The sequence below is a fragment of the Ambystoma mexicanum genome, chromosome 6q, assembly GCF_040938575.1.
Source record: "Ambystoma mexicanum isolate Mex_15411 chromosome 6q, UKY_AmexF1_1, whole genome shotgun sequence".
In the NCBI taxonomy this organism is placed as follows: domain Eukaryota; kingdom Metazoa; phylum Chordata; class Amphibia; order Caudata; family Ambystomatidae; genus Ambystoma; species Ambystoma mexicanum.
Genome location: NC_090937.1, coordinates 1,642,830,939 through 1,643,119,296, shown reverse-complemented (window position 1 = coordinate 1,643,119,296; position 288,358 = coordinate 1,642,830,939). Strand labels below are relative to the sequence as shown.

Below are 288,358 nucleotides of genomic sequence, written 5' to 3'. Positions count from 1 at the left end.
AGTAGGCAGCCCACGTAGGTCTGGTGGATTGGGCCTTTGAGATTTTTCTGGACAAGTAAGGTGGGGCAGTGTTTGAGAGACATTTGTGTGTCAGACACAGTGTTTTGAACAGGACCTTCTTGGACAGGGAGCCAGTGGATATTTCGTCTAGCTGTAGAAATGTGGTCATTTTTTACGGGTGTTTAGCGCAGCTCTTACAGCGTTATTCTGGAAGACCTGCAATTTTTTTATATTGCATGAGTTGGAGCCTGTAAAGAGTGCGTTGCAGTAGTCAATCCTGGATAATATAAGGGCTCTGGCAAGAATGGTGCAGCTATCAGCGGTCAGGAAGGGCCTGCAGGCATTGATCAGTTTCGCGATATATGCTACTGCCGAAGCAATGGTGTTTACCTGACTATTTAGTGATAATGTAGAGTCTAGGTACACTCCCAAAATTTTAACCTCTTTAGCGACGGTGATTATGTTCATGTTGATAATAAAGAATGTGTAGGAGTCATTGAGTTTTTTAAGACGAGATTGTGTGCCAATAAGGAGTAGTTCAGTTTTCTCATTGTTTAGGAAAAGTCTGTGCTGTGCCATCCGAGCCTGAATGGTTTGGTATATTTCGCTTAGTGTATTGAAGTCAGTGCGTTAGTTGCCGGAGATAGGTAGGAGGATTTGAGTGTCATCTGCATAGTTACTGTAGGTGACACCCAGGTCGTCTAGGAGGTCAAAAAGGGGTTTAGTAAAGATATTGTATAATATCGAAGAGACACATGAGCCTTGTTAGGCAGAATTATATGCAGTACCCTTTGGGAACACCACACACAATTAGGAATACAAGTGACAGTACAAATTCACCTTTGGTACAAGCATGTACTACACAATAAAGTGGTAGCGATGGCTGAGCAGTCAGACTTATCTCAAGAGCAAGTGAGCAATATCAATAGTTACACAAAGGACAGCAATTACTATGATTCAAACAAACACTGACGCAAGGTTTCTGAGTAAAAGAATATACATTTATTTACACATCAGTTGTAAAACATTTCACTAAAGTAAAGCAGTTGAAAAATCATACTCTTAATACACTGCACCACCCCCAATAGATTCTGGACAGGTTAGGCTCAAAATGAAGTGTGAGCAAAATGGCACTCCAGCAATTTAAAAAGGAGAGAAAGGCAAAGTTAGACAAGAATTGGGCAGCACCAACAAGTAAGTAAGCAGGGCAATCTAGAAAAAGGAGCTACAGTGAGGAAATCAAATTAAAGGGGCCTGGCCCAAAGTCAATGGACCAAAGTCTTTGTTCAAGATCACACAGTTCAGGGTAGTTCATGGTTAAATCTTTGCCAAGAGTTCAGGACGAAGTTAGTCAGCAGAAAATTTAGCTTAAAGAATGGAGAAGGACAAGCCCTCGGATTGGCGAAAGGTTTTGCACACCTTCACTGCGGCTGCACGAAACGAACAACCGAATTTGAACAGTACCTTAAATGGAGAAGAAGGCTGTAGCTGAGGCGGACGTTCCTGGCAGGTCCTGCAGGCTCATGGTTCCTGAAGTGACTGTCGGACTGACACGCAGTAGGAAGACTGAAGGGTCCTGCACTGCCAAGGGAAGAAACCAGCAGCAGAGCAAAGCAACGAATAAAAGGTGCGTTCCTTAAAACGCAAGCAGGGTCCGTTCCTCCTGGCTATCAGGTTCACTGTAGCTCTGTACAGCAAATTCGACCAGCTGAAGGGGAGAAGATTCCTTGCAGATCTTCCCTGTCATTGGAATATGAAGATTCGGACCTGCAGGAGGGCTTCAACGGGAGATTCAGTCGTGGTAGGGGTCCCCTTCTGTCAGCTGTCTTCTGTCTTCTGTCAGCTCTATCTATGTTTCTCTCGTTCCAGTGGCGACTCTGCCTTTCTAGCCCCAGAGACCTGCTTTTTATGCAGTTTTCCTCCATTCACACAGCCTGGTTGTCAATCACACAGCAGGGTGGCTGTCCCACCGGTACAGTCACCACAGACAATCAGATCCGAGTGCGACATGGGTCTCCAGGGAGACCCTGTGCAGGGAGTCCTAAACCCCTCCCTCACATCCTGTCCCCCCCAGACATACAGGTGCCTAAGGAGGGCTTCTGTGCAGAAGCCCGCAAAAGGACAGCGAACAAAGGAACCAAACCTGGTTTCGCGCGAGAGTAAAACACAAGAATGACTTTTACAAAAAGAAATGCCAAATGAACCCAGCCGGAACCGTATAAAATGTATATGTCTAACAGGTTTAAGTTCGAGGCTACCAAGATAGCCTAAAACAATACCAAGGCTATTTAAGATAACCGCGGTAGAAAAAATAGTGTAGTTATGTACATTACAAAGATCTTAGTATTTTTTACAAGTTCACATTGAATGGCATGCTCATTAAGTAATTACTTAAATTTAGGGATTCACATTTTTCAGCAATTTCCTTTAGTTTTTGAATGTTTGCAAAACCTTTTGCTGTTTTTTTATGCAACTTCATTCCACTGAATTGCTGAATTATTGAGCTTTCTTGCATTCCTTGTTCTGTTTGCAGTGCATTAATGAATTGCCATAGAGTGGGCTTTGAGTGGCTCATCTCTACTTTCAATCCATTATGCCATCATTCCCACTTGTTGTTTGTCTTTGGTGAGCATGTTAATAGTGCGTTGTAACAATTCCATAGTTCAATTTTAATTTTTGGAACCTTACGACCGAAACGTGTTTGCTGTCCAACCAATGTTTCTTCATAATAGTTCAGAAAATTGCCCATTTCGTTTTCGTTTTGGTGATTGTAACTACTCTTTACAATTGCTATGTATGCTTTAACCACATGTTCCCTAGCAATAAATGCTAGTGAGCACAGATGTCGCATTTGATCCTGGAATTCACTGTCTATGCTACACATCCTTTGCAAACCGTCTTTTTGTATGTTACGCCACAATGCTTGAGACTAATGTTAATGTTAAAGGACATTTGTACCGTCCACTATCACCACCGGAATGGTCCCCTGGTGCTCTGGTGGCTCTGAAAGAGGGGGAAAAAGGAGGGTGAGTTAGTGGTAGGAAGCTGGAAAATTTCAAAGGAGCAGTAATGTGCTGTTGGCGGCCTCAGCCCAGTGGGTCCGTTGGCTGGGCCTGGGGTGTTTGCGACAGGTAGTCGTTGTCTACTGTTGTGTGAGTCTATGTGTGTTTTATGTTTTGTTGTTGCAATTTAGTGAAGTTTGTGCGTTTTGTTGTGCTGTAGGTCTGTGGTTGTGTTTGGTTTGGAGTTTGAGAGGTGTATTCAGAGGGGGAAATTGTTAGTGGATTGGTTAGTTGGCATTTCTGTCTCGAAGTGAGGTGCTGGGTTTGCGTAATCTTCCAGATGCGGTGTGGAGCATTTCTGCACCTCTGTCCTGATCTGGGCTTGTCCGGTACACAATCCCTTTCATCTCTGGCCTCAAAATTCCATCTACTTCCTTCATAACCTTACCTGCCTTCCTTTTCCACTCATACAGCCAGTGTACCTGCTAATGTCCACAACTCAGTTCGAGTCTGGTGATTGCTAACATTTAGATAACTCTTTAACAGTGTGGTACCTGGTAGCAATTATGGGGCAAGTGAGGATGTTTGCTGGGATTGGCGGGGGTTGTTGATTCTGTCTTAATGGGTATCACTTGTTTTCTATTTGACTTGGCATTACCTGTCTAGTTGTGGTGGGAGTTTCTTAGTCGGTTCTGGGTGTTGTCAGTATCCTCCTAAGTTTATTCATCCTTTTTCCTTTCTGTTGTTTCGGCTTTCACTTTGAGTCTGTGGTGTTGAAGAGCCAGGTTTTTAATAATTTCCTGAATTTTAGGTGATCATTGGTGTTTCTTATTTCTTTTGGGATGCTGTTCCAGGTTTTTGCAGTTAAGTGGTAGAAGGAGGTGCCTTCAAGTTTTTTCTTAAGGTAAGGTTTTTGTTCCAGGCGGATTTCGTTGCTTGACCTGAGGAGTCTCGTTGACGTGTAGATTGTTATTTTCTTTTGTAGGAATTCTGCTCCTTGTCCACTGATTGCCCTGTGCGTTATGCACATTGTTTTGAAGGTGATGAAGGTGAATGAAAATAGCATCCTTGTATTTCATATGTCGGGAACACATGTTGTCTTGCCTTTATTGCAGCCTGTTCAAAGTCCATGCTACATGTTTTTGCTGTATTGCTTGTATCGGCATGCCTTCTTTTAATTTCGTGAATATTTCCCGATAGGTTTTTTCATTTTTTTCACTCATTAATATGTATGCTATTGGGAAGAATTCAGAATCGACCTCACCATGTACACTGTGCCATTGTTTGAAAGGTTTTGGGAAACACTTGCATGTCCCATCCAACATCTAGTTTTTACTTAATCCCAGTCTTGACATATTTTGCTTTGTTGTATAAATTATATATATATCGGTTTTCTTCACTTTCATTTTCAAAAAAGCTTTCTCCCTGTTATGTTATCTTCAGACTCTCTGGTATGTTAATTTCTCCCAACTTTTTGGGTATTTTAGATACCCTGTCACTCGCGAAACATTTAGACAATAACAAACAACATTGTCACGCACATCAGCAACTGAAATAGCACACAGGAGTAGTCAAAGCAATAGCCTACTGCCATTAACTTAAGTGACCAATCCACAGTAGCAGGTCCCAAGCATGCAAGGCAAACCGCCTCCACACTATTTTCTAGACTAAAAGGGCGAACCCGCGTTGCCTTGGAAAAGGTGGAAGAAACGCTTTGAACATTATGTCCTAGCTGCTCATGGTCTAAATTTTGCTAATGAAAGGAAAAAGTGTCTACTTATACATTGCTTAGGAAACTATGGGCAAGAGCAATTTGAGAATCTTCCATCCCTGTCAGAGGAAGGATCAACGGGACTCACAGAATATGAAAAGTGTGTTAAAATGTTAGATCTACATTATGAGAAATCTGTAAGCATTGTTCTTCAGAGATATCATTTTGGTAAACGAAAACAAGAACCCGGAGAAACAGTAGAACAATGTATCACTGCCTTGCGAGGTTTAGCATCCACATGTGAATTTGGGAACAATTTGGATGAACAATTACGAGATCAATTTACGCTTCAATGCTGTGACAGCAAAGTAAGTGAAGCATTATGTTACGCTCACCTGGTCTCCACGGGGACGCCACCCAGCACTGGTTGGATGATTTGCACTCTCGAACCCTCTCCCGGTCCCTTGGTAAGGCCTCTGGTTAAAGATGTATCTTAATATTGTAGAAGGTGGGTTCTCCGTCCTGCTCCTCGTGGCAGGGGCGCGTAGATGTGGTGGGCGAGCAGCGACCAAGTTACTTCACTGGTGCAAGCCCCCCCCTGTGGGAATCCAGGCCTGCAGCGACTCCACAGATTTGCTGCTTTCCAGTCTTTATATGCAGTTCTTATGTTCCTCTTAGTTCGAATAATAATGTCTTGCTTCTTTCCTTTTAGGTATGGAAAGGTATTTTGGTGTTGTCATGCAGTTTGAAGATGAGCATGGACCGGTAGGCGAAAGCGCGGTGTGCGCTATGCTGTCTGGTGAGTAATGCGTGTTGCTTGGCGCTGTTTCACCTTTTATATTGCTAACCTGCGTCTTTTCTCTCCTTGTAGGTTGCGATGTTCCTCGCCGAGCACTGTAATGTTCCAGCAATGATACTGACCCGGAGATGACTACCCAGGTAAGAATTGTGTGGCTTTCTTCATTCGGAAGGAAACTTGAGTAAACGCTTACTAATGCTGTCTTTCTTTCTCCTCTTTCCAGGTTATGGTATTCCAGGATGCATGCAGTGCCGGATGATGGAGTTCGTACCTTTAGGTGAGTGGAACTGAAGTTGGCGATGGATTGAAGACAGGATACTGTTCCAGGTAAGGCTTGTAGTGATCTTTCTCTCTCTGCAGGTCCTTGGTTTCAGGTAAACTGGCATCAAAGAACTGGACATGGTGAGCGTTACGCTGCCCACAGCAGAATAACGCAAATCATGTTCTGCTGTTTGGGTGTGGTTTAAATAGTCTCAGGTAAAGTAGTCCAGATAAAATAGTCCCAGGCCTGCCACACCCAAAGTAGTCCAGGTAAAGTAGTCCCAGGCCTGCCACACCCAAAAGACTAGACCACAAAGCTCAGTTCCTTGTAACTGAGCTATATGTTTGCCTCCATGTTGGCTGAACCCCCACAAGTTAAATAGTCCCAAGTAAATAGTCCCATTCTAATGTTGGTCTTCATGATGGTTATGAGCCAGGACTGACTCCAAGAGATTCTTTGATGAGGTTTTAAGGCCTTTGACCTGGCCCTAACTGGAAGGCTGACTTGCCAGTGAGGGCCAGGGGCAAGGGTCATGACACATTATGGTCCAAAGGTAATCCATCCTTAGAAGAGGTGATTAGAGTTGCAAAAGAGGTAGAGCATACATCCAAATGTGTGAGAGAACTTGAAAGAAGAATGGAAACTGACAATAAAAAACAAGAGATGTCTCAGTTACCGGAAGTTTTATTGGTTCAAGATAAGAGCACAGCCAGAAGAAAACAATTTGGAAAAAGGAATCCAGTGTATATAAAGAAAAATGTAACAAAATTAAAGGAAAGAAAGGAGAATCAAGACAGGAGAAGATGTTATTGATGTGATAGCATACATTATTTAGCAAGTAGTGAAGACTGTCCAACAATTAAAGAAGTGTGTAAGAGATGTAACAGGAAGGGAGATCTTACAAATTGCTGCAGGATGAAACTTGAGAACATAGAATGTATTGATGAACTATGTGAGGGAATGGAAGGGTGTACCTTTTCAATAGAAGACTCTGGCATCAACGCAATTGAGGATGATGCGGATCTGGAAAAACCAATGGCGACAATAGAAATGGGTGGCACGGATTTAAGTATGGTGACTGACTCTGGTGCAAAATATACTTTAATGCCACAGGTTGTTTTTGAGGAAAGTTTCAAAGCCAATACCACATGGAAGGAAGTGGATGGCAAGCCTGTTGCATATGGCGCCAGACATATTGACCTGAAGGATGGTTCTGGTCCATCCTGGATTTTTTTTTTTTTAAAACAACTTTTTATTAAGGTCTCAGCAGTTACAGTGGCACTCAATCAATACATCACATGGTCTTACATGCAACAATGTCTTCACCAAAAGTTCAATAATTTACAGTCTACATAGCTGTTTCGTTATCCGAGGGCAGGTCCCATAGATACGTCCTGAAGGGGCTCCAGATGTCCTTTGGTCGGCTCATGCTCGGTTGGGTTAGCACATATTGTTCCTCGCATTCATTTGTATAGGTTAATTTGTGTAAAAAGGTATTCATGGTAGGGGAGTTCGGGCTTTTCCATGATCGCAGTATACATTTTTTGGCGATAGCACATGACACATTAAACAGCCTTCTGATTTTTTTGGGGCATTTCCCAATATCCCTAAACAAGTATTTTTGGGGGGACAAATACGGGGGGATTCGTGTAAATTCTGTCAGCGTTTCTGCAACCCTCTCCCAGAATCGAGCCACAGCCGGGCACACCCAGTGCATATGATAGGATCCCGCTTGCGGGGACTTACATTTGGGGCAGTCACATGTATCACCTGGCGTAAATTTAGCAATTCTGGCCGGGGTATAGTGCAGTCTGTTAAGGATTTTAAACTATATTTGGCGCAATCCCGCATTGAGGGACACCCTTCTTGTAAGCATACAGTACCTTACCCACTTCTCCTCAGGAATTAGCATTTTCATATCAGCTTTCCACTTCTCTTTCACTCGGTTGGTCGTAGGAGTGTGGGTCGGTATCGTCGTAAACAACTTGGAGATTCCCAGCCCCCCTTGTGTTGTAACCAGTTGTGTGCACGGGTGGGAGGGGGGTTCATCAGGGAAGGATAGCCAGTGTGCTTGAAATGCGGAACTCATCCGATAGTACTGTAATGTTCGGAGGGAGCCTCTTCCCACACCCCTCAAGAATACTGCAAGGGTCACGAACTTCCCGTCTATGTACATATCTCCCACCTTCATCTCTTTATCGGGGTCCCAGGCTTCCTGGATGCTGATGTCGAATGTGGGGGGAATATTTGGGTATTTCCATAACGGGGCCTCGGGGTTATAGGGGATCTCAATGTCCAGTTTCTTGTAGATGGCCCCCCAGGCTCTCACTTTGCAGCTAACAGGGTCAAATTCACATGAGTCCTTGTGTCTTGTATCAAAGATAACCGATCTAACGTCTGTGGGTGTAGTAGTGTACTCTTCTATCCACGTGTGGGGTGAATTGTCCGCCTTGTCATACCAATGTTTTGCGAACCGCGCCTGTGCTGCCATGTAATAGAGCTCTGAATCTGGTGCTGCTATTCCCCCTTTTTCACATGGTTCTATCATCTTTTCCCACCCAATCCTAGCCACCTTCCCGTTCCAAAGGAATGACACTGCCATAGATCGAAGTTTAGAGAAAAATTCCTGACCCGGCCATATAGGTATGTTTACAAATAGGTATAGCAATTTTGGGAGTACAATCATTTTAAGAATGGCAATTCTACCGTGTAGTGAAATTGGGAGGTGTCTCCAGGTCTGTAATTTTGTATGGAGTGTTTGTAGTGCCTGGTCATGGTTGTCAGCATACAGGGTCTGTCTATTACTTGAAACCAGGACTCCCAGATATCTGATGTGTCGCTCCTACCACTTAAGGCCGCACATCCGAGCCGGGCGGTTTGTGGATGGGGTGAGCGGGAACATTTCTGATTTAGCATTGTTCACCGTGTACCCAGAGTACTCAGCGAATTCGTTGATGTCTGCCATAATAGGAACAATGTTTTTGTCTGTTTCGCGGACGTACAGCAAGGTATCGTCCGCGTATAGGGATATTATTTGAGTGGCACCTTTCAGTGGTACACCCTTGTTAATATGTCTCAGACGAACCGCAGCCGCCATGGGCTCTATTGTCAAAGCAAATAGGATAGGGGAGAAGGGGCACCCCTGTCTGGTGCCACGTCCCAGCTCAAACAGCTCGGATATAGTTCTATTCGTGCACACCCTTGCACCCAGGGCTGTGTACAGCAGCCTGATGTACTTGATATAGTTGGGGCCCACCCCAAACGCCTCCAGCACCAAAAAGAGGTACTCCCAGGAGACCGAGTCAAATGCCTTCTCGGCGTCAAGGGACACTGCGACTGCTTGCTTGCTCGGGTTGATTTGTGACATTATGCCGAATAGCCTACGCAAATTTAGGGCAGTGGACCTATGGGGAATAAACCCACTTTGATCTGCATGAACCAGCGTAGGTGTTATGGGTAACTTGCGATTCGCCAGAACCTTCGCAAAAATGTTGGCGTCTACGTTTATCAGGGACAGGGGTGTATAGGATGACATGTCTTGTGGTGGGTGTCTGGGTTTGGCCAACACTGTAATGATGGCCTCACGCATTGTCGGGTGTTGGGAGAATTCTCTGTTTAGGCTGAATTTCCTAATCTAGTGAGTCCCCCAGCAGCTTTGCTGGATTTTTGGGGTTTATTTTTTTCTCCTGCCAAGAGTGAGACTCTTTTACCCTCACTCTTGGACATGATTTGAATGCGTTTCTTTGAATCTAGAAGTGTTTAATGGGCTATGGGGTCTTTTACTCCATAGGGCTTCATGTGTTTTTGTGATGTGTGTTACACAGCACCCTCAGTGCAGTGACACAGGGGTGTCATAGTGACCCCCCAGTATAGACTCCATACCCTGTGACTGACTACTGTCTCCCAGGGCATGTAAAGTCACCATTGACTTTACTAGTCTCAAATTCTGAACAGAACCAGTACAAACCATCATATTGTGGACGTACTGGCTGGGGCAATTCAATTGCCCCAGGGTCTGTTAGTCGAGGGGGCACGTCTCCGTCCCCCCTGATCGAGTTTTGGCTGGTGGCAGTGGATACTACTTTTTATAATCAACCGCAAATATTTTCCTATGGGATTTCCCATTGTTTTAGGCTACTATCTTTATTTCATTATTTACGGTAGCCTCGAACATACCGCCGGTTTATTTATTTATTATTAATTCTCCGGTTGGTATTTTTTGCCAAAACTTGATTCTAAAATGGTGTTTGTGTTCTCTTCTGTGACTCCAACCCAAGTCGAGCCCTTTGTTCCACTTTTTGGCGGGGTTCTCCACAGAAGCCCTCCAAAGTGGTGCCACTCTGTCTGGGGTACTTAGGAGGGGTGAAGGGGAATTGAGGCACCCTGGACTGAGTTGCCTAGGCAACTCAAGTCGCACTCCATCCTGATTGGCCCAAGTGGTGAGCCGGCCGGCTCACCACTCAGCATGTTTGAGTGACAGCTAGGCTGAGTGAATGGGGGTTTTCTGCATAAAAGCAGGGCTTTGGGGACTGGAACTTCATAAGTCACCACAGGACCTAAGAATCCGATGAGGGAGAAGCTGAGCCGACCTGCCACGACACCACCACCGGTGGAGCCCTGCTGGACCGTCTCACCACTTTTCCCAACGACAGAGGAGATCTCCCGCCGGAGAGTCTTCTTCCTTTGACTGATGGGGATAACCAGTTTCACCATCTTTTCACCTTCCCGACGTACCTCATGGCCGCCTTGCCTGTGCCAAGCACCCCGGCAACTGGGATACCACGTTTTACCATGACCGCGAATAAAGGTACCACCTTTAACCGGAAAACTCCGCGGCTGGTTTCTGCCCTGGTAGTGCAACAACCTTCATCTTTCCTCCACCTCGAGATATTCTCTTCCCCTGGACGATTCTGATTCTAGGTGCTGCCCCTTTGCATTTCAGTTAATGTACTATTTGAATTCTAGGTGCTGCCCCACTGCATTTTAGTTAATGTACTATTCTGATTCTAGGTGCCACCCCATTGCATTTAGTTAATGTACTATTCTGATTCTAGGTGCTGCCCCACTGCATTTCAGTTAATGTACTATTCTGATTCTAGGTGCTGCCCCACTGCATTTCAGTTAATGTACTATTCTGATTCTAGGTGCTGCCCCACTGCATTTCAGTTAATGTACTATTCGGATTCTAGGTGCTGCCCCATTGCATTTCAGTTAATGTACTATTCTGATTCTAGGTGCTGCCCCATTGCATGTTAGCTAATGCACTATTCTGAATTTAGGTGCCGCCCCACTGCATTTCAGTTAAGTACTATTCTGATTCTAGGCGCTTCCCCATTTTAGTCAATGTCAGGAATTGTCACATCTAAGTGCCCTCTGATGTAAGCATTTTAGTCAATGTTAGGAATTGTCACATCTAGGTGCCCCTGATGTATGCCAACTAGCCACCGATTATCTTAGTCTGGCCTGCTCCCCACCAGCGCCACTAGAATCTACCACTATCTACAGACCATGATCTTCTGGCTCGCCCTAATCATGTTCCCATTCTGCTTAATACAGGACGACGTACCCTGTAGCAACAATAGCTACATAGCCCACCAGGACGGCCTGGCTAAACTAGGGTGCCCCAGACACCACCCCATCCCATGCCCCACCCCGTTCCTACCCTCCGCATCCCCCTTCTCCTCCACTAACCACCCTCTCACCTCCACCTCCATTGCCATCCATGGCCTACCTACCAACAGCCACCCCAGTTCCATTGCGAAGTCTAACCAAATTAAACTGACCACCAAACCTCCCACCCGCTCTAAGCCGCCCGGCCTAACCACCCCATCCCTTACTCCCAACCTCACAGCCCGCAATGACAGATTAGGCTCCAGGCTCCCCACCACAATTTCTAGACCCAGCTCCAAACCTTACACCAAAACTAATACAAAGCACGTTGCCCCGAACAATCCCACACCTCCCCCACTAAAAGGCGCCCTACTCAACGTCAGATCCTTGGCTGCCCACCCCACAGAAATTGCAGACATTATCCTTACCAACGACCTTGACTTTCTAGCCCTAACGGAAACCTGGCTTCGTGAGGCATCCGGACCCCATTTATCGCTAGCCATCCCAGACAAATACTCTATCCTCAGAGCGGACAGACCAAACGCCAGAGGTGGAGGCGTAGCGATCATTTCGAAATCCACCCTAGGCCTTAGACCAACCGACACAGTCGCACTCACATCCTGTGAGTTACTCACAGCCAAACTACAAACATCCCCCACAACCACAATCACCATCCACCTCATATATAGACCCCCCCGGCCCCCTGGGACCTTTGAAGAAGATATCACATACCTCATCACTGAATATTCCAAACCATCAGCACAAATCATGATCCTCGGAGACTTCAATCTCGGCTACCAAGACCCAAACGATGCACATGCTGCATCACTAGCCAATGTCCTAACCGATCATGGTCTTACTCAACTCGTTGTACTCCCTACCCACCAAAAAGGCAGAACCCTTGATTGGGTAGCAACACACAATTGCAATACAACTTGCAAAGACCCCCAACCTCTGGCATGGACCGATCACCACATGATCCCTCTTGAGGTCAACACCAATCAGGCACTGCCCAATAAGCACCCCATGGCACCAGCATGCCCCACCAGGAATAAACGCAACATTACTGCTGAAGCCCTACTACCACTGGTCTTACCTACCCTCAATGCTCTCCCAGCCAACGCTGACCTAAACCTGCTGATTGACACCTTCAATAATTCCATGGCTAGAGCAATGGACACCGTTGCCCCTTTAAAAATACGAAAATACGCAAAGTTAAACCCAAAGCTCATCGGAACTCGTGGTACACCCCTGAGCTCAAAATACTCAGGAAAGAGAAAGCTAAGGCTCATCACACCTGGAAGACTAACCCCACCGCGGAAAACAAATCCAACCTCACTAACTTATCCTCACTTTACAAAAGCGAGATAATCCAGACCAAAAAAGATGCTTACAACACCAGGATCACTCAGGCAGGGTCATCACTAAAGAACTATTTAAAATTCTGAAGGAACTAGAAAACCCTATTTCACCTCCAGAAACCTGCCTGAAAGACAAATCCTGGTGCACCAACATCCAGAACGCCCTCAACAATAAAATTTTAGGACTCCAAACTAAAATTGAAGACAAACGGCAACAACTCTTCAACAATAAGGTCACCAACCTTAGCCTACCCACACCTAACAACACTAGCGCAGGCTTCTGGTTCAAAAAAGTCACCATCCCGGAGGTTGAAAAAAATCATCACCTCCTTGAAACCCTCTAACTGTAAAGGAGACAGCTGCCCGGCACAGATCATAAAAGACGCAGCCAGAGAGCTCTCCCCCTTCATTACCAAACTCATCAACCTATCCTTCACCAATAACTCTATCCCCAGCAACTTAAAACAATCATGGGTTCTCCCTCTCCTGAAAAAACAATCCCTCGACCCGGCCACACCCACAAACTACAGGCCCATCACCACAGTCCCCTTCCTACTGAAAATCCTGGACAGAGTTGCCTACATCCAAATTCAGGAATACCTGGAATCCAACCAACTGCTAGGAATACGTCAATCTGGCTTCAGACCTCAACACGGAACTGAAACCGCCCTTGTTGATCTCAAAAGTCAGATTGATGAAATTAAAGACAAAGGCAATGCCGCAATCCTACTCCTACTAGACCTCTCAGTGGCCTTTGACCTGGTCAGCCACGAAGTCCTCTGTAATCACCTTGCCACCGCAGCCCACTTCTCCTCCCCTGTCATCACATGGATACAATCCTTCCTGGCTAACAGAACCATGCAAGTCTTTTCCACTATAGCTGCAGCAGACCCCATCCCCATCACATGCGGGGTCCCACAAGGATCCTGTGTATCCCCCACTTTGTACAACATATTTACAAAGCCTCTATTTGACCAACTGGACCGTCTGGGTGTCACCTACACAAACTACGCAGATGACACCCAGATACTCCTCACCATCTCTGGTATTTACCAAGAAGACACCGCCCGGATCAACAAAATATTCTCCATCATTCAGGCATGGATGGCCTCCCATGGCCTCTGCCTGAATGATGAAAAGACAGAGCTCCTAATCGTCGGCTCCCCCAACACTCTAACTAAACTCGACCCTAGCTACAACAACATCACCATCGATGGCCATGCCATCCCCATAGCCAAAAGTATAAAAACCCTTGGTTTCTATCTAGATGCCAACACCAACCTTAGCAAACACACCAATATGACCGCCTCAGCCGCTGCCTATACCGGCAAGCTCATTAGGGCCAGCAGACCTTTCCTATCACCCAACAGCTGCCTCACCCTTGCCAGGGCCCTAATACAATCCAAACTCGATTACTGTAACAGCCTGTACCTTGGTGCTAATCAATCCGTACTCAACAAGCTGCAGGTAATACAAAACAACGCCTTACGCGCAGCCCTCAACATTCCCAGACAAGAGCATATCTCCGCTACTAGGAAAGCCTGCAAATGGCTATCCATACGTCAAAAAATTGATCTAAAAACCATCTGCCTCACGTACAAATCCATCAATCACCTAGCACCACCATATCTAGCTAATAAATTCACCCTGAAACCTGCTACCAGATCCACCAGATCCTCCAACACTCTTTGTTTATCAGTGCCCAGGTTCCACCTAAAAAGAGCTGGAGGGATAAGCTTCACGGTGCTTGCCCCCCAACTCTGGAACTCCCTACCGCTCAACATCAAAACTGTCGAATCCTTCCAGATCTTTAGGAAGCAGGTCATCGGCTGGCTCCTAAACAAAGAATAACACCATTAACACCAGACCCGTGCGGTAACTGGCTTAGTCACTGTATTTATATTGAAACTGTATATTGTACGTACTGCATTTGCTCTTGTTTACTGATCACTGTATATATATGTATATATTATAAACTTGTACGAAGTATGCAACACTAAGATACTTCTTAATGCTGTAACCAAATTCTTAAGCGCCCTTCTACCTCTGGGTTTGGAGCGCCATACAAATAAAATAAACAAACAAACAAACAAACAAACAAACCACTTGTGCTGCACATGAGCTGCATTTTGCGCTTTTCTCACTTCTTCCTCCCACAGCCGGTTTCACGCACCCAGCACATGACTGGAATGTCCGTGCAATTTGTCTTCAAGCCACAAGCTCCGCACAGCAAGCCGACACGAACTTTCATTTTCAAAAGAGGCACTTTTTGTCATCAGATTCAGCATCTTGTAGCCTGTTGGCAGGCTGCAGATCAATGTCCCATTTAAAAGCATTTTTCTTCCTCATGACTTTGTAGTTTGGCTTCACAATCAAACTCCAATGCAGTGTGTGATCTTTCAAAAGAACCCTCAACCCACTGAATCTTTGCATTGTCTTATCATGCACAGAGTTTCCAATCTGTGGTACCATTGCCAGAATATAACCAATTATTTTAATATAACCAATTATTTTCTTTACAGCGCCAAACCATATTGCACTTAACAATGTCACTTTTAGTGCAGCTCCCTGCACGTTTTCCGCATGACTTATCCACACTCTGTTCTGCTTGTGGGCTGTTAATTTGTCAACAGCATTTGCACTGTGTATCACAGTCAACATTTCACTATAATGTGTAAAACATACATCACTTAATAGCAACATTTCTTTGTCTAATAGCAACATTTCTTTGTCTGTAGCAACAAATCCATGTCTTAGAGTGGGAACATTCAAATACTCGTGGGGTAATTTAGAAACTTTAAATTGTTTTTCCCCCCAAACCATTACAAACTGATTCTGCAATTCCAAGTCAATGCACAAATCAAAATTCATATGCCATTCGCTCACTTTTTTAGTGAGTATCACACCCATTGTAAGCATGGCTGGCACAGCTAAATGAATGAAGCCAATTTAGTGTGTCCCATTAAAACAAAAGGCACCACCAGCACATGGATTTTTTTTTTCACAGTTGCCAAAAACAAAGCCTTTCAGTCTCTCGACACAGATGTTACTCTGTCTACTAAACTCGACCATTCCTACGATGTATTCAGGAATGTCAACACTTAAAAACATCAGTTTTCAAAAGGCGAATCTTTGCCAGTTTACATTTCAGCCCCCCACACACTAGTTCACTGGGGCTAAATAATGCGTTTGAGTCACCATTCACAATTTTCAGGCCAAACATTTCTACAACTTTTTCTGCCCTCAATGCCAAAATAGAGCGAGAACTTTGTTTCACTTTGCAATCCAAATTACAACCGTTTAAAGGGTAAACCGCATGAAAAATTCTTTCCTAACCAAAAAGTTAATGCTTCTTCACCATTTCGTGGAGCGCATCGAACAGAGCCATTTCCCAACTCTGCTCCCTGCTTTCAGCTCCCTGGCTTCATTCCCAAACAGTAAGTCAGCCACGACTGATTTACTGAAGGGGAAAATCTTAACTACACAACCTATCGGTCGTGGCAGGCCGACACACACATGCTGTCATTTTGTTGACTCAGAGCTGCAGTGAGACGACAATGGAAATGTGACAGCCTGCCCCTCAATCTGCACTGTGTTCTCTCACACAACTGTCATTTCCCCAGCATGGCATGACTCTGCACGATCCCACCGCTGCCACCAAATGTCTTCAAAAGGGGTATTTCTCCCCAAGGACCTGCCCTTACCAGCATAAATAACCCAATTTCACCCACCTACAGGTCCGCTCGTGCTGAGCAATAAACTCATGCGTAAGAAATGACACCTTCAGTATAAATTTAGCATTTATTAGACATATAGCATAATATAACATAACAGTAAATATAGCAGCAATTTAGCAATAATGGACATGTCAGTTAGAGAAGTCACAAAACTTACAGAAACACAGTCTTACGCCCCTTGAGATGGTATCATTAATCAGCGCTAAGAGATCCTGGTCATCGTAAGCTAACTGCTGCCAGTCCTGCTCCTTCAGATAACAGCGCTGCAAGGTGCTGCATGAGGCATCAGGTTCCGGGCACACTCGGTCCGCAGATGAGTCTCTCCCCCGTTCTGGCTGCGTGCACCTTTTGTGCTCTCGTGCTGTCAATCAGCATGACGCACAGTTCCAGAACCTTCCTTGTGCCAAATATGTTTGCCAATGGAAAAACCCAACTCTCTCTGAGATGCTCCGTGCTCTTACTCCTCCTGTGGAGCCCTGTCCGCGAAAGCACTGGAATGTCTTATCAGCGTGGGGAAGTATGTTTACAAAGCCTGGCAGAGCCACGATTGCAAAGACAGAATTTTCTAGGAGAAGCTGAAATCCATTAATCCCTAGTGAGCAAGCATTATCAGGCCTGCACTATGCTAGCTAGTGTCTATAATGCTTCAAAGATTGGCTATCTAAGCGCTATATAGGTGCTATAATGCACCAAATACTCAAATACATGTCTCTATTTGCTACTAAACTGGGCCCTCTCTATGCACAATGCCTAATGTAACCTTCCACCCCTCCTAGGCCTGCATAGTCCTTGTAGCTCACTACTGCGTAATGTAGGCGCTACCAACACATTACTTTCAGCATTTAGCAGATACTTTGAATAAGCTATTTTAATGCAGCCATCTAAGGCCCTTATATGCAAATATGGCCCTTTGTATTACACGACAGTGGGGAATCTGTCAAGTGTGTTAGATGTAATCCTTTGAGGAATTGCAGGATTAGAGGTGCGAGGCACCTAAGGACTTTTAGCTATTAGTCATTTATTCAAATTGAGGCAGTGACGTACCAAATGGTATTTGAATGATTTGCCTGAAGTGGAGATATAATAGTGCAGAATGCCTGATGTGAAGGAATGTAGAGAATGGGTAGAGAGTGGGAGTATATTGTTCCACATGAATGGAGAGTAGCGCCTTCTGTTTGAGTATGAAGTGATGGTATGGTGCATCACAGTGTGGAGGTAGTCTCTCCTGGTTTTGTGTGTGAATGAGGCTATGAATGCTCGGTCGCGTCTTTCATGTATATGTGAAGTTGAAGTTTAAGGGAAGATAAAGCGCTTCTGAGCTTAAGTTGCAGTTGGAGTGGGTATATGTGTATGTGGGTAGGTGTCCCATATAATTTATTAGAGGGTTGCGCTCTCTGATTATGCAAGTGTCGCTATGTATAACAGGGTCTGGATAGTCGCGCCTCCAGTTGGAGAAGTGTTATTGTTGAATTGGCATTGTGCTGGTTTAAGTGCCAAGCATGGTTAGGGTACTAGTTGGTAAAGCCGTGACAATCATGGTTTTGGTATTTAGGTGTGAGGATGATGACTTTGTTTAACGACCACCAGTAGTTGATCCAATTCAGATGGGGTGGATCATGAAAGGTGTTTCATGAGTTGATAAATTCGGGATTTTTTTAATCAACTGTACTACTTACTATTTGGGTTTGTATGACTCCATTCAATCTGCCATTTGTGTGTGTAGCTTGGAAATCATTTTTTGATGTGTTGATGGTTTCAATGGTTCCTGGCCAGCATCATTGATGTTCTGTGTGGGTGGAACGTGCACATTGTTAGTCGCGTGTGCGCCCTTGTGGCGGAGTCGATGTGTGTATGTATGTGAGTGCATATGTGAGTGAATAAGGGTGGTTGGTATGTATTCCCTTTTGTGTCAGTACTCCCTGTTTACCAGAGTTGACGTTGCTTTCAGTAGTTAGTACAGTTTTCTTGGTGATACAGATGTGGCAGCATACTGGCCTATTTAGAGGTGTGGCAGTCTGGTGGTCCGTCGGTGGCAGGGACCGATGGAAAGTGTCACATTTTTACTTACTAGTGGCAGAGGAATGTAGTTTGGTAGCCCATTAAGGGGCAGGTTTGTATTCTAGTGTGGAAGGCTAGATGTCCATTTTTGGCAGTGTACTGGGGAGACCCCTAGCTGGCCCATAGAGTCGGGGTTTGCTCCGAAGTACTTTAAGACGAGATAGCTGCCCCTTGAGATGGTTGGGGGTGAAGGTTTTCTTACTCCAACACCAATCAATAAGGACAACTCAATGGTTTGGCAAGGTCCGTTTAATGACAAGCACAAAAACAGGGAGTCATGGCAATCAGCAGTGATGCGATAGTCCGTCTCACTTTATCTCCCCCGAACTTCATAAAAAACATATCTTTTATACTCAAAATGCGTCATAATCTGACATGTAACACTCAAAAGTTAACATGCAATTCTATTGGTTAGGAAAAGGTAACTTTAATATAGGTGCTATATCTGTATATGGTAACAGAGTGAGGGGATTGGGTAAACACTATCAGGTGGGTGTCTAAGCACTTCCTGCAAAATGACTACTGTAGACATCACTAAAAGTACAATGTCCTATTGGTTCCATTAACTATAGGACCCTAGATTATTTGGTCCATTGTGATTGGGTTGGCATCAACCCCATGCATACATTTCCACTTTGCTTAACAGCACGCAGAACGGTCAGCCAGGTTCAGGGTGTCCCCCAATTCACCCTGCCATTCTTCAATCAATCATCACTTTATGGGCTATGTGTCAATTAGTTCACTGGGATTGGCTTCAAAACTGCATCTTCTTGTCTCCAAAAGTTGTTTCTCTCAATTTGTGTATTTGATTTTCGTTTCACCCACCACCTGCCTTCGCCTTCTTATCTCGATCCTTCAGAGGCAGGATATTTTGTTCTTAGCTTCAATTAAAAGTAGCTACTTTCCATAGCTTCTATTGATATGACCTTGGCTTCCCTGGCATGAGCTGCCTCTGCCGAGTTTTGATTCAGCCTTCTTTCCTTGTGTTTCTAGAATATGAAACTTCTTGCGTTTGGCCTACAATAGCCTGGGTTGGTTCTGCTTTTCATGCAAAGTGGACTAGCACTTATACAATGTGCTTTGTTTTGAGGTAGATTGTGTACAATGGCGCTTGCCGCTCTATTCTTCTAATTAGCATAGCAAGACGCACTGTTTTCTTTTCTTTCTTGCGGTTACAAGCATATGTACAGGCGTTAGCTGGTTGAGTCTCTTCATCCTACTCACAGCTTAGGCTTCTTTGTATTTTAACATTGCTTCTAGGTTCATGATATCCTTATTCATGGCGTTTTGTCTTTTCACGTCATCCTTCGGTCGTCATTTCTTCTATGGGTGTGTTAGTCTAGGCCCTCGTGACGTCACCATTCATCTTCCATTAAGGACTTTTTGGGTTCTTCCTGGACAGTATTTAATCAATCTTCCTTTCGTTTCATTTGCTGGTAGGGTTTTCTCAATGGGAGCCTTACTGTCCATGGTTGTCTGGTTATTGGTACTTCAATAGGTATTGTTCTTCTGATAGGTACTGGGCAGAGCCCTACTGCGGCTCTCTGCTGGTTTATTTGCTCATCGTACCTCAAATATTTCGGTTTGAATGTTCCTGGTACTTCAAAATGGGTGTCTGGAGTGCAGGCTTTATTTGGGACCTCCTCTACACCCCCCCCCCCTCTGGGCAATTCATTGACCACTTTCACTTCCTCCTTTGGATTCATTTCACTTGGTTCTTCTGTATTCATCTTCACTTCATCGGCTGGGTTCATCCCTTCTTCATCTTCTGGGTCTGTACATGATGGTTTGAAGAAGTATCTCTTTGGAGTCCATATTTTTATTATTCCTCTCAGGCTTCCTGCTGTCCTTGCATGTTTGTCTTTGTTCCATGTCATCAGCTGACATTGTCCATTTGAGCTGCAGTACATCCATCTTCCCACATCATTGCTGCATTTCCTGGGATAGAGAAACGTTGTACCTTCTGGTGTGTGCTTGCTAGCCTTCACAAAGTCTTTTATTTCTTCATCAGTCTGATCTCTGGGCTTCCATCATGGTTTGACATCAATCATGATCTTCATCCCTATGGCTTTCTTCGCAGTGTTCTGGCATTGCGAGTTACAAGCATATGTACAGGCGTTAGCTGGTTGAGTATCTTCATCCTACTCACAGCTTAAGCAAAACGCTGATAACGCAAAATCCTAGTAATATCATCACTAGCACGGCTCCCAAGAATTTGAATGCATCTGCCATCCATTGTGGAACCCATGAAAACAGTGATCCAAACCAGCTGTCATCATCAACTTCGTCGGTTTCATTGATCATCTGGTTCTGCAGGTTTGTCAGCATACTTATAACTTCTGTTAAAGTTCAATTTTCCTCGTCGTGAGAAGGTATAAACGTGCAACATGATTATCCTATTTTTGCACCAACTCCTCCATCCGTAGCTGTGATCATGCCAAGTACATATCTGTTCTGGAGAGTCATCAGTCGGATTGCTCTTAACTCTTCCTTGATTGCATTGAATCATTTTATTGTTGTGTTGATGGTTTGCAGTAACTCATATCTGGTTACCTGCAACCATTTAGTATTTACTCCAACTTGGATTTGTGGCATAAAAATCATTGTGAACACTGATGAGGTGAGGCTGAACAGCCTGTGTTCATATGGGATTGCATGAAATGCTTCTTCTGATTTAGCAGAGAAGTCATTCTCTCTCTTCATTTGGTTTATTAGTTCCACAGATCTCTTCCTCCTCAAGTGAGCATCTGCTTTCGGAAAACTGTCAATATTTAGGTCACTTTTCGGGATCACTAATGCTGGAACGTGGACGTTCACTATTGTGCAAATACCTCCCCAGTTTTTCGGCAGTCTGATATATGCTTTGGATCTGCATGCCCAATAATGATCCATGATCAGTGCAGTCCCATGAGTCATTCCTGGAGCCTAAAAAATGTGTCTGCAGTTTTGATTCTGCAAGGGTCCTCCTCTGTCTTCGACCCATGTTAGTAGTTTTGTAAGTTTAGGCCATAGTGGTTTGCACAGTCTTTGCAAGTTCTCAATTGCTTCCTTGCAGGCTCTGAGGACCATCACTACTCCTTTCTCCCGTCCGTCTGGTGAAATCACTGTACCCCAAATCTGCATTTGTCCTCTGTCTTTCCAAATTTGAGCCTCTGCTGGAGTTTTCCCTTGGACATTTAGTCTTGGGTTCACTTCCCATCTTATTCCTGCTCCTTTAACTCCAGGTTTCTCGTATCTGATCACATGATTCCTAGTATGAGCTCTGTTTCTTGTTTTAATATCTTGGACATAATCATCTTCATCGGGGTGAGCTGGTTCAGTTGCCCATATCAACGAGGCATCACTTCCCATGAACTGGCCTCTGGTATTGCGCATTGCTATGTGTGAGAGACAGTGCGCTGTTGGGACATACATTTCTACAGCCACGAAGATCTTGGACTTCCCCATGCTGTACGGTTGGAGTGTGCCAATAAAGCATTCCCCATCGGTTTTTCATCTTCTTACTTCCTTCATGTGCTGGTACCAAATGTTGTTACCTAGGTGTGCTATCTAGGTAATCGTTCAGTTCATTGTCGTCTTCATGCATGCTTCTCTTGATTCTTAAGGTTTTCATGTAGTTTGCTCTCACTACATCTCTGAATGCATCTATATGGCTTTTTCTTGCTGGAGGTTTCTCAGGCATCCTGGTCCATGGTGCAGGCCTCCTAATCTGCGCCATTTGAGTGGACAAGAGTCTGGCAGCTCTTTCCTTTTCATCATACATTTTTCCATGTTGGATGCAAATGCCCATACCCACCAGCCTGGCACTGGTCTGGTATATGGCTGCACTGTGGACCTGGTACTTGTCCCTTGTGTTGAAACATATATGCTGGGTAATGAAGTCTCTGCGGTTTTGTGTTTCAGTTCCTCATGCAGTTTCCTTGCTCTGGCTATGTGCAGGAGTAGTAAGTCTATTAACATTTGCATCCTTCCGGAGAGTTTTTCTGAGTTGGCCCTTGATTTCTCAAGAGTTTCTGATATGACTGCTTCTGTTTGCTTTACTCTTAACTCTTCTTGTTTTCTCATGACAGTTTCTGTGAAGTTTCTTATGGCAGGCAGTCTCTTCCTTTCTGCTGCTTTGGTTTGTGGTCTGCAGTCATTGATGCTAGGCCTGTTTCGCGTACATTAAGTGTTTGCATGTGTGTAGTTGTCAGTGATGTTACTTCATTCATCTGTTGCAGACCCTGTCTCCGGCTTTTCTTTTCATTCGTTATCACAAGTGTGTGTGTATTGTTGCTAATTACATCCATTTCAAGTTCATTCACTTCACCATCAGATCTTCTAGGGACTGGAATAACTATATAAGGTCTGGGTGCTCTTGTGGGTTTCATGCGTTCATCACAAAAATTGGAATGCTTTGTGCACCAATTTAGAATGCAGTTCTGATTGTTAATGACAGTAAGATAATGATGAATATGATACATAGGTACATGATAGTTTTGTATGTTAGGCGGCAGCATTTTCTTCCAGAGAAGCAGGGATGCCTCTCTTCTTGTGGGAGGACCAGGTTGCTGCTCTGGACCCCCATCTCGATCATTTGCCAAATGTCAATGTTATTATTCGCTTTACCAATATCGTCTTTCGAGTTCTGTGTTTAACAGTGTCTGGTGCTCCAAAAGTGTCCCCCCTCTTGCGAGTGACAATTGTCTCTTATTTCAGGGTACAGTTCTTTTGCTAGACTATGGAAAAATCAAATTAAGTAATACTTCAGTGAGTCCCTTTACTGTGCATGCTCAAAGGTAGGTACGCTCCCAGGCCACCCCTCAAATCTGCTTCAGTCCTGAGGACATGTTGGACACTGATCAGTATGAGAAGAATAGGAAGGAAAAAAATAACAGGAACAACAAGTGAAGTTCTCAACTCTGCTTCCTCGATCTGTCCCTCGGCAGAAAGTTTCAGTGTCTCCTCAGGAGACTTCAATGGAGATTGGAAAGTTTAATCTGTGCTACAATACCATGTAGGAGCATGCTTAACTGGGCATACTTTACTGAATCTGCGAGAAATGCGAGTACGGTCAACATGGATTGGTCTTCCCACTAGCTCTGGAAAGTCAGTTACTAGGCGAAAAAGAACATTATGTGCCAACCTGCTGTCCTCTGGTGATGGGGACATCTGTCCGGTCTTAGCTGAGGTTCAGGATCATATGTTTTTTACTTGATGTAAACAATGTCTGCACTGTCTGTTTGCGTGGTGTGCGACTAAAATTATGGTCTTATCTAAAAGATGGCTTAAATGTTCAGTGTTTGCTGGGTCTCGGAGAAATGTACGTGTGTCTGTTGTTTTTCCGACAATGGTCGGACAGTCTTCAATTATGCGAAGGAACAGTGTGATAAGCTCATTTGTTTTTGCCTGTGTCGGGAACATTTGATTGTTTCTCACTGTACTCAGGGAGTATAATAAATTGTTCAGCAATTACAGTAAGCATTTGTCTTATTATTTTTTCGTTTTCAGGATCTTGTAGAAAGTCTGTGACACTAGTGAGTCTTCCTACCAATGACGGGTATGATCTTAGCACTAGGTTGAAATAGGTGACCACGTCATTTGTGATATCTCTACTGTGGGATACCATAAGTGATTCCAAATAGGGTCTCTGTGTGGAAGAAATCTGGGTACTGTATTTTCTTCCAATTTATGTGTCCTCGATCATAATTTGGTATATCCTTTCTAATCAAGGTTTCAGCATGCCTCAGTCCAACAGACTATGTTGTGGCTTACACATGCAATTTTTTTCTTCACCCTGTAACTAGGATGCACAGAGCGTCCGTTTTATGTAAATCCAAGCTCTTCTGTCCTGTAGTTTCACAGCGGATGGAGTGCAGTCCTCTACGATAAAAGGACTGTTGAATCTTGGCTCATCCCACCTTTTCCTTGTATGGTTTCTCACAAGGACGGCATCTCCAGGTAAGACGAGTGGAACACGTAGACCTTAAACTGAGTCTGATGCAATGTCTCCTTCTGTGTTCTGTGCTGCGCTGCACCCTTTTCGTCGTCGCTGCAGCTGGTCTGAAATTACAGTAAGGCAAGATGTCATACAGGTCAGATAGTTTTGCATTTCAGACCCTAAAAACTCTCCTATTGACTGGGCAACACATCTAGCTCTATCTCGGAGTGTTAGGGGAGTTCTCATTCTTCTTGTGGCTATCCCGTGTGGCGTAAGATGATGGTCAGAGCCGGGTTGGTTCCAAAGTACATACAGTGCCAGTGGAAGGCAGTGCAGCCATCCCTTCTTTAGAGTAAGCTTCAACTTGGCTATACTTTCCTTTAACAAGCCATTGAGCTTCTCACAGATCCCATTACCTTGCGGATTATACGCCAACGAGAACTTGTGCTTTGTACCAAGCAGCAAGCTAATCTGTTCAACTATTGAATTAACAAAGTGAGGGCCATTATCTGACTTCATGACTTCGCATACCCCCCACCTTGGGAACACTTCCCTCACGAAAAATGTAGCTGCACAGATAGAGTCTGGGTGTGTACATGGACCTGCCTCTATCCATCTAGAGAATGGACACACCACAACAATTAAAGTATCTATACCCATTGCATACTTGAATCATGTCGATGTAATCGAGTGCAAGTGCTGAAAAGGCCCATTTGACCTGGGGATGACTCCTCTCATTACTTTTATTGTGTGCCCAGCAGTGAATTGCTGGCAGATCATGCTGTTTACCATAGAAAATGCAATGTAGCGTTGCTGCTAGATTCTCTTTTGTCATATGGGCTGGGTAATGTAGTTGCTCCAGTGCTATTTCTAATAGGGCTACAGGCATTACTGGTTTACCAGTGCTGTCTTGTCACCACAGGCTGTCAGAGGGGTTTAAAGAACATCCTCGATCTTTCCATAGGTTCTTCTCTTCCTGTGGTGCCTCCCCTTGGAGTTCCATTAACTGTGTTTGCCCCAAATTGCTGTATCCCTCAGGTGCGGTTCATGTAAACATCATTAGTCCATTAGAATGGATAGCTTCCACTGCCATAACCATCTCACTTTTGGATGCCATACGCTTGGATTCAGTGTCTGCTGCGTGATTTCCGCGTGAAATAAAAATCTGTCCCACTGGGAGCTGTAGTGCCTTAATCAGCCTGTCCAATAAGGCTGCGTGCTGCACTGGCGTGCTGTCTGCTTGGAGGTAGCCCCTCCGTTTCCAGCGCGCTAAGCCTGCATGCACTGCTGACGTCACATAGGCAGAGACACTGTACACTGTTACTTCCTGGTCTGCGTGATTCTCAATCATGAGTATCAACGCCAATAATTCTGCAGCCTGTGCTGAATAATGAGATGGTATTCAAGCACTAAGAAGCACTTGAAACTCTCCATTCGCTGTGTGCTTTATCACAGCAACACCTGTGTATCTTTGCCCGTCCCCTTGCTCGATCCTTGACGACCCGTCAATAAAGACCATCTCTCCTCCTGCCAAGGCATTTTCTTTTACCGTGGGAATTTCATCGTAGAATTCTTCATAATTTGCGCAGTCATATATCGGCTCTCCCTCAGTGACTAGATCTGCGATGAACATAGCTGGGTTTACTATCTTACATCAGACTATTTTAATCGATGGGTTTGATATGATCACTTCATAAGCAGAATCTCTCTGAGATGTCAATATGCCCTTTGGTTTCTCTAGAATGGCAAATAATGCGTGCTCAACATACAACGTCATGGAGCATCCCATCACAATGGTTGTAGCCTTTTCTATGGCGAACGCTGCGGCAGCTAAACTTTGTTCACAGGGAAAATTACCTCTCATTACTGGGTCCGAATTCCCACTGTAATATGCCCGGGGTTTGAACCCCAATGTGGTTCTCTGTGCGAGGACTGCTGTCATAACGCTGCCACCTGTGTGCGAAAACAGGTAAATTTCCTCTGCATAATTGGGAATTCCGAGAACTGGAGCTGTACAAATAGCTCTTTTGAGTTCAGCAAACCCTATCTGAATCCACCCACCCTTAGACCGCCATTGAATACAATGCGGTCAATGGCTGCCGCGCCAGCAACATTCGAATAGCTCCGTGCCTGCAGGGCCCAGCCTCCTGAATCACAGCCTCTGATTGGCTGTAGAGCAGCCTATCAGCATCCAGCTTCAACCGACAGGCGGAAGCCGTGGGCAGGAAGTCCACAACCGAAGGGCCAACAAAAGGGCCTGTCTGCGCCTGTCTAATGCCGTACAGGCCGTCGGCCAGGAACCCTGCACGACTTACTCCCTGATCCCAGCCCATAAGTACGCCTGCCCCATGGATCTATAATGAACTATCACGGCCTAACCTACACGCCATACCACTTCAGGCCATCCCCATAGCCTATGCATATATCAGTGACTGTAAAAATAATGACTGCCTGCCACCCTGAATGTGTTAGCACTGCCTGCCACCCTGATTGTGTCAGCACTGCCTGCCCTAGCGACACCCTTATTGTGTTAACATTGCCTGCCACCCTGATTGTGTTAGCATTGCCTGCCACCCTGATTGTGTTAGCATTGACTGCCCTAGTGGCACCCTGATTGTGTTAGCGTTGCCTGCCACCCTGATTGTGTTAGCATTGCCTGCCACCCTGATTGTGTTAGCATTGACTGCCCTAGCGGCACCCTGATTGTGTTAGCATTGCCTGCCACCCTGATTGTGTTAGGATTGCCTGCCCTAACGGCACCCTGATTGTGTTAGCATTGCCTGCCACCCTGATTGTGTTAGCATTGCCTACCCTAGCGGCACCCTGATTGTGTTAGCATTGCCTGCCCATGCAACACCCTGATTGTGTTAGCACTGCCTGCCACCCTGATTGTGTTAGCACTGCCTGCCATCCTGATTGTGTGAGCATTGCCTGCCCTAGCAGACCTGCCCAATGAATCACACACAAGCACCAAACAGCATTTGTCCTCAAATGCATTCCCCAGTCACCCACCTTACAGCACCTCCACCTTTCCTCCTCCCTTTCTACCTGTTCCTCTTTTCTCTCTCTCTGCGCCACCCTCAGTTTGCTCCCTATTCACCCAGACCCCACACCAGAACCACTCATTATGCATTCCACCTCATCCACAACACTACACCACACCACACCACCACACTACACACTTCTCCACAGCGCACCTTACCCGCCTGGACTCCTCCTTAGGAGGTACAGACTAAGAAGCCGCACCAAGCCATTCCTTTCACTCCGCAACTCTCCACCATCCATTCACGGTAGGAACTTGAAGCTTAGCTATCGCACCCATACCACTTCCTCACTCACACACCCACCTGTCCACGCACGGACCACCCCCCCATCTCCCCCCACCCAAACTCACACCACAACCACCCTCACTAACTCGTGCCACCACCACCTTGCCCTTCATGAACACCAGCAATCATGATTCTCCACCAGCTAATCTTACCCTAAAATGCGCACTCATTAATGCACGCTCCATTCATGCCCATGCTATTGAGATCAATGACCTCATCACCAGCCACAAACTAGACATATTAGCCATATCTGAAACATGGCTCCATGAGGCCTCCAACCCATCCATACATCTCGCCCTCCCCCAGGACTACACCATCCTCAGACAGGACCGCAAAACCTCCATAGGTGAGGGAATTGCCCTCATCTACAAAAACTCACTCTCCATTAGGTTGTGTGACCAACAATGGGACAGCAACGCCGACCTTCTTTATGCCAAACTAGCTCTCTCCCCTAACTGCACCATTAACCTCTTAGTCACATATAGACCACCAGGCTCCTCCCCCCAGACTACCGAAAGCAAATCCTCCAAATCATAGGCAACAATTTGAAACACTCCACCAAAACCATTTTACTTGGTGACCTTAACCTTGGCCTAGATGATCCTAAGGATAAGACTGCCGCACACTAAGCCAAGGATCTCTCCCACATGGGGTTCAAACAAAAAATCACCAGCCCGACTCACTGCAAAGGACGGTCCATCGACTGGATAGCAGATCACAACTGCTCATCGACCATCACTTCTATTTCAGCCCTTACTTGGACGGACCACTACCTCATCCAATTCACCATCCCTACCACACCCACTTGTAAAACCATCACTCATGCCCCCCCGCTAAAGTCAGAAGCTCCAAAAAACTCACTGCCACCAACCTCGCCCCGCTTCTGGATATCCCCGAACTCAAGCACCCGTTTAATCAAGATCCTACCTCTCTCGCCAACATCTACAACAATGCCCTCGCCCAAGCCATTGATTCTATTGCACCACTGGAAGACAAAAAAGACAAAAAATCTATCCATTCAAACTCCTGGTTCTCAGAAGAACTATCTGCCCTGCGAATCAAAAAATGAAAAGCCCTATCCAACTGGCAATCAACACCCAATCAATCCTCCCTCAACGAGTTGAAACAAATAGCGCAGATCTACAAAAATGCCATATTCAAAGCCAAATCTGAATCATATAATCAGAGAATTACCAAAGCCAGCTCCAAATCTAGAGAAATATTCTCTATATTCAACCCCGAGTCCAGCCCTGACGAAATCATTAAGGATGAAGCATGGTGCACAGGCATCCAAACAGCCCTCCTTAACAAAGTCAAAATGCTCCAAGACAAAATTGCATCCCAACGTAAAGCACTCAACACCATCCCCTGTTACTCACCGGCCACGAGTGGTTCGGGCAAGCGACCAGGAAGGCGTACTGGATGTTGCATGAAGAGCTCGAGATGGAGCCTCCACCTGATCCTCCTCTCTGTTGAGGGAATAAGCTCTTTTTGATGATATGACTCTCAGCTGCACTAAATTACAGACTGAGAGACCGATCACCCAAAAGAGCGGGGAGAACACACCGCCACGGACCCAGCTAAAAGAAAAAGACAATTGGTAAATATTTGGGAAGAACAAAGATCACCACCAGAAAAAAGCCTCTCAAAAGCAGAAAGTAGATTAACTTCTATTTTGAGGATTCAGATAGGAATTAATAAAGAAAGTTAAGGAAGTCTTACCAGAACAGGAATTGAATTGCCCTAAACAATCCAGGTTAAAACAACGGAAGTACAAAACAATAAACAGGAAGGTTAGTAGGGATGCTATACCCAGGTGACACGAGGGGCGCACTAGATACGGGTAGGTGCACAGTTCTCAGCAAGGCGTCCTGCGTGCACTTTCAGAAATGAGTCTTTGTGTATAATCAGCAAAGCATCCTTGCGTACACTTGAGGGAGCAAATCCAAAACAACGGGATGGAATCGGAATCCACAAAAGAACACAGGAATTGAATAAGGAATACAGTACCGAGTACTAGGAGTCAGCTGGGAAGGTGAGGAAAACCAGTTGAAGGCAGTGGTAGGTAATCAGGACAGAAGGAAGGCAATCCAGTAAACAGGCAGCGAGATCTGATACACAGACGGGCTAAGGGCGGTTCAGAATCAGGAAATAAGCAATCCGTAGGACAGGCAAAAGTCTGGTACACAGGTAGGCAGAAGACAGTACAGAATCAGGAAGCAAGCAAACCGTAGAGCAGGCAAAGGTCCGGTACACAGGTAGGCAGAAGACTTGAGAAGTCTCAAGGTAGTCCGTAATTGGAAAAACGGGAATTGGTACACGGGAAGGCAATTATTGGAAAGGCACAGAAGACAAAACTTCGGATGCCGGTTGGAACTTTAATCAGAAGCAGCGTCCTTCCCGCTGCAGTGCCTAATATACCCAGGAGGCGGAGCACTGTAAGCCCGTCAGAGCTCACGTTTCGGATAGTCGGAACTACACACAAAAAGTAGGTTTCCTGGGAGTTGTAGGCAAAGGCTGGGTTGTCGATACCTTTGATGTTGTTGAGCCCAATCTCCAGAGTAACCGCCACCGAGAGAAATAAGGGGCTGAGAAACGTCGGATACTGTGGTGAAGCATCACGACTTTGGTAGGTACTTTGAAAGTGGTCTGTTTCACCTGGCGTGATAAGGAGGTGCGCGGTTTCACCTGGCGTGATGAGGAGGCACGCGGGTCTTTCAGACCCCGAAGTGTGACATCCCCACGCCCCTCTCTCTACCCCCCCTTAACCCTCACCCGGAAATACCCCTCTTTGCCTTTAGAGAAGTCACAGAGTTAGAAGTCTCCACCCCACTCAAAAACATCAAACCTTCAACCTGCAAAGGAGACATCTGCCCGCCCACCATCATTAAAGAGTGTTCAAAAGCCCTCACCCCTATCATCATAGCATTCATCAATGTCTCCTTCTCATCTGGAACCATATTCCAATGCCTAAAAGAAGCCTGGGTCCGCCCGCTCTTAAAAAAAACCTCCTTAGACCCAACATCCCCTAACAACTATCGTCCCATCACCACCGTCCCCTTCCTCCACAAAATCCTAGATAAAGCCGCCCATAACCAGATCCAGCAGTACCTTGAAACCAATGCTATCCTAGGCAGAAGACAATCGGGATTCCGCAAAGGGCATGGGACTGAAACTGCCCTCCTAGATTTGAAGAATCAAATAACCAAAATATTGGACACAGGCAAACCTGCTCTCCTCCTTCTACTCGATCTATCCGCAGCATTTGTCCTAGTTGACCATGACATCCTCACATCTCACCTCTCCAATGCAGCCCACTTCTCTCACAAAGCAACCACATGGATCACGTCTTTTCTAGAAGGCAGAGCCATTATAGTCTACTCTGACCATGCCAACGCTCCCCCTACCACCATCAACTGTGGAGTCCCACACGGTTCTTGCACTGCTCCGACCCTCTACAATCTCTTCACTAAACCCCTCTTTGACTTACTGGACGCTCTCAGCATAGCCTACACCAACTATGCCGATGACACACAAGTCCTCCTCCAACTCACTGGAGACCACGCCAAAGACACAGCTCTCCTCAACATCTACTCCACAATCTAAACCTGGACTCATCTTTGCAATAAAACCCTACCTCACCACGCCCAACTGCCTCTCCATCGCTAGAGCCACCATAGGAGCCAGACTACACTATTGCAACACCCTCTTAGCCGGCACATCTTCTAAAAATCTAAAAAAGCTCCAAATAGTGGAAAACAATGCACTCTGCGCTGCTGTGCACATCCCCAAATCTGACCACGTATCACAGGCCCGAAGAAATGCTCACTGGCTCCCAGTCAAGGAAAGAATCAACTTCAAAATACTCACCCTCACACACAAATGTATCAATCACACCGCTCCGTCATACTTATCGGAAACCATAAACATGAAATCCTCGCTCCGTCCGATAAGAAGCCAATATGACCACCAACTCCAAGTTCCCACCGTAAGAAGAGCTAAAGCGGGAGGCATAGGCTTCCCACACATAGCTCCCAAGCTCTGGAATGACCTCCCCAACTCTCTCAGAGTGGAACCATCCTTGCTCTCCTTTCATAAATCCCTCAAAACAACGCTTTTTACCTAACTTGCGCTCTTCCCCCCCCACCAGTTCTGTACCTCAAACACTCTGATGTCTGTAATGTAACAAAAGAACGCCACTGTAAAACATAATGCCTTGCAAAAACATGATACCTTGTATACTTAGACTGTAAATCAAAATGCCTTTATTCTGTTTAACCTTCCTTTCTGTAACCAGCCATATGTTTCTTTGTAACAGCGCCACCATGCCCCCGGGCTGATTGCGCGCTCTAAAAATTTGAATAAATAAATAAATAAATATCTCCATTGTTTCAGACCATTCGATCTTTTCTTTCGTCACTTGGGCCTTCTTTAGGGCTTGAAGTAAAGGCTTAGTATAAGAGCTGTAGTCGAAGACCCATGCCCTAACATAGTTGCATAGGCCTACAAAGCTCTGCATCTGCTTTGTCGTGTGTGGCTTAGCCACGTTTAATATGGCTACAGCACTTTCTGGGGTCACTTTCTTTCCTTCATGTGTGCTCAGCTGGCCTATGTACAGCACTTCTTGTTGATAGTATTGTAACTTTTCTTTGTCAACTTTATATCCTTTCTCAGCCAGTATAGTCAGTAGCTGAACAGAATCGTGCCTGCATTGCTCTTCTGTGGTGCTGCAAATTAAGATCTCATCCACGTATTGTAAGACAACACTTTCTAGTGCAATATTGCTCAAATCCCTCTGCAAGACTCTGTTGAAAATAGACGGAGACTCACAGTACCCCTATGGCAGCCTTGTGCTTTTCAGACGCATTTGTCTGAATGTGAATGGTGTCAAATCTTGTGAGTCACGGTGCAACGGGATTGACAAAAATGCATTTTTCAAGTCAATCACCGTGAAATATTTTGCCTCAACAGGTATATTGCATAATATTGTAGACGGTTTAGGTACTAGAGGGAACTCGTCCTCAACAATATTGTTTATTGGTCTAAGGTCTTGCACTAGTCTCCAAGACCCCCCTTTACATTTTTTCACAGGATACACTGATGTATTACATGTTGACTCTGACGTCACTAAGATGCCCTGTTGTGCCTTGGGTAGGATTACTCCTGGTTTTAGTTTAATTTTCACTTCTCCCATCCCCTTCAAGAGGCCTACGTCATAGGTTCCTGTAGTCCATACTGGGACAGGCGCCTGGGCCATGTCGTCATCAAAATATTCAGGATGGTTTAATGCCAGCAGCATTCTCTGAGGTACCTCTCTCTTGATCATTTTTACCAAAAAGGTGAGAATCACTTCTACCATTTTCTCTCCTATATCTGTTTGTTCTTCAAATAGATCATCATTGGTGACATCAGTCACTCAATATCCTTCTTCGATGGCGATTGTCATGCACCATTGTCTGCCCTCGTCATCGTAACTGTCAACCACTTTCCCTCGCACTGCGGCTGTGTGTATCATCAAGGGAAATACTTGTCCCTCGTCCTCATGCATCGGTATTCTTGGTCTAAATAGGAACTCATCAGGGACTCTCAGGGTTTTGTCTGCATGGACTGGCAATCCCGCCATAAGCACACGCATGCCATATGCGAAGATTTCTGGCTCTAATGGTCTGGCCCTCATGGCAAGGTGTCCTAGTATGCTCTAATCATTTCACATACATTTGAGTGTGCATTCCTGGAGTGGAACATACTATGCCCTCCTCCGTGAATGAGATTGTCATGTTTAACTTCGTCATTAAGTCTCGACCCAAAATGTTTACTGGGCTCTGACGTGAATATAATAAAGGTACATTCATTTTGCACTCTCCTATGGAGACTGGGAGTGCTTTTGTAAAGGGGACTCGACTGTGAGCTCCTGTAAAACTCTGAGTATCTATGGCCTCGCCGGACAAGGAAAACTTGCCTTCACGTATGCACGAGCGTGTTGCACCTGTGTCCACTAGGAAGGAATATTCTTTACCCCCTATATCAACATCCACCCTAGGTTCCCTGTGAGGGTCTGGTGTCACTGATAGGATAGAGCAGATCAGGGTTCCCAGTAAGCTGTCCTAGTTCATATACAAGTTTGGCCCACTGTGCACTTGTGGATTTCCCCCATTCCCATTGTTACTTCCCCTTCCAGGGTTTGGAGTCTGCCCTGTGCTCATTGCCTGTGACAGTTGCAACGGTGCCTGTTGGGTCTGTTCATGCTCTGAGGTTGCACTCATTGTGCTCCTTGCGCTTGTTGCACCGTGTGATTCTGTGCAACGCCCTGTTGTAAAACTGCAGGTGGATTCGCCATGCCTGCTCCCATTCCTTGGCCGTTACGTATCATGCCTTGATTTCTGCATGTGCGCGCCAAGTGCCCTGTCATTCCACACAGCCAACATACTGGCGATGGTCGAATTATTTGCCCATTTGACAAATCCGGACTTCCATTTTGCATGTCTTGGAAGCCTCCTTGATTATTTTGAAAACCTCCCTGATTACTCTGCCACCCTCTTCCCCGTGGATACAACCCTACATCACCCTGATTATTTTGTTGTGGACTAGCCATCTGCTGCATGCTTGATTCAGCTGCGCTAGTTATCATGGCTCTTTCAAGGGCATACTTTGATCATTTCTTCTGCACCAATTTCGCTTCCTCACCCTTTCGAGTTGCTTCCTTTTTGTGATTCTTTTCCTGCAGCAGTCTGCAATAATGTGCAATAGTTAACTGTATTTCAGCCCAAGGTTTAGCCTCAACTCCTACCAATTTCTTGAGTTATTTCTGCACCGGTTCTGGCAACCCTTGGCACAATATATGGTAAAACACAGGTATTGATTTCGTCCACGATTCATGAGTCTCGAGTACCCATGCGTCTTGGAAATTCTGTATATAAATTAACGGATCCTCAGAATCCTTCATTTTTTGAGTCATTATAGCTCCCATATTGGAAGTATCTGGATACAGCACTCATAGCGCGTTCCATACTGCAGCTCTACAGTTGTTAAATGGAGCTCCGTCATGCGAGGTATTAATTGTGGTTACACCAGCATAGCCTGCGCGTGCCCTTAATGTCCCCTATAGCTAACATGTTTCCTCCTGTCATTTTTCTAACTCATGTATCCCCTCTCCGGCTCCCGATTTCAGCATTGGAGGCTTGTTTTTCAAGATTCCTCGATCAATTTGTGGCCATGGAATATATTGTGGTCTTACTCCCCCCTTCTCTGGTAGCAGAAATTGGAATGTGTAGCCCTCTTTCTCTTCTCTCATTGTTCATCTGTCTATTGCAGAGGTAATATTCCTGCATCGCCGTCTACCTGGCAATGTCCTTAGTCTGTCTACATAGGGCGGTGAAGGCACCCCCTCTGACCATGAGATACTCCTTCATGTCAGTCAGACTGTGTGGATGACTCTGATGCTCTCGGTGCAGACTCGCTAGCGCCTGACCATCGTATCCCTTTTTGCCTTGGGAGTCGTCTTTCGCTCCGCCTCCCTTCTTCATTTTCATTGGGCTCCTCCCTTTCGGAGTCGGACATTGTTTGTCACCAATTCACGCAACTTCTCGTATCCTCTTTATTCCTACTTATTTCTAGCCTATTCAGGGATAGGTCTCTATTTCTACCTTTAACCCACTCGGTACTATATTTCTTTAGCTTGGGTGCGTGTTTTGGCAACTGTTTGCATAAGTGTGCTAATGGAGTCATGTCCTCCATGCTTAAATCTGTTCCCTTTCCTCTTATACAACACTTGTCAATGCTTGTGTGTGTTTTAAACAACTTCTGACAATATGAGCAAGCACCAAACACTGCAAGCTCCAATCCAAATTTTCACAACATTTTATATATTCTAATATACTCAAAAACCATCAATTCGTGGGCGATTCTATCTCAGCTATTAAATCGCACACATTTTAAATCAGTTCTCTTTTAAAACATTATTTTACATATGACGTCACAACAAAACATGAAAGACAGATGCTTGACAGACTAGACGAACACCAGATGGATACAAATATCTCTGCTTCTAATCATTACCCCTTCATGGAGTGTAAACGTACCCCTTTCATGACGTCTTTAAACGTTGTGGTAGCCTATTCATTCACCATTATGTGAGACTTTGGGTACACGTTTCTTCTAGCTGCTATATTAAGCGTAGGAATAAGGTGAATCCTCTCACTTCTCCGGCGTCTCCCCCGGTAACCTCTCCCTTCTCGGGTGTCCTCCCCGGTAACCTTTATTTATTTAATTATTCTCGAGTCATCATCCCCATATATATAATGAATATATATATATTACATGGCCACGGCAGTGGCCATGTAGTTATGGTTAAGTTGCTGTTTCCATAGGTAGAGCACTTTTTGGGTGGCTTATAACTTCGCTCTCCCTTGACGGATCCTCACCAAACTTTGCAAAAAAAGCATTTGGGTCACTCTGAATTTTTTTGCAAAGTTTGGTGAGGATTCGTCCAGGGGGGGTAAAGTTATAGGGGGGTCCAAAACTTTTTTTTTCCCATAGACTGAATGGGAAAAAATGTTTGCTCGCGCCTACAGCCCAAACCGCTGGACGGATTTGGTGAAAATCCGTCCAGTAGTTTTTTTTTAAAATGACCAAAAAGTAGGTAAAAAAAAATTAGTGATATCTGTGTTCGGTTCGCGGACACACTTCCCTGTTCGCTCCGCGGACAGTGTCCTGATTGGCCGATCGTCTTGCGTGATGTTTGCAGACATGCAACGTGTTCGCTGATTGGACGGCGTGGAGCGTGAAGCGCGTCAGATTTTTCGGTAGCGCCTGCCATCTTGGATTTGCTGACGTCCGCGGACAGCGCGGTGAAACTTTGTTCAAAATGTGTATTTTGTAGAGTGTGTTGGTGTGTAGGAGTGTTTGGGGAGGGTGGGAGTGTATGAGATAGGATAAAAGTTTTTTTTTTTATGTGTTAGACGTTCTTTTTGTGTTCGATTTGTTTGCGGACATCACGGGTGTTCTGAAATGTTCTAAATAAACTGACTAGGGGGTGTTCTAAGGACTCAATATGTGTCCGTTTTGTTCGCAAGCAAAGTGAAACTCTTTTAAGAACACTCGCGGTGTCCGGGGAGTGTTCGTAGGGGTTGTCCTGAGGACGCTGTCCGTATTGTTCTCTGTCAAGTTGAATGTGTTCTAAGAACACCCGCGGTGTCCTGAAATGTTCGCAAATAAACAAAATGGGGGTGTTCTGAAGACGCTTCTAAGAACACTCGCGGTGTCTGGGGAGTGTTCGTAGGGGGTGTCCTGAGGACGCTGTCCGTATTGTTCTCTGTCAAGTTGAATGTGTCCGAAGAACACTCGCGGTGTCCTGAAATGTTCGCAAATAAACAAGATGGTGGTGTTCTGAAGACGCTTCTAAGAACACTCGCGGTGTCCGGGGATGTTCGTAGGGGGTGTCGTGAGGACGCTGTCCGTATTGTTCTCTGTCAAGTTGAATGTGTCCTAAGAACACTCGCAGTGTCCTGAAATGTTTGCAAATAAACAAAATGGGGGTGTTCTGAAGACGCTTCTAAGAACACTCGCGGTGTCCGGGGAGTTTTCGTAGGGGGTGTCCTGAGGACGCTGTCCGTATTGTTCTCTGTCAAGTTGAATGTGTCCTAAGAACACTCGCTGTGTCCTGAAATGTTCGCAAATAAACAAGATGGTGGTGTTCTGAAGACGCTTCTAAGAACACTCCCGGTGTCCTGGAATGTTCGTAGGGGGTGTCCTGAGGACGCTGTCCGTATTGTTCTCTGTCAAGTTGAATGTGTCCTAAGAACACTCGCGGCGTCCTGAAATGTTCGCAAATAAACAAGATGGTGGTGTTCTGAAGAAGCTTCTAAGAACACTCCCGGCGTCCTGGAATGTTCGTAGGGGGTGTCCTGAGGACGCTGTCCGTATTGTTCTCTGTCAAGTTGAATGTGTCCTAAGAACACTCGCGGTGTCCTGAAATGTTCGCAAATAAACAAGATGGTGGTGTTCTGAAGACGCTTCTAAGAACACTTGCGGTGTCCGAGGAGTGTTCGTAGGGGGTGTCCTGAGGACGCTGTCCGTATTGTTCTCTGTCAAGTTGAATGTATTCTAAGAACACCCACGGTGTCCTGAAATGTTTGCAAATAAACAAAATCGGGGTGTTCTGAAGACGTTTTTGAGAACACTCCCGTTGTCCTGGAATGTTCGTAGGGGGTGTCCTTAGGACGCTGTCCGTATTGTTCGTTGTTAAGTTGAAAGTGTTCTAAGAACTATCGCGTTGTTCTGAAATGTTCGTAGGAGGTGTCCTGAAAACGGTGTCCGTATTGTTCGCTGGCAAGTTCAAAGTGTTCTAAGAACACTCACATTGTTCGCGGACATTTAAAGTTTCCCATAGATCATAGTTGAAATGTTTGACTCTATGGATGTGATATGCTGCGGTGGTTGTTGCCAGGGCATAGAGTCTTGGGTGCAAGGCCATTTGGCCATGCACCCCAAGACTCTATGCCCTGGCAACAACCACCACAGCATATCACATTCATATTTGCTTATAACTTTGGGTGAAAAACAAATGTATAAGGAACAAAGGTATTAGATACTATGGATGTGATATGCTGCTATGGTTGTCCTTATTATTGTATACTTACTGTTTGGTCTTGTAATGGGAGTCCATGTTTTTCTTCTTCATTTCTGTGATAAAAGAAAATAGCATGTTAGTATTAGTATTTTGTAATGACTTATTACATTGTATAAGCAATATACTTTTATTTTTTTTCAACCCTCATATTTAGTAGAGTACAAATCAGAGTACTGTGCAATTTGCTCAGATTCTGTATTTGTTGCTAAAATCATTGGGTCTGTGGGAGAAAAAAAAATCCATGTTGGATTAAAAAAAAAAACCTTTTTCTGTTATGCTACAGTTAATTTGTTTGTTTGTTTTCAGTGTTCACTTGTTGTTTCTGGCTAATGCTTTATACTTTGCTTTGTTGTATTTTTTTTGGAGCAGTAGCAGATTCTTCATTTGTTTTGATATTATAAAATTTTGGAGCATTTAGATACCAATTGGCGTATTCTAACTGTCTATTTTTTTAATATATTTTAGTGGTTTTGATTTATCTATTTGGATATTGTTAAATTTTGGTATAGTTAGATATCAATTGGCGTATTCTAACTGTGTATTTTTCGGCCTAATTTAGTGGTATTCATTTATCTGATTAGTTGTTGTAGAATCTTTGAGCTGTTAGATAGCTTTTGGAGTATTCTAACAGTTTATATTATTTTAAAACAAATTTATAATTTTGGGACAGTTAGATACCAATTGGCGTATTCTAACTGTGTATTTTTGGTCTAATTTAGTGGTATTCATTTATCTGATTAGTTGTTGTAGAATCTTTGAGCAGTTAGATAGCTTTTGGAGTATTCTAACAGTTTATATTTTTTTAACACAAATTTACTTAAAGGTTTAAATACAGTTTATTTATCAAATTTTGGTTTTAAGAACATCAAATAAGCGTTTGTAAGATTTGCTGGTAATCTCTGCTTTAGAGTAATGGTACTATCATTACATTCAAACCATCCACATTTCTTTTTTATATATGCAGTGTAGTGCCCTGAATTGGTTGTGGCTCCTGCGTGGTAGATTATACCTATTGTTGTGATGGTTTTCTTACCAAGTGATATTTGACCATGTGTGAATCCAGTCAGCTTGCAGCTGTTTTTGGTACCATCTGCATTGTAACGTAGAAGCATTAGTATTACGTATTTACTACGTGTTTGTATTACTAACGTGGAGCGATTATCTGAATTGCAGGTAGAGCATAATCTACCATGGTTTGCATTTTGTACATGTTGCTGAAATGGAATGGATTCACAATTTGGTATTGATATATATATGAAGCGTTCATTGGGGATTTCTTCTTGTGTCACATTGTTGCAGAGAGTGCATGTATGTTTCCACATGTATGAAATCTGAAAGATTTCATTTATAGGTATGTTTTTGTTTTCCAATACTTAAGTACATTAGAAATTCTTGTGGATCTTCCTGTGAGTTTATAGTGAATTTCACCATTCCAGCACAGTAGTCCAATTGTTGTCTTATTCCATGTGTTGTCAGGATTGTTTGCTGCATTTCTGTGAAGTACTAACATTTGCAAACACAATGGGTCTGTACTGTGTAAGTAAATGTTGTCAACAATTGGTGGTAATTGAAATAGAATATTCATTGCTACATTTGCATAGCAACTTACACCAACTATATTTGAGAATTTAAATGGTCCAGGTAGTTCTGTATCTAACTGCTTTTTTTGGAGTTTGTCTTCCTTCTTTAAAGAAGTACCTGGTTTACTTTCTCTAATTGATTATTTTTTGTTTGTGGTACTTGATGAAGTATTAGTTTCTTTTACTCTCTTTGGAGGATTTGCAGTGACGTCCTGTTGCATTTCTGTTTGATTTAGTTTTCTTTTACAACATTTTAGTTTTTGTGGAACAGAATATGTGTTTAGATGGGGAGTGTATAGTGAGCGAAGTCTATTATATTCTAAAATGCAAGGAATATCAGCGTTTACTTTACTTGCATCAAAGTTGATTAGAAATAGACCGTCAGTTTACTCTTGATAGCAAATAATACATGAATTCAGTTTCACAGTAAATATTCAATTCATGGTGGATAGAACTGTAATTCAGGTTTAAAGATTCTTTTAAAGTTTGGCTCATCTGTTTAAGGTGATGCCAAAAACATGTAATGCACAAGACGAGCTGCATTAAACTTGTGCCTGTTGAACAAGTTAATTTCCAGGCCTATTATTGGAGCTAGATCTTAATTGGGAGTAAGCCACCCACATGCCACTTCTTAGTCACAAGCCATACTGCTAGCCTTAACTTCCACAACAGGATTTATTCCGTGGCATGAGGCTTGGAGAGGCTTCCATTGTGCGAGTAGGTGCAGGGGGTTGAGTAACCTGTTCTGTCTGGGTGGTAAGGATGAGGATGAGGATGTATGGTTTCTGGCTAGGTTGGCTCTATGCTCACCATGTGAGGTGTAAGAAGGGTCAGAGTAGGTCTATGTTTCTTGGGTGAGGAGTGATGAGGGTTAGGTGACTGTTCCCAGCGTTGGCCTGGGCTACCTGTGTGAGGGGCAAGGCTGGTCAGGTGCTTGGAGGCCAGGTTGGGTCTGCGCTACCGGTGTAATGAGTGAGATGGGCAGGTGCATGTGCCCAGGGATGGGTCATTGACTGCTCTGTGAGGAAGGTGAGATGCATGTGACATTGGTAGGTCTATGACTCACGTGCGTGAAGTGAGGAGGGTCAGGTGCTTTTGGCCAGGGTGACTGACTCCTGTGTGTAGTGTGAGGAGTGTCAGGTGCATGCGGCCAGGATGGGTCTGTGATTCCTGTGTGTGAGGAGTGAGGAGGGTCAGGCTTGTGCAGCAGGATAGATTTGTGACTCAGGTGCGTGTGGCCTGGTTGGATTCAGTGCCTCCTGTGTGGGAAGGGATAGGTGCTTGTGCCAAGGTTGGTTTCAGTGCCTCCTGTGTGAGGAGGGCCTGGTGCTTGTGGCCAGATTGGTTTCAATGCCTCCTGTGTGAGGAGGGTTAGGTGCTTGTGCCAAGGTTTGTTTCAGTGCCTCCTGTGTGAGGAAGGCCTGGTGCTTGTGGCCAGGTTGGTTTCAGTGCCTCCTGTGTGAGAAAGGTTAGGTGCTTGTGGCCAGGTTGTTTTCAGTGCTTTCTTTGTGATTAGGGCCAGGAGCTTGTGGCTAGGTTGGTTTCAGTGCTTCCTGTGTGATTAGGGCCAGGAGCTTGTGGCCAGGTTGGTTTCAGTGCCTCCTCTGTGAGGAGGGACAGGTGCTTGTGGGCCGGTTGGTTTCAGTGCCTCCTGTGTGAGGAGGGCCTGGTGCTTGTGGTCAGGTTGGTTTCAGTGCCTCCTGTGTGAGAAAGGGTAGGTGCTTGTGGCCAGGTTGGTTTCAGTGCTTCCTGTGTGGAGAGGGACAGGTACGTGTGGCCAGGTAGGTTTCAGTGCCTCCTGTGTGAGGAGGGACAGGTGCTTGTGCCAAGGTTGGTTTCAGTGCCTCCTGTGTGAGGAGGGTTAGGTGCTTGTGCCAAGGTTGGTTTCAGTGCCTCCTGTGTGAGGAGGGTCAGGTGCTTGTGGCTGCAGTGGGTCCATGACTCATGTGTGAGAGGCCAAATCCTAGGACAAGGTTTACCAACTCTGTAATGCAAGGCATTCCTTTTGGGATAACAACAAATCAGTTTGCTTGCAGTAAGTCCATGATACTTAGAAAACATGAAATGTGATAGGCCAGTTCTGTTAAATTATGACTCTGCTTATGAATTAAGAAATAGATATTCCATTTAGGTGAAAACATAGTCACAAGATCCATCTTTTTGTACATATGTTGCCAAATGGGATGGTCGTGGCCCCAACAAACACTCTGGCTTTTTATAACACATTTGAAATGAGAAGTCAGCCACTCCGCACTATACCATGGGGCCTGTTGGATGTCCAGGGCAGGCCTCCAACCCCCACAGGCACTGGGCCTGTAGAGTGCCAGCGATCATAGCACTCAGGGGGGCCTGCTGAATGTCCATGGCAGGCCCTCCATAACATTGGCGATGAGGACGGAACCCTGAGGTGCTCCCTATCCCCGTTTCTTTGTGTGTTTTTCCTTCCTTTGTGTGGTCCTCCCTCGTCCCTTTGTTTGAAGGAAGAGGGGGAGGAGCAATCAGCTCAGAGAGGCATGCGGCATCCATCGCCGTGTATGAGGGAGGAGGAGCGGCAACAAAAACCAAAACAAATGCGGGGTGCCTTGCCAGCAAGGTTTACCCTGGCCGTGGCCCTCTGTGGAGGGTGCAAGTGCCGTCGGGGTGCGAGTTTCGCCTGCAGGCTCCCTGCATGCTGATTATCAAGTGCTCCGGTGGAATCGGAGGAGTGAACACCCGCCCCTCCAGGGGCTGTAGTGGGGGCGCGGGAGTCCGCCAGAGAAGAAAGTCCAGCGATCCTATGGAGGGGTGCCCGGCCCAGCGGGGAAGTGACCTCCGCTCCTATTTTCGGAGCTTGTGTTAGGCTGAGTAGTGTGGGCTCCCCTTTGCTCTTGTTTCTGATACCCTAATACTTGGGATGAAGAAATAACAGTACAGACAGAATTTTGGTTCGTGGAAAAATTATGGCCGTAGGCTTGTTTATTTTCTACAGAAAATAACACCACACAATAATCATAACGACCAACAATAAAAATCGCTTTTGGGCACCTACTGTCCAGGGGATGTGAATGCCCCGCCTTCTCCTTGGCTATTTTTCGTTACCCAGGGGCATCCGTTCCTGGACACGTGCCGCTGCTGTGCCTACGACTTTTCTTCTACCGTGTACCGGAGAAAAGTACTCAGCGTTCCTGTTCCATGTTCTTTGTCTTCTTATTGCTGGGCGGGTTGGGTGGCAAAACGTTTCCTTATCCCCCTTTTCCAGGCCCTGGGAGCTTACCCGAATGAGGTGAGCTCCTACCTGGATGTGCCTTCCCTGCATTACGTCGGGGTACTTATACCCCCTTTGCCCTTTGTTGTACCCCTGGGGGGGGCTGGACTTCCTCCGGCCCCCCAGTGTCTTTCCTCGCTCCTTTCCCCATCTGTTGCTTTATCCCCCTGGCAACGCAGAGGGTGGGGGCGCCGCTTTGTCTGCCCCTCCCTCTTTGTTTCGCGCTGTTTGTTCCCCCACCCTGCGCCTAACCCCCCAGGCCCTCCATCGTGTCGTACTTTGTATGACACGGGGGCCTGGGGCATAGGCTGAGTAGTGTGGGCTCCCCTTTGCTCTTGTTTCTGATACCCTAATACCTGGGATGAATAAATAACAGTACAGACAGAATTTTGGTTTGTGGAAAAATTATGGCCGTAGGCTTGTTTATTTTCTACAGAAAATAACACCACACAATAATCATAACGACCAACAATGTGAATGCCCCGCCTTCTCCTTGGCTATTTTTCATTACCCAGGGGCATCCGTTCCTGGACACGTGCCGCCACACCTGAGTGGATGTTGCCTAGGCCACTCAGGTCCCCCCAAAAAGCATCCCTAACTGCATCCCTGTGCTGCTAATGCTCTAAAAATGTTATCTGAAAATACTCCCATCCCTTTGTTGGATAGGTCTACGCCATCCTGATGGAACAAGTCCGGGTCATTCTGTGACAAGCCATGTTTTATGAATTGTAGCCCCGTGCTCCTGCAGTACCTTTCTACCGTCTTGTTTAGCTTTTTTCTAGCAGTTTCAATGGCATGCCTCCTGTGTGCCCCGTACCAGACTCTGCGGGTGATGATCTCGGACATAAAAATTTTGGTTTTCCACCAGCAGTGTGCTATCGCCCTTAGTGACTCACACATGTTGCGCATTAGCTCGGCCCGGTTTGTTTTGACCAGATCATTACCCCCAAGGTGTATGACCAGGTACTCGGGAGGGTCCCTGAACCCGATCAAATCAGAAAGCCGATCGTGGATGTCCTCCCAAAGCATTCCTGGGAGGCCCCACCAGGAATTTATCGTCTTTTTAAAATGCAGGCCCTCTTTGAAGTCTTCTATCCACCTGCCTGCCCGGGTCACGAAAGAATGGCCGACTGTCCATGCCGATCTGTATGGGCCTGTACCTGCATGGGTGGATGGGAAAGGCATCATATCAAATTTTCTCGTACATATTTTTTGAAGCATTGCGACCTCCACCCCCCAATTTTATTTACGCCATTTGCTCCCAGGCCCCCTGCCCATGCGGAGGTGGCTGCCCCTATTCTGAAAGAGTGGGTCCCAAACTCAGCTGCATCCCACCCTGCTCTTGCTATGGTTTTCTTTAGTACTGCTTGGAACTGGTATCTGCTGAGGGCTCTGCCATCCCTGTGCATCAATAACTGTCCCCCGACTTCAGGTCGTACCTCGAGAAATTGTTTGGTAATGCACCTGGGACAATGCTCCCTTTCCTTAATGCAGTTTAGCTCTATTGCTCTTCCCTTCCCCATTTGGTCTGTCTTTGATTTCCTTAGTATTATCGACATGCCTTTGGACCCTATGCTGACGTCGCTTTTTGCTAGCCCGTCTCCTGCGACTGTATTGCGCGCTACCCGTTCCCCGATCCTGAATGCCCCATAATACGCAGGCACGAAAGCCATTCTGAATAGCATAGTCTCATATCTGTTGCTACATGTGTTATGCAATAATTGTAACAGCTTCACCACTTTCCTAAAATTCAAAGGTCTCCTGTTGTCTGGTTTCCTTCCTTCCAACTTTGCCCAACCCTTCATTGCATATTTTATCCGTGGGCTAACTGTTGGGTCTGTCACCCCAGCCACTTTTGCCGTATTTGCGACCGCGGCCAAATGCGCTGCTGCCCAGCTTTTCCTTTTTCCTTGCGCAAATGCTTTCCCCAAAAAAATCGCACATTTTGGAAAATTTAATTTCCCCCACTTCTTGTAAACCTGTTCCTTTCAACACATCATTCACATGTTTTTCATACTGCTTACCAGTCTTGTATGTTATAGCACTCCTTGCCAATCTTTCTATCACTTGACCTTGCTCCTGTGGTTCTTCCTCCTCTTCTGAGTCAACCTTGTAGTTAACCGATCTTTTTCCAGCACTTTTAGTGGGACCCATGCCTTTTTTGGCATGGGCGTTTTCATCCATTTTGCATCCGGCCGTAGCTCTCTGAACTTGTCCCACTGGAAACGAGACAACGCGTCAGCAACCATATTTTCTTCTCCAGCGATATGCCTCGCCCTTATGTTAACATTATTCTTTAGACAACCCAACGTTATTGCCCTCATTAATTCCAAGACCAACGGGCATGATGCGCTTCTGTTATTTATTACGTGCACTACTGCCATGTTGTCTGACCAAACATTTAGCTCTTTGTTGTTTAGCTCTGCTTCCCATGCGCACAGAGCTACCCAAATCGGAAACAGCTCTGGCCACCCTTCTGCGCACCATTCTGTACCCAATATTGCTCCAAAACCAAAACCCCCGGCTGCATCAGTGAACAACACCCTTTTTTTTCTTCATTTATGGGTGTTTGCCATATCACTGAACCGTTAAATGATTTAAGGAATTCGCCCCATACCTCTAAGTCTTTCTTGATTCCACCACCAATTCTGACTCTGTGGTGTCCCTCCTTGGCCCCTCTTGTTCTCTGTTCGACCCTCCTCTGGAATATCTTGCCTTGCGGTATGACTCTGCCAGCAAAGTTTCGTGTCCTTGCTAGCGATTGCAATTCCTTTACTGCGGCCTTGTTTCTCCCTTTCAGGTCCTTGATTGTGCCTAGTAGATCTGCCACCTTCTCTTCCGGGATCCTGCACACTCCTATTCGCAAGTCAATTTCTATCCCTAAAAATTGGATTATCTGTGTTGGGCCCATTGTTTTTTCTTCCGCCAGTGGGAAGCCCCACTCTCTCGTTACTGCCATGAATTTCTTTAATGTATCCTTACACAGCTTGGAACCCTGTGGTCCCACAAACAAGAAATCGTCCAGATAGTGAACTACTTGCGCCTCCGGCATCTCTTTTGTGAGTGCCCATTGTAAGAACGAGCTCACTTTCTCGAAATATGTGCAGGATATGGCGCAACCCATTGGGAGGCATTTATCAACAAAATATTCGCCCTCCCAATACATGCATAACCACTTCTGTGACTCCCTATTTACTGGTAGTAGGCGAAATGCTGACTTTATGTCGGCCTTTGCCATCCATGCCCCTTGACCTGATTTCCTGACCACTTGTACCGCTTCCTGAAAATCTGAGTAATTCACAGAGGCTGCCTCTTGCTCTATGCTGTCGTTCACTGATGCCCCTGGTGGGTATGATAGGTGGTGAATCAGCCTAAATTCGCCTGCCTCCTTCTTAGGGACCAAGCCTAGTGGTGAGCATATGTACTCACAAAATGGTGTAGACCTGTACGGGCCCCCCATCCTCCCCAGTTCAACCTCCTTCCTGATTTTCTTGCCCACTAACTCTCTGTTCTCTAATGCGGATTTTAGGTTTCTAGGGGTATTCTGGGACCCGCGCCCCTTGAAAGGGATATTGAAACCCTCTTGAAATCCTTGCCTGATTGCCTCAGCTACCTCCTGGTCTGGAAAGACCTGTAGCCACTTCTCCATGTTCTCGATCTTGACTGGTGTGGCCCCTTTCTCTACTTCGCCCTCAGTTGCGTTTTTCCAGCACCCTGTGCGTGCTGAATGTTGCTCGGGTGCATTTGGCGGTACTATGTTCCCCCTTACAATTCTCGCATCTGTGACTGAATTTGCATTTCTTACCCCAGCTACATGGTATCCCATTCTCGAAATTTCGGCATTGAGCTGTCCCTGACCTATCTGGCCCATTGCTCCCCCTACCGCCCCCTTGGGCTGTCGGTAATATGCTGTTCTGCCAACTTCTCTGAGTGTTGTACTGCCTGCTCCGAAAACTCTGATCCCTCGTTCTGTCATAATAGTTATCGTATCTCCTATTGTTATATCTGTAATCACTTCTGTAGTCGTTCTGCCAATATTGCTTCCTATGATAGCTTCCTGCACTACTCTGTACCTTGGTGTCCCATTTCTCTTTTAGCACGTTAAATATATACAGGTTGTAATTTTCCTCATCCCAACCTATGTCTGGAAAGCAGTCCATTTCCTTCCTAAATTCGTGGTCATATTCTTTCCATGCCTCCCCCCCAAATGCCTTGTACACCTTGAAAACTTGCTGCTGGTATGTCACTAGTGATGCCCCGTCTTCTGGATATTTTTGCAGAATAATGGTGGACATTATCTGAAAAGCCGCCGTCCTATTATCAAAATTCCTTGCTACTGGTGCCCTTTTTAATAAGCTCTTCTCATCCTCCTTTATGTCCTCTAGTGATACATTCTGACCTCTTCGTTGTACATCTAGTAATGAAAAGATGTGTATGAGCTCTTTTCTCCATATCTTTTCTTTCACCTTCTCACTAATGTACCATGCCTGTGCCTTCAAAGAACGACCTTGGGCATCTTTTCCGACCATAGGCCTGCCATATTTTGTCATAACTGTGACTGGTTCTAGCGTTGTTACCATGGTCGGCCCCATTGGAGGCACCGGTGGGCTGGTGGGCGTCCCCTGGGGAGTGGACCCTGGCGGGACCCCTTGTGCCACTGCTTGTGGTATGGGGACCCTGTTGTCTGCTGGCCCTGGCCCTCCTGCTCCCTGACCGTCACCTGCCCCCTCCTCTGTTGCCTTTTTTTTAAAATCTTTGCACATTACCCCCTTCCATTTCACCCATGCCGGCAAATGGTCCCTCTCCTCATCTTCGCTACTTTCAGTTTCAGACATTACCGTTTTTTGCTTCCTCTCTCTCCCTCCACGAGCTCTGGGCGACTTACCCTGAGCCGTGATGCATGTTTTTAACATTTTCACAATTTTGTCCCCAATATTATTATCAAATTTTTCAGTACCTTTTTTGTTTCCTTTCTTCTGTTTTTTTTTCGGCACCTCTGTCTGCTCCTGCGGGTCCCTTGTCACCTCTCTCGACCTTTTCTGGCCTTGTGGCAGCGCAGCCTCCTCTTCGCTGCCGCTGGAATCCTCTAGTAGCAAAGGCGACATAGCCCTAGCCCTTTCCTCTTTTTGCATCACCTCCAGCACCCATTGTGCTCCATACTCTTTCTCTGCTTTCTTGGCCCATGCACTGAATTCCTGCGCTCTCCTTGCCCTTTCTTCTGCCATCTCTCCACACTTGCCTCCTTTTCCTTGCCTCTTGTGTGTGCAGCCGACTGGATACTCTTATTTGTACAGAATAGTTCTTCTGATGTTTCTTTGCCTCTCTTTTGCAGGTTAAATGTGCACTGTCTCGTAAGTGTTAAATGTGCACTGTCTCTTTAATTTCTCTTGTGGCCTCCTGCATTTGTGGCACCCGAAGCGTTAAATTTGCTATGGGCCGTCTGGAGCCACGTCCCCTTGTTTCAGCGCTCCGTCTTCCGGTTCTCTTGCGGCCTCCTGCACTTGTGGCACCCGAATCATTAAATTTGCTATGGGCCGTCCGGAGCCACGCCCCCTTGTTTCAGCAGTGCGTCTTCCTGTTTGCCGCGGCGGGCTGGACTCCCCCCGCCCACGTTGTGACTCATTCGGATGCGAGCTTCACATGCGGCTGCCGCCCTCCTCGCGTCCTCTTACGGCTGGCTGCTACCTCCGGATGGCTGCTCCTCTGTCTCCTTACACGGCCGCCGCTTCCCGCATTCTTCGAGTGGTCGGAGACTTCACACGGCCCTGTCGCTTGCCGCTCTTCGGTTGCCACCGCTGGATTCTCCTCTCATTCGGCTCCGACACGTCCTCTTCGGCTCCAGGTATGTTCCCACCGCGGTTTGCTTGTCTGCTCCCGGCCCAAAGACGGCCGGCTTGTTGTCCTGCTTCCTGCTTCTTCCCCTGCAGTGGAAGAGATAAAGGATACGAGAAGCCCACAGAGGCAAAACGTTTCCTTATCCCCCTTTTCCAGGCCCTGGGAGCTTACCCGAATGAGGTGAGCTCCTACCTGAATGTGCCTTCCCTGCATTACATCGGGGTACTTATACCCCCTTTGCCCTTTGTTGTACCCCTGGGGGGGCTGGACTTCCTCCTGCCCCCCATTGTCTTTCCTCGCACCTTTCCCCATCTGTTGCTGTATCCCCCTGGCAACGCAGAGGGTGGGGGCGCCGCTTTGTCTGCCCCTCCCTCTTTGTTTCGTGCCGTTTGTTCCCCCACCCTGCGCCTAACCCCCCAGGCCCTCCATCGTGTCGTACTTTGTATGACACGGGGCCTGGGGCAGAGGCGCAGCTGTCAGCCAGCCCACCAGCGTTCCAAGGCCGCCTGGCAGTGCCAGTCGGGAGGGATCCACGTCAGAGCGGCAGGGGGAAAAGGAGGAAGGAGGACAGTGAGTGCCTGGCCCAGCCCCCGTCACGCAAGAAGTGGCCTCTCGCCTAGGTCCGCTGCACAAAGCACACTGTGGGAACCCGGCAGGCGCAGGTGGTGAAAGTGGAAGTATGAGAGGCTGCCTGCCGAGTGAAGATTCCGGGGGCCAATGGCCGATGAAAATGGAGGCGCTCCATGTCGCAGGTCAAAGCACCCCAGAGGTTTAGATACCATCCCCGAGAAAGCCCAGCATCCCTGATTTGTTTTATTTCTCAGTCTGAGTTCCAGCGCAATGAAGATAATTTAAACGCCGGACAGATAACGGATTGTGTATGAGAAGAGAGGATGCCTTAAGGGGGGGGCGAAGAAACATGTGGGATAAGGTACTTGCAGAAAAGATAGCTATTCGGTTACCAAACGCGGCTTCTTTTCAGTCATAGAAGATTGTTCCTGGCTGCGGTTGTGCAGGGAAGAATAAAGAGCTCTGAGTGGGAAGGTGGAAGCTCAACAACGCAGCGACACATGGTTTCAGTCTCGCCCTGCCTGCAGCCGCATAGTTAACCCGAACAACGCCCGCGGTGGCCATTAATGTGCTGTGTGTCAAAAAAAGAAGAAAAAAAAGTGTAACTGAAATGCGCCATTCCAGCTCTCTCTTCATGTCCCCGGCAATGGTGGCAATCATGCAGAGCGCTCTGTGTCGGTAGTGTGCTATCAGACCAAGCTACCTGTGGGGCCAGAGATAAGGAGGCGCCATATCCGGGTGAAAGGACGATGAAAGGGTGAAAGGACGATGAAAGGCCCCGTTGTCGCAGCTAACACAGGAGAGGCCACCAGCCCCACCAGCGTTCCCATGGGCCTCCAGGGGTGCTGCGTGGGTGTTCCTGGCATCAGAGCAAGGAAACAATGTAGCATACACAGTCATTTACAGGCAAAAAGTAAGTAAATAAAGAAACAATATAGGCACCTTCTCAAGGTGCAATAAAGAAACAGCTGATTGTTGAGGCACTGAAAAGCGTACACCTACGTGCTTGTTACGCTCACCTGGTAACCACAGGGACACCACCCAGCCGGGTTACTCGCTGGTATGCTTCTCAGTTTTGCCCAGATGTGGTCTGCGGGGAAGGTTCTGCCTGAAAATACAGGAGGACTGTGTTCAAGACTGGCCGACCGGGGTAAGTATCCTCCCTCCACCCCCATAGGATTTCAGCCCCTCTGGGGCCCTCTCCTCACCTTGTGCTAGAGTTAGGTGTGCTCTCCGTCCTGCCTTCTTTGCAGGGGCGCGTTGTCTTTCGTGGGCGTGTGCGGTCCGAGGAACCAAGCTATGTGGATGCCTCTATGTTGGCTGACAACACAATAAAGTAGTTCCCAAGCACATTGTTTTTCATGGTGTATGAGCCTGGCACCATAGGCGCCAGGACTTGCCCCAAGAGGGTTTTGGAAGAGGATGCCAGGCTCTAGAGGCCCGAGTCCTGACTCCACCTGGCCAATGGGTTTGCCAGAGGGGGTTTTGGGCGAGGGTCGTGATATGCTGCTCGTACACAGTTTGGATAAGGTCGGGCGTGCCTCTTTTGACTTCTGCGTCTGGATAGGAGGAGTGCAGCCTAGACCTCGGTGCATACGTGTAGTTGTACATATTACAGCATCACTGACAGGGGCTGCACAGTGATTGAGTAGTCGAGAAAACAAGTCCTCCGTGAATATATTACAAAACAGGTGCCTAATTGAGGATAGGTCAGGCATACACCTTAACCTGCGAGCGTCATACCATCATGTGATGGGAGACTATGCCATGATTGGATAGTCATGAGACAGGCCCTCTGTAATGTTTCATCAAGCGAATATCAGATTTAGAATAAAATATATTTGCTGAATTAACAGCGGTAAGGCTGGTTGAAGCACTTGCAAGAGAAGGTTTGTTTAAAAGGATTCACGTTTGTAACCAAGCACGATGGGCCAGTAGTGCACATTTGAAGAAGAAAATTATATGTAAGGTACAAATCGATATGCACACAAATTAATTTATTGAGTGGGAATGACCTTGGTCTCAGAGGAGTCCAAAGTTGTTGAAGGGGAACAGTGAGAGTCTGGAGGGGCTTGAATGCAATGCATTGTGCAGTCCTGTGGTGAAAGTGGGGAAAGTCGATCAATCCCTTAATGATTCTTCCTCCATGAGGAAAAACGAAAACATTTAAAAATTATTAAGGAATTATTGAAAACGAACCTACTCGTATGCACAGAGGGCTAGGCTGCACTCCTCCTATCCAGACGCAGACGTCAAAAGAGGCACGCCAACCTTATCAAAACTGTGTACCGGCAGCAAATCGGTGTGCGCTTTACAGTCCTTGGGTTTACCCTGGTCACTATTGGCAACTCTTGGAGTGCGATTTAGAAGCCGGAGCTAGACGTTCTGCCCTGTAAATCTGGGGAAGCATTACATTTGGGTGCTCTAATCAAGCAACAGTCTAAACAATTGGCAATTGCAAATATGGCTTAGCATGCTCTGAAAGCAATCTTGAAATAATTAACTAAAGGAAAACCATCTTTTCTCTTCTTAAATTAAATTTCACTTTTCATGTCTGCTTCCACACAGGGTCCAGTTGTTTTTTTGCCTTGAGGAAGGCAATTTTTCGATTTTACTGCCCAGCAGGTGGCTCTATTGCCGAAACGTGTCTGAGATGTCCTTTTAAACTATTATCTTTTGAAAACAATCTTGCAACTGACACTCACACGTAAGCAGCCCTGTTTAAAACCAATCGGCCATTTTAGAAATTAGAACAGGACTGCGAGACTTGTCCTTGGCCTCAAGCCCCAGGACCGCATCTCTCCAGGACTGAAATCGCTACACTGACTCCCTGTGGCTGCGAGGATTAAGTTCAAAACCCTCTGCATTGTCCACAAGGCCTTCTGGGGCCTGGGGCCAAAATACCTTCACCTCTCCCTTCCTAAATATCTTCCTTCTCGTGCACTTCGCTCATCCGCCTCCAACTCCCTCAGGGTCAGCCGCTTCTCTAAGCAACGAGTAGGTGGGAGATCGCTCTCTGCTGCAGAGGCCTCCCTCTGGAACAGCCTTCCTGCCTCCCTAAAACTTGAGTGCCTCAAAACCCTCCTCTTTGCTTCTGCTTTCTCTCTCTCTCTCCTGCTAAATCACTGAAATTGTACTAAATCAGCAACTGGGCCACTCACCAATCTCGGTCCTTGGCCCAGCCACTCTGCCCTGTACTGCCTTCCCGGCAACCCCTGCACCGGGACTGTCTCTGGATCGCTACAGCCCCTCCGCCCAGCACTTGTCTGCACTTATCTTGCACTTGCCACCAGCTGGCCCTTATTATTTATCTTGTTTGTTACTAACCGTGTATTGCACTTTCCCCCCTCCCTTTCCCTCTTGCACTTTTCCCGTCCCCTTAACCTTGCACTTGCGCGATCTGAATGACACCTGGCCTAGTAGGATCGTTGTCTGTCTCCCTTTGTCCCCCCCTCCCTGCCTCGTCGCGCCTTGAAACACTTGTGTATAGGCGCGTTACAAATGCCATATCATATCATATCAGAGTATTGGCTGACTACAAGATAGCACCTTGAGTAGGTGCCTCAACAATCTGTTGTTTCTTTATTGCACCTTGAGAAGGTGCCTATATTGTTTATTTATTTACTTACTTTTTGCCTGTAAATGACTGTGTATGATCTATTGTCATATTGTTCAATTTTAAATTTGGTTAACAATTGCAAGTTTGCTTGAACATTAAGTTTGAATGAACAGTGTGATTTGTGTTCACTGTACTCCCCTCTATTCATTTATTTATTATTTTTTCTGTCAGAAATTGTGCTTTGAATTACAACATTTAAGAAAATATATTTTGACTTCATATTATAAGACTATCTTGATTGTTTTGGGAACATGATACAGCCAAAATCGCTTTTTAAGTGATATCGGTAAGTATACACTCAATGTATAAATCAGTTTCTTAAAATAATTTCCAACTAAAACTATAGCAGCTTGGATCCTTTTGTTAGTTTGCAGCCCAATTAAGAAACTGTAAAACAGGGATCCAGAGAAGCTAGGTCTCAGTAGCGAAGGTGCCTCTTGACTGAAACTCTGCACATATAGAGGGGCGATCATAATAAACGAATGAACAGAACATGGTCAGGAAAGACTCTAGTCACATGAGCATGCACAAGAAAGACAGAAATCACAGGGGTATAAAATACTACTTACTGTACCATGCTCAGAAAAGACACCTGACTAGAGCAGCTCAGGAAAGACACTCATACCAGGCGCATGCACATGAAAGTCACAAATCACAGAAGCATGTACAGGAAATACACTAATCACAGGAGCATGCACAGGAAATACACTAATCACAGGAGCATGCACAGGAAATACACTAATCACAGGAGCATGCACAGGGAATACACTAATCACAGGAGCATGCACAGGAAATACACTAATCACAGGAGCATGCACAGGGAATACACTAATCAGAGCAGCATTCACAGGAAAGACACTAATCACAGGAGCACACACAGGAAATTCTCTAATCACAGGCGCATGCACAGGAAAGTCACAAATCACAGGAGCATGCACAGGAAAGTCACAAATCACAGGAGCATGCACAGGAAATACACTAATCAGAGCAGCATGCACAGGAAAGACACTAATCACAGGAGCATGCACAGGAAAGTCATAAATCACAGGAGCATGCACAGGAAATACACTAATCAGAGCAGCATTCACAGGAAAGACACTAATCACAGGAGCACACACAGGAAATTCTCTAATCACAGGCACATGCACAGGAAAGTCACAAATCACAGGAGCATGCACAGGAAAGTCACAAATCACAGGAGCATGCACAGGAAATACACTAATCAGAGCAGCATGCACAGGAAAGACACTAATCACAGGAGCATGCACAGGAAAGTCACAAATCACAGGAGCATGCACAGGGAATACACTAATTACAGAAGGATGCACAGGAAAGATACTAGTTACTGGAACATGCTCAGAAAAGACACATCACTACAGTATGTTCAGGAAAGTCACAAATCACAGGAGCATGCACAGGAAAGACACTTACCACAGGACCATGCACAAGAAAGGCGAACAGCCTTGTACCCTATTTGACGTCCTTCTATCAGCAAAATCAATATGGCAAATGTTTTCTAGCTTAGCGGACGAGGGTATCGGCGAACCGGTAGAGTATAGACCAAATTCAGATGTGGATTGCTGGCCTTGAATGCTTTAAATCTAGCGATTGCTCATTCAAAAGGTTATACCGGGATGTTATGCTACTGCTATATGTAAAGTGGCTGCTTATATCACTGACAACAGGAAACCCCAGGTCTGATTTAATTCATGGGAGGAATCCTAAGCATATTTATGAACAGAAAATAAGAGAGATGCAAGAATGTTGAGAAGTGATCTATGTGTTTTGCATCAAGATGCATTCAATGGTCCAGAGTTAAGTATTGCTCTCAAGAATATGAAGTCCTTTTATTACAAATGGCTTTGGAAATATCGCAAGTAGCTAACCCTGGAACAGTGCCAGACCTCGATATCCAGGAAAAATTACACAAAAGCCTTCTGGAATCTTATTAAACCACTCAGACTATTTTAGGAGGTGCCTCTCAGGGAGAGTGGGAAAGACATTAGGACAACTATTGGTGTTAAACTCTCTATCATGACCAGCGATCTTGACATCAAGGAGAGGCGGGCGTACAAGGAGCATCATCAAGTCGTTAAAACCTGACAGAGTTTGCAATGATTTCATTAAGATGAACTCTTCATGGTGGGCACATGTTTTGCACGTCGTCCTCCTCGAAATACGTTTGAGTGGCACACTCCCCCCCTCCATCTTGGAGGGAAAGTATAATCATTCCCATATATACAATGAAGCTATGGTGTAACCAGCAACATTTTTGCATTTTGGTCATGTTAGATATCCTGTCTAAAATATTTGCACCAATTTGATTGAAAGAACTGAATACGCGGATAACCACAAATAACCTAATTACATTTAATCAGAAAGGGGTTCTAGAAAGGCATGGGTATCAACTTTAACCTTCTGACAATTATTTCTATTGTCGAATTTGCTTGGTCCAAATTAAAGCAGATGGTCCATGTGGCCTTCATTGACTTCAGCTCTGTTTTCGACACCGTGCAGAGGGAACTCCTTTAGTCGAAGATGATAAAAAGGGGAATTCCTTTAGGACTTTTAATGATCATCTCTCTTCACAGTAACTAGTGTAAGGGTTAGATTGATATAATTATGGCATTTATAACGCGCCTATATACAAGTGTTTCAAGACGCGATGAGACAATTGAGGGGGAACAGAGGGAAGACAGAGACACCGATCTTACTAGGCCAGGTGACACTGAGATCGTGCAAGTGCAGGGCCGGGGGCAATGGGAGAAATTTCTCTATAAGGGGAAGCTACTAGCACCATGCCAACCTTTGTGGGTGTCAAGCAAAGATGTATTCTGGCTCCCATTTTATGTAATTTATATCTGGCAGTTCTAACCCAAGAATTGGTATCAGATAAAGCTTTTTCCCCCAACTCGTATCCAGTGGCTGGGATACACCATCAACTTGGTCTTGCTAGACTATACAGTCAAGGGCTAGTAAGGCCAATTGAATCATTTGAATCACCATGCGATTAATGTCCTCACCATAAATGCTAGTAAATGTAAAATAACGGTTTTAACCCTGCGGGAACTAAGAATACACCTATTTTGTCTTGGAAACTGGGTCGTCGTGATTTGGAGACTGTCTCATGTTAGGACTATTGGGAATAACCATTGATAAAAAACTAAGTTGGCGTCCACAAATAGAGATGAATATCCATCAGCAGATTGGTGATTCCGGAGCTTTGCCACAACTCATTGTGGCTACTCTATCGATTTGCTTATGAAAGTCTATACGGCAAACATTCCACCTATCATGCTGTACAGAGCCGATGTCTGGGGCCGGAAACAAGTAGCAAACATTAGGAGACTGGATGGATGGCGCCTAAAAATTCATACCAAATGTCAGTCAGCTGCCTTTGGAATATTTATACATCGATCTTGACCTAACATCATTACTAGCCAGCTCAGGGAGAGACAGCTGAACCTGTACTGGACATTAGCAACCAGCCCTGAGTACGCTTTCCTGTAATATTTTATTTATTGGACATGTGAATGGGGCCTATGCAGCCGAAAGTGTTTCCAGGCGCCACAAGACAAAAAGAGGAGGGAGAACATGGGAGGATAAACAACAGGAAACAGTCCTAATAGGCCTTGTTACATTCGGATTGTGCAGGTGCAGTAAAATAGTGTGAGGGGGAAGGGAGGCTGCAGGGCTGAGGCAGGGTAAGTGCCTTCTGGAAAAGCTGTGCACACGTATGATAATTATGAATTATACTGGGATTGTTTTTATGGAGAATATGTAGGAGATGAGATGTGTAGCGAGAGATAGTGGAGATGTAGTGACTATGAAAGGCAGTAATTATGACATGGCAGTAAACTGAATGCGAACTACAGACATTAAATGGAAATGCACAGTAAGCACGTTTAAAATGATCAATTTTATGGTTTAAAATGATCCATCTGTTCAGTTTGCACTGCATGCATATACTAACCTGACTAACACTTTCCCATCAAATAGCACTTCTCAATAATTAATCATTTATGGAAGTTTAAACTTGCAGGCAGAGTGCATTGGCTGTGCTTTCATTCAGAAGGCTATTGTACGCTCCCGGAAGCAATTGATACAAACACTTGGGAGGTGGTGTTCGGATAGAACAAATGACATGCTTCTAGAAAAATCAGCTGGGGTGTCATGAAACGTCAGGAGAGAGAGGGCAGGACGTAGTTTGATTCAACATAAAGGCAATGTAAAGGAGGGGAATCAGAGGGGTCAGGCTGAAGGAAGAGGAACACCAGCCATCTTTCTGTTAAAAGCATCTGGACCTTTGGTTTGTTATGCTGGACAGACAAATAAAAAGAATTGTAAAGAAAGATTACAGCATCAAGCAGGCATCATTGCAAAAATAGACCCATCAGACAAGAACAAAAGACCCATCAGATAGTTTAATAGTTAACAATAGGCTCATCAGGCATGCAGTATAATCAATAATGGTCTGATAAAGCAGGCAGTAATACACCATTTAAAAGACCGTTATGTGCCCATTGCCTTAAAGATATTAATGTCTATTCAAAGATGAAATCAGAATGGGAGATCCACACTTTTGAGATTCGGGATAATTTTAGTTTAATCTCTGAATTTGGTGATGATACATATAATATATCAATAATAACAGACAGACGGACAGTGGTACATTTGATATGTAGGCGTACCACTAGGTACCGCCCTCAAGAGTGTGGAGGGTGCAAGCCTTCTGATGGTGCAAAATCTCTTGGATACACAGTTAACAAGGGTTTACAACACAAGAGTGAATGCAGCCCAGGACCTCAGTTGGTCCATGGGTATTGTCATAGGGAACAAAACACAACAATAGGTGTGTACAAGTATGCAAGGGGTGGAGTTGTGTCATAGATCTACACTGTAGTGTTTCGGCCATAGGGTACGAAGACTGGACGTAGGTGACTGGGATGGCCTTCTTCAGGATGGAGGTGAAGGGATGAAACACTGTCTGTGGGGTATCTGTAGGATTCAATGACAGATAGTTTAGGAGGAGTGGGGTCTCCAGAGTTAATTGGTGATTTGCGCAACTTATTAGTGACCAATTAGTGTCAGGACAGGTGCAAAGAGTAAGCACCAGAGAACAGAAGCTTACCGTGAACCGACACGCGGTGCGGCGGTAAGGGCTTCTGAGAGTCTTCGACCAGGCGGGAAGTCAGGTGAAGGCGGTGGCCCAGTGGCCACTGTTGCTGATGCAATTAGTCCAAAGAACCGTATCTGTAACCAGGGTCTACAGATGGCGGTAGCGTCAATCAATGGCGCCAGCAACTGGAAGGAAAAGGCAAGAGCTACTAGTGGTATTGGTCTTGTAACAGAAAAGGTGAACCGGTCAAGGGTGGTACATACCTAATCAGGGGTGAAGGAGCCAGGAGGCCGATTCAACAGAACCAGAACGTGTGTGATGTCCGGTTCGAGTGGAGGCTAAAATAGCCTATATGCGCCCAAGTTGACTACAAGGCAGGAGCCTCCGTGAGGTGCAATGCGTAGGAGGGGCATGGAAGGAGGCATACATCGTGGTTTATGGTGCCCGTGTTGTTGAGCTGTGTGCTCAAAGTGATCCAGTAAAAATGACTAACTGAGAGAGTGCCAGTTGAAGGTGCCTGTAGGTCCCAGCAATTGTCATGGACACTGTGCAGCAGAAATGAGAGAGCAGTGAAATGCCATAAAGTAACAGGCATGAGGTTGAAGGCTGAGTGAAATAGTGTGAGGGACGTGGAGTGTCCCGGAATAGATTATGGGCCAGCGAGTAGTTGAGAAACAATTCGCAATTCTTACAAAACTTACTTGGTTACCGGAGCAGAAGCGTCTAGCTGTTGCGTCGAGGTGTGTGCAAATGAAAGTGAACCTAAAACACTGCAAGTCACAGGCAGTACCCGCCCCCAGATCGGGCGGTCCAATCCGCTGTCACCACGTGGGCCAATGGGAGTGCCGTGTGTTGGAGAGGGACAATCCCTGCCAATCAAAGTAGGCTTCGGGCAGAGGATGCTGGGAAATGTAGTCCAGGGGGTGTAGTCGAACTGGATGGTCATGGTGTAAATGCTCCAGAATGCATGGTGTACTGCGCAATGTAATGACAGTTCATAGCAAGTCCAATAGTGGCGTGACTGACTATGTTGATGCCGCGAGTGGCGGCTGTGCAGAGGTGTGTGCAGCGATTCAATGTTGAACACGAGCAAGGTTATGAAAATACAGTACAGGTGCAAGTCCATAGTGACTGACTTGGGTGGTGGCTGGATTGACAAATACAAGCACATAAATGTGGATGAGCGTGGCATACGTTTTAAAAGCCAATCGATGTTCAAAAACCAGCATGTGCATATTCAGGGTGACAGTTTGCAATTCAATGTTCAAAAACAGCATGTGCATATTCCTGGTTACTAATTAAAGAACTAAAGAATCACTCAGGGTTGAAAGAAGACAGTGGTGCCAGTTACGTCCAGAAATGTTTCCATTCAACGGTAATATTGAGACCGTTTTTTACTGTATTCAGTCTATGGACCCACTTTTGTTCAAGTCGGGTGAGGGCCAAATTGATGTCACCCCCTCGTTTCTGTGGGTTAAGTTGTTGAAGGACCATCCACGTGAATTGTTTGTTGCTGTGTCCTTTTTTGTGAAAATGGTCGACTAGAGGTTTGTCTGCCACACAATTTTTGATGCAAGACCTGTGTTCGCTGATGCGTTGTTTAATTGGCCTGATAGTTTTGCCAATGTATAGTAAATTGCACGGGCATTTGATGACATAGATCACATGTTTACTTTCACAATTTGTGTGGTTCTGTAGGGTCCAATGGAAGTCATTGTGGTCAAAGGTTTCACTGGTTTTGGTGAATTTACAGGCCACACAATGTCCGCAGCTGAAATGGCCGACCACGGGTGGTAGATTCCATAGTAGGGATGTAACGGTATTACGGTATACCGTTAAAGATACCGTGAACCACTTAATTGAACAATAATAACCGTCACATTGTTTATACCGGTATACCGTTCATACCGTTAAGTGTGCTTTTCAATCTGATTTGGAAAGGCTGCAGTAAGCAAGTTCTGCGCAGTGTTGGTCTTGCACTGTTGGATGTGCCGTCTGCCAAGTAGTTTCAGTTTGAGCAGTTTTTAATGCCATTCCATAAACCACACGTGCCTGACACAAAATCAACATGTTAGCAATAGGAAGAATAAATACAGTGCCAAGAAGGAAAGGGGTTTACTTTTTTTTATTTACATTTTTTTTTTTTTAAAGCACTCACACAGCCACAGGGCATCGAGGCGCTGTTAAAGAAATTGGTTTTGTTTATTTTGTTGCGTAATTGTTTTTGTCTTAGTTGCGTATTTATAACGTGCTTAAACACCCAGAGGTTTCTAAGCGCGGACCCAGGGATCGAACCTGTGTTGCTTCTTGTCGTCTTGCTTCTAGGGCACGCACGTTGCCGCTGAGCTATCCTCCCGGGACTTTGGGTTGGCGGCTTTGGGGTTTATATATTTATAATGGATAATGTTTTCTAAACATATGACAATGGCGATTTCCATGGTTCTATCATTGAATTTACATATAATAAGTCTCACTGCGAAATTTAATCATCTCTGTGGGTATTCCCTGCTGCCATACCAAAGGGTAACATGTCCGTGATTACTGAACACCTTTTGGCCCAGAAGTAAACTAAAGGCTGTAACGTAAAGAGAGAGTGCGTGTGTGTGTGTATGCGCACAAGCGTATACTACCATCAGACTCCATTGATCTGTGCCATGCAGATTATCAATATGGCAACATGTTCATCTTCACCAGTAGCCAGTGGGGGAGCTAAAAGCCTAAATGACCACTTAAGAAAAGCTATTCAGTTTGCTTTGCCAGTCGCAGCAGGGCCCCACCTCCCCCTCCTCTCCACACGTGTGTTTGTGTTTGGGGGAAGCAAGGGGTGGCATTTCAGTGGAAAGTATATTGATAAGCCCAATTCTGGCCCTGGGTGCCTGGTTTTGTTTGTGATGATAAATCTGACAATTTATGACCTTTTAGAAAATATTTGTTAAGATTAGTTAACTCCACCTGCTATACCGCGATAACCATGATATACCGTCATTTGGCAAGAAGGTTATTGTACCGTCATAAAACTAATACCGTGACACCCCTATTCCATAGGGTGGCAGTCCCCTTTTCAGGCTCGAGAAATGTATGGACCAAGGTGTCTCAGAGGTTTCTGTTTTTCTTAACGGTAAAAAGCGGTTTCTTGGCTAATGTCCCGTCATTTTTAAGAAGGTGCCAATGTTTGTTGATCGCACATTTGGTTAGGTTGCTAATAGGACTTAATGTAGTAACACAGACAGTTCTTTCCATGGGTTTCTCCTCTTTTGTGGTGAGGCAGATGGTACGATCTGTGTTAGCTGCTCTCTTTTTGGCCATTTTTACGGCTTTTTTTGGCTATCCCCTGTCGGTGAGACGTTGTTGGAGTTGATGTGCATGGATCTCAAAATTCTCTCCCTTGGTGCAATTTCTTCTGACCCGGAGAAAGTGGCCATACGGTAAGTTGTATTTGAGGCCGACTAGGTGGTAGCTGGAGAAGTGTAAAAGGGTGTTCCTGTCTGTTGGTTTTCTGAACAGCTCAGTCTTGAGAATGTTGCCAGTGTGATAAATGTGTAAGTCCAGGAAGTTGATGGTCTGGTGGTCCCATTCTTCAGTGAATCTGAGTGGGGGGTTCCTTTGATTGAGCCAGTGATGGAAAGAAATTATTTCGGTCTGACTTCCTTGCCCAGATGAGCAGGACATCATCTATGTATTTGCGCCAAATTAAGATGTTGTGGAGATGAGGATTGTTGCTGTTGTGTGTTCCCTAATGATACAAGTGGTTATCACTAGTGGTGTTCCCCTGAAATCCTTTTCAGTCACTTCATTTATATGGGTTATCACTGGTGTGATGCCTCTGATGTTGCACAAGGGCTTGCTTCCTAATGAATGCCTTGTGACAATCTTAACATTTATATGGTTTCTCGCCGGTGTGACTTCTCAGATGTATTGATAGTACTCCCATTGTAATTAAAGATTTGTCATATTAAGAACATTTATATGGTTCCCCCACCAGTGTGATTTCTCTGATGTTGTACGAGGGCACTCTTCCTAGTGAATGCCTTGTCACATTCTGAACATTTATATGGTTTCTCACCAGCATGTGTTGCATTGTGATATAGGAGACTTGTTTTAAACTTGAAAGCCTTGTCACATTCAGAACATTTATATGGTTTCTCACCAGTGTGATTTCTCTGATGTACTGACAGATGACACTTTTTAATAAACGCTTTGTCACATTCAGAACATTTAAATGGTTTCCCCCCAGTGTGAATTGTCTGATGTACCAATAGAAAATACTTTGTAACGAAAGCCATGTCACATTCAGAACACTTATACGGTGTCTCTCCAGAGTGAGCTCTTTGATGCTTTGAGAGATCACTCTTTTGCATGAAAGCCTTGTCGCATTCAGTGCATTTATATGGTTTCTCACCAGTGTGCACTCTCAGATGTATTGATAGTACACCCATTGTAATGAAAGACTTGTCACATTCAGAACATGTGTATGGTTTCTCGCCAGTGTGAAATCTCTGATGTTGTACAAGTGTTTGCTTCCTAATAAATGCCTTGTCACATTCAGAACATGTATATGGTTTCACCCCAGTGTGATTTCTCTCATGCACCGATAGATCACGCAGTTGAATGAAAGACTTATCACATTCAGAGCATTTAAATGGTTTCTCTCCAGTGTGAATTCTCTGATGTAACAATAGATGATACTTTGTAATGAAAGCCTTGTCACATTCTGAACACTTATATGGTGTCTCTCCAGAGTGAACTCTTTGATGCTTTGATAGATTACTCCCGTGCTTGAAAGCCTTGTCGCATTCAGAGCATTTATGTGGTTTCTCATCAGTGTGATTTCTTTGATGTAGCAATAGAGCACCCTTTCTAGTGAAGGCCTTGTCACATTCTGAACATTTATATGGTTTCTCACCAGTGTGATTTCTTTGATGTAGCAATAGAGCACCCTTTCTAATGAAGGCCTTGTCACATTCTGAACACGTATGTGGTTTCTCATCAGTGTGACTTCGCTCGTGGTGCAACAGATTAACTTTTTGTGTGAATTCCTTGTGACATTCTGAGCATTTATATGGTTTCACCCCAGTGTGAGTTCTCTCATGTACCATAAGATTAGCCTTCATAATGAAAGCCTTGTCACATTCAGAGCAGGCATATGGTTTTACCCCAATGTGAATTCTCTGGTGTATTAAGAGTGTACCTTTTGTAATGAAAGCCTTGTCACATTCTGAACACCTATGTGGTTTCTCATTGGTGTGAATTCTCTCATGTTGTGACAGTTGCCATTTTTTCTTGAAAGTCTTGCAACATTCTGAGCATTTATATGGTTTCTTTCCAATGCGATTTTCCAGATGTACCAATAGAGGAACAGTTTGCTTGAAAGCCTTGTTATGTTCAGACAATGCACCCTCGCCCTCCATCGTGTGGATGGTTTGTTTAAATAGTTTCTCTTTGGATGAAGATCCTTGCCACATTCTGTGCATTTATACAATTCAATCCACACCGTATTTCCCTGGGTAAGTGTCACCAGGCGAGGCACAGCTTTGCAAATATTCAATGAACTTCAATCATAGGGCAGGCTTATGTGCATAATAAACAGAGACTTCTTTTCTTAAGATGTTTCTCTCTGGCTGCTGCTGTTGAATCAACATTTACAAAACACTAACAGTAGTCCATGAATAGCATGGATTCAGAAGGATTAGCATTGTTGAGAAACGTTCACACGATGTGCCGATCCATGATCTGCACATGGATGACATGTGGCAAGACTTCCTACAGTGGCGCACTAAATGATGAAGGTACTACTGTGGAACCTCAAAGTGGCAGTCCAAGTCCTCTCTCCATTCCCACCAGCATGGATTCATTGGTGTTTCCTTAAATGGCACTTTCGAATGAAAGGTTTGTCAGTGCTGGTACAATTGTCTCTAAGATCTGAATCTGCATAGAAGACCATCCACAGCTATCATGGGAAGCGTGTTCTCGGACCAACATTTTCAAACATTAGATAACTCTTTTCCATTCTTGCTCCATTTTTCCCTGTTGGACTGATAAAGGGAGTCTGGTATTAGTTCTCAATTAACTAGAAGGACACAAAACATATTCTGAATCCAGTATACTTGACACATTGACATGAGCTAGGATTAACACTGACACCAAAACACAGGTTACCAATTGACCATGAACACATCACAAATTGACACGGATGTTAAAATATTGGAGAGCCATTGACCATCAGAATGAATAATCAGACACCAATAGAAATGGGACCCATTGATGCAGATCATGGATTGGCAGAGACTGTCTGTGGCTGCTCTTATCTGGGTGCTTTGTTGGGATTTAAATTGGTGTTAGAGTCTACGGTTTCCTTCAAGGATAGACTCCTATTATATAACAAAAACAGATTCTGGGATTCTGTGGCCAGGAAAGAGATCAACAAGTGAAGACCACTGGCACCTATAATAAAGCCAGGCTCAGGGATTCTGTGGCAGTGAACGAGATCACACAGTGAAGACCATAGGCAACTATAATGAACGAGGCTCATGGATTCTGTGGCAGGGAAAGAGATCAACCAGTGGAGACAATAGGCTCCTATAATAAAGACAGTCTCAGGGATTCTGTGGCAGGGAATGAGATCAACCAGTGTAGACCACTGGCACCTATAATAAAGCTAGGCTCAGGGATTCTGTGGCAGGGAAAGAGATCAACCTGTGAAGACCATGGGCTCCTATAATAAAGCCAGGTTCATGGATTCAGTGGCAGGGAAAGAGATCAACCAGTGAAGACCAGTCTGGTTGCAAATTTGTGAAAAGAACTATGGCACATGGTGGCCCAGGGAAATATGTGTAAGTTCTTGATAATGATACATTCAGGCCCTTCATAAGTAGAATATCGCTGGAGAACGGGCAACCTGGAGCTTACAAAGCTATATGGTATACACAAGAGCACATTAGCATGGTTTAGAAACACTTCCAGTTTCTGACAACCTTGTATATACTATCAGTGACCCTGCAGAACAAGACCATCCTGACGGCGAGTGGCTAGATTTCGTGGCTCTGATGCGGTAGGCTTGTCAGTGTCCCAAATCGTGCCACCTGCTTTTGCATGTGAATAACGATATGTGGTGGATCCAGAGCGTGCCACGTTGGCAGGGGCAAGAACACGCCGGGAATATGCCTGCCAAAGGTGGTAGTCCATGCCAGCATAAAATCCACTTGCAACACCAGAACAGGGGCCAGGCCACCCCATGCAACCGCACCAGGATGGGTCTCAGATACCCTGGTCACCTGGTGCTTCTTATACCTGGGAGCACCCCCAAATCACGTAGACAGCTCACCTGGCCCATACTGCATGATACCTGTGATATTCAACGTGGATTAACACAGAAACTAATATATTCATGACCTATTCCACTACAGCAGAGGTGTGCAGCCTTTGGCAACACACAAAAAATGAAAGTGTTGGGGAAGGAGACAGCCCACCTGATGGTGACCAGACCTGTGGGTCCATCTGTCTTTGTCAACAATGTGGTGAGTCACGGAAACAATGTGTGTATCTGATGGCAGGAGGGTGTTTGTTTTGCCAAATCATTCTAAATCTCTATAACTTTCATATTCCTTTTCTGATGCTGTAGCCTCCATGATTTACCAAAAAGGTCTGCTTTTAAATGCGCCCTATTAGGACAATCTGAGCATTCCTAAGGAATAGGAGCAGGGGTAGATACAAGTGTAGGAGAATATGCTGGCAGCGAAGCGAGAGGAGGTACCTGCAGGGAAGAAGCTGCTGTTTATGGTGAACAGGAGCAGAGAAATGCAGTCACGGGAGCAAGAGGAAGTGCAAAGTAGAGACCATCACACTCTATACTTTCAGTGCATGGGGATACAGTAGATCTATACATATTTAGGCTCCATGAACCTCATTGCCAGCCAGTGCCCTAGTGTCTGGGCCTAACTGACCTGTGTGAGTGTGTAACTGTCTTTCATAGTGGCAATCTACGACAGCTGAGGAGGTTCCATTATGCTAAAGAAATGGAGGCACTCTGCATTAATGGAACTTTGTTCAGCGTTAGAGATGGGGATCCAGTGCAGACAGGAGCCAGATGCCTGGCTTTGTCTCCACTCAAGGGCCTTCAGGAAAGGCGAGCCCAAGCCGAGCCAAGCTTCACCTTCCTTCCTAAGTGTGTAAATGAAAGCCACAGTGACACTTAAGAGAACTGCATCCACTCACCCCCGATTATCCTTTCTCCAAGCATTCGACAAGCAGTTGAAATGATGCACATACCCATTTACAGCAGTAAGGGTGCTTCTTAATGGTTATATGTCATGTCCCTGTGTACAAAGAATTCGAAATTACGCAGAGACTGGAGGGGCAGAAGGTCAGCTATGTGTCTTTTTCCAGCTTGGCACATGTCTGGTTCTTAGAGAAAAGCAAGCCTTCCAGGCTCTGCCTCTCCTATGGACTTTCTGGCTACTCCACCTGTATTCAGCATATGGGTGGAAGAGCACTGTCTCAATATTTGCTTCTTGTGCAGGATCCGGAAAAGAGAGGCAGGGGGCCACTTTGCACACTGTTGAGCATTACTTTGTGCTCATGCAGCCTTTGGCATACAGAGGGTACACCCTCATCACGCAGCAAAGTATTGTCCACCATGGGGAGGAACCCACTGGGCGCCCGGTGAAGCAATGTTCACTGTTCCTGTTGTCTATGGCATCGGGGCACGCGCATGAAGAGCCAGCCAAGCCTAGCCTGGAGCTACAGGGCCCCCCCACCCCCCCCCCGGAGCAGCACTCTCATTGAACAACCTTATGGCGATTCATACCTACAATGCCTTCATGACAGACGGGCATTACTTATAACGCCTCCCTAATACCTTCAATATTAACTATACTCCCTCCCTAATGACCTCTTTTGCCTGAATAAAGGGGCCACTATTAGGTATTTTAGCTCCCTAATTGGGCTATTTTTAGGCATACATCTTCCTCAATGGGGAATTATTACCTATGCTGCCCTCTTATTTGGGCCATTATTACCTATTCTTCTTCTTCCGAAAGTTGGCCATTACTGCTCAAACGGCCTCCCTAACATGGAGTCTATTGCCTTTAATGTCAGCATCAAGTGGCCAATATCAGTTATACTGGCTCTGTAATGACTCATCTTTAATCAGACTACCTACCTCCCGGGACAATATTAATTGTATTCCTCGTTATTGGCCCATTATCATCTATACTACCTAGACATGCTACCGTCTAACAGGGGTAACATTTCTGTACTTACCTCTTGGAATATTTCAGAAATGAAAAGAAATGATTGGACATAGACTTTAAAGCTGATTGGTTTTTAATTGATGTGTAATGGATGCTTACAGTGACCAAGGATAACTGTGTGGTTTTGCCTTAGGTGTGAGATGGATTCTAGATAATGTCATTGTTATCGGTTTCTTTTTTTAAACATCTTTTTATTGGTTAAATACCATAACATAGGCGATACAAAATCACAATAAGCATCTTATCGCTCCCCACACTCCCCAGACTCCCAGATCACGTGTCTCAACCTTCCCTCCCCCGAGTTCAAGTATCTCCCGCCCCCCCCCCCCGCCCCAGCAGTGTGTGTGCTCCTGTGTATTCCAGTCTCTGAGGCCTTATGCATGGGGAGGTCCGTGGTTCTCCTGTTGATCCTTGCGCGACTCCAAGGTTACTGTAAGGACCTTCCCAGCGTAATGCTACATCGCCTCCCCCCTCTCCTGTCCTCTATATATATATATGGGTCCATTATTTCATGAAATCTGGACGCTCTTTCAATATTTTATTTTTCAGTTGTACATTTTCTGTGTATAAAAGGGCAGCCATCAAAGACCTGTGCATGATGAACTCTCTTGTATTTGTAATAACAATAAGGCAATTATCAAATCAAGATCTTTCAACTGTGTATTTCAACATGCCTGCTCTGGCTGCAATTGCCTATGATGTCTGCCTGATGGACCTATGTTTAGCTATGCAGCATGCCCGACTGCTCCATTCTTAGCAACAGTGCCTGTTCAATGGCTCCAATGTTACCAATCCTAGCTCCATGTTTTAGGCATTTCTAATTACCCAGAGTCTACACTCCTGGTGCACCATTCAATCGCTGAGGTCCACTGTTGTTGCCCTGCTGTGCTGCCTTGCACTTGAGTAGAGAACAGTATCATGACTGCTGCAGGACGTGGTAATCTGAGGTCTAAAGTCCAAGATGGAGGCTCGGGGAGGTTTGTGGTAAGCTCCATTCCAGCAGTGCTTGAACATCACCTCCTTGCCCCATCTAGTATCAGACTAGACCTTTGAGGCCCTCATGACAGGATGAGGGCTGCCCACATAAGAAAGCGTTTTTCCCTGTGCATCATGATTGTGGCTACCATGGCCTCTTTCCCAGATTCTGCACTCCTAGTGCACCAATTGAGCCCCGCTTCTCCCTTTTACCCCTACTCTGCTGCCTTACAATTTGTCAGAGAGCTGTAACATCGCTGCAGCAAGCACAGACTATAAATTCAGGATGCCAACTAGGAGAGGGTCAAGGTAAACTTAAATCAAGATGTGCTCGAACCCGGCCTCCTGGCCTTCACTGGTGCAGCACTCAATCCTAATTACCAAACTATCTTAGGATCTGGATACAAAATACTGGATACTTGATTAGTAGTCTTAACCATCTTAGCAATCTATTAAATTTTTTCTTCAATAAACAATAGGAGCTTTTTATTATTGTATTAGTTGTGGACTATTAAATTAGGGAGTTATGGTCCCAGCTCGTCACCCCTAGACATACACGGAGTACTGCGGAGTACTGCGACAGCACTGGCTATATGTCCCAAACTGGGAGAAAGTTTCACTCGCGTTCCGCCACTGATTGGACCTGCTGTGAGCCTTGTCATCTGCCTGGAGGCTCATTATTTGACTAGGCATGGGGAGACTCACCCAAGTGGCTCTGCGAAGAGAGGGAGTATGAGTCTAGCTGCGGTTTATGAGTCCGTGGATAGGAGTTTCTCATGGGATAGATCATGCAACATGGATATGCCACAGGACCGTTTAAATAATATTTAAATTACCCCACATGGGAACAGCACTGCTGTCGGAGGATACTGCACTGAAGGCCTAATTGCTAAACCTTTCCTGACTACACAAGAGTTTGTCAAGGTTGTGTTTTGTGTCCTATGCTTTTTAACTTATTTACACATTCTCTTTACAAAGTACTTTGTGATACAAAGTTGGATTGTCCCGATGTGACAGGGAGGCTATTCCTACTATTGCCTTATGCATGCAGACTGTGTGTTTCTAGCCAGAACCCAAACTCCTTACAGAAGTAAGTAAAACAAGGGGGTTCTGGAAGTCCCGCTCCCGGCACAAACCAGGTCCATTGACCTGGTCTTGGGTGGATGGCCCCCGGGAGAGACACAACCAAGTCACTGTCCCTTTCACAGAGGAGAAATAGCCCTGCATATCAATCTTTGCCCTGCCCAAGGGCAGTCCAGCACGGGAATGCTAGGCAATTCTCAGTTGAACAAGAGTACAGCAACAGAAGTAGCTTAATTTATACACTGAATATATGCCTGAGTAAGGTTTAAAAATACATGGCAATATGCTATTCTCTTCTAAGCTGTGAAAATGCAGTACTGCAGGTAAATGGGCAAGGAGCAGATCATACAGGTAAGGCGTGGATCACAGGTAAATGGATAAGGTGTGGATCACAGGTAAATGGATAAGGCGTGGATCACAGGTAAATGGATAAGGAGTGGATCATACAGGAAAATGGATAAGGAGTGGATCACAGGCAAATGGATAAGGCGTGGATCACAGGTAAATGGATAAGGAGTGGATCATACAGGCAAATGGATAAGGCGTGGATCACAGGTAAATGGATAAGGCGTGGATCACAGGTAAATGGATAAGGCGTGGATCACAGGTAAATGGATAAGGAGTGGATCATACAGGAAAATGGATAAGGAGTGGATCACAGGCAAATGGATAAGGCGTGGATCACAGGTAAATGGATAAGGAGTGGATCATACAGGCAAATGGATAAGGCGTGGATCACAGGTAAATGGATAAGGCGTGGATCAAAGGTAAATGGATAAGGCGTGGATCACAGGTAAATGGATAAGGAGTGGATCATACAGGAAAATGGATAAGGAGTGGATCACAGGCAAATGGATAAGGCGTGGATCACAGGTAAATGGATAAGGAGTGGATCATACAGGCAAATGGATAAGGCGTGGATCACAGGTAAATGGATAAGGAGTGGATCATACAGGAAAATGGATAAGGAGTGGATCATACAGGTACATGGGTAAGGAGCCGATCATAGAGGCAAATGCGAAATGGAGCCGATCATAGAGGCAAATGGATAAAGAGCAGATCATACAGGTAAATGGATAAGGAGTGGATCATACAGGTAAATGGGTAAGGAGTGGATAATACAGGAAAATGGATAAGGAGTGGATCATACAGGTAAATGGGTAAGGAGTGGATAATACAGGAAAATGGATAAGGAGTGGATCATACAGGTAAATGGGTAAGGAGCAGATCATACAGGCAAATGGGTAAGGAGCAGATCATACAGGTAAATGGATAAGGAGCAGATCATACAGGTAAATGGATAAGGAGTGGATCATACAGGAAAATGGATAAGGAGTGGATAATACAGGAAAATGGGTAAGGAGTGGATCATACAGGTAAATGGGTAAGGAGCAGATCATACAGGCAAATGGGTAAGGAGCAGATCATACAGGTAAATGGATAAGGAGCAGATCATACAGGTAAATGGATAAGGAGTGGATAATACAGGAAAATGGATAAGGAGTGGATAATACAGGAAAATGGGTAAGGAGTGGATCATACGGGCAAATGGGTAAGGAGTGAATCACACAGGCAAATGGGCAAGGAGCAGATCATACAGGCAAATGGGCAAGGAGCAGATCATACAGGCAAATGGGTAAGGAGTGGATCACACAGACAAATGGATAAGGAGTGGATAATACAGACAAAAGGATAAGGAGTGGATAATACAGGCAAATGGGTATGGAGTGGATCACACAAGTAAATGTGTAATGAGTAGATCATACAGGTAAATGAGTAAGGATTGGATCATAGAGGTAAATGAGTAAGGATTGGATCATACATGAAAATGGGTAAAGAGTGAATCGCACAGGCAAATGGGTAAGGACCAGATAGAACAGGTGAATAGATAAGGAGCAGATGTTATGTTATTGTGTTTTTTTTTTAAAGCGCAAACATTCACCCTGAGGCATCATGGCACTATAGAACATGACAACAAAGGTGAAACACCAAAGTTAAGAGTGGTAACATAGCATTAGATCTATATTATGTATCAGGAACGGCTGAATACGAATTGGTTCAGCTTCTTTATGAATGATAGGTGATTAATATCTTTCCAAAGAGCTAAAGGCAGCATGCTTTAGAGTTTTCCAGCCTGTATCGAGAAACCTCAACCTCCATGACTTACTTATTTATAGTAAGGGATGTGCTCTAGTCTTTTATTTGCTGATCTTAATGTACGTCTCGGTGTGTACCATTTGGACCTAGATGATAATGGTGATTCACAGGCAGGGTTTCAACTTTTAAAAACAGGATACAGGTTCCTTAATTTGACTCTTTATAATCAGGAGCCAATGTAGCAATTCCAAAGCAGGGGTAACATGGTCTGATCATTTAAACCTCATCAAAATTCGAGTAACTATGTTTTGAATTCCCTGCCATCTATTCATAATCTGGTGAGAGAAGGTGAGGAGGGCAACAGGTGTTTAATCTTCCAAAAAGTTACAGACAAAATGTTTATTATCAATAAATATGCCTAAATTCTTGACCTCTTGTTTTGGTTCCAGACATTGGGCCTCATTACAGGTTTGCCGGTCTGGTAACTACGGTACCGGTAAGCTTGCCGGTACCGTAGTTACCGGACCGGCAAACTACAAGTTCTACTCGCGGGTGCCTTTTCACCCACCAGGTCAGACCTAGCGAGCCGAGCATGTCGGATGCACCGGAATCATTCTGAATGGTGCCGGTGCATCCGGCCTCCCCAATCCCATTGAGCCCTAAGGTGCTCAATGGGAATGGGGAGTAAAATTTTCCGGCCCCTGGCAATGGGGAAATACAGGGTCCAACAGGGTTGTAATGGCCCTGTATTTCCCCATTGCCAGGGGCCGGAAAAGTTTTTTGCATTTTTTACCGGCAAGGCTACTGCCAAACTTGTAATGCGGCCCATTGTCTGATGTTCTCAGACCAAAGGTAAGGATGCCAGGCCGATGTACCGGAGTTGACGACCAAAATGTCCATTTTGTCAGGGCCGATGTTTTAGTAAGTTAGCATCAGCCCAGTCGTTAATGGCTGCAAGGCAATTTCTGATGGCTCAAAGTCTAAAATTATCTGAGTGACGTCAGCATAGTTGCAAAATGATATTCCAAAGCTGGCTATGATCCATCAAGGGGCGTAGATAAAGGTTGAATAATAGAGGGGACAGGGCAGAACCTTACCGATCTCCACAATCCACAGCATATTGCTGGGATGTAAAGGTATCTAGGTGTACTTGATGAGATCTATTACTTAAGAATGAGTTTATCTACGCTGCAGCTATACCATGTAATCCATTATCTGTCAGCCGTGTTGCCAGAATTTGATGGTCTACAGTATCAAAGGATACAACTGTAATGGCCTTTTTCTGGTTCAGTTTTAGATTAAGCAGCAGATAACACAAGTAAATGGGCAAGGAGCAGAGCACACAAGTAAATGGGTAAGGAGCAGATCACACATGTAGATGGATAAAGAGCAGTGTTGGGGGAGAGGTGGCCATTTTCACCCCCCTCACCATTCCTACAGTAGAGACACCACATGTGAGCAAAAGGGAGAAACGCCACAACCCCCATGACGACCATCCACACCTACTAATATAAGGAAACAAACACATAACCAAGTCTTTGTCTTGGCCTGGCAACTCTATTTTGTGCTACACCAGGTGCAATCTTTTACTAGGCCCGAGAATGATCTCTCAGTAATCACGACTCTCCCTGCCCCAGCACCTTGCACAGAGAGGCCAAGCCACCTCCGCCTACTGCCAGCTCCACACGAGCCTTGTTCTTGAACTCATGTGTCCAACACAAGCCCTTTAAGACGAGGTAACAATACTTTGAGATAGATGGATGGGGATGCAAAATATCCTCAAACATCAATAAGAACAACTGACTCCGGAAGTTGGCAAAGTACGTCTGTTTTAATATCAATTATCTAAAACAGGGAGTTACAACAAACATCAATGAACTTCCGCGATCTTCTAGCTCAACGCATTTCATTAACAATGTAGCCTATATACTAAACACTTGTCAACATTGACGTCAATCTACGTGGCAAACTACAAAAACCTACTCTACTTGAGAAAGTGATTGGCTTACAGGGAACATCTAGGTATATGTTCCATACTTGTCAGACAAGGTGATTTTGTCTCTACTGGCAGGTGGGAAAGTAAGCCCTCCTCTGGTGCAGATTTCTATGAACATCATCAAATACACGACATCCCATTGGCTATACAAACTATAGGGCTCTTCTACTACATGGCCCTCTATAATTGATTGGTACCCTCGTACCCCTCTGTAATATTCCACACATGCAAGCAGCACGCAGGCTGGCATCCACATGCTCGTGGACTGGTCAGAACCATAGCTTCCCACCATTTAGCCTGTCATCTATCATCACTCTTGCCTTCTGCCAGTCCATTAAGGCTCTGAACTTGGCCTTGGAAATGTTATCTGCTCTGGAGAATAAGAGGGAGCATAGGCATACTCTTGTCTCTTGTTTTCGATACAGCTCGTCCCTGTATCTATTTTCATCCATCCACGTGACTTCAGACCATGTTTTAGAGTCTTTCTGTATTTAAAATACTATTAAATGTTAAACCTCTGACGTCTTCAATGTTCTCACTCCTCACCTAAAACAGGAGTTTTTTTCTTTTCACACGTTATGTAACCACTTCACGAACATTCAGGCTCACAGTGGCCTTGACGTCCTGGTGCTGGGCCAGGCAAGCCTTTCTTCAATCCACCTTTGTAATTCTATTGCTTTCCAACTGCGACACACTGAAAAGCCTCTCTGCTCACGGGGTCCAGCTCTGCTAAAGTGCATTGTGGAATTATTGTAGGACCATCCACAATTAAATATTGTTTCTCCATGTCTGAAAGTACCCCTTTCATGTACCACTTCTGAATCAATGTGTTAACCGAAGATTTTATCTGGGTGAGGGAGTTGGTTGGTAGAATTTGATAGCATCCCACTGTGTTCAACAAGATCCCTGAAGGTAGACCTATTGTAAGTCTGTTACCTGTTGTTTTAACAACACCGACATATATCAGGGATACGATGCATATTTAGCAAATTCGCGAGAATGTACATTACAAAGAAAACGTGATTCTGGTAACGCTTGATGTAAAGTCACTCTATACGTCAATAGATCATTCTAAAGCCATTGAGAGTGTTGACTATATATTTTGCCAATCATCAGCCTTATTATGAACACAGAGATGTTGAAGGATTTATTGACATTCACTTTACAAAACATTGTGTTTTTGTTCAACACCAATTATTACAAACAACTAATTGGTATAGTAATGGGTGCTAGATTTGCACCGGCCCTTGCTTATATATTTATGCACCATTTCGAACAGGAATTTGTTTTTACCAATAATCAGTACAAACCGTTCATTTTATTATGGAAAAGATTCATAGACAATGTCATCTTAATATGGTCAGGTGATGAATTGGACTTAATTCAATTTGCAAACTATTTGAACTCCAACAAGCGGGGCATTCAATTCATTTATACTCGCAGCAACAGCAGTATTAATTTAATTTTCTTGACCTTACGATATCTATAACAGATCATGGCTTTGTGTCATGGCCCCAGAACACAAAATCCACACCATCTAGTGATGAGGGCAATGGGTCACTTATGTACTTTGGGACTCATAAACACACAGGCCCTGGCTGGACTCAGTCCCGGTGCCTTTGGAGCCAGGCTCATATAGAGATGTGAGCAGGAACACTTTATTTCAGTGCAGGAGTGCTTTTATTTTACAAGAACTTTCCAGGAGCTGAAATCATTTATTCCAGAGAATATCCTCATGTGCTGACTCATCGAGTGTTGCTCCATAGGCCTGGTCTTCATGTGCTGACTCATCGGGTGTGGCAGGCAGGCTGAACCTAGTAGGCGTGGATTCAGAAGCTCAGCTATATAAGCTGCTCCATCCTTAAGGCCAGTGCTTCGCGTTACTGGGCACTCGCGTGCAACGTGATGCTCACCACCACTTGGACCAGTTTACTTACCTTTGAAACCAGGCGTTCTCCTGCATACTCACCTCCAGGAAATCGATGCTCATTGCTTCATCTGCAGACTCATCTCCTGACATCCAGTGATCTTGATCCCGATTCTGAAGCACTGCACTCCGCATCCACGAAATCGGACCCTGTGAAGAAGAAAGACGAGGTTAGAACATCCGTCATAGGGCCGCGTCGCATTTCAACCCTGCGCGCCCCCTAGTTAACAACTTACCAGCTAGTGTACCGCTTCAGCTTCGTTCCTCATTCCCTCTGGCTGCCGCCTCGAGCTCCGCAGCTTCTGCCGGGCCGGCAACATCACTTGCAAGGGAAGAAAGCAAAAGAGCAAACATCAAAAGTGGAACGGACAGCAATACAAGACAAGGAACTTTACAATACAACAACAGATGAGGAAAGACAAAGGCAAACAGGAACACTTACCTGAAGTATAGTGGCTTAGTCGCAGCAGGACTGGACCACAACATGCAAGGGACCAGTGAAGGAACTCGGTCCAGAACATACAAGCGCCCCTGCCAGAAGCAGCAGGGCGGAGTGCTCGCCAAAACGAATCAAAAGGTGAGCTTTCCAGGGACAGCGCATCCCACGGATACCACGGTTTGGGAGAAGGGATCTGGAAGGGGATCAGGCGCACAAGCTGGCATACTCACGCCCCCTATTCTCCATGCAGGAGCAGACCCGAGCAGCATCACCTAATTACCACCAGTCACCACATAAGCTCAGAGGGTGATGTCAGAGCCGAGCGACCTCACCCCCAGGAGGGCTTCAACCGTGCCCCAATGCCTCCGCAGAGACCAGGTCAGCATAACAGAATGCAAAGTCTCTTCGAATCTCTGCCTGGGTGTTATGGAAACTTTTGAAATGGACCAGTTGGCCCGATTACTGGGAGAGTTACGGGCTGAAGTTCATGCCTCAAGACAGGAAACCAATGCCCTAAGGAGGGATATAATTGTGAACCGGGAGCGGACAGATGAACTAGCAAGGCAAATGCTCCAGGCACAGGCAGGCCAGGTCCCATTGCCTGTGAATGCCCCTCCTACTGCGCCACCTCAGCCCACGCCATTACAGGTGGTTCTTCCAGGGGGGGTTCCCTTGTCCCAACCAGAACGCTTCATAGGTGATCCGAATAAGTACGCCATCTTTATGAATCAATGTCGCCTACATTTCTTGTGCAGATCTGGGGCATTCCCCAACGATCAAGCGAGAGAGGCATTTGTACTCTCATATTTGGGAGGTAGTGCAGCGGATTGGTCAATACCCTTGGTAAACCTGGATGATCCTTTGCTTCGAGACTTCGGAGGTTTCCAGCGTGAAATGGAGAAACTATTTGCACAGCATACTGAAGGGCGGGCTCTGAACAATTAACTGTTATCACTACGGCAGGGTAATCAAGACTTACTAACATATCACTTCCTTCAATCGTCTGATAGCACAAACTAACTGGCCAGAGGAGAGAAGAACTACACTCTTTTACCGACGCTTGCGAGGGGAACTTAAGGACGTATTAGCCCAAGTAGTAAATCCCCCGGAAAGATGTGCAGAATACATCGACCTGACAGAGCAGCTCGATCACAGATTGCAGGATCGGAAGATGGATCGGGCCAAGGCTGAGGGGCAGTCGGTCTATGTACGACCCCGTGAGAATCAAACCAAATCACACGGTCAGTCCGAGCCAATGCAAAACGGACGCTTGCGGAGCCCACTCACCAAGGCAGAAAGGGAGAAAAGGAGACAGCAGCAGCTTTGTTTGTACTGTGGTAAGGCAGGTCACTATCTCCGAGAATGCCTGGTGAAACGACCCAGGAAAGCAGTTGGAGCAACTGACAAGGGTGAGGAAGAACAGGACTTGGGAAACTCCAACACCCAGCAAGCGTAGGGGTCCACTTGTCGAGGGGTGAAAAGGAACCTATACAGACCTCACATCTAGTCATCCCTGTGCTCCTGGTAAACTACAAACAGTCGAAAATACATGCCTTGGAGGCATACATTGACAGTAGGGCTGTGCGAAATTACATGGACCAAGATCTGGTTGATGGATCTCAGCTATCATCCGGCCCAGTGATGCATTACACTGGGAAGGTCACACTTCTGTGTCAGGACGGTCACCAAGAGGACATCACCTTCGATTTCATCGGAGCTCCTCAGTTCCAGATGATATTGGGAATGCCCTGGCTGGAGACCCACAATCCCAGGATTGACTGGCGTCAACGAGTTCTGACCTTTCCAAGACTGTGCCGATTTGGCATATAGCCGGTGTTGACCTTTCCAAGACTGTGCCGACACCTGTTATAGCAAGGGATTCTCATTAAAAGGTCTTACCAACCCAGGTTCGTCAAAGTAAGAACCCATACTGGGCCTCACCAGTTCACTACCACCTGAATATCTGGATTACCAAGATGTCTTTCAAAAAGAGCAAGCAAACACCCTACCTCTGCACAGACCGTATGACTGCCAAATTGATCTGGTACCTGGAGCTCAAGTTCCCTGCAGCCGGATCATTCGTCCGTCCAAGTCCCCTGCATCCTCGCCCCTCTTTTCTGTGCCTAAGACCTGAGAATTTGCATTGACTACAGAGCACTTAACCAGATCACGGTAAAAAAACGGTACCCGTTACCGCTTATCCGATAGCTCTTGGATCAAGTCAAAAATGCTCAGATAAATACAAAACTAGACATATGAGGGGCCTACCATCTAGTAAGAGTAAAAAAAGGAGACGAGTGGAAGACGGCCTTTTGCACGAAATATGGCCTTTATGAATATCAGGTTATGCCCTTTGGACTATGTAATGCCCCGGCGGCGTTCAAATTTTTCATGAATGACGTGCTCCGCAAACCGTTGGACGTCTGCGCTCTTGTCTATATTGATGACATTCTTATCTGTTCGACCACCAAGGAGGACCACGTCAACCATGTCCGGGCAGTTTTGGAGAAACTGCGTCAACACCGGCTATATGCCAAATTGGAGAAATGCTTCTTTCATGTGACAGAGGTAGAATTTATCGGCTTTATATTCACACCACGGGGCGTACGCATGGGCACACGCAAGGTAGATGCTATCCTTAACTGGCCCTCACCGACATCCATAAAGGGAGTGCAGAGTGTACTCACGTTCTCCAACTTTTATCGCAGGTTAATTCCCATATTCTCCCAGATCGTCCACCCAATCACCTCTTTACTACGGAAAAATAAACAATTTAATTGGTCCACAGAGGCAGAGAAAGCCTTCCAGGAGCTAAAACAAGCATTTACCACAGCACCAATTGCTTTCAACATAGCAATGGGAGCAGTCCTGTCACAACGAGACCCCGAAACAGCTCCGTTGCATCCCGTGGCATTCTCTCGCAAGTATTCAGCCCCTGAATTGAATTATGCAATCACTGATAAAGAACTGCTAGCAATTAAGGCAGCGCCCAAAGCCTGGAGACGTTATCTTCTTGGAGCTAGACATACAGTCACCGTTGTTACGGATCATCGCAATCTATAATATGTGAAGACCGCTAAAGCACAATCATCACGCCAACTCCGCTGGGCTCTCTTCTTTGTGGAATATGACTGTCATCACCTATAGACCCAGAGTACGCAATGGAAAAGCAGACGCCCTGTTTCGCATGAGTGAGGGAGAAGAGGCATTCACTACACCAGACCCCGTGGCCATCATCCCTGAAGGACGAATCCAAGGCATGATTGCCGCAACCACCACTCTAAAAAACATAAAATCTGAGTTGCAACACTTGATGAGTCCACCAGCGCAACAGGAATGGCTAGGGAAGCGAGATCGGTATACGATCGTGAACAACCTACCATACTACCAAGGACGATTGTACATCTCGGATAAGAAATTACAGAATAAAATAATCGCAAACTATCACGATTCATTAGTAGAAGGGCATTCGGGAATAGCCAAAACCCAAGCTAAAATAAAGAAAAATTACTGGTGGCCAACTTGGCGAAAGGACATTGTCCAGTTCATCGCAACCTGTGGCACCTGTGCACAACACAAGTCCCAAAAACAAAGTTTTGCAGGTCTGTTGCGTCCTTTAGAAGTACCCCCAGCACCTTGGCCTACGCTATCAATGGATTTTATTACAGACCTTCCCTCCTGTAACGGATACAACACCATCTTAGTCGTCGCAGATCTGTTTTCCAAAATGGCCCACTTTATTCTGCTGAAAGGTCTCCCAACTGCTTCTACCCTGGCTACTGTGTTTTTGGAACAGATCGTCCGGCTACACGGGTTCCTTTCAATATTGATATCAGACCGAGGAACTCAGTTTGTCTCTGCATTCTGGAAAAGGTGTTGTAAAATTGCCAAAAACGACCTCCGGTTATCTACAAGCCATCACCCCCAAACTGACGGCCAGACCAAACGGACTAACCAGAAACTTGAGCAATACATAAGGTGTATGCTGCAACAAACCGAGGATACCTGGAAGGACATACTTTGGTTAGCAGAATACGCATATAACAACTCTATTCACACCAGTACGGGACAAAGGCCATTCTACATAGTGTACGGTCGACATCCACGGACATCAGTTTTCGACCCACTCTAATCATTAGAAATGCCCGCTGTAACGAGCTTACACAAAACCATCACCGAGGTTTTTAAGGAAGCAGCAGACCATCTTTCCAGAGCCAAAGAGAAACAGAAGCAGTTTGCGGATCGACACTGAAGGGAAGCCACCAACTACCAAGTCGGAGACAAGGGCGTTCATTACCAGTTTGGAGGTAGCCATGGCCCTATTAGTGCCATAGCTTCCTCCAAACCCGGGTCCCGTCTCACTGAATGGGGACTTACCAGGTCATTCCGACCTTGGTGGACCCGGTAAGTCCCCATTCAGTAAACCATTCCCCATTCCCATTTGTGCCCCCATAGCGCTCAATGGGAATGCGCTAATAACGGGCCCGCAAATTGCAGGCCCGTTATTAGCTCCAAGGTCCCTTAACGGTCCTGCTAAGAACAGCTGGTCAGACCAGCCGTTCCTGCTGGGACCTGCTAAGGGAACACGGAATAGGGCGGTAGGGGCTTAACGACACCGCCATCCTTAACGGTGCCGTTAAGCCCATACCGCCCAACTCGGAATGACCCCCATTTTGGTTAGCATCCAAAAACATTTGCCGGCTAGGACCTCGGGCGTTCCATCCCAGATATCTGGGACCCTACACTATGAAGGCTGTGATGAAACCTGCAGCAATTAAATTAGAATTACCGGCCCACATGCCGATCCACCCGGTGTTTCATGTCTCCCTCCTAAATCCATTGAGACCAGGTACGCGGATCGATACTCCACCGGATCCCGAAATAGTTGAAGGAGAACCAGAATACGAAGTTAAAAGGATTCTCGACTCTAAGATGATCCGGTCCAAGTTATACTACCTTATAGACTGGAAAGGTTATGGACCCTAAGATCGTACCTGGGAACCCATTGAGCATGTCCACACTCCACGATTAATCAGGCAGTTCCACTGCAATAACCCCACTAAACCAGGGCCAGGGGGGAAACCACCCATGAGAGGGGCCTTGAGGGGGAGTGCTGTCATGGCCACAGGCCCCAGAACGCAAAAACCACACCCATTTAGTGATCGGGGCAATGGGTCACTTGACTCACTTATGGTCGTTTGGGACGCATAAACACAGGTGTCCTGGCTGGACTCAGTCCTGGCGCCTTTGGCGGCAGGGTCATATAGAGATGTGAGGAGGAACACTTTATTTCAGTGCCCGGGTGCTTTTACTTTATTTCAGTGCAGGAGTGCTTTTCTTTTACAAGAACTTTCCAGGAGCTGAAAGCCTTTATTCCAGAGAACATCCTCATGTGCTGACTCATCGAGTTTGGCTCCCTAGGCCTGGTCTTCATGTGCTGACTCATCGGGTGTGGCAGGCAGGCTGATATTGGTGGGCGTGGTTTCAGAAGCTCAGCTATATAACCTGCTCCATCCTTAAGGCCGGTGCATTGCACTTGCGTTCAACGTAACGCTCACCGTCGCTTGAACCAGGCGTTCTCCTGCATACTCACCTCCAGGAAACCGGTGCTTCATCACTTCATCTGCAGACTCATCTCCTGACATCCAGTGATCTTGATCCCGACGCCGCAGCACCGTACTCCACATCCACAAACTCGGACCTTGTGAAGAAGAAAGACAAGGTTAGAACATCTGTCCTACGGCTGTGCTGCATTTGAACCCTGCGCGTCCCCTAGTTAACAATTTACCAGCTACTGTACCACTGCAGCTTCGTTCCGCATTCCCTCCGGCTGCCGCCTCGAGCTCCGCAGCTTCTGCCGGGCTGGCAACATCACCTGCAAGGGAAGAAAGCAAAAGAGCAAACATCAAAGTGGAACGGACAGCAATACAAGACAACGAACTTTACAATACAACAAAAAGAGACGAGAAAAGACATAGGCAAACAGGAACAATTACCTGAAGTATAGTGGCTTAGTCGCAGCAGGACTGGACTACCACATGCAAGGGACCAGTGAAGGAACTCGGTCCAGATCATACAAGCGGCCCTGCCAGAAGCAGCAGCACAGAGTGCTCGCCAAGACTAATCATCAGGTGAGCTTTCCAGGGACAGCGCATCCCATGGGTACCACGGTTTGGGAGAAGGGGTCTGGAAGGGGTCTGGAAGGGGTCTGGAAGGGGATCAGGCGCACAAGTTGGCATACTCACGCCCCCTATTCTCCACACAGGAGCAGTCCCGAGCAGCATCACCTATTACCACCAGTCACCACATAAGCGCAGAGGGCGAATACGGACCCGAGCAACCTCACCCCCGGGAGGGCTGCAACCGTGCCCCAACACCTCCGCAGAGACCAAGTGAGCGTAACACTTTGTTACTAAAACTTTTTGCAAAAATACTTCTCTGAATGCTGTATTACATGCTGCTAGCTGCCATAAGAAACAGGTGATTGTCAATATCCCTAAGGGCGAATTTGTTAGGGCGAGGCGCAACTGTTCTAGCAATGTTGATTTCAAATGTGAAAGTACACGAATCATTAACACATTTCTAGCAAGAGGCTATGATGGCAATAATCTCCATAATAAACAACATGAAGGTAGTGAAATCAAGAGAGTTGAATTGCTGAAAACCAAAATCAGGCTGGCGGAGTAATGCAGGTAGAAAAATAAGATTGATTACACAGTAGAATGCGGATAGCCACAAGTTACATTAAATTGTCAAAAAGCATTGGCACTTACTGCATTTAGACCAGGATTCATGAATTGGATAGATCCATATCCAAACTTCACCTTCAGCAAAGGGACCACCCTCAAAAATATGCTGTGTCCATCATTTATGCAAAACACTCAACAAAAGAAGACATGGTTAGACATGGCTCGGAATAAGGGTTTCCACAAATGTGGAAACTGCTCCATGTGTATGCATGCTTTCGAAACGTCATCTGTGGTGTTTGATAAATTGGGAGAACACCGCATTGAGTCATTCATAAATTGTAATTCAAGATATGTGATATTCTGTATCATTTGTGTTTGTGGTTTAAAATATATTGGCAGCACCATAAAACCATTGACAATACGCATCAGAGAACACCTTTCCACGATAGCTAGCCAAGAAGCTAAATATCCTCTGGCTAGCCATTGGCAAAAATGCCATCAAATGGATAACAAATCTGATATCAGGTTTGCTGGTTTGGTGAAGGTAATGTCACCATGAGGTGGTATTTTAATCATGAAATTACGGAGATTGGAAGCCATACTTATTTGTAAATATCGAACTGTGCATTTTGGTCCTAATTCAGACCATGAGTTTGCTGTTTTTTTATGAATATGTGTTCATGGCATTATAACAATATGTTATCACAGTATTATTGAATGCGCAACGAGGCTGTAGAGGAGGTCCCAAATAAAGCCTGCACTTCAGTCTCCCATTTTGAAGTACCAGGAACATTCACACCGAGATATGTGACATGTGATGAGCAAATAAACCAGCAGAGAGCCACAGTAGAGCTCTGCCCAGTGCCTATCAGGAGAACAACACTTGTTGAAGTACCGATACCTAGAAAAACATGAACAGTAAGGTATCCATTGAGAAAACCCTGCCAGCAAGTAAGACGAAATGAAGATAGCCTAAACACTGTCCCGGAAGAAACTCAAAAGGCCTTAATGGAAGACGAATGGTGATGTCACGAATGCCCGGACTAACATGCAGAACCAAAAAGTGACACACAGAGATGAAATACCATGAATAAGGATATCGTGAACCTAGACGGAGAGACGATGTTGAAATATAAAGAAACTTAAGCTGTAAAGCAGGATGAAGTCATTCAACCAGCTAACGCCTGTACATATGCTTCAAACCGCAAGAAAGCTGAGAAAACAGTGCAGCTTGGTATGCTTAATAGAAGATAGACCGCAGCAAGCGCCACCTATACATATCTACCTCAACGAAGCACACTATACAAGTGTGAGCCCACTTTACACAAAAGCAGAATTAACTCAGGTTACTAGAGGTCAAACAGGACAGGATTCGTATTCCAGCGAAAACGAGAAGAGATGGCTGATTTGAAACTCAGCAGAGGCAACGTGAGTCAGGAAGAGCCAAGGTCAGACCAATGGAAGGAGCGAACAGTAGCTTCGCAGAATCGAAACGAACTAACAGAAGAGCCTATCTCAGGAAGGCCGAGATAAGGAGGCATAGGCAGGTGGCAAGCCGAATAAGAATTAAATGCACACATTGAAGGAAACTAGGCCGATTCATGGTGTGAGCAGCACGTGACCATACGAGCAAGAAGAAGCACAGGTTCACACCTACGCATGGCTGTCGCCCAGACAGAGATATCATAACTTTTTCGGACAAGAAGATACAGTTTCGAGGCCGACCACAGCCAACTAATTGACACATAGCCACTAAAGTAATGATGGATTGAAGGCAGGCCGGGTGAATCATGGGACACCCTGCACCTGGCTGACCATTCTGCGTGCTGCTAAGTAAAGTGGAGATTTATGTATGGGGTTGAAGCCAACCCAATCACAATGGACTAAATAATCTAGGGTCCTATAGATATGATATGATAGGTTATTCATAACGCGCTTAATACCCAGAGGTTTATAAGCGCAGATCCGGGGATCAAACCCATGTTGTTCCGTGTCGTCTTGCTTCCAAGGCTAGCATGTTGCCCCTGAGCTATCCTCCCGAACCAATGGTACGTCATACTTTTAGTGATGTCTACAAGAGTAATGTTAGAAGGAAGGGCTTAGGCACCCACCTGATAGTGTTCATCCAATCCCCTCACTCCGTTACCATATACAGATATAGTACCTATAGTAAAGTTACCTTTTCCTGACCAATAGAATTGCATGTTAACTTTTGAGCGTTACACGTCAATGATGATAAGTTTTGGGTATAAAAGTTACTTTTTGTATGAAGTTCGTGGCAGTTGAAGCAAGTTAGACTATCGCATCACTGTTGATTTCCATATGTCCCCTTTTTGTACTTGTAATTAAACAGACTCCCCTTTGCCAATCCATTGCGTTGTCCTTATTGATTGGTGTTGGAGTAATATACCTGCACCCCCATCCATCTCAAAGGTGCAGCTATCTCGTCTTAAAGTACTGCAGAGCAATCCCTGACTCTATGGGCCAGTACACTTGGTAGTAGAGATTTGATGGTTATCGACTATCGATTATTTGGCTAAAGTAAAACACCTATTGACCACCGACATAAAGTAACTCTAAGTCTTCTGCAATATCGCAAGTCCTTTGCCATTCGGCTGAATAGACCGCAAAGCTCCCCGTAGACAATGGTAGCGTAAGCAAGAGTCTGCAGAAAGGGCCTGAAAGGACCCGTTTTCCCACACTTCCCTTCCCATTCCTACGGGCAGCTGAGCGAGCGAAAAACCGAAGGAGGCGGTAACAAAGGCGGTGATCCTGAGGGTGCAGAGAGGAACCATGCGAGCGGTGAGTGAAACAAAAAATTGAATGCTTTGGAAAATAGTACATGCCTTAGAACAAGTTAAGGGAAAAGATAACGGAGTAAGGAGGAAAAACAAAATATAGTTAGAAGTAGAGAAGACGGTATATATATAAGGGATAATGACTCGAGAGTAATAAAAAGTAAATGAAATGTTACCGGGGTAGACAACCGAGAAGAGAGAGGATTCGCCTTATTCCCGCGCTTTAATATAGCGGAAAGAAGAAACGTGTACCCAGAGTCCCACATAATGGGGAATACCTAGGCTACCACAACGATTAAAGACGTTGTGAAAGGGGTACGTTTACACTCCATGAAGGGGTAATGATTATAGGCAGAGATATTTGTGTCCAGCTGGTGTCCGTCTAGTCTGTTAAGTGTCTGTCTTACATGTTTCTCTGTTGTGACATCACACATATGTATTGAACATTTTTTGAGAAAACTGATTTACATTTTTTTGCGATATAATAGCTGAAACAGAATAGCACATGAATTGATGTTTTTTGAACAAATCGGTAGTATAACATTTTTTGTGGAAAGTTTGGGTTGGAGCTTGCAATATTTGGTGCTTGCTCATATCGTTAGAAGCTGTTTAAACCACACAAAAACATTGACAACTGTTATATAAGAGGAAAGGGAACAGATTTAAGCATGGAAGACATAACTCCATTGGCACAATTATGCAAGCAAATTCCAAAACACGCACTCAAGCTAAAGAAATATAGTACCGACGTTGGGTTAAGGGACCGCCCACAAGATGTTTATGCCGTGGCCACAAAATGGGTCTTTATCCAAAGCCGTCTTACAGCATATGATGACATATTTGCATGCCACATATACAGGAAAGAAGTTAGAAAAACGCAGTGCTGTACTCGAGTTATGGAAAATGTACGAACAGGTAAAGGAGGAAGAGCCACCAACAGATTGGATACTTAATGTGTGCACAGAGGGGGGTGAAACGCCTACTGCCCCACCCAAAACGAAAATCAAAGAAAGTAAGGACGAGGGATTATACCCTGTTAGGGAGAATTCTCTGTTTAGGCTGAATTTCCTAACCTAGTGAGTCCCCCAGCAGCTTTGCTGGATTTTTGGGGTTTATTTTTTTCTCCTGCCAAGAGTGAGACTCTTTTACCCTCACTCTTGGGCATGATTTGAGTGTGTTTCTTTGAATCTAGATGTGTTTAATGGGCTATGGGGTCTTTTACCCCATAGGGCTTCATGTGTTTTTGTGATGTGTGATACACAGAACCCTCTGTGCAGTAACACAGGGGTGTCATAGTGACCCCCCCAGTATAGACTCCATACCCTGGGACTGACTGCTGTCTCCCAGGGTATGTAAAGTCACTATTGACTTTACTAGTCTTAAATTCTGAACAGAACCAGTACAAACCATCATATTGTGGACGTACTGGCTGGCGCAATTCAATTGCCCCAGAATCTGTTAGTCGAGGGGGCACGTCTCCGTCCCCCCTGATCGAGTTTTGGCTGGTGGCAGTGGATACTACTTTTTATATTCAACTGCAAATATTTTCCTATGGGATTTCCCATTGTTTTAGGCTACTATCTTTATTTAATTATTTACGGTAGCCTCGAACATACCGCCGGTTTATTTAATTAATATTAATTCTCCGGTTGGTATTTTTTGCCAAAACTTGATTCTAAAATGGCGTTTGTGTTCTCTTCTGTGACTCCAACCCAAGTCGAGCCCTTTGTTCCACTTTTTTGGCGGGCTTCTCCACAGAAGCCCTCCAAAGTGGTGCCACTCTGTCTGGGGTATTTAGGAGGGGTGGAGGGGGATTTAGGCACCCTGGACTGAGTTACCTAGGCAACTCAAGTCACACTCCGTCCTGATTGGCCCAAGTGGTGAGCCGGCCGGCTCACCACTTAGAATGTTTGAGTGACAGCTAGGCTGAGTGAATGGGGGTTTTCTGCATAAAAGCAGGGCTTTGGGGACTGGAACTTCAGAAGTCGCCACAGGACCTAAGAATCCGACGAGGGAGAAGCTGAGCCAACCTGCCACGACACCACCACCGGTGGAGCCCTGCTGGACTGTCTCACCACTTTTCCCAACGACAGAGGAGATCTCCCGCCGGAGAGTCTTCTTCCTTTGACTGGTGGGGATAACCAGTTTCACCGTCTTTTCGCCTTCCCGATGTACCTCGTGGCCGCCTTGCCTGTGCCAAGCACCCCGGCAACCGGGATACCACGTTTTACCACAACCGCGAAACAAAGGTACCACCTTTAACCGGAAAACTCTGCGGCTGGTTTCTTCCCTGGCAGTGCAACGACCTTCATCTTTCCTCCAAGTCGAGATCTTCTCTTCCCCTGGACGACGACGCGGCTTGCACCCACTGCCAGGAACAACTGCCACCGCTGGAGGATCCTTCCCACTTAAGGTACTGTGTCCCGCCTGGCTTCCCTTGCCACCGACTGTACGGGGTAGATTTAGCCCCTGGCTTTCGAACCTGGGTTGGCCTGGGACACCCTTGCTAAACTTTCCTGAGCCTCTCTAAACTCTTTTTGAACTCTCTGCAAGACTTTCTGAGCCTAGTGTAACTGTGTGATCTTGGGCGCATTTGTGCTCTGCTCTCTCTAAGAGTGGGCCCAGCCTTTGGACTTTGGCTCACCAGTGACTTTTGCTCTTCTGCCTTGCTAACAGTGTTCCTGAATCTTAGAGTGGTGTACCTTTCCATATTCTGTTTTTTTCCCTCCCTTTCTCACAAACTTATTGGAGTGCCATCTAGTTAAGTGCTCACCTCTGTATGAAAATAAGTGGTGTTTTACTGAGACTTATCTGATAAGAAAAAAGGGGTGTATATATTACAATAGTAACTGTGTTTAGAATATTTGTACAACAAGAGTGCTGGAGTGTTTCAAACAGTGTGTTTTTAAATAAATAATTATATACTTTGATACCAAAGCTCTGGTCAGTGTTTGCTTGTATTGGTGTGTCTGAGTGCCGATTGTGTATACTCTGCATACTGCCTAACTCTTCTTGAGAGAAGTCTGACTGCTCAGCCACAGCTACCAGGTAAATCTGGGTGGTACAGACTGCTACCAAGTGGGTTTACTGCCAACACCTGTAGTCTTAAATCTTTTGTAGTGTTCCCTAAGGGAACTGCACAGGTTTCTGCCTAACACTGGTGTACAGCGGTGGGATTTGTATTGAGTATACATTTTAGAGTGCTTTAGGATACCCTAGTACAACTAACCACAAAGCTTAGCACTGAAAAAGTAATCTTTCTAACATGTCAACTATGGAAAATTATAGTCAAGAGTCCCTTGCTACAAAAACTGCTGATTGTTTAAGAGTTCTCTGTAAGCATAAGAATCTCCTGACTAAAGGCTAGAAAATGGAATTGATAGAAAGGTTGTTAGCTAACCAAAGTCTGGATGATGGTTCAGAGGAACCTACCATGCCATAAAATGTAGATAACAGTATAGAGATTGATGTTGATCAAAATGTTGATAATCTTGAGGAAGAGTCAGAAGAGGAGGGTGAGGCTGCTGTGACTGTCCCCCCTAGGCCTCTGTCTGCTCTACCTGCTGTACCTACTGGGCCTTTGCCAGGTCCCACACTTAGTCCTCAATATCTTGAATTAGAGAAAATGAAACTTGAACTAGAGTTCAAGAGACTGAATACTCAGGCTGAACAGAGACACCAGGAACTGAATCAAGAACTAAGGCTAAGGGAAATGGAGCTCAAGCATGAGCTAGAAATGAAGAAATTATCTGTTGTAAATGCTTCTCTCTCTGGCTCCTCGAGAAGTTCCAGTCCTAAAAGACCCCGAATGCCTAAAGAATTGGTTGGTATGTATGAGCCTAAGTTGGATGTGTTGGATTGGTTGTCTCTGTTTGAATATAATCATGGGCTCCAGAACATCACAGGAAATGACTTACTCACCTGGTTGTTCTCTAGGCTTCCCCCTGTTGCAACTGATGTGGTAATGGAGTTGGGGGAGGAGGATAGGAAAGAGTATGAATGTGTGAAACTAGCTTTGATAGCTAGATTTGGGAAGACCCCTTCCCAGTATCTTAAGAGGTTTAGAACCCTCAAAAAGAATGATGGTACCCCTTGGGCTACCTGGGTGAGTGAATGTTTGAAAAACTTAGAGGGATGGATTAAGGGTTACAAGGTGAACACTTATGAAGGTATGAAAAATCTTTTTATGTTGGAGACAATTTATGATGCCTGCTCTCCTGAGCTCAGACAGCACTTGGCTGATTCAAAGGAATTAGATTCCAGAAAACTAGCTAAGGCTGCTGACTTGTGGGTTGCCAACAGGGCCACTCACAAGGATTCTGGGGTAACCCAGAAAAAGGATGAGGGAAAGCAGCCACCCAAAGTGAATCCAGAGAATGCTAATACCTCCCATACCAAAGAGGGCCACAAACAACAAAATTACCAGGGTAAGCCCCAGGGTAAACCACAACAGGCTAGTGTACCTTCTGGTCAACAACCAGAAGGAGGTCAGACCAAGCCACCCTTTCAGAGAACATTTGGACAATGCTATATATGTAAGGCTACAGACCATATCAAAGGAGATCCCAAGTGCAAGGCAAACCTGCAGGGATCCGCACAGTCTCCTTAGCCTTCACTCCTGAGGATGAAGTACAGATGGCTAGTGCCCACTTTGAACTCTTTGCTGAAGAACCCTTGGGTCTTCAAGCAACTGTAAGCTTAGAGCCTATGGGTCAGGTTAGTCCCCAGAATAGGGTTGTGTATAACTTCCTACCTGTTAACTCTAAGGTGTATTATGTGGACAGTGTTCTTGTCAATGGCCAGGATACTCCTGCCAGGAGAGACACTGAGGCCAGCAGAACAGTAGTGGATGAAAGCGTCTTTCAACCTGAGGATGTGGCAAGAGCACCCAAAGGTCCCACTAAGATGTCTGGAGGCCCTGTCCAGATGGTTCCTATTCTACCAGCCCTCATTCAGTGTAACAACATGACAGTGAGGATCCCTGTCAGTGTGCAGACTGAGGTGCCTGGGAAAGTCCTGTTGGGGAATGTCCTGAGAACTCTAGGAGTAGTGTCACATACCCCCAGGCCTCCCAGTATGGAGAACCAGAACCTAACCAAATTGGCTAGAGAGGCCACCTTAAGGGACCACTCTAAGCCTGTGGTAACTTCTACTGAGACCCCCACTACAAGCCCTGGTGTTAGTAAGTTGACCTCTAACCCAGGCACATTGCAGGCTAGTACATTAGGGAAATGGGAGCCCCAACCAAGCTCCATCATTGTTCCCCAGTCACAGAGTCTGTGACCCCCCTGCTTCTGAGGAAGAGGAGGATAGACCTACTGGACCCTTACCTAGGCCTGAGAGAACTGTTAATTCTCCATGCTGGTGGAAAACCAGGAAAGAAAAGTCTAAGGCCAAAAACCTTCAGACTGTTGGACCTTCTACTGAAGACCCCAACCCAAATCCTAGTATTAGGGGGAAACTCCTAAAGTAGGTAAGGTTAGATCTAAGAGGAAGGGGAAGCAGGTACATTGCCTAACCCCAACCCCTCCAACCAAGAGGCCTAAAACCCAACCTGCTTCCACAAGAGAGGTGGTGAGGAACCTTGGAGGCCCCTCTAGATCTAAGGGAATCCTTTATAAGGACCCCTTGAAAAAGCCTAACATAGGTTCAGAAGTTGTAAGCACTTCTGAGGGACTGGTCAACCAGGTCCCCTATAACTTTAAAAAGGCTGATGTTCCTCAAAGGGTTTGTAGGTCATATAGCTTACAAAGGAAAACCTTTGATTGGGCCATTGAACATAGGTCAAGGTGTCACCATCAAAATGCTGATGGACTCTCTAGGATGTATGTCATCGATTAGAGGTATGAGGTTCATCCAGGAGTGGATTAAATCCTCCTGTCCCTTAGTCTGGGGGGCGGGGGTGGGCGAGTGATAGGGAGAATTCTTTGTTTAGGCTGAATTTCCTAACCTAGTGAGTGCCCCAGCAGCTTTGCTGGATTTTCGGGGTTTATTTTTTTCTCCTGCCAAGAGTGAGACTCTTTTACCCTCACTCTTGGGCATGATTTGAGTGTGTTTCTTTGAATCTAGATGTGTTTAATGGGCTATGGGGTCTTTTACCCCATAGGGCTTCATGTGTTTTTGTGATGTGTGTTATACAGCACCCTCAGTGCAGTAACACAGGGGTGTCATAGTGACCCCCCAGTATAGACTCCATACCCTGGGACTGACTACTGTCTCCCAGGGCATGTAAAGTCACCATTGACTTTACTAGTCTTAAATTCTGAACAGAACCAGTACAAACCATCATATTGTGGACGTACTGGCTGGGGCAATTCAATTGCCCCAGGGTCTGTTAGTCGAGGGGGCACGTCTCCGTCCCCCCTGATTGAGTTTTGGCTGGTGGCAGTGGATACTAATTTTTATATTCAACCGCAAATATTTTCCTATGGGATTTCCCATTGTTTTAGGCTACTATCTTTATTTAATTATTTATGGTAGCCTCGAACATACCGCCGGTTCATTTAATTAATATTAATTCTCCGGTTGGTATTTTTTGCCAAAACTTGATTCTAAAATGGCGTTTGTGTTCTCTTCTGTGACTCCAACCCAAGTCGAGCCCTTCTCCACAGAAGCCCTCCAAAGTGGTGCCACTCTGTCTGGGGTACTTAGGAGGGGTGGAGGGGGATTTAGGCACCCTGGACTGAGTTGCCTAGGCAACTCAAGTCACACTCCGTCCTGATTGGCCCAAGTGGTGAGCCGGCCGGCTCACCACTTAGCATGTTTGAGTGACAGCTAGGCTGAGTGAATGGGGGTTTTCTGCATAAAAGCAAGGCTTTGGGGACTGGAACTTCAGAAGTCGCCACAGGACCTAAGAATCCGACGAGGGAGAAGCTGAGCCGACCTGCCACGACGCCACCACCGGTGGAGCCCTGCTGGACCGTCTCACCACTTTTCCCAACAACAGAGGAGATCTCCCGCCGGAGAGTCTTCTTCCTTTGACTGGTGGGTATAACCAGTTTCACCGTCTTTGCGCCTTCCCGGCGTACCTCGTGGCCGCCTTGCCTGTGCCAAGCACCCCGGCAACCGGGATACCACGTTTTACCACGACCGCGAAACAAAGGTATCACCTTTAACCGGAAAACTCTGCGGCTGGTTTCTTCCCTGGCAGTGCAACGACCTTCATCTTTCCTCCAAGTCGAGATCTTTTCTTCCCCTGGACGACGACGCAACTTGCACCCACTGCCAGGAACAACTGCCACCGCTGGAGGATCCTTCCCACGTAAGGTACCATGTCCCGCCTGGCTTCCCTTGCCACCGACTGTACGGGGTAGATTTAGCCCCCGGCTTTTGAACCTGGGTTGGCCTGGCACACCCTGGCTAAACTTTCCTGAGCCTCTCTAAACTCTTTTTGAACTCTCTGCAAGACTTTCTAAGCCTAGTGTAACTGTGTGATCTTGGCCGCATTTGTGCTCTGCTCTCTCTAAGAGTGGGCCCAGTCTTTGGACTTTGGCTCACCTGTGACTTTTGCTCTTCTGCCATGCTAACAGTGTTCCTGAATCTTAGAGTGGTGTACCTTTCCATATTCTGTTTTTTTCCCTCCCTTTCTCACAAACCTATTGGAGTGCCATCTAGTTAAGCGCTCACCTCTGTATGAAAATAAGTGGTGTTTTACTGAGACTTATCTGATAAGGAAAAAGGGGTGTATATATTACAATAGTAACTGTGTTTAGAATATTTTACAACAAGAGTGCTGGAGTGTTTCAAACAGTGTGTTTTTAAATAAATAATTATATACTTTGATACCAAAGCTCTGGTCAGTGCTTGCTTGTATTGGTGTGTCTGAGTGCCTATTGTGTATACTTTGCATACTGCCTAACTCTTCTTGAGAGAAGTCTGACTGCTCAGCCACAGCTACCAGGTAAATCTGGGTGGTACAGACTGCTACCAAGTGGGTTTACTGCCAACACCTGTAGTCTTAAATCTTTTGCAGTGTTCCCTAAGGGAACTGCACAGGTTTCTGCCTAACATACCCGTTAAGGGAACTCCAAGCAGCCACGGGGTACAGCAACCCCACATGTGAGTCACCTACACATAGTAGTGACGAGAATCAAGGGAGAGAGAAGGACAAGAATATTACCTCCGCAATCCCAAGGGACAAAGGGAGACGCGATGATGAAAGGAAAGATCAGGCACAAGTGCATCTCTCGACAAGGAGTGAGAAGGGAAGCGATGGAAAGGGAACGAAGACAGAACTGATGAGATAGCATTTGCAAAAGACGAATGGATGGGAGGACACATTTTATTGAAACTCAATGGGAAAGGCATTGATGACGCAAGACAAAAGCAGAGGTTAGATGAAACACAGAGAAAGGGGAGAAGAAGGAGTTAAGAGATGAAAGGATAAGAAAGAAAGACAGACAAAGCTGAGAACAGCTATATCGCGAAGAGCAAGAAAAACAGCTTGATCGCAATTCAAGAGCGGCCTATGATCAAGACAGACAGAATCAGCAAAGGTTAGAAGAAGAGCAAAGGATACATGAGAAAAGAATAAGGAGACGAAGAGATGAGGAAATTCGAAAGGCAGATGAACGTTGAAATGAAAAGAGAAAGGAAGAAGATAGGGTCAGAGAAGAGGCAAGGAAGCGCAAAGAATTTGAGGACGACGTAGAACGTAAGCGAAGACAGAGAGCATGCTATCTTGAATATCTGGGGAGAGAGGTTAAAAAACCCGCTCCAGTAGTAGATTGGGAAGACATTGAAGAATTCTTTCCTGTGTACGATTCAGTACCAGGCACGTCTAGGGCAAACATTGATGATGACTTCGACACCAGAAGCATTAGAGAAACGATCGATAGAATATATGATGAAATGGGGCTAGAACAAATACCCCAAGGGGAGGAGAAAGCTGAGCACCTGGAAAGCACTCAGCTGTATGACACTGAGAAGCTCACTCGAAGTAGTGGGAATAGAGAGCTATCCCTGGATAGATTAGAAATAAGCAGGAACAAGAAGGATACGAGAAGTTGCGTGAATTGGGGAGAGACAATGTCCGACTCCAAAAGGGAAGAGCTCGAAGAAAACAAAGAAGGGAGGCGAAGTGAAAGGCGACTCCCAAGGGAAAAGGAAATGAGATGATCAGACACTAGTGAGTCTCCAAGAGTGCTAGAGTCTGCCACGCAGCCTGACCGATATGAAGAAGTATCTCACGGTCAGAGGGGTGTGTCCTCGCCACCTTATGTAGATAGACTAAGGAAATTGCCAGGTAGACGGCGATGTGGGAATATTACCCCTGCAATAGACAGAACAATGAGAGAACAGAAAGGGGCTACGCATTCCAATTTCCGCTACTAGAGAAGGGTGTAGACCACAATATATTTCATGGCCACACATGGATCGAGAAAATTTGAAAAACAAGATTCCAATGCCGACATCGGGAGCCGGAAAATGGATACATGAGTTAGAAAAAATGACAGGAGGCAACACGCTAGCTATAGGGGACATCAAAGGCCTCCTGATCGCCATACTTGGTGAGAGACCAGACGATGTGTGGGCACGAGCAGGCTACCATGGTGTAACCACAATTAATACCTTGCATGACGGAGCTCCATTTAACAATTGTAGAGCCGCAGTATGGAAAGCACTACGAGTACTTTAACCTGATACTTCTGATATGGGGGCTATAATTACTCAAAAAATGAAGGATTCTGAGGATCTGTTAATTTATATACAGAATTTCCAAGACGCATGGGTGCTCGAAACGCATTAATCTTGGACGAAATCAATACCTGTGTTTTACCATATATTGTGCCAAGGGTTGCCTGAACCGGTGCAGAAACAACTCAAGAAATTGGTAGGAGTTGAGGCTAAACCTTGGGCTGAAATACAGTTGACTATTGCACATTATTGTAGACTATTGCAGGAAAAGAACCGCAAATAGGAAGCGACTCGTAAGGGTGAAGAAGCGAAGTTGGTGCAAAAGAAATTGTCAAAGTATGCTCTTGAGGGAGCCATGATAACTAGCACAGCTGAATCAGGCAAGCAGCAGGTGGCTAATCCACAGCAAAATAATCCTGGCAATACGAGATTCTATCCCAGGGGGAGAGGATTTAGGGTAAGAGGATGGCAGAGCAATCAGGGAGGTTTCCAAAATAATCAAGGAGGCTTCCAAAACATGCAAAATGGTAACCAAGATATGTCAAATGGGCAAATGGTCCGCCCACCGCCAGTTTGCTGTCTGTGTGGAATGACAGGGCATTTGGCGGGCACATGCAGAAGTCAAGGCATGATGCAGAACGGCCAAGGAACAGGAGCAGGCATGACAAATCCACCTGCAGGTTTGCAGCAGGGTGGTGCACAGAATCACATGGTGCAACAAGCACAAGGAGCGCAGCAAGGGGTGCAACCACAAAGCATGGGAAATTTTCCACAAGGACACTCCCAACAGGCACCGCTGCAACTATTACAGACTATAAAACCCTGGAATGGGAGGTAACAATGGGAATGGGGGAAATCCACCGTCACACGATGGGCCAAATTTATATATAAGTTAGGACAGCTCAATGGGAACCCTGATGTGCTCTATCCTATCAGTGACACCAGACCCTCATAGGGAACCTAGGGTGGATGTTGTTAGAGGGGGTAAAGAACATTCCTTCCTAGTTGACACCGGTGCGACACGCTTGTGCATACATGAAGGCACATTTTTCCTTGTCCGGTGAAGCCATAGATACTCGGGGTTTTACAGGAGCTCACAGTCGAGTTCCCTTTACAAACGCACTCCCACTCTCCATAGGAGAGTGCAAAATGAATGTACCTTTATTATATTCACGTCAGACCCCAGTAAACATTTGGGTCGAGACTTAATGACAAAGTTGAACATGACAATTTCGTTCACAGAGGAGGGCATAGTATGCTCCACTCCAGGAATGCACTATTCAAATGTATGAGATATGATTAGAGCATACTCAGGACACATAGCCATGAGGGCCATACCATTAGAGCCAGAAATCTTCGCATATGGCATGTGTGTACTTCTGGCGGGATTGCCAGGCCTTGCAGGCAGGATCATGAGAACCCCTGATGAGTTTTTATTCAGACCAAGAATACCTATGCATGAGGAGGGACAAGTATTTCCCTTGATGATACACACATTTGTAGTGAGAGGGAAAGTGGTCTTGGTTGACCGTTACAATGATGAAGGCAGACAATGGTGCGCGATAATTGCCATTGAAGATGGATATTGAGTGACTGACGTCACCGATGACTATCTGTTTGAAGAACAAGCAGAAATGGGAGATACAATGGTGGGAGTAAGTCTCACCTTTTGGGTAAAGATGATTAAAAGAGAAGTACCCCAGAGAATGATGTTGGCACTAAACCGTCCTGAATATTTTGATGACGATATAGCTAAAGTGCCTGTCTCAGTGTGAACTACCGGACCCTATGATCTGGGTCTCCTGAAGGGGGTTGGAGAAGTAAGGATTAAACTGAAACCAGGAGCAATTTTACCAACAGCCCAACAATATCCCATGTCCAGAGAGGCAGATGAGGGGATTTTCAAGACAATTTCCGTCATGATGGACCAGGGCATCTTAGTGACATCAGAGTCACCATGTAGTACGTCAATGTATCCTGTCAAAAAATCAAAGGGAGGGTCTTGGCGTTTAATTCAGGATTTACGCCTAATAAATGATATTGTTGAGGCCGAGTTCCCTTTAGTCCTTAACCAGGCTACAATTCTATGTAATATACTTGTTGAGGCAAAATATTTCACAGTGATTGACTTGAAAAATGCATTTTTCTCAATGCAGTTGCAATGTGACTCACAAGATCTGACATCATTCACGTTCAGACAAATGCGTCTGAAAAGCACAAGGCTGCCACAGGGGTACTGTGAGTCCCCTTCTATTTTCAACAGAGTCCTGCAGATGGACTTAAGCAATATTGCAGTAAAAAGTGTCGTCCTGCAGTATGTGGATGACATCCTAATCGGCAGCACAACAGAAGAGCAATGCAGGCACGATTCTATTCAACTATTGACTATACTGGCTGAGAAAGGATATAAGGTTGACAAGGAAAAGTTACAATATTGTCAACAGGAAGTGCTGTACATAGGCCAGCTGATTTCACATGAAAGAAAGATAGTGACCCCAGAAAGGGCTGAAGTCGCACACGATAAAGCAGATGCAGAGCTTTTTAGGCCTATGCAACTATGTCAGGGCATGGGTCTTTGACTACAGCTCTTACACTAAGCCTTTACTCCAGACCCTACAGAAGACCCAAGTGACGAAAGAAAAGATCGAATGGTCCGAGACCACGGAGAAAGGATTTGCTGAACTCAAAAGAACTATTTGCACAACACCAGTTCTAGGGATCCCCAATTATGCAGAGGAATTCTACCTGTTTTCACACACAAATAGCAGCATCATGACGGCAGTCCTCACCCAAAGAACCTCGTTGGGGTACAAGCCCCTGGCTTATTACAGTGGGAATCTGGACCCAGTAATGAGAGGCCACTTCCCATGTGAACAAAGTTTAGCTACCAAAGCGTTTGCCATAGAGAAGGCACAAACATTGTAATGGGATGCTCAATGACATTGTACGTCAAGCACTTGCTATTTGCTATTCTAGAGAAACCAAAAGGCACATTGACATCTCAGAGAGCTTCAGTTTACGAAGTGATCATATCAAACCCATCGATTAAAACAGTCCGATGTAAGATAGTAAACCCAGCTATGTTCATCGCAGAGCCAGTCACTGAGGGCGAGCCGATACATGTCTGTGCAATTTATGAAGAATTCTACGATGAAATCTCGAGGTTGAAAGAAAATGCCTTGGCAGGAGGAGAGATCATCTTTATTGACAGGTCTTCTAGAATCGATCAAAGTGATGGGCAAAGATACACAGGCATCGCTGTGGTGAAACATATAGCAAATGGAGAATGTTGAGTGCTTCTTAGTGCACAAATACCATCGCAGTACTCAGCACAGGTAGCAGAATTATTGGCGTTGATACTCGCCATTGAGAATCACGCAGAACAGGAAGTAACGGTGTACAGTGACTCCACCTATGTGAGGTCAACAGTGCACGCAGGACTAGCGTGCTGGAAAAGGAGGGGATCCTCCGAGCAGACGGCATACCAGGACAGGCTGATTAAGGCAGTACAGCTCCCAGTGGGCATAGCGGTTGTGAAATGCGCCGCCCACACCAAGGGGACAGATTTTGTCTCACGCGGAAACCAAGCAGCAGACACGGAAGCCAAGCGTATGGCATCCAAAAGTGAGACGATTATGGAAGTGGAAGTTGCCTGTATCAATGAAAGAATGTTGGTTGCACGAACAACACTTGAAGCCTATAACAATCTTGGGCAAACGCAGCTAATGGAACTCCAAGGGGAGGCACCACAGGAAGAGAAAAACCTGTGGAAACGTCGAGGGTGTTCTTTAAACCCTTCTGACAGCTTGTGGCGACAAGACAGCACTAGTAAACCAGTAATGCCTGTAGCTCTACTAAAAATAGCGCTGGAGCAGTTACATTACCCGGCGCATATGACAAAGGAGAATCTAGCAGCAACGCTTGCGGAAGACTGGTTCATACTGAATTTAGCTGAACATATTGCATTCTGTTAGGCAGAATCCTGTGCAGTTCCCTTAGGGAGCCCTACAGAATATTAAGACTACAGGTATGAGCAATAAATACCCTTTGGTATCAGTCTTTACCACAAAGATTTAGTTGGTAGCTTTGTTTAAGCAGTCCGACTTATCTCACAAGGGAGATGAGCAGTATTCAGGGTTTACACAATAGGACTACAGTACTATGGAACAAGGAAACACTGACCAAAGCTTTGTATCAAAAAGAATATATATATTTATTTTACACACTCTTAAATCAGCACACAAGTCACTAGTACTAAAGCAAGTTAAAACAGTCAACAAACGCATCTACAACTCCCTAATTTAATTGTAGACAAGTTTGAGCAGGAGTGAAAACTGAGCAAAACGGCACAGTGTAAACCATGCAGAAATGGCACTCTAACAATTTCTTCAGAGGAAGGGAAAGCATAAGTTATACAGAGGTAATCTCTAGAACATACCAGCAACACTTCCCAAATGGATTGCGAACAAGTTAAGCAAGGCAGTACTTTGGTATTAGCAATACTTCGGTGAAAACCGAGCAAAATGGCACTTCAACAATATTAAAGAGGGAAGGAAGGGTGGTTATAAGAGTTTAGGTGCATCAACACATTTCTTAGTGAGAAGCAATCTAGAGAAGGCAGTTGTAACAGATTTAGCCAATGTATATAGGCCTGTGCCAGAGTAAGTGGTACAAGGCAGAAGGTGCCTAGGATCAAACTGTTCTAGTAGCTGCAGTCAAGTCTTTATTTAACGTTGAAAAAGGAGGGTGCAGAAGGTAAAAGGTAATGTTAGACGATAGGGGCGGCAAACCCAAGAGGTAAGTAAAGGATTTAAAAAACCTTTAGCAGTACACCGAAACGGGAGGCCTGGCGGAACAATGTACCTTGAAAAGAAGAAGAAGAGGCTCCTGCGGTGGCGGTAGTTCCTAGCAGTTCCTGCAGTTCGGGATACCCAGCAGAGGAAGAGAAGCTCTCGTCGTGGAGGAAGGTTCGAGTTACTGCACTGCCCAGGGATGAAACCAGCCACGGTGCTGCCAAAATGAATAAAAGGTACACTCCTTTAAATCGCGGTCGTGGTGGACGGGTGCCTGGCTATCCGGTCTCCGAGTGCAGGGCACTGGCGATTCGACTAAGGCAGGTCCTGGAAGGTGATTGGCAAACTGGTTGGTCCCACCAGCTCAAGGGAAGAAGGCTCTTGCAGGTGAAGATCTTCTCTCGTTGTGTGGAGAAAAGTGGTGAGACACAGCAGCAGGGCTTCACCGGTGGTTCAGTCATTGCAGATGTCTTTGGCTTCTCTCCTCTTCGGCTTCTTAGTTCCAGTGGCGACGTCTTGCTCTTCCAGTCCTCAGGATCCTGCTTTTATAAAGGTAGGCTTTGATACGCAGTTTGTTTTTTCACAGATTACCTCTGTGCGGTCACACACCCCTGACACATACCCTATCATCTTGTCTCACGCTCCTGTAGGCGGGCACACAGTCTGGTCAACAACTGACCATGTCCTGATGACAGTTCGGACCCTTCCCTGAATCTGCAAATTGCCAGTTCACACTGAAGGCTTCTAATACCCTGAACTAGAAACACCAACCTGTTTGTGTCGACAACAATTGCACACTACTACTTGCAAGTAATGTATGAATCTGCACAAATATTTGCTACTAACCCTCACTCAAATGTGAAGTGTAAATACTTGAATTTTCTCTGTCGTCCCCCTGGGCATATTTGTACCTTTTAAGGTCCAACCTTGTGTATTTGGACCCACAAATTTTAAACATTTGTCTAAAGTTCTGATTAAATTGACTTGTTTTTCCAAAATAATCTCTCCAGCCTTTATGTGACCACCACGAGCTAGTATGTATTAAACTAGCCTACTGCTTATCATCCCTACCGCCAAATGCGTAGCTGAATTGGGGTAGCTGTTGACTCTGCTCGTCTCATTATAGTCTATGTTTGGGGGTCACTATGACACCCCTGTGTCACTGTACTGAGGGTGCTGTGTAACACACATGTCAAAAAGATGATACCTATGAGGGTGAGAAAAACCCCATAGACCATAAGCACAAAAATAGCCTAAAACACACATGCAATAAGCCTTAGAGTGGGAAAAAGAGTCTCACTCTTAGCAGGAGTAAAAAAATAAACCCCTCAAATCCAGCAAAGCTGCTGGGGGACTTTATAGGTAAGGGAAATTAGCTATAGAAAATAATTCTCCCTAACACATTCTTTATGGTGAACTGCATAATCTGCCAGCAATTCACCGCTGGGCACACATTAAAAGTTATGAGGAGTCATCCCTAGGCCAAATGGGCCTTTTCAGCACTTGCACGTCGATTACATCGACATGATTCAAGTATGCAAGGAGTACAGATACTTAATTGTTGTGGTGTATCCATTCTCTAGATGGATAGAGGCAGGTCCATGTTCACACCCAAACGCTACCTGTGCGGCAACATTTATAGTGAGGGGGTGTTCCCAAGGTGGGGGGTATGCGAAGTCATGAGATCAGATAATAGCCCTCATTTTGTTAATTCAATATTTGAGAAGATCAGCTTGCTGCTGGGTATAAAGCACAAGTTCTCGTAGGCTTATCATCCACAAGGTAATGGATTCTGTGAGAAGCTCAACGGCTTGTTGAAGGAGAGAATAGACAAGTTGAAGCTTACTCTAAAGAGGGGATGGTTGCACTGTCTTCCACTGGCACTGTATGCACTTCGGAACCAACCAGGCTCCGACCATCATTTTACGCCACACGAGAGAGCCACAGGAAGAAAGAGAACTCCCCTAACACCCAGAGATAGAGCTAGATGTGATGCCCACTCAACAGTAGAGATTTTAGGGTCTGAAATGCAAAACTATCTTAACTGCATGACATTTTGCCTTACTGTCATTTCAGACCAGCTGCAGCGACGACGAAAAGGATGCAGCGCAGTACAAACCACAGAAGTAGACACTGCATCAGACTCCGTTCAAGGTCTACGTGTTCCACTCGTCTTCCTTGGAGACGCCGTCTTCGTGAAAAACCATACAAGGAAACGGTGGGTTGAGCCGAGATTCAACGGTCATTTATCGTAGAGGACTGCACTCTGTCCGCTGTGAAGCTACAAGGCAGGAGAGCATGGATTTTTCTCGGTGATATCAAACCCTACATCGGAGAAGGCCCCCTGCCTGCACCCCAACGAGAGGAAGCGACGGGGAAGAACCACAGCACATGCAGACGAGATCCATGACGAGGAAGAAGGACGCATGACCAGCAAAGTATAGATAAAAAAGAACTTTTTGCAAAGTTGTGGCTTAACTTGGACACTCCCTCTAAGCAAAAAAAGGAGATGAGGACATAAAAAGGGACACTCTGTGCATCCTAGTTGCAGGGTGAAGAGGAAAACTGCACGTATAAGCCACAACATATTGTGTTGATTTGAACCTTGAACTGAGGCACACTTAAGCCTTGATGAGAAAAAGACTTTGCCAATTTTTGACCGAGGATATTTACATTGGAAGCAAATACAGTATCTCGATTCATTCAGTACCGAGACCTTATTCCGAATCACTTATGGTGTCCCACAGTAGAGACATCACAAAGGACCTAGTCACTTATTTCGACTTACTACGGAGGTCATACCCGTCACTGGTAGGGAGGCTCACCAGTGTCACAGACTTTTTACAAGATCCTGAGAACGAAAAGACAATAAGACAACTCCTCACTGTCATTGCTGAACAACTCATCCTACTCCCTGAGTACAGTGAGAAAGAATCAAATGTTCCCAATGCAGGCGGAAATAAATGAGCTTGTCAACACACTGTTCTTTCGCATAATCGAAGATTGTCCAACTCTTATTGGAAGGACAACAGACACACACATGTTTCTTCGAGACCCAGCAAACACTGAACATTTAAGCCATCTTTTAAATAAGATTGTCATTTTAGTCGCACTCCAAGCGACCGGACAGTGCAGACGTTGCTTACATCAAGGAAATTACATATAATTCTGAACCCAGCAAGACAGGACAGATGTCCCTGTCACCAGAAGACAGCAGATTGGCACACAATGTCCTTTTTCGCCTAGTCACTGACTTTCCAGAGCTGGTGGGGAGACCTATCGAGGTTGACGTCCTCACCTTCATCAGAGATCCAGCTAATGTCGCACAGATGGGAATGCTCCTGCATGGAATCATACTCCAAGTGGAACTCTCCAACCATCAGAGAGATTATCTGCGGAGATTTTTAAAAAAGCCTTCCTCCGAGAGACAGATCGAAGGAGCAGATTCAAGAATGTCACTTGTTATACTTGTTGTTATTTTTTCCCTATTTCTTCATACTGATCAGTGTCCAATATGTTCTGAGGACTGAAGCAGATTCGAAGGATGGACTGGGAGCTTACCTACTTTGAACATGCACAGTAAAGGGACTTACTGAAGTATTATTTTATTTGATTTATTCCCCATAGTCTAGCAAAGGAACTGTATCCTGAAATAAGAGACAATTCGTCATTCACAAGAAGGGGGACACTTGTGAAGCACCTGACATTCATAACGATAAAATCTGAAAGACGATATTGGTTAAGGGAATATAAAAAATTTGACATTTTGGCAAAGGATCGAGATGGGGGTCCAGAGCAGCAACCTGGTCCTCCCACAAGCAGAGAGGCACCCTTGCTTCTCTGGAAGGAAATGCTGTCGCTTAACACATAGAACCATAATGTACTTATGCATCATATTTGTCATTATTTTTCTGTCATTAATGATCACAACTGCATTCTTTATTGGTGCACGGAGCGTTCCAATTGCAGTGCACCCACCTGATGATACATGCATGAAACCCACAAAAGCACCATGACCTTATATAGTCATTCCAGTCCCTAGAAAATCTGATGGTAGAGTAAATGAACTTGAAATGAACGTGATTAATAGTGCTAAACACACACTTATGGTGACGAATGAGCAGGAAAGCCGGAGACATGGTCGGCATGAAATGAATGAAGAAAAAACACTGACAACTACACGTACACACACACTGAATGCACACGAAACAGGTCTAGTGTCAATGACCGCAGAACCACAAACAAATGCAGCAGAGAAGATGAGACTGCCTGCCATAAAAACCGTCACAGAAGATAGTGTGAGAAAACAAGAAGAACTAAGAGAAAGACCAACAGAAACAGTCATATCAGAAACTATTGAGAAAAAAAAAGCCAACTCGGAGAAACTCTCTGCACAGAAACAAATGATAGTAGACTTATTATTCCCGCACATAGCCAGATTGAGGAAACTACAAGAGGAAATGAAGAACAAAACAGCAGAGACTGTATTGACATGCGCACATGTTCTAACACAAGGGACAAGTACCAGGTCTACAATACAGCCATATACCGGACCAGTGTCAGGCTGGTTGGCATGAGCATTTGCACGCAGCAGAGAAAAGATGCATGAGGAACAGGAAAGAGCTGTCAGACTGTTGCCCACTCAAATGGCGCAGATGAGGAGACCTGCACCATGGACCGGGATACCTGAAGATCCTCCAGCAAGAAAAAGCCATACAAAGGCATTCAGAGATGTAGTTATAGCGAACTACAGGAAAACCTTAAGAAACAAGAGAAGCATGCATGAAGATGACAATGAACTAAACGACTACCTGGACAGCACAGCACATCTGGGAAACAACATTTGGTACCAGCACATGAAAGAAGTTGGAGGACGAAATTCAGAAGGAGAATGCTTTGTTTCTGCACTTCTACCGTACAGCATGGGGAAGTCCAAGATCTTCGTAGATGTAGAAATTGATATCCCGACAGCACTCTGTCTCTCACACGCAGCAATGTGTAAGACCAGAGGCCTGTTCATGGGAAGTGACGCCTCATTGATATGGGCAATTGAAACAGTTTATCCTGATGAAGATGTTATGTCCAGGACATTAAAACAAGAAACAGATCTCACACTAGGAATCATGTGATTAGATATGAGAAACCTGAGGTTAAAGGAGCAGGAATAAGATGGGAAGTAAACCCGAGACTGAATGTCCAAGGGAAAACTCCAGAAGAGGCTCAAATTTGGAAAAACAGAGGCCAAATTCAGATTTGGGGAAAAGTACTTTCACCAAATGGATGGGAACAAGGAGTAGTGATCTGCCGAGCATGGATGGTCCTCGGAGCCTGCAAGGAAGCCATCGAAAACTCACAAAGACTGTGCACGCCAGTATGGCCAAAACCTGCAAAACTACTGACATGGGTCGAAGGCAGAGGAGGACCCTTGAAGATAGTGCCACTAGAAAGTCCGAAATTTTGCTTCAGAAACAATGACACAAGAAAGATGGGAGAGAATCAGAACTGTGGACGAATTTTTGATGTTCTAGGAATGGATCACGGGATTGCAGTGATCATGGATCATTATTGGGCATGCGGGCCCAAAGCATATATCAGACTGCCAAAAAACTGGGGAGGCATATGCACAATAGTGAATGTCCATGTTCCATCATTAGTAATCCCGAAAAGCAACCTGAACATTGACAGTTTCCCGAAAGCAGATGCTCACCTGAGGAAGAGGAGATCTGTGGAACTGATAAATCGAATGAAGAGAGAGAATTACTTCTCTGCCAAATCAGAAGAAGCATTTCATGCAATCCCATTTAAACACATTCAACATCACCTCATCAGTGTTCACACCAATTTTCATGCCACGAATCCAAGTTGGAGTAAACACTAAATGGTTGCAGATAACCAGATGGGAATTGCTACAGACAATCAACACGACAATAAAAGGATTCAATGCAATCAAGGAAGAGTTAAGAGCCATCCGACTGATGACTCTCCAGAACAGATATGTACTCGATATGATCACAGCTATGGATGGAGGAGTTTGTGCAAAAATTGGACATGTATACCTTCTCACGATTAAGAAAATGGAACTTTATCAGAGGCCATATGAATGCTGACGAAGCTACAGAATCAGATGATCGACGAAACAGACGAAGTTTTTGTTAATGACAGCTGGTTTGGATCACTGTTTTCATGGGTTCCGCAATGGATGGCAGACATATTCAAGTTTCTGGGAGCCCTGCTATTGATGATATTACTAGGATTTTGTGTCATCAAGATAATAATCTTGGAATGCTAGAAAACTGTGAAGAAAGCCATAGGGATGAAAATCATGATTGATGCCAAGCCAGGATGGAGGCCTAGAGATCTAACTGATGATGAAATTAGGGACTTTGTGAAGGCTAGTGAGCATGCACCAGAAGGTACAAAGTTTCTTTATCACAGGAAACACAGAAATTATGAAGGGAAATGGATTTACTGCAGCCCAAATGGACAATGCCAATTAATGACATGCAATAAAGACGAACATGTAAAAACGGCAGGAAGCTTGAGAGGAGTGACAAAAATATGGACTCCAAAGAGACACTTCTTCAAACCATCATGTACAAACCCAGAAGATGAAGAAGGAATGAACCCAGAAGATGAAGCGAAGATGAATACAGAAGAACCAAGTAAGATAAATCCAAGAGAGGAAGCGGAAGTGGTCGATGAATTAACCAGAGAGGGAAGTGTAGAGGAGGTCCCAAATAAAGTCTGCACTCCAGTCGCCCATTTGAAGTACCAGGAACGTTCACACCGAGATATGTGATGTATGATAAGCAAATAAACCAGCAGAGAGCCACAGTAGGGCTCTGCCCAGTGCCTATCAGGAGAACAACACCTGTTGAAGTACCGATACATAAAAAACCATGGACAGTAAGGTATTCATTGAGAAAACCCTACCAGCAAGTAAGACGAAATGAAGATAGCCTAAACACTGTCTGTCCCGGAAGAAACTCAATTGTGCATGGATAGCAGCATCCTCATTCAAGATGGCGGCTCTTAGTTGACGCATCACGAACACTTGCACTGCAGGCTAGTGCAGCAACTCTTTAAAGCTTCTCTGGTAACCACAGGGCATCTAGCATCCTAACTCAGTCTTGCTACACGCTTGATCAAGGTAAGACTGTTGGTTTATAGCCCCTTAATATTCCGTGATACCGCGGCCCTATTATCCAATCAGCTTCTTTACTGCTGCACGCATAGGTTTTTATCCAGTCAAGGAGACGCTCATAGTTTGCATTTTCTCTTTCTTTTCTCTTGTCCTTACGTGGAAACGCAACATGTAATTGATTGACTACACAACAATACTTTGCCCTATGGATCAATTGGGATGGGCTGAATGATTTTTCATTACAGTATAGTAATTTCCGCAACTGCAAGGAATTAGAGGTATGTCCTCACTTTATGTCTAATTAATGCAATCAATGGATGTAAATACACATTCTTTCGACAACTTGTACACTTAAGTGACACATGCTCTTTGTTTCCTGTACTTCAATTTAGTTATTCGCAGACCATACAGGGTACCAGCTGGTAGCTCAGTCAGACTGGCTCAATTCTTTTGGCACATTCTCAAAATAACTTTAAGGTACAACTTTACAACCAGTTTTTTGTGCTTGTGCGCGCGATCGCTCTGTTGTGCATTATAATGGGAGCGCACTTAAATTGGAGACGTTACTAATGATTCATTTCTGTTTCTTTCTCTCTTACCCCTCCCCTTATCTCTCTCTGCTATGTTATGTTTATATATTCAAAAATAAATATTTTTGATTGTGGTGAAATTATCCTTGAACTATCAATGATATACAATGCCAATATCTTGTCATATGTTGTGTTCCAAGCTTTGCACGCCGTGCTGGGCGTCTGGATGTATCAATGTGTGTTAATCAATCATGAATTTTTTATGTTATATTATGTTGTAATCAGCCTCTGAGGAAGAGCAATTGTGTGCTCGAAACACGTGAAAGGCTGGACATATTGGACCTTGATGAATAAATTCACAATATTGGAAGTTCACTCTAAATCTCATTGCCTTTGGCGCTGTGAGACTGATTGTGTTATCTTAGCAATTTACCTCTGTGGAGTACTCATGCTAAGTACCCAATCTTCATCAGTCACTGTACTCATGCTAAGTACCCAATCTTCATCAGTCACCTGCAGCCTCAGTATTCCTTTGCAGTGTTAACCGGCAAGTGCAGTGGACTCTTAGTGACTTCTGCCAAAATAATTAATTTACAGCCTTTAAGAATACTTTGTCTACTTGCGTTACTGCATCTGTACAATTGTAAAATGACTTAATATCTTCATTATTTCTGTAGCATCAGCATCGTCATCTTGACTCCCTGCACACTTTGCACAGAGAGGCACAGCTTCACCTCACTGATGAGGCCCAACAAGGATGAAACAAGTGTATGGGGTTGCTGTTGGTACTCTTGTTCAGAGAGGAATTGCCATAGCATTTCGTTGCTGGACTGCCCATGTGGGCGGGACAAAGACTGATATGCAAATGGTTATTTCCCATCTGTGAAAGGTACAGTGAGCAAAAAGCGTGTGCTGAAAACTCTCATCCCAGAACAGGTTATCATGCCATTTTCTTTCTGGAGAGGAGCGCCTGCTACCTTTTTCTGAAATATTTGCATGAATGAAAATCATTATGAATGCCAGTATATCTGCCAGTGGTTTTTTAAAGTACTCCCACTCATACAATGACTTTTATGTTTGCCATTTATCTTATGCAATCAGTTCCTGTTATTTAGCTTAGATAGAAAGCATCGTAGCGCCTCTTTGCCCTGACCTTCACCGCAGCGATGAGCCCAGCTGACCACGTGCACTGTGACTAATGGAGAGACAGCAAGCAATGGAACCAAGACATCCCATATGGAGCTCAGATATATGAACCTAGCCAATTTACTTTTTTAGTTTGTTACCTATAAGTGATGTCACTCCTGACGCTTGGTGCCTTTATAATGTGCTGCCCGTGTATCTGTTGGCAGATCGCTCTCGGGCAGCAGAGTTCTTTGTTTTCAATTTATCTTATATACATTTGTTTTACTTGCAATTAATCTCCTGGTCGCATTACCTTGCGGAGTGTGTCCATTATTTGGTCTTGGATATTACGTGCTTTTTGGGTGTGTGCCTTCATTTGGTGACCCCTCTTGCATGATATTCCTTGAGACCCGCGTACTTGCAGCGAGATCCAGGGCTTTCCCTGGAAGGGCCGCTCCCACCTACGGCTGACCAGTCCCCAAACAAAACATGTATGCAGAAGAGAAGGGTTTTGTGAGTTCCAGCTTTGCGAATACCCCGATGCTCGCCTGAGCCGGGAGCGGTCATGAGGGAAGGGCCCAGGCGTTGTGGGTAGAACGCGAACCGATGATCTTGGTAGAACACGGGCATGGGAGTATTAATTGCAAGGGAAAACACATGAGGGAAAGTGGGAAGATTCTTTTTTTGGAGCGCAATCAGTGAGGGGAACAGGCATGATATAGATATGAATGAGTAGGATGAGTGTGTGAAAATAAGCGCTTTCATTTTTATGGCCATTGTTTTTTATATAAGGAAGGACAAGTTGAAAAATAGAGGAGAAACAGGAACCTAGCTCTGAAAGGGGGTAGAAGGCGGCGCCGCAGTGCACTGTCCCGACCAGTGTAGATATAAGTGTAAAAAAGATAAAAGTAGGAGCCTCATATAATTAGTGAGCTTGGAAACAAGTAGTGGTCATTATTTTAGTTTATTGCCTTAGCTTATTATTTTTGGGTTTTTATTTGTGGAGGCAGGCCTAGTGTGGGCAGAGATGATGCGAGTGTGAGTGACTGAGGAAGGGGTGATGCTCTAAAAAGGGGCCGGGGTTCGGGGTATAACAGAGGATATTAAGATTTATGTTTCTTGTTCTGTGTTGCTGGCCTATTCATTGCTTTGTCTTGGTGAAATGTTTAATGGTTTATGTTTCATGTGTCTGTTCTGAAAACGTACAAGTAATGTTTTGAAGTGAAAAACACTAGGGTGTTGTCGTCTGTAACCAGAGATTAAGATCTGAAAGGTTGACAGAGGGAAAAGGAGTAGAAGAAGAGCCCATTTTGGAAACGTGGGGATTGCTACCCGACTATTACATATTTGTAAGCATCTACCCTTGTACAATGACAGAATAAAAAGGTACCATGGTCAGTGGGTAGCAGGAACGAAGGGGGGGGGGGGTCACCCCATGCCTGGCCAGAAGAAAGGTCTTTTGATAAAACAATATTAGACCATGTAGAAATACAAGGGAAAACAGCTCCAGAACAGACGAGAGGTGATAGATTTGTGGAGAATGTTCGAAGAGACACCCATTATGCATAACAGGGGAAAGGAAAGGGGGTGTGATCACAGAAGCACAGGAAGGTGAGGAGAAAGTAGAAAAAGGAAACAAAGAACCTAAGAAAATATACCCATTGCTCACGAGACACAAAGAGGGATACTCAGACCCGGCCTATGTGCCAAGGGGGAAGGACGCAAATAACGTAGCATGGCATAGCACTCCCACCTCCTTATGTACCTCCAATAATTGCACCAGCCCCCCTGGGACCATCCACTTGAGATTTACAAGTAGCATTAAGGTCAACTAAAACAGAATTAGCGCGATTAAGAGCAATATGCAAAACAACTCAACCCTCCGCGGGAGTGCCCCCACCACCACCTTTAAAATGTTCCTCTCTCCTACCAGAAGATGAATGGAAATTGGGGGACTTTCTCTTTAGAGTAGATAGTGTTCCCATACGAGCCGTGCAAGTGGAAAGAGAGGGGGAGATAGAAAGTGTAGGAAATGATACAGTGGCTTCAGTGAGGGATGAAGAATATTGGAGCGACTTTGAAGAATCTGATGAGGGGGCTGTGGGGGAATACAGCAAGTGCAATGGACCTAGCCACGGGTGATAGAGGAAGAAGAGGGATGGGAACATAGGCTTCAGAACAAAATGGAGAGAATAGCATTAGCAAAAAAGAAGGGAACTAAGGTAACTTGTGGAAAGGTAAGATCAAAATTACAAATGCCCCTTACCCACAAGGGAGCAGGGCGGCCCCACTACGTGCCCTGGGCACTGATGGATAAAAACAACCTCCTTAAATCCCTCCCCCCGCTCCCGGGGGCGTAGGGAAATGTATCTAAGCATTTGAAAAGAATACTGCAGGGGTGCCTCTGGCCAAAAGCCTTCTCGTATCAGCAGTGGCAGACCAAGCAGACTCGTGTGGGTGAAAGCAGGGTTCCCAGGTGTTACCACGGGAAATGATACACATCATTTAATAATGTACGCGCACAGGTCCGGGATGCCCTGCGGAGAACCTTCCAGATACCCTCGATTTACACTCTATAATGCAATGCACAATGGGGGATGAGGAAGATGCTGAGCAGTTCATGTTTCGGGTGCAGGAGAAGTGGCGCGCGGAGACGGGCATGGAATTGCACCAATCCACTTCCCTATTTCACTTTATCATTAAAAGACGCCTCCTGAAGCAGGTACAAAAGGTTCTTGATAAAATAACTGGGATAGAGGCCAAAGGTTGGGCAGAAATTCAGAGCATTACAGTACACCATTGCAGGAGGATCAAAGAAAGAGAAAAAGAAACAACTCAGAGGAGATTAGCAGAAGAAGCAAAACTGGTACAGAGTAAGTTAGTGAAGGTCGCAGCAGTAACCACAATGCCACCCTCAGAGCAACAGGGGAAGAACGGGGAGTATCCATAGCCACACAAGCTAGGATGGCTGCAGCATCGACAGACAACGAGCAAGAGCAGTTGGGAGGAGATCAACAATACATTGGACCCCATTAGCAAGGTACACCCACGAGAGGCAGAGGTGGGTACCAGGGAGAAAGGGGAGGAGGATATGGAGGGCAAGGGCCAAGGGGGTGGGGGAGCCAAGGGCAGTGCTGGTCATGCGGGAGGTGGGGACACTTTTCGCGAGAGTGCCGCAGTATACAGGGAGGAAACTGCCAGTACCAACCGCCACTCTATAATCAGTCCCAGTGTGGGCCCTATGGCCTTCCCCAGGGAAATTCCGTACAAGACGAACAACAAGACAGTAGACCAATACCAGGTTACAATACCCTCTGAATCCCCCGCGTAGCATGCAGTCGGGCCAGACTCGCCAAAATCAAATGACACATACGCACGCCAACCCATTTTTCACTACTGCTAATGGTGCGCCAGCTCCTTATCAGGGCACATGTGTGCTGAGTGAAAATATTTTTTCCTTTGCCCCGGAACAGACACCCACCCAGACTAGGACAGCACTTGCTAGTCCAGTCCTATCAACTACCTTGCGCTCAGACAAGGAACCACTGGTGGGGGCAGAGATAGGGAACAAGCAGTTCATCTTTATGGTGGACTCTGGGGCGGAAAAATCATGTCTATGTGAAGGTGATTTTCCGTTATCTGGCAAAAATCTCAAGACCCAAGAATTCTCTGAGGATGTGGTCACGGTTCCTTACACAGAAGATTTGGATGTTAGGATAGGGGAAAACAATTCGAGCACCCCTACTTTACCATGAAGATTCCCCTCTAAAACTTACAGGGATGGGACTTACTTAGCAAGCTAAACATGACCATAGCGTTCACAGACAGGGGAATAGTTTGCTCCACCCCAAGAATGTGCCCACTCCGAGTGAAGCTGCCAATACAAGCTATAACAAATGAAACAACTGTGCGAGGGGTGCCAACAAATGCAGACATGTTTATTTATGGGATACAAGTGTTAGCGAGAGCAGTGCCAGAGCTAACAAGAAAAGAATGGAGAGTACCCTCTGATTTGGTTTTCCGCCCAGTAGCCACCACAGAGATAGTGCATGGATGCACATGGGTGTGAGTGGCGAACTGTGTTGTGTATTGACCCAAACATACCATTGCAAGAATTGACAGACAAGGGTTTGTTCACTGACAACAACACTAACGGGGAGATCATATTGGAGATCTGCATGCCTTGTGATATAATGGTTCAAAAAAGGTGAGTGACGAACCCCGTGTGGCCATTGTCAGTGCACCACCATCTTTCTGTGATGTGGACTTACAACAAGTACCGCCATATTTGTGGACAACGAACCTCCATGATGTGGGATTATTGAGAGAAGTGACCCCAGTAAAAATAAAAGTCAAACCAGGTGCTGTCTTTCCTAGGGTGAGACAGTATCCCTTGTCTAGGGAGGCAGAGGAATGAATAAAAGAAACTATACATGCACTACTGCAACAGGGCATCATTGATCCCTCCAATTCCCTATGCAATACCACTGTGTACCGTATCAAGAAAGTGACAGGGGGGTCATGGCGTATGATCCAGGACCTCCGCCCCCTCAATGATATTGTCCAAAAGGAGTTTCCCCTCGTCCTACACTTGGCATCCATTTTGTGCAGCATCCCAAAACAGGCCACGCACTTCACAGTGGTGGACCTAAAAAATGCCTTTTTCTCAGTGCCCCTCGACCCAGAATCACAATATATCACAGCCTTCACACTAGGGGGAGGAGGTATGAACACCGACGATTGCCCCAAGGTTACCGCGAGAGCCCACACATTTTTAACAGAATATTGCATGAAGACCTTGGCAATATTGATGTCCAAAGCACCATCATTCAGTATGTTGATGACCTCCTGGTATGTAGTGAAGGAGAAGAAACATGCCAGAGAGACTCTGTTGCCCTGCTCAAATTGCTGGCCCAGAAAGGGTACAACGTAGACAAAAACAAATTACAGTACTGTCTGACTGAAGTCCTGTTCTTGGGCCAACAGATTTCTAAAGATGGCAAAAGAATAATACCTGACAGAGCGGCAACAGTGCATGCCTCATCCAGACCCCATACTGTTAAGGACATGCAAAAGTTTCTCAGCATCTGCAATTACTGCTGGTCATGGTTATTAGACTATGCCGCCTACACACGACCCCTATTGCAAGGGCTAAAGAAAGCGATGAAAGACAAGACACCTATCACATGGACAGAAGAAATGCACACTGGCTTCACAACACTCAAAGGACTAATAAGTGCAGCCCCAGTTTTAGTTACACCTGAATATGAGCAGGAATTGTTCCTGTTCTCACATTCAAATGGAACATGGATGACAACAGTGTTGACACAGAAACATCATTGGGTCACAAGCCACTGGCTTATTACAGTGGCACACTTGATTCAGTAATACAGGGACACTTTTCTTGCGAACAGGCCCTTGTAACAGCCGCCTTTGCAATAGGAAAGAGCTCAATGATTGTGATGGGTTGCTCTGTCACATTGTTCGTTGAACACTCCCTGTTTGCCATACTTGAACGGTCCAAGTCCACACTCACCATACAAAGAGCATCAGCATATGCAGTAATTATCTCAAGGCCAAATGTTCACGTAATACGATGCAAAACAGTGAACCCTGCAACGTTCCTCATGGAACCATGCACGGAAAAAAGATATGAAAGATGATGACTCTGCCACTTATGAGGGAGAAGGGGACTACCAACCCAAAGCTAATGAAAATGCACTGGAAGAGGGGAGATGGTTCAGCATCCATCTGCCCAGAAACTGTCAAGAAACATGTTAGGGCAGCAGTAGGCTGAAAGAGGGGAGGGTGAGTATGAAATATTGGTACAAAACATTTACCAATGCATTATTCTGCCCAGCCAGCAGAATTAGTAGCACTCATTGAGGGGCTACGTGCAGCAAAGGGGTGACATTTTCTACATTAATTACACTCTCATTTTCATTATTTACAACTATCCCAGGCTGTGGGGTTACTTTTGTGGGGTTCTTGTGCAGGGTAGTGAGGTTTGGAAATGCTCAGTTGTCCCATATTAGTTTCCCCCTTCTCATATTAGTTTTCCCCCTTCCCATATTAGTTTTCCCTCGTGCCCCCCTCCTTTTATATGTGCGCCCCAAATAAAAGATGCACCCCAATATATTCCCATTCCCAACATTATTACAGAAAAAATGATGGCTATAAACTGTAAACCATATTTATTACTACGCCCTAGTGGCACTTCTTTCATTCCTACTGCTATCTATCTCATTTCTTACAGTTGCAAGTGGCGTTTACACCACCATTGTAGCACTTACAGAGAGGTATATAACGGGATGGGGTCAATAAAGTCTGAATAAATAGATATTTTTACAGCAAGAGTGGGGTTCCCATCCTGCTTAGCTTCAGAGCGAGGAAAGGGCCAGCCCCCTTGAGTCATGTTGCCTAATAAATGTGCCCACCTTACAAGACCACTCAGAACAGCATGGCCTGAGGGGGCTGGATCCTTCCTTGCTTTGAAACTAAGCAGGGTCGGTCCTGGTTACTACATTTGTGGGAGACATTCCATGGTCCTGAATGCCGTGTCTTTTCTTAGTTTTAAATATCTCATAACTAACAGCATCTGCATTAATATTTTTTAAACTGTGCCACTGTAAATCCTTGAAAGTTTTGCACTCAGGCCATTTTTGACTTTTGCAGAATTGCAGTCTAGTATTTGAAGTCACCTAGTCAAGATGTGGGGAATAATGCCACAATTGTAAACTATTTGCCTAACATAGTTCTATAATGATGTACATATATGAGTGACACCATGGTATGTGTAATTTTCAAGTTGCTACGATGTGGCAAGAGAGTTAGCAATCCTGAACACTGGTGCAGCTGTTTTCCCCTAATTGTGGCTGCTTTTCAGAGCACAAGTAAAGGGCACATGTGGGTGGACAGCGTAACTTTATTTCAGAGTGCGGATGCAACCCCTTGTTTTTTTGTTAGGTTGGCAAGCTTGCTCGAGTATTTGGCTACCATGTGATCCACTCCTTACCCATTTAACTGTGGAAACTGCTCTTTACCCATTTACTTTTGTGATGAGGTCCTTACCTATTTACTTGTGGAAACTGCTTTTTACCCATTTACTTGTCTGATCTGCTCCTTACCCATTTACTTGTGCGATCTGCTGAAGGCACACAGCCAAAAAAGCACTTAATATCCAATACCAAATAATGGACACACCCCACAACGGAATGAGACCAGGAGATGAACTGAAAGAAAAACACATTTATATAAGATACATTGCAAGCAAAGAACAGATACACAGGCAGCACAGTAAAAAGGCACCAAGCATCAGGAGTGACATCATATATAGGTAGCAAACTAAAAAAGAGGATTGGCTAGGTACATATACTAATACCAGCTCCAAAAGGGATGCCTGGGTTCCATCGGTTGCTGTCTCTTCCTCAGTCACAGTGCACGTGGTCAGCTGGGTTTATGCTGCGGTAAAGGACAGGGCTGAGAGGCGCTAACATGTGATCCATCTAATCTAAACAGGAACTGATTGCATAAGACAAATGGCAAACATAAAAGTAATTGCATGAGTGGGGGTACTTTCAGAAATCACTGGCAGATATACTGGCATTCCAACCACTGCACTCAGGGGTTCATAAAACCCCATACCCTAGACCCAGGTGTCTTCCCCCACAGGTTTTGTTCTACCTGATGCCTCATGATACAGATGGACATGTGTTCGTTTTGCGGAGGATATTTTGGTGCATAGGATTAAGGCTATGGTGGGTGTCCTGGAATGGACACTGCAACGGGACAGATGTGTATCTATATCAAAGAGTAGAGGGGTAAGGGACCGGTGGACCATGGCCTGACGGGGTAGGGGTTGAGAGAGCATGGGCAAGTTAGTGGAGATGGATGGGCACATGAGCTGTGGCCTGCTCTGGTCTCACAAGGGGCAATTTGCTCATCTGAAACAAAGCGATAATAAACCTTGCAAGAATGAATGGCTGGACATCCGTGAGAACAAGGCTTGTGTGGAGCTGGCAGGAGGCGGAGGTGGCTTGGGCTGTCTGTGCGAGGCGCTGGGGAAGGGAGAGCCGTGATTACTGAGAGATCATTCTCGGGCCTAGTAAAAGATGGCATCTGGTGTAGCACAAAAAGGAGTTTCTAGCCCATGACAAAGACTTGGTTGTGATTGTTTCCTAATATTAGTAGATGTGATGGTTGTCATGAGGGTGGGGGCGTTTCTACCTTTTTCTCACACATGTTCTCTTCACTGTAGGAATGGTGAGGGGGGTGCGCAAATGGCCACCTCTCACCCAACATGCCCCCCTTTTTTTTACTCCTAAAGTAATAAATTCCCTCCCTCATTACGTCTGCATTCTTCAGCCCTCCTTACTGCTTCGTCCCAGGCGGGGGTACTTTTATGGGCATCCATGCTCTACAAACGCTCCTCAAACTTGCCACATGATGTGCATATTCCTCAGGAGTGCATGTCATGTAAATACATCCCCCATCCAGGTCATCCCACACTTCTTTATCATTTTTGAGAACTTGGGGTTGTTTAACGGTTGTGTGATAAAAGTTGTCTACCTCGTCTACTATGTGCTATATTGCCACCATGTGGTTTGTGGGCTCCTTGTGTTCTCCTGTTTGTACTTGGGCTTCCCTAGTATCACGAGGCACCCTATTATTACTATTTTTATTACCAATAGTCACCATCATCATCGCACTAGGAATCACTTTTGCACAACAGCAAACCACTAACTGGCACACACAGAAGATCATCAGGGTGAAAATTATGATGGGGGGGGGAAGAATCAGCATTTTCATTACAGTTCCAAGCCATGTAGGTACCCAGTCGAACGTCATGCTGAACCAGTCATTTGGTTGCTCCCTCCTTTCTCATTCTCACTCCGAGTTCATGCACTGCTGCTATTACATGTGATAGTGTCCCATTGTCTGCATCTAAAGAAGGTATAAATGTGCAAAATGGACTCCCGATTTTTGGGCAAACACTGGCCACCGTAGCTGTGAGGAGGTCGAGCACGTAGCGGTTTTGCATCGTCAATAATTGCAGGGCTCGGAGTTCCATCTTGATGATGTTGAACCCCCTCCACAGTGTTGTTGGCTATTTGGATCAGCTCCCAGTGGGCAATTTGGTGCCACTTGCCGTTTGCTTGTGCTTGGATGCTGGAGTTCAGTGATGCAAAAAATGTCTCTGCTGAGTTGAAAAGCTTGTATTCGTCAGGGATCTGTGCCGGGAGGCCGGAAGAGTCTTTAGGGAGGTAGTTGGATGCTCTCTTTTTGTGAGACACTTGATCCTGTAGTTTATCTTCTGATAGTATTTCGAATATGAGGGGTGGTTTATTCATCGATAGAATTGCCAGCTGCTCTGTGTTTGGCACCATTCCCCCCCTTTACATGTTCTTCCAGTATCTCCAGCAGTAACCAGCAGTGCAGAGTGCAGCGTTGCCAGAGCACAGTAGCCCCTCCATAATGACAAGTGACAAGTGGTGCAAGTATGCCTGTTTGCCACACACCCAGTAGTGGTCCATTAAGGCAGCAGTTCCTTTTCACAGATCAGGGATGACGAGGGTCCTGTTGCCAAGTGTGTTTGAACCCATTGGTACTTTTCCTTCCCTATGAAAGCACAGTTTGTATATTTCTTCATGTTGGATCTTGATTGGTTTTTCGAAGGCCGTGACCCACGTCAGCTTTGTGATGTGCTGAGCCGCTATATATATATATATATATATATATATATATATATATATATATATATATATATATATATATATATATGTATATTCAGTGAAAAAACTTTGTTAAAGGGACGTTATGGTTAAGTTGCGCTACTAAAAACCTATGAAATTCAGTGAAAAAAAAAGTTGTTAAATGGACGTTATGGTTTTAAGTAAAACCGAAAAACCCTGGAAATTCGTCACTTATGGTAAACTAAGCAACCATAACTCGTGCCACCTATGGACCCTCGTCACATTCGCAAACGTGTCCGCAATGTCATCATGTGACCGCACTCACACTAAGCATGGGACCCCCGGACACCAAAAAAGTGCTTTTCTAAGCAATCTAATGTATTTTCCTGTGAAACCTCACCCTTGCCCATATCCCAGACCATGTCCCTAGCTATCTGCATACTTTATGGAACTTTTTGATCCCTTTTTGGTGTTCGAAGTGGTCCGCGAAGCACGCACCTTGTTTGCACAAGAAGTCTCTGTCCTGGAACTCCAAAAACAGTATGAGAAGCAGCTCTGGGGTGTGGCCTTTTATAGGGGTGCTGACCCCTATAAAAGGCCACACCCCAGAGCTGCTTCTCATTCTGTTTTTTGAGTTCCAGGACAGACACTGCCAAATTTGATATTCTGCAAATTGCTGCCTTTGCTCTGCCTCCTGACACCATTAAAGATGCCAATCATGGCTGCTGCAGCTCCTGCTGGTGCTACTTCTGCCTCAGCACCACCCACCCCAACCTCTCCACCACCACCACCTCCCCAAGGGCCTGGAGAGGGAAACAGGCATGAGGATGCAGAAGAGGATGAAGAGAATGACGAGGATGAGGTAGTGGAAGCCCAAACTACTAGCTGTCACCGTGAATCTTGGGTGTGGAGGTTGTTTGCCACTCTTGATGGAGTACCGAAAGCTTGTGCAAACAAGGTACGCTGCACACCGTGCCAGTTGGTGCTCAGTCATAGCAAACCAGGTTTGTACAGCTATGGTACTAACTCAATGAAGCGACACCTAAAGTCGTTCCACTGTGCGGCTATTCGTAAGGTTGTACCCTGCGATAAACATCGTAGGTTGAGTTCCTCTTCAGCATCCTCCGTTTCTGCTCCTGCCACCACAAGAGGCACTCCTGTGGGGCAGCGCATCCTTCCAGCTGCCTTGCAAGCCATACGTGATGCTGTAGATGCTTACCTTTTGAGGGTCACAGTATTGTGTATGTACTGCGACGCAGTACTCTGCAGGGGGGAGACCCTTGGAAGTGCTTTGAAGGCTACGGTCTGGGAGCATGAGAAGGACTGCCACCTACCTGATTAAGGCCCACCCCCTACATCTTCCTCTCTCCACCTGCTTTTCTTATCCCCGTGGTTGGTGCTCCTTCCGTACCCTCCCTTCCCTTCCTTTCCTTATGTTTCATGTCTGAAAAACCAAAAAAAAAGGCTCTTTTCAGAGCTGCCTTTCACAGGTCAAAAATAGAAGTGCCAATGAAATGCTGCAGGGCCCTGTGCATTTTCGGAAGTCCGAGACAGTCTGTGGACATTTAAAACTTTTCGGGTGCTGCGCTATCAAAACCATTGCACTCTTTTCCGGGAGGAAGTGGTGGCTCTGAAAAGAGCCTTTTTGTGGTGTTTGTTTGTGTTTCAAAAACTTCAAATGGTCAACACCTACTGGGAAAAGGATTACTTTAATTCCAAAAAGGGTCACAATGCATTTTGTATATTCCGCAGGAAAATCTGATTGACAGCATAAGTAAGATGTACTCCATCTCGGCGAAAAATGTGTGTACTACGAAAAATAATATTTTCATTGTGAAAAGAGGACATGCCAACATCTCTCAAAAAGGCACAAGCAGCCTTGTTGACATTGCGCCTCGCTTTCTCGATTTGTGGACCAAATGAAGAAGAACACAGTCACATTTGTCTCTGCGCAATACGAGAAAAAAATACTTGGGAGTTTGGAAACATGTCCACGACTTTCCCAAGTCCTTCTTTCATTGCAAATTGCAAAGAGATTCCAGAGACAAACTGTTCCCTCCACAATGAATAATAATGTATGGCTGACGCTGTCACCAAAGTAGCACAAAGTACCAAATCCAGCCTCTTCATTCCGCGCACTCCATGCCAGTGCACTTCCACATGAGGGAATCCAAGATGTACAGCCACTCCACAGCGATCTGCATGCACCTCCAACCAATTTATCCATGAGTCTCTCAAAATCCAGACAATCTGCCTTCTGAATGACACAGCTATAGCTATCTGCTCTCCTTTCAGGAAAAAGATTTTCTGACAAAGTCTCTCCTTACACATCACACCCAGTAAACCTTATTGACCAATCCCTTGCCCTGCTAGGTCTCATTTGCATGACTCTCAGCCTCAAAATCCCTGTATGAAATACGCGCTGTCCACGGATAAATTGTAAAATCTGAGCGTGGGGAATGAAAATGTAAACAGTGTGCCCCACTTCCCAGCTGAGGTTGGCTCTGAAAAGAGCCTTTATTTTTTTGTTAAAGATGCTTCAGAAACACCTTTTTTTAATACTTTTTTCTTTTCTTTTCTTATTTTCCACCAAATATCTTCACATTAGCTTCTCCAAAGCAATCCTTATATTCCAAAACAGCATTGCATTTCCCATGAAAGATAAAAACATGCCATCGCCTTTAAAAGTAAACAACATTACCAGATTCATTATTGTCATTATTGCAAAAGAACATCCCAGCTCTAATCATAAAAGACACCAAGCCTTGGTTAACTAAACACCATTTTTCTGAGGACAAGAAATAACTATTGTCACATACTGCCCTAGGTAACAAAGCAGAAAAAATAACCTTGGCATTTGGAAGGACTTTCATGACTGCCTGAACCAAGTTTTGCAGATCTTGCAACAAAGTAGGGGCACTGACATAGCTGAAATGCACAGCACCACAGTGCAGGGCTACTACATCTTGACTACTGAACCTAGCCATATCTTGACAAACTTCCTGTAAATTAAAACCAGGCACAGTGCACCACACCACCTCCACTCCTGCTATATCAAAATTGTTAGCCAAATTCCTAGATTTAGCATACTTCCCTGACTTTCTCCACCTCTGCCATCTTCACTACACACATCATCTCTCAATACAAAGCAGAACCTCAACACCGGATTTGCTAATCCCCAAAATACACTCCCATTTCATGCTCAGAAGACCCGGATGGAGAACGCCCTGTCCGCGAACAGCCGCGGTACCCACGAAGCGCGTAACATTGGGGCAGCCCTTCTTCCTTCTCCACTTCACTCACTGCACCATTCCCACATTGGATACTGTTAAACAGTCACACAACCATCCACCAATCACATCCAGGAACTCTACATCTAACTCCATCATCACAGTTCAGCGCTTTAGATGTACTGTTGATCACTCCGAGTACAATGCTGCTGTGATTGCAATGCACCTACAGCAACAACTACTATCCACAATTTCTGCTTGCAGATTCCTGCACATCCACATGCATTAACACAGTTTTGAAGGTCCCATAAGATGCACACAGGGCCTACAGAGGTGTGGAGCGGCAGGGAGTTTGGCAGCAGATCCAATTGTCCTCCCACTGCCTCCCACACATTTCTAACAATAGTGTAGAGTGTTATAAGGTGAGATGCAGCCAGGACAAGTGCATGCATCTTTATTCGTGCACACAGATAGGCAATATCATTGGAAAGGCTCCCAGCTGAAACAACACCACTGCCTCTACAACTGTTCTGCCAATCTAGACAGCTCTCCCATTCCAGCTGGTTCCCCATTCCAATCTAGAATTTACAACAGCATTCAACTATACACAGGTGCAGTGTTGTCTATCACATCATGTACAACTATGTACAAACAGTGTAGTAAACCAACACATATAACATCTCCCCCCTTCCCTTCAGTCTGCAATGCAAGCACCAGACCCTTCATTGCAACCCTTATATTATTTCAGACTCTCCCATCTCCAAGCATCACAGGATCGCCCGGTAGTTTGCTAATGTCCCGTTGGCACTTTTCCAGGTTTTCTTATTTGAACCTTCTCCCCTAAAACTATCCTATAGTGTTACAAGCTGCTGAGCCCATCACATCTTTCTGCTTTACTTCCCACACCTTCACAAATACATACATTGCATACTTTTCACCACAGTTCCTGCCATTTACCCTGTATAAATAGCAGGAAAAGCATACAGTTATTTCTCCTATCTCTAACATTAAATAACACTGACTTAAAAAGCCAGGTGTGCTCTGTGTGCCTACTATTGTAATAATTTCTAAGACAAGTTCAACAGAAACATTCTAAGTAAAATATACAGAATGCACATAGACAAAGAAAACTGCATCTACATGCTATGCTCAGTTATCAGAAAGCACTACTACTGCAAAAACAAACAAATACATGTCTACATTAACAACAGTGCTATTAACACACATATTTACTAACTTCTTTCTTTCACAATTGTAATGAAGACCACTCTCCTGAAAAGCAGCAGCGTCTGAAGTACGAACCAGAACTCAGAAGAAACCTACTCTTTGCATCCAAAAAAGTAAGTGCAATACTGCCATAATGTTCTAACGGTTAGTTAAACATTGTACAATTCTAGTATTGTAGAACAAACAATTGTATTAACCCTGTAGCATTAGATTCAGCATTGCTGATTGCCCCTCAGCAGGTGCACACTTTGTATTGTCATCTGAACACCAGTATTGTAAAACACAAATATGGGAATAGCCTTCCCAACCTGAAGTAACAGCCCATTGCACAATCACACACCTCTACATACATAACAAAACAAAGGGGTTCTGGGAGTCTCTCTACCAGAACGAAAAGAGCCCATTGACCTGTTCTTGGGTGGATGTGTCATGCCTGCGCCACGGGCGCATACATTGGCGATCAATATGGACAAATTGTTCTTCATTTATCTACAGAAAACTCCTGGATCAACCGCTATTCACTATTTGGACTTTATTTCCCACTTGCAAGACTTTGGTGCTTTTTTTATTTTTCCCAGAAAACTACAATTACCATTATGCACTTGGCTATAACCATCCATTCCTGGCTATTCCTATTTTTCTTCATCAGAACTACAATCCCCAGAAGCCCTAGGGATTTGCTCTGCTTCCACCAGCTCAGGAACAGAGAGGGAGGTGGCCGATTGTCTGCAGGTGTGCTGAGCCAGGTGCAACCAATTAGCCTGCTTCTGTGCTGGGCTGGGCAGTATAAAGGCGGCTGCCTGCGAGAGCTCAGGCTCTTGCATTGAGAGCCCTTCCGGCACCTTTTTGCTTTGAGCTACAAACTTTGTATGCTGTTTCCTGATTTCACCTGCTCTTTGTTCCAGTGCCCTGGTGGGCTCCTGCCTTGCAGTCTGCTACACCCTGCTGCCTACAGCCTTAGCCTTTTGGGCTCCCTGCCTCAGCCCTGCTCCTCTGGGCGTCCTTCCTGCAGTCTGCTACACCCTGCTGCCTACAGCCTTAGCCTTTTGGGCTCCCTTCCTCAGCCCTGGTCTTCCAGGCTCCTGCCTTGCAGCTGATCACACTCTGCTGCCTTCCAGCCTCTGCCCTTGCCCTGCCGGGCTCTCCACATTGCAGCCAATCACGCTCTGCTGCCTTGCCCTGCCGGGCTCTCCACATTGCAGCCGATCACGCTCTGCTGCCTTCCAGCCTCCGCCCTTGCCCTGCCGGGCTCTCTACATTGCAGCTGATCACGTTCTGCTGCTTTCCAGCCTCAGCCCTTGTCCTCTGGGCTCCCTGCTCTGCAGCCTGCCTCACTCCGGCTGCCTACAGCCCTTGTCCTCTGGGCTCCCTGCTCTGCAGCCTGCCTCACTCCGGCTGCCTACAGCCCTTGTCCTCTGGGCTCCCTACTCTGCAGCCTGCCTCACTCCGGCTGCCTACAGCCCTTGTCCTCTGGGCTTCCTACTTTGCAGCTTATCACGCTCCGCTGCCTACTACCTACCTTTTTCCGCTGGGTTCTCGGCCTAGTAGCCCTCTACAGTCCTCTGCAACCTTCTACGGTCAGCGGCCCTGCCCCTCAGGGTTCACTCCTTGCTGCCCGGCCCTTCTGGGTTCCTTGCCGTGCATCTTGCTTTACTCTGCTGCCCTAAGCCCTTTCCCTCTGGGCTCTCTACCTTACAGCCCTGCTCCTGTGGGCTTGCTCATTGCTTTCCTGCTCCTTTGAGCTCTCAACCTTGTTCCTTACTGTCCTCTGCTATCCAATCCTGTTACACGACTTTCCCTTCATTTCCTTCTGCTAGTTTGCTACCAACCTCCTTTTCCTGGATTTGTCTGTAAGTATCTTCTCTTGTACTGTTTGTAGACCCTTTTGTACAGAGCTTGTCTGTTGGTTCCCATCAGTCAACCTCTGCCCCTTCCCTTGTCTCGTTTCTACATTACAGACACCCATAGCTGCTGTTCCAAGCCATGAGCAAACAGCGTGGGCCTCTGTTATAGCAAACTGTGCAGAAGGCTAGAGTATTTCCTAAGGTCCGTGGAATACTCTTTTCCTATATCTGCATACACCCCAAGAGGGAATTCATTCTGTACCTTTTTCATTGCTACTCTTGCCTACTCTTCGTTCTCTTTCCTTTCTGCTGTGTGTGTACTTATCTGTCCACCTTATTTTGGCACAACCACCCAAGCCCTTTCTGTGCCACTCTTAATAGAGTGCCATCCTTGACAGGATGGCCCCTGGGAGAGTCTCAACCAAGTCTTTAGCTCACTGTCCCTTTCACGGAGAGGAAATATCCCTGCATATCAGTCTTTGTCCTGCACAGGGGCAGTCCAGCACCGAAATGCTAGTCAATTCTCCTCTGACCAAGAGTACCAACAGCAAACCCATACACGTGTTTCTGCCTTGTTGGACATCATCAGTGAGGTGGAGCTGTGCCTCTCTGAGAACAGTGAGCAAGGGGTCCACGTCTGGATTCCCCTGGTAATTTAGGGCAGACTCATGTGGGCAGGACAAAGACTGATATGCAATGGATATTTCCCATCTGTGAAAGGTACAGTGAGCTAAAGTGTGGCTGCAGACTCTAGAGTGGGTACCTTCTCAAATAACAGGCAATTTTTGCCTTGTTCGTTCTCATAGAGGAGCGCCCATGTTTTTTTTGAAGGGCCTTAGGTCTAGTCACCCTAAGTTTCCAAGGTTCATCCAGACATGGACCCCTTGCTCACTGTGTTCAGAGAGGCACAGCTCCACCTCACTGATGATGCCCAACAAGGCTGAAACACATGTATGGGGTTGCTGTTGGTACTCTTGTTCAGAAGGGAATTGCCATAGCATTTCAGTGCTGGACTGCCCATGTGGCCGGGACAACGACTGATATGCAAATGGATACTTCCCATCTGTGAAACTGTGAAAGGTACAGTGAGCAAATGTGTGGCTGCAGACTCTAGAGTGGGTACCTCCCAAAGAACAGGCCATTTTTGCCTTGTTCGTTCTGATAGAGGAGCACCCATGACTCATTTTTGACCTTGAACATCTCTATTACCTCTGTGGACTTCGACAACCAAAGTAATTCAAATAAGCACTGAAGACTGCTCTATGTTGCTCTGTGAACGTCTAGTAGTGGGTGGGTTGGGCACAGATGTGCAGTGGTATGGGCAATGGGCTGGACTAGCAGCAAGGCTGTTTGACATGTCATTCAACTAATTGAGCCCTTTGTCTGTGTCCTCCCACAGATCCTTAGCGCGCCTGTAGCACGCCCCTTAAACGCCCAGCATTCTCTATCTCTACCTGGGTTCACGCGCATGGCGCACGGGCAAGAAGTGTGTGTGGAAGTGCAGCTGGCTGTTGGGCTGTTAGGGTGGGAGGGTGCGAGTGTGGACGCTGAAGCTCAGGGCTATCTCCGTGCCTTGAAACAGTTGTATTCGCACAACTTTGCATAAGTGGTTTTGTAAGAAAAAAGAAAAAACAATTACAATAATGGCGAGCGGAAATCGGAGCAAAGGATTTATTGATTCTTCTCTGACTGGCACAATCAATGTGGATGCACTAATCTGTTCAGGTAAGAGCACATATCCACCTATGAATGATTCAGAACCCCCGCATTGTAATAAAGTTGGTGAGTGAACGGGAGGTAATCTGGGGATTAACTCATATGGAATAGACGCTGTGCCTTTGATTGAAATTGATGGGAGGGGAGGAAAGTGTGTGATGTATTGACTAAAGCCATGGTGCACGACTCTGCACACGGCTCTCACTCGGGGGGCGATGACATTGAATTATGTCATGAGATTACCAAATTTGATCATATTGAGGGTACTGTTTACAATGACATCAACCACATGCACCTACACGACTCAGGTATGCTAAATTTAACTCAAGGCACTAATGGGTCGATTAACGACACATCCAAAGTCGGGCCAGAAATGATGGCTGAACTGGATTAGCGTGTCAGACTATCTATAGGCATGCTGACACTGGTTGTCCCTCGCTCCCTCGTCCTGGATGAGTTGCCTCTTGCTAGGCCTATGACTGCTTAATGGGGAATTACCAATGATCAACTGTTTCCTGCCTTAGGGATGTCCTCTGTAAATATCACCAAAGAATGCCACCAGACAAAGGGGGAGGAGAACTCAACCAAATCTATAATATAACTATTAGTAATGATATCTGCATGCACAGAGTTCATATGAATGCAAATGCATCTTCTCCCTCCTCACCTGAAGCACCTCAAACATTTCCAGTAATCATTTGCATACTTGATTTACTGGTTAAAGGACACGATTATACTCCTCATGAGATAAAGGTGATTCAATCTTCAATGGCTGATATTTTAGCAACTACAAACAAATTAGAAGGCTTTATCCATGCAAGGGAGACTTGCCCAGCCAAAGCAGATAGTCACCTTAGTGAATGTATTAATAATCTTACAGGCCCCCTACCCAAACAGATAATAACTACTGCCGATAATAGTACCCAATGCTTTGGGGTAATGGACATGGGTATGGGTGAATTGGTTGCAGAGATCAGTGCAATGAAGCTTGTGCTGGAAGAGGTGAGGCAACAGGTCTTGTCTATAACCAATACACACTAACTCATACTTAATGACAGTGTGTCTTTAGATAGCCCGTCTGCACTAATAAAAATTATCGAACAAATGGATGAGGAAGATTCTAAAATAATTACCCCTGAAACAAGTGTAAATTGTTATCACGACGCATGAAGAAATTACAGTTGCGCACAGTTAAAAGAGCAAATAGGAAACAAAACACAGTTAATGAGTTTGTGAGCAACAAAATTACCTCAACTAGCGATGAGTTAGAGGAGGCAGTTAGTACTTAAAAAATTCCACCTTGCGACAAGCCCAGAGCAGTAAAAATACTAAACCTACTAATAACAATGAAGACGGCTTAATTGAAGTCGAACAATTAGGTGAGGAAAGTCAAGCTCTGTTGCGACCTAAACCTATTGAGTCAGCACATTGTGAAGTGGTTTTAGTGGATAGTATCAAGAATGAATCTAAAAAGAAAGGGAAATCTGATAAAAAAGCAAATAAAATTAACCACTCTGGTATGCTGACTGAAATAGAGAAGAAACTGACAAAAATCAGTAATTGTTTTTGTCTGGAGGAAAGGAAAATCACATCCAAGGATACTTGCATATGTCCAGTAGGGGTGCCTCCTGAGAGCATTCTGACCAATAATAAATGCGAACAGGGAGGAACATGAGCAATAAAGAACAATCGCTATTCATATGCTAAAGCATGCTCTGGTGATGAAATGGATACAACTGGGGTGGCATCACATAATATGAAGGATTTCATTATAGTATCAGGCTCGGCCAAAATGTGTGCTCTCCCTTCTAAGAGGACCGCAGTACAGTCCATACAGAAGTGCAGCTCGGGGATGGGTACTACAGTGCCCTTAACTGCACTGCCTAACGTCTCCTGTCCAAAGACTATGGGAGATTCTTCGATCTTACCTATTGGTGGGAAGTGTACCACCGTGACAAACCAATTGTACCATAGCATCTGTATTCAAGCTCCGATGGATAATCCTTTTAATTTACCCATTGGTGGAAAGTGCACCAACTTGATGAATCACGTATGCCATAGCAACTCTACCCAAGCCACAGCGGAAATTCATGAAAATCGACCACTATTGAGTATAGACAATACCGACATTAAGATGCAATTAAGCCTGGTGGAATCGTTGAAAAAAGCATTGACTTCAGGAGAAAATAAGGCAATGCCTCTAGAGGATAGGCAATCAGGATCTCATGCAGTAACAACGCAACCTGTAAATAACATGGATGATAGGGAACAATCTAGGAAATCTGTGGAATTATGTGAGGAACACAATATAATTGGTTTAAAAAGTAATGCAGGAAATTTCTGTTGGAACTTATGGCACATATTCCTCTGTTAAGGATGTTTACGACCGAGGACTTTTTTGACATCCCCCTAGATAGGGATAATAATTATAGAATGATACGTAATGTTTCCTCAGTGAGTGTGTTAAAATTCATCTGATCTTTTAGGCCTGAATTGTTTGAGCTGGGGTTGCACACATTCAATGAAAAAGCACCAGCACATGAATGTTTACAGTTTCACCTACCGTGCAAAAGGGAAGAAGTAAAGTCCACCAGTCAAAGGATGAGAAATTATGTGTTTCACAACTGCTTTCAATGGCAGCTAATAAAAAGGAGCTTGTCTGGGTTGAACCCATGTTGAAAACTATTTTCAATAACCAATCAAACAATGACGACAATTAGCAGAAAGTAAACCATGAGTTGGCAATTTTTTCCTGGAACTCATGAGGATTCCGTAAACTCTCTGACTGGTTGGCTTCGCTTCTTCCTGCACAGATCCCTAATATCATTTCTATGCAGGAAACTATGCAAACTGATGAATTGGTGATATATGGTTATTGTACTTATTGTGCATATGCAACTAGGGAAAAAGAGGGCAGGCCAGTTGGAGGCCTCGCGATTGCTATACACAACACACTCAATTGCGAATCGAAGTTACTTTATAAATCTGATTTTGTTATTGCTGTTGAGGCTACATTTGGGGGCCGATTCATGGAACAAACGTGCGCAATCTTGGCGCAAGCATGCGCAAGCATGCGCAAGCGGAAAAAAACATTCATGCGATTCATGGAAGTCCCTGCGCGTGTTCACCGCGGGATGTGCGCCAAACCCGTGCATGGCGCACAAGTCACTGCAACATCGCGAAAGGCGTGCGCGACGCGCACAGTGAAAGCGCACAACCTCAGCGCACACACCAGAAAGTGGGCAGGACATGGGGCGTAACGCGCGGAATGGGGAACAACACGCGAAAATAAGGGCGTAACTGGGGATGTACTGCAGGGAAGCAGACGGAACGCCCACACGCACTTGAACCACACGTATTCATGGAATCGAATAGGGCAAAGCCACGCACAGCCAAAGACACGCACAAGCTGAAACACGTCCGCCACACGAAGGCAGGCGGTAGAGTCCCAGCGCATCAAAAAAGTGGCGCGCGGGAAGTTAAATACGCGATTGAGCGGGGTACGTGTAAATCGGGGGTGCGCGTGAAGTTACACACGCGATTGAGCGGGGTACGTGTATTTCGGGGGTGCGCAGGAAGTTACACACGCGATTGAGCGGGGTACGTGTATTTCGGGGGTGCGCGGGAAGTCAAATACGCGATTGAGCGGGGTACGTGTATTTCGGGGGTGCACGGGAAGTTACACATGCGATTGAGCGGGGTACGTGTATTTCGGGGGTGCGCGGGAAGTTACACACGCGATTGAGCGGGGTACGTGTATTTCGGGGGTGCGCGGGAAGTCAAATACGCGATTGAGCGGGGTACGTGTATTTCGGGGGTGCGCGGGAAGTTACACACGCGATTGAGCGGGGTACGTGTATTTCAGGGGTGCGCGGGAAGTTACACACGCGATTGAGCGGGGTACGTGTATTTCGGGGGTGCGCGGGAAGTTACACACGCGATATTATCAGGGTATGTGTATTACAGGGGTGCGCGGGGAGCAGCACACGTGAATTGCACGTGTGGGTCCTCCCAGGTGTACCCTCTACACCCTCCACGGCCCCTGCAGGTGGCTCACACCACAGGGGCCTACCCAGCACATGCCCTGCAGGCACCCCATCCACCATGGCCATGCCCACCAGCCAACCCACATATCAACTAGCACTACTGCCCACCAACGCATGTCCCCCTGCACCCCCAGCCACCAGGGGCAGCCTCCACCAGGCCCCCACCCATGTCTCCCACCACCCCCACCCCCCCAGTCACCAGGGGCAGCCTCCACAAGGCCCCCACCCATGTCTCCCACCACCCCCACCCCCCCAGTCACCAGTGGCAGCCTCCACCAGGCCCCCACCCATGTCTCCCAGCACCCCCACCCCCCAGCACTGTGGGGCACCTGCCAGCAGGCCCCCACCCATGTCCAACTCATGTTCCCCACCACCCCCACCCCTCAGCAGTGCAGGGGCACCCACCACCAGGCCCCCACCCATGTCTCCCACCACCCCCACCCCCCAGCAGTGCAGGGGCACCCACCACCAGGCCCCCACCCATGTCACCCACCACCCCCAGCACTGTGGGGCACCTGCCAGCAGGCCCCCACCCATGTCCAACTCATGTTCCCCACCACCCCCACCCCCCAGCACTGTGGGGCACCTGCCAGCAGGCCCCCACCCATGTCCAACTCATGTTCCCCACCACCCCCACCCCCCAGCCACCAGGGGCAGCCTCCACCAGGCCCCCACCCATGTCTCCCACCACCCCCACCCCCCAGCACTGTGGGGCACCTGCCAGCAGGCCCCCACCCATGTCCAACTCATGTCTCCCACCACCCCCACCCCCCAGCCACCAGGGGCAGCCTCCACCAGGCCCCCACCCATGTCTCCCACCACCCCCACCCCCCAGCACTGTGGGGCACCTGCCAGCAGGCCCCCACCCATGTCCAACTCATGTCTCCCACCACCCCCACCCCCCAGCCACCAGGGGCAGCCTCCACCAGGCCCCCACCCATGTCTCCTACCACCCCCACCCCCCAGCACTCTGGGGCACCTGCCAGCAGGCCCCCACCCATGCCCAACTCATGTCTCCCACCACCCCCACCCCCCAGCCACCAGGGGCAGCCTCCACCAGGCCCCCACCCATGTCTCCCACCACCCCCACCCCCCCAGTCACCAGGGGCAGCCTCCACCAGGCCCCCACCCATGTCTCCCACCGCCCCCACCCCCCCAGTCACCAGGGGCAGCCTCCACCAGGCCCCCACCCATGTCTCCCACCACCCCCACCCCCCAGCAGTGCAGGGGCACCCACCACCAGGCCCCCACCCATGTCTCCCACCACCCCCACCCCCCAGCCACCAGGGGCAGCCTCCACCAGGCCCCCACCCATGTCTCCTACCACCCCCACCCCCCCAGTCACCAGGGGCAGCCTCCACCAGGGCCCCACCCATGTCTCCCACCACCCCCACCCCCCAGCACTGTGGGGCACCTGCCAGCAGGCCCCCACCCATGTCCAACTCATGTGTCCCACCACCCCCACCCCCCAGCCACCAGGGGCAGCCTCCACCAGGCCCCCACCCATGTCTCCCACCACCCCCACCCCCCCAGTCACCAGGGGCAGCCTCCACCAGGCCCCCACCCATGTCTCCCACCACCCCCACCCCCCAGCACTGTGGGGCACCTGCCAGCAGGCCCCCACCCATGTCCAACTCATGTTCCCCACCACCCCCACCCCCCAGCCACCAGGGGCAGCCTCCACCAGGCCCCCACCCATGTCTCCCACCACCCCCACCCCCCCAGTCACCAGGGGCAGCATCCACCAGGCCCCCACCCATGTCTCCCACCACCCCCACCCCCCCAGTCACCAGGGGCAGCCTCCACCAGGCCCCCACCCATGTCTCCCACCACCCCATCCCCCAGCAGTGCAGGGGCACCCACCACCAGGCCCCCACCCATGTCTCCCACCACCCCCACCCCCCAGCCACCAGGGGCAGCCTCCACCAGACCCCCACCCATGTCTCCCACCACCCCCACCCCCCCAGTCACCAGGGGCAGCCTCCACCAGGCCCCCACCCATGTCTCCCACCACCCCCACCCCCCAGCACTGTGGGGCACCTGCCAGCAGGCCCCCACCCATGTCCAACTCATGTCTCCCACCACCCCAACCCCCCAGCCACCAGGGGCAGCCTCCACCAGGCCCCCACCCATGTCTCCCACCACCCCCACCCCCCAGCCACCAGGGGCAGCCTCCACCAGACCCCCACCCATGTCTCCCACCACCCCCACCCCCCCAGTCACCAGGGGCAGCCTCCACCAGGCCCCCACCCATGTCTCCCACCACCCCCACCCCCCAGCACTGTGGGGCACCTGCCAGCAGGCCCCCACCCATGTCCAACTCATGTTCCCCACCCAACATGTCATCACAATCTAGATCCCTGGTCCCTATGGTCAGCCTCCAAATGCAAAACACCCACCCGAGTATTGCATCCACCCACTCATAATTTGCAATTACTTCACAGAACACCAATTGCAAGTTCCGAAACAAAAACATGTCCCTCACATACACCCAATGGGTGTCAGTGAATCTCAAAACACATAGCATGAAATGCATGAAAATAATGAGATACCACACATTGAAGTTCACCTAAAAAATAATGTATTAAAGGAAACATAAATAGAATCAAAAATGAAGAAACAGAAATGTGAATGTAAAAAAACTAAAAGAAGCATGTCCGTTCAAAAAAAAGAAAAATCAAAAATTAAAATCCAAAGTAATGTCGTCCAAAGTCAATGTCCACAAAACAAAATCCAATGGGAAATAAAAAAGAAAGCCATTGCTCCATGGTCAAAAAGTGAAAACAAAATACAATCCAACTGTGAACTATGTACAATGCAAGAAGCCAGGGTCCATTATCCCAACAAAATAAAGGAAACCTATCTAACTACACTAACTAATAAAAAAAACTATATACAAAAATGTGGCCAATGTCCGAAAGGTCCAAATGAAATAAAAACAAAAATGAAACCTAACACTACCTACATAACTATGTACAAGGGCAGTGGGCTAGTTTCACGGCTCACTTGTGGATGTCCCGGCCCAAGGCATCATCGAACTCCTCCTCAATGTCCCGGAGGCGGTCCTCCTCCATGGCCCCGAGGGTCCGCAGGGCCGTCGACGTGTCCACCTCCAAACCCCTGCGGATTGCCTCGAGGCACTCGGCCCGCCTCAGGGCCCTCCGCATGGAGTTCTCCGCCCTGACCATTGTGAGCCATGCCTCTTCCGCCCGCTGCCGCTCCGCATCTATGGCGTGGCCCAACCGCTGCCACACGGAAGACACTCTCTGTCCTGGGTCCTCCTGCCCTCCGGCCGATGCCTGCCCCTCCGATGTTGAAGGCCCCGAGCCTTCATGGCTCCCACCATGGTGCTGCTGCTGCTGTGCCTCTGCCCCTGCACTGCCTCCTGCTGCCTGCACATCCTCCGCCGGCTGGGGTGCAGTTGTTGACGTGGCCACCCCTGCTGGACGTCCGACTGTGGCAGGGATGCATCCTCCACCAGCCTGGCCGCACCGTCAGAGGCAGCTCCACAGGGCACCCAGGTGACTGATGGGTGGGAAGATGGCACAGAGGACTACTGGCGCGTAGGGGGTCCAGCTGAGGAGGGGGTCGTACCAAGCCCCATCAGATGGAGGAATCCGGCCTGGGTGACCCGTCCCAGCAGGCTGACGTGGTCAACGAGCCATTCGAGATGACGTGCAGTCTCTTCATGAAAAGATTGCAGGTCACCTCGCATGGCCCGTTGACGCAACGCCACACCAGCCAGGACAGGCTCAACCCGGGCCTGGATAGCCACGTCCGCAGGCAGAGGAAGGCCAGTTGACGTCAGCTCATCCCCTGCCTGAAAACCGGTCTGGACGTCGGCATCCCTGCTGGTGCAAGATGATGCAGGGACAGGATCAGGGACAGGATTGCACACAGGCACCTCCGCGGCGGCCTGTGCTGCCTCCTGTCCCTGGTCCTGCACTGCACCACTAGCACCAGTGGGATCCCCACCTCCAGACCCCGTCTCTGGTGCTTGCACGGCCTCCTCCTCCACCAAACCCCCCACCAACCTGGATGACTCTGTGCCATCTTCCCCTGTTGGGCCCTGTGGGGTCCCAGCTGCCCCTTCTGCTGCCGAGGAGTCCAACTCCAACCTCTGCCTTTTGGACCTCCCCCCGGCAGCTGCGGGCTGGGACGCGGCACCGGACTCCTCATTCCCCGACGAGAGCACAACATGGGAGGGGAGCCGGGCCTTGCGTCTCCGGCTGGCGGTGGGATCCCCGCCGCTGTGCTCCACAGCACCTTCTCCGCCCTCTTCATCAGTTGATGCTGCAGACAGGGAGAAACAAAACACACGCATCAGGGCACTGTACAATGGACACATACACACATGACAGTTGTACATGAGTGGCATTGGCAAACCTCAGACATGTCATCACAATCGCCAACACACATGTCATTACAACTCGCACACACGAGCCATACCACAGCCATATCGCAACTGCCACCACCATCCATACACATACAACAGCATGAGCAGCCAAAGGTGAGCCAGACATCACATGCAATACAGGAAGTGCACCACACATGTACACACACCACCACACTTGCATGCATGTGTACACCTCTGCCAAGTGTCGCAGTGTTCAGACGGGCATCCATGTCACATCTGCCCATCAGGCTTCCACATACCGCTGTCACATGCATCCATGTTGCATCACTGTTGCACCCTTGTCAAATACACACACATGCACATGTACACAGCGCTGACACATGCAGCCGAAAACAACATACATGCGTGACATCACGGACATGTCTACTCACATACACATTCATACAAACTTGTGTGCCCACACAACTGCATTTGGCATGCAAGCGCACACACACAGGCACCATCCATGTCTCATACATTACAGCCTTCGCATGTGTCAGCCCCACGGCCCTGTACACCTCCACCCATACTCGACCCCATACAAACAGATGTGCAACCTGCACACTACTGAACAATCACCACACGCACTGCTCACAATCAGGATGCATGTACACTCACCGCTCGACTCCAGACGGGTCTGCTTCTCAAGGACCTGGACGTGGAGCACTGGGGATATGCGTTCCAGGACCCTCATCTGTTCTTCCGACAAGTGGCCCCGGCGCCCCTTGGCATCCGCTGCCTTCAAGAGGCGCCGGGCCTTGTTCAGGGTCCTGGACCTGAAGTCCTCCCAGCGCTTCTTGACATGTTGTAAGTCGCGGACTGCCACCCCCTCCGCGTTGATGGCAGTCACGATGTCAGTCCAGATCCAAGTCCGTCCTTCCTTGTCGGCACGGGAACTTCCGAAGAGGGCATCATACTGCCCCAGGACTTGCTCCACCAGGACACCAACTTCGGTGGCACTGAAGCTGGTGCCCCTCTGCCTCTCTGGCCGGGGGTTGTCAGTGGTCACAGATGGAGTTTGCCCCGACATGACAACCCCAGAGGCAGGAGTGGGTGGGCAACTGGGTCCTGGGGCTGGGCTGTGGAGCGATGGAATCCCAGTCGGGAGTCTTCGGTTCCAGCAGGGGTGGTCACACCAACAGCACCCCTGGCTGATGTGCAGGCAGCAAATGGCAGGGCACGTGGGCAGCAGGCAGTCAGGCAGCAGCAGATGGCAGGTGGGAGCATGCTCGGGGCTCTGGGGGGCAGTAGTTCGGCCTTCTGGGCAGGAGCGTGGTCTTCCGTGTGCTTACGCGTGGCCAGCTTGATACGGAGTGATTTGGCACGTGAAAATTCTGCACGTCAGCGTGTAATTCGAGGAAAGGCCCTTAGCGCGTAAGCGCGTCTGCACGCATATGCGATTTCATTGGACCAAAGGCCCTCAGCGCGTGAGCGCGTCTGTGACGTGACGTGTGAGGGTGTATCCCTCATTGCACGTGATGACAGAACACACGTGGATTTCAACCAATCGCGTGTGAAAGTTCACCGCACCCCGGAACACACGTACCCAGGCTAATCGCGTGTGGAACTACCCGCGCACCCCGAAACACACGTACCCAGGCCAATCGCATGTGGAACTACCCGCGCACCCCGAAACACACGTACCCAGGCCAATCGCGTGTACGCTCGCTCCCCTCCGATCACACGCGATGACACCCGAATACGGGAAACCCGCGCACCGCAAAAGACGTGCACAGGCGTCAACGAGTCCGCCCACACGGAGGCGTCCCGCGCACAGCATAAAAGTGCGCGCATACAACAAACGCGTATATACAGCGACGATGAATGCCCCATTTGTTGCTGCACTGATCGTGGGACACCGCAGGAGGAGGAGAATAGCCAGGGCACGCATTTTTGCACCACGGACAAGCCTTTTTGGGATGCCTGACGACCAGGTCTACGGCAGGTATAGGTTTCCACCCCATATCATCCTAGACCTGGTCAGGGAGTGGGAAGATGACCTCACATCCCCCACCCTTTGCTCCCAAGCATTGAGCCCCTTGGAGAAGCTGCTCAATGTCCTGCATTTTTTGGCCACTGGGTCGTTTCAGCGGACCACTGCCATAGTGGGGGGGTTCTCACAGGCCACGCAGTCACGCTGCCTACACCAGGTACTGGCAATCATGACAGCGCGCCCCTCAGTCCGCAGGCACATATACATGCCCAGAACACCCGCAGAAAGGCAGGCCATTGTCCTGGATTTTTTCAGGGTGGCACACTTCCCCAAAGTGCTCGGTGCCATAGATTGCACCCATGTGGCCCTACGTCCACCTAGGGCCATTGAGCACATCTACCGAAACCGCAAGCACTGGCATTCCATCAATGTACAGGTGGTATGCGATGCAAAGGGAATCATCAACTCTGTCTATGCAAACTACCCTGGCTCCACCCATGACAGTTTCATATACCGAATGTCCGCCCTGAGCCGGGCCCTAGAAGCTGGGCAGCATGGCGACACATGGCTCCTAAGTCAGTACAAATGCCCTTGCACAAGTCACACACAGACAAATATCCCAACCCTAATAATCTCAACTATTATCACCTCCCCAGGGGACAGTGCCTACCCTCTGAGCAACCACATGATGACGCCAATCCGGAACCCCACCACACCACCCCAGGTAAGATACAACGCCGCCCATATTGCAACCAGGGGCATAGTGGAGCGCACATTCGGAGTGCTCAAGTCACGTTTCCGCTCCCTTGACCACTCTGGTGGGCAACTACTCTATGCACCACCAGTAGTGTGCAGGATCATTGTGGCAGCATGTGTCCTGCACAATGTTGCAACACGGCACGGCATCCCGGTGGACATGGTGGTGCCCCCACATCCCCAACCCCAGGCACAGGCGCTGCCCATGGGAGGGGACAGGGCACGTGGCGAGGAAGCCCGGACCCAGCTTGTGGCCACATTTTCCACCTAAACTCCCACCCCTGCGGAGTGCACACAGGCCTGGCACATACCAGGTGACAATCGATGATGACAAAGAGACAGTCAACTGTCACAACCCTACCACCCTGAGATAGTTGCCATGGAAGTGCCACATCGTCTGCATCCCTAGCTACTTAAACACAAGCTATCCTGTGCAACCAAAATGCACACATATGACATGTGACATGACATGGGCCATACACAAGTATTCCAAGGCGCAATGAGGCAGGGGGGGGACAAGGGAACACAGAGAACGGTACTACTAGGCCAGGTGTCATTGAGATTGTGCAAGTGCAGGGGTAGGGGGAAGGGAAAAGTGCAAGGGGAAGGGTGGGGGGGAGTCCAGTACAGGGGAAGTAGGCCAAAAAAATAATACATAGGTCGCCTGGTGGCAACTGCAAAGGTAAGTGCAGACAAGTGCTGGGAAGGGAGGGCTGTAGGGATAGAGAGACAGTACTGCAGTGCAGGGGTTGCCAGGGTGGCAGTGCAAGTGGAGAGTGGCTGGGCCAGGGACCGAGGTTGGTGAGAGTGTCCCAGTTGCAGCTCCTGTGCAGTTCCAGTGAAGAATTCTGCAAGGGAGAGGCAGAGAGGAAGCAGAAGCAAAGAGGAAGGTCTTGAGGTGCTTCCAGAACTGGAGATGGTTCCCTCAAGTTCAAGTCAGGCAGGAAGTCTGTTCCAGGGGGAGGGCCCTGCTGCGGAGAGAAACCTACCCCCAGCTAGTTGCTCTGAGAAGCGGATGACCTGGACATGCAAGGTGTGCATCACACACACCTGCAAAACAGGCCATGGCCATCACTGTCATGTCAGTCAAACCCTCCCAAACATCAACATGACATGGCAAGCAATACCCATACACCGACGCAGTAACGATAAGGTACACATTGCCATGTCCTAAATGTACAGTGGCATCGGACAATGATGCCTGACCCGGAATCAGATGAAATGACAGACCAACAAAATGTCCCACCCAAAATAAGTCGTTTCCAAATGCATTACAACAGTCGTAGACGTAACATCACAATGAATGCCTGTCTACATGCACATTATGCATTGCAAAATCAACACTGCAGCTCATGTGTGCAGTGTCCTACTCCTGAATCACACTGCTCAGTGCACAGCACAGTGAACAGCCATTGTGTGTGATGCACACCCTGAGCATCACATCTAAGTGACAGACCACATCAAACATCAAATTAGGCATGTACTGGAACCATAATCGGTCACAGAACATGTGCTGCCGGGACACAGTGGGCACCAGAAGGCAAACAGTGTACACGTGGATATGCAAGGGTGGGAGTACATGGAGTGCATCCGAGTGCAAGTGTGTGGTTCTGCAAGGACATGCACTCCACATATGCATGTGCACTCAAGTGACCATCAGTGTTCCCTACACATCACATGTGAACATCCACCATGTGTACACCCCAGCATGTCAAACCACAACTATCCCCTCGCACCTGAAAGGAAAACACAACACATGAACAGGCATTGATCAGCAGAACACAACATGTACATAGGATAACAACATTACAATGTCAGAGTTCCCATCACACTGCAGGGCAACGCAACTATCAACAACAACCCCCCCTCCCTCACAAATGACCATGACCCACTGAACAACTGCACCTTGGTCATGGAGCCTCCAACCCTCATTTCCACCTGGCCACAGGATCACCTTTACCCTTCGTGTCCATCTCCCACCTTGTGTGTAAAAAGATGCCTGAACCCTCAGAATCCACACTCATTTCCAAATTCACAAAATCCAAGGCATGAAAACGAACCCGAACACCCTCCAGTAGATGACTTGACGTAGCAGTACCTCACAAACGCCAAGTACTACCACAATGATGCAACAACCAAGGTAGCACAGCAAAACAATGTCACGACAGGATGTGAGACATGTGTGGTACATGACATAGGATGATGCACCATGAATGGATGTGTACTGTCACAGGTCCCCTGTACAGGCGCGGGAGTGTCATGAAACAACCACCCACACCATGTCCCGGGTGCCTGCAAGGTCAAACTCACACAGGCCCCTGAGATCCTGGTGGGGAATGAGGTTCAGGGATATGCAGTCGGGACAGGTGTAGACACACTGGATGACTGGAATGAGTGGCAGGTGAGGGGAGGAGGAATGACACATGAAACTAGGGAATGCACGAAAATGTACAACCTGCATGAACACATACACAATCCAAACAAACTTAGACATCATTGTCATGGCCTTCTGTAGTCCAGGCTCAGGAGTGGTACGAACCAACCACCCCCTCTAGGGTTTTGGCGCCTGCATGTTCGGGGCTTACACAGGCATCCGCAACCCCAGTGGGGAAAGAGGGTCAGGGAATGTTGCTTGGATAGGCACGGGAAGCAGGAACACCGGGTAGAGGGTACAGGTTTCAAAATTGCATAGGATCACGGGTGATTAGGGAAAAAAAACATACCAAATAGAACCACACATACATCCATGCATCAGTACACTCCCCAGCAAGCCTATGCAGAGCAGTTCGTAAGAAAAACAACAAGACACTTAGCTCTGGTTTTGAGTGCTGGCCTCCTGCCTGCGCACTCTCAGGTCTGGTTACAGGAGCAATGCAATGCTGCAAAGAGAGACACAGTCAACAACCTGTATGTGCCAATTACACGAAAACACAACACAAAACATGCCCCATAGCAACAAACTACTCTACAAACAAACAATCTGTGCTCGATGCTTCGTACCCATATATAACATCACCCCTGTGACGGGTCATACACAGTCAATGCAGTAAGTCAGCCGCTGGTGGGTGCGTGGCAAATGGAACACCAATGTGTCACAATTCACACAACATGCAATGTTCCCTGGGTAAGCAGACAGACCCATATAGCAAGCCATGACTACAGAGCAAGTTGCGTACCACCATGACCGAAACAAAGTTGGCAGTGCATTTATCATGAAGTACGTGGAATAGACATGCACTGCACCCGAGTATGTCCCTTGCTGTATGTCCCTGTGAGCTGCCCCTTTCCATGTCTCGGAAGGCTACATGGTTGATACAAGTGCCTCAATGAACCTTGGTGTACCGCAGGGTATGTGCCACTGCCCCTGCATGTGTCCCAGACAACCCTACTATCAACAGCCATCAGTCCACAAACACATCTGAGCTGCATTGTGTGCTTCAACACCAATATTCGTCTAAGCTCACCCTCAGTGCTGTGACTAAACCTGCATGTGCAACTCGCCTGGTGCAGGCTTTGCTGTGTCGTGGCCCCCCTGTGATGCTCACCTTGCCTGGAGTTCCTTGGAAAATGTCAGCAGTTCTAGGATGTGGGTCTGCAATCACTGTGCCTCTGCTTGTGCACACATGTGCATGTGGGCACCAACAAACGGGTCAGGAATTCCGTCGTCCAATGGGCCATGTCTGCTGGCAAAGGTGCTCTGGTGCCTCATCCCCCTGCAGAAAGGGCATGAAACACATGATTAATGCTTCAAAGTGATCTGTGTGTGTCTCATCAGGCATCTCATTACTTGACCATGTCAGAGAGTCACATCACAAATCACACCATCAGTCCGTCTTTCACCTCCAAAGTGTGGAACACTATCTACAGCATGAATTGCAACAAGCACGTGTACAGGAAAGATATGAAACATAATACACAATGCATAGCAATCAATGTCCACATTAATCATGACACACCCCATCTAGCAAAAGCTGAACAGTGGACAATGCCACCTAAATCATCCCCACTAGGGGTGTCAACACAAGTCACAAAGCACCAGACATGCCACAGATATGACAGTCCAAAGCCCTTGTGTAAAATTCTGTAACACCGAACCATCCTTGCGAGCCCATGGATAAGGGAGGCAGGAGTGGCATATGTGAGTCAAGGAACCCAAGCAGCAAACACATACACAAGACAACCATGAAGGGCCCAGCTGGAACAGACAGTGGATGCCTTCAAAAACCACAAGGCACCGCACTGTCACATGAAAGCACAATAGACTACAAATTTTAAACTAACTCAACTATTAACTAATTACACTAACTATGGAAAACCTACATTACCTATTTAAACTAACTATCAAACAGAAACTTAACTAACTAAACTAAAAGAAAAATCAAAAATGGCCACATATGACCCGGGGGGGAGGGGAGGCACCCTGGAGGGGGGAGGTACAGGGTGCTGCTCAACATCCACATGCGATGATGCTGAGCCAAAAAAAAATACCTCCATGGGCTCAACGCCTGCACAGCACGACCTATGTGGGAGATAGATGGTCGTCCGAGTAGCCTGGCCACGCCTAGCCGCAGCTTGCCCCTTGCAAGTCTGCCGGACAGGTAAGCCTGGTTCTGTGTGGCGATGTTACATAGGTCTGCATGCAGAACCTCACGTGATACACGTGCTTCCTCTTGAAAGGCTTCTTCCTCGACGTGCAGGAGGTTGTGGCTGTGTGTGGGGTCCCAGCCTGTGCTGCAGGTGCAACCTTCCTCCTCTTGGACTGTGGCGCAGACCCTGGCTGGCTAATGCCGCCCTGACCAGTATGGCCAGTGGGTTTGGTGGATTGAGCCGAGGGAGTGGCAGGTGGAGGGATGACCAAAGGCCTGACTTGTGTCAGTGGCAGCAGGGTGCCCACTAATGGACCCTGCGCAGCAACATCAGCTGTGGCAGGGTCATTGACCGCAACGGTCCTGGTTGGCAGACTCACAACCGGGGTGCTGTTGGGTGCATCTGCCCCTGCACTTGCCAACACCCGGCTGTTCGGGGCAGCAGATGACATGACTGCCCCAGGGACACGTGTCTTGGTCTGAGCAGCCCGGCGTGCCCCTATGGTTTCCCCCCTGGCCAGTTGGAGATCTACCAAGGGCTCTTCAAGTGCCAACGCAGCCTGCGCTGGCAGACCCTGAGCCTGGGTGGCGGTGTCCACAGCTGCACCTGCAGCTACCACTACCCTTGGGCCCGTTGCAGTCGATGGAACGGACTGCCGGGTCATACGGGTGCCAGTGCCAGATGCAGGAGCTGCATCCCCCGGAACCACAGGGGGTGGTGGCATGGCTGCACCGACACATGGCACAACATTGTGCTCAAGTGGCGCACCCCTGCCTCTTCCCCCTCTGTGTCTGCCATGGACACCCTGGAGTCCCCCTACTCCCTGGTCACCACGTCCACGTCCCCGACCACGCCCGCCACGAGGAGTACGCCCAGCTGAGGCGCCCCTCACCTTTGGTGTCCTCCCAACCATGGCACAGATGTAATAGTGCTGGCACAGATGGAGTGGTGCCAATGGGAGGTGTACAGCACAATTGACCTGGGCAATTGGGGTGAAGAGGGTGGGAAGCAAGATGTTAACAGCCCCCCTGCACCTGCAAGGCTGTATGTGACCCCGGTGATATGGTGACGGGTCACGCAACGCTCAGGCACCCCAAAACTGCAGTAAAACCGTGCACGCAACCCTGCAGCCTACGTGCGTGGATTAAACCTCCTGCAGTACGCGGTGGCACCCAGTAACACGAATAACGCGTACGCGTGGGACACGCAGGCTACGATGACATCGAAAATGGGTGCGATACACAGGGGCACCCGCAGTGGGAAAAGGAGCGTTTGCGACTCACCGTCTGACTAGCGCGATGCAGAAAAACACGCGTAGCCAATACCCCCGCCAAAAGAAGAGATACGTCCTTCAGAGCTGTGAAGTTGTGATGGCGCGCGAAACAACAGGAAGCAGCAACACACGTCGGTCTCCACGAAAGGCACGTACAGCGAACTGCTGGGCCCGCTCACCTTTAACCCGTGCTGAGGGAAACGCACGTGCGCGTCACGTCACATGCGGACGTGCACTTTTTCACGCGCTCTTACGCATGGGCCCTTTCCTCGTATTACACGCGGACGTGCAGTTTTTCACGCGCTCTTACGCATGGGCCCTTTCCTCGTATTACACGCGGACGTGCATTTTTTCACGTGCGCTGTAATGCCCATGCACGTCTGTACGCGTCACTGCGCTTGAGGGGCCTTCTGTCCAATGAAAATGCGTATGCGTGCAGATGCGCTTACGCGCTAAGGGCCTTTCCTCGAATTACACGCTGATGTGCAGATTTTTCACGTGCCAAATCACTCCGTATCAAGCTGGCCACGCGTAAGCACACGGAAGACCACGCTCCTGCCCAGAAGGCCGAATTACTGCCCCCCAGAGCCCCGAGCATGCTCCCACCTGCCATCTGCTGCTGCCTGACTGCCTGCTGCCCACGTGCCCTGCCATTTGCTGCCTGCACTTCAGCCAGGGGTGCTGTTGGTGTGACCACCCCTGCTGGAACCAAAGACTCCCGACTGGGATTCCATCGCTCCACAGCCCAGCCCCAGGACCCAGTTGCCCACCCACTCCTGCCTCTGCGGTTGTCATGTCGGGGCAAACACCATCTGTGACCACTGACAACCCCCGGCCAGAGAGGCAGAGGGGCACCAGCTTCAGTGCCATCGAAGTTGGTGTCCTGGTGGAGCAAGTCCTGGGGCAGTATGATGCCCTCTTCGGAAGTTCCCGCGCCGACAAGGAAGGACGGACTCGGATCTGGACTGACATTGTGACTGCCATCAACGCGGAGGGGGTGGCAGTCCGCGACTTACAACATGTCAGGAAGCGCTGGGAGGACTTCAGGTCCAGGACCCTGAACAAGGCCCGGCGCCTCTTGAAGGCAGCGGATGCCAAGGGGCGCCGGGGCCACTTGTCGGAAGAACAGATGAGGGTCCTGGAACGCATATCCCCAGCGCTCCACGTCCAGGTCCTGGAGAAGCAGACCCGTCTGGAGTCGAGCGGTGAGTGTACATGCATCCTGATTGTGAGCAGTGCGCGTGGTGATTGTTCAGTAGTGTGCAGGTTGCACATCTGTTTGTATGGGGTCGAGTATGGGTGGGGGTGTACAGGGCCGTGGGTCTGACACATGCGAGGGCTGTAATGTGTGAGACATGGATGGTGCTTGTGTGTGTGGGCTTGCATGCCAAATGCAGTTGTGTGGGCACACATGTTTGTATGAATGTGTATGTGAGTAGACATGTCCGTGATGTCACGCATGTATGTTGTTTCTGGCTGCATGTATCAGCGCTGTGTACATGTGCATGTGTGTGTATTTGACAAGGGTGCAACAGTGATGCAACATGGATGCATGTGACAGCGGTATGTGGAAGCCTGATGGGCAGATGTGACATGGATGCCCGTTTGAACAATGCGACACTTGGCAGAGGTGTACACATGCATGCAAGTGTGGTGGTGTGTGTACATGTGTGGTGCACTTCCTGTGTTGCATGTGATGTCTGGCTCATCTTTGGCTGCTCATGCTGTTGTATGTGTATGGATGGTGGTGGCAGTTGCGATATGGCTGTGGTATGGCTCGTGTGTGCGAGTTGTAATGACATGTGTGTTGGGGATTGTGATGACATGTCTGAGGTTTGGCAATGCCACTCATGTACAACTGTCATGTGTGTATGTGTCCATTGTACAGTGCCCTGATGCGTGTGTTTTGTTTCTCCCTGTCTGCAGCGTCAACTGATGAAGAGGGCGGAGAAGGTGCTGTGGAGCACAGCGGCGGGGATCCCACCGCCAGCCGGAGACGCAAGGCCCGGCTCCCCTCCCATGTTGTCATCTCGTCGGGGAGTGAGGAGTCCGGTGCCGCGTCCCAGGCCGCAGCTGCCGGGGGGAGGTCCAAGAGGCGGAGGTTGGAGTTGGACTCCTCGGCAGCAGAAGGGGCAGCTGGGACCCCACAGGGCCCAAAAGGGGAAGATGGCACGGAGTCATCCAGGTTGGTGGGGGGTTTGGTGGAGGAGGAGGCCGTGCAAGCACCAGAGACGGGGTCTGGGGGTGGGGATCCCACTGGTACTAGTGGTGCAGTGCAGGACCAGGGACAGGAGGCAGCACAGGCCGCTGCGGATGCCTACGTCCAGACCGGTTTTCAGGCAGGGGATGAGCTGACGTCAACTGGCCTTCCTCTGCCTGCGGACGTGGCTATCCAGGTCCGGGTTGAGCCTGTCCTGGCTGGTGTGGCGTTGCGTCAATGGGCCATGCGAGGTGACCTGCAGTCTTTTCATGAAGAGACTGCACGTCATCTCGAATGGCTTGTTGACCACGTCAGCCTGCTTGGTACGACCCCCTCCTCAGCTGGACACCCTACGCGCCAGTCGTCCTCTGTGCCATCTTCCCACCCATCAGTCACCTGGGTGCCCTGTGGAGCTGCCTCTGACGGTGCGGCCAGGCTGGTGGAGGAGGCATCCCTGCCACAGTCGGGAGTCGGACGTCCAGCAGGGGTGGCCACATCTACAACTGCACCCCAGCCGGCGGAGGATGTGCAGGCAGCAGGAGGCAGTGCAGGGGCAGAGACACAGCAGCAGCAGCAACGTGGTGGGAGCCATGAAGGCTCGGGGCCTTCAACATCGGAGGGGCAGGCATCGGCCGGAGGGCAGGAGGACCCAGGACAGAGAGTGTCTTCCGTGTGGCAGCAACGGGCGGAAGAGGCACGGCTCACAATGGTCAGGGCGGAGAACTCCATGCGGAGGGCCCTGAGGCGGGCCGAGTGCCTCGAGGCAATCCGCAGGGGTTTGGAGGTGGACACGTCGACGGCCCTGCGGACCCTCGGGGCCATGGAGGAGGACCGCCTCCGGGACATTGAGGAGGAGTTCGATGATGCCCTGGCCCGGGACATCCACAAGTGAGCCGTGTAACTAGCCCGCTGCCCTTGTACATAGTTATGTAGGTAGTGTTAGGTTTCATTTTTGTTTTTATTTCATTTGGACCTTTCGGAAATTGGCCACATTTTTGTATATAGTTTTTTTCATTAGTTAGTGTAGTTAGATAGGTTTCCTTTATTTTGTTGGGATAATGGACCCTGGCTTGTTGACCATGGAGCAATGGCTTTCTTCTTTTTTTTCCCATTGGATTTTGTTTTGTGGACATTGACATTGGACAACATTACTTTGGATTTTAATTTTTGGTTTTGCTTTTTTGAACGGACATGCTTATTTTCATTTTTGTACATTCACATTTCTGTTTCTTCATTTTTGATTCAATTTATGTTTCCTTTAATACATTTTTTATGGTGAACTTCAATGTGTGGCATCTAATTGGTTTCATGCATTTCATGATATGTGTTTTGAGATTCACTGACACCCATTGGGTGTATGTGAGGGAAATGTGTTTGTTTCGGAACTTGCAATTGGTGTTCTGTGGTGTAATTGCATATTATGAGTGGGTGGATGCAATACTAGGGTGGGTGTTTTGCATTTGGAGGCTGACCATAGGGACCAGGGATCTAGATTGTGATGACATGTTGGCTGGGGAACATGAGTTGGACATGGGTGGGGGCCTGCTGGCAGGTGCCCCACAGTGCTGGGGGGTAGGGGTGGTGGGAGACATGGGTGGGGGCCTGGTGGAGGCTGCCCCTGGTGACTGGGGGGGTGGGGGTGGTGGGAGACATGGGTGGGGGCCTGGTGGAGGCTGCCCCTGCACTGCTGGGGGGTGGGGGTGGTGGGAGACATGAGTTGGACATGGGTGGGGGCCTGCTGGCAGGTGCCCCACAGTGCTGGGGGGTGGGGGTGGTGGGAGACATGAGTTGGACATGGGTGGGGGCCTGCTGGCAGGTGCCCCACAGTGCTGGGGGGTGGGGGTGGTGGGGAACATGAGTTGGACATGGGTGGGGGCCTGCTGGCAGGTGCCCCACAGTGCTTGGGGGTGGGGGTGGTGGGGAACATGAGTTGGACATGGGTGGGGGCCTGCTTGCAGGTGCCCCACAGTGCTGGGGGGTGGGGGTGGTGGGAGACATGAGTTTGACATGGGTGGGGGCCTGCTGGCAGGTGCCCCACAGTGCTGGGGGGTGGGGGTGCTGGGGGACATGGGTGGGGGCCTGGTGGAGGCTGCCCCTGGTGGCTGGGGGGTGGGGGTGGTGGGAGACATGGGTGGGGGCCTGGTGGTGGGTGCCCCTGCACTGCTGGGGGTGGGGGTGGTGGGAGACATGAGTTTGACATGGGTGGGGGCCTGCTGGCAGGTGCCCCACAGTGCTGGGGGGTGGGGATGGTGGGAGACATGAGTTGGACATGGCTGGGGGCCTGGTGGAGGCTGCCCCTGGTGGCTGGGGGGTGGGGGTGGTGGGAGACATGGGTGGGGGCCTGGTGGTGGGTGCCCCTGCACTGCTGGGGGGTGGGGGTGGTGGGAGACATGGGTGGGGGCCTGGTGGTGGGTGCCCCTGCACTGCTGGGGGGTGTGGGTGCTGGGAGACATGGGTGGGGGCCTGGTGGTGGGTGCCCCACAGTGCTGGGGGGTGGGGGTGGTGGGAGACATCGGTGGGGGCCTGGTGGTGGGTGCCCCTGCACTGCTGGGCAGTGGGGGTGCTGGGGGACATGGGTGGGGGCCTGGTGGAGGCTGCCCCTGGTGGCTGGGGGGTGGAGGTGGTGGGAGACATGGGTGGGGGCCTGCTGGCAGGTGCCCCACAGTGCTGGGGGGTGGGGGTGGTGGGAGACATGAGTTGGACATGGGTGGGGGCCTGCTGGCAGGTGCCCCACAATGCTGGGGGATGGGGGTGGTGGGAGACATGAGTTGGACATGGGTGGGGGCCTGCTGGCAGGTGCCCCAGAGTGCTGGGGGGTGGGGTGGTGGGAGACATGAGTTGGACATGGGTGGGGGCCTGCTGGCAGGTGCCCCACAGTGCTGGGGGGTGGGGGTGGTGGGAGACATGAGTTGGACATGGGTGGGGGCCTGCTGGCAGGTGCCCCACAGTGCTGGGGGGTGGGGGTGGTGGGGAACATGAGTTGGACATGGGTGGGGGCCTGCTGGCAGGTGCCCCACAGTGCTGGGGGTGGGGGTGGTGGGGAACATGAGTTGGACATGGGTGGGGGCCTGCTGGCAGGTGCCCCACAGTGCTGGGGGTAGGGGTGGTGGGAGACATGGGTGGGGGCCTGGTGGAGGCTGCCCCTGGTGACTGGGGGGGTGGGGTGGTGGGAGACATGAGTTGGACATGGGTGGGGGCCTGCTGGCAGGTGCCCCACAGTGCTGGGGGGTGGGGGTGGTGGGAGACATGAGTTGGACATGGGTGGGGGCCTGCTGGCAGGTGCCCCACAGTGCTGGGGGGTGGGGGTGGTGGGAGACATGAGTTGGACATGGGTGGGGGCCTGCTGGCAGGTGCCCCACAGTGCTGGGGGGTGGGGGTGGTGGGGAACATGAGTTGGACATGGGTGGGGGCCTGCTGGCAGGTGCCCCACAGTGCTGGGGGGTGGGGGTGGTGGGAGACATGAGTTGGACATGGGTGGGGGCCTGGTGGAGGCTGCCCCTGGTGGCTGGGGGGTGGTGGGAGAAATGGGTGGGGGCCTGGTGGTGGGTGCCCCTGCACTGCTGGGGGGTGGGGGTGGTGGGAGACATGGGTGGGGGCCTGGTGGAGGCTGCCCCTGCACTGCTGGGGGGTGGGGTGGTGGGAGACATGAGTTTGACATGGGTGGGGGCCTCCTGGCAGGTGCCCCACAGTGCTGGGGGGTGGGGGTGCTGGGAGACATGAGTTGGAGATGGGTGGGGGCCTGGTGGAGGCTGCCCCTGGTGGCTGGGGGGTGGGGGTGGTGGGAGACATGGGTGGGGGCCTGGTGGTGGGTGCCCCACAGTGCTGGGGGGTGGGGGTGGTGGGGAACATGAGTTGGACATGGGTGGGGGCCTGGTGGAGGCTGCCCCTGGTGGCTGGGGGGTGGGGGTGGTGGGAGACATGGGTGGGGGCCTGGTGGTGGGTGCCCCTGCACTGCTGGGGGGTGGGGGTGGTGGGAGACATGGGTGGGGGCCTGGTGGTGGGTGCCCCTGCACTGCTGGGGGGTGTGGGTGCTGGGAGACATGGGTGGGGGCCTGGTGGTGGGTGCCCCACAGTGCTGGGGGGTGGGGGTGGTGGGAGACATGGGTGGGGGCCTGGTGGTGGGTGCCCCTGCACTGCTGGGGGGTGGGGGTGCTGAGGGACATGGGTGGGGGCCTGGTGGAGGCTGCCCCTGGTGGCTGGGGGGTGGTGGTGGTGGGAGACATGGGTGGGGGCCTGCTGGCAGGTGCCCCACAGTGCTGGGGGGTGGGGGTGGTGGGAGACATGGGTGGGGGCCTGGTGGAGGGTGCCCCTGGTGGCTGGGGGTGCAGGGGGACGTGCGTTGGTGGGCAGTAGTGCAAGTTGACATGTGGGTTGGCTGGGGGTCATGGCCATGGTGGATGGTGTGCCTGCAGGACATGTGCAGGGTAGGCCCCTGTGGTGTGAGCCACCTGCAGGGGCCGTGGAGGGTGTAGAGGGGACACCTGGGAGGACCCACACGTGCAATTCACGTGTGGTGCTCCCCGCGCACCCCTGTAATACACGTACCCTGCTGAAATCGCGTGTGGCACTTCCCGCGCACCCCTGAGATACGCGTACCCCCAATCGCGTTTGGAAATTCCCGCACACCCAGTAATACAGGTACCCTGCTGAAATCGCGTGTGGCACTTCCCGCGCACCCCTGAGATACGCGTACCCCCAATCGCGTGTGGAAATTCCCGCACACCCGTGAAATACACGTACCCTGCTGGAATCGCGTGTGGCACTTCCCGCGCACCCCTGAGATACGCGTACCCCCAATCGCCTGTGGAAATTCCCGCGCACCCGTGAAATACACGTACCCTGCTGAAATCGCGTGTGGCACTTCCCGCGCACCCCTGGGATACGCGTACCCCCAATCGCGTGTGGAACATCCCGCGCACCCGTGAAATACACGTACCCTGCTGAAATCGCGTGTGGCACTTCCCGCGCACCCCTGAGATACGCGTACCCCCAATCTCGTGAGGAAATTCCCGCGCACCCGTGAAATACACGTACCCTGCTGAAATCGCGTGTGGCACTTCCCGCGCACCCCTGAGATACGCGTACCCCCAATCGCGTGTGGAAATTCCCGCGCACCCCGGAAATACACGTACCCTGCTGAAATCGCGTGTGGCACTTCCCGCGCACCCCTGAGATACGCGTACCCCCAATCGCGTGTGGAAATTCCCGCGCACCCGTGAAATACACGTACCGTGCTGAAATCGCGTGTGGCACTTCCCGCGCACCCCTGAGATACGCGTACCCCCAATCGCGTGTGGAAATTCCCGCGCTCCCGTGAAATACACGTACCCTGCTGAAATCGTGTGTGGCACTTCCCGCGCACCCCTGATATACGCGTACCCCCAATCGCGTGTGGAAATTCCCGTGCACCCCTGAAATACACGTACCCTTCTGAAATCGTGTGTGGCACTTCCCGCGCACCCCAGTGATACACGTAGCCCACTTGCCGTGCTGGTACAGGGTTAGCGCAGCCCTTTGCGCTGGATTGGGTATATTGATGGCTTTTCCCTGCACGAGAGGCGTTCTTGGGGGGCGTAACTGGCGCTGCTGCAGGGTCGCTGCGCCACTGTGCGCCACCGCTGGTTTTGGTGGCTGGAATCCATGAATACGCTGTGCGCGGAAATAGATTTTAGCGCACGCGGCTAGCGCAGGGATTCGCACGCGCACACTGTGCGCCAGCCGCGTGCCCCACTTGTGCGCCACTTGTGCGCTGAATTCTATGAATTGGCCCCAATGTCTACTATAGTAGAACATTGCTACTTGTCTCCTTATATTGGAATCCCCAAACCGTTGACATTGATGATATGTTCAAGGAGATTGACTCCTGCTTTGAAAAAGTATGAGTTCACGATCTGCATTGTGAAATAATAATGGAGGGGGGACTTTAACTCGTACTGCTTGGGGAATCTAGTAGGAGCAGATACCAAATTAGTGGAAGTCTCAAGGTTGGCCCTGACTAGAGGAAGAAATGGGTGCAATTTGTAGAAAATTGGGGGTTGAACTTTGTTGAGTGTGAAGAGAATTTGTATAAACCCACCTGGTCACATGGAACGATGTCCTCTATTATTGACTTCTTTTGTATATCAAAAACATTGGTGAATATATCGAAACCAGTTATTGTACACACGTTCTCTCATAGTGACCATGCACCTATTGAAATTAATATCGGGATCTCTTCTCATAATCACCTGATTGATAAATTATTGCAACTACCAGAAATGGATCGTCCTAATTTATCTCTTAGATGGAATCCAGTTACTTGCCATAAACTTGTAACTCGGTTACATGACAAAATTGAAGAAATAGGAGACAACCTGATCAACCCGGAAATGTCCTGTATACGAAAAAGAAGTGATTGTCTCTAATATTATAAAGGAAGCCCTAACCACTCTTCTAGCAAGGCAAAAATCCATCCCAACTATCTACCAATCAGAAATACAATCATGAGACAGTGTTTTTGAAACGTGAGAGTAACAAAGATCTGAGAAAATTAAAACATGGCAATCTTAGCAACCATCAATTTTTGTTAAGAAAAAAACAAATATTGCAGGTTCATAAAAATAAAATGAAACAAAACAAGGTCCAGACATACATTAAAGAAAATCAGGAACTAATAAGATCAATATGCAGACATGACACAAGACGAATTTGGCCAATTATAAGGCAAAATTTGTTAAGCAATACTAATTATTCAGTAAATATTATCCATGCGGAGGTATGGGAAAACTACATTAAACATAAATGTTCTCTTCCAGTGCATTTTGTTGACTGTAATTATCAGTCACCTAGTATCCAGGAGCTCACCTCATTGCAATGGTCACTTGATGATATAGTGTGGGCCATTGGAAAGTTATCTCTGTCAAAGGCAGCGGGACCGGATGGCATCCCACCTTGTGTTTACAAGGCAGACCCGCTGCTTTGGGCAATGATCTTGAAAATAAAATTTGATGTTATACTTAAAACTATGAAGATTCCTCAATCCTGTGTTACTTCAATAATTGTTCCTATTTTTTAAGAAAGGGGACTTTAGAAACCCTTAAAATTATAGGCCGATATCCTCGACGGATTCATCAGCTAAGATTTTTGACATATCGCTACTACACGAAATGGAACAGCATATTGATGCACATGAAATTTATTCCAAGTGTCAAACTGGTTTTAGAAAAGGGATGAGCACTACCCTTAATGGGATTACCATAGCTCACATCTTGGCAGGAGCTAAAAACAAAGGAGCAAGCCCTGTATACATGGCGTGTATAGATATGTCCAATGCTTTTGACACTGTTGTACGTAATCTGCTATGGCTCAAGCTTGCTTCTCCCGGTATACTGCATTCATTGATTTACTGGATAGTTCAACTTCTCACTGACACTTCATATAAAATAAGATTATCATCGTCAGGTGCTACAACTAAATCAATTAGCACGCAACTTGGTCTTAAACAAGGATGCACTTTAGCTGCCCTATTATTTAACCTATACTTATGCGATCTTGAGAAAATATGGTTCGATATGAGGGTATTAGCAGTAAGAGTTGGGACAATAAGGCTACACTGGCTTGCATTTGCCGACATCATATTGTTTGACTTAACTCCATCATGGCTTCAAATGAAGCTGCAGCTATTTGAAAATGTCGCTTACTCGCATAATTTAAGCCCCAACGCTAACAAAACAACTATGATGGTCTTCAAAGCGGGAAAACTAAAAAAAATATAGTTGGAATCTTAATGAGGTCTATATACAACCACCCACTGCGATTATATATCTTGGCTATTATGTATTCGATGTAATGTCTGTTAAAATCTGGACCGAAAGACTTAAGTTAAAAACAAGGCCTCTTTTAAGCCAAATGAAATTGATATTTTCAAGTATTGCAAATTTTCGTTGTATCCTTTGCTGGAATTTTTAAATCTTAAAGTTGAGCCAGTGATACTCTATGCATTGGATACCTGCTTTTACAATCTAGGTAAACAACTGGACATACTGCAAGGCCGTCTATTTAAAGCAGCCCTCCATCTTCCCCTAGCAATACCTAATTGCATAATTCTTAATGAATTTTGTCTAGTATCGTTATCAAGCAGAGGAGAGTGGAGAGCTCTTTCGAACTATGCTCGGAAGCTTGACCCTCCAAAGAATGTGTTGTACCAGGAATATCAAACAAGTATGCTTAGTGATAGCACCAATTCGATTAGGCAGTTTCATAAAAGAATGAACATCCTACTAAAGAGAACTAGAAGTAGTGCCTAGCGACCTATCCATCAGGCTGGCTTATGTAAAGAAAATAACTCTTTGCAAAAGATTGGAACTGCACATTAGAGACCGTTGTAAACTATCCTACCTATTTTGAATATGCAAAATTCCCTCATAAAAAAGATCCTGTTGGTTCATACATAGCTATGTTCCCATGCAATTGAACGCGCATGTATTACATGTATTATTAAATGAACATATTCCTAACCAAGGAAAGGACGAAACATTGGGGAAAAGGATAGTACTCTCGCGTTAAAATGTCGATTCTCAGAATGCAATGAACCCAATGAGACCTTAAAATACCTGGTGTTAGAATGTACACACTTTAAAGTGGTTAGAACTCTTCTACTGATGAAATTTGCAAACGTTGACTATGAAAATGCTATTGAATATCTTTGGAATAGATTAATGACAGGGATACAAGTCGCTGATTTTCGGTTTAGTTCAGTGGCTAAAAAAATACAATCTGAACTTGAGAAATGCGACAGCTAAGTAATGTATTATGCAGGGATGTTGTTATACTTCAGGCTTCCCCGCGGGCCTCCTTGCAGAATACGACTTCTTTACAAGCTCCTCTATGGACCAGATACAGGCTGCCATGGCGTCTGTACAAACTACGACGGACTCTGGGTCAGCTGACACGTCTTGTACGTGGAAGAAGTACGGCAAGACACGCCCCCTTTACGACTATAAAACCACCGTCTTCCAAGGGGCTTGTTGCTGCTAATTAGCGTTACAAGCTACACGTGGGTTCATCCATTACTTCTTCGTGTTTTCTTACACGGTTCCTCATCCTAACTCCTGGTTTTGACCCTTGCCTGGCTTCTGGATTGACTTGTCTCCTCCTTTATTCCTGTCGTGCTCGTCTGGTTATGTGACTCGGAACGTTACTGGATCCGGCTACCTTCTGTCTCTTGCGGTACTTCATTCCAGGTTGCTGCTTCTGCATTCGGAACCAAAAGTAGAGAATTGCTGTCAACTATCTGGAACTTTTCTACACCTACTCTGGATACATGTGTGCTCAGGTACATCCTTAATTGGCAAACCCCCATCTCTGCTACTATGTATCTCCACGACTGTTTGGATATTTTGTCTTCTGTTGGATTCTGGGACATTTAGTGACTATCTGGTGAGCTTATCTTCAAGTGCATATAAACGCTTTCCTGAAACTGCACCAACCCGTCACTTGTGCGACCCTCGTGCCGTCCGGGGCTACTTCCCTATACTAACATCCCTGTTTGTTATTTTCTCCTGTCGTTGTCGTCTGTTTCCTGGATTTCTTTCCTCAAAATATCCTTATTCAGGTTAGTTGTTACCAATTCGATATTAGTTGAGACTGATATTTAATTAGACCATTCCCACTCATTTTGTGTTATGTTCCTTGTAGATCCACCCCGGGGAAGCTCCACTCCAATATCTATCTAGGTAGTTGCCCATTTGATTCAACTGTTCTAATTATTTTCCTTAACCTAAACACTGTCTAATATCTTTGTATTCCTTTGCAGCATTGGTATTGGCGGTGTGTTTGCTCCCCGCTCTTTTATTCAATTGACACCTCTGTCTGTCCCAACTGAAACAGCAGAGAGGTACATTGTAGAAATGAGCCCCTCTTTGAGGAAGCCTGAGTCTTGTACTCAGTGGAGCTGGGATGGAAGGCTGAATATCGATTCTTGAACCACCATCATCTCCAAGGTCACTCCTCTGCATCTTCAGCCTGTTTCGGAGTGGTGAGTAACAGATGATTTCAGAAGTGAATGAATTGTAAATACGGACATTTTAAGATGGTTGTATGATTATCGTGAAATTTAAAGAAAATGCAGATGTTTTTATTCTAACTTATATGTTGAATTTTATAAAGGTTTCTCTGAAACCATGAACATATAAATAAAAAAATAAGAAATAATAATAATAATAATACATGTCCCAGAATCCATCCAAAGGGAAAAAGAGGGCCTTCTCTTTTATGGGCAAAGGAAACTTGAGAGCTCTGCGTATATGCGCTGCACAGGCATCACTCTTAGCGGTTCTTCTGCCGGCATTTCACTTTTCAATCGTCTGCTACGACCTGCCCCTCCACTCCCATCTTCCCCTTCAGAATGCCAGAGGAATATCTAGATCTTGCTGAGGAGCACGGTGAGTGGCGCGACCCATCGAGGAGCGCCTTATATTTTTAAAACTTGCAGGCCCCGAGGCCTTTCCTGATCCCCCTGCAGCCCGCTCCCACCCTGCACCTTCTTCCTGCTTTCTCCTCCCACCTCCCGACCCATGCAGGCCCATTCTCATTGGTCCTTAGGAGCCTGTTGTTGCTGCACACAGCAGCGTGCCGAATTCACCGGCTCCATTTGCTGAGGAGCACAGTGAGTGGCGCGACCCATCCAGAAGCGCCTTATATTTTTAAAACTTGCAGGCCCCGAGGCCTTTCCTGATCCCCCTGCAGCCCGCTCCCACCCCGCACACTCTTCCTGCTTTCCCCTCCCGCCTCCCGACCCGCCCAAGCACGTTCTCATTGGCCCTCTCACCCTCCATCACTGGTCCTCCCAGGGCAGCCCTCTGCCCGTGCAGCCCTGCGGCTAAGGGCCCCAATGCCAAGGGCGGCTCCAACAGAGGCGGCTCCAGGAAGTGACAGCAGGTGTCCGCAGGGGAGGCTAGTGGCCAGCCGTCAACCTGCAACTACAAGGACCAGTAAGGTAGGAGTGGCTCAAGGCTGAGAGAGGAACATCTGCTCTGCACTGGAGTCCCGGCCACTTGGGGAGATCACGTTGTGCAGGGCCACCGCACTGGATCTCTCACCCTCCTCCTCAAAATTAGTCACAATCCAAACTCTCCAGACTGCACTGTATGATATTTAGATTTCATTGCTGGGCCTCTCTCCCACTATACAGGTGTCTCTAGTTTAGCTGGGGTTCTTTCACCAATTGCACCGTGTTAAACTGCATTGATAGGACTGCACACTGCATTGTATGATATTTGGATTGCATTGCTGGGCCTCTCTCCCACTATACAGGTCTCTCAGATCTAGCAGGGCCTCTGTGCCCAAATCCCTTTTTGTGTCATTTAGATTGCACTGCTAGGCCTCTCTCCCACTATACAGGTGTCTCTAGTTTAGTTGGGGTTCTGTCCCCAATTTCACTATATGATATTTAGATCACACTGCTGGGCCTACCTCCCACTGTACAGAAGACTCTAATTTAGCTGGGTTTCTTTCACCAATTGCACTATGTTAAACTGCATTGATAGAACTGCACACTGCATTGTATGATATTTAGATTGCATTGCTAGGCCTTTCTCCCACTATACAGGTGTCTCTAGTTTAGCTGGGGTTTTTTCACCAATTGCACCGTGTTAAACTGCACTGATAGGACTGTTCACTGTATTGTATGATATTGAGATTGCATTGATGGGCCTCTCTCACATTATACAGGTCTCTCAGATCTAGCAGGGCCTCTGTGCCCAAATCCCTTTTTGTATCATTTAGATTGCAGTGCTAGGCCTCTCTCCCACTGGACATGTCTCTCAGATCTAGCAGGGCCTCTGTGCCCAAATCCCTTTTTGTGTCATTTAGATTGCACTGCTAGGCCTCGCCCCACTATACAGGTGTCTCTAATTTAGCTGGGGTTCTTTCACCAATTGCACTGTGTTAAACTGCATTGATAGGACTGCACACTGCATTGTATGATATTTGGGTTGCATTGCTGGGCCTCTCTCCCACTATACAGGTATCTCAGATCTAGCAGGGCCTCTGTGCCCAAATCTCTTTTTGTGTCATTTATATTGCATTGCTGGGCCTCTCTCCCACTATACAGGTCTCTCTAATTTAGCTGGGGTTCTGTTCCCAGCTGCATTGTACGATATTTAGATTGCACTACAAGGCCTCTCTCCCACTATAAAGATAGCTCAAATTTAGCAGGGCCACGGTGCCCAAATTGCATTGTATGATATATAAATTGCACTGCCAGGCCTCTCTCGCACTGTACAGAAGCCTCTAATTTAGCTGGGGTTCTGTCCCCAACTTCATAGCACGATATTTAGACTGCATTGACAGGCCTCTATCCCACTATACAGGTGTCTCTAATTTAGCTAGGGTTTTTTCACCAATTGCACTGTGTCAAACTGCATTGATAGGACTTCACACTGCATTGTATGATATTTAGATTGCACTGCTAGCCCTCTCCCCCACTATACAGGTGCCTCCAATTTAGCCTGTGTTCTGTCCCCAATTGCATTGTTCGATATTGAGATTGCATTGATAGGCCTCTCTCACACTATACACGTATCTCAAAATTAACAGGGCCTCGGTGCCCAAATCCCTTTTTCTGTCATTTAGATTGCACTGCTAGGCCTCTCCCCCCCTATACAGGTGTCTCTAGTTTAGCTGGGGTTCTGTCCCCAATTGCACTATATGATATTTAGATCACACTGCTGGGCCTCCCTCCCACTGTACAGGTCTCTCAAATTTAGCAGGGCCTCTGTGCCCAAATCTCTTTTTGTGTCACTCAGATTGCATTGATAGGCCTTTCTCCCACTATACAGGTGTATCAGATTAAGCTGACCAAATCACTCTCAAGTGAAACAGAATCCACCAGTGAATTACTGTGGAGTATCACTCTGATCAGGGGCTCACGCACCACAAGGCGCAAGTCCAACCTGCGCCCCTCCAAGCCACTCTTCAACTAGCACATACCCACCAAACCCACATAGCTAGCTATCCGCAGTGAACCGCGCTCAGGGAGACGGACACTAAAGAGAGCCACCAACAGCACCCTAATAAACAACCCTTAACCACCTCCTCATCCCCCCTAAGGACAGGGACTGCGCGAGTCACAAACATCAGATGGAAAACCACTGACAGATAGAGCCCAAACTAGTAGCGGACAGCTTTCACACCCACTACTACACCACATGACATCAAGACCAAAGCAGGACCAACTTGACTTTAGCAAACAAAAGACTAAACAACTCTCAAGACTATAATGCCGCGCAAATAACCCATTCCAAGGAAAAGACGAAGAGAAGAAAGAACAAACACTCCAGAACAGCAAATTAGAACGACAACAATAGATTGCACGCCCACAGAAAGGAACACAAATCGAACCAACACTAAGAGAAGGGACAAATCCCTCTACCTAACTCCATACCTCGCTGACAACTGGTAACCACACCAAACCAACCCAACGTTAGAAACAGCAACATCAAACAACCGAACACAAGCAAGTAGAAGAAGGATGAACAACACAAAAAACAACAAGCACACGACCCACGCGATAACTCCCTACATCACCAAAGCAAAAGGAACTTCCAATCAACAACCACAACTTCTGGAAGATGAACACTATGAAAACAAAAATAACCCAAGACAGAACCTAGAAAAACTCTTCGAAGACGCTGACACCCCGAAACCCACAGCTCAACAAGAGATCGACCGGGAAGGAAACCTCAACACCGATCAGAAGGCGACCTCAACAGGAAAGCCCAAACCAAACACCTCCAAACTTCATTGCAATCTAATAAACACAAGATCCATGTCAAAACACTCAACAGAGATCTTCGACCTTCTCGACGACATCGGCATTGACATCATCTTCATCACAGAAACATGGCTGGATGACAACTACAAAATCACACTCCAAAGCTGCCTTCCAACCAACTTCAAATGCCTGCAAATAAACAGGAAAAACAAAAAAGGAGGAGGCATCGCAATAGCATTCAACAAACACCTGAAAATAAAAACTGACGAACCACTCAACATCCTCAACTGCTAAACCATGGTAGTACACCTAACGGCTAACCCAAAAACCAACATCACATTCATCCTGGTGTACAGACCCCCGACATATGATGCAACATTCGTCGACAAATTCATAGAAGCCATCACCAACTTAGCCATCAACCACGAACACCTGATCATCTTGGGGGACTTCAACATCCGGTTTGAAGACAACCACGCCAACTCCCAAAACTCACTGATTGAACAACTCAACACCATGAAACTACGACAACTAGTCAAAGGGGCAACACACTCGGTAGGACACACCCTCGAAGCAATTTTCGCCAAGGAAAAACTCATCACTAAGGCACCACCAATACAAATACTATGGAGCGACCACCTCATCATCCCATTCGTGATCACTCTGCCTACTCAAGTCTACATCCAAGCCCCGAAACTCGCAACCACCACAAAGAGAAACTGGAAACACATCAAAGAAAGCAACCTATTCGAACAACTGGAATTAACCAAACCCTCAACCACAGAAATAGAGTTAGCTGACCTAGACGGGAACGCAGAGATACTACGCGATTGGATTGCAGATACAATAGACATGATCGCCCCAGAAAAACCGTTCACCCCATCAAAGAAAAGAGCAATGGCAAAAAGGTTCACCCCACTATTAAGCGCCACGAAAAAGGAAAACAAAAAGATGGAACTAGAATGGAGGAAAGAATACAACCCAAAAAAAAACACTGTTCCAAAAACAAATCCGCACATACAAGAAGGAAATTCAAAAGGCGAAGAGAAGACATTACGATGACAGAATCACCAATGCCGCCAACACACAAAAAGACATTTTTAGCATCATTAAAGAAATAAGAAACCCACCAGGATGCGATAACACCCCAACCCCCTCAGAAAAACTATGCAACGACCTGGCAGACCACTGGAAAAAAAAATCAATGACATCCGACAAACCATACAAAAGAGACCAACCAACCACAGCATACAACCTAACAAACTCAACACGGAACTACAGCACAAACTCCAAAGCTTTCCTGAAATATCAGCAGAGGTATCGCTATGCTGGTAAAACGAAGCAAGAAAGCTGGATCACCCATGGACCCATGTCCCCCAAACATCTACAAATCAATCCTCGCACAAGGAACGCCAGCAGAACACTACAGAAACCTTCTAAATCTATCACTAGCAACAGGGACTGTACCGAGGATCTTCAAATCATCATATATCAAGCCACTCTTGAAAAACACAAGTGGCGACGTAGATGACCTCTCCAACTAGAGACTGATCTCTAACATCCCCTACCCGGCAAAACTTCTAGAAACCTACGTATATAAACTAACCCAAGAACACGTAGAAAAACACCACCTGCTGGACCAAGCTCAAGTAGGTTTCAGACCACCAAGAGGAACGGAAACAGCACTCCTATCCATCTGGGACGACCTCAAACCTAACGCAGACTCAAACACTACCTCAGCCCTTATTCTGCTCAACCTCTCTGCAGCCTTTGACACAGTGAACCACGACACCCTGACCAAAAGACTAGAAGACATAGGCATAACAGACACAGCCCTACTCTGGACCAAATCATTCCTAGCAGAAAGAACAGAAACCGTATGTATTAAACCATTCAAATCCACTCCACGAGTTAACGACTGTGGAGTGCCACAAGGATCCTCACTATCTCCACTATATTTCAACATCTACCAGACTCTGGTCATCAGAATCTTCAAAAAATACAACATTACATGCTACAACTATGCAGATGATACTCAAATCGTCTACAAAATCAAAGACACTGATGCCGATCATTCAACCCTAATCGACTGCCTGAAAGAAGTCTTCATCTGGATGAGTGCCAACAACCTGAAAATCAACCCAGAAAAGACAGAAATCATGATCGTATCCAAAGATCAAAAGAACAAAACCACCATCCCGTGGCCTACGGAAATGGGAAATGCACCAACACCATCGAAGGTAGTAAAAAATCTAGGAGTCCTAATGGACCACACCCTAACCTTAGAACCACAAATAAATGCAACAGTGAAGACATGTCTTTTCCTCCTCCACACGACAAGAAGAATTCTACCTTTCCTCTCCTTCACGCACAAAACACTCACTATCGTCGCCCTAATCATGTCAATAATCGACTATGCAAACAGCCTCTACCTCGGAATACCAGAACACCTCCTGAAGAAACTGCAACGGATCCAAAATGCAGCAGCAAGACTACTCCTCAAACTATCCAGAAGAGACCGCATCACCCCAGCCCTAAAAACACTACACTGGCTCCCAGGTAGACATCGCGTCACCTTCAAAACAATGTGCATAACGCACAGGGCAATCAGTGGACAAGGAGCAGAATTCCTACCAAAGAAAATAATCTACAAACCTACAATATCCCTCCGATCAAGCAACCAAGTCTGCCTGGAAATGAAACCATACCTGAAGAAAAAACTTGGAGACACCTCCTTCTACCACTAAGCCGCAAAAACTTGGAACAACATCCCAAAAGAAATAAGAAACACATAAGATCACCTACAATTCAGGAAATCACTAAAAACCTGGCTCTTCAACACCACTGACCCAAACTGAAAGCCGAAACAGACAAAAGGATGACTAAACTGGAAAGGACATGGACAGCCCTAGAAATAACGGGGAAGCTCCCTCGGCACCTGGACGGGTGACACCAGATAGACTGGAATCAGGCGACACGCACGGGGACCGAATCAGCTACCCCACCCGCCCCTTAGTTACCACCAGGTACCACAGTGTTGTGGAATTGCCAGGATATTGGAAACTAGCACACAATCTGACTTGTTGACATTGGCAGGTGCACTGGCCACAGGAGTATGAAGGGAGAGCAGGTGGGGCTATGAGAGAGCCCGATAGAGGCGGGGACTAGAGGAGTAAGGAACCTTGAATGTCAGAGGGACCCAGATCAGGACAGGCGCATCAGGGGAGACTACACAAGCCCAGCGCTTCAATTCAGGATAAAGATGCCAATTAACCAAATCCACTAACAATTTCCACTCTCCATACACCTCTCACATTCCAAACCAACACAACCAAAACCTACAGCACAACAAACCGCACAAGCTTCACTACACTGCAACAACAAAACAAAAAAGGCACATAGACTCGCACAACAGTACACAAAGGCTACTTGCCGCAAACACCCCAAGCCCAGCCAACATACCCACCGGGCTGAGGCCGCCAACAGCACATCACTGCCTTCTTGCACTTTTCCTGCTTCCTCCCACTAACCCAACCTCCCCCCCTCTTTCAGAGCCACCAGAGCACCAGGGGACCACTCCGGTGGTGATAGTGCACGGTACAAATGTCCTTTAACATTAACATTAACATGTGGGAATGTTGGATTATAAGGCACATTTGCTGGGCGTCATGATCGGGCTCTCAGTGTCGGTGAACACTTCTGGTCGTTTACTGAAGAAACGAGAGCCTCATCAGTCCAACAAAAATGGAAATGTAATGTTGGTTCAGTGCTCTTATAATTGACAATACGAGCGATTAATTGCATGTGGTGAGTACGTTTTGACAGTCGGCTCAAGGGACACTTATGTGTTGCTCACACTCCCATGGCCCGCTCTTAAATGTGCATAATTTGCCTAGCTTCTCCCACCCCACTAAAAGGACAAAACCCACTGTGAACCCACCACATTGAGTACAATTCCACGCGGAATAGAAACAAGCACAATTCCCTTTTATAATAGTGTTTAATAGCTTAGATAGGATTTGCCCAGTGTAGGTGACAGTGAGGCCCTGATTCATGGATTATTTGCGCCGAAAAGAAACGGGATTTGTGCGCCATTCTGCCCGCAAATCCCTGTTTAACAAATGGGGATTTGCGGTCAGAATGGCGCACATATCCCATTTTTTTCGGCGCAAATAATCCATGAATCAGGGCCTTAGTTGTGATTAGTGAGTAGTTTCAAAGTCAAGCACTTCATCTTAGTTGCATCACTCAACTAATGTGTGCAATGCACTGTACTTTGGATCTACCATTTAATAGGTATTCAGAAGTGATAAGATTGCACTGGAGTACCCTGTGATCTTGGGCAAAAGTGTTCTGAGAACATTTTTTCGCTAGCAGCGACTTTCTTGACAAAGTGAAAAATCGGTAATTAATATATGTCGTGATAGGGCACCATAATTATCTGGACTAACAATTAACCCAATTGTAAACGCTTGTTATATCAGTGCATGATTTATTTTCAGAAATTTAAGCCAGCCCCAAAAATAACATGTGTGTCTGACTACTCCATAGTACTTAAGCCTTTTTTGGGAGCTGTGGCAGCAGGGCTACACTCTGGGCTACGAAATCTGCATACTTTAGGAGGTCATAGGAGGTCAAAGCTCTGTCATTGGCAGAAGCAGACCTAATTAAAGCCATTCTATGGAGAGAAAAGGCTCGCTTTGCATGTGCAATAGTCATCACTTTAGTAAATAACCTTTTCTCTCAGCTTCCCCTGCTTGAGTGTCTCCTGACAGATTTGCGGACTGGTGGTTTTTGTGGGGTTATTTTATTGATAGGACAAACCTGGAGTCATGATTCAGTTGTCACAAGGATGACCGGAGCATTGGAACAGAGAATAGGCCCAACACCCATGCTTTAAGTGGGCCAGGCCCTGGGATTGAGCCAGGGCCCTCCCAGGGCCTCCGTTCCTACCACAACATTGGCGGGACACATTATGCCGCTGCGGCCGCAGCTTCAACTGGAGTTGCGCCTGCCAGTAAGTCAGGCAAGCTGACAGAAGTGCCAGCCAGCCACAGCGTTGCTGTGACTGGCTGGCAATTCTGTCAGTCACTGTAAATTCCTCAGGTGACCCCTCACGTGAGGGGTCACCAGAGGAATTTATTGTCCCTTTGTTTCCCCAGGTCGCTGAGGCGTGTTTGACCCTCAGTGAACCTGGGGACTCTGTGCTGATTTCTGTGTTTATAAAAGATGGCTTGAAAAGTACACAATTCAAGCCATCTTTTATAAAGCTTTGCCAACGGAAAAAGACGCCTCTGGCTTTGTCCGTCAGCAAAGCTTTATAAAAGATTAGTTGAATTGTGTACTTTTCAAGCCATCTTTTATAAACACAGAAATATGTTACATATTTCTATGTTTATAAAAGATGGCTTGCATAGTACATAAACCATACTAAGAGTGCATACAAATATATAAATGCTTATATGCATTTATATATTTGCATACCTTCCTAGGGTTTGTGTGTTTTTAGGCCTTGCCCACCCCACAAGCCACGCTCCCAAAGAGCCCCCACCCCCTCTCGATTTCTTACCCCACTTAAAGCCCTGCCCAACACTCACCATCTCAAATCTTCCTGGAATGGAAGGTCTTTCTAGTTTATGCTGCTTCCTACACTTGTAATTCTCGAGGCTTGAGCTGCAGCTGAGAGACAGAAACAGGGGCCCAGAGACAGGGGCCCAGAGACAGGGGCCAATGCCTCACACGTCCTCTCCAAACCAGCCCCAGTCAAGAAGCTCTGTGCTGCTCAAAATAAACTGCGCATGCGCGGAAAAGACGCTGATCACCATCAAATGCTCGGGAGAGACACTAATCGCGACCACGTGCCCAGGACAGACAGCATCACTTCTGCATGCTCAGGAAAGATACTCATTACTATCACGTTCTCCGAGCGGAGGCTGCACTTCACATTGCACGCTCGGACACCACACAGGTAGCTCTGGTAACAGAGCTGTATTTATGCAGCCCCTCATAGGAGGCCCTGGAAAGGAGCCTGAAAGAAGGACAGAGAGAAGACGTATCTATTGCCATGGCAAACCAATGACAGCATTACCCAGTCCACTCGGGAGATACTAGCCCTGACCAAGTTTACGTTTGCATTCTGGGACTTGTAGTCCTGGATTCCACCATTATAAACCCAGCACTACAACTCCAATAATGCAAAGTTAAAATTAGGACTAGAGCCTCCGGAATGGAATGGATAATGTTGGCATGTTTGCAATACGGAGTGCGAGAGATTAAACTGAGATCCACCACCCTCTCTTTTTTGTGTTTTGTTCAGGTGCACGCTTTGTGCGCTGTGAGGTTGTGGCAGCGGAACTGGTGGCAGGTAGTTATAGACTAGACATTCAGGATCTATATTGGGGTGGGTGATAGGAGGGGATCAGGGGCATTTGCGGGAACTGGGAAGTGAAAATAATAGAATAATGTAATTGGACGGTGTTGCGACTTCAGACCCTCCTAGGACTCGTGCAGTGTTGCCTGGGAGCGAAGAGGCGGCCTGTGGTGCAGCCTGGCCGGACACCGCCGTAAACAGATTGGCCCTCATTACAACCTTGGCGGAGGACCATGGTGCTATTAGCACCATGGTCCATGCCGCTAAGGTTACGATTCCGCCATGGTGGATGGAGGAATTACCGCCCCATTCCAAGGTGAGTGGGGCGGTAATTCCCCATTCACCATTTGCCCTTCCCCATTCCCATTTTTGCCCCCATAGGACATAATGGGAATGGGGAAGGCGCTAATTACGGCACCGTAAATTACGGTGCCGTAAAAATTACGGTGCCGTAATTAGCTCCAAAGTCCCTTTGCGGTTGGATTTTTAACGCCTGCTAAAAGCAGGCGTTAAACACCAACCCGCAAAAGGGACACTTGTAATCAGGCGTTAAGGGTTAACGGCGCGGACGGCGATGTTAAACCCTTAACGCCTGAGTTGTAATGAGGGCCATTATCTCCCACTTGGGGAGCAAAGAAGAAGCAGGACGCCCTCTGCCTCACTGATGAAGTGGCAGTGCACATTTGAACCTGTGGCGCTCCTCACTGCGGAAAAGAAGGAGCAGAGCATCCTCTGTCGCTCCTGCACTGAAAACAATGAAAGACCTCCTGCTGGGGGGAGAATGGAAGCGGTGAGCTGCCGTGTTAAGTGAAGTAACTCCTGGCTGCTGGAGCGCTTAGGTAGTGCAGTGCAGAGGGGCCTCATTACACGGTAGGCGGCAACCATGGCTATTAGCGCCATGGTTGCCGCCGGTATTTTACTGTGTCCGCCTTGGTGGATGGCGGAATTATCGCACTACTCCAAGGTGAGCGGGGGCGGTAATTCCCCATTCACCAAGGCCCTTTCCCATTCCCATTTTTGCCCCCATAGGGCATAATGGGAATGGGGAAGGCGCTAATTACGGTACCGCAAACTGCGGTACCGTAATTAGCACCAAGGTCCCTTTGCGGCACCCTACTTTAACGGCTGGTAAAACCAGCCGTTAAGGTCGGGTCCCTCAAAGGGAACTCGTAGTAAGGCGGTAAGGGTTTACCGGTACCGGTGCCCTTACTAGTACCGGTAAACCCTTACCGCCTACCGTGTAATGATGTCTCCTGTCACCAGTGTCTCGCCACTGCCTGTCCCACCAGCAGTACTGCAGCCAACGTGACACCTGGTTTCCCTGGGTGCGGCTTTGCCGACTTAGCAAATGCATGCTCCACTATCCTGCCATTGCCCAAGTGTGTGGTCACCCAACCCCATGACTGTGCCAATCCTTGCGGCCAGGTTGCCCTGGCGTGTGTCAGGAGCCAGTCATGCCCCATGCTCCCTACAGACAATGGCCCTCATTACGACCCTGGCGTTGGACCATGGTGCTAATAGCACCATGGTCCATGCCGGTAACTTACCCACTCCGCCATGGCGGAATGGGGAATTACCGCCCCATTCCGAGGTTGGCGGGGCGGTAATTCCCCATGCCGCCATGGCCCTTCCCCATTCCCATTTTTGCCCCATAGGGCTCAATGGGAATGGGGAAGGCGCTAAGTACGGTGCCGCAAATTGCGGCACCGTGCTTAGCACCAAGGTCCCTTTGCGGTTTGGTTTTTAACGCCTGCAAAAAGCAGGCGTTAAAGTCTCCAACCCGCAAAGGGACCTCGTAATCAGGCGTTAAGGGTTTAACGGTGCCGCCACCTTTTACGGCGCCGTTAACCCATTAACGCCTGGGTTGTAATGAGGGCAAATGACGTGTGATGTTAAGCTGTTGTCCTGCATTGCCCTAAACGTTCAGAGAAGACTCAGTAAATCTGTACATTTGATGCTGTGAGCGTGCACGTTATTGACGTGCTTAAAGTAGTCCAAGTAATTAGGGCTATGTGAAGCTGAGATCCCGCAAATGGTGTGCATGCTTAAAGTGGATCCAGTAGCGGATCAGAGTGTTGTTCGATGGGGGGTGGGAGAGAGTTCCCACCTCCCTTGTGTGATAAAGGTTCCCTTGTGATGATGTGTTTGCCAACCCTATGATCAACTGCCCAATGAGAGTGTTATATAATCCAGTGGTGTCATCGCTCCATTCCCGGTGGAGGACTCTCCCCATGTGGCCAGGGGACGGAAACTGCTACAGGATCCTGACCCTGGGGGCGACTATATGAAGGAAGATCATATGGGGGAAGGCAGCCCTGGGGAGGGAGTCATGACATCATTGGACGAGACATGGTATCCACCTTCTTCTTTTGAGGATACCCCGCCATTCCGTATGCCTTGATGGCATGTTGTCATACCTCCCCTATCACACCTACGAAGGATCCTGAAAACACCTTACCAAACTCCATATATAAGGCATCAAGAAATGACTTGCCCTTTAATATCATTGAAAACACTCTTCCAGACTTTGAATACAAGTTATCAGAAATAGACTACCATTACCATAAGTCCAATACTGGGACAAAAACGATGGACCGAGTAATGAGGATCACAGAAAGTTAAGAGCACACGCTGCGCTGTAGTGGTTGGAGCAACACACATGAGGCTGTGAAATTTAATCCGGCGAAGCAGCTGTCAAGTGAACTCTGGCTGAGGAATGCTGCTTTTCTCTGTGCAGTCCGAGACACTGTGGTGCGGGAAGGGAGTCTGTGGAGCTAACCGGGATCACCAACACAGAAGCAGGGAGCATATTGAAGAAGATAGTACACAACGAGGACGTTAGAAAATGATACAAGGCTTCTGGGAGTTCACCAGTACTATGAAGCAACCTCTACTTCACGTAAGCCCGGGAAGACACAGAATAGGCGAGCGGGTGCCATGAGACACAGAGAAGCTGAAAACCAGCAGAAACAGAGAGAGGGAGCGGCGTTCCATAGGGCTGCCGCAGGCTCGCAGGCAAAGATGCAAAGCATGCCAACAAAACCAGTGAGCGCAACCAAGAGAAGCAGCGACACCAGGGCCTATAGCCAACACAGTCAAAACTGAATAATCTTAAATGAAATACATGAGGAAGAACAAGTAAATGAATACCTTATCAAAAGACCAAATGGAATAAGCATAAGAGACTGTCAGGTTTGTGATTGTATGTAGTACACCTGTGAGGATAACCCTGGCAGGATAGTATACCAGGCGGATTCACGGGAAGACCAAACAAATATAATGGACTGTCGATTTTGTGAGTATACACATAGTACACATGAGAAAAGCCCTGCCAGCAGAGTATACCAGGCAGATTAAGAAGTGCAAGAATACATATAATAATAGCCCTGGCAGGAGAGTATACCATGCAAATGCAAGTTAAAGTATTTGCATGTACAAAGGTTCTGGCTGTAGAGAATACAAGACTGTTGCAAGTGCGTTCATACAAGGTAGCCCTGGCAGGAAAGCATACCAGGCATCATCAAGTTAAACAATGTGTAAAATACATTACCCAAGGAAATCCAGATAAGGATATATCAGGACAAGCCAAAGACTATTGGAACATATTAGAAAGGAGAGATAAAACCTGGCAGTTGAGTACACAGGTAACAAAATAAAGAGTAACAGTCAAGTTGTTTTGTGTACCAGAATCATGCAAAGCATCGCGCTGGCAGTGCTTATTTGCTTTCCTTTGGTGGTGTAGCGATGAGGAAGCCAATCTGCCGTAAAGAAGCCACCTGAAGACAATGTGACAAGGGAAACCACCCAACGCTACCCTAGTGCACAGGTACGCCACGGGACAACACTTCTCTGATTAAAGTAGCCCAAGGACAGTCCAGAGCACTGCCAGGGAAGGCCACTCAGGATCCACATGTCCAGAATGCAGTACAGGAATGCGATGTGCAGAATAGTAATGGCCAAGGCAGCTGAATAATGCTAGAGAGCAGGAGACCAAAGGAACAGGGCAGCCAATCAAGGAAGGGCCAAGGAATCAATGAAACTAACATCAGAGAGGCTGCCCCAAGAGTTGCTAAGGAAGGATATGATATGATATGGCATTTATAACACGCCTATACACAAGTGTTCCAAGGCGCGATGAGGCAAGGAAGGGGGAACAGAGGGAAGACAGACAACAATCTTACTAGGCCAGGTGTCATTCAGATTGTGCAAGTGCGTGGGAAGGGGGAAAGGAAAATGTGCGAGGGTGAAGGGAGAGGGGAAAGTGGAGTACATTTGAGAGGGGAAAGTGCAGTACATGGGATAGTAGAATAAATAAGATAAATAAACGGCAGGATGGTGGCAAGTGCATGGTAAGAGCAGAAATAAGTGCTGGTGGGGAACTGTAGGGATAAAGAATACAGTCCCCAAGTGCAGGTATCAGGACTATCAGACTGATCAATAGGATTGGCTAATGGGTCAGCAATATCTTCCTCTTCACTTAAATAACAGAGATATCCTGATTCCCCCTCCTCCTCCTCACCTGATGAGGTTGAATAGTCCAACTTCTTCCTTCGGGTGTGTCGAGCGTAGGGCTTCTTTTTCTTGAGCAGATAGGGTCTGCCTCAAAAGGAAGCCACCGTGACTCTGGATCAAGAGATCCACAGTGTCTCCCCTCCGTGACAGCCAGTAATGTTGCAAGGGCAAAAAGCCTTTGGGCACAAAAAACCCCTCGGTTCGTTGGAGAAAACTGAAGATAGCCGGAATAACTGTTGATGAATTGGCTGGGATGGTAGGAGTAGACACGGCTGAAGATGCTGAACTGGCAACTGAAAGTACCAATGTGGGATGGAAGGCCCTCAGGATGAAGCGGCACTGAAAACGTCTCTCCTGGAGGAAGTCTGGCAGAAGAGACCACGTAAGTAGTCAAAAAACAAGGGCAGGTGAGAAATCCAAGAGTAATGGTAACGGGAGATGAGAAAGAAAAAGAATGCACAGGCAAAGCGAGAGAAGGCTGATGCGAAGGTTGGAAGGGGGCGAAGCAAGGAAGCAGAGGGAGAGAGAAAGCGAGCTGGAATAAGCGGGCGGAAAAAACACTGCCGGGAGAAATACAAAACGGAGCGCACACAACGAAGAAAAAAAACAGTTGCAACGCGCCGAGCCGCCGAGTGCCGAATGGTAAATGCACTCGGCGGCGGCCATGTTGGAAGAAAAAGTAGACCGTCAACCACGTTGACAAGGAAACGTGGCGGCACAGTCTAATGGTGTCCTTGTTTCCACCTCCTCCACACACGCCAGTCGCCCGCGGTTGTGACAGCGGGGTTGCCAGGGAGGCAGTGAAGGTGTGCAAATGGCAGGGGTTGGGCCCAAGGTCACAAAGGGTGGCCATGTAGCCAGTGCAGTTTTAGCCAGGAATTCAGTAGGGGAGAGGGGGAGAGAAAGCAGAAGCAAAGAGGAAGGTCTGGAACGTTTGTGTTGAAGATGCGCATTTTCATTTTTGAACATTTGTACACCATTGAAGGCTATAGAAATGTTCCCTTTTCACCAGAGTTGATTTTTAGAGAGTGAGGGCCCGAACAGTACTTCTGACATGGGAAAGGTTTGCTTTGAACATTTTAACATTGACAGAGCCTCTGTTTTGGTTTTAGGGAGGGAAACACCCCAGAGAGATATTTTCCAACCTCTGCCTTTGATCAAAACCATGAACCCCTTGTGTCCCTGTCCTATTCTTGGCTCTTTACAGTAGGTAACGGAATCATTTGTAATGTACATGCTTAAACGGTACTTAATGTCGTTTCATGTTGTTGCTTTAATATTTTACCCTTGGCATGGGATGTTGTGACTTCAAGCCCTTCCTAGGGCTCGTGTGGTGTCACTTGTTGGTGACGGGGAGGACAGCATGAGACAGTCCCAATAAAAGTGGAGCACGGCTTCCCTTGCACCAATTACAAACTCACTGGCTCCTGTGTCTGTGTCATGTGCTAATGAAGGAGGGTTGCCGGCCCTCATTGGCCCATAACAGACAGGCTTGCTTTTTGAAAGTCGCTCCCCAATCAAGTGTGTTTATAAAAAGGGTACACAGGTGCCACTGTTAAGGCACAGCCTTGTGTTGCTGCTGGAGGCCGCTGTGCGACATAGTAGCCAACGTATGCAGAGTGTAATTACGGCTGGATGCTCTGAACAATGGGCAGCTTGTTTCGGAGGAGTGCCAGCTATTGGGCAGAATTCTATGGGGCGTTTTCAGCACAATTACTGTGGCAGTAATGGCGCTGTGCTAATGTTATCAAAAAATGGGTGGTAAGTTGGTGCATGCACCTTCAGCTCAGAGCTGGAAGTAAATCCGCCAACTTTCCCCCAACTCGAGATTGGGTAATGCGGTAGCAACGCTATTACTGCCACATTTTTACTGCAACGCCCGACTCCTGATTTGGCCCTCTGAATTTCTCCCAAACTGGGAGGAGTGGCATTACCACCGCATTTTGCTGCTCCACCATACTCCGTATGAGGCTCAATGAATACTTCTGTGTCCATTGATCTATAAATGTTCCATACACTAGCTCTAGCCTGCGTTAGAGATTTCGATTTACAGGTATTGCATTATGGATGTTTTACATATAGGACCACATCGAATCTGGAAAATGACATTCCCCAAATCTGTGATAGTGGACAAATCACGCCTCCTTCTGTGCCTTTGTTCTTATATCTGGCTAAAATGAGAGCACCAGGAAACATGGGTGTTAGACGCTTATGATGTCACTCGGAGGGTGCGGTCAAATGACATCACTTCCTGTGATGTCATCAGAGGTCAAGGTTCATGTGATGTCTCTACCACTGGCATTTTGGTGAAATGACGTCCCTGGTATTCACTATATCAAACTTCAGCCTTAAGTATTCATTCCTTATGTAAGAATTTGGGAATGATGTAAAATATGGCGCAGTTAGTTGAGGTACTGTTTGAGCATTAATATAATCAATACTACTACACTTAGTCGACAGATCGATCCAAGATACTCTGCAAATAACCATTAGATGATGTTTTATTAAGGTTTAGAATTTTCCTAGTGTCATCTGCACTGCTTTAAAGGGATGGTCTAGTAAAAAATGTTATTTAAAAAATAGATAGGCAACATAAAAAAAAATACTAGCATTCTCCGTTTTAAAACTTCCTATGTAAAATTTTGAGCTATTCAAGCTCAAAATTCGCAAAAGCAAGCACATAGGCGCATCCATTTTGTGAAATGGAGGCCCTCCTGCGCTGGCTTTTGCTTTTGCGGCACTAATGAATGAAAAGCCAGCCAGCTGTAGTAAACAAAGGCTACCGCTGGGTGGCTTTCCCTTCATTAGTGCTGTAGGCGGAGGACAGGGACCGGAGACCAGAGCAGGAAAGCTGCAGCTGAATCTCAGTAAGTGCTATTTATTTTTTTTAAAAAAATAAGCACTAGCTGCGTTTTTTTTCCTAAGTTTTCCGGGCTGGAGGAGCCCGTGGACACTGGAGGTCCTGATATAGGGAAAAGGAACTGTAGCCACGTGTTGGAAAAGCCCAAGACTGTGCTCTGCTCCGCCTTGTCCGTGCTAGAAAACGTGGGGAAGGGCGACCTGACTTATCATTTTTTGTGACCACTGTGCATCTGTGGCGATGTTGCATGTTACCAAGAAAGGCCCAAAGACCGGACTATGATTGTATCGGCATAGCCAAAACGTAGTGCACTTCCGTCCACACCTATGGAGTTTGCCAACTTGTCTCCAATATGTACCGAGTGTCTGAATGCTTTGAAATAGGATATTCTGACTGTAACTTTGCTGTAATTCCTGCAGTCATACCTCTAGCTCTGACCTCTGGTTCAAAGAAGTTGTAACGGTATTTGTAGGGTTTCCTGTTTTAGGGGTTTATTTTTTTTTACTTCCGGGTCGTGTTTTTCCAGTGTTTTCAAAAATGTTCACAATCGGGGTTTGGCAATGTTTTCCCGGTCACCCCTTTAAAAAAATGCGGATAACAGTTTTTTCCAGTGTAAACACAGATTTGATTTTATTGTTTAATTGCGTGCATAGGTAGGCAACACATCATAATCAGACTGAATATGAGAAAATAAGGGCTTCAGCGCAGAAATAAGTGCTCGGGCTGGGCCCTGGCAAACACCCCCATGAATTAAGCACTGCTGGTTCCACTATGCCATATTCTCTGTTGCCTCCAAAATGGAGGCTGGTAACTATGTGCTGTAATGTTTCATTCAGTCTTATCTGCAATGAGTTTTCCCCATCGGGGCCTCCATTTACCATGGAATCCTAATCTGCAGATTTTATATACTGCTTTTCAAATTCCATGTTTTTTTGCATAACACCAAACTCTAAACAGGGACAAAATAACAAACGCCTACAAAGTCATATTGCGAAATGTCAAGTCATCTCCAAAACCGTTCAAAGGCAACACTCTAACTTTATAAACAGTATTTCTGACAATATTTCAATGTTTGTTATCATAGGCCGGCACCAGTAACTTTCCCTTGTTCAATGCTATTTTTCAGACAATGCCAACTTCATCTTCATTGTTTACGTAAAGGTCTCCACACTCTAAAAGATCATGCAGCACACATGTACTTTGTTTAGCGCAAGGGCTATGGGTGTATGACCCACAATACCCATATTGTATTCGGTCAAGGGGCATGCACAGGTTTTTCTTTTGCATTGTTTCTTTGCCTGTGCTGCGGGTTTGATTGCAGCGTCTGTGTATGTATACTTTGCCTTGAGACGGTCCAGAGCCAACCCGCGGGCTCACGCCAAAGCTTTGGTGGAAGAGGGTTTATGGCCTTTCTGAGTGTGGGAGGTGTCTTTCTTTGTCCTCTGGCACTTGGCTCGGCACGCATTACTGTCTTTCGTGGCACACGATGGAGCACCACGTGTTGGAAGGGAAGGGAAAATTGCAAGCGTTTGGATTTATCTGTTTTGCTTCTTCACGTTGCTGTTTGCATAGGGCATTCTGACCGTGTTTTTACAGCAATTTGCCGAATGGTTGGTTTATGTGGGCAAAGTTACAATGTTGTGCGAAAATAATGTAATAGATTTTGCATGGGGAATTGGGAGCACACGGGAAGGTTCTTACTCATGCATTGTGTGAGCACGATATTTAAACACAAGTGGCAGCGTGTAAGTACTTCTAAATACACCTGAATGAGATGGTGCTTTGTAATCATTGTGTCAGCAATTGACATTTGTTTGCACAACAGCAGCACATTCTCTGCTGATTTGAATAATACACACGCTCATAGTACCAGCTTCACAATGGCCGGGTAATTGAAACATAGTTTGAAGCTCTCATTTGCTGGCAGGGTAGTGACACTCTCAGGTTTTTTCATACAGAGTGCTTGCCTATGGAAAATAGAAAAAGAAAAAACGCATTTTCTTTGCAAAGCATGTCTGGCTATAGCATTAAGAGGTGGATCACGTGGGCTTCATATCCTAAAACCCTTTCAAATGCATTCACTGTACGTGTGTATTGGTGGTGTGGCATATCAGACTTCAAAAACATGAGCCCATTGTTGAAGTCTTTTTTTCCAGATTGATTGATCTAGATTATTCTGCCATTCAGTCACGTGGGGAATGTTTTGAAATGTTTGCATTGTCACACACTCCATTTGTACCCAGAAGAGGCAGAGGAAAAAGAAAGATTGCTTTTGTTGTGTTTTGACTAGGCAGTCAATTCCATCTTCTACCAGAAGGTGGCAATAGTCCATGATCCTTTGACACTTCAGCAATATCAGTTTCAAAAGACGGGGCTGAATCAAAGCTGGGAGGATAGCTCATTGGCGAGGACACAGAACAATAGCACTTTGCAGTTATTTAATTTATTAAATATCGGGGTGTATTTGGTACTCATTTGCTATGCCCATTATATGCTGCAATATACCTGACCATGTTCTGCTTTATTGCCTGCTGTTTCATGCCCATACTTAGGGAGCCTTTGTCATTTTATTGTAGCCTCTACTGTGTAACTCCTAATCGCCGTAACAAGGCTCGGCATATGCTGCATACCACCCGGTAGATAGTGAGATGTATTGTCTCAATACTGTTTAACTAGAGATATCTGGACCACTTACAGTTCACAAAATGCTCATTGACTCTCACACCGATTGAGTAACCACTAGTATGATCTATGCCTCACACATTGTACTGTCCTTGAAGCTGACCAGACATTCGATCGACCTTTGTAATATTCGTCTATACCCAACATGTACAACCCGTTACCACTATTGTTTCTGCCATTAGGCTTATTCCTGATCTCCTTCCAGGTCTACCCATCGCTAACGATTGTATACTACTGTATACTACCCTAGCCTAACCATGAACAAAACTAATCGCTCTCATTTTACAATTGGACGCTTTAATAAGACCCACCAAATTCTTACCCAAGTTAGAGCTAACACCTAAAAATCTAAACAAAGTCCCATTGATGGACATTAATTTACCGGCACCACTAACTACCGGGCATCCCAAGGACCAACACATCCAGTCTACTGCCAGTAGACTACCTTGCCCTACCACAGTTAGAAACAAAAGACTTTGGTCTAGACTAGCAATTAACTTGGATAGGGTTGCATACGTGTAAATCCAGGATTATTTAGAGGCTAACCAGATCCTAGCGACTCAGCAGTCTGGCTTTAGACCTCAACATGGTACCAAAACAGCACTAATTGACTTAAAAAGCTAGATTGACGACCTCAAAGATAATGGGAAAAATTGCATTATTACTACTGGTGGATCAGCGTTTGACCTGGTTGACCACAGTGTACTCTACAATCATCTCACCGCTGCAGCTCACTTAAATCCAAAAGCAATCACCTGGGTAGAAACCTTCTTAAACAGGACCATGAGAGTCTTCTCACTGTCGGCAGCAGCGGACCTAATTCCCATCTCTTGCGGAGTACCACAAGGGTCTTGTGTGTCTCCCATTATGTACAATTTCTTCAACTAAGTCTCTTTTCACTTATACCAACTATGCTGATGACACTCAGAGCCTCCTACTCGTAACGGGCAACTATGACAGCAACACAAGGCTAGTGAATAACATTTATTAATCATTCAGCCATGGATGGCCACCCACGGCCTCTGCCTGAATGATGACAAAACTGAACTGTTGCTTCTAGGCTCCCCAACTAACTTGAAGAAACTCAACGTAGACTATACCTCATTTAACATAGACGGTACTACTATCCCGGTGGCAAAAGAGGTGACAACATTAGGTTTCTACCTAGACTCCACCTTAAATCTACACAAACAGGTTAACGCTACGGCCTCAGCCACAGCCTATACGGGTAAACTGATAAGGCCCTCTAAACCACTGCTCTCCACGGAAAGCTGTCTTACTCTAGCTAGAGCCCTCATCCTGTCCAAGTTGGACTATTGTAATCGACTATACCTAGGCGCACCTAACTTCTTTCTCAATAAACTTAAAATCATGCAAAATAATGCACTGAGGACTGCCTTGAACATTTCCAGGAGAGAACACATCTCAGAAATCAGAAGACAGCACAAATGGCTGACCGTCAAAGAAAAGATTCAGCTGAAAACCATGTCCTTCACTTTCAAATCCCCCGTTCCTACCTAACTGATACATTCACCATCAGACCTTATACACGGGTCACGAGATCGGCCTAAACCTCCAGTCTGGTAGTCCCAAGGTATAAACTAAAAAATCCAGGGGGGAGCATCTTCCCAGTCATGGCTGCTAAGCTCTGGAACACCCTCCCACTACACCTTAAAACAACCCAGTCCTTCACCAACTTTAAGAAAAAAGGCATTACCTGGCCTACAATGAAGGAATAACTATGAAAACTAGATATATATACCTCATTAGGCCTCTCACTGTATTACTGTCATTCTTCCTCATCTCATGGTTTCATCCTTGTGTAACTTAGCCCCAAACTTCCAACCTACTTTACCTGTAAATGTTGTCTTGCCTCTTATGTACCTCCCTACGGATTGTAATGTTGATTTGCCTGATTTGTATTACTGTAACTGTTTACGACCGAATTGTATTATTTCAAGCTACTGTCATGCACCCAGATACCTCTGGGTTTGATGCGCTATAGAAATAAATAAACAAACAAAGACGGGGATGTCATTTCATCAAAATGCCAGAGGTGGCGGAAGTGACATCACATGACCCTCGACCTCTGATGAAATCACAGAAAGTGATGTCATTTGACCCCACCCTGAAGTGACATCACGGGAAGTGATGGAACACGACCTTTCACCCCTTGACAAAACAGGAAGTGGCATCACCTAGAATTGTTTCTAAGTACACTACTAAAATATGGTTACGATATCACTGTAAAGTAATATACATTTCATACAACAATGGATCATCATATGTATCATTAATATCAGCGCGTATAGACCCATTTACCAAATTACTGTGAATGCAAGCAGACGCCCAAGACCAAACGATAATGATGTTTTATTATATAGCACTTGCGCTTAAGCACGTCATATAGAACAAATATACATACAATATCACCCAACCTGTGTTGATACTCATTTACCTCAGCAGGAGTTGACCTCGCCGGGGGCTGAACCTGAAACCTGCAGATTACACGCACATTGCAGCAGCGAGCACTCAACCCACTGAGCTATCTTGAAAAATCCATATGCTGCTGGCCCAAAGAGCCACATGCCCCTGGCCACAGCCCAGGAGCCTCAATTAAAAAAAATGTTTAGGGCTAGCAAGGGAGACCACAGAGGTAGCAAGGGAGACCTCAGGGGTCGCAGTCACAGTTGTGACCCCTAAATGACATCTCTGCCCAAAGTTGTTCTTGAAAGAAACTGTGTAGACAGTGTTTTGTGCAATTATTGTATTTGGCCAGGATAGGGACAAAGAACTATTCTGGAAAGAATCCAAAATTGTGAAGTTAAACAGTTGTTAGGCAAGTGTTATACGTGGCCAAACGAGGCATCAAAGCACTATGGTGTATGAAAATCTCAAGGAGTAAAAAATAATCCAGGGGAAGGGACCTACCCTCTGCAACCAAGAACATTTGTTTAAATCTATCCTTCCTTTATGACATTTCTTTCCCCAAACCAATCAAGGTTAAAGACAACTCCCTTCTCCACCTTAGAGGTAAGTTTGAAGTGTGACGGTCAAAATAGAACATTGGACACAGGACAGTTTGGTTTGACATCCTGACACAGACAGAGCCTTAGTTTAGAGCAGGGTCAGAGAGGCCTTTTCCCAACCCCTTTTGTTGTAATAAAAGTCTTTAACCAAAAGCATGGCAAACTTGTATCTGACTCTCATTTATGAGTCCTGAAAGCTCTCTCCAGAACCCGCTGGGCTATATCTTCACCTGCCTTTGCTTGATATGCCTCCTTCCTGCTGATTTGTACCAAAACTTTGATGTCGCCTCTTTAATCAGGGTCTATGACTGCTGCTAGGACGTCTAAACCATATCGCCAGGCAAGTACTGATTTACAGGTGAGTCTAATGTAAGTTCCGGGTGGGGGCAGGAGGGCAAAATCAGTTAATATTAATACTCAGTCTCTGGGTTATTGCAACTCTCTCCTGCTACTAGATCATTCAAACCCAATGGAATGTTCTGTAGCTATTGATTGATTTATTGTTGCCAAGTTTCTCAAATCTCAGGGTCCCACAGTTTGTGTCAACTGAGCCTGATCCTACCTCTAACACCATATGTGAGGAGTCAGGAATGAAACTCTGACACAGTTCAGCCATGATTGTGGTTAAGGACTTTTAATGAAAATAAGAGGGTTTGGAAAATGCCTCTCTGACCCTGTCCTAAGAAGAACCTCTGGGTTCCCAAATCCAGGCATCGAGGGCCAGAAACCTGGCTTTCAGGATGTCTCTCATCAATATAAATGAGAACACATTTGCATACATTTAGAATCAGTATATGCAAATGTATCTCATGAATATTAATTGGGGTATCCTGAAAATCCGACATGGACCCGGCCTTCCAGGCTTGGAGTTGGACAACCCTGCCCTACTTAAACCAAAAACTAGATTTGTCTGTGTCGGAATGTTCAAACAAAATGTGTCCCATGTCCAAAGCTCTATTCTGACCCTCACACTAATAGCTAACACCAAGGTGGAAAGGGAAAAGGTCTTAAACCATGGATGGTTTTGGAAAGTGTTCATAAAAGAAGAATAAATGGTTCCAACAAAATATTCAAGGATAAGGGAATTCCCTTCCCCTGGATTCTTCTGTACTCTCGAGGTTTTATATGTAACAGTTCCGTAGGCCTCTGACAGCCACTACAAGACATGCACACAACAATGTCTGGCTTTGTAATCTTGGTTTCTATCAGGACACCTGGTAAATCGCTTTATCAGGTGATGTTGACCCTTCTCCCTTGTTTAACACAGATTGGACTTCTGATTCACACACTTCATTGCCTGGTATACTCTCCTACCAGGGCTTCGGATTCACCTACTTGAGATTGCCTGGTATACTTTCCTGCCAGGGCTTCTGTTATTCACACACTTGTGACTGCCTGGTATACTCTCCTGCCAGGCCTTCAGCTATTCAGGTTCTTTGCCCGCTCCGAAGGTTGCTTATATATTGCATTGGATAATGTATCCTCCTGATATATTATCCTCTCTTTGTTTCTAATAGACTTGCACTCTGTGCACTCGCACATTAGAAAAGGGTTTGCTTGTAACTGCATTCTCCCTTTTTATAAAATGTCAGTTCTTTTCATTTCTCTCCATTAAGTTATTCACACTTGTTTGCACTCAGCGTGCTCACCGATAAGCACAGTGTGCCTGCTGCTTCTGGGTGGACTCACTGGCTTTCGTTGGTGTTGCAGGACTCTCTTGCGGTCAGCCGATAAAGGTTTCCTGTCTGCTTCCTTCTCGCAGTTGCCTTTGCTTGACTCCCGTGGCTTTCACTCGACATGCCTGCATGCCAAGGAGTTCTTCACCAGCTCCTGGCGTTCCCGCAGCATGTTCTGGTGCAGCATCTTCCTTCTTCTCCGTCGGTAATCCAGTTGGCTCCACCACGCTGCTTCCAGCCTTTCTATTCTCTGTTCTTCACAGCGGGGTGCAGCTCTCTCTCACAATTTGCCATAGCAGCTGTGCCTGACTCTCTGCTCAGGATGCTTACATTTCCCAAGTACAGGTGTTTGCTGGAAAATATTAGAGCGCTCAATGAGCTGGTAGTTTCTTTGGCTCCACATTGCTCGATCGCTCTTCCTCGTTTCAGTATTTTGAGAATTCTGGGAACAGAAGTTCATTGTTGATGTTTGACATATTCGGATAAGCATTCTTTAAGGATTGTAATGGCAAGTCAGGTCTGGTTGGTTGACAAGTGGAATTGAAAAAGGTTATTTCAACAGATTGGCAAGGCAGACCAAAGGTGGAAGGTTGGTGCATAGGTAGGTGACAAGGTTTCCCCTGTTTTGGTGATGACTCCACCGGATTCAACACACACCCCAGTCCTCCTGAGTTGCGACTCCTCAATGGAGTGCTTGGGCCCTCAGGAGGAGTTCAATTCATGTCTCAGCTCTGTCACATTATGAGGAAGGGTTAGTTAAGTGCCAAATGATGGTTGACATCATGGGAGTACCCCCAATTTCAGCTCCAGCAGCCAGACATTAGGGTTCTCTAGCACCCCTAATAATGTTTCCAATGCCCCATCCAGTTTGGGCCCTAGATGGACTTCGCGGTTAGAGTGACTTGAAATGTACTTTGATGCGCTAGGTGAAGTCAACGACCATTCCATGAGGTCAACACTATTATATACTGCTGGAACCGCGCTGTATAATATTTTTAAAACATTGCGTCCTGCAGACAATTCATATGCAGATGCCAAAGCTGTGCTGAGTGAATACGTCACCCCAATGGTGAATCTTGATTATGAACGGTTTGTAATGTGCTCAACAAAACAAAAGGAGGATGAATCATTAGACGCGTTTCATGGCAGCCCAAGACATTTGACCCTCTCATGTGCATGGAACAATGAAGAGGAGGTTGCTTGTCAATATCTAATACCGGGCTATTCATCTAGCAAGAGCATGTGCCATTGGTAGACAACAAGCGTGGAGGCCCATCAAGAATACAACGTGGCCTACGAAGCAGAAAAACCCAGAAACCCTGCCATCGTACCCGCAGTGCGGATATGATTTGCAGCATTCCGCCGACTACCCAGCGAAGGGACATAAATGCAGTAGGCATGGCATTGCCAATCATTTTGCAAGGTTATGTCGAGCTCCCCTGCCAGCTACACCACCTCGAGGCCTAGCTAGACTGCGTCCGCCTAGCCTAAGACAAACCTCCACAGTGGCACATGTCGAACCCTTGGCAGACCAAATGGAATAGCTGGCTGAAGACTATGACGAAGAAGACGTATTCTTCATATCAAGTGTACAGGAAATCAACGCCAGCCTAGATGTGCTGTGAGTGTCAATGGGACCGAAGTCCCTGTTCTGATTGAAACGGGGGCATCAGTCAATGTGATGGCTCAGTAACACTAGGTCACACTGGGTGGGCCCAAAACACTGGACAATTCCAATGTGCGAATATTCACTTGTGGTGGAAAGTCGCCCCTGCCGATAGAAGAGATGTTTGTGTCAGAAGTCAGACATGAAGGAAAGAAGATATAGCCAACATTTCTTGTCATTGTGGTCAGTGAGGACACGCTATTGAGCAGTGCTGCTGTAGACGCCCTGGAGATAGTGAGTTTCACTTTTAGGGTATATCAGGAGCATGTCCAGATGCTAGCAGATGTATTTGAGGGGATTGGTAAACTAAAAGGTGAACCCATCCGGCTACACATTGATGAGTCGATGCAACCTATTCCACCTAAGGGAACTGGTGGAGAAAGAACTTGACAATCTTGTGCAGTTGGACATAATTGAACCGGTGGAAGGCCCCAATGGGTTTCCTTCATTGTGGTGGCTCGCAAACCAAAGCAACCAGAGTAAGTGCGCATCTGTGTCGATTTGTATCTCCCCAATAAAGACATTAAGCAAGAGAGACATTTAACACCCCTATTGGCAATATCGTCGCAGACCTGCAGGGAGCCATGTTCATCTCCAAATTGGACCCATCAGCTAGTCCTGCATCCGGAGTTTGGCGCTATATCACAACCTTTACTAAACACCAGGGTCTTTACCGCTACACAAGGCTCAGCTTTGGGGTCTCCTCTGTGGCTGAGGTCTTTCAAAATGCAGTGAGAGGAGCGCTGGCTGGCATCCCAGGTACTTTAAAAATTAGCTGCGGAAAACCGTGCAGTGAACAACGAGGAAGACTATGCTGATAGTGCTTCCCCACAAGCTGAGGACATTCTGCCGTACTGCCCTATCAGCCAGGATATATTCATGCTGCATACTTCCGACATTCCGGAGGTCTTAAATTCCAGCTATACCCCTTATCGATATCTGGAAAGGGGACACTAGCTTTGTTCTTTGCCTGGGCAGCAAAAGTGGACAATATGTTCAGGGTGTGAAAGGTGATATACAGACATCAAATGAACATAGGAGTAAAGAAAACTTGCACTACACAAGTGGGTCGGTATTATAGGGAAGCCCTTTTAGAATGCCACCCCAATGATCAACTAAGGCGGGAGGGGGGGGAAAGCCCTCCACTGAAGAATGTTGCTCATCAAAATGTGCCAATTATAAAGCGGCCCGGTCAGCAGAACCGCGGCACCACCAACTGAAATTAGAGTGCAGTAATGCTGAGAACAATAGGGACTATGAAAAGAGCAGGGGTGGAACTGGGGGAAGGCCAGATCCTGGAGGCAAATTAACCGAGTAATATGGCCGGTGCTCTGCAACTCGTACCAGCATATGAGAAGCATGATGGGAGACCTGATCGCAAGGATGGCAAATGTCAAGACCATCTGGCGGGATGGAGGTGCATGCATTTAATATGTACATATAAGGGCTGAGCGCACGGCAACACACATTTATACAAGAGTACCTTAGCGAGAGAAATTTCAACAATTTTGAATGCAAATGATAGAACTTGCAACATTTTCTCTACATTTTCTCTACAGTGAGGATTTTATCAGATGTATGTTCTCTGGGGGTTGTGGCATCCGTGTTAGTTTTAGGAACCCCTTCATTAGATTGAGTATCTTCAACTGCAAGGACGCACTTGCATTAAGAGGGATTCTAGTGCATGAGGACCATTACTCTAAGTTATGTTACTTACACAATGCATGGCATATACCAATCACAGGTCCCTGGACACCACACCCAGAGCAGACAGGCCTCTGTTCAGGCAAAACAACATTGTGCACCAAGGTCTTGCTGCTGGACTGTTCATTATCACCCTGGCGGAGGGTACCACCCAATCAGGTGGCTAGGAACGCTGGCTTGAACCGCCGGTGCAAGTCTGCGTTCCGTACCCCACCGCCCCTTTCCATGGCAGCCATCTTAGAAAAGGATTTAATTCATTGGAGAGGTTGCCTCGCGCGTTCAGTTCAATGAATGAAATGCTTTTTTTAGCCCCCTCTCCCCGGGTTACTGCTTAGGTAATCCAGTGTGCTAAAGGCATGAAGCACCCTGGAACAGGGGCTTCACACCACAAGAACAGTACTTGAGCATCTGTAGAAGAAGAAATCTGGGCATGCATCCATCTCTCGCCAGGCAGTGGAGAGCATCTACAAATGCCTAGATCATAGTCGGCTGCACTATCCCTGATGGGGCGGATTTAGTGCCTGTGCCCAACAACAAGGGAACAAGGCAACATGATGGGCCTAAGAAAAATCTGTGGGAACATTTGAATGTAGTTTCATTGAGGATGATCAGCTGGAACATAGCAGGTATGAAGAACAACGACTACGACGAGGGGTGGCGGTTGGGGCTAAGATTATTTTACATTACATTTCTCCAAGAAACCTGGTTAGAGGATGATCTCTTATTCAGACACTTGTTCCCAGCATTCAAAATATTTCTAGTGAAGGCAATCAGAACACCTAAAGGCAGATGGAGAAAGGGCTGAAAAAGTGAATGGTGACAAGTGAGAGGCAGTCTACGGCAGTGGAGCAAAAGAGAGAAAGAATTACAGTCGGTGATATTCTTTCTGGTTGATGGTTATACCCCCTTTAACAGAATAAGGTGTGTCTACTACAAAAGAGACACCAGGTCCCAAGTGAGAGGCGGCAAGTGAGAGGCAGTCTACGGCAGTCATCCGGCGTCCTTTGGATATCCCAGGTAAGACTCAGTCCCTTATTATCTGCGACTAAGTCTCTTGTCACCTTTCTCTTATTCCCTTTGGCCCAGGGATCCAAGCAATTATTATGCTATACTCGTACCCTTTGCTTAGTAAAGCTCCCGCGATGGAACTTCCTCCAATTTTAGTGTAGTGTGACTGATACCCCAATGTTACCAGTACTTACATCTCCATTGGTTGGAATTTTGCTTTTGAAGCTTCCTCTGGGGGAGTCACTGAAAATGCTTTACATGGGATTTGCCCTTACAATTACTTGTCTTCTCTTGTTGATTTGCACATGCAGGCAGCTTTGACCCCCAACATTACGTCCTTTTTTACAAACCAAAACAAAGGCCTGATTCATTTAAATCTGGTGGAAGGGGTGCTATTGACCGGGCTTCCTGATGAGGAACTGATGCGAGGAGTACATGGAGTAGAAAAAGGTATACGCCGGGATCTTACTCAGCAACTGACCAGCTTAACCTTTGATAATCAGCTTCTCTATTGACTTTGAAGACTCAGTCAGAAATAGGGAACATAACCCCAGAGTTGAGATCAGAGGCTGAGTTGCTCCCGCAGGATTCTAGAGTTGTGCAAGAGGTATTGTGTTTAATGTCCAACGTGGCCGATTTGTACCCTTTAGCTCTGACTGACCATGTTAGTGACCAGTTACCGGGGACTTCTCTCTCGGCCTCTCCCGAGTTATACCACGATTCCTCTGAGGATACGTTTTCTGCCTATTCTGGCAGCCCTTCGCTTAGTACGCTTAGTACACAAAGAAACTATCAGTCAAAGAAGAATAACTCCCAAACATCCATACGGACACTAAATTCTGCTCTTATTACATTGGTGAAGCTATATGAGTCTATCAATGTGAAGGTTAGTGATCAAGATCATGTTTCAGCTTGAAATTCTCCTTTCTTGAAGGTTCTTCACAGCAGAACCGTGAAACGCTAAACTTATGGAAATGACATTGATAACAGAGATTCAGCTTCGCTCATATTACTTCTTTTTAAACTGCGTGATTAGGAATTTAAAGCATTTGTGAATGAGCACTGCTCATCGATATTGAATTTGGATACTCCTGATGATGTTGCACCAATTGATCAACCAGCCTCAGCATTATTGCCAACTTGCCTCACGGAACCTTGCCTACCTATTGTAGTTTAATCTCCTTTTACCTCTCCATCTTCTATTAATGAGGACGTTCTGCTGATGAATGGGGAAGTTCCACCTAAGTAATAAATATTTCAACAGTGGAAAAAACTTTCAAAAACGAGGGAAAAAGAATATTAAAAAAAGTCAAAAAAATTAAAAGATGCCTCCAAAGTGGAGTAACTGTGGTTCTAGGACATCTTTGAGAGCTGTTCTGTTTCTTGGAAAACCAATGTCGATCCTAGAACAACTTTTCAAAAGAAGAAGTTGAAACAGTTGAGACCTTGAGACAACCTGGATAAAATGATGGATTCTGCTGTTACAGGAGTTGCTGAACCCTCTAGAGATGAAGAGGAATTGGCCAAACTTATGGAGTTATCTCAGTACTTTGGAGACCCTATAGATGTGGTCACTAGTTTGGAGTTATAGACATCTCATCTAAACCGCAGAATCCAGTAGGCCAATTAACCAACTATAAGAACTGTAATCCAGAACAATTGTGTCAATTGTGGATGTGACAGAGGTTTAGTCAACTCTGGAGTAGAGAAGAATGGGTCCAGCCAAGACAGGGCGTCTGTGTGAATGCAAGAAAAGTCCTCAATTGGTATTAAAACAAAATTGCAAGGACGCATGCAAATGTATCTTGTTATAAAGGCTACCAATCTCGAAGGAGGACACACTTCTTCGTTGGTCTAATGTACTTAAGCTAATTAGCATTGTACATATTTTACACTATATTTAATCATGTGATATAGGGCAGGTTGAGTTTTTAGAGATCCAGTTAGACCTGGTGTTTTTGCACATAGAATCCAAATTAATAAGGAACTATCTCTTTGAGGCGGCCCATTTATATCTCCCGATGGGCTACAACATCAGAGAGGTGATATAATATGATAGTTTTTTTTATATAGCACCTATACAAAATGTGTTTCAAAGCGCTTCAAGGCAAGGGAGGGAACAAGGGAAAATACACCGACATTCTTACAGGCCATGAACAGTAAGGATGTGAAATTAACTATTGTACTCGGCCTGACGACATTTCAGATAGTGCAAGAGCTAAAACATAGATAAGGAAGGGAGGGGGAGAGTGGGAAGGAAATGGAAACAGACAGGCGACTATCGTACTAGGCCTGACAATGTTTCAGATACTGCTGGAGAGGGGGGTGGCGACAACAGACAGGGAATGTGGGAGCGACAGACAAGGTTGCTATCATACTAGGTCCAGGGGCAATTCTAATAGAGTAAGTGCATAGAAGAAAGTAAGGGGAGGAGGTAGGAAAAGGGAGCGGGGAGGGGAGGAGAGAACCGAGAGTAAGCAGTCAAAAAGAGTGGAGAAGCAAGAGGGGAGAATGAATACAATTGCAGAAGTCAGTAGTAACACATAATGTTGCAAGCCAGGATACAAGATGGAAACAGCATGATTCAGGACCACCATGAGTACAAGATGCAAAGGAAGTCCAGCATGAGAGTGTCATGATGCCTACCCCCGGGCATCCGGATTGAGTCCATCAGCCCCGGGAGCAGGCATCCAGATGCTCATTAAAACCCAAACAGCCCCGGCTGGGGGCTGTTTGGATTCAGTCCTGGCGCCTTAGGCGCCAGGCTAATAGACTTTACTTACCTTATGCAGACCATGCTGCAAATGAGTCCAAGCCAACGTGAGGCTTGGATGGGACCACTTTATAACAGGGACTTTTTTTTTACTCGGATGTGGTTCTGGGGAACTTCTTACCTGGGACTACTTTGCAGGCTATTTAAACCACGCCCGAACAGCAGCCCATGCTTTGCGTTATTCTGCATCCAGCAGCGTGATGCTCACCGTGTCTGCAAGTCAGCATCCAGTCTTCTGCCACTCCCGCCTCGAATCCGGAGCTCCTAGACAAAAGGCAAAAAAAGGAGAAGAGGTTAGATCACAGACATTATTTGATTCCTTACCTGATTCCGGACCCAGCACATCTCCGAGCCTGGAAAGGACATTATTTCAGCACGCGTCGCTTCCCCAGCAGCAGCGCCGCGTTATACGCACCAGTCCACTGCATCTTTCGACTCGGGGCTGCCTCCATCATTTTCTTTGTCGAAACCCAGCACCTGGGGGGAAAACAAAAGGAATAACAAGGTGAGCCGAGAAAACAAACAAGGGCAATCTCTTTGCCACCATAGGCTTACCTGCTTTACCACCGGAGGTATTATTCTTTAATTGGCTGCATCTTCCTATGCCGTACCTATAAAGGGAGAGAAAACAGCAAGTTAAACTCATGCAACTTTTACCGGACAGTGTTTGGTAATACAGACTCTTACCTGAACACCATCAGCTGCCTCCAGGCAATATTCTTTTGGACCCAGCTGCAACCTAACGAGGGAATGGAACAAGAGTGAACATCTGACATATTGAACTCTTTGAACTTTATAGACACTGGAGTCAATATTCCTCCGGAACTCCTCCAGTACCTTCAACCCAGTGAAGTAACTGGTATCTACGTGCCCCTGCATGCCATGCAGGATGGAGAGCTCATCATTTAAAAACATAAGGTGGGGTTACCAAAAGGGAATATCGGAGGGGATTAGTGGGGAGAACGAGAACTAAAGTCCACAGGTGGCTAAATCCCTTTCTCCACTTGCAGGAGAATACTTCTACGAATCCAGCAGCCAAGATTAGGTGGGCCAGTCCAGACTGTCATCTCTTCACTACGCATCAAGTTGGTGGAGACCGCAGCTGTCCGGGTCCGATCAACGCCCCTGTGGGAACCAAGTGAGCGTAACAGAGAGTTGAGAAAGGGTGATGCACCGTGCATCAATGAAGTCGATAAAAGTAAAATCCAGCATTGGCCACAAGACGGTGATGGTGATACCAGAATGTATCAGGACAGACTCCTGTGTGCGGGAAGGGGGGGGCACAAGGGAACAACACAGTGGTACCAGAGACGGTGGTGATGGACTGTGGGGACAGAGGGTGTAAATACATGTTGGTGCATGCTTACCAGCTGTCTGAGCAGGGGGTCGGCCTTTTGTCCTTCTGGTCTGAACAGGTCCAAACAGGAATTGCCCTTTTCTTCATCTGCCCTTCACTTCAGATGCCCGTGCGAGAGACAACATTGATCCAAGAGTTAAGAGCAGGAAGGAAGAGGCGGGCTAAGAAGGTGGGGGGGCTTAGGCCAGGTGACCTACATCCACTTACACCTGCTCCCCAGCTGCAAAGGAAAAGAAGCTGGAGGGCTCCTTAAGTAGGGAAAAGAGCGGCAAGCAGGAAGGCGCCAGGTGGGCAGGGCTTTCTAGGTGGTGAAAAAGAGCAGCAACCAGGAAGGCACCAGGTGGGCGGGGCTTGCTAAGTGGTGAAAAAGAGCGACAATCAGGAAGGCACCAGGTGGGCGGGGCTTGATAAGTGGTGAAAAAGGGCGGAAACCAGGAAGGCTCCAGGTGGGCGGGGCTTAAGCCAGGTGACCTTAATCCACTTACACCTGCTCGCTGTCACACATCGGGGTCGGAATGACCCACGTGACCCCTCATCACGCCAGGTGAAACAGACCACTTTCAAGGTACCTACCAAAGTCGTGACGCTTCACCACAGTATCCGACGTTTCTCAGCCACTTACTTCTCTCGGTGGCGGTTACCCTGGAGATTGGGCTCAACAACATCAAAGGTATCGACAACCCAGCCTTTGCCTACAACTCCCAGGAAACCTACCTTTTGCGTGTAGTTCCGACTATTCGGAACGTGAGCTCTGACGGCCGTACGGCGCTCCGCCTCTTGGGTATATTAGGCACTGCAGCGGGAAGGACGCTGCTTCTGATTGACGTTGCAACCGGCACCCGAAGTCTCGTCTTCTGTGCCTTCCTTATCATTGCCTTCCCGTGTACCAATTCCTGTGTTTCAATTACGGACTGCCTTGAGACTTCTCAATCCTTCTGCCTACCTGTGTACCGGACCTTTGCCTGCTCTACGGTTTGCTTGCTTCCTGATTCTGTATTGTCCTCTGTCTACCTGTGTACCGGACTTTTGCCTGTCCTACGGATTGCTTGCTTCCTGATTCTGTACTGTCCTTAGCCCGCCTGTGTATCAGATCTCGACTGCTGCCTGTTCACTGGATTGCCTTCCGTTAAATTCTTACCGTACAGAAACATCTGTCCTGATTTACATACCACCGCCTTCACCAGGTTTTCCTCACCTTCCAAACTGACTCCAAATACTGGGTACTGTTTCCTTCTTCAATTCTAGTGTTCTTTTGTGGATTCCGACTCCATCCCGTTGTTTTGGATTTACTCCCTCAAGTGTACGCAAGGACGCTTTGCTGATTGTACACAAAGACTCATTTCTGAAAGTGCACACATGGACGCCTTGCTGAGAAGTGTGCACCTACCCGTATCTAGTGCGCCCCTCGTGCAGCCCGGGTATAGCATCCCTACTAACCTTCCTGTTTATTGTTTTGTACCGCCGTTGTTTCTAGCCTGGATTGATTAGGTTATTTCAATTCCTGTTCTGGTAAGACTTCCTTAACTTTTCTTTATTAATTCCTATCTGAACCATCAAAATAGAAGTTAATATCTTTTCTGTACTTAAGGGGAAATTCCGTTTCTGTTCCTTTTCAATTACAAGGGGAGTGGGTGACCCAGGTACTTCCTGCTTTTGTGAGGCTTTTCTTGTGGTGATCTTTGCTCTTCCCAAATATTTACCAATTGTCTTTTTTCTTCTTAGCTGGGTCCTTGGCGGTGTGTTCTCCCCCCTCTTTTGGGTGATCGGTCTCTCAGTCTGTAATTTAGTGCAGCTGAGAGTCATATCATCAAAAAGAGCTTATTTCCCTCAACAGAGAGGAGGCTCAGGTGGAGGCTCCATCTCGAGCTCTTCAAGCAACATCCAGTACAACCTTCCTGGTCGCTTGCCCGGATCACTCGCCGTCCTGGGAAAATCACACACCCCAGCTGCAAAGGGAAAGAGGCTGGAGGGCTCCTTAAGTAGGGAAAAGAGCGCCAAGCAGGAAGGCACCAGGTGGGCGGGGATTGCTAAGTGGTGAAAAAGATTGGCAACCAGGAAGGTACCAGGTGGGGGGGGGCTTGCTAAGTGGTGAAAAAGAGCGCCAACCAGGAAGGCACCAGGTGGGCGGGGCTTAGGCCAGATGACCTAGATCCACTTACACCTGCTCCCCAGCTGAGAGCATATTTTGGGGAATTTCTAACCAGAAAAGTGGCGTCTCTTGTTGACTGTAGCAGGCATGCACCATGTCACCCTATGAAGGTGACATGATCTTATGAAGTGTGAGGAGGTAGAAAGGTTATAAAATGTTTTGACACCCCTTTAACATGTACTCAAGAAACCACCTGGTCTTGGCTGCAAACAGGAGGGAAAACTAGTTAAAATAGCAGGCCTCATTTGATACATTTAAAATTGCCTTTTGGAATATCTGAGGCTTTGTTAATTTATTCCAGCCTAATAATTCTCTTTCAGGAATTCTGAAATGTACAGGATAAAGAAAACGTTAGACCTAGCTGCTGACCGTAACTTGATGGCCTGGAAACAAGAAACAAGAATGTATGGACATTTTGGTTAAAGCCAATATAGATATGGTCATAAACAACCCTAATAAAGCAAAAAAGAAATTATGGATTCATGATTGGCTTTTAACACAACATACATGTAAACAATACAAACATTTGTATAATTTTAGTGAGGAGGTTAACCCCGTCAATGTTCTGCCTGTATATTTGAGTAAGTCCCTTAGTGCATACTACAAGAGCATGTTCTTAATAGTAAGACTGAACTTACTCCCCACAAAGGAAGTTATTGGGACTCATATGAAGCAGGAGAAATCTGACCAAAAGTGTTGCTTGTGAAGCTCAGCTCAAGAATCACTTAGACACTTGTACATTTGAACCTCGACTGTGTGCATTTAAGTCAATTGAGGTCTGTTTATTTTAATAGATTTATTGGTCAATATAGATTTTAATCAATAGAAAAATGGTAGGTGATTTTATTTAGTGGTCAATATGTCACCATAAGCATCATGGTCATGAACTTTTAAAACATTTTAAACTTACAGTAGATGAGGATGGTTTTTAAGATTTTACTAGTAATCCTTAAGTGTTTTGAGGACTGATAAATTCTGATGCGATAGGAATTGTACTGAATTTTAGATTATTTGTGTGTTTATGGTGACTAATTATGTATTGTTCATGATCTAAATGAAATATTGTATGTAAAGAATAGGTAACCACCTCCTGACTCTTGCCAAAAGACAAAACCTGTTGCTCAGACATCCAGAATCTCCCACCAACAAATGTGCCTCCTTGTAAACAAAAATAGCAAACGCCACATCCTAACCAACCTCGCCCCAACCAAACCAAGAGGTTTACCACTTACACAACAATCTCAAGGCTTTAAATTCATAAATGTATCGGTACCAGAGGTACAAAAAATTATCGCCTCACTGAAACCATAAAATTGACAGGAAGATAGCTGCCCTGCACAGGTTATCAAAGACGCGGCCAGGGACCTGGCCCCATTCATTACTAAATTAATGAACGCGTCATTATCAAGTGGCACTGTACCTAGCAATTTAAAGGAATCCTGGATACTTCCATTACTTAAAAAACAATCGCTAGACTCGACTATTCCCACAAATTACAGACCGATTAACTACGGTCCCCTTCTTATTAAAAATCTTAGACAGAGTTGCATATCTGCAAATAAAAGATTATCTGGAGATAAAAGAAACTCCTGGGGACTCGGCAACCTGGCTTTAGACCTCAACACGGGACAGAAACAGCCCTAATTGCCCTAAAAAGCCAGATTGACAATCTCAAAGACAAAGGAAGACTTGCTATCCTGCTCCTCTTAGACTTGTCGGCGGCCTTCGACCTGGTCGACCACAAGGTGCTTTGTGATAATCTCGCTTCAGCAGCCCACTTCTCCAAGTCCGCCATCACCTGGATTCAATTCTTCTTAAATAATAGGACCATGCGCGTCTTCTCGGCGTCTGCATCAGCTGATCCCATACCGATCACCTGTGGCATACCCCAAGGCTTGTGCGTATCCCCTACTTTGTAGAACATTTTTACAAAGCCCCTATTTAATGAACTGGACCGGGTGGGTGTCACCTACATGAATTATGCAGACGACACTAAGATTCTCCTACCTCTCACAGGCATCTACGACACTGATGTACAGCGGGTGAATGAAATCTACACAATCATTCAGGAATGGATGGCCCGGCATGGCCTCTGCCTGAATGAGGATGAACCCCACCTATGCCTCCATCAACATAGACGGGATCAACATCCCAATAGCCAAAGAAGTAAAAATGCTAGGTTTCTACTTTGATGCTACTTCTAACCTAAACAAACAAGTAAATTTGACTCCCTCAACTACTACCAATACGGGAAAGCTGATCAGGGCCTGCAGACCACTGCTATCAACAGATAGCTGTCTTAATTTAGCAAGAGCACTTATATTGTCCAAACTGGACTACTGCAATGGCCTCTACCTCAGAGCCAATAAATCTGTGCTCAACACACTTCAAACTTTGCAAAACAATGCACTTAGAGTAGCACTAAATATACTGAGAAGAGAGCACATTTCAGCAACTAGAAGACACCACAAATGGCTTTCTATAAAAGAAAAGATTGAACTTAAAACCCTGTGTCTCATCTTTAAAGCATTGAACTCGACAGCCCCTGCCTACCTCTCCGAAAAATTCACAATGAGATCTTCCACCAGAATTACCATATCATCTAACACGTTCAGCATGGTGATCTGTAGATACAACCTAAAAAGATCCAGAGGCTCTAGCTTCCCAGTCATGGCGGCCCAACTATGGAACACCCTCCCACCCGCCATCAAATCTACTCTGATATTCTCAGAAATTCAGAAGAAATGTCATGATCTGGTTACTCAGCATGAATCTGACAGTCTTACCTTCAGGGCATCTGCTCATTCCAGCTACTCTAGCTGAACAACTGGCTCCTCTACTGACACTTGTATGCCTGTTTTCACTTCTAGCCATGTATTAACATTTCACTCGCAAATGTAACCATATATCGCTGCTCACGCTTGTAAACCTTCATCTATAACCCACCCTACATGACACCTATCTCTATGTTTATCCAACCTGTGGTATGACTAACAATCTTTATGCTCTTAGAGCGCCCTGATACCTCAGGGTCATGCTGTGCTATATAAATACAACAAACAAACGATTCACTTATTTCAATTATATACCCAATAAAAAAATATATATAATTTTAAATCAGACTTGAGAGATAAATAACTCTTGTCTTTAATAAATGTATACGTTCCACCAAAACTCACTGAAGCAAGTATGGTTGGGGAGGGAAGACCCTATTTACAGATCATGGTGTGTCACCAGAGGCTAGCTTGATACTGTTAGGAGATTGTAATGCTAGAATTGGGATCGCTTCAAAACAAACTGAAGTCTCTGAGCCATTAGAATAACTTCTGGGGATCCCAGTAAGAAATGAATCTACTCCAACCAACGATGTGAGAAGTAAGTCCATTGCTCAAATCATGCACTCTCACCAGCTGGTGGAATTAAATGGCTGATAAGCAATCGAAATTCATATTTAAACTTGATGGTAAGAAATCAGTAACTGATTACGCCACAGTAGTCTGTCTATCCTTTCATAAGGTAAAGTTTTCCGAGATACTGGAGGGATCAGAGAGTGGTCTCAATCTACTGGTAGTGGAAGGGCAGCTACTTGACCCGGAGGAAACATACTGTCAGCCACAGTCCAGGCTGGTGACGAGCCAACATACGACGACAGTTGGGAATGCTGAGCTGATCTGTATCGTACAGCACTTTGATGTTCAAAGACTGAGCACTAAATTGATGAATGGGAAAAACCAGGGAAGGATTCTAACATGTTTTGAACATCTCATGGGGTACATCCGGAGTAAATTATTGGTATACCCAGCAAAGCTACACAGCATGATAGCACAAGAGGCTGGAGACGCTCCCTGGTTTGATGCTGAGTGCAGACATGCAAAGTGGTCACTAAACCATGACGCAAGGGAGGGTACACATAAATCCACAGGTCTACATGGAAAAAGTGCATTTAAAAAGTTATGAAAAGACAAAAAATGATGATACATAGAAAAATAATGGGACCAGCTAGATAGAGCTGTACAAGAGAACAATACTAAGGTATTCTGGAGTCTAATTGCAATAGGATTCGGACAAATGTGGAGGGGGATATCGGCTCAATGTCTCCTGTTAGCTGGATAGGGCATTTACACTGAGTGCCAAATAATAAGGAGGTAGAGATCCTGCATGGTAAAATCACAGCCCTAAAGCATGTCGATAGACTAGTTCTTGGTTCAGATGAAATCAAGACACATTTCTCTTGGCTAAAAACAGGCAAAGTGGCATGGCCGGATGGGCTAAGACCAGACATTTTTGCCTGGTTGCCAGATTGGTGGTTTCTATGTTGACTCAAGTTGTTAACGCAATCATCAATTGTCCAAGCTCTTGGAACAGGATTTTACTAATCCACGTTTTTAAAAAGGGCATGGCAACAGATCTTGACTGCTACAGCCCAATCTCCTTAATCGACTTTGCGAGCAAAATATTCCCAGGGTGCTTGGCCTCCAGGCTTCGTACTTGGGCCACGGAAAACAATAAGCTACCTGACAGCCAAGCAGGCTTACGAAAGGTTACTCCATATTGGATCAATGTCTCGTATTGCAAACTATTGTCGTGAAATATACGGAGGTTAGAGGGAGCAAAGTATATGTAGCCTTTCTTGACTTAACTAAGGCCTTTGACTCAATCAATAGTAATCTTTTATGGAGAAAGATAGCCCAAATTAGTGTACCCGCAGAATCTTTACAGAAGATCCAATTGGTATAAAAGTATACCCAAATAGCGTTCCGTTGTCCTGGGGTGAAGAAATACTCACAAGATTTTAGCATAAACAGAGCAGTTAAGACAGGGGCGTCCGTTAGCTCCACGTTTATTCTCATTGGTTTTATCTGATTTTAACCCATAGAACTCTTTAAGTTATGCCGGCCAAATTAAATGGGGCTCAGTATTGAGCCGATGACAGCCCTGATAGATCTCACCGCAAGGGGGCTTCAGCAATGTCTTTGTTACGCAGACAAGTTCTTCAAGAACCAGAGGCTATCATTACATTTATCTGAAACAAAGATAGTGGTCTTCGGGAAAGGCAAACGTCGGGGCATGTGGTGTATTGATCAGGAAGAAATAGAGGTGGTGACAACTTAAAAATGGTGGCTAAGCAGATGGGAGTAAGCATCAAGGGACTCCCACGGTTTCATTATTTTAATATTTGAATGGGGGTGAGGGAGGCTGGAAAAGTGTCTTGATATGTTAAAAGTAAAGACACACATGACAACATTATAGGGTAGCAAGCTTGGTACTTCCATCCCTTTATAGCGCTAGAAGCCTTAAAAAAAACTTTCTTAAAGAGATTAGTGGGTTATCGCCAACTACTCCAGGTGATGCATTACGGACCGAGCCAGGGATCTCTAGTTTAGGATGCCAGGTGCGCTCATGTTTTGCCCAGTTTTTCATGAAATGACACTTTGACTCGTCAATAAATCCCAGTATAGAGAACTTCCTGAAAGAAATGGCCAGCTGGTGCGTGCATGGCAAATACTAATGGTTTTCACAGGGGATTGCTCTAATGGAGCCTCTAAAAAAAATATCAAGAGGGCAATGGAAAAGGCTGATTATAAAGTGCACTGAAAAAGAAGACTATGGAAAAACACAGAAGCCCAAATTAAGTCTCCCGTCCTTAAATATAAATAGAGAGCTATGTGTCGAGATGTTCCCCCAAAACCTCATTACAAAGATAAAATCTCACAAGTGCAGGAGAACTATACTATTGATTAGGCTAAACGTCACCCAGACACGCACTAGAACCCCATGGCTGAGGCTTGATAGGAAATGCCTGACCTGTGGCACATCGCTGCTATGAAGCTTTTCTCTCTGGGATGGCCTCCTACGCACTGCAGACCTTTGTCCAACACTCCCTGCAGCTCGGCACTCCCCCACCGGTTTCTCTCCACAACCGGGATTGAAGACTGCTGCTTCTCGGTACAACCGTTTCTCTGGTAGCTCTGCTGCTCAGACAATGCCAGTTGAGTCTCTCCTGGCCTTCGCACCACACCAGTATGTAACTCTCGCAATTGCGAGCTGCTGTCTGGAAGTACCTGCTCTCTCAATCTCCTCCAGCACGGTTCTTTCCCATACTGCTTCTGTCTCTCGCTCTACATGCATCTCGAGTGTGTATACCATTTTTAAATTCCACGCGAACTCATGATTCATTAAAACAACCAGTATGCATGTTCAACTTTGTGTTTCTTTCAATCTACATCAATTCATTCGTCCTTTTCCTCGTCTCAGTATTTGAGGCTTTATGGGAGTTGGAGTCCATAGAATTTCTAGGATTTCTAAAATGATGTTGTTTAGAACTTATACTTAGAAAAACATTAGGAACAGGAGATGTTAGAAGTGTGTTATGTGTGTATGATGTACGAATGGTATTTTGAAGAGTGATTTTCAAGAAGGGGTTTCTGGGTTTTAAAATGGGAGGGATTTTTATGGTAACAACAAGCCATCAACAACTTAGGAATTATGATGACTTCTCTAGAAAAGGAAGAATGCTGCGTCCCTCCTGATGGTGTCACTACCTTTTCCCAAGGGTCAGGACCAGGTAGCGGCTGCCATCCCCTGCCACATGGGAGGAGAGGTGTCCGGTCAAATGGTCGAAAATAAATGGTCGAATGACCATTTGACCGAATCAAAATGGTGGAAAAAAAAAAGGTCGATTTCTTTTGTCATTTATTTATATTTTTTTTAAGTTTTGGTTGCTTAAAACATATTTTTAATAAAGAAAAAGGGGGGGTTGGGGGTGAACCCCCCGATAAAATATAAAAAATGTAAAAAAGAATCGACCTTTTTTTCCGACCATTTTACTTCGATCAAATGGTCATTCGACCATTTGGTTTTCGACCAAATGACTGGTAACCGGGAGGAGATCCCTGCCAGGGAATCAGTGATGACTCCACAGGATTCATCAAAGTGTTTATGGGATTTGGAGTCCATAGTTGTCTTGGGACTTTTAACTCTTAGATGATTTTTCTCATGGATTTCATATAAAGCACATCAGAAACAAACGGATGTTATGTGTGAGTTGTGGGTGTTTGGGGCAAAGGTGTGACCTGTCTAGAAAAGTGTAAAGAAAAGGTTTCTTTATTTCCTCTATGGGTGGAGCAGTGGGCTGACAATAAGCCATTAAGATTTTGTGTGTCAGAGGGTCTTCCTCATGGGAAAGGGGGTGTTACTGTGCCTCATCCAATGAAGTAATGACATCTCCCTGGTAGTCATCTCCTCCCATGTGAACCTTCGTTAAAGCCACCCCCAGGGTCAGGATCAGGTAGCGGCTGCTGTCCCCTGCCCACATGGGAGGAAGCCACTGCCAGGGAATCTGTGATGACTCTACTGAATTCATCACATTCCCTTCCCCTAAAGACCCGGCCCCCATCTGCTGAAGAGGCTCCGTAATGTGTGTTTCTCTCTGCCAAATAGGGCCTTCTGAAGAAAGCCCCTCTTCTGTCCATGAGTGAATTGGGGAGTATGGAAGAGATGTGTTATTGTTTTTTTTGTTTTATTGTTTTGAAGTTGTGGAAGTCTGTGCCAATAATTGTCTCTTCGGACTGTCCTGGAATGACAGCAGAATTCATTTCAGTGAAGCTCGCTTGAACGCTGATGGTGACTGGGGTCCTATGATAAATATCCTCATCTCCATGTATGCAGTTGACATTGATTGGGATTCCATTTCTCAGGTACCTGGAAGATATTAAATTAGATCTTACTGATGGCTGCTTACTCCCTGAATCAATTACGCTCCAACTGGGACTCCGATTACTACCGCAGAATTATGGGTTTTAAAAGGAGTGCTGGTGAAAAACAAATTGCCCGCCTCTGACAGTTCTGTAAATTGGTCACTAGTTTCTTTTTTTCCTGCTGTAGTGGTGGAGAGTATCTTTAGGAATGTTCAGTCGCTTCATCAATTAGGATTTGAAATCCTGGTGTTCCATCCTGCCATGCAAAATGTGCCATTTAGTTCTACCGCCCATTTTGTAAATTTGGCAAAGAGATCACGGTTACCTTAGGGGACACAGGTGCTCTTGTGACAAAAGGTGAAGTGGACGCAAGTAGGCCGACAAGCATGTTGACTAGCTTTGACATTGAAGGCAGGCCCTATCTCCCTGTTGTCTTTGAATTCTAAGGGCCACAACTCATTTTGAAATGACTGAATCCCTTGCTATGATGATGAAGGTTCTGTGTTTTTGTAAACAGGAGACATGGTTAAGTTCAACTTTTGATTTAGACGGTTATATGATTCTGTTTCGTCCATCCTTGCTACCAACAAGAGGCCGACCGTAAGGTGGGCTGTGCATAGGTGCCAAGGTGTCCCATAACTCATGTGAATGCTCTGTGTGCAGGCCTCATGGAATCTTCCTGGCTTTTCGTATCAACCACTTATGGCCAGGCCAAGAGTCTACTCTGGTGGCAACTATATACGACCCACCAGGAAGCGACATGACAGCCAAATTAATAGATGTGCTAGAACCAACTTGTAGGTCTTTGCTCAAGGATTGCACAGTATAAGGATGAGGAGGGCAGGCTGGGTGGTTCAGGGTCTAGGGCATTGGCCTGGATAGATGCCCTGTTCGAGCTCACGCCTATGGTGGATAAAGAGGGAAAAATCAAGAATACGTGCTTAATGTCCAGTACAGCAGTTACATTGACTTAATTTTCAAAAATCCACAAATTGACAGACTTAACCCTGAACTGGGGCATGGGGACTCGGCAGCCAGTGACCACCAGCTTTTTGCTGGAGGCAAATATTACAATTTTGGCCCGTTTTCGGCGCTATTGCCGCTGGCGCAATTACCGCCAGCAGTAATAGTACTCCCCAACTCCATTGGGTCCTATGGACCCAATGGGGAATGGGGATTTACCGGCCTCTGCAAATCATGATCCGGCACAAATTGCGCTGGACCGAGTTGCGGTAGCGCCATTAGCATTGGGCAGTATCCCAGCGGTGTTAACACCGGGATACCGCCCAACTCGTGACGAGGCCCTGGCCAGTATTACAAAGTCAAATCCCTCCAGGGCCATGGGCCAGATAGCATTTGCAACTTAGTTTTGAAAAGAGATCCGCAATGGTGGGCCTTACTTCTCTGCCAGTTATTACTCCAGATATCCGGATCTGGGAGGGTTCCCTACTCTTGGAAGTTGTCTATTCTAATCCCTGTCCACAAGAAGGGACTACACAGCCACCCAGCAAATTATAGACTCTTGGCTATGTTGGATTGCAGTTCCAAGGTATTTGCAAACTTACTATTGGAGCAGCTCTCCAGGGTTTGCTGAACTTTCAGCAAACAGGTTTCAGGAAGGGATGTGGTACCACACAGTCTAACTAGACTCTGCTGACCCTGATCTCGGATTCTCAATGATATGCAGGAAACAGCGTTATATTTATTTATTTACATTTATAAAGCATGCAGCGGCCTTCGGGCATCGTGGCGCTGTTACAGAATACTTGCTTAATACAGGCTTACAAAATATCAGGAGATCAGAAGTGCAGACAATGAATACAGGCATGTTCATGGGTTACAGGGAACATCACAGCAGGTTGTGAATGTTGCATATTGTGACAAGAATGGCATAATTAATTGAACAATTTGGTTTTCAGCTATTTGCGGAAGACCGTGTATGACTTTTCATTTTTGAGCTCAGTGGGGAGGGCATTCCAGTTTTTGGGTGCTAGGTTTTTAAAACTGGACCCTCCTGCTTTGGACTTTTTGAAGGAGGGAACATAAATCTGGTAAGTGAGATGAGATCTAGTGAGTCTGGAGGACGAGCTGAGGGAGATCCTTTCCGATAGAGGGCGGTGGGGGGTGTTGAATTAGCGGCATCTGTGTGTAATGGCCATAGTTTTAAAGAGAATGCGTTCTCTGAATGGCAGCCAATCAGAGTCTTTCCTTGCATGGGAGATGTGTTCCCTTTTAGGAATACTCAATGCTGCTCTGAGGGCATTGTTTTGTATATATCTATGCTTCATTGATGATACGGCCACCTTTGACAGCGTAATAAGAACAAAACTCTGCAGAAAGCAGGCTTGACGGGGCATAGATCTGTCACTCCTGTATTTGAGCAAGGCACTTTACAGCGAGACCGTGATCAGGGTCAGATTTTCCCAAGACGGAGATATTTTAGATCCTTTTGCCACTAAGTGTGGGTTGAAGCAGGGGTTCCCTTTGGGCCCCCCCCCCTGCATTTCAACCTTTATTTATTGGAGTTACCTCTAGCACTGAAGCCTGTTTATAACCACCTGCCTCTGCATGGTGAGGTCCCTATTTCCTGAGTAACATACGCAGACAACAGTGATTCTGGATCCCTCTCCAGTAGGCTTGAAATGCTCCCTTGATGCTATATTTGCTTTCTCTAGAGAATTGGCCTAAGCCCTAATGTTACAATGTTAGGGCCCAGGCTGAGCAGAAGCAAGCTGAGTTAAAACTCAGAGAAATAGAGCTTAATCATGAACTAGAAATGAAGAAGTTGTCTGTGGAAAATGCTTCTCTCTCCTCTGGTTCTTCTAGGAGTTCCAGTCCCAAAAGACCCCGGATGCCTAGGAATTAGTGGGTATGTATGAACCTAGGTTGGATGTGTTGGATTGGTTAAAAATGTTTGAGTATAATCATGGGCTCCAGGACATCACAGGGAATGAGTTACTTCCCTGGTTGTTCTCTAGGCTTCCCCCTGTTGCAACAGATGTGGTAATGGAGTTGGGGGAGGTGGATAAGAAGGATTATGAATGTGTGAAACTAGCTTTGATAGCTAGATTTGGGAAGACCCCTTCCCAGTACCTTAAGAGGTTTAGGACCCTCAAAAAGCATGATGGTACCCCTTGGGCTACCTGGGTGAGTGAGTTTTGAAAAACTTAGAGGGATGGATTAAGGGTTACAAGGTGAACACTTATGAGGGAATGAGAAATCTTGTTATGTTGGAGTCAATTTATGATGCCTGCTCTCCTGAGCTCAGACAGCACTTGGCTGATTCAAAGGAATTAGATTCCAGGAAACTAGCTAAGGCTGCTGACTTGTGGGTTGCCAACAGGGCCACTCACAAGGATTCGGGGGTCACTCAGAAAAAGGATGAGGGAAAGCAGCCACTAAAAACCAAGAGATTTCTAATACCTCCCAACCCACAGAGGGCCCCAAACGACAAAATAACCAGGGTAAGCCCCAGGGTAAACCACAACAGGCTAGTGTACCTTCTGGTCACAAACCAGAAGGAGGTCAGGCCAAGCCACCCTTCCAGAGAGCATTTGGAACATGCTATCTCTGTGGGGCAACTGACCACATCAAAGGAGATCCCAGATGTAAGGGTAAACCTACAGGGATTAGCACAGTCTCCTTAGCCTTCACTCCTGAGGAGGAAGTCCAAATGGCTAGTGCTCACTTTGAAGTCTTTGCTGAAGAACCTTTGGGTCTTCAAGCAAGTGTAACAGTAGAGTCCATTGGTCTGGTTAGTGATCAGAATAGGAGTGTGTACCAGAAAGCTCTAAAGTTTATTATATGGACAGTGTTCTTGTCAATGGCCAGGATACTCCTGCCAGGCGAGACTCTGGGGCCAGCAGAACAGTAGTGGATGAAAGTTTTGTCAGGCCTGAGGATGTTGCTAAGGCACCCAAAGGTCCCACTAAGATGTCTGGAGGCCCTGTCCAAATGGTTCCAATTCTACCAGCCCTCATTCAGTGTAATGACATGACAGTGTTGATTCCTGTCAGTGTCCAGACTGAGGTGCCTGGGAGAGTCCGGTTGGGGAATGATCTAAGATAGTAGTATCCAGTACCCCCAGGCCTCCCAGTATGGAGACCCAGAACCAAACCAAATTGGCTAGAGAGGCCACCTTAAGGAACCACTCTAAGCCTGTGGGAACCTCTACTGAGAACCCCACTACAAGTGCTGGTGTTGGTAAATTGACCTCTGACCCAGGAAAATTTCAGGCTAAAATGTTAGGGAAATGGGAGCCCCAACCAAGCTCCATCATTGTTCCCCCAGTTATAGGGTCTGTGACTCCCCCTGCTTCTGAGGTAGAGGTGGATAGACCTACTGGAACCCTAACTAGGCCTAAGAGAATTGGTAATTCTCAGTGTTGGTGGAAAACCAGAAAAGAAAAGGCTAAGGCCAAAAACCTTCAGACTGTTGGACCTTCCACAGAAGACTCCAACCCAATTCCTAGTCTTAAGGGGGAAACTCCTAAAGTAGGTAAAGATAGATCTAAGAGGAAGGAGAAGCATGTACCTTGCTTATCTCCATCCCCTCCAACCAAGAGGCCTAAAACCCAACCTTCTCCCAACAGAGAGGTGGTGAAGACCTCTGGAGGCCCCTCTAGATCTAAGGGAATCCTTTATAAGGACCGCTTGAAAAAGCCTAACACAGGTTCAGAAGTTGTACCAACTTCTGAGGGACTGGTCAACCAGATCCCCTATAACCTTAAAAAGACTGATGTTCCTCAAAGGGTTTGTAGGTCATATAGCTTACAAAGGAAAACCTTTGACTCTACCACTGAACATAAATTAGGGTGTCACCACCAAAATGCTGATGGTCTCTCTAGGATGTATGTCATTGACTAGAGGTATGAGATTCATCCAGGAGTGGATTAAAATCCTCCTGTCCCTTAGTCTGGGGGTGGGGGGGCGAGTGTTAGGGAGAATTCTCTCTTTAGGCTGAATTTCCTAACCTAGTGAGTCCCCCAGCAGCTTTGCTGGATTTCTGGAGTTTGTTTTTTTCTCCTGCCAAGAGTGAGACTCTTTTTCTCCCACTCTTGGACATGATTTATGGTGTTCCTTTGACTGTTAATGTGTTTTATGGGCTATGGCGTCCTTTACTCCATAGGGTCTCATGTGTTTTTACTATGTGTGTCATAGTGACACCCCACCATAGACTCCATACCCTGGGACTGACTACTGTCTCCCAGGGCATGTAAAGTCACCATTGGCTTTACTAGTCCCAAATTATTAACAGAAACCGGTACAAACCATCATATTGTGGACATACTGGTCGGGGCAATTCGATTGCCACGGGGTCTGTTAGTCGAGGGGGCACGTCTCCGTCCCCCCTGATCGAGTTTTGGCTGGTGGCAGTGGATACTACTTTTTATATTCGACCGCGAACATATCCCTATGGGATTTTCCCTTTGTTCGAGGCTACCAACTTTAATTATTTAATTCTCAAAGCCTCGAACATACCGCCGGTTTATTTAATTAATATTAATTCGCCGGTTGGTATTTTTTGCCAGGACTCGATTCTAAAATGGCATTTGTGTTCTCTTCTGTAACTCCAACCCAAGTCGAGCCCTTTGTTCCACTTTTTGGCGGGCTTCTCCACAGAAGCCTGCAAAAGTGGAGCCACTCTGTCTGAGTCCCACAGGGGGTGTAGGAGTGGGTCCAAGCACCCTGGACTGAGTTACCTTGGTAACTCAAGTCGCACTCTTGTGTGATTGGCCCAAGTGGTGAGCCGGCCGGCTCACCACTTAGCATGTTTGATTGACAGCTAGGCTGAGTGAATGGGGGTATGCTGCATAAAAGCAGGGCTTTGGGGACTGGAACTTCAGAAGTCGCCACAGGACCTGAGAATCTGACGAGGGAGAAGCTGAGCCGACCTACCACGACGACACCACCGGTGGAGCCCTGCAGAACCGACTCACCACTTCCCGACTACAGAGAAGATCTCCCGGCTGGAGAGGCTTCTTCCCCTGACTGGTGGGCACAACCAGTTTACCTTCTTCTCTTCGCACCCCAGACCGGCTTGTGGTCGAATTGCCCGTGCCAAGCACCCCGGCAACCGGATAGCCACTTACCACTGGACCGCGAACTAAAGGACCGCTCCTTTTACCTGAGAAACTCCGCGGCTGGTTTCTTCCCTGGCAGTGCAACGGACTCCTGTCTTCCCCCCCGACGAGATCCTCTCTTCCCCCGGACGAAGCACTGACTTGCATCCGCTGCCAGGAACAACTGCCCCCGCTGGAGTATTCTCACCACTTTAAGGTACCGTGTCCGCCAGGCCTCCCTTTCTAAAGATTGCTACAAGGTAATAATAATCCCTTAACCTTCTGGACTGGGCTGGCCGGCTTGACCTTCTAACTGGTCCCTTTCTTTGGTCCAACTCTTTTTGAACCTTTTCAAGACTTTTGTGCACTGCAACTGTGTGACCTTGGACACATTTCGTTTGGTCCTCTTAAAGTGGATCCGGCCTACTGACTCTAAACTCACGGTGTTACTTTGCCTTCCTCTCTTGTTGTGTTCTTGGAAAAAGTGTTGGGATCTGTTTCAATTTATTCTCTGCTTTTCTCTCCCTTTTAAAACGAATTATTAGAGCGCCATCTGCATTAAGCGCTCACCGCTGTCTGAAAATAAGTGGGGCTTTACTTAAGACTTGTCTAATATTCTGCTAAGGGAGTGTATATCTTTTAGTGACTGTGTTTTTGAATTGCTTACCATTAGTGCCTGTGTGTTTTTCTAGATGTGGTTTTAAATAAATAATTATATCTCTTTTACACCAAGCCCTGGTCTGTGTTTACTTGTTCAACTGTGTTCTTTTGACCTATTGTGAATACTCTGTATACTGCCTAACTCTTCTTCAGGGAAGTCTAACTGCTCAGCCAGAGCTACCAATTGAATCTGTGTGGTACAGACTGCTACCAAGTGGGTTTACTGCCAAACACCTGTAGTCTTAAATCTTGTGCAGTGGTCCCAGAGGGAACTGCACATGTTTCTGCCTAACAAGGTACATGTAAATATGGAATGTAAGTAACTGGGCGTTATCATTAGGGCCTCTTTGTCGGGCCCACAGATGGCAGAAAGGATCACGCACAGGTCCTGGCACAAATGGCTCTCAATTAAGAGAATTATTGACAGGCACGGATGGCAATCTACAGAAGCAAAAATCATCTCTTACAAGTCTCAATTATTCTGGGCATATTTTATGCGTTGGAAGTGTTCCCGCTGAGGACAGTCGCCTGGCTCCCCAAGCTGGAGGCAATCATTCTTTGTTCACTCCTGGCCCTACCAGGTAGTGTTCCGGTAGAGATCTGTCCCTGCTCTCACTTTGGAAGATTGCAGCCTCCAAGTTATGGGCCAAAATGTATTATGGCTGTTGCTGTGACACCTTGTTGAGTCAAGTAACTGTGTACTCTAGCAGATATGCCAAGAGTATTTGGTATAGGGACTTGGAGTCAATGGTGAAGTGTCATTTAGAGGTGATTGGTGTGCAGAGAGTTCCACACTCATGGCTGGACTTCAACTTCGAGAAAATAGAAGAGAAAACCAGCCTCAATGATGCTGGGGAGGCTCTGGACTACTTGGCTAAGCTCCACAAGTTCAAGTCTTTCTCGCAACAGGGCTTCTCTCTAGGCTACCGGAGGTCCTAGCTGACAAAATGCCAGTCCCGGGCGTTGAGCAGATTCATTCTTCAATTGCGACTGTGCACCCTCCCTGTTTGGGAAAATGCAGGTGCATAGGCGGGAATCTCCAGAGGGGGTGGGGGGACTGTGCAGCCTCTCTTCAAAGCGGTTAGCGACTAACACAATGCAAAGCCCTTGTTACAGAGTATAGTAGAGCCTACAGTAACTTTGCTGCTCGTGTATCGGATCAATTCTGGAGCACAATTTACAGTGCAGAGTCCCTGGTTCTACCAGCAGCAGCCTTCCATGTATGGCAATTAGTGGCCAGCAAATTGTCTATCGAGTACTAAAGACTGAATTTTAAATTCTAAAGCCGTCTTGATGAATTTCTGATATAGATTTGAATATTTTAAGGTTGGTTGGCCCGGGGAAACATTTATTTATTTGTGAGCACATTTTGAATTAATGTGATGTTTTATGAATGGCTTAATTAGATATTTATTGATGTGTAATCTTGTTTTAACAATGTCGGTAGTTAAAATAGTTAGATGGTGGAAATTTTGAATCAGTGTAAAAGGTACAAAATATAGCCAAATGCACTTGATAAAACAAAAACAAAACAGGAAAAAAAATTGCTAGTAGTTTCTATGTCTTCCTCAGCTAACTCCTCTCTGTCCCAATAATTTCCTATCATGTAGCCAATTTCCATTGGCTCTTCTTTCTTATTGGAAGGGCACTGTTGGGTCAGCTCACCTAGTTGCCCACATCAGAGGCACACCATTTATATGGGTTTTGGGATTCGTCCCTCTTCTGGCCTTACCTCTCCCCTTTCTCTAGTTACCATACCCTTCCTCTCTCCCTTGGATAGATCTCTCCCCACAGCATTGTAAGGGCCTTCTTGGTTTTGATCTTTTCCTGTAAAGGGAGGGGGACCTAAACATCCTCTTGTGTCCTTTTTAGTTTCCTCCATTCAATGGAGATTCCATATGATGGTTGGTTCCGCAGAATTCTGGCCTGTCTCTGTAGCTAATACTGGAGTGGGCTTGTTTAAGTGAAGAACTGCCTATTGCATGAAGGGGGCAAAGAATTTGAGAATTGTTCTATGGCAAGTGTGTCTAACACCTCCAGTAGAGACGTTTTCCCTAACCACAGAGACAAAGTGTTTTGCACTCTGGCCACTAGCTGCACTGTTCATAAAAATTGTCTGTTTGGCCCACCTTTTTCAACAACCCTTGTTTTATGTCATCAAAAGGCGCTGTTCCCTGAGGATTTAGCAACTGATAAGAGTTGTGGATTTCTCCTTTCTGTAGCGTAGCCAGCGAACAAGTTTTGAATTCATCCTCACAGTGAAATTGTTGGGCCAAATGCTCAAAATGGAGGAAAAAGCTCCCCAGGTCTTCCCCTTCTCTACAGGGCCGTTAGACCTGGTGTGGTAATATGGGTCTCTGAGATGAAGCAGCAATTCTATCCACCCCAGCTTGGAATCTGGTCTCTGCCTGGATCTGATGGGCAGTCAGCTGGGCTAAAAGACCTTCTAGGGTTGCCATTTCTATATTCCTTTCGGGAACTTTTTCCTCAATGAAACAGGGATCTTGTTCAATCTGGAATGTATCAAGGTCTCTAGCTGGTTGGTCGAGGAACGGAAATACCTGTTCCTCTACTTCAGGAGATGCGTCTACGTCTATTGGTTCCTTATTCCCCAGTGGGGAAACAGAATCTGGTAACTCTTTCTATACCGGGAATTTTATAATTTTATCTATTAAAACTAGGCTTGACACCTGAAAAGAGTGTCTGAGGCAGGTCTATCTCCACTCTTATTGTTAAACTTAATTTACTGTGGGGTTTTATATCATAATCTGATACTTTGTAGGTATCTAACAAGGGTCGACCATGAAAAATATGTTTTTGATAATGGATGGGAAAAGCAAATCGGGTCAATATCTTTTGTTTGATACGTAGGACAGTGTCATGGGGATTAATGTCAAGTGTAAAATGTTCTTCCACCAACTGCTGGATGATGAGCTGTAATACAGTGTATGGATTTTATTAGTGGGTTTCCAGTTTGTATCAACCGGTTCAGCAACCCACACCTGACACCATATGTGAGGAGTCAGAAATGAAAGCTTGACACAAAGTTGTCATATTCTAATAATCAGCCTTTTTTTTCGAACAATACCTCTCTAGACTTATGCTAAAGAGAAACTTCCCTACCTAAAAACTACAGCTGAGGGTCTGTCTGTGTCAGGAGGTCATTTGTTAAAGAAAGCCTTCCTTGTGTCCAAAACGTCCTATTCTGACCCTCACACTGAAACAAATCAACAATCGGTGCAAGGAAATGTTGTTGTATTGATGTTGGCAAAAAGTGTTCAAAACCAAAAGCATAAAGGATGACTCCAGCGAAAATGTTCTCCAAGGGAAATACCCATGGATCCAGAGGTTGTTCCCATTCCACTGAATTCTTAGCTGAACTAGCAAAAATTCTCTTTAGTAAATAGTTACTTTGTTTTCTTGACTGGACAAAGTTCTGGTTTAAACAATACATTCTGCAACAGTCTTTTTGTAGTATTTCTGATCCTTTTAGACCACCTGGAATACTCCCCTGTCAGGAATCTTTATACAATTTCATCTGCCCGGTATACTCACCTGCCAGGACTTCTTTAGTTATCACAGTTCCTTGATTATACTACAAGAGAATATGCCATGAGGTGCTTGGTATATTTTTTATTTTTATCTATATATTTATTTTCATTTTTAAAGCGCTCACACAGCCCGCGGGCATCGAGGTGCTGTTACAGGAATTGTTTGTTAGTTGTGTAATTGTTTTTAGTTGCATATTTATAATGCACTTTAATACACAGAGGTGTCTAAGCGCGGACCCGGGGATCGAACCTGTGTCTTGCTTCCAAGGCGAACACGTTGACGCTGAGCTATCCTGCCGGGACATCTGTCTATGGTAATATTTATTCATTCTTCTCCCACATTGGCATCTCATGCATCTATACTTGATTGGGGTTTGCCTTCATACTTTGTCTTGTCTGCATTCAAACAAACTGGGCCTTTGAACTTTGCCTTGTCTGCATTCAAACACTTGTTGTTGGCTTGTCAGAACGGCGCGGGGTCCCCGGCTGCTTTGGGCAGACTCACTGGTACCTTCCAGCATCTCCTATGCTGCTCGTGCCTCTTCAGTATGAGTCCTTCACCCGCTTTCTTGTTCAGAGTGTGCAGACATTCTCCCACACGCAAACTCCCTTCTCGGCCTGGGCTGAAAAATGTTATTGCATCGAATGGCCCAACCTCCAGGAGCTCATGTGTGGCTCACAGCATCTCAACCGCCCTTCTTGCTCTCATGCAGTATTTCTCCTCTTGTCCTCTAATCTTGTTCTATTGGTTCCCGCTGTTTTTCTAGCTCTGACAGTGTGCCTCGGGTTCCTGAGCCTCATCAAGGGTGGCCACGTCTCCTCCTGCACTGCTCAACTTGACAGTATTTGCCGGCTTTAAATATCGTGCGCACTGAAGGTTTGAAAAAACAACTAGTCTGCCTGTTTAATTTCAAGTATCTGTCACTTTGCACAAATTCCCTTGTCCTCTTCCTAGTCAGTACTTGGGTTATGTTGTGTTATGTTAAATCACTTCTTAAGCACAATCATCACCAACTAGGGAATCTTGGCGCTGTACAGACGAGGAAACAGGAACTATAAGAGAAGCGTTTTAAGAATACGTTGAAATGCCAGATGATCACGCATCTTGCAGAGGGGATAGAGGAAGGGTGTTCCTTTGAGAGCAGCGGCCACCAGAATTGAGCGCACACCAACACGGGAGAGGTCAAAGCGAGGAACAGAGATAAGACAACCTGAAGAGGAGTGGAGATGGCGCAAGGGGACGTAAGGGCAGAAATTGACCCATAGGTACGCAGGCCCAGACTGGTGAAAGGCCCGGTGAACAATGCACAGTGTCTTAAAATCAACCTGCTTGGGAAACGGAAGCCAGTGAAGCAAGGCGAGGAGACGGGTGGCAGTTGAGAGCCAGGGGGTGACCAAGACTACCCTGGCTGCAATTTTCTGCAGGACCTGCAATCGTTGGAGAAGGTAAGCTGGATGAGCCAGGTAAAGTGGGTTACAATAATCAAGAGAGTCAGACGTAAGGGCAGACACAATGAAAGGGCGAAGAGGGTTCGGGGGGCTGATAGGGGAGGAAATGCCAAAGGATACACAGTTTGTTGGAGGCCGCTTGGCAGACCACACTCACCTCGGGGTCCATGGACAGTGAAGCGGACAGCTTAACCACCAGGTCCTTGACAACCCGGCTGGGAGTAGGAAGAGGGCCTAATTCAGATGGCCAGAAGTCAATAGATCAAAGTGGGCAGTCAGCGGCTGACCCAATCAGAAGCACCTCCATTTTGTCACTGTTAAGACAGAGCTAGTTGTGAGATCCTGAGGGTTTTCTCCCTGTAAGACCTCGAGAATCCCTTATTCAGGTGGCAAGGACATGGCCATCGCTGTTGGATCCAGTTCCTGGGGTGGACCAGTGGGGGAGGGTAACCGAGGATCATGCTCGGGGGAATATCCCAGTTGAGACGCGGTATTGTGCCAGAGAAGGAGAGAAGGACAAGATATCTTAGATGTTCATGGGCTGCATTACATCTGACTCCCTTCCCCCTGTAAGATCTCTCAGGCCCAGATCCAACAATGCCTCTGTACGAAATCAATCAGCTTATGTCCCATACCCGGTAACACCCAAAGACCTAACTCCCAGAATCATTGTTTCACCGTTCTCTATTTCAATACACCCAGTCATTCTTCATCCCGTCCCTCTAACTACTATCTTCTGCATTCCCAACCTACTCGGATAAAATACTATAGTTCCCACAATCCCTCTTGTTTATTTCACAGCCCCAGCTATTCCCGTTTGCCCCCCAAACCATACCAATCCTGTCTGTCTGATGGTCATTTTCCCAAAACCCAAACCACCAAGACAGAACACTACCTTTCCCACAATCACCTCTGTTCTGCTCTCCATCCTGGTCATTTTCGTCCATTTAACAAACCCTCCAAAACCTACCCTTTCCGAGAACAACCCAAACCTAAATATTCCATATATCACTTCTTTCCCTTCCAACTCTGTACCAACCGCTTTTTCTGATATTCCAACCCCTTCTTTTTCTGGCATGAACAATGTTTTACGGAATTGTAATGACGCTGCTTACCTGACATGTCCCGACACGACGAGCAGGCAAAGTCAGGCAATTCATTCTGATCACCCACACCTGATGGCCCTAAAGGTGAAGCAAGAGAGCGCAGTACAAGCAAGATGAGAAAGGCGAGCATAGCAGAGATCACAAAGAGACGGCTACCAGGCGGCAGTTCAAGAGAATGAGAAAAGCGGCAGGAAGCACAAGGGTGGCGAGGCTGTAAGTCACCTTGCCCTTTTCATCCCAGACCCACAGAACCTTTGTGGAAGAGAATCTAAGACCTCGAACAATAGCACAAGTGTCTTGCAGTAGATGTGAGCAGTACACGGCACAGACATATGAGGATAAGCAGGAGCGAGCGAAGCTCTCTCGCCCATGGTACCAGCTTTGACTCCAGAGAAGCCAAAAGCCAAGCGTGTCATCATAACCGGTGAATCGAGGGGAGAGCCGATAAGAGCCGGGCTGTGTTGATTGACAATCGAAGGAGTGGCAAGCTTTGGACCAAAGCTATTGAACTATGAATGAACTGTTAAAAGTGTGAGGGGGAGACCAGCTGCAGAGGGGAAGTGGCACCACATGGGTGCTAAATTAAGAGACTTTTGTCAAGCCCCATATGAGAACAACTACAAGTACCAGAAGGCCGTAGAAAAGCCCGCAAAATAGGTCAAAGTGGTCATACAGAAGGTCAAGTAAAATCCCTGTACAATTGAAGGACTTTGAAAGAAAGGGCAGTGAATCCCATAGCAAAAGTGAACTTTGAGAAACCAAGGGCAGTGACTCCTGCTAAAGTCAGGAGGGGTACAAGCCCGACCAAGGGAGATCCAAGGGTGAAGCCATCACCCGAGAAGATAAAAAGGCAGAGAAGGGTCTGAGCCTGGACGAGGGAGATCTGGGATGAACTCAACTCAATACTGGCAGTCGATAGAGGTCTGAGCCCAAGCGAGGGAGAGCCAAGGAGTTAAGCTATCACTCGAAGTTTAATGAGAAAAGAATAAAGAGATGCAAATAAATGCCATTGAGAAACAGATGAAGCTATCACCCTAGGGCTAGCAGTTGAGAGACGTCTGAGCCCGGCAAAGGGAGATCCAGGGGTGAAATCGTCACCTGAGTACTGACAGTCAAAAGAGGTCTGAGCCCAGCCGAGGGAGATCCAAGGGCGAAGCTTCCATCAAAACTTTATGTGGAGAATTCTACGAGAAGGTCAGCCCAGAAGTGGGGAAACCCAGGGGTGAATCCATCACACATTTGTACTGTTGATTGCAATTAAGGTCAGCGCAGAAGAGGGGGACGCAGGGGTGAACCCATCACCCATTTATTTGTTAAAGGGAACTTTTGTTTTTGATTATCTGAACACATCAGGCCTGAAGGCAAGAGACTTTCTAAGGAAGCGAGACTTGGCCATCGATGGTCCCGAGAACAGTAATTGGAACTGCCGTCTCGTGCTAGAGAAGCCCGAGACTGCGCTGTGCTCCACCAACTCCACCTTACCCCATGCTGAAAACACAGGCAAGGGAGTCCCAGGCTACCGCCTCCTGACTTATCATTTGAGAAGGACACTTCTTTCTTTCTTGAAACTTAAACCCACACCCTTTTGTATTTAGCATAAGGAATTGGCAATAGGTTTTTCTTAGTATAGACCCTTTTATTTGACACAACACAACTAGGACTGCCTTATTTTTCATTTGATGGTCGACACTCGTCCTCATCTTCGATTTAGATTTAGATTAGGTGTTTTTCCAACCCGCATAACACTTTCATTGTTCAATAAACACCCTTGAACTGTGATCACGTTTGTCTATCTTACTTGTTGTCACCATGAGTTTCTCACACAGTTGTCAGACATCCAAGTGTGAATTGCTAGAATGCAAGAGCAGCAGATGTTGGGGAGAGAAAAGTTGAGGCGCACTAAGATCTGAGTGTCATCCACATAATAATAGCACCGAAACCAAAAGGAGGATGAATATACACATTGAAAAGAAGAGGGGAGAGAACAGACTCTTGAGGAACACCACAACTGATGGGTATAGAAGAGGTCCTAAATGGGTACAGAAAAAGAGACTGTGAGCGGTCAGAGAGAAAGGAATGAAACCAGTTGAGCACCGCAGAGCATGCCTGCAGAAGAGAGCGTATCGACCAAGATGGCTTGGTCAACTGTGTCGAATTCAGCGGAGAGCTCTCACAATATCAGCACACTGACACTGCCCAGATCGGCGATCTGGGCGAGGTCATCAACCACTGAGACAAGAACAGACTCAGTGCCCACATTGGGGCATAAAGCAGACTGAAAAGGGTTGAGAAACCCAGAATCTTCTAGAAAGGAGCTCAGCAGAGGGGTGACTAAAGACTCAAGAGGTTTCATGGGAAATGAGAGCTAAGAGAAAGGCTGGAAATTAGCCAGAAGGAGTGGATCTAACTGAGGTTTTTTCAGTAGAGGAAAAACCAGAGAGCATTGCAGGATAGGGGGAATCCAGCTACAAGGGAAAGACTAATTGACAGCCAAAGTCAGAGCGGGAGCAATAGATGGGATGACCTCTTTAAGAATTGCAAAAGGGATAGCCATAGCCAGAGACACTGATTTACGATCCTGGGCAGCCAGAATGATGTCAATACTGGCAGTCGATAGAGGTCTGAGCCCAAGCGAGGGAGAGCCAAGGAGTTAAGCTATCACTCGAAGTTTAATGAGAAAAGAATAAAGAGATGCAAATAAATGCCATTGAGAAACAGATGAAGCTATCACCCTAGGGCTAGCAGTTGAGAGACGTCTGAGCCCGGCAAAGGGAGATCCAGGGGTGAAATCGTCACCTGAGTACTGACAGTCAAAAGAGGTCTGAGCCCAGCCGAGGGAGATCCAAGGGCGAAGCTTCCATCAAAACTTTATGTGGAGAATTCTACGAGAAGGTCAGCCCAGAAGTGGGGAAACCCAGGGGTGAATCCATCACACATTTGTACTGTTGATTGCAATTAAGGTCAGCGCAGAAGAGGGGGACGCAGGGGTGAACCCATCACCCATTTATTTGTTAAAGGGAACTTTTGTTTTTGATTATCTGAACACATCAGGCCTGAAGGCAAGAGACTTTCTAAGGAAGCGAGACTTGGCCATCGATGGTCCCGAGAACAGTAATTGGAACTGCCGTCTCGTGCTAGAGAAGCCCGAGACTGCGCTGTGCTCCACCAACTCCACCTTACCCCATGCTGAAAACACAGGCAAGGGAGTCCCAGGCTACCGCCTCCTGACTTATCATTTGAGAAGGACACTTCTTTCTTTCTTGAAACTTAAACCCACACCCTTTTGTATTTAGCATAAGGAATTGGCAATAGGTTTTTCTTAGTATAGACCCTTTTATTTGACACAACACAACTAGGACTGCCTTATTTTTCATTTGATGGTCGACACTCGTCCTCATCTTCGATTTAGATTTAGATTAGGTGTTTTTCCAACCCGCATAACACTTTCATTGTTCAATAAACACCCTTGAACTGTGATCACGTTTGTCTATCTTACTTGTTGTCACCATGAGTTTCTCACACAGTTGTCAGACATCCAAGTGTGAATTGCTAGAATGCAAGAGCAGCAGATGTTGGGGAGAGAAAAGTTGAGGCGCACTAAGATCTGAGTGTCATCCACATAATAATAGCACCGAAACCAAAAGGAGGATGAATATACACATTGAAAAGAAGAGGGGAGAGAACAGACTCTTGAGGAACACCACAACTGATGGGTATAGCAGAGGTCCTAAATGGGTACAGAAAAAGAGACTGTGAGCGGTCAGAGAGAAAGGAATGAAACCAGTTGAGCACCGCAGAGCATGCCTGCAGAAGAGAGCGTATCGACCAAGATGGCTTGGTCAACTGTGTCGAATTCAGCGGAGAGCTCTCACAATATCAGCACACTGACACTGCCCAGATCGGCGATCTGGGCGAGGTCATCAACCACTGAGACAAGAACAGACTCAGTGCCCACATTGGGGCATAAAGCAGACTGAAAAGGGTTGAGAAACCCAGAATCTTCTAGAAAGGAGCTCAGCAGAGGGGTGACTAAAGACTCAAGAGGTTTCATGGGAAATGAGAGCTAAGAGAAAGGCTGGAAATTAGCCAGAAGGAGTGGATCTAACTGAGGTTTTTTCAGTAGAGGAAAAACCAGAGAGCATTGCAGGATAGGGGGAATCCAGCTACAAGGGAAAGACTAATTGACAGCCAAAGTCAGAGCGGGAGCAATAGATGGGATGACCTCTTTAAGAATTGCAAAAGGGATAGCCATAGCCAGAGACACTGATTTACGATCCTGGGCAGCCAGAATGATGTCAATGATGCAACTGGAAGCCAGGAAAATTATCCCAGACCAATGCCGTGACAGAGGGACTCTGAGGAAGGGTGAATTGCCAACGGGAGCCACCAAGATCCAAGATCTTCAGGTGGATGGCAGCAATCTTATCTTGAAAAAAGAAAAAGGAGTCGCACAACACTTGGGAGGGTACAACCGGATGGGAGAGAGCAACTGAGGAGAGGGATTGAACTAATTTGAACAGCTCAGAGGGTGAGTTAACTTCTAAGGTGGCCTGTGAGGCATAATAGGTGCATTTTGCATTCATGACGGCTCTCTGGTAAGCAGCAGAGGCTTTGCGAAGTGCCAAACCTGCAAGAGGGCACAAAGAGAAAAGCCACTTGCGTTCTGTCTGCCGGCAAAGAAGTCCGAGAGCAGAAAGCTCAGGTGTAAATCTCAGTTCAAATGGCCGACCACAAGGCTTCACTGGCTTAAAGGGAGCCAGTAGATCTGCAATAGATGTCAGGGCAACAGAGAAAGTTGAGAGATTGGGGGAGCTGTTTGAAGCCAGAAAGCTGGTGATGTTAGAGGAGATATCAGCCCTAGAAACAGAGAACCAGCAGCAAGATAGGGGGTGGGTAGGACCGGAACAGTGTTCGCAGGAAACACGTTAAATGTAAATGGGATGATCATATAGTCAGACCACGACACCACCAGGGAAGGAAAAATGGAGAACAAGATATCCAGTGTTTTACCATGAGAATGAGTGGGGCCTGAAACCTGTTGACAGAGGTTAAGGTCGGACAGAGCTGAAACCAGCCTGGCTGACTGGAGATCGGAAGGGACATTTCGATGCATATTAAAGTCACTGAGCGCAACCAAATGTGTGTAGCGCATTTGCAGATCTGTCACAACATCTAGGAAGGACAGGACAAAGGAGGTGTCCGGCCCGGGAAGGCAGTACACTAGCAGCATGTAGAGTGTACAGAGGAGACAGTAATTTGAGCCATAAACGGCCTCCATAATGACCACATGGGGCAAAGCAATCAAGGAGCAGGGAATAGGGGAGTAATAGCTCATAGGTGCTATTTGGCCCTGTCAGGGTGACAGAGCGCAATCCTTCTATTTTACTGAGTGTATAGGATAGCAGTAGCTCATAGGTGCTATCTGGCCATGTCAGGGTGACAGAGCTCAATCCTGCTACTTTACTGAGTGTATAGGGAGTAATAGCTCATAGGTGTTCTCTGGCCCTGACAGGGTGACGGAGCTCAATCCTGCGACTTTGAGTGTATAGGGGAGTAATAGCCCATAGGTGCTATCTGGCCATGTCGAGGTGACAGAGCTCTGTCTACTTCACTGAGTGTATAAGGGAGTAATAGCTCATATGTGCTATCTGGTCCTGTCAGGATAACAGAGCTCAATCCTTCTACTACTTTTCTGAGTTTATAGGGCAGTAATAGCTCATAGGTGCTATCTAGCCCCATCGGGGTGACAAAGATATACCCTTCTACTTTACTGCGTATATAGGAGAGTAGTAGCTCATAGGTGCTATCTGGCCCTGTTGGGGTGACACAGCTCAATCCTTTCTATTTTACTGAGTGTAAAGAGGGTAATAGCTTATAGGTGCCATCTGGCCGTGCCAGCGTGACAGAGCTCAATCCTTCTACTTTACTGAGTGTATAGGGGAATATTAGCTCATAGAATCTACTTGTCACTGTCAGCATCACAGAGCTCACACTGCCTTCTACACTGAGTGTATAGGGGGTAATAGCTCATGGGTGCTATCTGGCCCTGTCACGGTGACAGACTAACATGCATTGGTGCTAGAAGATGGTGCCTATTCTCCTCCTGCAACAGCTGCAGACAGGTGTCCACATGCATTGGTGCTAGAAGATGGTGCCTATTCTCCTCATGCAACAGCTGCAGACAGGTGTCCACATGCATTGGTGCTAGAGGATGGTGCCTAATCACCTCATGTCACATCAGCAGACAGGTGTCCACATGCATTGGTGCTAGAAGATGGTGCCTATTCTCTTCCTGCAACAGCTGCAGACAGGTGTACACATGCATTGGTGCTAGAAGATGGTGCCTATTCTCCTAATGCAACAGCTGCAGACAGGTGTCCACATGCATTGGTGCTAGAAGACGGTGCCTATTCCCCTCCTGCAACAGCAGCAGACAGGTGTCCACATGCATTGGTGCTAGAAGACGGTGCCTAATCACCTCATGCAACAGCTGCAGACATGTGTCCACATGCATTGGTGCTAGAAGACGATGCCTAATCACCTCATGCCACAGCAGCAGACAGGTGTCCACATGCATTGGTGCTAGAAGATGGTGCCTATTCTCCTCATGCAACAGCTGCAGACAGGTGTCCACATGCATTGGTGCTAGAAGATGGTGCCTATTCTCCCCCTGCAACAGCAGCAGACAGGTGTCCACATGCATTGGTGCTAGAAGATGGTGCCTAGTCTCCCCCTGCAACAGCAGCAGACAGGTGTCCACATGCATTGGTGCTAGAAGATGGTGCCTATTCTCCTCTTGCAACAGCAGCAGACAGGTGTCCACATGCATTGGTGCTAGAAGATGGTGCCTATTATCCTCCTGCAACAGCAGCAGACAGGTGCCCACATGCATTGGTGCTAGAAGATGGTGCCTAATCACCTCATGCCACTGCAGCAGACAGGTGCCCACATGCATTGGTGCTAGAAGATGGTGCCTATTCTCCTCCTGCAACAGCAGCAGACAGGTGTCCACATGCATTGGTGCTAGAAGATGGTGCCTAATCACCTCATACCACAGCAGCAGACAGGTGTCCACATGCATTGGTGCTAGAAGATGTGCCTATTCTCCTCCTGCATCAGCAGCAGACAGGTGTCCACATGCATTGGTGCTAGAAGATGGTGCCTATTCTCCTCCTGCAACAGCTGCAGACAGGTGTCCACATGCATTGGTGCTAGAAGATGGTGCCTAATCACCTCATGCCACAGCAGCAGACAGGTGTCCACATGCATTGGGGCTAGAAGATGGTGCCTAATCACCTCATGCAACAGATGCAGACAGGTGTCCACATGCATTGGTGCTAGAAGATGGTGCCGAATCACCTCATGCCACAGCAGCAGACAGGTATCCACATGCATTGGTGCTAGAAGATGGTGCCTAATCACCTCATGCAACAGCTGCAGACAGGTGTCCACATGCATTGGTGCTAGAAGATGGTGCCTAATCACCTCATGCCACAGCAGCAGACAGGTGTCCACATGCATTGGTGCTAGAAGGTGGTGCCTAATCACCTCATGCAACAGCTGCAGATAGGTGACATGCATGCACTGGTACCAGAGGGTGGTGCCTATCCACCTCCTGTAACAGTAGCAGACAGGTGTCACACATGCAAGAATCAGATAACAGCAAATGTTATCCATGTGTAGGACCATTGTGCTTGCATGGTGTCATTTAGGGTTCTGTTGGGTTGTCCCATGTGGCATGCACAGCCTCAGGCTTTGTTGGATTGGAAGGGCTCACTGTGTGAAATCACATGTTGCTGCATTCTCCATGTGACATGTGTAGAGGTGCTGTGGTCTGTTGGCCTACAATCTGGTTGATGGAAGAATGGAGATGTTGATGAGAAGGTACCATGGACACGTGATGCTGGGTATTTTAGCTATACTCATTTACCTGGTCATGCATGCCAGTGGGATGGCGAGGAGTGGCAGGCTGGTTTTCTGAGCAAGATGTGTGCTTGAGATGCAAGTCAGACGTTGTGTAGCATTTGGATGTACACCATGCCATGTCTGGTGTGCTTTCATGAAACGTGTTCTCACATGGATTCTGCTGAGCAGGTCAGCGCATTCCTTAAAGAGCGATGCAGGGCAGATATCATCTTTGCATGTGGATGATTTAATGTTCTTCATGATGGCCGTGACTTCCGTTTCATTGACTTCTCTGAATGAGAAGAGGGTAGTGTTGGTAGTCATCGGTTTTGATGAGGGTGTTTGAGGCGTATTGGCGAGGAGTGGGTTGAGTTGATTAGGCGAGGAGTAGGTTGAGTTGATTAGCTCTGATTTTGTTCTGCAGGGTGTCGAGCTTGAGGAGCATGGCTGCTTGTATGTCAGTGCACAAAGCTTCATTCTACAGAATGGTGGGAGGAGGGTATGTGGGAGTTTCGAGCGCCTTAAAGATGGAGAACATTTCTTTGGAGTTGGATTTAGCATTGTCTATTCTGTTGCTGAAGGAGACAATAGCTTTTTTATATTTGTTGGAAAGTTTGTTGAACTCATCTTTGTCTAGTAGCTAGCTTGCCATTTAGATAGAGCTGTGTGATTTTTTGTTCATAGAGCCGAGAGTTCAAGAGTGAACTAGTTGTAAGCGTGTTTAGTGTGTTTGGTTTTACAGACTTTTAAGGGACCAATAGCATCAATAGCTTCCGCTAGAATGGTGTTGAGTGAGAGAGCCAGAGCCTCTGGAACTTTGGGGAAAGGAGCCTCAAGTGCTGGGACTTTGATATAAGGTGCTAGCCTTTCCCTAATGAGGAGGCGTGCACTTCTAGTGGATGCCGAAGCAAGATGTAAGGTGGAGGCTTTAAAGATCTTCGGCATGGAGAGTGTGAAGAGGATGAGGTGGTGGTCAGTCCAAGGAATCGGGAGGTTGGCTGTGACATCTGGTTCACAGTTATGGTGGGCTAACCAGTCGATAGTGCAGCCTTTGTTCTGGGTGGAGTTGGTGATGGAGTGTGAAAAGCTTAGAGTTTCTAGTGCCTTGGCAAGGTTTTTGTCCAGAGTGTACTTGGGGTTGTGAGGCCCTAGGTTAGGATCATCTGCTAGGATGATCTTGGAGGAGGTTTTGAGATTATCTGAGACAAGGTGCATGATGGAGGATTGGAAGTCAGCTAGTGGGCCTGGTGGGCGATATACAGTATGAAGTGTAATAGTGTAGTTGTAGGATGAGATGATCTATAGGGATAGGAGATCGTAATTACAGGAGTTTGTGTGGTCTATTTTGCGTATAGAGATGGAGTTGTTGGCTATGAGATCTACTCTGCCACCTTTGGTGAGAGGGCGGTCCTGGCGGAATATGGTATAGCCCAGTGAGAGTGCTGAGGCTTCCTGAAGCGTAGGTCTCGGTCACAGCATATAGGTCTAGATCAAGGGTGGAGATTAAATCGCGTAGGTCTGCTGCATGAGCAGGGATAGATCGGGTGTTGATGAGGGCGCACTTGAGCTGTGTTTCAGTGGCAGCTGGGCATGCGGTTGTAGTTGCGGTTCCCTGCCTGTGGGTTGTGGGGCGGGAGGGATCGTTCCAGGTAGAGGGCTCTGTGGGGGGCTGGCATAAAGGGGACCTGAGGTTTGGGTGAGTCTATGAAGTTTTTGACTGTGTGGGGTACTTTTTCTATGTAGTCCATGTCCTTGGAGCATAGCCTATGGTTGTGGCAGGAGGTGCTTTTGGGTTGTGTTGAGTACGGGTGTGTGAGGCTTTGAGCTTAGAGGCGATCGTTGCAAGCCTTGTGCGAGGGGCCTGTATTGGTGGGGCACATGGTGCTTAAGGTAGGTTAGCAGAGACTTAGGATCAGTTTGGGATGAGCATCAAAAGGAGGCTATGGTCAGAATAGGTGTTCAGAATGGTTAGATCCAAATCAGGGTGAAGCAGTCTGCCCATGTTTTATAAACATGGGCAGATTAACATAATCAATTAAGAAACACAAGCAGGATGAGGAAATCATTAGTAGCAAGGAGGGCACAATCAGTATACACAATCAGTATCTGTAGCATGGGTGGAATGCAATACTCAATTTATGGTAAACCAACTCAACTTTTGGGATGGGAGGGCGCATTCAATATTTATAGTCGGAGTCGGAAGCGGCTGCTTGTGTGTGTTTCCGGCAGTGCAGTGCGGCATGACTCTTTCAGCATTACAGCATTCTCACTGTGATTTCAGGCCCGTCATGGGTCCGTTCCTCTAGGACACGCCAGACACTTGACCCAGTGTATGCAGTACAGACGGTGACGACTCGAACGATTGAGCTTGCCATCCGGGCCCCAATTTTGATGCCCTCGGGTGCCGGGCCGCTTGGAGTGCTGAGTGCGTTCCAAGGTGACTGCAGGTGACCGCCATAGTGGTAAGTGTAAAACACATGAGAAGTGCTATAGAAGCGCTATAGAAGCGCGTGGAGATTGAAGATTGGAGATTTCAGTGACTGATCAGTAATCATCTCAGCCCATCATCGCTGGGTTTTCACCATTCACCCTGACTTCCCCTTTCTGGGGATGCAGTGAGACATAGCTCTCAACTCACACGCTTTTGGCGGGTGTCACCCGCCTTGTAAAAGGCTGACTCACCCGCCAAGCCTCCTGCATGCCCATTCATTCCAATGGGCGTCTCACCCGCCAAAAACAAAATCGGGTGATTTCACCAGCCATTGCAACACAAATGGTTGAGAGCTATGAGTGAGATGCACACATAATAGCAGCAAGTGGGAAAGGAGGAGCACGTAAAGCACGTTGCTGAGGCTGGATATTGGACACAGGGTACACTGATATCGTGACCCAGTGTGTTAGGTGTGATTATAGGAGGGATTGAAACCCAGGGGCAAATAGCCCAGACTTAATACTGAACCTGAATGTTGGGCAGGGCCCATTTTCAGTAGCCTATAGCTGACAGAGTGCAGTAAAGGAGCAAATTGACAGCCTGCTGACTGATAGTGAAGGTTCCTATTTTTTGCATGGTACTTATTGTGTATTTGTTGTGGTGTGAGTTGCAAATAGTGTTTGTTGACACACAATAAAGCAAAGTTACCACCGGCCTTAGCCTATTACTTAGGGCTAAAAACATAATAAAACCACTGTTAGGCTTCCTTGAGTGTTTCTCCCTAGCTGTTACCTATTATTTAGGAGACTAGCATGGAACCTTTTACCAATGGCATGAGAACAGCAACTAAGTGTGCAGGCAAAGAATAGATTGCAGTAAATACTTTAACTATGACCAGGAGACTGCGGGACAAACCTTTGATCCCGGTCGCTGTGCGCCAGTGGTGTTGCCTTGAATTTTCAAGATGACGACTAATAAAAACAAAGCACAATGCAATTACAACTTGTGGAACCAAAAAGTCAAAGCAAATGAGCAAATACAAAAGGGAGCGATAACCTCTTTCTTCCCAATCAATGCGCAGCCTACGACTAATTCTACAGTCCTAGAGGAAGTAGAGGAAAATTGTGAAATTGCAGAAACAAGGGCAATGGAGATACCGGAGCAAAATGTTTCAAATCTACAAGATGATATCACCTTTGGAGACATAGATTGTCATGAACTTCAGATCAAGCCCCTTCTGGACCTCCTGGTCCTTGTCTCAACGGGGCTTGCACTCCACACTACTCCCAACATGGCCATCCAGCGCTGAAGCCCTTGCTCGCTCCATGCCCTGAACGTGGCGTGATCTCTTTATAGACCACGCCCTCTGCGGTTCCGCGCGTCTCAATGCTATTGCAAAGTAGGCTCAAACGTGTGTTTCGTAGCACGCGGTATTGTTTACCTTGCCCTTGTACTTTATCCGCTCCTTGCCCTTTCCCCTTTCCTGATTTCCTGGATCCGTGCCTTACACTCATTTCCCCAGACTCCCGGATTCTGGACTCCACGTTCCCGGAACTGAACGCAAACTGGGAATCAGACGAGACTCGAGCAGCACTGTTTAAGACCAGGTCCGTCCGCAAGAAGGCAGTGATCAAGGACACAGGCAAACAACGGACTCGGGTGAGAAAGGAGAACTCCTTGACAGTTTGAGACGCCACCCGATCGGACCTAAAAACGAGATGGAAGCTGCCGTACAGGACCTGATGCGACACATGCAAGAATTATCAACCGAGGTCCAAAACCTTAAGGCGGAAAACGCTGCACTCAAACAATTGGTCTTATCCCGGGATTCTGCCACAAAGGAAGGTGTCCTGTTGGGCGGTATTTTGACAAATATGATGATTCGGCAAAAACACTTCGCGGATTCCTGGATTCATGCCTGGGCCACTTTACCTTTAAGCCCTATTATTTTTCGACTTCTAGGGCTAAGGTGGGTTTCATCATATCCCACTTTTCCGGCAATGCTTTAACCTGGGCCACACCCTTTGTTAACTCCGGGGATGCCCTCCTAGATTACTATGATGGGTTCATACAGGCTCTAAAAAACATGTTTGACCGTCCGGAGCAGGTCTTTACTGCCCAAGAACGTTTGTTGGATTTTCAACAGGGCTCCCAAGATATGCTCACTTATGTGACCAGATTTAAACAATTGGCTAAGGAAGCCGACTGGTACTCTGAGGCTAGTTTTACCCTGTTCAGGAGAGGCCTGAACAATGAGATCAAGGATGAACTGGCCAGAGTGGCTCGACCAAATTCATTCCAAGCATTAATGGACCTTGCCATGCAATTAGACTTCCGCATCCAGGAAAGGAAGGCTGAAAAGAAGACATCCAGGGGAAACCCACCCAAGATGTCCTTTGAGAGCACAGTCAGAATGGACGCAAACCCAAGCTCAGCCTCAGAACCAGAACCCATGCAAATCGGAGCCTTTTGTGGACCCATATCACCTCAAGAAAGGTTGAGAAGGATTCATACGGGTTTGTGTATGTATTGTGCTTCAGACAAACATTTGGTCATGGAATGTCCTCTGGCACCTCCTCAGCGTTCGGGAAACGCCAGCTCTGGATCTTAAATGGAGCAGAGATTTGGGAGAGAGATGTTTGCTCCACAATCACAAGGTGGAGATGCGCTAAACACTATGTAAATAAGGGACACTAGTAGTACAGTTGATGCTTTAATTGTAGCAGGAACAGCCTAATTGTAGCAGGAACAGCCGATACGTGTTTCGACACGCAGGACGTTTTCAAGGCTGAATAGTTAAATGCAACATTGATATTACATAACAAAAGCAAGATCCAAAATGTCACAATCACATTAAATATGAACAAAAACAACTGCATCACATTACAGTAGATAATGATTTAAATAAGACCGAATAACACAACACATTGTATAATAAAAAGTCGTTGGCATACCGTAAACCATGGTTGGAGAGTGGAACAAGCAGAAGCACAGGCAGTTGCCAATATTAAAAACAAAACAGAAGATATACGGTCTGTCTATTTCTGTGCTTATTAACCAATTTCTGATTTATTATTATTCAGGTACCAGCCTCTCATTATTGGTCTTCTTTGCATTCTTCCAACATGACGTTTTTGTCGGCTCAGTTTTAACCTAACTCTTAATTCAGTTGTTTGTTTACAACTGACGTCATCAACGCGACGCCAGAGGCGTGCGACGCCACCGACGTCACTGCTGTGACGTCGGTTGCTTCTTCTTCATTTCTTTCATACCTTTTGCTTGGACGGCTGCTTCGGGGATTTCCTCTGTGATTGTGAACGCTCGATCTAGTGAGTAAGTTTGGTTCCTTGTTGCTCAGTATTTGGTAAATCGATTCCACCTAATCTGGCTGTAGTACTCAGCTAATTTGTTGATTTTCTTTAGGCTATATATTGGTTACGGCCATTACGGCACGGATTCAATTTCTGAATGTGACATCAGCGTGATACTTACAATGTCCTGTTCTTTGTGGTATGTGGACTCGAACACTTTGATTTATATTTTATACTTCCATACAATTGTTAGAACCGCTCCTTATGCCGTGCCACCTATTTGACATTGATGATTATTTTGCACAGGGATTACCCATCATCGACTTTTTCGATATATTTGATTTGCTTGTGGTAAGTTTAGTTTATTACTTGTATTCTAGTTTGTCCATTGGACACTGGCTTCTGGCCAATCTCTGGCCTTTTCCTTTGGTGCCTAATAGAATTTACTTCACTGTTTTTTCGGGGGATTTGTGCACACTATGCATGACTGGAGGCTCCGGTGTGGCTGCGCACTGTTCAAGAGGACTTCTGTTTTTGTTCCCCCATACCCGGAGTGATGTATTCACTAAATGCTAAAGCATGTTACTTACCGTATATCTTCTGTTTTGTTTTTAATATTTGCAACTGCCTGTGCTTCTGCTTGTTCCACTCTCCAACCATGTTTTACGGTATGCCAACGACTTTTTATTATAAAATGTGTTGTTATTCGGTCTTATTTAAATCATTATCTACTGTAATGTGATGCGGTTGTTTTTGTTCATATTTAATGTGATTGTGACATTTTGGATCTTGCTTTTGTTATGTAATATCAATGTTGCATTTAACTATTCAGCCTTGAAAACGACCTGCTTGTCGAAACACGTGTCGGCTGTTCCTGCTACATTTAGGCTGTTCCTGCTACAATTAAAGCATCAACTGTACTACTAGTGTCCCTTATTTACATAGTGTTTAGCGCATCTCCACCTCACCCCCTTTGTTTGTATACGATTTTCAGTACCAGCCAGGGTGGACTGGTTGGCGCAGGTGGTAATGCAGCTTACACTTCCAATTCCTTAATTTTAACGGAATTATTAACATAATCAGTGAACACCAGCGCACAGACCTCTACGCGTTAATCCACATTTTCTGTTTTACGTATATAAATTGGACAGCAGGATCACTATTCCTAGGCTCGGAGTTTTGTATGTCTCATTGTCTGATCCTGGAACCTCCCTTAACACCCCCAAAAGAACTGCCTAAAGAGCAAAACGCTCCACTTATGGTTTCCAATATAATCCAGGTTCTGGAGGCCTACCAAGGATTCGCTGATGTGTTTTTGACTGCCATAGTCCAGGCCTTACCTCCACACAGACCCGAAGACTGCGCAATTGAAACAGAACCTGCGGCGGTGATCCCCTTCGGTAGGATGTTTATCCTTTCCGAACTTGAGAAAAAGGCCCTCAAAGAATACCTGGATACAAACCTTGAAAACGGTAGCATCAGACCTTCAAAATCACCAGCAGGAGCATCGTTGTTCTTTGTTCCTAAGAAAGATACCCAGGAACTCAGACCTTGCCTCGATTATCGTGGGCTAAATCTATGCACTCTCAAAGACCGATACCCACTACCCTTGATATCGGATATCCTGGAAGCCGTGAGAGGTGCAGTAATCTTCACCATGTTGGATCTCAGGGGTGCCTACCATTTGATCCGTATCCGGAAAGGAGATGAGTGGAAGACCGCCTTTTGAACATCCTTTGGCCATTACGAGTACCTGGTCATGCCCTTTGGACTAGCCAACGCCCCGGCAGTGTTCCAACGTTTTATGGATAGGGTCTTCTCTGATATGTTGTTTCTCTTCGTCATTGTCTATCTGGATGACATATTGATTTTTTCCAAAGATCCTCTGAAGCATGAAGGACATGTAAAGGCAGTTCTACAAAGACTCCGGAAATACCACCTCTTAGCCAAACCGGAGAAATGCTTGTTTCACGTTACCTCTATTCACTATCTAGGATTTATCCTTAGTCCAGAGGGAATTGGCATTGATCCTTCAAAAGTAAAAGCCATTCTCGCATGGCCAACTCCCATGTCCATGAAACAAGTCCAATCCTTCCTAGGACTAGCCAATTTCTACCGAAAGTTCATGTCCACCTTTTTCCGAGATTGTTCAACCTATAGTGGCTCTTCTAAAGAAAGATACCCCTTTTGTCTGGTCAACATTACAAGATACCGCATTCCAACGATTGAAGACTGAGTTTACACAAGCTCCTATCTTGGTTCAACCTGACACAAGCCAACCTTTTTTAGTGGAAACGGACGCCTCTAATTATGCTATCGCGGCAGTGTTGAAACAGAAATTGGAGGACGAGTTGGAACACCCCACTGCTTATCTTTCAAGAACCCTAACTCTGAGTGAAACACACTACTCCGTCTTGGAAAAGGAACTGTTATCCATTCGCCAAGCCTTCACCGAATGGCGACATCTACTTCTGGGAGCTAGATACCCTGTCCAAGTCCGTACGGATCAACGAAACCTTCAGATTCTACAGTCTCTGGGGTGCGGGAACAGTCGTCAAGCACGTTGGGCCTACTTTTTTGCCCAGTATCAGTTCCACATCACTCATGTCCCTGGATCACAGAACCTGACTGCTGACGCATTGTCTCGACGTCCTGACTACGTGACCACTGAAGACAAGGCATATCCTAAAATGTTTTCTCCCACGATCTTCGTAGCCCAAGCAGTCAACCTCCTGGAAGAAGTCTGATCGCAAACCCAATCCTCTGAAATATGGAAGGACATTTCAAGAAGAACCAGTGGAATCTAAGAGCCAAGGAAGGCTATTTGTTCAAGGACAAAGCACTGTTCATTCCCACCCGGAAGTTACAGCAGAAAATAATAAACCTCTGTCATGACACACTCCATTCCGGGCACCGTGGTGTCACCAACACCCTCCGTCTTATGCAGCGACAGTTCTGGTGGCCTAAAATGAAGTCTGACGTGCAGCAATACGTCCAAGCTTGAGTGGTGTGTGCCCAAAATAAACATGATAACAAGAGACCGGTGGATTTTCTTCTGCAACCCACACTACCCACCAAACCATGGGAAATTATCGCTACAGACTTCATAGTGGAGTTACCACCTTCCCGAGGATATACTACCATCATGGTCACCATAGATTTGTTCACTCATATGGCCCATTTTACCCCACTGACAAAACTACCCTCCTCTTCAGAGCTAGCTGGAATATTTCTGGAACACGTATTCCGACTACATGGGCTTCCTTCCAAGATCATATCAGAACGAGGTCCTCAATACGTTTCACAATTCTGGAAACATCTCTGTCGGATTTTAGGAATCCAACATACCCTCTCTTCAGGATATCTACCCCAAACCAACAGAGCCACAGAACGTGCAAATCAGACCCTGGAACAATATCTCCGATGTTTCGCCACCAAGGTCCAGGATGACTGGTCTCTCCTGATACCCGTTGCGGAATTTGCTTACAACAACTCCAAACATTCAGCATTACAGACCAGCGCTTTTTATTGTAGTCAAGGGTTCCATCGTTCGGTTTTACCCTTGGTTCTTCCTCACCCTACACCAAAGTGCATTCCGCCCGTCAAGAAACCAATGCTCTTAGGAGAGAACTGATTTTGTCAAAGGAGCGAACTGATGCCCTTGCTAGGCAACTATTGCAAAGCCAGGCTGGACAAGCACCCCTACCTGTTTCTGGGGGAAATCCAGCTCCTGTGTTATCGAGTAACCCTGTGCAAATAAACCTACCAGGAAATATTCCATTAGCTCCACCTGAACGCTTTGCCGGAGATCCCAAAAGGTTTGCCGTGTTTATGAACCAATGCCACTTGCACTTTTTATGCAGACCTGGAGCCTTCCCAAATGATCAAGCCAAGGTAGCCTTTGTATTGTCATATCTCAGCGGCAGTGCAGCTGATTTGTCAATTCCACTAGTTACTCAGGATGACCCAATTTTTCGGGATTTTCAGGGCTTTCAAACGAGCATGGAATTACTATTTGCCCGGCACTCCCAAGGACAGGCCCTGGATAACGAACTTTTGTCCCTACGACAGGGTAACCAGGACCTTCTATCCTACATCGCAACCTTTAATAGGTTGATAGTGGAAACTGGATGGCCTGAGGTAAAACGAATCACGTTATTTCATCGAGGGCTTCGAGGAGAACTCAAGGATGTCTTGGCTCAAGTCGTGAACCCACCTCAAGACTGCGCTGAATATATAGACTTAGTGGTCCAGTTAGATCACAGACTTCAGAACAGAAAGGCTGATCGAGCCAAGTTTGAGAATCGGGTGTTGGTCAAAACCCACGCTAACCCCAAAAGAGCAGATGCTTCAGAACCCATGCAAATCGGAGGGGTTAAAGGACCCTTAACCCAGAAGGAAGGAGAAAGGAGACGTCAAATGCAATTGTGCCTATATTGTGGAACTTCCGGGCATTTTATATGGGATTGCCCTGTAAAACCACCCAAGAAGGTGGTAGGAGCTGCTGATAAAAGCTATATGGAGTCAGACTCGGAAAACGACCACGCCCGACAAGCGTAGAGGTCCGCTTGCCGAGCTTGAAGAAGGATACTCAGACTTTGCATTTCATCATACCAATGGTCCTCGTAGATCCAGGGCAGCCATCGCGTATGCACGCAGTAAGGGCATACATTGATAGCGGGGCCATAGGAAACTATGTGGACTATGAATTGGCTTCCAGGATGAATCTACCACTCTGCCGAAAAACCACCTCAGATGTCATCACCACAGTCGATGGAACTGAAATTGCCTCTGGGCCTGTAACTCATTCCACCGCACAGATGACACTATTGGGTCAGGATGGGCATCGAGAGACTATTGTGTTTGATCTAATGAAAGCCCCACAGTTCTAAATAATACTGGCGATACCTTGGTTGGAAACACATAATCCTTGTATTGATTGGCGAGAGAAGAGAATAACCTTCCCGGATTGTGCACAAACCTGTTACCCAAAGAAAAATCAGAACGCAGGCCTGGCCACAGTAACCACAGCAGTCATGCAACTGCCTCCAGAATGCCAATAATTCCAGGATGTCTTCCAAAAGGAACAGGCAAACACCTTACCTCCTCATAGATCGTACGATTGTCAAATCGATCTAATACCCGGTGCACAACCCCCTTGTAGCAGGATCTATGCCCTTACGGGACCTGAGAACCTTCACCTGAGAACCTTCACCTACGACAATACTTAGACAGTACCTTGCCAAAGGCTTTATTCGCCCATACAAGTCCCCTGCATCTTCAGCTTTGTTCTTCGTACCTCAGAACGTGCATAGACTACCGCGCATTGAACCAAATAACTGTTAAGAACCGATACCCGTTGCCTCTGATCCCTGAACTACTAGACCAAGTGAAGAATGCTTGTATCTACACTAAGTTAGATCTCCGAGGGGCATATCATCTGGTACGTGTAAAGAAAGGCGACGAATGGAAGACGGCCTTTCGCACCAAGTACGGATTATTCGAGTATCAGGTGATGCCCTTCTGGTTGTGCAATGCACCAGCAGCCTTCCAGTATTTTATGAACAATGTCCTTCGTGAACTCATTGACGTCTGTGTTGTCGTATACATAGACGATATTCTAGTGTACTCCTCCTCAGAATCAGACCATGTTAAGCACATACGTGCAGTCCTTGAGAAACTACGCCAGCACAAGTTATATGCAAAATTGGAAAAATTTGTTTTTCATGTTACGGAAGTTGAATTCCTTGGTTTTATCCTGACTCCAAAAGGAGTCCGAATGGACTCACGAAAGGTGGACGCAATTCTCAAGTGGCCATCACCTAGTTCAGTTAAAGGGGTACAAAGCATGCTCGGATTTGCCAATTTCTACTGCAGGTTCATTCCGGACTTCTCACATGTTGTACATCCCATCACAGCACTTTTGCGAAAGAACAAATTCTTCTTGTGGACCGAAGAGGCTGAAAAGGCCTTCCAAGAGCTGAAAGCGAAATTCACGTCTGCACCTGTATTAAAGCACCCGCGCCCTGACCTTCCATACATAGTGGCAACTGATGCATCCAGTCTAGCCATGGGAGCTGTCCTGTCTCAAAAGGACCCTGAAATTGGCCAGCTTCACCAGTAGCATTTTGGTCCAGAAAGTTCTCAGCACCCGAGTTAAACTATGCGGTTACCGACAAGGAGTTATTATCCATTAAATCCGCCTTCAAGGCTTGGCGGCACTATCTTCTCGGTGCCAGGCATACCATTACTGTGATCACCGATCACCCGAATTTACAGTATTTAAAAACAGCCAACGCCCAATCGTCACGTCAACTTCGATGGGCATTGTTCTTTGCCGAGTTCGATTTCGTGATAACCTATCGACCAGGTTGTAAGAATGGTAAAGCAGAAGCCTTATACCGAATAGGGATGGGAGAGGCAGAAGTGAACCCAGAACCAGTACCCATAATTTCCGAACAAACGATTCTTGGCATGACTACTCTACAGACACTAGAGGACATTCAGGTAAAGATCCAGCAACTCATTGATTCCACAGCCCTGCAGGACTGGGTAAAGAAAGGCCCGGACTACTCTGTCACCAATGATCTGCCTTATTACCAAGGGCGGCTATTTCTGCCACACAAGGAACTACAACAGCTAGTCATTTCCCGTTATCATGATACCCTAATGGAGGGGCACCCAGGATATTAAATCATTTGTGATGTCTTGTGGCATTTGCGCCCAAAACAAAAGTCAAAAGAAAAAAACAGCTGGACTCTTACAACCTTTAGACATTCTGCCTACACCATGGCACACCTTATCGTTAGACTTTATTACTGATCTACCTCCTTGTAATGGATTTAACACCATTTTAGTTATTATGGATCTTTTTTCCAAGATGGCCCACTTTATTCCTTTAAAAGGATTACCTTCAGCCTCAATCGTGGCCAAAGAATTCCTCGAAAACATTGTTCGCATACATGGATTTCCATCCGTGTTGGTCTCTGACAGGGGCAGTCAATTCATTTCACATTTTTGGAAGAAATGTTGTCAATTGGTGCAAATCGATGTGAGGTTATCGACCAGCCACCAACCCCAGACCGATGGTCAAACGGAGAGGACCAACCAGACTCTTGAACAATACCTGCGTTGTATGTTACATCAGACTGAGAGTAATTGGAAAGACATTCTTTGGATCGCCGAATATGCATACAATAATTCAGTACACTCTGGAACTGGACAAATCCCCTTTTATACCTTATATGGGCACCATCCTCGAAGCTCAGACCTTGACTCACCCCAACACTTAGAAATGCCCGCAGTGGACCATCTACATGCTACGATTACACAAGCCTTTAAGGAGGCAACTGCACATTTAAAACAGGCGAAGGAGAAATATAAAAAAGATGCTGTTCGGCATAGAAGTGATACTCCACAGTACCAGATAGGGGACCAAGTATGGTTGGCCACAAAACACATACCTCTCAAGGGAACGCGGACCTTTAACCCTAGATATTTTGGACCTTACTCTATTAAGGCCATTATCAACCCGGTGGCCGTCAAGTTGGACTTACCTGCTAATATGCGAATTCACCCCGTCTTTCATGTGTCAATTTTGAAGCCACTGCAACCAGGGACAAGACTAACCAAGCCACCAGACCCCATCCTTATAGACGGGGAACCCGAATTTGAGGTTAAAAACATCCTGGACTCCAAGATGGTGAAGTCAAAACTTTTTTATGTAATTGACAGGAAAGGTTACGGACCACAGGAAAGGTCTTGGGAACCTAGTGACCACGTGCATGCATCTCGATTGGTGAAAAGATTCCACTGAAATTTCCCAGACAAACCAAACCACGGGGAAGAACGACTTTAGGAGGGGCATTGGGGGGAGTGCTGTCATGATGCCTACCCCCGGGGACCCAGACTAGGTCCAGCAACCCCGGAAGCAAGCATCAAGTTATCTTGAGCAAGCTCAATAACCCCTGCTAGGGGCTGTTTGGGGGCGGTCCTGGCGCCTATTGCGCCAGGCTCATATGGAGAGTCAGTCCTGCTGCCGTAGGCACCAGGCTCATAGAGTAGAACTTACCTGATGCAGACCATGCTGCAAGCTTACCTGATGCAGACCATGCTGCAAGAGCTCCAAGCCAAATGAGGCTTGGAAGGGACTATTTTACCTAGGGACTATTTTTTACTCGGGCGGGGCTGGGTAGGAATACTTACCTATGACTACTTTGGGGGCTATTTAAACCACGTCCGAAGAGCAGCACACGCTTTGCGTTATTCTGCATCCAGCAGCGTGACGCTTACTGTGCCTGCAAGTCTGCATCCAGTCTTCTGCCACGCCCGCCTCGAGTTTGGAGCTCCTAGAAAAAGGGAGAAAAGGTTAGAACAAGAGCAATACCTTTGATCCTTACCTGAATTCCCGATCCATCGCACCTTCGAGCTGGAAGAAAGAAGTTATTTTATGCGCGTCGCCTCGCCTGCTGCAGCGCCGCGCTGATCTCACCGGCCTTCGCAGCATCTTCACATTCCACCGCATCCTCCTGCATGTTCCTGCCGCATTCCGGCACGTAAGGAGTAAACAAGAACAGCAAGGTGAGCCAAGGGAATACACAGAGGAATATTAATTACCCCCCCATAGACTTACCTGATTTTACCACCGGGGGTACTATTCCTCTTCACGGGTCGGCGCAGCTTCCACTGCATCTTCGCCGAACCCCGGCCCCTAAGGGGAAACAAAAGTACAGCAAGGTGAAACAAAGGGACTATCAAGGGGAACCCTCCTCACCACAATAGACTTATCTGATTTTACCGCCGGAGGTATTATTCCCCGAGACTTCATACTTTCTCTCAGCGCCTGAATAAGGGAGAAAGCAACAGGTTACATATTGACATTATTTATCGAACTGTGTTGGAAATACAAATCCTTACCAGAATATTACCGGTTGCCACAAGGAACTCTTCACTAGGGTCAAGCTGCAATCTGCAAGGAATCGGACAAGAGTGAAAGTCAGGCATTTGAACTCTTACGAACTACATACTTTTCGGAGTCAATATTGTTCTGGAACTCACCAATTCCTTCGAGCCAGTGAAGCAACTGGTTATCAACGCGCCCCTGCGCTCAATGCAGGATGTAGAGCTCATCTTTTCAAACCATCAGGTGAGACTATAAGAGGTGACATCAAAGGTGATCCGTGGTGAGAACAGCGGGGGTGGGGGGATTTACACTGAACTCCACGGGTGGTTAATTCCCTTTCTCCATTTGCAGAGAATATTCCTACGGGCCAAGCAAACGAAGCTAGGAGGGCCAGTCCAGTCCGTCATCTCGGCCCTACGCGTCACATTGGTGGAGACCGCAGCTGTCCAGTTCAGATCGACGCCTCTGTGGGAGCCAGGTGAGCGTAACAGTGGCCAGATAATGGAAAACATGAAAAACACAATTAGAATAGAAGAGGATTTAGCGGCTGTCATACATATCTTGGAAGTGCCAGCAGTGAGTGAGGAGAATGACCAAATCCTAATGGACGACTCTGAGGTATACTATTCAAGGAAACAACACAGGCTGTCAAGGAGAAAGGCAACGTCTAAACGACCAAGCACTGTGGCCTCCCCACTCCCTGGGACAGAAAATGAATTCAAAAGGTGTAAAGAAAAGAGCCGCTAGATCAAAGAAAAACATTGCCGAGGGTGAAGGATGTCTCACTAGCTGGCTAATAACAGACAAAGATAGGGTACCATGAGAAGAAGATAGTATACTATCTGCAGCACCAGAGGTGGAAAACAGGGGTGTTGCAATGTGTGGAAAAGACCGGGGCTACGCTGATGTAGAAACTGTAGGGACTGGGGGCTCGCTAGCCTTTTGGTTGTAGCTCCTGGGATTCGATCCGGGGCTACAACCAAAAGACCAGGGGCTATAGTCCCGTTAACCCCCCCCCCCAGCAACACATCTGGAGGAAAATGAAATTGCTATAAGCGTGCCAATATTGTGTAAGGACACTGATGTGCTCCCAGTGGAGAATATCTTGGACGCATCAGCATCAGAAAAGGAAACAAGTATATGTGATAAAATGGGAAATCATATTTGTATAATTGAAAACTTATACAAACAAAAAGAACCTAGATGGCTAACAAGAACTGAATTGCTTACAAGACTGTACTCAGTACCAAAGTTAGGGTGTTCAAATCAGATGATTTCAAGTATGTAGAACCCTTGAAATGTCATAACCCCAATGTTTCTGCCATCCATTGTAGATTTTTAGTAACTGCGCAGTTGTTACGCAGTTACAGAGAAAGTTTGATGGTAGTAGATATTGAGCTAGATGTAGACCCTGATAAAGGAGACCCAAGCTGTCCCCTGACTGATGACAATGAAAGAAAAGATCTGCAATCCATACCGCAACTGACACAAGGAAAAGAACTGCAGATGACGGATATACAGAATGTTCTGAAATGGCTGACAGTATCTCTGCCAACGATTGCACATAAATTGTGAGATTGTACTTTCATATCATGGAATTGCAGGGGTTTCTCTCACCTTTTTTCTGTGCATGGTTCACTGCAATCTATTATAACTCATACCTGCTTTTGCCTGCAAGAAACATGGTTGACCTCTCCTATTATATTGGATGGCTATCAGATCTTTCAATCCATGGCCAAAAAAGGCCAACGGGTCGACCGTACACAGGGGGCTGGTGGTTGGTATATCGCAAAACGTTAAAGCTTCCCGTAAAGCTACAAATTGTGGAGACAATATAGTATCAGTTGAGATAGAGGTAGGCAGTAGTGGCATAGTAGGAGAAATACTACTGATTGGAGTGTATAATCCCCCGGGAGCTAGTTGGAGAGAACCCTTGCACGATACAATGCATGAACTCTTGGCACAGTGGTGCATAGTGCCAGGGAATAATGCCATAATACTCATGGGAGACTTTGTCACATAGCTGAGAGTAAAGGGACATCTAAAAGCCATATGTCTAATGTCACTCACATGCTACTATGGATTCAGAGGGACAAAACTGGCAGAGATTTTTTCAAGCTTGGGATCTGGAGATGGTAAATGGGCGAACAATTAGTGATTACCCAGGTAAGTGCACATGGAGAAATGTTAACTCCATGAGTACCCTGGATTACTTTATTGTAAGTCCAGTTGTTGCTGCTAGAATTAGGGATATGAAAATGAACCAGAACATCTGGAGTGATCATAGCTTGCTCACTCTTAGGACCTCAAGGACCCTAAACCTATGGGCGATATCATATTTAATCATGCAGCATCCCATAGACGATGGTCAGAAATGAACATTAACAAGGCCGCAATCGCAGTGTCCTCTGAGAGCATCGCTAATTTTGAGGAATTTGAAACAATGTCGGTAACTGACACCGAATATTGGATCTCGCAATTTACGAGCATGCATGCCTCTGTGGCAGTGAGGAATATAGGTGTTGATCACCGTAAAGTTAGGTTATCTGACCAATACATTAGAGATGCCAAAAGAGATCGACAATTTGAAATCCGATTGGCTAAGAAATCTTGTCTCACCCCTAAGGATTTTTTTTGTTAAGTGCTTAGCAATTAAAAAGAAGTATAGAAGCCGTATTAAAGGGAAAAGATACTTGGACAAGCTTAACAATTGGCAGAACACGGTCCAAGTAATATGCACTAAAATACTAGAAACATCTGGGCCCTTCTGGGGGAGGCAAGGAGCAAAGGCAAAACACGTATGATTAACCCAATCGGTTTGCAGCAATGGGAAATTTACTTGGAAAGTCGTAATCCTACTGGTAAAAATGCAATGAGGGTATAAACAATCATGATGCCTAGTGAACCTCCTTTTAGAGTGTGCCATGAAATAATATTAGCAAAGATCCAAAAACTTAAATCATCGACGGGCACCAGGGCCAAACGGGTTGGCAAAAGTAACATTGAAGAGCCAACCAGACTTTTGGGCAGATTTTCTAAAAATACTCTTTGAAAAGGTACTAGCTGATGGCTTTATACCCCCTACGTGGCAGACTGCCATCCTGAACCTTATTTTTAAGAAGGGAGCAGGATGGACCCCGGCAACTATAGACTGCTGTCCATGCTTGATTGCACGGGCAAGCTGTTTGCATCCATATTGTAAGATGCATTACAGGCATGGGTGGATAAATCAGAGCTACTGTGCCAGTTCCAAGCGGGCTTTAGACGAGGGTACTCCACAGCGCATCATTTGGCTGTTCTGGACATACTTCTCACTAGAGCCAGATCAAAAGGTAAACCTCCACTCTATGCCCTCTTTGTAGATTTTAAGGCGGCTTTTGACCTTATACCTAGAGAAGAACTTTGGGCTAAACTCAAATTATTGGGCTGCCCGGAAGGCCTATTATACTAGCTCAGGCTACTACATCATAATACCAGTGTGTTCCTGAAATTAGATACACAAGGGAACATGACCAAGTATATAAACTAAAAAAAGGGGGTGAAACAGTGCTGTGTTACTGCCCCTCTAGTTTATAATCTGTGTATGTACGATTTACCCATTGCAATAAAGTCTGTCTATAATTGTCCACCTAAGATAGGCTTGGCACATTGTCCCGTATTGGCCTACGCAGACGACTTAGTAATACTTGATCACACCTTTAGTGGCCTCTGTAGGTCTACGGAGACACTTTGGTTGTTTGCTGAGGCCAACGGGTTGGTTATAAATCGTGATAAAATGCAGCTCATGGTTTATACTAACAGGACAATTACCCTCACCAAACTGTTGATAGAAGAGCTTGAGATTCCGTATACCCCAAGGTATAAATACCTGGGAATTGAGCTGAATGACAAGGGGAGCTATTCTGAATGTAAACAAGCATATTCAATTAAAGCTGCCCAGATTACTGCCATGGTATATCATTTTACCCTTAAGTATGGGGGATATACAGTTTGGGCTGCCCGCCGGCGATATAATCAAGTACTAGCACCTATGATAACCTATGGTCTGGAATCATTATTGTCCATAGACCTAAAGTGGTTGCAGATCATAGAGGGTAAATACTGGAGGAAGATCTTGGGTCTGCCAGACTGTATACTGATGGCAATAATTAGACCAGAGGTAGGCCTGATTTCATTTAAAGCTATTGTGTTGAAATAACGAGCGGAAATTAACATCACTATGTGCAATAACAGCAACAATAGATTGTTGCTTGCCCTACACCAGGAAACACTTAAAGAAGATACGACATGTCAGCTAAAAAAAAGCATGGGCGTCCTTTTCAAAGAGATATGCCGGATACAGAGGAAAGGGCAGGACATTGTAAAAATGAAACATGCACTTGCTAGACGTATTGAACTTTGGGACTGGCTGGAAAATTATGCTCACTTGAACACCTTAAAAAGGTACCAGTCGGGATCCCATTTGTTATATTCGTTTAGAAACCTCAGCAGTACATGAATCTCTCGCCTTCCCCAAGACTCAGACGTTTCATACTGTTACTGAGACAGAACCATCTGCCAGTATTGTCAGTAACTGGGTCATTTACCAACATACCATGGTGCGACCGATAGTGTAGGATAAGGACGCTATAGAAACGGCCAAACATATATTGTCAGAATGCTCTAGTCTCAATGAGACATATACCAGACTATATGGGAGATATGTATACAATCTTGATACCATAAAAGATATGGATTTTTGGGCACAGTGTATCAATACAAGGAACATGAAGGTGTGTATCTCGATGTATAATGTCTGGCAAAAAAGGTGGGAAAACTCCTGGAACTAACCACACAATAGTGATTTGAGATATTCTTTAATTCTATACATGCACACTGTGGAAAGCTTAAGTTAGATTGGAAGCAGATGTTATCTTTGAATTCACATATTTATTTTAATTTAGTTCATTGAAAATCATTGTGGACTTATGCATTTTAATTTTGTCAGAAATTATATTTTATTTTATATAGCATATCGGCAATTATAATTGTAACTGCAGTTAGATTGAATATGTATCATAGATGTTTTTGCACTGTTGTGATAGTATTGAATTCATAGAAATGATTGAGTTGAACTGTTTGTTTGTACTTACTGAATGTGAAAAGTTTACTTGTAAACTATAACACATTAAATAAATATTAAATAATATTCATAGTCAGTTTTTCACCGTAGGCAGGATTCTCCAATCCTATATAGCATCGGAAGGCACATTCATAATTCACAGTCAGTATTCATAGTATAGGTAGGATGCAACAATCAATTTATGGCAACAATCAGTTTGTGGCATAGGAGGGTGCATTCAGTATTCAGAATCTATTTTCTTAGCATGGGCAGGATTCACCAATCATATATAGAAAGGCAAAGGCGCATTCAGAATTCACAATCAATATTAGTAGAATAGGTAGGATATAGCAATCACTTTATGGCACCAATCATGTATAGTATGGGAGAGCACGTTCAGAATTCACAAGAAAACATGTAGCATGGGAGAGGCACAGCCAATACTGACAGTAAAATATTCGTAGAATAGGTAGGATGTAACCGGTTATGGCATGGGAGTGCGCATTCAGTATTCAGAATCTATCTCTGTAGCCTGTGCGGAGGCACATAATTGTAGCATGAGAGGGCACAGACATAATCAATTAATGGAATGGGTGGCATCCAACAATACCTTTATGGCAGGGGTTCAAATTCAGTGTGCACAGTTCAGTGTACACAATCAAAGTTATATCACAGGCAGGTTAAGGCACTGATTTCTGCCAGGTAGCAGGGCCTTCACGTATTATCTGTGCAGTGGTGCACTGGGCAGAGTAGATTGTGCCTAAGTGTGTATGCTTCTGTGATGGGGTTTGGCTCCAAGATCAAACTTATTAGATCCTAGGAGGGGGGTTGTAGAGAAGCCGTAGGCTATGAGCGAGGGTAGGTTACCCCTGGCGGGGTCTCAGTGGTGAGTTTTCGTGAGGTGAGGCAATGTGGCGTTACAGAAGTTCGGCATAAACCGGTGCCGCAGTGGAGAGAAGGGGGTAGAAGCTACAGTATGGGAGCTGTGGCAGAGCGGTGGTGGGGGCTTAATGTTTATGGGATCTGGGTGTCAGTACCTTAGTGGGGTCTGCGATGCAAGTGTAGGTCGTTGCGGTAGATCCGGAGTGCAAAGGAAGGTGGTGGGTTCCTGTGGTTCTATAATCTATCAGGACAATTTTATTCTATTGTATTGTATTTGATCAATTATTGTATTGTCTTTGGGATGAATGTGACCTCAGTTGATTTTCTATGTATTTTTGTATAACTTTTGAAATAAACAGCACAATAACAAATAATTACAAAAAAATAAGTGGAGAGCAGGTTGATCCAGGAGTGTGTGAAGAGCCCGTTTATGACCCTGTACTCTCTAGGAAATCCCAGTGGAAAAGGCGCAAAGCGGAAAAAAAACAAAAATATCCAGAAGCGAAATAGTGTAGCAGAGTCCACGACGTTGCAGGAGAAGGGGTAGGAGCCGAATGTGACATGTGGCACGTTCCACACTGTGCCACAGCATGCCACCAATCTCTGGACTGGCTGATGTAAAATGTACAGTTTAAGGGATTTCAAACACATTCAACAAGTGAAAAATACCCTCTCAATTATTGTGGGATTGTTTTATATTAAACACTTTCAGCAAATGCATAGTTTAAGCACTTATCATGCCCCAGCATGTCACCAATCTCGGGACTAGCTGATGTCAAATTTACTCTTTAAATGACTTCAAAGACATTAAACAAGTGAATAAAAAGCCTCACAACCATTGTGAGATGTTATAAATCAAATTCAATTCCAGGCAGCTCCCTTGAGCTCCCCACCTCATGCACTGTAGTCTGAAGTTCTCCCATTGCACCAATGCTTTAGATGGCAAATCTCTGGTGCTAGCTTTTATGGCCTATGCAGATAGCAGGACATGCAAGCCCATTTTCAGTGTCAATTCTAACGTGGCATGCCACCTAGATATTTCTTTATATCTGCTTCTAATCAGTATTTTCCTTGCTTCAAAATGCCTTCAGGCATCTCACCTCTTAGCCTCTTGTCTTATATTTAAAACGATCACCAATTGAATGCACTTGGAACTCCAGCATGCCAAGGCACGTCACCAATCTCGGAACTAGCTGATGTAAAATGTGCTGTTTAAATGACTTCAAAGACATTAAACAAGTGAAGAAATAGCCTCACAACCATTGTGAGATGTTATGAATCAAATTTAATAATAAAAAGCCTGTACGTCACCTTGCGGCTGCTAGCTGTCTGTCTCCTGTGCATTACACAATATGGTCTGGGTAGAAGTAGAATCCTCTGACAGCGAGTAAAGCAGAGAAGGGCCTTTAAACATTCTGTAATAAAAACGGGAGCATCATTGACCCATGCGACAGTTCACATTAGAGGTAGAATTTGACTTCTACATGGCACATAAAGTAGTGCCGTAGCGGCGTAGTGCTTACTGGAGCTAGGCCTGGAACCATGAGGTCTTGAGTTCAAATCCTCCATGGAGTTTCTCAATTTTATTTTTAAAGAAGGATTATAATTTGCGCTTCGTATGTTTATTTTTAAAAAGGAGGATTATAATTTGAAAAAACGAAGAGACAGACTTACCGTGACACGTGAAACCTTTTTTGGGGCATGGCATGTGACACCTGCCAATGGCACGTGTCACTTGTAGTGGTGACATGGAGTGGCACATGTCACTGGCATATGACACATGCCATATTCGGCTCCTACCCCTACTCAGATCAGTGGAATATGCAATACCATCTGTGTGAAAGTAAATGAGAACTGCTGTGGCTTATATTGTTTTGGACTCCGATTGAGACAGCTTGGTGTGTTGCACCTGTGCCGTAACTGTTCTTTAGGGGGCAGGGCAGGCTGAAGATGTGTGGGGGCCCATTTCAACATGATGGTCGGGGGTCCCTTTGCTTAGAGTTAATAACAGTCTGAGGCGCCATATGAGAGATTTGAGCGCTCTGCCGCCCCTGCACCGCCCACCACAAATGCAGAACATCAGGGGACTGGCTCAGTTCTGTTGTTCTTGTAAAGTGTGTTTAAGGTAGACTTGACTCCAGCTCAGTGTCTTGTAAATAGCTATATTCTTTAATAGGCGGTGTTTACATGACAATGAGCCCTTTCCTTGCTGCGCCCGTGTGCGGCCGCACCCTCTGAGCGCACCTTAAACCAGTGCGATGAGGCCATGGGCGAAGTGTACGAAAAGAAGTGGTGGAGCTATGTTCCCTGCTGGCCTGCACCCACTTCCCACAAACCCCATCACCACGTCCCCTCCCACACACAATACACACCCCCAAACACTTGCACCTGCCGTTTAAAGGAACGTTCAGTGCAGTGCACTGAAAGTACAAGTTTCAACTTCTTCCTAGACTTTTATTTAAAAACAAAACCATTCCGGAACGGTTTCTTTTTCAAATAAAAGTATAGGAGCTGTAAAAGGCAATTTTAAAAAGTAGAGGAGCACCGCTCTTCTCTGCTCCCGCTCACTTCGACCACTGTGAGGCACCCATGGGGTGTGTACACTATAATGGAGACAAATGCAGTTGGGGGTTAATAGCTGTGGCGTTGCCCGATGACGGGCGAACGCGGCGGCGTGACGTGTCACGCCGCCGCGTGGTGTTTAAATAAAGGGGGCGTTCCCGGCCGCGGCAGAGCGACCGGGAAGCCCGAACTAGCAACACTGTGTCTCCGTGTGCTATGTGTTACGGGGCTTGCGGGACCGCATCGGGGGCGCAGATACAGCCCCCCAACAGTGGCGACGAGGTGTAGAGGAGACCTGGGCCCGGCGGTGAATGATTTCATCAAAATTTTTCTTACCGGAGCGGATCGAAGATTCGCTCTGATCAAGGCCGGGTCGCGAGGACGCACACGCGGCCGGCGGCCATTTTGTCTCGAGGCCATAAATCTTTCTCAGGCTCCGGTTTGGAGCAGAAACGTTTTATGAGCCTAATTTTTGGACACATTAAGAGCGGATAGCTCAATCTGCACGCCCATATCCTTGTTATGGATTTTTGAGTTTTTCTGGGACTCATACGTCGTGTGGAAGCTCGGAGAAGGATTGTTATGACTGGGCTTGCCTGAAACCAATCCATGCTCCAGGCTTAATTTTTGGAACTTCCTAAATTGGAATGGACATTCAATAGTGGTTGCATGACAGCTTCTTGATCACCTTCATCATCAGTGTGCGGTGCATCTCCTTCTTCATCTCCCTCATCATCAGGTACACCTGGCGTGTTGGGTCTTGCCGGATCTACCCCATGGTGACTGTTGGTGTGCTGGGGTGACCAGATTGAGGCTGCTGCACGAACGCCGGAATGGTCGTGGGTTTGAGTTGCGGCCCCCAACGCAGTAGGTGGGGGTGCCTGTGCGCTCAAGTCCATGGACGGATCTGATGGTTCAGACGGCGACACTTCATCAACGTCGCAACCCCGGGATCGTGGCCAGGTGGCTGCCCCGCGGACCGCCCAACAGCCGGCTACTGCACCCCCAGGGACTCAGGCTCCTCCAGGTCTGCTGCTGGGTCAACCTGCACCCCCCATCATGGCTCAACTACCAGTGCCCACCGCACACGCAGCTCTGCAGCCCATTCCAGAGTTTGATGCGTCAGGTCCACCCTCAAGCATGGGGCCCCGATGGAGGAGATGGGTGAGTCGTCTTGATATGTACTTCAGGGCGGCACACGTGACGGATGATGACAGTAGAATCGCCACTATGCTGTATTCGGCTGGATCCGCAGTCCAAGACATTTTTGAGTCCCTTACGCCTGCCAACAACACGTATGATGCGGCCAAGGCGGCACTCCTTACTCATTTTCTCCCTCTTGCTAACGCGGACTATGAGAGGTTTGTCATGCTCTCGGCCAAACAAAAGGAGGAGGAGACGCTGGACACTTTCTATGGTCGCCTACGCCGTCTCTCTCTGGGATGTGCATGGGGGGATGCGGACGACATGATCCGCACCATGCTCATTCAAGCATGTTCGTCGGGGAAACTCAGGAGACAAGTCCTCAGGGAGCCTGGTATCACGCTGCCACGCATATTGGAGCTAGGCCGGTGCCATGAGGTAGCTGAAGCCCGGGCTGTCAAGATGGAGTCTGGATCTCGATCAGTGAGGTCGGAGGAGGTGTGCGTCGTGTGGCGAGGTGGCCGAGGAGCGAGGCGTCCGGGCGGAGGGCCCCGAGACAGGGCAGGAAGAGCCGGTGAGTCATGCCAAAAGTGCGGCTATGACCTCCCTCACGCAGCGGAGTGCCCAGCGGCTGGAAAGGTCTGTGGGAGGTGTGGACTGGCAGATCACTTCTCGAGGGTGAGCCGTGCAGCCCTGCCCGTGATGGTACCGAGAGGTCAGGCTCGGATATGGGCCCCTCGCCAATACCAGCAGCCCAGCGTAGCCCAGGTGGAACAGGGTGAGGGTGATCCTCAGGCGGAGGTGGCTGATGAAGATGACGAGGAAAACATATTTTTTGTCTCGAGTGTGGAGATGCTCAAAGGGAAGAGCAGAAGGCAGCCACGGTGTATCGTAGAGATCAACAACGCCCCGGTCCCAGTCCTGGTGGACACAGGTGCCTCTGTCAATGTGATGGCCAGGGAACATTATGACTCTCTTAGACCCCCCCCAGGTTTGGTAACGCCGAGGGCCCGTATATTTGCGTTCGGTGGTCAAGATCCCATACCACTGGATGGGGCGTTTGTAGCGAAGGTGGAGCATGATGGGTCGCACATCAAGGCTCGATTTTACGTAACCCCAGTCAGTAGCAATACCTTGCTCAGTTGTGCGGCTGCGGAAGCTTTGGGGATCGTAAGATTTGCATACGCCGTGCACCGAGAGGACATAAATGACCTCCTGGACCGTTACGCTAAACTCTTCAATGGGATCGGTAAGATGACAGGAGAACCGATCCGACTGCATATTGATGAGTCCGTGCAACCTGTTGCGCTGAAACATCGCAGAGTGCCCTTCCATCTCAGAGAACTGGTGGACAAAGAACTGGACAATTTGGTGCACCTCGATATCATCGAGAAAGTGGAGGGCCCGACACCCTGGGTGTCCCCGATTGTGGTTGCCAGAAAACCTAAGTAACCTGACTCAGTACGCATCTGTGTGGACATGAGGCTCCCCAATAAAGCCATCCGGAGGGAGCGGCACCTCACACCGACCATCGATGACATTATTGCTGAGGTCCAAGGGGCTCGTGTGTTCTCCAAGCTGGACCTCCGAGCTGGCTATCATCAGGTCGTACTCCACCCTGAGTCCCGGTACATTACGACCTTTACTACTCATCGGGGGTTGTATCGGTACAAGCGGCTGAGCTTTGGAGTGTCGTCGGCCGCCGAGGTATTCCAGAATATCATCAGGGGCGCCCTGGCAGATCTGGAAGGCGTCCTTAATATCAGCGATGATATTCTGGTGTTTGCCAAGACCGAGGTGGACCATATGCAGAGACTGGGAAAGACTCTAGAACGCCTTCTGTCGCTGGGCCTCACCCTTCACAGGGAGAAATGTGAGTTCCTGCGCTCGTCTATCGAGTTCTTTGGGTTCATTTTTAAGGAGGGTGGGGTGTCGCCAGATCTGAAGAAAGTCCAAGACATTAAGGCGGCGAAAGCACCTGAGTCGGTAACGGAGGTGAGGAGTTTTCTAGGGATGGTCACGTACTGTGGGCGTTTCATCCAGAATCTGGCCTCAAGATCGGAACCTCTTCGGGCGCTCACCAAGAAGGACACGCTGTGGCACTGGGGCCCCCTGGAACAAGCTGCCTTCGAAGACATCAAAGGTGCTCTCACCATGGAGGACACTATGGCATTCTTCGACCCAGCGCTGGAGTCGGAAATTGTGGTCGATGCGAGCCCTTTCAAGGCTGGGTGCTGTGTTGACCCAAATAGACATCACTGGGACCATTCGACCTGTGGCGTATGCCAGCAAGGCTCTCACAGACACGGAACAGAGATACTCCCAAATTGAACGGGAGACTTTGGCGGTGTTATGGGGCTGCCGCCACTTCCGGCTCTACGTGCTGGGGCGCCCGGTGACTGTGGTAACAGACCATAAACCACTGATTCCAATACTGGCAGGGTCCTCATCTAAACCCCCGGCAAGAATCGAGAGATGGATGCTTGCCCTACTTGAATACTCCGTCACCCTTGTTTACAGACCAGGAGCCAACAATGCGGCGGACTACTTATCCCGCCATCCTGGAGCGAGTGGGGGAGAGGGGTATGATACCTGTGAAGAGGAAGCGGACAGTCATATACGCATGGTCGTGGAGGCGGCAACACCAAATGCGATGTCCATAGAGGAACTGGAGGTGGCAGCAGCAGGAGATGAGTGTTTTCAAATATTGAAACAATCGATGCACAACGGATCCTGGAAGTCCATTCTGGAGGCAGTGGCCGGACGCACACCAGAAGCTAGAGCATCGCTGGAACAGTTGTGGAAGGTCAAGGAAGAGTTATCGTTCTCTAACTCCGGGCTGCTGCTCCGGGGGGACCGCATTGTTGTTCCACAATCAAAGGTCCTCGAGGTGATCAGTCTCGCCCACCATGGACATCAAGGGGCCGCCAAGACCAAGGCGCGACTCCGCTCGAAGGTTTGGTTTCCCGAGCTGGAGAGAAAGGTCGACGAGTTCGTGGCAGCATGTGTGTGGTGTCAAGCGGCCTCCCCTCTCCAACGGGAGCCTGCCATTGAGGCCATGCCTAGGGGCACGAGGCCTTGGGAGATCGTTCATGCGGACTTTGGCTCGACGTCAGTGGGGACTCATTTCCTGGTGATAATAGATGAATACTCCAGATATCCAGAGGTTGAGTTTGTGGAGTCCGTGGCATTCGAGCAGGTGGTGATCGCTGTTGAGAAGATCTTTGCGGCCAATGGTTTTCCACACACACTCTGTTCCGACAATGGTTCGCCGTTTCAAAGCGAGAGATTCTCTGAGCTGATGGAGAGCTGTGGAATACATCATAGGAAGGTGTCCCCACTGTGGCCCCGGGCAAATGGAGATGCCGAGAGACTGATGCGGACATTGAACAAAACATTCCGGATTGCTCAGGGACAAGGCCAATCCTTACAACGGGCCCTTTATCAGTTTCTCCGTGTGTACCGTACCACTCCACATGCCGCCACCGGAGTGGCCCCGGCGGAGGTGCTGTTCCGGAGATGCCCCCGAGGACTGCTGCCGGAAGCGGGGGACAGGGAACCAGGGGTCATTGATGATCAGCGAGTTGAGGTTGAAAGACGGCTTCGGATTGAGCAGGAAAATCTACGACGGGGCCTTCAACCTCAGAGGCTCGAACCAGGGGATGAGGTTCTAATCCGGAATAGACATCCCCAGGGCAAACTCTCACTACCCTACGAACCCGAACCATTGGACGTTGTGGCGGTGAAAGGTTCTATGGTCACGGCCTCTGATGGCAGGTCGGCCGTCACCCGGAACGTCAGCTTCTTCAAGAAGTTGGGTGATTCGCGAACTGAAACCCCCCCTGAACCTGATCCTCCCTACACATCGTTCAACGACAGCTTCCAGGACGAGTTGCCGGAGTCTCCCCTCCGAGGTGAAGCAACCGAGGGACATCAATTGCCGGAGGTAGGCCGGAGGTACCCCCAGCGATCTGGGCGTGGGAAACCCGCCTACCTCAGTGACTATGTTGTTGGACAGATGGCCAGTGAATTTGGGGATCCTAATGGGGGTGGCTGCAATTAAAGGGGTTCTGCTCTTCTGGGTGTGCAGTGAAGTTTTCATAAGTGTGGTTATTGGGTTAATAAAGTTGAAGGTTTTGTGTTGTTTGTTGATCCTCCCGGAAAAGGACGTGTCACGCCGCCGCGTGGTGTTTAAATAAAGGGGGCGTTCCCGGCCGCGGCAGAGCGACCGGGAAGCCCGAACTAGCAACACCGTGTCTCCGTGTGCTATGTGTTACGGGGCTTGCGGGACCGCATCGGGGGCGCAGATACAGCCCCCCAACAATAGCCACCGATTATAACAAGCTGAACAGTCAGAAGGGAGCTGAAACACTAAATGCCCGCTGAAAATCTGTAAATCCTTCTTTGTCAGCAAGTGGCTGATGTGTAAAAAGGCAATACGGTGATAACACTTCTATATTCCTCGAGGGAACTGACGGCTGGATTGAGCCTAGAAAATGCAGATTGCAAAGCGAGCGTTACAAAGTGCACATGTTAAGATCCAGAATTAAAGCAATATATAAAGAACTATATTGCCGCGTTATAAGACTGCTGAAAGACAACATGGGGGCAGTTGCTGGGGTCCCCTCTGATTCCGGAGACTCCTTTCAACTAAAAACTTTGAAAGGCCTGACGCCGTCCTTACTAGGGGGATCGTTTAAGCATCTGTGACACAGGCATCTGGGTGAGAAATGAATGGGCGCTGCTGAGGTTTCTAATCTGCTCTAAACACACACATCATGCATTGGGAATTGGTATCTGCTTCTGCGCATGCTCCAGCGAATCGAGTCCTTTCTGGACCAGCTCGGTTTATCATTGGCGCCCTGGCTGCGGGCTTAGCCGTAGGGCCGCGGGGACGCCTGATCATTTACTGATGAGTCTGGTTGGGGGTGGTTGATGAGGCAGGGGGCGCCTGTCTCTCTGGGCAGCTTTTGCTGCCTCTCTCACGCAGCACAAACAAGGAAGGCACATGTTCCTTCCAGCCAGGTTTGATCAGGTGAGTTATAGGTCGCATCTCTAGTGTGAAGCCCTTTTAATTATTTATATTCTTGTATTTCAAATACATTGAACGTCTCTTTCTACGATTCCAAAATAGGGACACCTTTTGCATTTGATATTTTAACAGGACTGACCCTCTCATATTTCAATTTGTCACAGTAACGTGGACTTATTTTAAGGGAATTGCTTTGTTATCCTTAAAGGACTGGCCTAGATGACGAGGTTGCTAATTCGTCTTACCTCACAAGTCACACAGCCATAGGGGTCCCGGCCCCACCCTGGCCATAAGCAATGTACCCCCCTCACCCCTCACATGAATCTCCCAGAAGCATAAACACCACAAGCCTCGACCCTCCTCGCACAGGTAACACAAACCCAAAGAGACCGTCCTCCCGCCTCACTCAGATAGTACAGATCCACCCTGGTCACAGGCAGCCGACCTCCCCCCCCCCTCAATCCTCACACAGGAAGCATAGCCCCAACCTGACCAATAGTACTCACCCCCCAGTCCCACACACACGAGGGACCCCTTTCAAAGCTTCAGACGAAATCACTGGGGTATTAGGTCTTTCGTCCTTGATCTTTTGACTGGAGGGGTAAAAGATTGAAGCCCGCTGGCACGCCAAGACTCACCCCACCCAAATGCACACAGGGGTTGAAAGGTGCTTTATTTATTTAATTTATTTATATATTTATATAGCACACAAAACCTAGAGGTATCTAGGCGCTTATGCTTAAGAGATTGGTTACAGTGCTTCTGGCTATAGACAGGAAGCTCAGGAGGCGATTACATCAAAGAGAAACGTACAGAGGCAATTACATCACAAGCAAAGAGAGTTAAAGGTGCCTAACCCCATGTTGCAGGGCGGCTACTACACAGAGATGCAAAAGTCAATTAGGTGGGCAAATTCATGGAGCCTAACCCCATGTTGCAGGGCGATGCAAAAGTCAAAGTGCTGCCAGGAAGAGGTAAGCATGGCTGCCTGGGTGGGCCTGTATTGTGAAAGGGTGCACACTTAAATGTATGGGTGGCTGGGTGTGCGTGTGTGTGTATGGTGAATGGTGAGTGTGCATGTGCTCAGGAGTGCAACAAAACCTTCATTTCGGGGGTGGGGGGAGCTAACCCTTCAAATGTTGGCAGAGGTGCTAATGTGGTGGAGGGGCAAACCTATATGTGTGTGGGCATCTAACTTCTTTATGAATTCTAATGAGACTGTTCTAGTGCACCTTCAATGTTACAAGCAGTTAACTCTCTCCTTTAAGTCTGAAAGCACCCTCTTATGGACTGCTGTGAGAATGAGCAGTCTCCTGAACTCTCTAACCTCCCAATCGCTTCCCTGGCATGCAAGTACTAAACCCACATCAAGATTTAAATTGCCTAAAATGTTATGCATTTGAATGCAGGTACTAACAGTGAAATGCTTTACGTTACTAATTTCTGGGCCTTTGTTAACAGCAAAAACCAGGTGCCGTTTAACATCGGTGTCCTTTACTCATCCCTATTCTTCTTCGTCCCAGTGCTTGTGTATGAGGCAATTTGCCTCATACACAAGTACTGGGATCAGGTAGAGTGAAATGGAGGTAATGCCTGGCTTAGTTTCCTGTAATCTTCATTACTCCTAGTCCCACTGTTCCTCATCCCAGGACTTGCCTATGAGGCAAGGAGCCTCATACTTAAGCAGTGGGACAAGGAAACGGGACATGGAGGTAATTTTGGGCCGAGAAGCTGATTTTGGGGTTTGGGGCAAGGTGTGGGAGGGAGAGGGGATGTGGGGTGGGACGGTGATTGTGTGATAAATTATAATGGTCATCCATGTCCAGGCTAAGCAGGCATGATATGTGGTATTAGTGGCTAGAGAGGTATTTTTGCAGCAGCCAGTCTAGTCTTTCTTAGTTTGTCTTGCCTTTTTTTAACTGGGCATCTCTGATAAAGCTGTCCTGCTAAGTGTAATTACCTGGCTAGACTGGCATTTGGGTGCTGCCAGTCTAGGCCTTTCTTACTGCGGCATTGTATATTTTTCTGTGCGTCTGTGATAAAATACCCATGATAAGTGTTATTGCTTCGACTGCCATTTTGGTGCAAACAGTCTAGGTATGTCTAAATCTGGCCTGGCATGCTTTACTGTAATATGTTATTATGCGTCTTGACTGGTCTACATTGTGCAGCCAGTTGGACATGCTTTCATTGTGGAATGGCGTTTTTAATAGCAAATCATTATATTAATTAAGCATTAATGTTCCTGTGCACTGTTGGTGACTTGCATGCATTGGACATTTGGATTTTTTGTTACCCAACAAAACAAATGCCAATTTGTCTCTGAAAGTGTGCTGTATAATGCACTAAAACACACATTTATATCTTTCTCCTAGTGCAATGTGTGGCGTACCCTTGCAGCAAGCTGTTTGTGCGTATTGCGCAAGTGTGGTATCTAGGGCAGGCTAGAGTGTGGCATGACCTATGATTTGTTGCCGAGTTGGTGGGTACCCTCTCAGCATGGCTTGCAGGTGGGCCCCACATTTTGTGTTACGCCACTACTTCCAGATTGCTTTCTGTTACAATTCTACTGTGTTTACCTCAGCTGGGTCTCGGACGCTGTGCTTGTTTTCCCTTGAGCATGCCCGCCCTGTTTCTACAAATGGTTCATCCACTTGGTGCTCATTCTTCCATTCTTTTCCCAATGTCCGCTTTCTCCTTACACTAACACAAGGCCTTGGATGACCATGTAGGGGAAGTAGAAATTGCGGCTGTGATGGCATGTCCCATCACAGGGCACAAAAGTGCTTGGAGGTCTGTAGTGCCTGCCTGTAGCATACTCAAGACAAGTTAGGTGAGAACAAAATGTGTCCGGGCGAAATGGCGCTAGACAAAAATTTCCTTTTTAGTGTATGGGCTTCCATAGCGTTAACCTGGCTGTAGAGCAATGAAGTGCTGTAGAAAAATATACCTATGTGGCATTACGTCTGTGGGTTTGTACATTTGTAGAAAGGTGTATTAGGAAATATCTAGAAGGAAATGTATACTTTGTTTTAATAACACACTTAATACCAGCGAGTGGTTTCTAAGTGTGGGATCGGGATTCGAACCTGTGTTGCACTGCGTTGTCTTGCTTCAAAGACAAATGCATTGCCCCTGAGCTATTTAAAGCGTAACGAGTGATTATCTAACTAGCAAACGCCACTGAAGTTATGGGGGTTTTAGAGACTTTCCTAAGACCCTTCCATCTGAAATGTGAAAGCAGAATTTGCCATTTCAGCCAAGTCACACACACAGCATCCCCCAGTAGCCATCATTGGAAGCCAGACAGGCAGTTCATTATGAGTATGCAAATGACCTAAATGTCAAGTCTTTGGACCATGTAGGCTATATCTAGAGACACCAACAAGGTATAGCATTGCACAGGAGAGTGGATTGGAGGTCGTATATCCAGAGATCAAAGAACAATATACGCTATATCTAGAGTCACTAACAACATATAGGGCCTCATTACGACCCAGGCGGTAAGTTACCGCCTGGGCCGTGACTTTACCACCACTACGTTTACGCCATGGTGGTTGGCGGATTTACCGCCCCATTCCAACCTTGGCGGGGCGGTAAATCCCCATTTTCCCATTTTCCCTTCCCCATTCCCATTTTGCCCCATAGGGCATAATGGGAGTGGGGAAGGCGTTAATTACGCCACCGTAAATTACGGTGGCGTAATTAACTCCATGGTCCCTTAGCGCCATGGATTTTAACACCTGCTAAAAGCAGGTGTTAAAACCTCCATGGCGCTAAGGGACCTCGTACTCAGGCGGTAAGGGTCGGCGCTGTTTACGGCGCCGTAAACCCCTTACCGCCTGAGTCGTAATGAGGCCCATAGCGTTTCGTAGGACAGTGGATCGGAGGTCGCTATCAAGGGCTCAAAGAGCAACATAGGCTACATATAGGGTCACCAACAAGATGTAGCATTGTGTAGGAGATTGTATCGAAGGTCGCTATCCTGATATCAAAGAGCAATATGGGCTATATCTAGAGTCACCAACAAGCTATAACATTGGGTAGGACAGTGTATCGGAGGTCGCTATCCAGAGAGCAAAGAGCCACAGATCAGTTACACATTCCTACCGAGTGACCAGTTTCTTCAAACTGTCGCCAGAGCCAAAGTCGAAGGTTTAGGTTCTCTGAAATTCCATAACTAAGATTCATAAAATAAACACACATAACAAATAAATCCTCACTAACTGAACAATAAAGAAATGCATATAACAGTCTGATGACCAGAGTTTAGCATAGATATTCAGATCCAGCTAGGCACTTTCGGGGGGTCTGAGAAGTCTCCATGTAATAGAATACCTGTTGCCTTGGTGGTCGAACTGATGCTGCTGTCACAGTAACTGCACCTCTGCCCCCGGATCTAGAAGCAGGGAGTAGGTCTCCTTCCTGTGCCAGGCCACCCCCAGACTGCCTGTGGCATGGAATGCACCCCATCGCAACAAGCATATTTCAACTCGCCGTGTGGGGCCTGTTATGTAAGCAGCTCAATTACCAAGCCCGTACGTGTGTCTAAATCATCATTAGTATTAATTTATTATACGTTTATCACCGAAAAACTAATCTCTCTCCGTATCCGACCCTAGAAACCTTGCCTGAAAGTAAAACACCATCCTGCCCTCTCCAGTCACCCTTGCCCCCGCAACTTGAGCCCTGCGAAATAAACTCTTTAAACGATTGTGTACCGCCATTGCACATCAAGGTATTAAAGGTAGTCCCCCAGCCTACTATGCTGTTGCAGTCACCCACAGTACTGCTAATGAATACAGGCAGCTTGACTATAGAAAGAAAAGGCAAATTACCTGCTGTTGTCACACCCACGTTTTCATTCAAAATAAAAAAGTCTACTTAATGCCCATAATCCATACATGTATACAGTGAAATATAAAATGTTCTTCTAGAAAATATGCTCTAATATTACATTCTATGTTATAAAGACATGCCAAAGCCAAATGGAAAAATAACCCTTCCAAGCATAATAAAATTGCTCTCACTTCCCTGGCAAACAGGTACAAAAAGGAAGTCATTCAAACTAAAAAAAAGACATATTCAAAGAAAGAATTAAAAAAAGCTCATTTGAATACTAAAGAAATCTTCAATATCCTAAGGGAACTAGAAACCCCTATCACTCCGAGCGACTCTTGTATCAAAAATAAAGCTTGCTGTACTGAAATCCAAAACGCCATTTGCAACAAAATAACCATGCTACAAGAGAAAATTATAGCCAAAAAGTCTACACTTCACAAGATTGCCTTAGAAACTCAAGAAACAATATTGCAGGAAATCGCCCATAATCAAATTAAACCTTGTCACCACTTTACATTCAAATCTATATCCAGTTTTGAGGCGGAAAAGATCATCACCTCATTTAAACCTTCTAGGTACCTTGGGCACACCTGCCCAGCACCAATTATTAAAGAAGCTGCCAAGGACCTAGCTCCTTTCATTGCTACATTTATCAATTCCTCCTTTCAATCATTGCCTGTCACCACCAATCTAAAAGACGCTTGGGTATTACCTTTGCTAAAAAAATCTAACCTTGACCCTAGTACCCCTACCAATTATAGGCCTATCACAACTGTGCCGTTCCTCCTATAAATCTTAGATAAAGCGGACTCTGTCCAGATTCAATCCTATTTGGAGATTAAAAACTTACTAGGCACCCGACAATCAGGCTTCAGACCTAGACATGGGACTGACATTGCCCTTATTTGTATTTGTATTTTATTTATTTATAAAGGGCACCTGGCCCAAGGGCATCTGAGCACATTTCTTGAAGTTACAGAGACACAGTATACAAGCAAAAAAACAATTTACATAATACAAATTACATAAATGTACAAGAATAGAGATTTACAATAGAATAGAATAGAAATTGACATGAAGAAGCAACTGGACGACAGGAAGGACAAAGGAGAAGCTTCTATTCTTCTCCTCTTGGACCTATCTGCTGCATTCGAAGTTGGTTGACCATAAAGTCCTGTGTAACCACTTAAAATCAGCTGCTGTTACGCTCAACTGGGTTTCACAGGGGCGTCGAGCAAAGCTGGACTGCTGCGGACTCCCCTAGTGTAATTCATAGTGAAGTGATGATCGACTCCACGTGCCCCCTCAGTTTCGTCTGCCTGGCCCGCAAGAATAGTTTCCTAAAAGTGAAAAAGGGGATTAGCCACCCGTGGAAAAAAGATTACACTAACACTACTTTCCCTTGGAAATCTTTTAGTGTTTCCCTCCATGAGTCTCACCTTATTGTTTGGAAGGACGAGCTCTCCATCCTGCATGGAATGCAGGGGCGCGTTGAAGTTCAGTTAATTCACTGAATCTAGAGGTATTTGACAGAGTTCCAGACTGATAATGACTCCGAGGTGAGTAGGGGGTAAACCCAATATATAGTCCTAGTAGAGTTCAAATGTCTGTTAATTCACTCTTGCTCTCTTCATACCTTTTTTCCTTTGCAGCGTGATTCAAGGAGAGAGTTCGCCTCGGTGGATGCCGGTAACGCTTAGGTAAGAGTCAGTTTTTTACCAAGCACTATCTGGTAGGTGATATTGTCCAAAATGTAATTAACCATTAGCTTCATATCTTCTTTGCAGGTGCGGAATAAAAGCTTAACGTAGGATGGTTTCCAACGCTGCCTCGAGCGGTATTTCCAAGTGAGTATTTTGCGGTAAGTGAAAAAATGCCTCTGGCGGCACCCCGCTCACCTTTTGTTTGATTTTGTCTTTTCAGGTGCTGATGCTCCGAGCGGCGAGTTGACGGATGTTGCGTTGGATGGAGGAGATGCTCAGACAGGTGAGTATGACGCGGCGCTGCAGATGGCGATGCGGCGTGCTTTGTTTTTTCTTTTAATGTCCTTTTCCTTTATCCACAGGTGCGGCTGTTCCAGGAAAAAATTATGTCCAAATGGTTTTCTCCTTGTTCTAACCTCCTCTTCTTCTGTGGCTGTAGACTGGATGCTGAACTGCAGACACGGTGAGCGTTACGCTGCTAGATGCAGAATAACGCGAAGCGTGTGCTGCTCTTCGGCGTGGTTTAAATAGCATCAAAAAAGTAGTTCCCAGGCAAGAAGTTCCAGTACCACACCCAAGCAACAAAATAGTTCCTAAAGGAAAGTAGTTCCTTCCTGGGCTCATGGTGGCCTGTAGGTGAGTTCTTTGCAGGCAGACCTGCACCTTTTAAAGTTGACAATATGAGACTGAACCCATAAAGCCCCTAGGCGGGGTTGTAGGCATTCCAGTGCCTTTTTGGGTGCCTGCTCTCTGGACGGATGGAGTTCAAATCCTCCACGGAGTTTCTCAATTTTATTTTTAAAGAAGGATTATAATTTGCGCTTCGTATGTTTATTTTTAAAAAGGAGGATTATAATTTGAAAAAACGAAGAGACAGACTTACCGTGACACGTGAAACCTTTTTTGGGGCATGGCATGTGACACCTGCCAATGGCACGTGTCACTTGTAGTGGTGACATGGAGTGGCACATGTCACTGGCATATGACACATGCCATATTCGGCTCCTACCCCTACTCAGATCTGTGGAATATGCAATACCATCTGTGTGAAAGTAAATGAGAACTGCTGTGGCTTATATTGTTTTGGACTCCGATTGAGACAGCTTGGTGTGTTGCACCTGTGCCGTAACTGTTCTTTAGGGGGCAGGGCAGGCTGAAGATGTGTGGGGGCCCATTTCAACATGATGGTCGGGGGTCCCTTTGCTTAGAGTTAATAACAGTCTGAGGCGCCCTATGAGAGATTTGAGCGCTCTGCCGCCCCTACACCGCCCACCACAAATGCAGAACATCAGGGGACTGGCTCAGTTCTGTTGTTCTTGTAAAGTGTGTTTAAGGTAGACTTGACTCCAGCTCAGTGTCTTGTAAATAGCTATATTCTTTAATAGGCGGTGTTTACATGACAATGAGCCCTTTCCTTGCTGCGCCCGTGTGCGGCCGCACCCTCTGAGCGCACCTTAAACCAGTGCGATGAGGCCATGGGCGAAGTGTACGAAAAGAAGTGGTGGAGCTATGTTCCCTGCTGGCCTGCACCCACTTCCCACAAACCCCATCACCACGTCCCCTCCCACACACAATACACACCCCCAAACACTTGCACCTGCCGTTTAAAGGAACGTTCAGTGCAGTGCACTGAAAGTACAAGTTTCAACTTCTTCCTAGACTTTTATTTAAAAACAAAACCATTCCGGAACGGTTTCTTTTTCAAATAAAAGTATAGGAGCTGTAAAAGGCAATTTTAAAAAGTAGAGGAGCACCGCTCTTCTCTGCTCCCGCTCACTTCGACCACTGTGAGGCACCCATGGGGTGTGTACACTATAATGGAGACAAATGCAGTTGGGGGTTAATAGCTGTGGCGTTGCCCGATGACGGGCGAACGCGGCGGCGTGACGTGTCACGCCGCCGCGTGGTGTTTAAATAAAGGGGGCGTTCCCGGCCGCGGCAGAGCGACCGGGAAGCCCGAACTAGCAACACCGTGTCTCCGTGTGCTATGTGTTACGGGGCTTGCGGGACCGCATCGGGGGCGCAGATACAGCCCCCCAACAGTGGCGACGAGGTGTAGAGGAGACCCGGGCCCGGCGGTGAATGATTTCATCAAAATTTTTCTTACCGGAGCGGATCGAAGATTCGCTCCGATCAAGGCCGGGTCGCGAGGACGCACACGCGGCCGGCGGCCATTTTGTCTCGAGGCCATAAATCTTTCTCAGGCTCCGGTTTGGAGCAGAAACGTTTTATGAGCCTAATTTTTGGACACATTAAGAGCGGATAGCTCAATCTGCACGCCCATATCCTTGTTATGGATTTTTGAGTTTTTCTGGGACTCATACGTCGTGTGGAAGCTCGGAGAAGGATTGTTATGACTGGGCTTGCCTGAAACCAATCCATGCTCCAGGCTTAATTTTTGGAACTTCCTAAATTGGAATGGACATTCAATAGTGGTTGCATGACAGCTTCTTGATCACCTTCATCATCAGTGTGCGGTGCATCTCCTTCTTCATCTCCCTCATCATCAGGTACACCTGGCGTGTTGGGTCTTGCCGGATCTACCCCATGGTGACTGTTGGTGTGCTGGGGTGACCAGTTTGAGGCTGCTGCACGAACGCCGGAATGGTCGTGGGTTTGAGTTGCGGCCCCCAACGCAGTAGGTGGGGGTGCCTGTGCGCTCAAGTCCATGGACGGATCTGATGGTTCAGACGGCGACACTTCATCAACGTCGCAACCCCGGGATCGTGGCCAGGTGGCTGCCCCGCGGACCGCCCAACAGCCGGCTACTGCACCCCCAGGGACTCAGGCTCCTCCAGGTCTGCTGCTGGGTCAACCTGCACCCCCCATCATGGCTCAACTACCAGTGCCCACCGCACACGCAGCTCTGCAGCCCATTCCAGAGTTTGATGCGTCAGGTCCACCCTCAAGCATGGGGCCCCGATGGAGGAGATGGGTGAGTCGTCTTGATATGTACTTCAGGGCGGCACACGTGACGGATGATGACAGTAGAATCGCCACTATGCTGTATTCGGCTGGATCCGCAGTCCAAGACATTTTTGAGTCCCTTACGCCTGCCAACAACACGTATGATGCGGCCAAGGCGGCACTCCTTACTCATTTTCTCCCTCTTGCTAACGCGGACTATGAGAGGTTTGTCATGCTCTCGGCCAAACAAAAGGAGGAGGAGACGCTGGACACTTTCTATGGTCGCCTACGCCGTCTCTCTCTGGGATGTGCATGGGGGGATGCGGACGACATGATCCGCACCATGCTCATTCAAGCATGTTCGTCGGGGAAACTCAGGAGACAAGTCCTCAGGGAGCCTGGTATCACGCTGCCACGCATATTGGAGCTAGGCCGGTGCCATGAGGTAGCTGAAGCCCGGGCTGTCAAGATGGAGTCTGGATCTCGATCAGTGAGGTCGGAGGAGGTGTGTGTCGTGTGGCGAGGTGGCCGAGGAGCGAGGCGTCCGGGCGGAGGGCCCCGAGACAGGGCAGGAAGAGCCGGTGAGTCATGCCAAAAGTGCGGCTATGACCTCCCTCACGCAGCGGAGTGCCCGGCGGCTGGAAAGGTCTGTGGGAGGTGTGGACTGGCAGATCACTTCTCGAGGGTGTGCCGTGCAGCCCTGCCCGTGATGGTACCGAGAGGTCAGGCTCGGATATGGGCCCCTCGCCAATACCAGCAGCCCAGCGTAGCCCAGGTGGAACAGGGTGAGGGTGATCCTCAGGCGGAGGTGGCTGATGAAGATGACGAGGAAAACATATTTTTTGTCTCGAGTGTGGAGATGCTCAAAGGGAAGAGCAGAAGGCAGCCACGGTGTATCGTAGAGATCAACAACGCCCCGGTCCCAGTCCTGGTGGACACAGGTGCCTCTGTCAATGTGATGGCCAGGGAACATTATGACTCTCTTAGACCCCCCCCAGGTTTGGTAACGCCGAGGGCCCGTATATTTGCGTTCGGTGGTCAAGATCCCATACCACTGGATGGGGCGTTTGTAGCGAAGGTGGAGCATGATGGGTCGCACATCAAGGCTCGATTTTACGTAACCCCAGTCAGTAGCAATACCTTGCTCAGTTGTGCGGCTGCGGAAGCTTTGGGGATCGTAAGATTTGCATACGCCGTGCACCGAGAGGACATAAATGACCTCCTGGACCGTTACGCTAAACTCTTCAATGGGATCGGTAAGATGACAGGAGAACCGATCCGACTGCATATTGATGAGTCCGTGCAACCTGTTGCGCTGAAACACCGCAGAGTGCCCTTCCATCTCAGAGAACTGGTGGACAAAGAACTGGACAATTTGGTGCACCTCGATATCATCGAGAAAGTGGAGGGCCCGACACCCTGGGTGTCCCCGATTGTGGTTGCCAGAAAACCTAAGTAACCTGACTCAGTACGCATCTGTGTGGACATGAGGCTCCCCAATAAAGCCATCCGGAGGGAGCGGCACCTCACACCGACCATCGATGACATTATTGCTGAGGTCCAAGGGGCTCGTGTGTTCTCCAAGCTGGACCTCCGAGCTGGCTATCATCAGGTCGTACTCCACCCTGAGTCCCGGTACATTACGACCTTTACTACTCATCGGGGGTTGTATCGGTACAAGCGGCTGAGCTTTGGAGTGTCGTCGGCCGCCGAGGTATTCCAGAATATCATCAGGGGCGCCCTGGCAGATCTGGAAGGCGTCCTTAATATCAGCGATGATATTCTGGTGTTTGCCAAGACCGAGGTGGACCATATGCAGAGACTGGGAAAGACTCTAGAACGCCTTCTGTCGCTGGGCCTCACCCTTCACAGGGAGAAATGTGAGTTCCTGCGCTCGTCTATCGAGTTCTTTGGGTTCATTTTTAAGGAGGGTGGGGTGTCGCCAGATCCGAAGAAAGTCCAAGACATTAAGGCGGCGAAAGCACCTGAGTCGGTAACGGAGGTGAGGAGTTTTCTAGGGATGGTCACGTACTGTGGGCGTTTCATCCAGAATCTGGCCTCAAGATCGGAACCTCTTCGGGCGCTCACCAAGAAGGACACGCTGTGGCACTGGGGCCCCCTGGAACAAGCTGCCTTCGAAGACATCAAAGGTGCTCTCACCATGGAGGACACAATGGCATTCTTCGACCCAGCGCTGGAGTCGGAAATTGTGGTCGATGCGAGCCCTTTCAAGGCTGGGTGCTGTGTTGACCCAAATAGACATCACTGGGACCATTCGACCTGTGGCGTATGCCAGCAAGGCTCTCACAGACACGGAACAGAGATACTCCCAAATTGAACGGGAGGCTTTGGCGGTGTTATGGGGCTGCCGCCACTTCCGGCTCTACGTGCTGGGGCGCCCGGTGACTGTGGTAACAGACCATAAACCACTGATTCCAATACTGGCAGGGTCCTCATCTAAACCCCCGGCAAGAATCGAGAGATGGATGCTTGCCCTACTTGAATACTCCGTCACCCTTGTTTACAGACCAGGAGCCAACAATGCGGCGGACTACTTATCCCGCCATCCTGGAGCGAGTGGGGGAGAGGGGTATGATACCTGTGAAGAGGAAGCGGACAGTCATATACGCATGGTCGTGGAGGCGGCAACACCAAATGCGATGTCCATAGAGGAACTGGAGGTGGCAGCAGCAGGAGATGAGTGTTTTCAAATATTGAAACAATCGATGCACAACGGATCCTGGAAGTCCATTCTGGAGGCAGTGGCCGGACGCACACCAGAAGCTAGAGCATCGCTGGAACAGTTGTGGAAGGTCAAGGAAGAGTTATCGTTCTCTAACTCCGGGCTGCTGCTCCGGGGGGACCGCATTGTTGTTCCACAATCAAAGGTCCTCGAGGTGATCAGTCTCGCCCACCATGGACATCAAGGGGCCGCCAAGACCAAGGCGCGACTCCGCTCGAAGGTTTGGTTTCCCGAGCTGGAGAGAAAGGTCGACGAGTTCGTGGCAGCATGTGTGTGGTGTCAAGCGGCCTCCCCTCTCCAACGGGAGCCTGCCATTGAGGCCATGCCTAGGGGCACGAGGCCTTGGGAGATCGTTCATGCGGACTTTGGCTCGACGTCAGTGGGGACTCATTTCCTGGTGATAATAGATGAATACTCCAGATATCCAGAGGTTGAGTTTGTGGAGTCCGTGGCATTCGAGCATGTGGTGATCGCTGTTGAGAAGATCTTTGCGGCCCATGGTTTTCCACACACACTCTGTTCCGACAATGGTTCGCCGTTTCAAAGCGAGAGATTCTCTGAGCTGATGGAGAGCTGTGGAATACATCATAGGAAGGTGTCCCCACTGTGGCCCCGGGCAAATGGAGATGCCGAGAGACTGATGCGGACATTGAACAAAACATTCCGGATTGCTCAGGGACAAGGCCAATCCTTACAACGGGCCCTTTATCAGTTTCTCCGTGTGTACCGTACCACTCCACATGCCGCCACCGGAGTGGCCCCGGCGGAGGTGCTGTTCCGGAGATGCCCCCGAGGACTGCTGCCGGAAGCGGGGGACAGGGAACCAGGGGTCATTGATGATCAGCGAGTTGAGGTTGAAAGACGGCTTCGGATTGAGCAGGAAAATCTACGACGGGGCCTTCAACCTCAGAGGCTCGAACCAGGGGATGAGGTTCTAATCCGGAATAGACATCCCCAGGGCAAACTCTCACTACCCTACGAACCCGAACCATTGGACGTTGTGGCGGTGAAAGGTTCTATGGTCACGGCCTCTGATGGCAGGTCGGCCGTCACCCGGAACGTCAGCTTCTTCAAGAAGTTGGGTGATTCGCGAACTGAAACCCCCCCTGAACCTGATCCTCCCTACACATCGTTCAACGACAGCTTCCAGGACGAGTTGCCGGAGTCTCCCCTCCGAGGTGAAGCAACCGAGGGACATCAATTGCCGGAGGTAGGCCGGAGGTACCCCCAGCGATCTGGGCGTGGGAAACCCGCCTACCTCAGTGACTATGTTGTTGGACAGATGGCCAGTGAATTTGGGGATCCTAATGGGGGTGGCTGCAATTAAAGGGGTTCTGCTCTTCTGGGTGTGCAGTGAAGTTTTCATAAGTGTGGTTATTGGGTTAATAAAGTTGAAGGTTTTGTGTTGTTTGTTGATCCTCCCGGAAAAGGAGGAGTGTGGCGTTGCCCGATGACGGGCGAACGCGGCGGCGTGACGTGTCACGCCGCCGCGTGGTGTTTAAATAAAGGGGGCGTTCCCGGCCGCGGCAGAGCGACCGGGAAGCCCGAACTAGCAACACCGTGTCTCCGTGTGCTATGTGTTACGGGGCTTGCGGGACCGCATCGGGGGCGCAGATACAGCCCCCCAACAATAGCCACCGATTATAACAAGCTGAACAGTCAGAAGGGAGCTGAAACACTAAATGCCCGCTGAAAATCTGTAAATCCTTCTTTGTCAGCAAGTGGCTGATGTGTAAAAAGGCAATACGGTGATAACACTTCTATATTCCTCGAGGGAACTGACGGCTGGATTGAGCCTAGAAAATGCAGATTGCAAAGCGAGCGTTACAAAGTGCACATGTTAAGATCCAGAATTAAAGCAATATATAAAGAACTATATTGCCGCGTTATAAGACTGCTGAAAGACAACATGGGGGCAGTTGCTGGGGTCCCCTCTGATTCCGGAGACTCCTTTCAACTAAAAACTTTGAAAGGCCTGACGCCGTCCTTACTAGGGGGATCGTTTAAGCATCTGTGACACAGGCATCTGGGTGAGAAATGAATGGGCGCTGCTGAGGTTTCTAATCTGCTCTAAACACACACATCATGCATTGGGAATTGGTATCTGCTTCTGCGCATGCTCCAGCGAATCGAGTCCTTTCTGGACCAGCTCGGTTTATCATTGGCGCCCTGGCTGCGGGCTTAGCCGTAGGGCCGCGGGGACGCCTGATCATTTACTGATGAGTCTGGTTGGGGGTGGTTGATGAGGCAGGGGGCGCCTGTCTCTCTGGGCAGCTTTTGCTGCCTCTCTCACGCAGCACAAACAAGGAAGGCACATGTTCCTTCCAGCCAGGTTTGATCAGGTGAGTTATAGGTCGCATCTCTAGTGTGAAGCCCTTTTAATTATTTATATTCTTGTATTTCAAATACATTGAACGTCTCTTTCTACGATTCCAAAATAGGGACACCTTTTGCATTTGATATTTTAACAGGACTGACCCTCTCATATTTCAATTTGTCACAGTAACGTGGACTTATTTTAAGGGAATTGCTTTGTTATCCTTAAAGGACTGGCCTAGATGACGAGGTTGCTAATTCGTCTTACCTCACAAGTCACACAGCCATAGGGGTCCCGGCCCCACCCTGGCCATAAGCAATGTACCCCCCTCACCCCTCACATGAATCTCCCAGAAGCATAAACACCACAAGCCTCGACCCTCATCGCACAGGTAACACAAACCCAAAGAGACCGTCCTCCCGCCTCACTCAGATAGTACAGATCCACCCTGGTCACAGGCAGCCGACCCCCCCCCCCCCCAATCCTCACACAGGAAGCATAGCCCCAACCTGACCAATAGTACTCACCCCCCAGTCCCACACACACGAGGGACCCCTTTCAAAGCTTCAGACGAAATCACTGGGGTATTAGGTCTTTCGTCCTTGATCTTTTGACTGGAGGGGTAAAAGACTGAAGCCCGCTGGCACGCCAAGACTCACCCCACCCAAATGCACACAGGGGTTGAAAGGTGCTTTATTTATTTAATTTATTTATATATTTATATAGCACACAAAACCTAGAGGTATCTAGGCGCTTATGCTTAAGAGATTGGTTACAGTGCTTCTGGCTATAGACAGGAAGCTCAGGAGGCGATTACATCAAAGAGAAACGTACAGAGGCAATTACATCACAAGCAAAGAGAGTTAAAGGTGCCTAACCCCATGTTGCAGGGCGGCTACTACACAGAGATGCAAAAGTCAATTAGGTGGGCAAATTCATGGAGCCTAACCCCATGTTGCAGGGCGATGCAAAAGTCAAAGTGCTGCCAGGAAGAGGTAAGCATGGCTGCCTGGGTGGGCCTGTATTGTGAAAGGGTGCACACTTAAATGTATGGGTGGCTGGGTGTGCGTGTGTGTGTATGGTGAATGGTGAGTGTGCATGTGCTCAGGAGTGCAACAAAACCTTCATTTCGGGGGTGGGGGGAGCTAACCCTTCAAATGTTGGCAGAGGTGCTAATGTGGTGGAGGGGCAAACCTATATGTGTGTGGGCATCTAACTTCTTTATGAATTCTAATGAGACTGTTCTAGTGCACCTTCAATGTTACAAGCAGTTAACTCTCTCCTTTAAGTCTGAAAGCACCCTCTTATGGACTGCTGTGAGAATGAGCAGTCTCCTGAACTCTCTAACCTCCCAATCGCTTCCCTGGCATGCAAGTACTAAACCCACATCAAGATTTAAATTGCCTAAAATGTTATGCATTTGAATGCAGGTACTAACAGTGAAATGCTTTACGTTACTAATTTCTGGGCCTTTGTTAACAGCAAAAACCAGGTGCCGTTTAACATCGGTGTCCTTTACTCATCCCTATTCTTCTTCGTCCCAGTGCTTGTGTATGAGGCAATTTGCCTCATACACAAGTACTGGGATCAGGTAGAGTGAAATGGAGGTAATGCCTGGCTTAGTTTCCTGTAATCTTCATTACTCCTAGTCCCACTGTTCCTCATCCCAGGACTTGCCTATGAGGCAAGGAGCCTCATACTTAAGCAGTGGGACAAGGAAACGGGACATGGAGGTAATTTTGGGCCGAGAAGCTGATTTTGGGGTTTGGGGCAAGGTGTGGGAGGGAGAGGGGATGTGGGGTGGGACGGTGATTGTGTGATAAATTATAATGGTCATCCATGTCCAGGCTAAGCAGGCATGATATGTGGTATTAGTGGCTAGAGAGGTATTTTTGCAGCAGCCAGTCTAGTCTTTCTTAGTTTGTCTTGCCTTTTTTTAACTGGGCATCTCTGATAAAGCTGTCCTGCTAAGTGTAATTACCTGGCTAGACTGGCATTTGGGTGCTGCCAGTCTAGGCCTTTCTTACTGCGGCATTGTATATTTTTCTGTGCGTCTGTGATAAAATACCCATGATAAGTGTTATTGCTTCGACTGCCATTTTGGTGCAAACAGTCTAGGTATGTCTAAATCTGGCCTGGCATGCTTTACTGTAATATGTTATTATGCGTCTTGACTGGTCTACATTGTGCAGCCAGTTGGACATGCTTTCATTGTGGAATGGCGTTTTTAATAGCAAATCATTATATTAATTAAGCATTAATGTTCCTGTGCACTGTTGGTGACTTGCATGCATTGGACATTTGGATTTTTTGTTACCCAACAAAACAAATGCCAATTTGTCTCTGAAAGTGTGCTGTATAATGCACTAAAACACACATTTATATCTTTCTCCTAGTGCAATGTGTGGCGTACCCTTGCAGCAAGCTGTTTGTGCGTATTGCGCAAGTGTGGTATCTAGGGCAGGCTAGAGTGTGGCATGACCTATGATTTGTTGCCGAGTTGGTGGGTACCCTCTCAGCATGGCTTGCAGGTGGGCCCCACATTTTGTGTTACGCCACTACTTCCAGATTGCTTTCTGTTACAATTCTACTGTGTTTACCTCAGCTGGGTCTCGGACGCTGTGCTTGTTTTCCCTTGAGCATGCCCGCCCTGTTTCTACAAATGGTTCATCCACTTGGTGCTCATTCTTCCATTCTTTTCCCAATGTCCGCTTTCTCCTTACACTAACACAAGGCCTTGGATGACCATGTAGGGGAAGTAGAAATTGCGGCTGTGATGGCATGTCCCATCACAGGGCACAAAAGTGCTTGGAGGTCTGTAGTGCCTGCCTGTAGCATACTCAAGACAAGTTAGGTGAGAACAAAATGTGTCCGGGCGAAATGGCGCTAGACAAAAATTTCCTTTTTAGTGTATGGGCTTCCATAGCGTTAACCTGGCTGTAGAGCAATGAAGTGCTGTAGAAAAATATACCTATGTGGCATTACGTCTGTGGGTTTGTACATTTGTAGAAAGGTGTATTAGGAAATATCTAGAAGGAAATGTATACTTTGTTTTAATAACACACTTAATACCAGCGAGTGGTTTCTAAGTGTGGGATCGGGATTCGAACCTGTGTTGCACTGCGTTGTCTTGCTTCAAAGACAAATGCATTGCCCCTGAGCTATTTAAAGCGTAACGAGTGATTATCTAACTAGCAAACGCCACTGAAGTTATGGGGGTTTTAGAGACTTTCCTAAGACCCTTCCATCTGAAATGTGAAAGCAGAATTTGCCATTTCAGCCAAGTCACACACACAGCATCCCCCAGTAGCCATCATTGGAAGCCAGACAGGCAGTTCATTATGAGTATGCAAATGACCTAAATGTCAAGTCTTTGGACCATGTAGGCTATATCTAGAGACACCAACAAGGTATAGCATTGCACAGGAGAGTGGATTGGAGGTCGTATATCCAGAGATCAAAGAACAATATACGCTATATCTAGAGTCACTAACAACATATAGGGCCTCATTACGACCCAGGCGGTAAGTTACCGCCTGGGCCGTGACTTTACCACCACTACGTTTACGCCATGGTGGTTGGCGGATTTACCGCCCCATTCCAACCTTGGCGGGGCGGTAAATCCCCATTTTCCCATTTTCCCTTCCCCATTCCCATTTTGCCCCATAGGGCATAATGGGAGTGGGGAAGGCGTTAATTACGCCACCGTAAATTACGGTGGCGTAATTAACTCCATGGTCCCTTAGCGCCATGGATTTTAACACCTGCTAAAAGCAGGTGTTAAAACCTCCATGGCGCTAAGGGACCTCGTACTCAGGCGGTAAGGGTCGGCGCTGTTTACGGCGCCGTAAACCCCTTACCGCCTGAGTCGTAATGAGGCCCATAGCGTTTCGTAGGACAGTGGATCGGAGGTCGCTATCAAGGGCTCAAAGAGCAACATAGGCTACATATAGGGTCACCAACAAGATGTAGCATTGTGTAGGAGATTGTATCGAAGGTCGCTATCCTGATATCAAAGAGCAATATGGGCTATATCTAGAGTCACCAACAAGCTATAACATTGGGTAGGACAGTGTATCGGAGGTCGCTATCCAGAGAGCAAAGAGCCACAGATCAGTTACACATTCCTACCGAGTGACCAGTTTCTTCAAACTGTCGCCAGAGCCAAAGTCGAAGGTTTAGGTTCTCTGAAATTCCATAACTAAGATTCATAAAATAAACACACATAACGAATAAATCCTCACTAACTGAACAATAAAGAAATGCATATAACAGTCTGATGACCAGAGTTTAGCATAGATATTCAGATCCAGCTAGGCACTTTCGGGGGGTCTGAGAAGTCTCCATGTAATAGAATACCTGTTGCCTTGGTGGTCGAACTGATGCTGCTGTCACAGTAACTGCACCTCTGCCCCCGGATCTAGAAGCAGGGAGTAGGTCTCCTTCCTGTGCCAGGCCACCCCCAGACTGCCTGTGGCATGGAATGCACCCCATCGCAACAAGCATATTTCAACTCGCCGTGTGGGGCCTGTTATGTAAGCAGCTCAATTACCAAGCCCGTACGTGTGTCTAAATCATCATTAGTATTAATTTATTATACGTTTATCACCGAAAAACTAATCTCTCTCCGTATCCAACCCTAGAAACCTTGCCTGAAAGTAAAACACCATCCTGCCCTCTCCAGTCACCCTTGCCCCCGCGACTTGAGCCCTGCGAAATAAACTCTTTAAACGATTGTGTACCGCCATTGCACATCAAGGTATTAAAGGTAGTCCCCCAGCCTACTATGCTGTTGCAGTCACCCACAGTACTGCTAATGAATACAGGCAGCTTGACTATAGAAAGAAAAGGCAAATTACCTGCTGTTGTCACACCCACGTTTTCATTCAAAATAAAAAAGTCTACTTAATGCCCATAATCCATACATGTATACAGTGAAATATAAAATGTTCTTCTAGAAAATATGCTCTAATATTACATTCTATGTTATAAAGACATGCCAAAGCCAAATGGAAAAATAACCCTTCCAAGCATAATAAAATTGCTCTCACTTCCCTGGCAAACAGGTACAAAAAGGAAGTCATTCAAACTAAAAAAAAGACATATTCAAAGAAAGAATTAAAAAAAGCTCATTTGAATACTAAAGAAATCTTCAATATCCTAAGGGAACTAGAAACCCCTATCACTCCGAGCGACTCTTGTATCAAAAATAAAGCTTGCTGTACTGAAATCCAAAACGCCATTTGCAACAAAATAACCATGCTACAAGAGAAAATTATAGCCAAAAAGTCTACACTTCACAAGATTGCCTTAGAAACTCAAGAAACAATATTGCAGGAAATCGCCCATAATCAAATTAAACCTTGTCACCACTTTACATTCAAATCTATATCCAGTTTTGAGGCGGAAAAGATCATCACCTCATTTAAACCTTCTAGGTACCTTGGGCACACCTGCCCAGCACCAATTATTAAAGAAGCTGCCAAGGACCTAGCTCCTTTCATTGCTACATTTATCAATTCCTCCTTTCAATCATTGCCTGTCACCACCAATCTAAAAGACGCTTGGGTATTACCTTTGCTAAAAAAATCTAACCTTGACCCTAGTACCCCTACCAATTATAGGCCTATCACAACTGTGCCGTTCCTCCTATAAATCTTAGATAAAGCGGACTCTGTCCAGATTCAATCCTATTTGGAGATTAAAAACTTACTAGGCACCCGACAATCAGGCTTCAGACCTAGACATGGGACTGACATTGCCCTTATTTGTATTTGTATTTTATTTATTTATAAAGGGCACCTGGCCCAAGGGCATCTGAGCACATTTCTTGAAGTTACAGAGACACAGTATACAAGCAAAAAAACAATTTACATAATACAAATTACATAAATGTACAAGAATAGAGATTTACAATAGAATAGAATAGAAATTGACATGAAGAAGCAACTGGACGACAGGAAGGACAAAGGAGAAGCTTCTATTCTTCTCCTCTTGGACCTATCTGCTGCATTCGAAGTTGGTTGACCATAAAGTCCTGTGTAACCACTTAAAATCAGCTGCTGTTACGCTCAACTGGGTTTCACAGGGGCGTCGAGCAAAGCTGGACTGCTGCGGACTCCCCTAGTGTAATTCATAGTGAAGTGATGATCGACTCCACGTGCCCCCTCAGTTTCGTCTGCCTGGCCCGCAAGAATAGTTTCCTAAAAGTGAAAAAGGGGATTAGCCACCCGTGGAAAAAAGATTACACTAACACTACTTTCCCTTGGAAATCTTTTAGTGTTTCCCTCCATGAGTCTCACCTTATTGTTTGGAAGGACGAGCTCTCCATCCTGCATGGAATGCAGGGGCGCGTTGAAGTTCAGTTAATTCACTGAATCTAGAGGTATTTGACAGAGTTCCAGACTGATAATGACTCCGAGGTGAGTAGGGGGTAAACCCAATATATAGTCCTAGTAGAGTTCAAATGTCTGTTAATTCACTCTTGCTCTCTTCATACCTTTTTTCCTTTGCAGCGTGATTCAAGGAGAGAGTTCGCCTCGGTGGATGCCGGTAACGCTTAGGTAAGAGTCAGTTTTTTACCAAGCACTATCTGGTAGGTGATATTGTCCAAAATGTAATTAACCATTAGCTTCATATCTTCTTTGCAGGTGCGGAATAAAAGCTTAACGTAGGATGGTTTCCAACGCTGCCTCGAGCGGTATTTCCAAGTGAGTATTTTGCGGTAAGTGAAAAAATGCCTCTGGCGGCACCCCGCTCACCTTTTGTTTGATTTTGTCTTTTCAGGTGCTGATGCTCCGAGCGGCGAGTTGACGGATGTTGCGTTGGATGGAGGAGATGCTCAGACAGGTGAGTATGACGCGGCGCTGCAGATGGCGATGCGGCGTGCTTTGTTTTTTCTTTTAATGTCCTTTTCCTTTATCCACAGGTGCGGCTGTTCCAGGAAAAAATTATGTCCAAATGGTTTTCTCCTTGTTCTAACCTCCTCTTCTTCTGTGGCTGTAGACTGGATGCTGAACTGCAGACACGGTGAGCGTTACGCTGCTAGATGCAGAATAACGCGAAGCGTGTGCTGCTCTTCGGCGTGGTTTAAATAGCATCAAAAAAGTAGTTCCCAGGCAAGAAGTTCCAGTACCACACCCAAGCAACAAAATAGTTCCTAAAGGAAAGTAGTTCCTTCCTGGGCTCATGGTGGCCTGTAGGTGAGTTCTTTACAGGCAGACCTGCACCTTTTAAAGTTGACAATATGAGACTGAACCCATAAAGCCCCTAGGCGGGGTTGTAGGCATTCCAGTGCCTTTTTGGGTGCCTGCTCTCTGGACGGATGGAGTTCAAATCCTCCATGGAGTTTCTCAATTTTATTTTTAAAGAAGGATTATAATTTGCGCTTCGTATGTTTATTTTTAAAAAGGAGGATTATAATTTGAAAAAACGAAGAGACAGACTTACCGTGACACGTGAAACCTTTTTTGGGGCATGGCATGTGACACCTGCCAATGGCACGTGTCACTTGTAGTGGTGACATGGAGTGGCACATGTCACTGGCATATGACACATGCCATATTCGGCTCCTACCCCTACTCAGATCTGTGGAATATGCAATACCATCTGTGTGAAAGTAAATGAGAACTGCTGTGGCTTATATTGTTTTGGACTCCGATTGAGACAGCTTGGTGTGTTGCACCTGTGCCGTAACTGTTCTTTAGGGGGCAGGGCAGGCTGAAGATGTGTGGGGGCCCATTTCAACATGATGGTCGGGGGTCCCTTTGCTTAGAGTTAATAACAGTCTGAGGCGCCCTATGAGAGATTTGAGCGCTCTGCCGCCCCTACACCGCCCACCACAAATGCAGAACATCAGGGGACTGGCTCAGTTCTGTTGTTCTTGTAAAGTGTGTTTAAGGTAGACTTGACTCCAGCTCAGTGTCTTGTAAATAGCTATATTCTTTAATAGGCGGTGTTTACATGACAATGAGCCCTTTCCTTGCTGCGCCCGTGTGCGGCCGCACCCTCTGAGCGCACCTTAAACCAGTGCGATGAGGCCATGGGCGAAGTGTACGAAAAGAAGTGGTGGAGCTATGTTCCCTGCTGGCCTGCACCCACTTCCCACAAACCCCATCACCACGTCCCCTCCCACACACAATACACACCCCCAAACACTTGCACCTGCCGTTTAAAGGAACGTTCAGTGCAGTGCACTGAAAGTACAAGTTTCAACTTCTTCCTAGACTTTTATTTAAAAACAAAACCATTCCGGAACGGTTTCTTTTTCAAATAAAAGTATAGGAGCTGTAAAAGGCAATTTTAAAAAGTAGAGGAGCACCGCTCTTCTCTGGTCCCGCTCACTTCGACCACTGTGAGGCACCCATGGGGTGTGTACACTATAATGGAGACAAATGCAGTTGGGGGTTAATAGCTGTGGCGTTGCCCGATGACGGGCGAACGCGGCGGCGTGACGTGTCACGCCGCCGCGTGGTGTTTAAATAAAGGGGGCGTTCCCGGCCGCGGCAGAGCGACCGGGAAGCCCGAACTAGCAACACCGTGTCTCCGTGTGCTATGTGTTACGGGGCTTGCGGGACCGCATCGGGGGCGCAGATACAGCCCCCCAACAGTGGCGACGAGGTGTAGAGGAGACCCGGGCCCGGCGGTGAATGATTTCATCAAAATTTTTCTTACCGGAGCGGATCGAAGATTCGCTCCGATCAAGGCCGGGTCGCGAGGACGCACACGCGGCCGGCGGCCATTTTGTCTCGAGGCCATAAATCTTTCTCAGGCTCCGGTTTGGAGCAGAAACGTTTTATGAGCCTAATTTTTGGACACATTAAGAGCGGATAGCTCAATCTGCACGCCCATATCCTTGTTATGGATTTTTGAGTTTTTCTGGGACTCATACGTCGTGTGGAAGCTCGGAGAAGGATTGTTATGACTGGGCTTGCCTGAAACCAATCCATGCTCCAGGCTTAATTTTTGGAACTTCCTAAATTGGAATGGACATTCAATAGTGGTTGCATGACAGCTTCTTGATCACCTTCATCATCAGTGTGCGGTGCATCTCCTTCTTCATCTCCCTCATCATCAGGTACACCTGGCGTGTTGGGTCTTGCCGGATCTACCCCATGGTGACTGTTGGTGTGCTGGGGTGACCAGTTTGAGGCTGCTGCACGAACGCCGGAATGGTCGTGGGTTTGAGTTGCGGCCCCCAACGCAGTAGGTGGGGGTGCCTGTGCGCTCAAGTCCATGGACGGATCTGATGGTTCAGACGGCGACACTTCATCAACGTCGCAACCCCGGGATCGTGGCCAGGTGGCTGCCCCGGGGACCGCCCAACAGCCGGCTACTGCACCCCCAGGGACTCAGGCTCCTCCAGGTCTGCTGCTGGGTCAACCTGCACCCCCCATCATGGCTCAACTACCAGTGCCCACCGCACACGCAGCTCTGCAGCCCATTCCAGAGTTTGATGCGTCAGGTCCACCCTCAAGCATGGGGCCCCGATGGAGGAGATGGGTGAGTCGTCTTGATATGTACTTCAGGGCGGCACACGTGACGGATGATGACAGTAGAATCGCCACTATGCTGTATTCGGCTGGATCCGCAGTCCAAGACATTTTTGAGTCCCTTACGCCTGCCAACAACACGTATGATGCGGCCAAGGCGGCACTCCTTACTCATTTTCTCCCTCTTGCTAACGCGGACTATGAGAGGTTTGTCATGCTCTCGGCCAAACAAAAGGAGGAGGAGACGCTGGACACTTTCTATGGTCGCCTACGCCGTCTCTCTCTGGGATGTGCATGGGGGGATGCGGACGACATGATCCGCACCATGCTCATTCAAGCATGTTCGTCGGGGAAACTCAGGAGACAAGTCCTCAGGGAGCCTGGTATCACGCTGCCACGCATATTGGAGCTAGGCCGGTGCCATGAGGTAGCTGAAGCCCGGGCTGTCAAGATGGAGTCTGGATCTCGAACAGTGAGGTCGGAGGAGGTGTGTGTCGTGTGGCGAGGTGGCCGAGGAGCGAGGCGTCCGGGCGGAGGGCCCCGAGACAGGGCAGGAAGAGCCGGTGAGTCATGCCAAAAGTGCGGCTATGACCTCCCTCACGCAGCGGAGTGCCCGGCGGCTGGAAAGGTCTGTGGGAGGTGTGGACTGGCAGATCACTTCTCGAGGGTGTGCCGTGCAGCCCTGCCCGTGATGGTACCGAGAGGTCAGGCTCGGATATGGGCCCCTCGCCAATACCAGCAGCCCAGCGTAGCCCAGGTGGAACAGGGTGAGGGTGATCCTCAGGCGGAGGTGGCTGATGAAGATGACGAGGAAAACATATTTTTTGTCTCGAGTGTGGAGATGCTCAAAGGGAAGAGCAGAAGGCAGCCACGGTGTATCGTAGAGATCAACAACGCCCCGGTCCCAGTCCTGGTGGACACAGGTGCCTCTGTCAATGTGATGGCCAGGGAACATTATGACTCTCTTAGACCCCCCCCAGGTTTGGTAACGCCGAGGGCCCGTATATTTGCGTTCGGTGGTCAAGATCCCATACCACTGGATGGGGCGTTTGTAGCGAAGGTGGAGCATGATGGGTCGCACATCAAGGCTCGATTTTACGTAACCCCAGTCAGTAGCAATACCTTGCTCAGTTGTGCGGCTGCGGAAGCTTTGGGGATCGTAAGATTTGCATACGCCGTGCACCGAGAGGACATAAATGACCTCCTGGACCGTTACGCTAAACTCTTCAATGGGATCGGTAAGATGACAGGAGAACCGATCCGACTGCATATTGATGAGTCCGTGCAACCTGTTGCGCTGAAACACCGCAGAGTGCCCTTCCATCTCAGAGAACTGGTGGACAAAGAACTGGACAATTTGGTGCACCTCGATATCATCGAGAAAGTGGAGGGCCCGACACCCTGGGTGTTCCCGATTGTGGTTGCCAGAAAACCTAAGTAACCTGACTCAGTACGCATCTGTGTGGACATGAGGCTCCCCAATAAAGCCATCCGGAGGGAGCGGCACCTCACACCGACCATCGATGACATTATTGCTGAGGTCCAAGGGGCTCGTGTGTTCTCCAAGCTGGACCTCCGAGCTGGCTATCATCAGGTCGTACTCCACCCTGAGTCCCGGTACATTACGACCTTTACTACTCATCGGGGGTTGTATCGGTACAAGCGGCTGAGCTTTGGAGTGTCGTCGGCCGCCGAGGTATTCCAGAATATCATCAGGGGCGCCCTGGCAGATCTGGAAGGCGTCCTTAATATCAGCGATGATATTCTGGTGTTTGCCAAGACCGAGGTGGACCATATGCAGAGACTGGGAAAGACTCTAGAACGCCTTCTGTCGCTGGGCCTCACCCTTCACAGGGAGAAATGTGAGTTCCTGCGCTCGTCTATCGAGTTCTTTGGGTTCATTTTTAAGGAGGGTGGGGTGTCGCCAGATCCGAAGAAAGTCCAAGACATTAAGGCGGCGAAAGCACCTGAGTCGGTAACGGAGGTGAGGAGTTTTCTAGGGATGGTCACGTACTGTGGGCGTTTCATCCAGAATCTGGCCTCAAGATCGGAACCTCTTCGGGCGCTCACCAAGAAGGACACGCTGTGGCACTGGGGCCCCCTGGAACAAGCTGCCTTCGAAGACATCAAAGGTGCTCTCACCATGGAGGACACAATGGCATTCTTCGACCCAGCGCTGGAGTCGGAAATTGTGGTCGATGCGAGCCCTTTCAAGGCTGGGTGCTGTGTTGACCCAAATAGACATCACTGGGACCATTCGACCTGTGGCGTATGCCAGCAAGGCTCTCACAGACACGGAACAGAGATACTCCCAAATTGAACGGGAGGCTTTGGCGGTGTTATGGGGCTGCCGCCACTTCCGGCTCTACGTGCTGGGGCGCCCGGTGACTGTGGTAACAGACCATAAACCACTGATTCCAATACTGGCAGGGTCCTCATCTAAACCCCCGGCAAGAATCGAGAGATGGATGCTTGCCCTACTTGAATACTCCGTCACCCTTGTTTACAGACCAGGAGCCAACAATGCGGCGGACTACTTATCCCGCCATCCTGGAGCGAGTGGGGGAGAGGGGTATGATACCTGTGAAGAGGAAGCGGACAGTCATATACGCATGGTCGTGGAGGCGGCAACACCAAATGCGATGTCCATAGAGGAACTGGAGGTGGCAGCAGCAGGAGATGAGTGTTTTCAAATATTGAAACAATCGATGCACAACGGATCCTGGAAGTCCATTCTGGAGGCAGTGGCCGGACGCACACCAGAAGCTAGAGCATCGCTGGAACAGTTGTGGAAGGTCAAGGAAGAGTTATCGTTCTCTAACTCCGGGCTGCTGCTCCGGGGGGACCGCATTGTTGTTCCACAATCAAAGGTCCTCGAGGTGATCAGTCTCGCCCACCATGGACATCAAGGGGCCGCCAAGACCAAGGCGCGACTCCGCTCGAAGGTTTGGTTTCCCGAGCTGGAGAGAAAGGTCGACGAGTTCGTGGCAGCATGTGTGTGGTGTCAAGCGGCCTCCCCTCTCCAACGGGAGCCTGCCATTGAGGCCATGCCTAGGGGCACGAGGCCTTGGGAGATCGTTCATGCGGACTTTGGCTCGACGTCAGTGGGGACTCATTTCCTGGTGATAATAGATGAATACTCCAGATATCCAGAGGTTGAGTTTGTGGAGTCCGTGGCATTCGAGCATGTGGTGATCGCTGTTGAGAAGATCTTTGCGGCCCATGGTTTTCCACACACACTCTGTTCCGACAATGGTTCGCCGTTTCAAAGCGAGAGATTCTCTGAGCTGATGGAGAGCTGTGGAATACATCATAGGAAGGTGTCCCCACTGTGGCCCCGGGCAAATGGAGATGCCGAGAGACTGATGCGGACATTGAACAAAACATTCCGGATTGCTCAGGGACAAGGCCAATCCTTACAACGGGCCCTTTATCAGTTTCTCCGTGTGTACCGTACCACTCCACATGCCGCCACCGGAGTGGCCCCGGCGGAGGTGCTGTTCCGGAGATGCCCCCGAGGACTGCTGCCGGAAGCGGGGGACAGGGAACCAGGGGTCATTGATGATCAGCGAGTTGAGGTTGAAAGACGGCTTCGGATTGAGCAGGAAAATCTACGACGGGGCCTTCAACCTCAGAGGCTCGAACCAGGGGATGAGGTTCTAATCCGGAATAGACATCCCCAGGGCAAACTCTCACTACCCTACGAACCCGAACCATTGGACGTTGTGGCGGTGAAAGGTTCTATGGTCACGGCCTCTGATGGCAGGTCGGCCGTCACCCGGAACGTCAGCTTCTTCAAGAAGTTGGGTGATTCGCGAACTGAAACCCCCCCTGAACCTGATCCTCCCTACACATATTTCAACGACAGCTTCCAGGACGAGTTGCCGGAGTCTCCCCTCCGAGGTGAAGCAACCGAGGGACATCAATTGCCGGAGGTAGGCCGGAGGTACCCCCAGCGATCTGGGCGTGGGAAACCCGCCTACCTCAGTGACTATGTTGTTGGACAGATGGCCAGTGAATTTGGGGATCCTAATGGGGGTGGCTGCAATTAAAGGGGTTCTGCTCTTCTGGGTGTGCAGTGAAGTTTTCATAAGTGTGGTTATTGGGTTAATAAAGTTGAAGGTTTTGTGTTGTTTGTTGATCCTCCCGGAAAAGGAGGAGTGTGGCGTTGCCCGATGACGGGCGAACGCGGCGGCGTGACGTGTCACGCCGCCGCGTGGTGTTTAAATAAAGGGGGCGTTCCCGGCCGCGGCAGAGCGACCGGGAAGCCCGAACTAGCAACACCGTGTCTCCGTGTGCTATGTGTTACGGGGCTTGCGGGACCGCATCGGGGGCGCAGATACAGCCCCCCAACAATAGCCACCGATTATAACAAGCTGAACAGTCAGAAGGGAGCTGAAACACTAAATGCCCGCTGAAAATCTGTAAATCCTTCTTTGTCAGCAAGTGGCTGATGTGTAAAAAGGCAATACGGTGATAACACTTCTATATTCCTCGAGGGAACTGACGGCTGGATTGAGCCTAGAAAATGCAGATTGCAAAGCGAGCGTTACAAAGTGCACATGTTAAGATCCAGAATTAAAGCAATATATAAAGAACTATATTGCCGTGTTATAAGACTGCTGAAAGACAACATGGGGGCAGTTGCTGGGGTCCCCTCTGATTCCGGAGACTCCTTTCAACTAAAAACTTTGAAAGGCCTGACGCCGTCCTTACTAGGGGGATCGTTTAAGCATCTGTGACACAGGCATCTGGGTGAGAAATGAATGGGCGCTGCTGAGGTTTCTAATCTGCTCTAAACACACACATCATGCATTGGGAATTGGTATCTGCTTCTGCGCATGCTCCAGCGAATCGTGTCCTTTCTGGACCAGCTCGGTTTATCCTTGCCGCCCTGGCTGCGGGCTTAGCCGTAGGACCGCGGGGACGCCTGATCATTTACTGATGAGTCTGGTTGGGGGTGGTTGATGAGGCAGGGGGCGCCTGTCTCTCTGGGCAGCTTTTGCTGCCTCTCTCACGCAGCACAAACAAGGAAGGCACATGTTCCTTCCAGCCAGGTTTGATCAGGTGAGTTATAGGTCGCATCTCTAGTGTGAAGCCCTTTTAATTATTTATATTCTTGTATTTCAAATACATTGAACGTCTCTTTCTACGATTCCAAAATAGGGACACCTTTTGAATTTGATATTTGAACAGGACTGACCCTCTCATATTTCAATTTGTCACAGTAACGTGGACTTATTTTAAGGGAATTGCTTTGTTATCCTTAAAGGACTGGCCTAGATGACGAGGTTGCTAATTCGTCTTACCTCACTAGTCACACAGCCATAGGGGTCCCGGCCCCACCCTGGCCATAAGCAATGTACCCCCCTCACCCCTCACATGAATCTCCCAGAAGCATAAACACCACAAGCCTCGACCCTCCTCGCACAGGTAGCACAAACCCAAAGAGACCGTCCTCCCTCCTCACTCATATAGTACAGATCCACCCTGGTCACAGGCAGCCAACCCCCCCTCAATCCTCACACAGGAAGCATAGCCCCAACCTGACCAATAGTACTCACCCCCCAGTCCCACAGCCCTTTCAAAGCTTCAGACGAAATCACTGGGGTATTAGGTCTTTCGTCCTTGATCTTTTGACTGGAGGGGTAAAAGACTGAAGCCCGCTGGCACGCCAAGACTCACCCCACCCAAATGCACACAGGGGTTGAAAGGTGCTTTATTTATTTAATTTATTTATATATTTATATAGCACACAAAACCTAGAGGTATCTAGGCGCTTATGCTTAAGAGATTGGTTACAGTGCTTCTGGCTATAGACAGGAAGCTCAGGAGGCGATTACATCAAAGAGAAACGTACAGAGGCAATTACATCACAAGCAAAGAGAGTTAAAGGTGCCTAACCCCATGTTGCAGGGCGGCTACTACACAGAGATGCAAAAGTCAAATAGGTGGGCAAATTCATGGAGCCTAACCCCATGTTGCAGGGCGATGCAAAAGTCAAAGTGCTGCCAGGAAGAGGTAAGCATGGCTGCCTGGGTGGGCCTGTATTGTGAAAGGGTGCACACTTAAATGTATGGGTGGCTGGGTGTGCGTGTGTGTGTATGGTGAATGGTGAGTGTGCATGTGCTCAGGAGTGCAACAAAACCTTCATTTCGGGGGTGGGGGGAGCTAACCCTTCAAATGTTGGCAGAGGTGCTAATGTGGTGGAGGGGCAAACCTATATGTGTGTGGGCATCTAACTTCTTTATGAATTCTAATGAGACTGTTCTAGTGCACCTTCAATGTTACAAGCAGTTAACTCTCTCCTTTAAGTCTGAAAGCACCCTCTTATGGACTGTTGTGAGAATGAGCAGTCTCCTGAACTCTCTAACCTCCCAATCGCTTCCCTGGCATGCAAGTACTAAACCCACATCAAGATTTAAATTGCCTAAAATGTTATGCATTTGAATGCAGGTACTAACAGTGAAATGCTTTACGTTACTAATTTCTGGGCCTTTGTTAACAGCAAAAACCAGGTGCCGTTTAACATCGGTGTCCTTTACTCATCCCTATTCTTCTTCGTCCCAGTGCTTGTGTATGAGGCAATTTGCCTCATACACAAGTACTGGGATCAGGTAGAGTGAAATGGAGGTAATGCCTGGCTTAGTTTCCTGTAATCTTCATTACTCCTAGTCCCACTGTTCCTCATCCCAGGACTTGCCTATGAGGCAAGGAGCCTCATACTTAAGCAGTGGGACAAGGAAACGGGACATGGAGGTAATTTTGGGCCGAGAAGCTGATTTTGGGGTTTGGGGCAAGGTGTGGGAGGGAGAGGGGATGTGGGGTGGGACGGTGATTGTGTGATAAATTATAATGGTCATCCATGTCCAGGCTAAGCAGGCATGATATGTGGTATTAGTGGCTAGAGAGGTATTTTTGCAGCAGCCAGTCTAGTCTTTCTTAGTTTGTCTTGCCTTTTTTTAACTGGGCATCTCTGATAAAGCTGTCCTGCTAAGTGTAATTACCTGGCTAGACTGGCATTTGGGTGCTGCCAGTCTAGGCCTTTCTTACTGCGGCATTGTATATTTTTCTGTGCGTCTGTGATAAAATACCCATGATAAGTGTTATTGCTTCGACTGCCATTTTGGTGCAAACAGTCTAGGTATGTCTAAATCTGGCCTGGCATGCTTTACTGTAATATGTTATTATGCGTCTTGACTGGTCTACATTGTGCAGCCAGTTGGACATGCTTTCATTGTGGAATGGCGTTTTTAATAGCAAATCATTATATTAATTAAGCATTAATGTTCCTGTGCACTCATGGTGACTTGCATGCATTGGACATTTGGATTTTTTGTTACCCAACAAAACAAATGCCAATTTGTCTCTGAAAGTGTGCTGTATAATGCACTAAAACACACATTTATATCTTTCTCCTAGTGCAATGTGTGGCGTACCCTTGCAGCAAGCTGTTTGTGCGTATTGCGCAAGTGTGGTATCTAGGGCAGGCTAGAGTGTGGCATGACCTATGATTTGTTGCCGAGTTGGTGGGTACCCTCTCAGCATGGCTTGCAGGTGGGCCCCACATTTTGTGTTACGCCACTACTTCCAGATTGCTTTCTGTTACAATTCTACTGTGTTTACCTCAGCTGGGTCTCGGACGCTGTGCTTGTTTTCCCTTGAGCATGCCCGCCCTGTTTCTACAAATGGTTCATCCACTTGCCACTTGGTGCTCATTCCTCCATTCTTTTCCCAATGTCCGCTTTCTCCTTACACTAACACAAGGCCTTGGGTGACCATTTGATGGGAAGTAGAAATTGCGGCTGTGATGGCATGTCCCATCACAGGGCACAAAAGTGCTTGGAGGTATGTAGTGCCTGCCTGTAGCATACTCAAGACAAGTTAGGTGAGAACAAAATGTGTCCGGGCGAAATGGTGCTAGACAAAAATTTCCTTTTTAGTGTATGGGCTTCCATAGCGTGAACCTGGCTGTAGAGCAATGAAGTGCTGTAGAAAAATATACCTATGTGGCATTACGTCTGTGGGTTTGTACATTTGTAGAAAGGTGTATTAGGAAATATCTAGAAGGAAATGTATACTTTGTTTTAATAACACACTTAATACCAGCGAGTGGTTTCTAAGTGTGGGATCGGGATTCGAACCTGTGTTGCACTGTGTTGTCTTGCTTCAAAGACAAATGCATTGCCCCTGAGCTATCTAAAGCGTAACGAGTGATTATCTAACTAGCAAACGCCACTGAATTTATGGGGGTTTTAGAGACTTTCCTAAGACCCTTCCATCTGAAATGTGAAAGCAGAATTTGCCATTTCAGCCAAGTCACACACACAACATCCCCCAGTAGCCATCATTGGAAGCCAGACAGGCAGTTCATTATGAGTATGCAAATGACCTAAATGTCAAGTCTTTGGACCATGTAGGCTATATCTAGAGACACCAACAAGGTATAGCATTGCACAGGAGAGTGGATTGGAGGTCGTATATCCAGAGATCAAAGAACAATATACGCTATATCTAGAGTCACTAACAAGATATAGTGTTTCGTAGGACAGTGGATCAGAGGTCGCTATCAAGGGCTCAAAGAGCAATATAGGCTACATATAGGGTCACCAACAAGATGTAGCATTGTGTAGGAGATTGTATCGAAGGTCGCTATCCAGAGATCAAAGAGCAATATGGGCTATATCTAGAGTCACCAACAAGCTATAACATTGGGTAGGACAGTGTATCGGAGGTCGCTATCCAGAGAGCAAAGAGCCACAGATCAGTTACACATTCCTACCGAGTGACCAGTTTCTTCAAACTGTCACCAGAGCCAAAGTCGAAGGTTTAGGTTCTCTGAAATTCCATAACTTAAGATTCATAAAATAAACACACATAACAAATAAATCCTCACTAACTGAACAATAAAGAAATGCATATAACAGTCTGATGACCAGAGTTTAGCATAGATATTCAGATCCAGCTAGGCACTTTGGGGGGGGGTCTGAGAAGTCTCCATGTAATAGCATACCTGTTGCCTTGGTGGTCGAACTGATGCTGCTGTCACAGTAACTGCACCTCTGCCACCGGATCTAGAAGCAGGGAGTAGGTCTCCTTCCTGTGCCAGGCCACCCCCAGACTGCCTGTGACATGGAATGCACCCCATCGCAACAAGCATATTTCAACTCGCCGTGTGGGGCCTGTTATGTAAGCAGCTCAATTACCAAGCCCGTACGTGTGTCTAAATCATCATTAGTATTAATTTATTATACGTTTATCACCGAAAAACTAATCTCTCTCCGTATCCGACCCTAGAAACCTTGCCTGAAAGTAAAACACCATCCTGCCCTCTCCAGTCACCCTTGCACCCGCGACTTGAGCCCTGCGAAATAAACTCTTTAAACGTTTGTGCACCGCCATTGCACATCAAGGTATTAAAGGTAGTCCCCCAGCCTACTATGCTGTTGCAGTCACCCACAGTACTGCTAATGAATACAGGCAGCTTGACTATAGAAAGAAAAGGCAAATTACCTGCTGTTGTCACACCCACGTTTTCATTCAAAATAAAAAAGTCTACTTAATGCCCATAATCCATACATGTATACAGTGAAATATAAAATGTTCTTCTAGAAAATATGCTCTAATATTACATTCTACGTTATAAAGACATGCCGAAGCCAAATGGAAAAATAACCCTTCCGAGCAGAATAAAATTGCTCTCACTTCCCTGGCAAACAGGTACAAAAAGGAAGTCATTCAAACTAAAAAAAAGACATATTCAAAGAAAGAATTAAAAAAAGCTAATTTGAATACTAAAGAAATCTTCAATATCCTAAGGGAACTAGAAACCCCTATCACTCCGAGCGACTCTTGTATCAAAAATAAAGCTTGGTGCACTGAAATCCAAAACGCCCTTTGCAACAAAATAACCATGCTACAAGAGAAAATTATAGCCAAAAAGTCTACACTTCACAAGATTGCCTTAGAAACTCAAGAAACAATATTGCAGGAAATCACCCATAATCAAATTAAACCTTGTCACCACTTTACATTCAAATCTATATCCAGTTTTGAGGCAGAAAAGATCATCACCTCACTTAAACCTTCTAGGTACCTTGGACACACCTGCCCAGCACCAATTATTAAAGAAGTTGCCAAGGACCTAGCTCCTTTCATTGCTACATTGATCAATTCCTCCTTTCAATCATTGCCTGTCACCACCAATCTAAAAGACGCTTGGGTATTACCTTTACTAAAAAAACCTAACCTTGACCCTAGTACCCCTACCAATTATAGGCCTATCACAACTGTGCCGTTCCTCCTATAAATCTTAGATAAAGCGGACTCTGTCCAGATTCAATCCTATTTGGAGATTAAAAACTTACTAGGCACCCGACAATCAGGCTTCAGACCTAGACATGGGACTGACATTGCCCTTATTTGTATTTGTATTTTATTTATTTATAAAGGGCACCTGGCCCAAGGGCATCTGATCACATTTCTTGAAGTTACAGAGACACAGTATACAAGCAAAAAAACAATTTACATAATACAAATTACATAAATGTACAAGAATAGAGATTTACAATAGAATAGAATAGAAATTGACATGAAGAAGCAACTGGACGACAGGAAGGACAAAGGAGAAGCTTCGTTTCTTCTCCTCTTGGACCTATCTGCTGCATTTGAAGTTGGTTGACCATAAAGTCTTGTGTAACCACTTAAAATCAGCTGCTGTTACGCTCACCTGGGTTCCACAGGGGCGTCGAGCGAAGCTGGACTGCTGCAGACTTCCCTAGTGTAATTCATAGTGAAGTGATGATCGACTCCACGTGCCCCCTCAGTTTCGTCTGCCTGGCCTGCAAGAATAGTTTCCTAAAAGCGAAAAAGGGGAGTAGCCACCCGTGGAAAAAAGATTACACTAACACTACTTTCCCTTGGAAATCTTTTAGTGTTTCCCTCCATGAGTCTCACCTTATTGTTTGGAAGGACGAGCTCTCCATCCTGCATGGAATGCAGGGGCGCGTTGAAGTTCAGTTAATTCACTGAATCCGGAGGTATTTGGCAGAGTTCCAGACTGATACTGACTCTGACTCTGAGGTGAGTAGGGGGTAAACCCAATATATAGTCCTAGTAGAGTTCAAATGTCTGTTAATTCACTCTTGCTCTCTACATACCTTTTTTCCTTTGCAGCGTGATCCAAGGAGAGAGTTTGCCTCGGTGGATGCCGGTAATGCTTAGGTAAGAGTCAGTTTGTACCAAGCACTATCTGGTAGGTGATATTGTCCCAAATGTAATAAACCATTAGCTTTATATCTTCTTTACAGGTGCGGAATAAAAGCTTAACGTAGGATGGTTTCCAACGCTGCCTCGAGCGGTAGTTCCAAGTGAGTATTTTGCGGTAAGTGAAAAAATGCCTCTGGCGGCACCCCGCTCACCTTTTGTTTGATTTTGTCTTTTCAGGTGCTGATGCTCCGAGCGGCGAGTCGACGGATGCTGCGCTGGATAGAGGAGATGCTCAGACAGGTGAGAATGACGCGGCGCTGCAGCTGGCGATGCAGCACAGTTAGTTTTTTCTTTTAATGTCCTTTTCCTTTATCCACAGGTGCGGCTGTTCCAGGAAAAGATTATGTCCAAATGTTTTTCTCCTTGTTCTAACCTCCTCTTCTTCTTTCCTTTTCTCTAGGATCCGCTTCGGACACGAAACGGGTGTGGCTGCAGACTGGATGCTGAACTGCAGACACGGTGACCGTTACGCTGCTAGATGCGGAATAACACGAAGCGTGTGCTGCACTTTAGGCGTGGTTTAAATAGCATCAAAAAAGTAGTTCCCAGGTAAGAAGTTCCGGTACCACACCCAAGCAACAAAATAGTTCCTAAAGGAAAGTAGTTCCTTCCTGGGCTCATGGTGGCCTGTAGGTGAGTTCTTTGCAGGAAGACCTGCACCTTTTAAAGTTGACAACATGAGTCTGGTGCTAGCGGCGCCAGGACTGAACCCATAAAGCCCCTAGGCGGGGTTGTAGGCATTCCAGTGCCTTTTTGGGGGCCTGCTCTCTGGACGGATGGACCTGTTCCAGATGTCTGGGGGCAGGCATCGTGATAGCTGCACACTTCTCAGAGGAAGCTACTACGTGGATAAGTTCTTTCTTGGACAACAGATCTATGAGAGTCTTCTCTCCCTCATCTGTGGCTGAATCAGTACCTATCACATGCGGAGTGCCACAAGGCTCTTGTGTATCTCCAACCATGTAAAATATATTCACTAAACCCCTCTTCAACAAACTCGGCAATCAGGGTGTCTCATACACTAACTATGCTGATGACACCCAGATTCTCATCCCCATCCAAGATGTAGCCCTGATCAATAAAATCTACTTAATCATACAAACATGAATGGCTACACATGGCCAAGGCCTAAATGATGAAAAGACGGAGCTCTTAATCATTGGGTCTACTAACAGATTGAATAAGCTTTCTCCCCAATATAACACCTTCATTATTGATGGAATTATGATCAAAGTCGCAAAGGAAGTAAAGACACTAGGTTTTTACCTGGACTCTGCACTCAACGTTAATAAACAAGTGAACGCAACAGCCTCGGCCACAAGCTATACCTGTAAATTGATCCATGCATGCAAACTGTTTCTGTCTATTAACAGCTGTAACACAATTGCAAGAGCATCAATTCTGTCCAAGCTGGATGACTGCAATGCCCTCTATCTGGGCTCCAGCAAAATAACACCAACAAACTATAGACTCTCCAAAATAATGCTTTGAGATCTGCCTTAGGCTTCCCAAAACGTCAGCACATCTCCCATGAGAGACTATCCACCAAATGGCTCTCCATAAATGATCGAATCAAGCTTAAGTCCCTTCACCTTACCCCCAAATGTCTCAACAACAAGGCCCAACTCCACCTTACCAATAGATTTACCCAACATACCTCAGAACGGCTAATCAGAAAGGCGCAATCCAATAGTCTTCGTATCCCCTACTTCAAACTCAAAAAAACTGGAGGAGCCAGCTTCCCAGTCATGGCGGCCAGACTTTGGAACTATATCCCTGACTCTTTAAGAGCTACATCTCCCTTCCACTCCTTTAAGACTAATGCTAAACGATGGCTGCACTATGGTGACCTAATCCCAACTAGAACATGCTTACAAGATAATTGTATTGCAACGGTAACTCTGGCTACCGGTAATGTTGGTCATAGATAATGCGCCTTGATGCCTAAGGCCTTGACTTCAATCTCTTGTCCACATTTGCCAAATGAACAATTCCTGACGTGCTTTGATCTACTAGTCAATTCTAACAAATGTATCTTATGTATATGTGTATACGAATTTACTTTACCTTCCTAATCTGTAACATGCATAATATGTACTGCTTTAAATTTGTATGCCCCAGATGCCTAAGGGCCTGGTGCACTTTGTAAATGAATAAACAATACAATACAATACAATAATCCCAACTAAACAATTTAGCTGTGTTAGAAGAAAATGTGCTTCAGAATCTGAAGAGCCACTAGCTTAGCATTCTACACCATGACACACCCCTGGTCTCCTCTCCCATTGATTCTCTAGGGCAACACCACAGCACTTATCCTTCACCCCTTCTAACTAAACTTAGCTCTTCCTCCACTATCCCACCCCTATATCATGCTCTACGGTCCTCATCTCCAGTACGTTTCTACCTCCCTTGCATCATCTTGTCTTATATAAACATCCTCTCGCCCATTGCTAACGACATTGATGCTCTGCTCCGTTACCCAATGTTAAATATTTTGTATGCGTCTTTGAGCCGAAAAAGCATTTCCATAAATAAAGAAATTCAAACAATGCACAATCGGCCCAACATGAATAAGAATAAATGCAACAATTCTTCCTTTACTTGTAGGCTGGACATAGTTTAATTCAAGGGAAACACTGTATCATTTGCATCTTCTAATATCTGTAGATACTCTGAACTAAATGCTCTGTACTCCGTTTTAGAAAACACACAACTCAGGCTGTTGAGTAATCAGGGAAATAAGACATCTGTAAATTCTATGCTCATTGAAAACTAATGTCAATTTTCTGTTTTTTCTGTCCAACAGGCGAAAACAAATCAGTACGAATGGAATAAAGGGGAATGCTTTTTAAATGTTCTGCTCGAAGAACTTTCTCCCTGGGACGCCTCTGGTTTTAGCAACATATTCCTGGGTATGACGGAGCTTATTCGAAAACTGGATGACAATGCACCTACTGTGACAAGCCTTTCACCCTAAAGAGTCTCCTATTGGCACACCGTTGTGTGCATACTGGGAAGAAAGAGAAGAGTCTGAAGAAGGAAGGAGATGAATGTGACGGCCACTTTGAAGTCTGAATCTCATCCAATAGAAGATCCTGGTGCGTTCAGTGTGGAAAGATACTCAGTGTTGTATGGGCAGGTGGCTGGAGCAGTGCCACTGCACGACAATCAAGGATATCCCTGCTGTGATTTTAGCCAACTTAAATGTTAGTAATCCCACAACAGCAACCAGAGTCCAAAGACCAGCAACCCACAAGACTCAGAACTGTGCACTGAATATACGAATGACCAAAGGACTTGGTTTTTTCTACCTGTAATGATGTGCATTATCCTGGACTGATCTGGACTGTGATTGAGGTTCATTCCGGTCACACTGTCCCAGAGTAATACTGTAAAATAGGGTTGTTATACAAATGTACTGATCTTTATCTAAGGGGACGCTAGTGAAAAACAGCATTCCCACAGTGGAGAAGCAGTGTGCTTTGTCTTTCTAACAAGGATTTCAAGCAAAATGCCCATTGATTGCAACATCAGCAAAACCACATGGACTATAAGCCATGCAAATGCTCAGAATGTGGCAAGCCTTTCAATCATAAAGCTTTTCTTTTGAAACATATGCAAATTCACATGGGGGTGATACCATACATATGTGCTGGAAGCCGAAATGGCCTTCAAGCAAGGGGTTTGTCTTTTACAATATCAGAAAAATCATACTGGTGAGAAACCATACACATGTTCTGAATGTGAAAAGGCTTTCATTTACAAAGGTAATCTTTGCAGACATCTGAGAGTACACACTGGTGAGAAACCGTATAAATGTTCTGAATGTGACAAGGCTTTCAAGCAAAGAAGTGATCTGTCAGTGCATCAGAGACATCACACTGGTGAGAAACCACATAACTGTTCTGAATGTGACAAGGCTTTCAAGCAATGGTGTAGTCTGTCAGCACACCAGAGAACTCACACTGGCGAGAAACCATATAAATGTT

The 288,358-nt window shown here is 46.9% G+C and overlaps 2 protein-coding genes across 3 annotated transcripts in view; one reads left to right on the top strand and one right to left on the bottom strand.

Annotated features, from left to right (window-relative positions):
* Window positions 1-57,669: 57,669 nt before the first annotated feature.
* LOC138516958 (zinc finger protein 84-like) lies at window positions 57,670-241,762 on the bottom strand. Of its 2 annotated transcripts, none has more exons than XM_069632434.1 (2): window positions 241,670-241,762; window positions 57,670-64,415 (listed from the first exon to the last, which is right to left on the bottom strand). In XM_069632434.1, the coding sequence occupies exon 2, from the start codon at window positions 63,852-63,854 to the stop codon at window positions 62,346-62,348; it is 1,509 nt and encodes a 502-aa protein (XP_069488535.1). In that variant the 5' UTR covers window positions 63,855-64,415; window positions 241,670-241,762; the 3' UTR covers window positions 57,670-62,345. The 2 variants fall into 2 exon arrangements, with proteins under 2 accessions (XP_069488535.1, XP_069488534.1); XM_069632433.1 differs by lacking the exon at window positions 241,670-241,762 and adding an exon at window positions 165,114-165,289.
* Window positions 241,763-288,033: 46,271 nt separating this feature from the next.
* The window catches only part of LOC138515408 (zinc finger protein 84-like), a 1,077-nt gene continuing 752 nt past the window's right edge, over window positions 288,034-288,358 (top strand). Inside the window, exon 1 of the mRNA XM_069630260.1 lies at window positions 288,034-288,358. This exon is cut by the window's right edge and continues 752 nt beyond it. Within this exon, the coding sequence (XP_069486361.1) occupies window positions 288,034-288,358 (325 nt within the window).

What these genes read in the sequence shown, in the direction of transcription:
- LOC138516958 (XM_069632434.1), bottom strand. Translation starts at nt 63,854, where the DNA reads ATGCACAGAATGTGGCAAGGATCTTCATCCAAAGAGAAACTATTTAAA.